The sequence below is a fragment of the Vulpes vulpes genome, chromosome 9 (genome assembly GCF_048418805.1).
Source record: "Vulpes vulpes isolate BD-2025 chromosome 9, VulVul3, whole genome shotgun sequence".
Classification (NCBI taxonomy): domain Eukaryota; kingdom Metazoa; phylum Chordata; class Mammalia; order Carnivora; family Canidae; genus Vulpes; species Vulpes vulpes.
Window position 1 is genome coordinate 71,742,055 of NC_132788.1, and position 288,358 is coordinate 72,030,412.

At 42.2% G+C, this 288,358-nt stretch overlaps 1 protein-coding gene across 2 annotated transcripts; it reads left to right on the top strand.

Moving 5' to 3' along the window:
• Positions 1-4,104: 4,104 nt before the first annotated feature.
• Positions 4,105-242,932, top strand: PDZRN3 (PDZ domain containing ring finger 3). 2 transcript variants are annotated; one of them, XM_072720425.1, is made up of 10 exons: positions 4,105-4,882; positions 19,929-20,015; positions 25,620-25,727; positions 222,099-222,346; positions 225,263-225,350; positions 235,300-235,398; positions 236,560-236,622; positions 238,239-238,340; positions 239,676-239,792; positions 240,457-242,932. In XM_072720425.1, the coding sequence occupies exons 1-10, from the start codon at positions 4,160-4,162 to the stop codon at positions 241,987-241,989; spliced, it is 3,168 nt and encodes a 1,055-aa protein (XP_072576526.1). In that variant the 5' UTR covers positions 4,105-4,159; the 3' UTR covers positions 241,990-242,932. The 2 variants fall into 2 exon arrangements, with proteins under 2 accessions (XP_072576526.1, XP_072576527.1); XM_072720426.1 differs by lacking the exons at positions 4,105-4,882; positions 19,929-20,015; positions 25,620-25,727 and adding an exon at positions 193,948-194,325.
• Positions 242,933-288,358: the final 45,426 nt, after the last annotated feature.

The following is a 288,358-nucleotide window of genomic DNA, read 5'->3' on the forward strand; positions in this document are numbered from 1 at the left end:
CCAGGAGCCGGACATGGGACCCGATCCCGGGACTCCAGGATCGCACCCCGGGCCAAAAGCAGGCACTAAACCGCTGAGCCACCCAGGGATCCCACTAACCCCATTTAAAGAGACAAAGAAGGAGGCCTCACCACTGTGCAGAATCGGACTCCTGCACAAATTTGTAAGAAGACTGTTTGTAACTCCTCCTGTTCTCTGGCCAGTGCTCCCAGTGTGGTAGCTCATCCTGACCTACCCAAATTTTCAAAACTCCAGGATAAATTTAAAAAACTACCTAGTCTTCTCCCTACCTAAGGCCAAATGAAATGCCCAGGTCCCCAGAGTGGCTGACATTGGCTATGATAGGAAGCAAGCAGTCTGCCTGAGATGTGTCACACATGTTTGCCTGTGACTAATACATCTCACTTTCTGGTAGTACTGCTACTTGAAAAAAAAAATTTTTTTTAATAAAACTGTATGATGCTATTTCAGCTAGTAGAGTATAAATATTTAAGCACTGAGAAACTGCCAAAAAAAAAAAAAGCAAAAAACTGACTTTTTTGCTTTCTCTAGTACTGAACCCACAAATTATTGAAAGCCTAGGGGAAGCTAAAGGTTCATGGGGGAAGGAGGAGGTGAGTAATGTTGGGGGCATGGAGTGATTTTCTACATCATTTGTAATAGTAATAACTCCTGAGATGTTCGGGGTTCCTCAAGGGGCAGCATAATGCTCATAGAGGTTAATGTGAGGGTTCTGGAGTCCTTCTGTCTATATTCCTGACTGCTATTTTGAAAACTTTCAAAATCTCTGTAAACCTCAGTTTCTTCATCTGTAAACTGGAGCTAATGACCTATACTTTTGGATGTGCTGCGAGGATTAATGAGAAAAATGAAGGTCAAGTAGTGAGCACAAGGTTTGGCATGGAGTACCAGTTCAAAAAAGGGCAGAAGTTATCATCTTCTGATTAAATGTGATAGAAAAGACAATAAGAACAAAATTTAAAACCAGAGTGATGGTGGACATAGCATTTCCATGAGGCTTGGGATCATTTTTGGTTGGAAAGTGCTGAATCAGACTGCAGAAGGAAGGAGTGATGGCAGAGATGGTGGGTGCCGTAAGAAGTGTTTGCAAAGCGAGCAGTCCACTGTTTCCAAGGAATCATCTGCTTATGAACAGTCTGCAGTTTCTGTGACTGTGGATGTGTCAGAAAAACTCATCCAGGTCAGAAAAACTAGCTCCTTTTCTCAGAGGGCCTGCCAGACCAGTGCCCAACATTCACCTTCCGACCACGTGTATTCGTGTTTATGAGTGTGCTGCCTCAACTTTGCAATTTAACACCCGTGTCTCACTGTGCTGCATTGACCAGGTCATTCTATGGCCAGCAGAGGACGTGGGCTGCTAGTACTTGCCCGACTTCAGCGATTAATGAAAGGTCGCCCTAAACCAGTGGCTCTCAATCTAGGGCAATTTTGCCCCCAGAGGACATTGGCAATATCTGGTTGTCACAACTGGGGGGTGAAGGTGGGGCTGCCACTGGCATCTAGTGGACAGTAACCAGAGATGCTGAACATCCTACCATGCACAGAACAAGCCACCACAACAAAGAATTATTTGACTATCAGCAGTGCTGAAGTTGAGAGACCTTGCCCTAAATCGTCTATTTTTTTTTTTTAAACCTTTTTGGTTCTCAGTCTCCCTGTTGAATTAAGCCACTAAATAATACACATGGTCTGACAACTCTGACATTTTTTTTTTTTTAGGACCTCCAAATTTTTTTATTCTAAAATTAACCAGAGGAGTGGCTCAGACAGACTGCTTTTGCCTAAAGAGGCCAATTCCTATTACATTATAGATTCTCTGTGGTCTCCACTGTAGCATTTCATCAACCACCTCTAGGTCTGTTGGGGGGTGGGGTGGGGAGTGGTGGTGGGTGGCTCCTAAAATAAGCTGACACTCAAAGCAAGCACTCATTTCCCATTTATGGTGTATGATGAGCTTTTCCTGTTTCTCAAAACCAGTTTGGTTTGAAGATTATCCCCCTGTTGACACTAGCCCACCCTGTGAAACTGACAAGCCCACACACCTTTGTTCAAAGAATGTGTTTCTTACTCATTATCTGAGAAACTGTGAGCCGCTTAATAAATATACTGATGGAGGATTCCTGGCACATGCTTATCTGAACAAAGGCCAATTATATTCCACCCCATGTACTATCAAAGAAATGCATTAATTGATTAAAGCAATGAAAAGAAAGCCTCTACCACAAATAGACAACAAATGCCACCAACACTGATTTAGGACCACTGTCCAGTGACCTCAATAATGCACTGAAAAATCTAGTCAGTGACAACTTTTTAAAGGTCAGTTCAAAACAAGTAATCCTGTGGACATCAAGGCAATCCTTTCACTCTGTGAAGCAGCTAAATAGTGAAGGTCACGGGGCTTTAGCCGCCAGATAAAGAAGACAAGTAAAAGCAATTAGACGAAATGGATGCTGTAATCCCACTTTCTAGACCTCAGAGCCACACTAAACACAGAGATCCAACTTTTCCACTTCACTATTCAGAAACTGGCAGCAGAATCCAAATGAGAGTTCCATAGTTTGATTTCTTTCTTGCCAGTGTTAACCGCATGTTTTTTTTTTTTTTTCATTTTCATTTTCATTTTTTTTTTTTTAGCAATGTCTATAGCCTTGGGAGAAAAAAAAAAATCACCAAATCCATGGATGATGCTATGTATTTATAATCTAAACTGGAATCCCAATCTACTGTTCCAACACACAGGAGTATTTCTGAAAGCTACAAGGCTCACTCCACTGCTTGAAAGTAGAAGTAGAAGGAAGAAGTTCAGAGTCTTGGATGGCCACCACTTTCCTAAGAAGTGGAGGTACACGGACCAGACACAACAGCCTTTTTTGGGAAGCTCCTTTAACATGGAGATTCTCAAGCTCCGCCTCAGGCTACTGGATCAGAATCCACATCCACGTTAAAATTTGCGAAACACTGCTGTAGGAGGACCTTACTGGACAAAAAAAAAAAATTTTTCCCCCTTCTCCCAGCCTGAGTTTCTCCGATTGGAAAATGCAACTATAACAAAGTATACACAAAGGGGGGGAAAAAAAACCTGAAGGAACACAGTTCACATGAGTGGGGGTGGGGGTGGGGGTGGGGGTGGGGGGCGCGTTATGGGAGGATTTCTCTAAGATCTATACTTGGCGCGATTTTTAACCTTGTAGGGCCAGTGTGTTACTTCCTCCGTAATGCAGTGAAATGATTCTTAAATGGCGCTAACACTCTCTCGGAGCACTGTCCTTGGGACTCCCCAAAGGGGCCGGTTTAGAAGCGCGGACACTCCAGAGGTGTGCAGGGGAGCGGCCGGAGCCCGCGCTGCAGCCTCTCGCACCCGACAGCCGGCTCGGAGCCCTCGTCCCCGCCATTCACCCCTGCACATCTGCACCCCCAGTCCTGCAAACCTCGGGCCGCCCAGACCCCGGGGTCCGCCAAACCTCCGGTCTGAACCGTCGTAGCTGCAGCGTTCCGCAGGCTCAGTAACTTTCCCTGGAATGAAATAAATAAAGACCGTAAGTGCGGACATAGCGGGCCTTCAAAATATATTCTTCCTTCTCCGCCAGCAGCTAAGAAGAGGAGGGGGGCGGGGGAGAGGGCTAAAAGAGTCACGGTCTGGCCCGGAAGGGGGCTCCGGGAGAACCCGTCTGGGCGACGGCAGCAGCCTCAGCTCCAAGCCTGCAGCGCTCTTCTGGGCCCGCGTCGGTATCCGACAGCGAAAAGCGCAAGAGAGCAGAGGGGAGTCCCCGGGGGGAAGGGCCCCGGCTGGCGTCCCGGGCGGGCCGGTGGGCTCGGCCAGCCTCGGGGTGCCCCCGTGCTGCCCCCGTGCTGCCCCGCCCTCCTGGCCTCCTCCTTGCTGCAGGCGGGGGACGGGGGGCGGGGGGCGGGCGGGAGGCAGCCGAGGCGGGATGTGCGTGCGCGCGCGCTCGCGCATATACGGCCGGAGGAGTCCTGTTCCTCGGGCATTTTCCGAGGAAGTCTGGAGCAATTAGGCTCAGTCCGGGGAGAGCGCGCGAGCGAGCGGGCGGGCGGGCGGGCGGCGCGTCTGGGCTGCCTCGCAGGGAGGGAGGGGCGGCCGGCCGCCCGGCGGCGACCCCGGGCCCCGGCCGCCACCATGGGCTTCGAGCTGGACCGCTTCGACGGCGACGTGGACCCGGACCTGAAGTGCGCGCTGTGCCACAAGGTCCTGGAGGACCCGCTGACCACGCCGTGCGGCCACGTCTTCTGCGCCGGCTGCGTGCTGCCCTGGGTGGTGCAGGAGGGCAGCTGCCCCGCGCGCTGCCGCGGCCGCCTGTCGGCCAAGGAGCTCAACCACGTCCTGCCGCTCAAGCGCCTCATCCTCAAGCTGGACATCAAGTGCGCGCACGCGGCGCGCGGCTGCGGCCGGGTGGTCAAGCTGCAGCAGCTGCCCGAGCACCTGGAGCGCTGCGACTTCGCGCCCGCGCGCTGCCGCCACGCGGGCTGCGGCCAGGTGCTGCTGCGGCGCGACGTGGAGGCGCACATGCGCGACGGGTGCGACGCGCGGCCCGTGGGCCGCTGCCAGGAGGGCTGCGGGCTGCCCCTGACGCACGGCGAGCAGCGCGCGGGCGGCCACTGCTGCGCGCGGGCCCTGCGGGCGCACAACGGCGCGCTGCAGGCCCGCCTGGGCGCGCTGCACAAGGCGCTCAAGAAGGAGGCGCTGCGCGCGGGCAAGCGCGAGAAGTCGCTGGTGGCGCAGCTGGCCGCGGCGCAGCTGGAGCTGCAGATGACCGCCCTGCGCTACCAGAAGAAGTTCACCGAGTACAGCGCGCGTCTAGACTCGCTCAGCCGCTGCGTGGCCGCGCCGCCCGCCGGCAAGGTAGGCGCGCGCCGCGGGCCCCGACCCCCTGCCGCGCCCCCTCCCCGCCGCCCCCCCCCCCCCCCCGCTTCCTCTGGGCACCGGGATGCCTGGCACTTCCAGGAGCATCCCTGCCTCCCTCCTCCACGGCTTAACCAGCTGTTGCGCCGGCGTTGAAGTAGCTTCAGCTTGGAAACCGTGGTCCCCGGAGGATTACGTGCCCAGGGGGAATTGTAGCTGCCGCAGCTTCCAGGGCGTCTGGAAGGACCGAAAGGAGCCCACTGTCGGTGGGCGTAGAGCAAGAATGAGTGCAGCCTCCAGGTCAGGACTGTGTCCGGAGGCTTTGCAGGCTCATCAGCTCCGGGATCTTGGGGGTGGGTGGTGGGGTGGGGAGGAGGAGGGGGACAAGTTGCTTAATAACCCCCCCCCTCCTTTAAGGTCGGAAAGTTCCCTTCTGCACGTGGCGCGCAGGATGAGATGTTGACACGCGGGGTGAACTATATCCGTGCATCCTTGGGAATTCCAGAAAGGGTAAAGGGAACCACACAGTTGTAAGTTCAGAGGACAGGCCCCTGGAGTGAGTGAGTGAGAGCTGGATTCAGACGCGGGCTTGGCTGCCAGCTAGCTGGCTGGCTGGCTGGCTGGCTGACCTTGAGCAAGCTGCTTAGCCTCTCTAAAGTTAGAAACGGGTCCACAGAGATGTGACACAGGGGTAAAACACAGCCAGGCACCCGCTGTGGCGTTCATCCGGGGATTCCAGAAAAAAAAAAAAAAAGGCGCCACCAAACATAATAGAGTAATAATTGAGAGTGAGTCCTCAGGAATTGGAACTGACTCAGGATTTAGGCTTTTTGCTAGCCAGCCAGGTGGCTGTGTGGCTTAACCTCCAGGTGCCTCAGTTTTTCTGAATGTAAAATAGGTGGTTGTCAGCCTTCAGGGAGAGAGTGTTTGACAGAGAGCGAATGCTCCACAAATGTTGCCTGCAGTTATCTGTAACATCTCCCCCTGAGCCATCCCCTTGTGCTGGTAGTTGGTGTAATTACAGTGCAACCCCCCCCCCCCCCCCATAGCGAAGGCTTTGCTCTAGGCCTTATGTTAAGTACTTCTCAGTTGTTCCCTTTTTAATCGAGTGAGGCAGGTGTGATGTTTCTCATTTTGTAGATGAAGAAACCAAGCTCTAGGGAAGGTCAGTCGTGCCTGGTTCTGGGTAACAACAGCTTTTCAGTGCCAGAGTGAACTCTCATGTGCTGGTCTCTTCAGCACCAGGTCTTTTTTTCTCAAGATTTTATTTATTTGAGGGAGAGAGAGAGCAAGCGATCGAGAGAACACAAGTGGGGAGGGGGTAGAGGGAGAGGGAGAAGCAGGCTTCCCACTTAGCAGGGAGCCTGACAAGGGGCTCCATCCCAGGACTCCAGGATGGTGACCTGAGCCCAAGGCAGACACTTAACTGACTGAGCCACTCAAGTGTCCCACCAGCCCCAGGTCTTAAGCACTACTGTGCTGCCTCAGTGTAACCACAAGTACCTTTTTTTTTTTTTTTTTTGAGTGTTTATTGTGTGCCAGCAACTGTGAGAAGCACAGGTATTATCTGTTTAATCCTTTGAGAGGGATGAGGCAGGCTCAGAGCAGTCCTAGAACTTGTCCAAAGCCATACTCCGTCAGAGAACGGAGTGGGGGATTCAGGTTCTACATCAGAGCTACCAACCTTGGGATACATTGACACTTAGACATTTTGCACCCCACCATTCTGTTATAGGAGGCTGTCCTCCGGACTGTAACATGTTTAGCAGCGTCTCGTCTCTGGCTTCACCCAGTAGATACCATGGTGATTCCCATCCTGCCTTCCAAGATGTGACAACTAAGAATGTGTCCAAATATTATCAGGTGTTGTCTGGGGCTGGGGTGTGTGCTGCACAAAATCGCATGCTGAGAACCAGGGTTTTCCTGATTGCAAAGGCCCCCCTTGGTACAAACACGGAGGGGCTTGGTGCCCCTATGCGGTTGCCTATTCCATATGGCTGCAGTGGAGGAGAACATATATGCCTGAGGGGCTCCCAGGGACCTGTATCTGCTTTGCCTTTCACAGCCCTCTCCCAACCCCCTCTTCTCTACTAGCACACCAGGCCTGCAAGTTTTCTGTCTCCCCACTCCCCACCCCCTCATCCTGGCCCCCTGGCCTGTCAGCTGCAGTCTCAGCAGCTGGCCAGCTCTGGGTGAAGGGCAAATATTTACAACTTGGAGGCTCACCCAGGACCGCACAGGCTACAAAAGACTGGTGTGAGCCCGCGAGTCACCAAAACAGAGGGCAAAGCTTGGTCTTGTAGCAGGCGCCGGGTTTGGGGCAAAGGAGTTCCTGAGTTTCTCTTGTTTATGCTGTCATGTGGACTTCCTGCGTAGTTTTAAGTGATGCTTATTTATAAATAAGCCATTCACTACCCCAGAGTTTATACATCATTCATTGTTAAGCTAGTTTATTATTTCTTCTTGCCTTTCTGTTTTCTTTCTGGAGTGTTTGGGTAAACCCTCTCTCAGAATCGAAAAATACGATACTTGAATCTGAACTGAGGATGTTTTTGAGGCTGTGTTGGGTGAACCAGTAGGATAATCAAGGGTATTAAGTTTAGGAACAAGATGTTGCTTTTTGAGCTTACAGAGCAAGTTCCCTTCTGGAGTTGGAGCCCTTCTTGGAATTTCGTGCGCCTCCACGCTAGCCTCAAGGACAGCCAAGAATGGCCTGGCCTGCAGGCTGCACAAGGTCCTTTCCCTGGCTTCAGACCCTGGCTGAGGCCTTGGGGAAGCTTGCACCTCTTAAAAGCCCCGCAGTTAACCCTCCATGGCCCTTGCTGAAAGCTTTTGCTGTTCCTACCTCAGCCAGAAAAACCTCTCCCACTGTGAGCAGTTTAAGAACTTGTTTATTTCATTGGCCGACTCTCTGCTCCTGCTGGGTACTGTTTATTCTCTTCCAAAAGGCAGAAGGATTTATATTGCTTGGAAACTCTCATGCACAACAGTTTTTGTTTTTTTTTTTTTTTTTTTTTTTGTAATAAGTCCTAATGTTTATCTCTGTAAGAAGCTGAAGTAGATAAGAAACACTCAAAAGATTTTCAATACCAGCCCTTCAAGGCCCAGACCTTGTTCCATGAAATGATCTGGCATTATTTAAATTATCTTAACTTTGAGGTTTTTGACACTAGCTGAGTATTGAGTATTTGTCTGTGCTGTACCTACGTAGGCACCGTGTCTCCTGTTCTATAGCGGGTACTGGGGGCTGTGTTTCTCAAACCTCCCTATGATCAGAAGCACCTGGAGAACACAAGATTCCCAAGGCTTGCTCATAAAGGTGTCGATCCATTACAGCTGGTTTGGGGCCTGAGAGTCTGCATTTCTCACAAGCTCCCAGGTGATGCTGGTCGACCTGTCATGCTGAGTAGCTGCTCAGCTGGATAGAGAGTTTGGATTCAGGTGTAGCCATAGACAAGCATGTATTGGTATCCTCCTAGCACAGACCAAGGTGAAGTTATGAAACCCAGCAGTTCTACAATAGGTAACCAGGGCCTGACAGGCATCTTTAATAGGAAGCCACATCTGAGCTGCAGCCGACTTGGTGATAGTATGCTTAAGTTAGAGTTTTGCTGCCCGTCCTCTTTTCCCACCTGATTTCTGGGAACAAAAGCATTTCGCAGCAGACTTCTCTGGCTTTCTGAGAAAGGGAAAGTTGTGAACATAACTTTTCTTAGAAATGTTGAAAAACTGGAGACCTGTCCTTGATTTCCTTCTGTTCTTTTACTTCTATATCCAGTCCATCAGTAACTCTTAATTTTGCCTCCAAAACACTTACTGAAACTGTTCACTGCTCTCCATCCCCATCAAATGATCACCGTGGTCCAAACCAAGGTTTTCCAACTTCCACCTATGAACATTTTGGGTTAGATAATTGTTAGTTGTATGTGTTTTGGGATGGGGGCAATGCTCATTGTTTTATAGGATGTTTAGCAGCATCCCTGGCCTCTGCCTCCTAGATGCTAGTAGTACTTCCTAAGTCGTGATAATCACAGATGTCTCCAGACACTGCCAGGTGTCACTTAGGGAACAAAATCAGTCTTGGTCTCAGCCACCATCATCTCTTGCCTGGGTCACAGCTGCTACCATTACATACCTTCTTGCTTCCCTGCTATCACCTAGCACCAGGAATAATCTCTTAGAAATGTCAATCTGATAGCACCTTTCCTTCTTAAACCCTGCATTTGCCTTCCAGTTTCTGTTGCATGTCTGTAAGGTCCCGCATGCTCTGGATCCTACCAGTCATCATCTGTGTGCCTGTATTCCTAACCTCTTTATTCTCTCTTTCCCAGCTTTAGTGTTCTCTGGCAGTTCCATTAATATGTCCCAACCTCTCCCCGCATCCCTGCACTCTTTTCTCTACCAGCAACAGTCTTTCCAGCTAATCACTAGGTAACCTGCTAGTTTTCCAACTCTCCCCTCCTGCCTCTGCCTCTGTGTCAGCATTTAGGGTTTGCTTATCACTAGATAACTTTTCCATCCTTCCCATCCCAGTTCAAGCATCACCATCTCCACAAAGCTCTCTGTGATCTCCCAGACCAAGTCTGGTACCCTGAGATGTTCATTTTGGTACTCCTCCTGAGCGCCACTTATCACAGCTGTAACTGAATAATTGCAAGGGCTCTTTATTTTGTCTCTCCAGGAGGGAGCACGTCTGTCCGCAGAGCTGTGTTCAGGGCACTAGATTGCCATGTGCACTGTAAGCTCTCAGTATGTGTTTGTTCAGTGGGTGAACTCAAGATTGAAAAGGCTGTCTTGTCAGCCATCACAACTTTTCAGATTGCTAACCAACAGTGAGCTCGTACTGAAAAAGAATGAGTTTTTCTGTGACCCCCAAGTTAACAAAATTGTTCCCAGGTTTTTGGGAGGCTTTCTTTTTGTTCTGCTAGATCCACCCAGATCAAATTGTATCAAGCACCAAATCCCAGAAACGATTTTGTCCATTTCAGAACTCCTGGAGGTAAGTGAGTCTAATAGACAATTGTATCAAAAGGCGTTCCAGATGTCCAAACACTTTGAAATGTATCTATCAGAGTGTTCACCTTTCAGTATATTTTCTGTTTCTGGAAAGCTTCAGCAAATAACCATTTCATAGAGCATGTAACAAAACAGCCCAGCTCAGCTGAAGGAATTGTGGACTGTCAATCCATTTCATTTAAGTGTTACAAAAAAAAAAAAATTAAGATATGGTTTACAATATGTTTGCTACACTGGATTACATGATTATAACAAAGTTTTGAATTGGGAATTCTGGTGATACACATTTTTAAGTGGTCCTTTCTGCCCTGGGAAATGTCGCTTGCCTCTCTAAAATTATTAGATGGACAAATATCTATAAGGCAGTTATGTGTTAGACTATAGACCAAGGAGCATAAAAGAAAAAATATTATTCACTTAGGGTGACTTAAGTATGCACATTATTCACTTAGGGTGCCTTAAGTATGCACATATGTGAGTTTCTCCATCTTTTTCGTTAGGTAGATCTCCTTTTTTGGTAAAAGAAGCAGATTATAAAACAGATTAGATAAAAGCTAGTTTAAGGCCAAAAATTACACACATTATCAGTATAAAACTGGGATTTGCAGTATGCCTGGGTGGCTCAGTGGTTGAGTATCTGTCGTCGGCTCAGGGCGTGATCCCAGTCTGGGGATCAAGTCCTACATCAGGCTTCCTGCAAGGAACCTGCTTCTGCTTCTGCCTCTGCCTGTGTCTCTGCCTCTTTCTGCGTCTCTCACAGAAAATATTTTTAAAAAATAAAGGGCAATAAAAATGGAAGTAAAAAGACCAGTGAGAAAGGAGATCATTTTAGTATCTACATGAAAGATGATAGTGGAATGGGATAGATTGTGGATTTGAACCCAGCATCTGACTCCAGGCTCATACACTATCACCATAATAAGAAAAGCATTTTCCCCTGAGGCAGTGTTTCCTATGAAGTCTTATATGTTTCCAGAGGACTCTTATTATATATGCAAGCACTATGTTAATTGGAGGTATAGGTACATCATTTTATTTCATACTCAGAAAGATCCTATGAGGTAGGTACCCATAAACCATTACTTTCCGTATTATAGATGGAGAAACAGAGGCTTGGAAAATTAAACACCTTCTCCCAGCATCTTCCTTTGGCTCTATTTAGTTGGTCTAATGGCTTCTGGTCCATGCTGGTGAAGTCTGTTCTTCCCATGCCATAATTCCCATTATGGGACACATGGAGCATAAAACATCCTATGAAAACGATTTCAACAAAACATACCAAAAAGAATTAAAGAGATGGTATCCTGGATGGAATAGTGACTCATTTCTCTAATTTTCATGCTAGTCATTTAAAGAGTGGTTGATGGTAGGAAGAAGATGAAATCCTTCCTAATGTATTCTTGCAATTTAGCTCCTCATGTCCTAATGCATAGCTTGCCAGGCACTGTGATAGGCACTCCTGGATACAAAGGCCAATTTGAACAGCTTTAACCCATGGGATCAATCAGACACCCACTGGAGTTTTTGAAAACACAATGCAAGTCTTACTATTCTTTGTTCAGTAAAGCTTTCTTGCTGCAGATTAGCTTCTGTCCCCCCTGAACTAATGGTGTTCTAATAAGCCTGTTCCAATAAAAAAGGGAAGTGGTATAACATAATGATTAGTCTTGTAAAGAAAATAACTAACAGATGGACACAAGCATCCATCTTTCTCACGCATTCCGTATATATTTTCACAGGGAACCTGAGGGATAGAGATACCTTGCAGCCTGTGTGTGAATGAGCTCGCAGCAGCTTCTTCCCCCCAGGAATGGGGAGGGCTGAACTCTCTCATGGGCAATGGGTATGCAGAAATGGGCCCTGGGTGGCGAGGTCACCCTTAGAATTTCTCTAGAAGCTGTTTTTAGGTGTCCCTTGTCTCTGCTGAACACGGATCAGAAGATGATATGGTCTTTTTAGGTTGTGGCTCAGGGTTGGATGTGGGCCTCATATAAACAGGCGGGATTCAGAGTACCCTGAATTGAGCTGGTGGTCGGTCTGTGGTTAGGATTCAGACCCTGGAGTCCGTGATAATAGGGTTCATGTGTTCCCTCTATCTCTTTGTTGAGGGCCTCTTGGAGGTCTTTTGCAACCTCCTGTAAGCTTTAATTGTCTTATCTCTAAAACAGGATAATAATATGTGAGCTGATGGAGTTGGCTTTAGGATTAAACCAGATGATGTTATGTCAAGTGCGCAGTGAGATTTAAGGAGCATTTATTGAACATCTGTTAAGTGCCTGGCATCTGTAGGTTTTTAGATCTTTTTTAAATGAAGTGCTGAAGAAACATTAGAAATTTGAAGTGATGTAATGCAGACATGGAAAGGGGCTTTTGCTCAGAGGGTCACAGTTTCATTGGGAGCCTTGCACTGCTGTGAGCGACCAGTTCTCTGGGTTACTATCTGACGAGTTTCTGGTGGTGGGAACTGGGTGAAAGAGGAATATGCAGGTCAGTTGGACTGTGTCAGGGTAGCAGCCCTGGGCTGCCTTGGGAAGGAGGAGGATTAGGCTCGTGAATAATGTGAGGGCTCAGGGGTTGTTAGGTGTATTTCTGTCTCACCAGAACTAACCAAGCTCAGGAGAGGTGAGTGGGGCAGAGCGCCTGCCTTTCTGCAAGCAAGAACTTAGACTGTTACCACTGGGTAGCCTTGCCCTGTGTTCTGATTTGCAGAGGAAAACGCTTCAGGTTGAGTGATGGAAGGTTTATATCTCAAAGACTAAATAAAACTACCTTATAGTCCATCAAGTGGAAATGTGAAAATGTTGTAGCCCTATAAATCAGGTTTGTTCTTGCCTGTTTCTTGGTGTGAAGTATTGCTTGTGGATGGTCACCAGGAAAGAGATGAGTTGACAAAAATTAGAGGTACAAACTTGAAATCAAACTCATGGGAATAGAGAAGTAAGTGTGTGGGGATTTCTCAGGTTATTTAAACATAGCTGCCGACTGGAAAATATGTATATTTGGCCAAGGGAATACTTCACTTACACTGTTTTCCAAAAATAACTTGTTTGGCTTATAGATGAGTTTATATATACTATTCTGGAGCTATAATGACTCCGGAAAAGCTATATCTTTGTCCCTTTCTGTTTCTCCATGTGCTTTGCCTCTTCTTGTCTTCGCTGCACTTATTTTGGTGACCAGTATGTACCACTAATACTTCCATTGATTGTCTCAACCATTTTCAGTTCATGTGCATCAACCCCATGACTATGACTGCCCTCAGTTTGAGGCTTGAACAGTTTTCCCTGCTGGTCTTCATCTGAGAATATCGAGAACATCACTCCTTTAGAACCAGAGGTTGAATTCTCCGGAGGAGGTTGGCGCAAGGTGCTTCACCATTGGAAACATAGTTTGGATGACAAAGAGGACAAAAACATTTTAGTGTAGGGAGTGAAGACAACTTCATCTCTGGAGTGCAGCAGTTTTGGCAGCCAGCTCAGCATACTGGTCTCCCAGCCCCCACCGCAGCACATTCCTGTGCTTTCTTGTCACACTGGTCACCAGACAGAGCTGGTTCCCAGCTGTGCGACTCTCCGAGAGCTTTGCATAGTCTGAGGCTGAGAGGTGTCATGTCACCCCAGATACACAGACTAGCGGTCAGTCAATTACAGTTCTCAGAACCCGCTGGGCAGCTTTCCAGTCCAGCCAGTTCTCGGCTGTGAGTCCCACAACAGCAGTAATTGGGGAACACCCATCATTGGGCAGAAAGGAGTGTTTAGAAAGAATCCACATTGACAGTGGCATGGATGGGCTCTGGGGGCCACCACACAGATTAGGAGATGGCATGCTTCCAAGCTTCCGAGGCCAGATTGTTTGGAGGAGGATGGTAACAGTAAATCTAAGAGGAAAAGGGACTTTGCCTATAGAAGACATTCATGTTCTTGGACACTTAACACAGACATAAACACAACAGAAAAAAAAAAAAAAAAACCCAGCCACCATATAAGGTGACTTTGACAAAGTACATTTGATTTTTGCTTTTTCCCCCTGTGTTTTTATTTTCCCCCCAGATTCTTGTCCACTGAGACCTTGAGCTGAAATTTGAGTAGATTGTGTTTTGGGCAATTTAAACCTTGATCCCGTAGTTACTTGTTCAAATATGATACCAAAGCGTATGTTTGGTGCAGTCAGTGATTGCGTTTCTGAGCATTCAGCTTCCATTTCTGCCTGTGACTTACTGGTGTAAATACCCTAGACTATTGATGCCATTATTTAGGGCATGGTGCCCATATCTCCTCCAAGGCTAATATATCTCTGTTCTTTCTTAAAGACCTCAGCACCTCCCAAGGAGGGCCTACAGCGTACTAGGGGCCCAGCTAGTGAGCTGGGTTTTGGGGTGGAGGCTGGGAGCTTCCATCTCCCCCCCCCCCCCCGCCCGGAAAGCGTGCTGTCACTGGACTCTAAAGTACAGCTGGAGTTTGCCTTTTCCATCTGCCACCCAGCTTTTGGTGAGGGGTCTCTGTCTCCTGAAGGGAAGAGACACATGCCTTTGGGGAAGAGCAATAGAATAAGAGCAGCTCTAGGGAAAGCTGCCAAGGAGGTGCCAGCTCACCTTCATTTTTGTTGTTGTTGTTGATTGTCATCTTACTCTTTACCTTTTCTTCCCAGCCCATCAAGCCTCACTAATCTGGTAAGGACATGGAACAGTCCGAATGCCTCAGCAAACCCCAAATACCCTTAGCTCCCCATCTTCTCATCTGCTTCTAGCTTCGCTGTCTCTCTCCAAGTCCACAGATTCTTGGACTTACTGCTACTCCTATGCTGTTGTGGGCCAGCACCTGTTCCCTCATCCTCTTCATGCCCTTGGCCACCTCCCTCAGACCTGGATATGTCCTCTCTCTGATTTCCCCTCCTCATACTTGTATCCCGCCAGGTCAGTATCATTTGCCTGTCCTAGCTCTGCTCCACTGAAGGTCCAGGCTGAGCTGTTTCCCACTGTCTTCTTTACTTGTTTCCTGCTCCCATCTCTGGAATAAAAACTGTCTACTGGCACTTAGCCATCCCTCCTAGAGTGTGGCACTCTTTCTCCAGACTTGGGGGAAAAAAAAAAGACATGTGCATGGAAGGAACCCCCATCAGTTGGCCAGATGGTGTAATGGGTATATAATTATCCTATTTTGCTTAACTTCAGGCCCCAGCTCTCCCAAACTTGCCTCAGACAGACTAAGTTAATTTGGGATTAGACATATTTTATTGCTTGGATTTTGTGGCAGAGTAATTTATGTGGTTAAAGAGTGCCACGGCCTCTTTGCTGAGCTGCAGTAGTATCCATCACACACTATGCCCTGTCTGTATCTTGAGCACTTCTGTTGGCCAAGCACTGTGCTGAGGCACTTGTTAGCGATTGTCTATCTCATTCATGTTTTGTAATAATCCTGTAATGTGAGAAGAAACTATTATTATCCCCATTCTGTGGATGAGGAAACTGAACTCAGGTTCTGACTCTGGAGTCCAAGATCTTAACCATTACCTCGTTCCTGTCGGGGGCATAATACTCTTATGATACCCTTCATGGTATAATAGACACTCTTAATCTTCGTCACTATTATTACATAGTCCAAAGAAACCTTGCTTGAAACTCTAATTACAAAACTAATTAGATGTCTAATCCTTCATGACATTTTAATGTGAAGGCTCAGTCTTGTGAGGCAAAGGGATTTTAGGATATAGTGCCAGAATTTACCCGCAGAGTACAAAGAGTATGGATGTTGGCGTCCTGTGGACATTGGCATCCCGTGGACCTTGATGTCCCGTGGACCTTGATTCCTGGCTTTCCCTCCTTGCAGCTGTGTGATCTTAAGCAAATGTCCGAATTTCTTGGAGCCTCAGTTTCTCAGGTGTAGAGCATGGATACAATGCCTGCTTCAAAAAGCTGATTTAATCAGTTGTTTATGTGAAATGGAGCTCTTTCCCTTCTTTGTTTTACTTCATGGGGCCATTGGGAAAATTTCAAAGCATGGGTTATGATAAGCTACCCAAACAGATCAATATTGGTTAAATTTTCCTGTGGATGAAAGAGCTGCTTGTTAACATTATCTCTATGAAAAGTCAGCAAAGCAGCATTGATGGGAGCCTTTGCCCTTGTGCCATTTATATGTCTCTTTAATTGGTGAAGTATAATTGAACAAGAATGATTTAAATGCCCTTTATCCTGATGCATTTTCAACTCAGGAATAGGTTAAGTGATTAAGCAGGAATTATTTTTTTTAAAGATTTTATTTATTTATTTATTTGACAAAGTGAACACAAGCAGGGGGAGTAGCAGAGGGAGAGGGATCATGACCTCAGCCAAAGGCAGATGCGCAACTGAGTGAGCCACCCAGGTGCTCCTCCTCTTTTGGTCAGTGTCGTCGTCCCCCTCCCCCCCTTCCCCCTTTGGTCTTAATTTTTTTATTTATTTATGATAGTCATCAGCGAGAGAGAGAGAGAGAGAGAGAGAGAGAGAGGCAGAGACATAGGCAGAGGAAGAAGCAGGCTCCATGCACCGGGAGCCCGATGTGGGATTCGATCCCGGGTCTCCAGGATGGCGCCCAGGGCCAAAGGCAGGCACCAAACCACTGCGCCACCCAGGGATCCCGATTAAGCAGGAATTAATGTTAACATGTAAATGTGTGATGTAAGGTCTGGTGTTTAAATTCTCTATTCATGCTTTTTTCTGAAGAATTAGAAATTAGAGTAGTTAAGGTTGTTTTGAGGGGGGAAGAATGGAAAGGAAAAGCCAGAATCAAGTTCATGGTGTCTGAGAAAAAATTACCTTTGGTAGTTAAATGGAGAAATGAGAGGAATTCCACCCCGACGGAGCTTTTCTCTTCTGTGCCCAGCCTCGTGTGGTGAATCTTTGGTGTGTTGGCTCACTACTATAAATCAGTCCTAAAATTACCAGTGGTAAAAAAAAAAAAAATAACCAGTGGTACCTAAAGCCTGTTGTAACCCTCCTAAACAGCAGACTATATCAAGATGCTTGTACAACTGAAAACACCTCTTTTTCTCCCTGGTGATTGTGACAGGCAAGGAAGTGTAAATGGTCAGCCTGATTATTCCAGAACATTCTTTGCAAATTGCTGTTTGGCTGAGGAGTGGTGTGTCTCAGGCATTGTCTCACTTCTCCCTAGAGAGAGATCTCTGAGGCTGGGTACAGACTTAGGTGTCTGGGCATCTCAGGTTGGGTTTTTGGGAGAGAAATAGTTTCATGAACAGGTGGAGTTTTGTTCTGACATTGGTTTCCTGGGTAAGACTTCCTATCGTGAGTTCCTTTATAGAACTTTTTGGAACTCCAGCAACTGAACCATATTGAGAGGGACCTCAGATATTGCTGAGCTACGTGACATTCTTTTCTACATTCCACATGAAAAGAGAATAGTGTAGAAGAATAATTGGGGTCTAGAATCAGAGAGCAAATACCATCTTGAACTCTTACCAGCTAGCTCTTTCACTGGTATCATGAGAGTAGTAATAGTGCCGGTCGATGAGATTGGTGGGATTTATTAAAGTGGCTAAATGTTAATTTCTGGCACATAGTAAGCGGCCAATAAATGTGAGCTGCTATCATTGTTAATGCAGTGTAATAAGATTTCTTTGTTTTCTTTCACTTTTAGAAAGAATAAGTGGTTATCAAACAAGATTTAAAACTAGTCTTAAGAAATTCGATTGTGTGTTCTCTTCTGTCCATCATTTGAGATTGTAGACTGGAGCCATCTGCCTTGGATTACCATGTAACTGTGCAGTTTCTATTATTAATTACAAAAACCAGAAATGTAGGATATGTGTGATAACTCACTCAAATTCCAGTGTATTTCTAACTTTTTCACCCCTTCTGCAAGAAATGGGCTTACCAAGATTTTCCTTTCCCAAGGCAGAGAGATATAAACTGTTTCAGTTTGTGAATCATCACATTTACGTTTCAGAACTATCAGGTTGATCCTGAGTATCTATTCCATTACAGCAGTGATAGTTGTTCCTTGTTAACTTGTATAGATCAAGTTAATTATATCCATACCCTTGACAGACAGATGTTCTGGATGGTGATGCTGTGGATTGGAAATATTTTTTGAAAAATCAATAGGTGGTTATTATAGAGGCTGTTTTTGGTTAGATACAGTAGCTTGATAGAGACTTGTTTATCTTTTGTATTAAAATACTCTATATATTGCAAGTAAGTGAGCCTGTGGAAATGAATATTTTGTTGCATTATTCTTAGAGGACACTTAGTTCTTTTATCAAATACTGTCTTTTTCTAAATGAAAAATTGTCATTTTTCTTTTTACAGGGTTTGGAAAATTGATGCTTAGGCTTACATAACATTTTGGAAATTTTTAAAAATTCTAACATTTTTAATTCTGTTTGCTAGCTAACTAGTCGTTAGAAACAGTTGTGAGCTGAATTCTGAAGGATGAGTAGGAGTTTGCTAGATCAGAGGCCCATATATGGTATGTCCCATTAAGCATGGAGATAATTTTACATATTGAGGCCCGTTAATCATATATACATGTATTATTATTTTTCTTTTGCTTCTGCTGGGCACAGTTCTGCTGCCCAGATATGGAACTAGTTTTTCATTGACAACTGTAGCAATAAATGGAGCTTTAGAAAAGCCATTGGCACTGCCTGTCAGAAAGAGTGATCTCCCTTGCCAGTGTGCCTGGGTCAGATGCTTACATTCCCACCCTTCAAATGTTGTTATTTATTTCCACAGAAAAAATAGAAGGCAAAGGTTTGATCAGGAAGCAGTAAACATCAGAATGAAATCTGTTTTGTGATGAGCTGTTAGTGTTGTTGTTGTTTTTTAAAAACTTAGAATGGAGGGGGATCCCTGGGTGGCTCAGCAGTTTGGCGCCTGCCTTTGGCCCAGGGTGTGATCCTGGAGTCCTGGGATCGAGTCCCACGTCGGGCTCCCGGCATGAAGCCTGCTTCTCCCTCTGCCTGTGTCTCTACCTCTCTCTCTATGTCTATCATAAATAAATAAATAAATAAATAAATAAATAAATAAATAAATAAATAAATCTTAAAAAAAAACTTAGAATGGAGTATTTCATATTTTTAGAAACTGCAGCCTTTAAATACTATGTTTAAACAGAAACCGTGAGCAGAGCATTTGCGAGGGTCAGCAGTCCGTACCTGTGAAGTTTTGTATATCGTTCAAATAATTGGGAACGTCACAGAAGTGTCTCAGCTTAGTGTTTATGTCACAGTTTAGTGACAGTGTCCACACAAGGTTAACTCTATTTTTGTCTGTTGTTATTTGAGAGTGTCAGTTAAGGCACCGCGGCACCGCTGTCGCTTCTGGGAGTTGGACATGGCCGGAGTGAGACCTGCCTCAGTGACTTCTGCTTGTGTGATTTGAAGGGGTCCACACTGACCAGCCTCCTTTGAGCAGAGCGTTTTCTGTTAGACAGCCCGGCATCTCCTGTGGACGGGACAGTAATCGCGTTGTGAAAGGGCCCCCGCTCCCCTTTCAGTACGATGCACGATCTTTCTGTTTCCCTGCACGTTTGCGTCTGACTTTCACGGGCTGCTTTCCCCTCAAGCCTCCCAAACACAGACGACTATTGACAGGCCTTACGTGTGTTCAGACTTCCGAACACATTGCTGCTGGAACCTCTCATGACGAAACGTGAATGCTGCTGTTGAGGATGCTGAGGCACAAGCAGAAAGGCTGTCTAGCCAGCCGGCGTGCAGCGGGCCGGCCTCGGGAGGGTGCGTTTGCAGACCAAGGAGGCACCGGTGGGCAGTGTTCGTTAGGCACGTCCGGACATCGCCGTTCTTACACGGGCCCCGCACAGTTGGGGGGGGAGTCTAGAAATGCCTGTAACCTCCTCTGCCCAGGACACAGTTTCAGCTTGGGCCCTCAAAGTTTCCTTGCTTACACTGCCCAAGAGACAGAGGGGTTTGAATGATGACCTAAGAGTCCTGGGGCCCACTAAGATTGGAAAAAAATTGCTACCGGCTATTCCCTATTGGTAAATAAAATTTCCAACTTATTTGTTCCCTACAGGGTGAAGAAACCAAAAGTCTGACTCTTGTGCTACATCGGGACTCTGGCTCCCTGGGATTCAATATTATTGGCGGCCGGCCTTGTGTGGTATGTTAATTACTAAGATGTGTTTTTCCCTTCCCTGCTTCAGTGGGGAGAGGGGTCAAGGTTGGGGGGTGGGTGAGGGGTAGGAAACCTTGCTCACCTCATTCTGCTCTCTGTAATTAGAGTTCATTGTTTATCTGACATCTTCACCCTCAGGGATTTTAAGTCAGTTGTGGTCTCCTAAAATAGCATTGTCCTCGCAACACAACAGCTTATCTAAACTGTTAGGTTTTGGGGGGCATGTCTGGTGGTGTGGCAGCTGAGCTGAAGAGAGTTGGGAGAGATGTGTGCAGGTGGAACTGAATAACTGAGCTGGAGCGTGGGCTCTGAGACTGGAAGTCTGATCTGGTGCTCCGCCCTGTCAGCTCTTGGTTAGAGATGATTCCCCAATTTGGGGGCTCTTGCGTCCCTTTGCTTTTTCTCCCACTGCAGCTCTTTGTTCACCCCATTCATTGTTAGCTCCTCCTCCAGGAATAAAGGACCCAGTTCAGACCAATCTGTTTAACAGGGAGGAGAATGTCTGCTGAAAGGGCTCTGGGGATGGGATGTGGCAAAGGGTGTGTTGCAGGATCACACCTCTCATGCAGGCTTATTTGAATGGGCATCGTCTCTTGCTCATGTGTCTTCTACTGATCAGTTTCTCATTTGTTACCTTAAAAGGGAAATAATAGTCTAAGGAAAGGAAGAGAAAATCAGATTCACTCACTCAACAGATAAGTATGGAATAGGAAGGAGCTGTTTGGTAGGAGCTGGGAGACGCTGTGGAGGCCAAGGGGACTGGCCTGTGGTCACCGAGTTTATGTCCCGATGGGGACATCAGGCAAGAAACAAGTAAATCTAACAGATTGGGGGGACTTGTGCTGTAGGGAAAAAAATGGGAGGATGGCAAATGAGGTACCAGGTAGCAAGGCACATCACTGGCCCAGGGTGATCAGGAAAAAGAGGAGGAGATACTAAGCTGAATCCTAAGGTATGAGAAGATGTCAGGCATCCAGACATGGCTAAACTCTGTGGCTGGGTCTGGCTCACTATTGGGGAGGAGGTGTCCTGGGGAAGGGCCATTTGAGCTAAATTCTGAAGGATGGGTAGGAGTTTGCTAGATCAGAGGCCCATATATGATATGTTCCATTAAGTACTCTTAACTGTAAAAAATTGAGCTTATTTAGTTAGCTTTAAATTATACATTTGCTGCTGAACTAATACTGCATGTCTTATAAAAGTTACATGTAAAAAGGAGCATTTTAAATGATGAAATTAAAATGGGAGTATGAAGACAATTTCTCTTGTGTTCTTTCATCGTTCTGCTGCACTGCATCACATGTATCTGCCTTGGGAGACCACGGAGCTAAAAGAAAGTGAATAGGCCCAGGGAAGCCCATGCAAAGTGTGGAACAGTGCTGGAGTTGGCACTTGGGGGGAGCTGCAAAGCATACAGCATTGCTACAGTCAAGGGGTGGGCAGGAAGTGGTGAGAAAGAGATTGGGAGAAGATGAGGAAGTTAGCATGAGGATTAGAGCTGAGTTCCATTTGCTTTTGGCCAAAGTCATGGCTTCAAAAACATATATGCCTTATTATAAGAAATGACAGCTTAGTTACCGGCAATACACAGTCATTAAATAATGGACTGATGCATCATCTGCCCTCTAAAACTTACCTACAGAAAAGAACCCTTCAGACAGTGAGATTAAACTCTGAGAAGGAAGGGGGTGGGTAACACCCCCACTTTGCTGAGCTCCAGGGATGGGTACACACGGTGGTTTGTCTCGTCTGGTTGAAATTCTTAAGAGACTGTAGAATTTATGTCTCATTGGTACCTTTTTTCTTTTCTCGTTTGCCAGTTGACTGAGCAACCAGGCAGCATGTCATGTGCTGTTCTGCTTGAGTCCTGGCTGCTGGGGGTCCACCCACTCCAGCAAAGGGAAGGGAAGAAGGAGCAGACTGGGACTCAGATGTCAAGGTAGTTGGTCCCAGGAAACAACAGGACTGGCACAGGTCCATGTTCCCCAGCTTACCCTCCAGAACATGTTTTAGAATGTGTTTTGCCATGCTGTTTCGCACAAGTGACAGAGGCTGTCCTTGGTTTGGCTTCATAACGATCAGTTCCCCTCTCCCCATCCACTGTTACCAGTTTTAAGAAATGACTTCAACAAACTAAGATGCTCTTCACTGTTAGATGTTTCAGAAACTTGCACAACCGAAAGAACCCAAACCAGGAAGATCCCCTCTCTGCTTTACCAGAGTGTGTATAGGAAAAAGGAGCCCAATGTTTGAAAAATGCTTGAAATGGAGAGACATTCCTATGTCTTGGCGGTGGTGGAGAGCTTTGTGTTTTCTGTCCCTCCCTGGGAATGAAAGGACACTCCTAGCTTCATAGGAATATAAATATCTTTCTTTTGTTTATCAAAGTACATGTTTTAGATTATTTTCTTTCTCTTTTAAAAAACTGATTGAAGTACAAGCTAGAGTGAATTTCATAGCGTTCATAAGTGTTCTCAGTTCATGTGGTCTTTTTGCAAGAACTACATGCATGTCCCCTGGAGGAAAGTTTAATTCCATATGCATGTGGTTGCAATAGTGTTTGTTTTTTTTTTTAACTTGTCCTGATTAGCAGAGATCGCATAATGAACCCTAAATGTATTCTGAACTGTTGCCTGGAAATCTGGCAGGTCATTGAGAACATGCTAAAAAGCCACAATGAGCAACAATGCACACTCATTGTTAGTACTGGAAGTAGAATGCTGTACACATGACGTGTGTGTTTCCCAAGGAATTCTGGTGTTAGAAGCTTGGTTGGGTTGTGACATAAGCCCAGCCGGGAGTCGCTGACATAAGGCTTTTCATTGCATGATGCACTGCTCTTAGCAAAATCACATCATTCATTCATTAATTCTTACATCCCTAAAGAAACAGCATCCAGTCTGGTGTAGCAAACCTTTCGCTTCAGCCTTTGGCAAGTATACTTCATTGTCAGGTACCCCTGGGATGAAAACAATCCCTTTTATTTTTCCTTTTCTCAAGCCAGGAAAACAAAACAAATCCCAAGCCATGTTAGTTCACCTTGATAAATAGCTCTGACTTAAAATGTATTAGGAGAGGAGCCAAACAAACTAAGAACAGAAAGATGTCTTTTAAGAGACACATCCAGCTATCCAGGATGGAATCGATTTGGCTTTCTTTGATTTTTGTGCTTTCTGTTTTTTTTGTTTGTTTGTTTGTTTTGTTTTTGTTTTGCATTCTGTTTCCACCTCCTACCCCTGTCTTAATTTAACCTGAATTGTGCCGTTTGCTTTTGCCTGTGCCTCTGTTTTTTGCTTGAACTTACTTACTCTCCTAAAAACATTACCTGTGCACAATATAGCATTCTGCAAAACAAATCAAAGCCCAAATCCCCTCCCCCATCTCCCTCTTCCTCTCCAGCCAAGAAATGCAAATGTCTTTTCATTGGATATATTGACATCCCCTCTTATAGAATTCAAGGTTGTCCGTAAATCCTTTGCGGTCCATTGAGGCTCTTCAGGTTTGTCCAGTGGGATCCTCCATAGCCTGGAATGTGGAACTTGTGAATTCATTTATATTTTTGAGATTTTTCTCTGTGGGAGGCAGTACTGCACTTGGAGCCTGTAAGGGACTTGAACTGTCCACAGTTTAAACAGACCTATGCTACTTTTTAGCTGTGTGACCTTGGGAAAGTTACTTAACCTCTCTGTCTCAGATTTTTCACCTATGAAATGGATAATAGTATAGTATTTAACATTTGTGGTTATTGTGAGGATGAAACAGGACATAGAGTACTCACTACCTACCTAGTATGTTCTCAGTAAATAGAACCTGTTGCACAGCTGTGTACTTACATTTGAGATCTGCATAGGGAGATACACGAATGGGATTAATGCATTCATAAGGCAGCTGTGAGAGAGAAAGGAGGCAGGGAGAAATTCAGACAGTGAAGGGTTAGTGTGTGGTGTGCCGGTGCAGGGTGCCGTGACGCTGAGCAGGACTGCCTTTTGAGGATAGCTGATCTAGTACAGCACCCACAGTCTCTCTGACCCTTCTCTCTTGGGAGAGTGTTGATAAAATCCAGATGGCATTTTAGAAGACCTATCTTTGTCATTGGGGGATAAATGTTGGGAAGAACACTTACCGCTCATTTTAGGTTGTGATTTTGGTTTCTTTTGAATCCTATTTATAACATTAGAGAGTATGTGGGTCTTTGAGAGAAGGGGTGAGGTCGGGGGGAGGGAGAGAGAAGAGGTTCTGAATGTTGATTTTCTCAACCTTAAGCCATTGCTCTTGCACTTGGAGGGGTAGATTGAACCACATTTAAAATCATCCCTTTCCCCTTTAGAAGGTAGGGTTTTGTTTTATTTTGCTGCTTAAAGAGAAAAATTTTATATCTTCGTAGTTACTTGTTAACAAATGGAATTTGTATGTATTCCCTTTACAGAAATTATTATTAAAATAGATCTTATGGCATTATGATAAAGAATTTACCATGATTCGAAGTTTTTCTGGAAGATCCTGAAATTACTTTTCAAATGCTTTTGTTTGGGAACAATACATACTGTGCCATTTAACTTAAAAATCCGTCTGTTAATCACTAGAAATTTAATCCACAGACTTGGAGAGAATTCATCCCAGTGCTGTTTGGAAAGAAGTTCATGAACAAGCTGTGAGGGTTTTTTTTATGAGCTTATTGAAACTTTTTGATTTAAAATAATGGAAGGAGTTTGAGCAGCAAGCCATCGCCTTTCTCAGAAAGTTTCAGTCCAGACTTTGAAAGATCTAAAGGGATTTGCGATTGGAGATGAGAATTTATTAGGCTTGGGGTGGTGGTGGTGAGCTTTTCTGATGTAAATCTGAGCACACATAAAACACCTATTTTCACAATCAGATTATTGGATATTTAAAAGTTTTAATAGTACCCTAAGCTGGTGAGGATATGGGAAAAGACCCTAATGAGCTATCAGTGCATAATTTGGCAATATCCATCAAATCTACATATCTTTGGACCCGCCAGTTCCATTGCTAGGGATTTTCCCCAGATACATAATGCAAAAGACATTTCGTAGTACAGGTAGGAAGGTCTTAGAAATGTCATTGTCTCCGAGAGCAACAGTTGGAAACAGTGCTAATTATCCTGATATTGGGAAACTGTTCATCCTCCTAAGGGAGTAAGGCAGACAGACTCCAAGATTTGTAAACTTAAGTAGAAGAGGCAAGATGCACAGAGTGTGGAGAGCATACCCCCTGCACACATATAGCTTCCATGTGCATGAAAAAGGAACAGATAAATGTTTAGGAAAGTAATACATGAAAAAATGTTTTGGAAAGGATATGTAAACTACAAATAGATGGTATATAGTGGAAAAAAGGACAATGGGTAGGAGATAGCAGGGACTTACTTTATACCTTTTGTATGATATGAAGTATTTTACCATGTGTATATGTTAATTTTAGGTTAAAACAGAAATTAGGGGTAACAGATGGGCTTTCACCCCATTGCCACTTTGATATGAGCAAGAGTCCATTACTGCTTAAGAGTGTAAGCTTTATTTTCATGACCAAGTTAATGCCTAGCATTCATATGTGTGTTTTTTTAACCCAAAGGACAACCAAGATGGATCGTCCACTGAAGGAATCTTTGTATCCAAAATAGTTGACAGTGGGCCCGCAGCCAAGGACGGAGGCCTGCAAATTCATGACAGGATTATTGAGGTATGTGAACGCTGGCCAGTGTCTTTTAATAGGCTGAATGCCATCCCATCTTCGTCTGGTTCAGGGCAAGATGTTTGGTCGGGGAGGGAGGCCTAAGCTGGTGGATGGTTGGACAGGAGAACTCTCCCATTGTGTGGGACTATATAGAGTGCTGATTGCCTTGGTGTTAAGTTTTTGTTTATATTAAATATAGAGAAGCCAGATTATGAGTGGCATGTTCACAATTTGGCTGTCTTCCTGCGGCCTTGCATCGGTTTAGTATGCTTCAGTTATAGCTTTGTGTGAAAGCCATCGGAGAGTTGTATGCTAGTTAGAACCAGATGAGCAACCCCTGTTGTGCAAATTGTGTCGGTGTTCACGTTGGTTACCAGGGTAAAATTGTGTCGGCCCTGGAGGCTTGCTCATGTCCCTCCTGGCTCGCAGCATGCAGTTATTGCCTTGAGAGTGGTGTTCTCTCTTGGGTTTGTCTGATGTCAGGTGTACAAGGGGATTGTTCAAGGATGTGCAGGCCAAGCTCAAGAGTCAGGAGAGTTACACCATCCCCGACTTCATTTTCAGTTGTTCGTGGAGCATTTTAAGCCTTTACAGAGTGGGTTTATGGATTTGCTCTGGTGGGGATGGACTGGGCTAGATATCTCACCCCACCGTCCAGTGCACTAGAATAGGGTCATATGGTGTCTTAGGATGCTCCAGGTTGCTGAAAGGGAAAGAAGTATTTATTGCCTCGTTGTATGAACTTTTGGTGCAAATTTGGGCACAAATGACTATTTCTTGCTGGTGTTTTTTGACCATTCTTAACGGGTAAATACATGGACTAAGTTTTTGGGTCTCATATGAGGAAGAAATTAGTTAGGAGGGTCCAAGATAATATGTTGAATCCCACCAGGAGGTCACCATGGGCCATGGCCATAACACAATACATTAAATGGGAAACCGGAAAAACAGCCCTGATGCCGCCAGTGCTTGTTCTGAACACGTTGCCGGAGCGTCTGTATTTCTTGAGCGTTTTCATGGTCTGTTTCAAAACCTTGGACTGAGTGGGAACTCTGACTATGAGATAAGCCATGAGCGAAGCTCACATAACCCGCTGGAGTTTGGCTGCATGTGTCTCCTGGAGCAGGGAGCCTGGGGAAGACAGAGATCAGAGTCTCGCCTTTCCATTCTTGTTTGGATGAATTCCTCAATGTGAGAGAAGCAGCACACTGCAGGATCACTTCTGTCCTCAGGAAAACATACAGTTAAACCTCACAAGGAAAACAAATGGAACATGTTATGGTATAAGAGTCACTTTTCTGAGGGAGCAGGTACATTGTGGTAACTTACATATTAAAAGGATACTTGATTTTGTTTTAAGGACATTATTCGTATTTTTACATCCCCATTGACTTTTTGAAGGGTTCTTAAACTTTGGAGCTCTTTTTACTGCCTGTCTTAGGGTCAATCTTTGTGCTTCCCAGGTCAGGGGAGTAGATTTTCCCTAACAGGAATTCGCTTGGGCAAGAGCACTTTCTCAAGAGCTCAAAGGCATACTTACTGTCTTTTTTTTTTTTTTTTTTTTTTTTAAAGAGAGAATATATTTTCTGAGGCTATTGTTCAGAAAGATAAGTACAGCTTCCGTTGCCAAGGGTTTGGTGGAACAGCCAGTTTCTCTAAGTAATGGAATTTCATTGCTCTTATGTTTTGCAAATGAGAAATCTACAGCTGGGCAGGATTTTCTCTTGGCAGAGGGGGGATCTGTATTTGAAATGTTGAGGACAGTTTCTGGTAAGTCACATTCCCCTTTTGGACAGTATGTAAAATATTAATCATGTCCCAGTGTTGAGATAGAAAAGAAGGATGATCACAATAGAGCAACAATATATGTGTCATTGCAATTGACACACCGTGGCCTTCTCAGTTAAATCCCGATCTCTTTTGACAGGATACAGTGATTCCCATGACTGAAAAATATATACCCTGGTTCACCTCATCTCTGTCGGAGTTTATTACCAGGCATGAATTTGATTATTTTAAGTATGCCTGTGTTTCATCACAAAGGAGAGTCAGGCCCTTGCTAGTTTTCCACCCTATTTCTTCCTTTTCAGGGGAGTGGGCACATTACCACCAGACCTTCACCATAAGAACCTTAATTCATGGAGAAGGGTGGCTTTTATATTCAGTCGATGGAGACTTACTGAGTCTGGTTCTCACAGCAGAGGAACTTCAACAATTCCACTGCTCCTACTCCTGTGTGTCCCCTGAGACCAGAGCAGTAGTCCCCATCTGTCTCAGAGCCAGGCCCACTCTCTTCTTTTTCTATAACAAGTATTTTTCAGTGCCCCCAATCCTGTCATGAAATGAAATTTATAAACAATATTTAGATTCATACACACCGAATTATATGATCTCTGTATGCTGTAATAGAAAAATAAAAGGAAGAAAATTGATAATAAAATACATGTATCAGGATGTGAATGCATGGGCACAGCAACACTGGAAGACACCATGATGCTACCAGATGCTGGCACCTCCTCGTAGACTCCACATGAGGAACCAGCTGTCAAGGCTGCCAGAGCAGGAGGGTGGTGCTGGGGGCTCAGGCGCCGGGAGCACTGGCGCCATCTGTGATTGGATTTTCTGCAGTGGTGAACAGATTGTGGTTAAGTTTTGGCACAACACAGTATAGTCGTCTTGTGGTTTGCACACTTCCGTGTGTGTGAGTGCGTATGAACTTTTAAAAATGTGCTAAAATATACATAACATAAAATTTAACCATTTTTAATTATACCTTTCTGTGGCATTAAGTACATGCACACTGTCGTGCAGCCATCACCACCATCCATCTCCAGAACTTTTCCATCTTCCCGCTGTGGAACTGTGGCCATTAAACACAATCTCCCTCCCTCTACCCTCAGCTCCTGGCAGCCACCATTCTGTTTCTGTGCATTTGACTACTCTAGATACTCCATTTAAGCGGAATACAGTATTTCTGTTTCTGGTTCATTTCATCTAGCATGATTCATCCTCTAGGTTCACCCATATTGTAAGAATTGTATTGTAATATGCTTCATCCATATTGCTTCCTTTTTAGGGCTAAATACTATTCCACTGGGTGTAGAGATGCATATACCACATTTTGTTTATATCTCCATCCATTGACGGGCACTTGGTTTACTTCCACCTTTTGACTGTTGTAAATAATGCTGCTATGAACAAGGGTATACAATCTGTGTGTGTTTAAACTGAAAAAGAAGAACCCTTAGTGTTTAAATGTGAAGCGTTGTTAGGGTCTCCCCTCAAGTAATTATAAAATGTTTGTTATTTTACCTTTACAAATGTCTGGCCAGCTATGTGGAATTTGCACTAGAAGCATAATAATTGTGCATTGCATGGGACTCTGTGCATTGTAGGACTTCTAGCACCCCTGGTCCCCACTCCAGTCATCGTACCAGTGAGTGTCCCCACAGATTTCCAGCCCTACCTCAGGGAGTAATGGGGTACCAGGGAGAATCACTGGATCAGAGATTTATCTTATTCCCAAACGTTATGATGTAAGGTGAGTTGCTCAGGAGCAGAGTTGTCAACATTCCCCGCTGCCTTCCAGCCTGACTGCTTGGATTCCCTGTCTGGGGGCTCTCAAAGGCCCTTATAAGAAAGCTTTGAGCTAAAAGAAAAAAAAAAGAAAAGAAAAAAAGAAAGCCTTGAGCTGTCCTGGGCTAGAAATCTCAGGCCCCCTCCAAACAAGTGTCTTCTCTGCCCACATGGTTGCAACTTTGGAGTGTGGCTGATCCAGGAGCCCATGCTGTCTATTGGCACTTCCTGTCCCCATCTGCCCTGGATTGGGACAAACGGTTGTGCCCACCCTACTTTGCATCTGACACTGAGATACAGCAACTTCCGACTCTGACTTAGTCAGTATTTGCTTCTGATTATTTTTGTTTTCTCCCTGTACTTAGTAATGAGCTGCCCCAGGCCCTTTTCATAACTTCTGATCTCACCTTTGACTGTATATACTCAGCTTCTATTGAGAAAACTAAATTTAATTTCTCCATAGTACTTTTTGTAATCATTCTAAACCATCAGTACCCCAGCGGTTTTAGTTTTTCTCCTCAGAGCCCAGCCTGCTTTCTGAAGACGGTGCAATGCTATTATACCTCAATACCACCAGGTTTCTTAAAGGAACAATGCTTTTGTTCTTTGCAATAGTTTGAAACCTTTGGAAAAATTATTTCCCCTGACCCCTGAGTATGCATTAACCAATGTAAACAGGTTTCATCACAAATATAATGCTTTTTTTTCCTGTAACCTCTAGAGTCTACTCTGGGCCATTCCCATTCTACCCAATTCTACTGTAAGTGATTTAGAAGAGAAACCAAAGGTGAAAAATTACATATGGTTGATATTACCCTCAAAAATCCCTTCAGGATGTTCCATGTGGGGAACATACATCTCTCCTTAAGTCTACCCAGCTGGTTTCCCCAGCATTGGAGCATCTCACTATTCCCTCAGTTGACTGCCATATGAGGCATTTGACTTGTTATTGCAAATACCTCATTGGGTGAAATGCTTATGCCAAGAAAAGCACAAAAAACCAAAGCCTACTAAGAAACTAGCAAATTCACTTGGAGGCATGTGTGATCAATATTTTAGTTTCTTTCCCGATTCAATTTTATTTTTTTAATATATTTTTTTTAGCTACATGGCTGGCATAGCAGGCACATGACCATGTGATGCAACTTCCCTGAAACTCTTAAACATTTATAGAGGCCATCCACATTTATATATAATTTTTGCTGGTTTTTAGGCATCTTAAATTGGAGAACTGAGCTCATGCCTGCATTGTACAAGTCTCCCATTTGGTAATAAATGCGCTTCTGTAACAGTTGCTGGGTTAAATGTAGTGTCCTGTTGTACTTGGAGAGGGCAGATGGGATTGAGTGTAGCGAAGGTGGTGGGAGGTTGCCAAGAACCATTATTTTGTACAGTCTTCTGTAAAAAGTGTTCTTGGGAGCTTCAGGATTTGAAGACCCAACATTGTGGTCACAGAGGATTTGAAACCTCAGTGGCTTTTGTGTAAACCAGTTACTGCTTTGTTTGCTGTAGGTTTAGCTAGTCTGTCACTGCTAAGAAGGCTGGGTTACAGGACTGACAAGAAAGATTTAGGAGTACCCTCCCTTCCAGAGCCAGACTTTGATAGAAGAAAATGAGGTTTCACCATTTGTTACTGTTAGAAGATAATGTTCTGAGACCAACAAAAATTTCAGAATGGCCTGTGAATTCACCTGATGAAGTATTTATTTAGAAGAAGAAACTTACTTTTATTAAGATTCTTTTTTATCCTATCGACTTTTTAAGGAAAGATTTTATTTATTTGAGAGAGAGAGAGCGTGCACGTGCGTGCGTGAGCATGAGCAGGGGGAGGGGCAGAGGGAGAAGCAGAGTCCCTGCTATGCAGGGATCCCAATTTGAGACTTGGTCTCAGGCCCCTGTTATTTGACCTGAGCTAAAGGCACTTAACCCACTGAGCCACCCAGGCACCCCTATCCTATGAACTTTTATCTTGACATAATTTCAGACCTATATAAATGAATTCCTGTATCATCTTTATCCAGATTTCCCCAAATACTCACATCTATTACATTTACTTGAATCCTTTTTGCTCTCTACTCTTACTTCCTAAATATATCTCTGTGTGTGTGTTATTTATTTATTAGCAATAAGACATTCTCTTACATAACTGCAGCACAGTTATCTAAATCAAGAAATTAGCACTGGTGAGGCTCTATTGTCTAATCTACCAAATTTATTCAGATTTCACTGATAATCCCTATGATGTCCATTACAGTGAAACAAAATCCGAGATACCAGGTTTTATTTAGTTATATTTCTTTAGTATCTCTTACTGGAAAGCAGTCCCTCAGTTTTTTGTCTTGCATGTTACTCATATTAGAGTACAAGCTGGGTCTTTTGTGGTATTTCTCTCAACTTGGATTTGTTTGTTGCTCATGAGTATGGATTTAGGTTGTACATTTTTAGGGACCACAGAAGTGATAGTGTGTCTTCCTCAGAACATCCTGTTGGGAATCACATGGTGTCAATTTGTCTCTTTATTGGTGACGTTAATTTGGACTGCTTGATTCAAGTATATCTGCCAGACTTCTCCACTATCAAGTTACTATTTTCGCCTTTATCTTGTATCATATGGGTGGATATTTTGAGGCCACCTGAATATCCTGTTGCTCCTCAAACTGGAATACACTGGTTGTAGCATCCATTTATGGTTTTTACTTGAATCTATTATTATTAGGATGGTTGGCAAATAGTGATTTTCTCACTGCATTCCTTCTGTGTATTAGTTGGCTTTTCACTATAAAAGAAAGGGTATTCTTTTCTTCCCATTTTTCCCTACCTTTTTATCTACATCCATCCACGCGTTATCCATATATCCATCTCAGCATGGACTCATTGATTCTTATAATTTGATGGTCACGTTGGCTAGTTTTGGCTAGATGGAGCTCTTTGAAAGATGATACCTATATCTTTTTGACATGCTCTCATCATTTTTTGAGCACTTTCTGTCACCACAGAATGTTTCTGGTTTATTCTGTACTTTTCTTGCCCCAATTCTAGATTCAGCTACTTTTCTAAGTAGCTCTGGCTCCATTTAGTGAGGAATGGTGTTTTTAAACAATGATATGGGTGCTAGGCTGATCGTTATGATTGTGGTTTCATTGCTTCTTTTTTGATTAGTCAATTTTTTGAGGGAGCCCACACGCGTGAGTACTCAAGCTGGGGAAAGGGCAGAGGGAGAAGGAGAGAGAGAATCTCAAGGAGACTTCTTGCAGAGTGCATGGCCCAGCACAAAGCTTGATCTCACATCCTGGAGATCATGACGTGAGCTGAAACCAAGAGTCAGATGCTTAACCAGCTGAGGTGCCCTAGGTTTCATTGCTTCTAGGTACTCTCCATAGATAGGGCTAGAAAATGTAAAAATGCACATATAAACACACAATCATCATCAACATTAATACCCCTCCATCCATTTCTCTATTCATCCTTCTATATATATTTGAAAACTATACCTTTATCAATATCTCTAGTTTCATTCCAAGTCTGCATGGGTAATTTTATTCTTCCTCTTTTTTTTTTTTTAAAGATTTTATTTATTTATTCATGAGAGACCCAGAGAGAGAGAGAGAGATGCAGAGACACAGGCAGAGGGAGAAGCAGGCCCCACACAGGGAGCCTGACGCGGGACTCGATCCCAGGTCCCCAGGATCATGCCCTGGGTTGAAGGCAGCGCTAAACCACTGAGCCACCCGGGCTGCCCTTATTCTTCCTCTTTAAGTGTTTGTAATTCTTAGTAAGAGTCCCTTTTGAATTAGTGATGAATGCAGTCTTCCTTGGAATCAAATCTCTGATCTTTGCTTTGATGTTATCAGTGAATTAAAAATTGTTGATGGAAATTGTTTAAAATATTTCTGTATTTGGTTTGATTTTGGAGAAAAAATATGCTCTTAACTAGATGATTTGGTAATATGTTTTTCTTCTTTTAGGGGTAAGAAAGGCTAGTATTTCTTTTGTAACTTTATACACAAAAGTTACTACTGCTAAACAGGCATAGGTAGGCACTACCTATTTCTGGGCAGTGTTAGAAATAAATACATGAAGTAATCCTACTGTCTTCTGCAGTGACTGATGCCCATTGACCATGTTCAGCAGAGGAAAGAATACTGGGGCAGTAATTTTCTTAGAAGTAAAACCTATTCATGTCAATTTGAAATCTCTAACTCTTGTGTCATTTATCTAAATAATCTGTTTTGATGAAAGAGACTTGGTAAATCCAACCTATGTTTAAAAGACTCTTTTTACCTGCAAAAATAAGCTGGTTTTAGGAACCAGCTATTAGTAATGGACTCCAACTCTTCATTTCCAGAGACAGAGATTAGAGTTTTATTTTATATACCAATTTTGATAGATTGAGTGTTAAGCCCTGGATCATGATGTGGAAAGGTTCTGAGGTCATGCATGGATGGGGTGGAGATGAGTATGGTGGTCATTTTTTTTTTCTTTTTTTTTTTTTTTTTTTTTTTTTTAGATTTTAAGTAATCTCCACACCCAACGTGGGGCTTGAACTTAGAACCCCAAGATCAAGAGTTGCATGCTCTACTCACTAAGCCACATAGGAGTCCATGAGTGTGGTCATTTAATGATTGTTGCTCTCAGTGCAGAGAAGAGAGAGGTGACATCCTGGTTGGGGATTTGCTAAGATGGACCCACCTAGGGGATGTGTTTGGAATGACTATATTATCATTTGGAAGTCATGACTCTGATTTCATTGGCATAGAGCTTACTTAATTATCATGTATCAGTCAACCTTCATGGTCTTCACACGTGAAAGAAAGCAAACACCTTCATACATTTGTTTTGTCTTTTTCCTGCCTTCTCCTGACCCTCTGTTTAACCATTTTCACCTTACCCTGTATTACAGCAATGGAAGATCCTGGCGGAATGATATAATGTTCCTCTAAGGTGCAGCTGATTTCTTGAGTACTAGAAAGTACACATTGAGGTGGAAAAAGCTCTGAAATTTAGATCAAGACACCCAACATTTCTACCCAGTTACTTACTCTGCGCTCTTGGTACCCTCAGTGCTGAGCCTCAATTTCTTCATCTCTAAAATAGGAAGAGCATTACTGTCTCCCTTGACCTGTCATACTGTGTAGGTGGATCAAGGAGATAATATATAGGTCAAAGAATGTTTGCTATTAAGTACTATGTGAAGAATTGGGCCTTTTTTTTAATTTTTTTTTTTTTATGATAGTCATACAGAGAGAAAGAGAGAGGCAGAGACACAGGCAGAGGGAGAAGCAGGCTCCATGCACCGGGAGCCTGATGTGGGATTCGATCCCGGGTCTCCAGGATCGCGCCCTGGGCCAAAGGCAGGCGCCAAACCGCTGCGCCACCCAGGGATCCCGGGCCTTTTTTTTTTAAATTAAAATTTTAGCATCTGACACAAGAATTTATTTATTTATTATTTTTTTAATTTTTATTTATTTATGATAGCCACAGAGAGAGAGAGAGAGGCAGAGACACAGGCAGAGGGAGAAGCAGGCTCCATGCACCGGGAGCCCGATGTGGGATTCAATCCCAGGTCTCCAGAATCGCGCCCTGGGCCAAAGGCAGGCGCCAAACCGCTGCACCACCCAGGGATCCCTGACACAAGAATTCAATACCAAAGCTAAGGATAGAAGTCAGAAAAAATAATTTTCTTGAGATCTGTTTTCCTCTTGTTATGTGTTTTAGCAGGAATGTAGTGCTCCTGTTAGGATTACTGAAAAAACTCTGACCTATTTCAGGGAGTCATCCTCTCCAGAATAACACTGTGACCAATTAAAAGCAAAAACACTGTTTTTAATCCCTGCCTTAAAAAAAAAAAAAAAACAACCGTATTCAGAGTTTCTAATGACTATTCTGATGTTTGTTAAAGTGTTGTGGTTATTGTCTTATTATTTTGCTATTAAAATTAGCTTTTATTTTTTTAATAAAGGATTTTATTTATTTATTCATGAGAGACACACAGAGAGAAGCAGAGACATAGGCAGAGGGAGAAGCAGGCTCCTGGTGAGGAGCCTGATGTGGAACTTGATCCCAGGACCCTGGGATCATGTCCTGAGCTAAAAGCAGACACGCAACCACTGAGCCACCCAGGCATCCCTAAAACTAGCTTAAAAAACAAAAACAAAAACAAAACCCAACTAGGTTTTCAGTGAACATCTTTGTAACAGACATCACTGCACACCAGCCAGATTAACATACAGATGAAGAATGGGACATGTGGCATGACGCAATTTGTGTATTTTAAAAGCATTTATATATATTAGTCTTTTCATAGGAAAAATACTCTGAACTAATAAACATTTTATAGTTATGATAGTAATTTTGTGGAGTGGGATTATGGGCAGTAACTTTGGATTTCTGAAGTCACATTTTTGTAATGTTGGAGTTCTCCAAAGTATTATTTTTATAATTCTAAAAAAAAGCAAAGATGAAAAATGTGATGAGTTAGAAGTTTCTTCTTAGTTTTAAATGTCATAGGCTGACTCCTGCTTGTATGTTTCCTTAATTTAAAATATTAGTTGAAATTCTCTGGGCACCTGGATGGCTCAGTCAGTTGAGTATCTAACTCTTGATTTCAGCTCAGTTCATGATCTCAGGGTCATGAGATGGAGCCCTGCCTCAGGCTCCATCTCCAGCTCAATGGGAAGTCTGCTTGAGATTCTCTCTCCCTCTGCCCATCATTCCCCTTCAGGTTCTTTTGTTCTCTCTCTCTCTCTCTCCAATATAAATAAATCTTTAAACATAGAACATTAACGACATTCTCATTCTTGAAAGCTCATTGCACACTGCCTTTAGTGTGGAGATATGTGATCAGCTTAGCTTCATGTTCAAACTCTGGAATCAGGGCATTGGATGCTCCTCTTTGGCAGAGCCGCTCCCTCCCATTCTCAGCTCACATTGACACTGTATTCTCTGGGAGTTCTGGCTCCACAGAACTTTTAAATCTATCCTCATGGTCATCTCTTAATAGAAAGATTTAATTAGATCATCCACAAAGCATTTTAAAGTCAAGAATAAATCGGAAGTGACTGGTGTCCCCATTAAATATTCTGAATAAAGATTAGGTCAAAAAAGTAAATTTTTGGTAAATTCCCGAGGACAACAAAACAAAACCACAAACCTTTAACAACACAGATAAGATACATTTTAGGGGTTCCTGAGTGGCTCAGTCATTTGAGTGTCTGACTCTTGATTTCAGCTTAGGTCATGATCTCGTGGTCATGAAATCAAGTCCCTAGTAGGTCTCTATACTCAGTGGGGAGTCTGCTTGAAATTCTCTTTGTCCCTCTCCCTCTGCACCAACATGCATGCTTTCTCTTTCTTTCTCAAATAAATCTTTTTAAAAAGGTGCATTTTATTCACTCATCATCTTTACACATGATAGCTAGACACCTTTAAGTAGGGGGGTTTTGAGAACTATTTTATTTTATTTTTATTTTTATTTTTATTTTTATTTTTATTTTTATTTTTATTTTTATTTTTATTTTTATTTATTTATGATAGTCACAGAGAGAGAAAGAGAGAGAGGCAGAGACACAGGCAGAGGGAGAAGCAGGCTCCATGCACCGGGAGCCCGATGTGGGATTCGATCCCGGGTCTCCAGGATCGCGCCCTGGGCCAAAGGCAGGCACCAAACCGCTGCGCCACCCAGGGATCCCGAGAACAATTTTATTAAAAATTAATTTTTTTGTCTTTCTGTCTCGATAAGGCAAGATGAGCTTAGATGTACTTTTAATGAATTTGGAAGGTATGTTGGGATAGTTGGACTTAATGATAAACTGAAGCATATGGAATTTGCTTCCTGAGAGAGGTGCTGGGGAGACCCTTCAAAATAGCAGATTGGCATCATTTTGGAAATAAAAACTAACCACAGTGCCTATTGATTTGGGTGCTGTGAACAGGAGGAGAGTGTTGAATTAGAAGTTGTCACTGCAAATTGCAAATGGGAAGATTTGGGGTGAATCGGCAGCTGTAAGCACTGATCTGCCATTATGCCACTTTCACTGGGGACTCTGAATACCCCAGGGTGGGAAGCTGCAGCAGCACAGCTTCCTCTAATGATGATTAATGGTCCCCAGGAGCCTCATACCTCACAGAGGGGGAGAGCAGCTGGTATGGAGCTCTTCTGCCTCTGCCACGCTGAGTGCCACACAGCACCAAGGAGACCTTTGCCTTTTACCCTATCTTTGTTTGGTTAGCCATTTGAACTCCAAAGAGTGTGTCCCACCCCTTTTCTCCTGAGGGTGGCACTCCCTGCTGCCTTTTTGGCTTTCTGATTCTCTTAATTTCTCCTCTCTTTCATCACTTCCTTGTGTGTTTTTTTTTTTTTTTTTGCTGGTCCTAGCGAGTCATTTGACAGTTCTCTGGGGTCAGGAAAACTGAAAGCCTAAGAGTGTTGGTTTCACAACTGCTCTTCCACCTCCCAAAAGAGATATTCCAGTCCATTTTAAAAGGTGCTCAATACATATGTTTTTTGTTTTCAACATTTGGAGAAATTGGGAAGAGCATCAATTTTGGCAATCTCTAATCAAAGAAGACAGTTTTTATTCTTTTCAAGGAATGATTGTTGATATGAAGTGTTGTGTTTCCAGACACAATAATTTGAGAATTCACTTAGACCTCCTGTCCAAAAAATTACTAGGTGTTTATTTAAAAATTTGGGAGGAAGATGATTATATAAAGTGATCTGTGGTTGTGACTTACTATATAAATCTTCATGTTGTGGGAGTTCTTAGGATAATAGAAGAGAAACCACTGGCTGGCTATGTTTACTTTTTAGATGTGCATTGAGTTCCCTCTAATAGAGAGATCAGGATCCATAGAGAGTTAAAATGTGGTCCCTGGGTCTAGGATGTTTACTTGTAAGACTAGTATATAGAGCAAGATGACTGACAATGGGTTATAAGAAAGCTGGCCTGTGTATTGAGAGGCTAAGAGTCACAGGGTTTGGAATCAGACCGGATTTTGAATTCTAGTTCAACCATTTGCTACTGTTAGCCTTAAAAATAAACCTGCTAGTCATTTTTCCAGCAAAAGATGGGTTTATCCCAGAATAATAGAGAATTAGAATCCAGGGCAAGCAAACTATGACAAAACTATAGGCAAGACCAGAAAACAAGAGAGGAACATCATTTTATGGAAAAGAAGGAGGAAGTTGAGAGAGGTTGTTTTGAACTAGAGTCTATTAGAGGGGATCAAGAATTCAGGGTGATGATGGTTTCTCACTGGCTGAGTTGCAGTGGTAGTTGATTTCTTGTAGGAGTTAGAACATAAATATTTCCCTATTGGGATTCTTCTTGTAGAGTTCTGTAATTGACAATTCTTCCTGTAACTGATACTGAGTTGTACAGCTCTCCCTACCAGCCTCTCTTTCTAGCATCTCAAGTGCACTTCAGTGAGGTTTCCCTTTATTAATTTTCACACTATCCTCTTGACCTTGGGCAAGCTTGTTATCATTCCTGAACACTGCTTTTTTTCATGTAGGCACTGTTACATATATTATAACGTTGATGTAATAAGGATAATAATGCATGTGTCTAAAAACTGTAAATTTGGCCCCAGAATAAACAGTCACCAGGTGGTTAGCTTTGCTGGATTGTTTCCTGTAGTTCTATAGAGGCTGGCCTGGAGGGGCTTGCAGCGAGACCATGCTTTGATGATGGTTCTATGGCATAGTTTCGTGAACCTGAAATTGCAGTTGTGAGTAGATCATTTTAATTTGTTTTAGAGTTCCTTTTAAAATTAGTGACCCTTGGAATCTGGATTGAGAAAGAGCTGTCACTTCCTAAGGCCATATAAATCACACTAATTGATCAATCAAAAATAATTCTTAATTTACATCATAGTGTGAACAACATGGTAATTCATTGCATATGTGCTGACTTAAGTGTTCTAAAAATATGGTTAAACAATTGCGTGTTTAAAATCAGCTATTTTTAAAATGCCAGAGCAGAAAAGATTTCCATTTTTATATTGACTCATGAAGAATATTGGGATTTTCTTAAAATTGTGAAGAGTTTGACTTCATCTACCCTTAAGATTACAAGTTGCATTTAATTCCTTTTTACATCTGGAAACTAATGCAATATACCAATATAGAAAAATTGAAAAATGCTATCAAATGTAAAGATGAAACTAGAAACCCTTACTGATGTAAGCATCATCTTGACAAAAAAAAAAAAAAAAAAAAAGAACAGATACAACTGCCTGTGTGTTGGGATCTGATGGCACATGTAAATTGCATATGGAGCACACATTTATTCCTTGTTTTAAAGTCTAAAATGAAATGGGAGGAGCTCAAATAAAATAGGATTAAGTATGATTTTGTTATAGCATTGTGAATGGATTTCTAATACTCTGTATCATTCTTGGAACTGAGAGAGCAATGCTTATAAGAACCTTGGGTGAGTATTAGTGTGTGATGATTACTTGGAATAGAATTGCTGGTGATAAAGGAATGATAGAGGAGCAGGAATCGATCAAGAAAAAAGTATTCCATCATATTTTTATTATAGGGCTTAAGGGAGAAACATTGTAATTTTCTTCGGGAATTAAAAGGTAACTTTGAAAGCTGGGAAGAACTACTTTTTTCTATCCTTCTAAAGAACTAGTAGTAATGGTAACAAAGCTGGTAATATTTTAAATTTCTCCATTTGGCTGTCCTGATCAGCATCTTGGTGTCTGGAGAACTAATTCCCTTTGGTGTCTGAACCAGCAGAGAGAAAGTGATCACATTGAGGAAGGACATTAAATGCTAAGTTTGGTGGAATTATTTTCAGAGAAATGTTGCCTTAACCTCAGTGTTTGGGTTTTAATGAAGTTCTTTTTTTTTTTTTTTAATTTTTTTTTAATTTTTTTTTTTTAATGAAGTTCTAAACAGTGCTTTAACCTCTATTACTTGCCAGAGTAATAGAAGTCCTTTAATTTACTGCATTTTGACAAATAAGATTTTTTAGATTGCTTAAAGAGCTTATACAATAATAGGTTTTACATATATGTATCTGTATGACTGTCTGAGTATATGAATCTGGGTGAATGTGTATGCCTGAATACATAAGTACTTCCTTAACTTCACATGAGTAACTCATGAGATTTTGCTTTTATTTTGTATGAATCACTCACTGGAGACCCAAGACCAATTAAATGGGGTTCTAAGCTTTTTTATTTGTTAATATAGTCCCTGTTTAGTAACCTTCGTTTATACTTTGTAAGAAATGAAAGGGGAATCCATTGGGCAGATGGTATTATGTAAAGTAGAAGCAAGGAAATCTTTGTTTTGACAAGGTGACTTAATTATCTATAAAGTATATTCATAGGTAAATGCAGGTTTCTTTTCCTGATATACTTAGTCTTATAAGAGAAATGCAGAGAGTCTCCTCTGCTAAACTCATTAGATTTAATAGAACATAGAGGGAATTATACTAATTCAGAGAGAAGAGGACAAGAAAGGAAGTTGCTATTTCTTTTGAAATCTTTTCCTTTCCCCTTCGGTTTGTTTGAAAGTTAAGTACATGTAAGTGTCCGTTCATTTTTGCCACAATTAGAACATTAAAGACATTCAGTATGAGCTGTTTGTAGCCTTTTGTTATAGTTGATCCTACTTCTAAATGAACTTTTAAAAAGTAAAATAGAGATTTAAAGAAAGACAAATCTGGTAAGCTTCCTTGCATTCTGAATCCATTTGCGATTTCCGTTTGCGATTAAGATTATGCATGAGAGAAATACAAGACAGAGAGTATAAAAACAATGTCCTATTATTTTCCTAAAGCATTAAACTTTTATAAAAATATGCAAGAGAGGAAATTAGTCCTTGTGATACACCATGAGCAGGAGAGAGAATCTACCCTTATCTGCAGAAAATCAGAGTGATGGATGATCAGTTAAGCCTGTTTAGCATTTCATACTGATCAGCAAACTGAAACAAGTGTTTCTCAAACTTTAGTCATCTACCACCTGCTCGCTTTGTACCATCTACACACCACCTGTTTTTGTTAAATACTTAACATTTTTCTGAAAGCAATGTACTTTTGTGCAACTTAAATTTATTTTAAAGGGAACTGTGTCGTGATTGTGGAAAGTCATTTTCATGTGCTGTAAAGAGAAAGATAGCAATAAAAATAATGAAAGGTAGAGTGGGTAAATTTCAGCTTGTACTGGCTAATCACAGATCCTGAGCCTTGCTTTCTCTTTAGGGCAAAATTAATCTATGGGATTCCTAAGGATGATGACTAGGAGCAAGCACCGGGAAGGATTTGGGGTGCTGGTCTCATTGCCATCTTCATGTGGGTCATGGTTAATGAGCATACTCATGCTGTGAAAATGCATCAGGATTTTCACTTCAGATGTACTCTCTTTCTGTGTGTATGTTACATCTAGACAGTTTTATTTCTAAAAATGGTACAAAAATTTAGGCCCCAAATGAATCTGTCCCTAGATGGAGTCACATTGGTTGGAGATTGACAACAGAATGATTTGCTCATAATGTCAGTCAAGGTCTTTGAATAGCATAGTCCCAAGAACTACCTATGTCACCTTCTAACTTCATCTTACGTAGGCAGCCATGATTCAGTCTGAGCTAACTGCTTTGTGTAGCTACTTAAGTTTGTTTGGTTGAGGAATGAGGAGCTTTTAGAGACTAGATTCCACTACAGACAATAATACCATCGTTGTTAAAGAATTTCAAAGGCAAAAAGGTAAATATTAGTGTCAAAGGCCACAAACCAAGGAATCTGCTTTTGATAAACTTTTTTTTTTGTATTTATGCATTTTTTAAAAACTATGCTATCCTCATGCATTCCATTTCTAGCTGTTTGGAGTGTGCACATTTGTCGATTGCTGCAACCCAAACATAGATACAAGAACTGTTCAAGTTATGGAATGAATATGTCATGGGGATAAAAAGGACAACGTGGGAGGGGCGCCTAAGTGGCTCAGTCAGTTAAGCATCTGACTCTTGGTTTCAGCTCAGGTCATGATCTCAGAGTGGCGAGATCGAGCCCTGCATCAGGCTCCATGCTCAGAATGGAATGTGCTTGGGGTTCTCTCTCTCCCACTGCCCTTTCCCTTTGCTCGTTTGTGAATTCTCTCTCTCAAATAAATCTTTAGGAAAAGAAAAGGTACAGCATACGAAATATAATCAGTGGCATTGTAATAGGGTTGTGTGGTGACAAATGGCAGCTACACTTACGATTAGCACAGCATAATATATAGACTTGTTAGAGAATCACCAAGTTATACACCTGCAACTAATGTAACATTGTGTGTCACCTGTAATTCAGTTTTTAAAAATGCTGGAACAGCCCCTTGTGCTGGAATGCTCTTCAAAGAGAGACAGAAGTATGCTTTATTTTTATACAAGCCAATGTAGCACTCACAAATGCCAGTGGGTCCTGGTGCATATGTACAAAAATTGAAGAAGTGTTGATGAGGGATACTTATCCTTATTGCACACAGCAGTCTGGTATTTCTATTTTATTTTCTTATTTAGTGCTCTTTGCCACCCACTAAGTTGATTTCATGACTCACTAGGAGGCAGTGGCCAGCAGTTTTTAAAAGCATTCTGCATGGAAGGACAGAGCTGTGCCTTCTGTGTTGACAGCAGATGTCTTTTTTCTGATATTATACCCTGGAGTCTGTCATATTTGCTGATGGCATGTCTAAGTCCCAGCCTCTTGCAAAAGAATAGGGTCAAGTATGATATTAGGATATATGGCTGTAGTTGCAAAAATAAGCCCCATTACCTGTCAACTTTCCACTGAGGATCTTCGTGCCTGAGGCAAAGTTCACAGGCTTTGCATGTCACCAGCAGATGGATGGCATTAGTTAGTGGTCACTTGGGTTATGATGGACTTAACCACAAAGGGACCTAAGTCCAGCCTTAGAAGCCTAACTTGTTTTCTCGTAGTGGAGCTTTGGTGTGCCGGGTAATTTCTTCTCTCATTGAGGACATTTGTATCTGTCTGATGTTTGATGTGGCTGCTTTGTGTGGCATGTGTTATCATTGCCTTCCAGAGTCTATGGACAAGGTTGTAAGTTGTACCTAGATAGGCTTCTGAATCCAACATGTGTTTGACACTACTGGTGAGGTGTCCCTGTGAGATTTGTAGTTCATTAGGAAATGACCGAGGAGGGTCCTGTGTGTGAATATAAGCTCCTGAGAGCAGGGACACATTGACCAAGCTATGTATTTGCAGTGCTCTTAGAACCGAGCACTGTGCCTGGTGCAGAGTATTCAATAAGTAAATATCTATTGTCTGACTTGGAAATAGATTTTGAAGTCACATGATTAACTTCTGACCGTAAAATCATAGGAAGTCTAACATTAGAAGCATTAGAGGCAGGTGACAGTATGTCATGAGGTCTTGGGGGCATTTGATACTTTGACAACATCTCCTGCAGACAGGTGGAATCTGCCAGCTGTCCATACAGGAATAGCAGTGGCTTAAAATAGGCCTCACTCCCAGTGCTGGGTGGGATTTAGGAGTAGAGAGTTCTTTATTTGGAAGCAAGGGAGTAAATTGGCCTGTTAGGAGAAATGAGGAAGCCCTATTTTTGCTCTTTCTTTAAGAAAAAAAGAGATAAGGGATGCCTGGGTGGCTCAGCAGTTAAGCATCTGCCTTCAGCCCAGGGTGTGATCCTGGAGTCCCAGGATCCAGTCCCACGTCAGGCTCCCTGCATGGAGCCTGCTTCTCCCTCTGCCTGTGTCTCTGCCTCTCTCTCTCTCTGTGTGTGTGACTATCGTAAATAAAAAAAATAAAAAATTTTAAAAAAATTAAAAAAAATAAAATAAAGGGCTCAATTTTTGATACACCATTAGGTTTTATAAACTAAGGTTAATTAAAAAGTCTGCTGCATTTATGAATTCCAATCTTTATGTTTTAAGTAAACATATTTCTTAGTCATGTTTAGCAATAAGATTTAGGGAACTGTGTCATCTCTACTTACTTGACTTTTGGGAGGTATAGAGGATTTGTGTTTCGTTTTGTTTAGCAGTTGTACGTTTTGCTTACGAAGCTGCAGACTTTGCTATCATGTTTAGAAAATATGTGACCCTGGTCACCTTTGTCTTCTGCCTCATTGACATTGGTATTCCTATAGGATCCTGTTTTAACACTGTAAAATTGATAGCAACTTGCACTAAGTTCTGGAAAATGCCTCTACTCACTTCCATTTCAGGTCTGCCATTTTCTTAGAAGTTTAGTCACTATTGTTGGAATGGAATTTTCATACATGTTCCAGGAAATCCTTTGCCATTAAACCAACTTGTCAGTGAAGCATTAAACCCCATTGGAACTTTCTGACGGGGGCGTCTCTGGAGGGGAATGTACATGGAGCATTGAGGAAGGGCCTTGGAACAGTCTTCACTGCTCCTTACCCTCAGTCCACCCCAGGAAGGATCTGATGAGGGAGGCGTTGTTAGAAGCTTGTCAGAGTAAATAGATGTATCTTACCTTTCTCCTGTGACCTTTCTTTTGGAACATTTGAGATTTTGTGTTCTCTGCTGAAGTAGCGAGAAAAGGGTGACAAGCTGAAAACAGATGAATGTCCTCATAGAATGACTAACAAGCTAAGAACAGTGTAAGTGTTCATGTAAATGAAGACATCAGATAGAAGTTTCTTAATAGACATTTCCTGCTGTGCTTCCCAATAACATTTGCTAACAGAAACTTTAAAACGTGAATTCCTATGCTTTGGAATGCTGAGAACAATAAGATGGAGCAATTGCCTTAATTTTTCCTTTAAACACTTGAGCCAAGAAAAGAAGCTAAACTTATGCAGAGCCGGGTGTTGGCTTCTATGTTTATGTACCAGCCAGCTTGAACCTGAAACATTACCTCTCGAAGGTGGAAGCAGCCTCACGTTCAGAGTTTACTTTGAAAAAAATAACGTTTTGGTGAAGATTTCATAAGGAAGAGATCAAACAGGGACAGAGCAGTTTCTCTTTTCTTTCGGGATGGGGGAATGGCGAATTCATCCAAATGGACTTTTTTAAAAGTAAGCGATGTCTGTTACGGAAATTGAAAGGTTAGTGGCAAGCTTTATGTATACTGAGCCACTTTGGTTGATATTTGGTGATTCTGAATGCATTTCACCTCATATTTTGCTTAGCTTGATTACTCAAGTGAGAATGCACAATATTAGTAATAGAATGCAGTATAATGTTAGTATTTCCTTTGGAGGAATTGCCACGAAACATTGTGGTTTAAGGACGTCCCATAAGTAATGCTTAGAATCTAAACTAGAATAACTGCCGAGGGATCAAAATAAATGTTTCAAGGAACTTTAAGAAAGCAAAAGCTAGGTGGTTTTATTAGTAATAATTTTTCTGTTTTCTTCTAAATTAGTTTACATTTATTTTCATACACACACACACACACACCATTAAATAGAGCATCCAGTTAATAAATGAAACTAACTTTTTCTAGAAATGTAGTCATTGAGCAAAGCATGTTCAGCTCAGGGTGGGAGGGGTCTGTGAGAAAACATTACCCTCTTTCTTGGGAGGAAGTGGTTCTTTTTTCTCTTATTTCCCCTCTTATTTCATGTTAACTCCATGGCACCCCAAGTTCACTAGTGATCACGGAAGATGCTCCTCTAACAGGGATGCTAGATTATGCTTGTTAAGAATTGAAACAAATTCTCTGATTATAAATGGCCTATTTTTTTTTCTTCTTTCCTTCTTTTTTACCTCCTCATTCACTGCACCAGACAGAGGGAATGTCCTGGCCATGTCAGAGAGAGAAAAGGACTGCCATGGAATTGGAAGTGAAAACATAAAGCTAATTGTTGATGGTTTAATGTTACAGACCACCAACGAGACAGGGCCAGAACTTGAGGTCTCTTAGATCTTGAGGGAAACAGAAATGCCATTTTGATTTAATTTAAGAGTCCTAAAAGTGGTGGTCGACACATTGCTAAATGTGCCTGGCTTCTGGAGATTCGAAAGAAGTTATTTTGTTCATGACATTGGGGTCAGCTGTATGTTTAAGAAGCCGGTCATGGGATTCTCATGATCAAAGCCTGACATGAAACCGTTCATTCCATCATAAGCTAATGAGATACTTACTGCCTGAGCCAGCCACCTGGGATGCAGATACCACTGGTGACCCAGTAAAGGACTGTGGTTTAGGTGAGTCCAGCCCTTGAGGCCACCTTATTCTATTTTACTTGTAGCATTATCTCCCTCCCTTTGCTTAAATTTTGTTTTGAGTGTCGGAAGTGCTTCTGGCTGACTGGGGTCCTTTGCAGACCATAACTGGTGGGTCATGTGGGGAGAGATGGGCGGGAAGTGCTGAACATCACTGGGGAGCTACTTTGGGATGTCCAGGTGAATGACCACCTATGTGCCCACGTTTTGAAAAGGCCTGGTTACCAGCACTGAGAAAATTGCTGGCTTGAGGCTGTTGTAGTTGTGTGGTTAATCACTTATTATGTGGTCTACGCAGATGTTCCTGTAGAAGTATTTACTTCCCTAAAACCCATCCACAATCACAATATTGAGCAGCAGCATACAGAGTGGATAAGGGTAATCTAGCGGGCAGCCCGGGTGGCTCAGCGGTTTGGCGCCTGCCTTCAGCCCAGGGCCTGATCCTGAAGACCCGGGATCGAGTCCCACGTCAGGCTCCCCGCATGGAGCCTGCTTCTCCCTCTGCCTGTGTCTCTGCCTCTCTCTCTCTCTCTCTCTCTCTCTCTCTCTCTGTGTCTATCATGAATAAATAAATAAAATCTTAAAAAAAAAAAAGTAAACTAGCTGCATGGGTTTGAATCCCGGCTCTAATGCTATTAGCTGTGTAGCCTTCGGCAAGTTACTTCTCTGGACCTTTATTTTCTTGTCTGACAAATGAGGATGATGGCATCTATTTCAGAAGTTAGGTGTGTGGCTTAAATGAGTCAATATGTCTCAAGGTTTTAGAAGCTCTTAGAAGCATTCTTAGTACAGGGCAAGTACTCAGTGACGTTACCATTATATCATTCTTACTGGTAATTTCCATTTGTTGAGCATCCGTTGTGTTTCAGCAAGTGAACTTGATTATCTTGATGAATTTTGTGTCATTCGTGCAGCCCTGCAATAGCAGGTGGCCTTGTTCCCGTTTTACAGCAGATACCACTGAGACTCAGCTAAGTGCCTAATCTGAGGTTTTACAGCTGGCAGGTGAGAACTGTAGGATCCAAGTCCCCATCTTGCTCTGTCACATTTCTGTCCAGTCAGACCCCATGCCAGTGGAAACATGTTTAAACCTCACTAAGTGAAAAGCATATTTTTAAAAAGGCATATACATATATATGCATATCACATATATATTCTGTATTAATGTTATATATAAAATGTATTTTGTTTAAAAAGCTATTTTAGTGTATGTCTGGGGATAATGGAAATTTGTATACAAGTTGTCAGCAGTGGCCTATCATGGTGGGTGGAAGGGGGTGGATTCTGAGACCTTTTTATTATAATATTTAGTTCTCTTTCTTTCTTTAATAGAAAAAAACTTTTATTGAACCCACCAGCACCCAGATTGTAAAGTTATGTGCAGTTGCCCAAATCATTAAAACAATGAAATTTTCAGATGGAAAATACAGTTTTCTTCCACCTTCTTTTCCTTTTCCTCCTGTTTTTTGAGATAAGCAGTGTTTCAGTCTGGCACAGATCTTTCCACAGCCTTCTGCATAATTATGCAAAAATAGAAATGTACACACACATATGGGGTGTTAGATTTTTCTTTTCTTTTTTAGATCATTGTCCTTATATCAGTGGAATCCTACTGTACTCGTGTTTTATTTAAACTTTAACAGTAAAAGAAAAAAGAAAAAAACTTTAACAGTATGTCATGTACATACCACCTATAGATTAAAGTCCTTGGTTTTAATAAATGCATGCAATTTCCAAATATGAATATAATCCCAGTTTATTCTATGACACGTGTATTGATATAACATTCAATTACTTTATAATTTTTTCATCTACAAACAATTCTGTAATAATGTCCCTATACGTATTTCTTTTGATTCTCGGGCTTGGACTCCCAACAATTGTGTATACTATACATTCATATAATTTTTGCAATTTTATTTTCTACAATGAGCAGATACTTCTTTATAATCAGAAATAAAATTTCAAGTAAAATATATAGAACTAGATTTTCACACATTCACACCCACGCACAGGCATACTGCACCAACTCCAAAGCCAGTGTGAAAGACTTCTCTTCCAAAAGCAGAGTCACATTTATTCAAAGAGTAATGTCACATTGTTGAGTGTTCATCATTGGGTTTCTGTGGTAAAAGAAGATACGTAAGGACATATGGTCATGGCACAGAGAGTGTTTTTGTTTTAAAATTGGGGGAAATTGGCAAACATACTAAGCAAACCATCAGTTCTCTTTGCCTACTCAGCTGATTGTAAGAAAGCCACACACACACACACACACACACACACACACACACACACACAGACACACATTCTTTGTATGAAGAAAAACCCCAAAGTTACATTGCTTCTAGTTTTGTAAGGGCTGTTCTATATATGGGAGTATGTTTGCACCTTGAAGATCTGTGCTTAGTTTAAACCTCCTCCTCCAGAATTCCTCCTCCCTTCCCTCCCCAAAAAGGGCATTTACTGAAATATAACCAGTTGCTGGTTGCTTCTGGGGTGTTATGTGGAAGTTGTTAACTGGATATTATGAAGGCGGCTGTATTGTAGTTGAGAATTAGTTTGATATAAACTTCATTGTTATGCAGCAAGATATAATTTAAGCCAGTCTCTGGAAAAATAACAATTATAGAACATAGACACTTATGGAGAATTACCAAACCACAGATATGATATATGAGAAGGTCCATATGCATTTTTTTGGTAGTCAGGCTGAAGTCAAGATGAAATTAAAGCCCTATTTTGAGACTTCGGTTGGATGTCAAGCTATTCCCTCATAGGTGAAATGGCCACAGAAAAGGCCTTGGTGTTACTTGAGAAACTAAACCTCTCAGCTGGCGTCCAGCACAGCCTTTTCTTTGTGTTGAATTCCCCTCTGTGGGGAATAGTGACGTCACAGGCTCATTGTGAGTACGTGGTGAGCAAGACATAGGGCAAAGAGGAATGGCAAAGGCTCTCCGCTTAGGAGGAGGAGGAGGAGGAGCTAAATGCTCTAATTCAGCCAGCATGCTGTGTGTGAGCTGATTGCACCAAAGGAACAGGACTGTGTTAGCTCCCATCTCAGTGATTGTGGTTTTGGGGAGACAGACCCCTCCATAAGGATCTGATGAGAGTTTTGGATCTCCTTGCCAAAAAATGCATATTCTCATATTCTCTCATTCCTTCCTTCTCCCATGCGTGTGCTCACGCAATTTCACAGGACTCAGGCTCCTTGGAACCCATCCATGAACCTGTAAAGAATTTTTAAGTTTGCAGAGTCTTAGACAAAGCTCTGAAAATCATTATTTTCCCCTCAGTCAAGACCAACTCGGTCCTAGCATAGGCTTTCCATTTTCAAACAGTATAAATGAACATCCAGAGGAACGCTTTACAGAATGTAGACTTTGAAGGTATGAGGTGCCAAATAACATGGAAACCAATAGATGGTGATTTATGGGGACAGGTAGGACCTTCATTTCTTGTAATATGTTCATGGGGAGTCCTTCTCCAGTGGCGTTTGAAACTTGTAACTTTTTCTGTGAAAGTCTAAGGAAGCATAGTGACTATAAATATGCACCCCCCCACCCCCACCTGCAAACTTATTCCATACCTAATAGCATAGACCCCATGGAACAAACACTCTACCTATCGTTTAGGGTTGTTGGGATCACAGTAATAGTTTTAAGCCACCAGGAGCTCCAAGAACAGTGATAGCAGTTATTTATAAAATAACCTCTGAGTTGCTCTCTGTTTATAGTCAGATCGTCAATGGCAGGCTTCTCTTCTCTTGGAGTGACACACTCTCATGCAGGAGCAATTTTCAGCATGCCTCCTTCAGAAAGGCAGGTTCTGCACTTTAGACTTTGTCATTTACAGATTTGGGCAAGTTCTCAATACCTGTTTACCTTCATTTTCTCATCTGAGAAATGAAAGTAATGGTAGTACATTTAAAAATAAGCTTGCAGGCGTCAGTAAATGGAGAAAAAAACCCATGAAGTGTCTGCATAGGCCTTGGCACATCTAAAGTACTGAACAGCTGGAAGTTTGAATTAATGAGTATTTATTGTTATCTAGTGGCAGTCATTTATTGGTCTCTGACCCCACACAGTGAGGCCTTCCAAATTCAGTGTTCCTTGGAAGATTTCTGTCTTTGGATATGACTCACTCACGTATTACAAAGTTAATATTCAAAATCCTGGGGCAAGGGCCGGCCAAGAAGAACTGGGTTTAACCATGTAGCTCTTTCTGTGTACCAACCAAGATCCCATGAAATTGTTTGACACATTCATGAATGAAGAAAGAATTCTGTAGCAGAATCTTTTCCAGTTCACTCACCAAAGTATTATTGTGCCTCATGTCCAAGCATAAGGAGCAGGAAATCGTGGCGGGGGGCAGGGGGTGGCAGGCAGGTTCCTCATCAGTCGCCAAAGCAAACTTAGATTCTTGGCTGCTGTTAATTTATCTTTTAAATAACGGGGGAAATCCTCTGGATCAGTAATGAATCGACAGAATTTAAACACTTCACACATCAATCTCTCTCTAAGTTTTTTTTTTTTAACTTGTTCTTACTCCCTTTTACCTACATATTTCTTCCAAAATGAATCTTAAATTTCTTTGTCTTGTATGAAATGAGAATAATAACAGTAACTAAAGCCACATTATAGTAGTCATCGAGGACTATCTCATACAAGATCCCAGAAATAAACATGGCACACCTAATGTAGGGTAAATCAGAAGTAAGTTAAAGGATTATTTTCAAGGATCTGAGAAGAGTGTAGGGTAGGAGTTGGCAGATTTCTCTGTAGAGAGGCAAATTGTAAATATTTTCAGCTTTGGGGGCGCCACATGGCCTCTGTTTCAGTTACTTTTGCTGTTCTAGCATAGAGAGCAGCCACAGACATCACATACATGAATAGGTGTGGCTTCCAATAAAACTTTATTAACCAAAACAGGCTTTGGGTAGGATCTGGCTCCTGGGCCCTGGTTCATTGACCCCCTGGTGTAGGGGGAGCATAGAGGTGGGCATCCTGTGCTAGGAGCACTGCTGTGACCTAGTTTGGCTGGCAGGGCAGGAAGGAGCTCCCAGAATCTAGAAGGAAGGAGCACTGTGGAGAGGGCTGCCCAGATAGGAGCTGTTGTCCCTGAAAGGACACTGCTGTCAAGAGATCACCCCACAACAAGGGGCAAATACCAGGCCTCATTTGTCCTCCCTCCCTTGCTTCACTTCTGATGTGCCCTGCTGACTTAAGCTAACAGAGCAGAGGGAACACATGACCCTATTCTGTAGAGTGTCCTCCCTGGGATCAAAGAAGCAGGGTGGGGAAAAAAGGAAGCTGTCTGACCTGAGAAGCTAATGAGCCTGGATTCCCCCAGTTCCAAGGGGGGCGGGGGGGCTCTGTAAACATTTTTTTTCCTGTTGTTGCGTATTAATCCTAGTCATCATAAACATCTACGTGTCTGATTACATGTAGGGATTCTTTCAGTTTACAGTCAGAAGAGTAAATGAATCAAGGGAACAGGAATAGCATTCTACAGAGACCCCTTTGATGCAGAAGTTAGTCATAATAATAGATTCAAATCCCTTGGGCCAGTCAGGTTCTTCTCCACATTGTTCTTTCTGTAAGGTTGCTTTTGGAAGGTCATTATGAGAAGCTTTCAACTGAGGTTTGAAAGCAGGGGGAAACCCTATATGCTTGAATGAATGAATGAATGAATGTTGACCTTTAATAGGATGAGTCATCAACCATGCATTAGTGAATTACTCCCTTTAAGGAAAGTACTGATTTAGTTCTGTCCCAAAACATCTCATCACACTGTGGATTGAAGTAAGGACAGGAAAAGTCAATGTCTTTGATAACCTTGCAATTCACCCTAATAGAGGCCTTGAAAATAAGTATCATGGGGGAGTATGTGTTGTGCATGATTTATCCTCACTTTTTAAAAATTCTTTATAATTCAGCTTCTTGATTCTTTCTCTAGAAATTCCACTTATCTCTTGGACTTTGCCTTCTTCATTTACAGCTCTCATAGCTATCACTAAATGCATAGTAACCCACACCAACAAGATACCAGGTTTGTAAGGTCTCACTTTTGCAGGACATAGGATAAATAGGTATTGGTTTCTGTCAACACATGTAGTGAGTTGAATCAAGCAGAATTTTAAAAGGCTAAAGGTTGATGATTTCAACAGGCACTATTGGAAACTTGTGTTTGGTGCTATTGCTTGTATTCTGAAAAGCAAATGGTCTTGAAAAGATAAATTTCTTAGTATTTGGTGGGGTCTTAGAATTCGAGTTGCATCACTCTGAAAACTTGTTTCCCAACACTTTTGTAGTTTGGGTCATGTATTTATTTTTACTTGCGGAAAAAGGTACATGAAAAGTTGCTATTAAAATGTTTTATCTGGGGATCCCTGGGTGGCTCGGTGGTTTGGCGCTTGCCTTTGGCCTGGGGCGCGATCCTGGAGTCCTGGGATCAAGTCCCGCGTCAGGCTTCCGGCATGGAGCCTGCTTTTCCCTCTGCCTGTGTCTCTGCCTTTCTCTCTCTCTATGTCTATCATGAATAAATAAATAAAATCTTATAAAAATATATAAAATGTCGCATCTGTGGCATTGATGCTTGGCACATTGCAGCCTGGAGAGGTTTCCAGTTGTCTTCGCTTGAGGATTGACAGTGAGGGCAACGCATAACTCAGGTCTCGAGAGTGTTCAGCTTTGCTGATACTCCTTACTGTGGTAGGTGACTGTCCTTATATTAACAGCTTTAGTTTTGAATGGAGATGCTTCTAGCAGTGTTACTTTCTGAGGTTTGTTACCTGCATTATTTTTAATGCGCCTCAGGTTGGACTTGGTTCTCCAGTCTTTAACCCTGAAAGACCTCAGCTCCCCAGTTTGGGGGAAAGATTCTGGCCCAAGGTGTGTACTTGAGTGCATGCAAGTATCCTTTCTTGCAGAGGACCTATTCTTCCTTGCAAAATGACAGCAAGATAACATAACTAAAGGTGATTTTGTTGGGTTTTCATCCTCTCCCTTCTTCATCCTACTGCCCCTTTCCTCTTTTTCTGTCCTATTTCATCCTGACTTTCAGATTACATGACCCTGTGTTCTTGGCAATCAGACATACTTTTGTTGAGAGGGTTACTGCTGAGTTATTTTACAAAAATTGATTTTGAGTGACATAAATGGAAGGCTGTGGAAGCATTCTGATGATTTTTGGAGATTGGTCCTTTCAGGCACCTGCTTGTATAGTGAGAAGGTAGAGATATGTAGCAGTGAAGGCCTTGTTCCCATCCCATGGTCTGAACAGTGGCAGAGCTGAACCTGGGATGAGGCTTATTTGCCACGGTGCACTTCCCACAACGGAGCACATGGTCTTGTCAAAACCTTTTCTGATCCTTTGTTCTGAACTTTTTCTTAAGTTTGTAAGCTTCTGTAAACTGTCTTTTATTTTTATTTTTTGTTTTTTTTTGTTTTGTAAACTGTCTTTTAAACACACATCTCGGCACCTGAGTGGTTCAGTCACTTAAACATCTGTCTTTGGGGCAGCCCGGGTGGCTCAGCGGTTTAGTGCCACCTTCAGTCCAGGGCGTGATCCTGGAGACCCAGGATCGAATCCCACGTCGGGCTCCCGGTGCATGGAGCCTGCTTCTCCCTCTGCCTGTGTCTCTGCCTCTCTCTCTCTCTTTCTCTGTGTCTCTCATCAATAAATAAATAAAAAACCTTTTAAAAAAAATCTGCCTTTGGCTCGGGTCATGATCCCAAGGTCCTGGGATAGAGCCCCATGTCAGGCTCCCTGCTCAGTGAGGAATCTGCTTCTCCCTCTCCCTCTGCCCCTCCCCACTTGTGTTCTCTCTCTTGCTCACTCTCTGTCTCTCTCAAATAAATAAAATATTAAAAACAAAAAACCCACACATCTCAGCTTGGCCCAGCTATAAACATTACCAAGTTTGATTATGAGTTTTCTATTTGACTCGACCGTTGTTTTTCAAGTTTGTCCTTGGGAAAGTTACTGTGTTAGATTTCTGGGAGCAAAAGATGAGATGAACATTCCAGGAATGACTTTTTCTTGTGTGGAGCTTCACTGCACTGGACACAAATGTCAAAAGAAGACTTGCCTTGGAAGTGGGATCTCTAAGCACTCTTGGAGGTGTAATGTATTACACTAGAGTTGTTCATGCCGGGATGGCTTTTCCAGAACGTTGTAGGCACCTTTGTGATCTGTGAACAGCACACATACTGTATTTGTTCTGTAGTTGTTTGTGAGCTTTCTTAAGACTTAACTGTGTAATTATAAGCCGCTGTTTTCCTTTTAAGTATGATATAATGCTGTTTGTGTTCATTGTTTTTATAGGCAGTCATGTTGAATTACAGAAGCACTAGTATTCATGAGAAAGATGAAATCCTTCCGAGCTGGGAGATTTTTTGTACATTAACTTATTAACTTTTCCTTTCTAAACCATTGCTTTGCTCACTCGTACCACACTTCAAAGGAGAAGCATCTTATCACAGCCCTTTAGTGAATTGAGAGGTTCAAAACTCGGTTATAATTCACAGCATGCCCTAGTACAACTTGTGTTGTAAATGAAGCAATTGTTTAACACAGGACTGAACTGCCAGAGACAGAAATGAGCTAGAGGAGAGGAAAAACTTGAATTGGTTTTAAAAATCACCGTGTCTTTTAGGTAGAGTCACTATTGGCTCTGCCTTTTGGCTGTTTTGCAGTAATAGAATGTGCATGTTTGCACTCATTGACTTTGTTTCTGTTTTTAAAGAAGTGTTGGGGAAGGAGAGTGAGCTGAGAAGGCTTTCTTAGCTGTCCGGGCTCACACTACCTAATTAGCATGGTCAAGCGCTCAGTTTGGTTTCTGAAGCTTTATAGAGCTTTAGCCAAGGAGGCACTTCTGTCCTGGGGCAGGTTTTCTTGATACTAAGGAGATTAGCAGTCAAGAGGCTCAAAGAGAGGGAGTTAGAATGTACTTAGAGGGCAGCCTTTAGCCCTAGAAGAAGGTAATTAATGTTGGACATTTTTTTCTTTTTCTAGGCTGAGTGTCAAATATCGGACAGGGCTAAAGCCAGCTCATTAATCCTGGCAACTGTTACTTCTCTGTGATGTTAGAATAGAGTATTTGCCCTTTTAATTTTAGGTATTCTTGCCTCTCACAGTCCACTCCTGTCTAGAGGGTGTACTAAGAGTCTAGCTGCATATTCTTCCTGGCAGCCAAAAGTTTGCATTTGTGACAAGGCAAAAGTGAATGGCTTATCCTGGTGGAGTGGAAACGCCCTTCAGTATTGGCAGCCCCCCCCCCCTTTTTTTTAAGTGTTACAGCCTGGGTTACTCTTAATGTGTGGTAATGACCCATGTGAATTGGGAGGTCGATTTTATGTTATTTTGTAAGATATTTTTGGAGAGCTTGTATAGATTTGGAAGAATGAACATGGTCCATAACATTTGCATTTTACCACTGAACGGGGGTTTCCTCCCTGTAAAGGATCACATAATGAATGTTTTGGCTTTGGGGGCCATATAATCTCTGTTGCAACAACTCAATATAGCCATCTTAGTGTGAAAATAGCCACAGAGCATATGTAAACAGATGAGCATGACTATGTTACAATGAAACTTTATTTTTTAAAAAAACAGGCAGTGAGCCAGATTTGGTTTGCTAATACCTGCTAGAAAGTACTCCTCCTGATGTATATAGGTCTGGCTTTGTGGCAGCATTTCATCTTAGAGGCCATTGTTCCTCACTCTCCCCCTGGTCCTCTTGGTCACCTACATTCCACTGTCACTTGCTACACATTGTAATAAAGACAATCAGGGCTGAGGTGCATTGTATACGCTCTGTGGTTCCCAGGCAACGGAAGCCCTAGAGATCATGCCTAGCTATCAGCTCTGGGGTCTTGTACTGCCAGAAATGGTCACCTTAGGACCTCAGAGAGGCCTTTGGGGCCAGCAAAACTGATCAGCATTTATAACAAGCCATCCCTGGTTTCCAACCAACTATCAACAAGCTCTGTATGTTGCTATAAGACTTGAGATAAGCCATAGTCTCTGCAGCACACTGTGGAATACAAAGGAAGAGTTGAAAACCCCCCTTTTGCTAATGAGCTTGTGGCATTTTCTGTTTATCTGAGGTCTCCGGCATGAAAGCTCCAGGAACAATCTTCTCAAAACTCCAGTTTTCCCAAGTCTCCGATTAAACTCTTGAAATCCAAGTGTTAAATTACATATATATACATATATATATATGTATATATATGTAATATATATATCTCCCCCCAAATACAGGAAGGAATCTCCATTTTTATTAGAAATTTGAGGGGAGGGTACTCTTGCAAAATCAAGCTGCTTCCTCTTTGGCTGACTCCTCTTGGGTTGGTCTGATTATTTCTATTAGTACCTGATTATGCGCTGTCTTGGGACAGTAGTCCTTTTAAGGACTGCTGTGTCCCTGCTCATAGGGACTCAGGTGTGCCTGGACCTGAGAAGCAACTAGCTGTGCTTGAGTTATATGCTGTATGACTGCCGGAATGCACAGCATGATTCATTCCCACAGAGATCCACCAGATAGCTTGATTCCCCGACATCCATGCAAGGTCTTCAGGCCCATGGAAGAAAAGCATACTGGAAAAGAAGCAGATGGAAGCTAATGATAAAGCATTGTGATGGATCAATCCAGAACTTCTTTACTTTTTTCTCTAGTAGACAGTACATAGCATTGGATTTAGGCACAGCTGAGTCAATAACTAGCAATCTGACTATGTGCGCTTTGATACTTTGGAAGAACTTACTAAAATTTTTAAAAGAGAGATAAGAGAGGAAGAGAATCAATCCATGTGACCACACACTACATGGGTCAAAACTTAAAAAACACATAGGTGTGAGTAGATTTGATGTTTTATTATTTTTTATTACTAAGCTTGAAAAAAAGAATGACTATAGAGACTTGAATCCTAACTATTTCACTCCACCTGGCTTACTTATAAAAGAAAGACACTAAATGAAGTGATTTTTTAAAAAGATTTTATTTATTTATTCATGAGACACACACAGAGAGGCAGAGACATAGGCAGAGGGAGAAACAGGCTTCATGCAGGGAGCCCGATGTGGGACTTGATCCCAGGACCTCAGGATGCTCTGAGCTGAAGGAAGATGCGTTACTGCTGAGCCACCCAGGTGTCCCATGAAGTGATTTTTAAGATGTTTTTTTGTGTGTGTGAGTCAAAATTCTGTTGACACAAACGGAATTAATTTTCTGAGAACAGTCATGGTGCCCCGACTCACACTAAGTACAGCATTGTCCAGAATGTTTCCACCAAACCGAACCCCGTCTTCCATTCCTTGCCCTGCCCTGTCATTCTGGGGGCTGCCTGCAAACCTGTGAGGTAGAGAAAGCTATGTCGCCTCCTTTACCGAACACACCAGGGGAAGCATCTGTGATCATATCGGCTTTCAGGGCACGACTTCCTTTTTTGGGGTTCTGAGCAGCCACCTTAGAAGGGAAGCCTGGGAGCAGAGTCTGTGGATGAGGTGGGGCCCACCTGCTCCATGGAGATGTGTGGAGTTCTCAGGGCTTGTCTCCGGGGGCAGGGCTCACCCTCCAGCAGCTATGGCTTTGATTGAAAAGGTATGCAGCCCTCCAGAGCCAACTTCCACCAAATGGCATTGGTCTTTGAAAAATGTCCTTCAGCTCAGCCCCTGTGGAACGCGTTTACTTAGGGATTTTGCCCTTGCTTAGAAGTGAGAATGTCGCTTGAGCGGGATTGCCCCTCAGTGAAGGCATGTGCTATGAAAGTGTCTTCCACTCATATGCCTAAGGATTTATAACGAAAACAGAGTCGTTCTTTAATAAAAGGACATCGACACAGAAAGCAGTAATGGTTGATGCTATCTGTTTTTGAAGATAAGGGTTTTGTCACATAGGCAAGATTTATGGTGGGGAGCCTGAGTAGCGGTCCTGTGGCAGGTGATAAATCACTTTTCTCACCACTGAATATGGAGAAGAAAGGAATACAAAGGCCTTTTAAAAAAAAAAAATAGGAAAAGCAGAGGTACTCCGGAGCATTTTGCCTATAGATGCTGTAGAACGTTTGTAGGAGAACCAAGATCATGGGTATGTGTAGTGTTGAATGAAATGCTTTCATTTCATTATGAGGAACACTTTTAGAGAAATTCAAGTTTTTTGGTACAGAATCTCAAAAAACTCAGTCCATCCATTGGACAGAGTCACGTGATGTTTTTAAATTTAGGGTTTTCATGCAAGTTGAACAGGTAATTATGGTGATAATAGAACTCAGGACCTTTATCTTCTCTTTACTTCCTGCACAAATTTCTTTAGCGCTGCCCACAACTATGCAGATTAGAAAAAAGAGGAGCACATTCATCTATTGGATGTGAAGGGTGAGAACCAAGCAAGAGAGACCTAAAAGACTTGAGGAACATGTTGAAAGGCATAAGCCTAGAGAGGAGGTTGCAAACTTGGGGTCTTCTTTCCTGGGTACTTTTACCTCCTTGTCGTCCTCCTCTGTTCTCAGGGCCAGGGGAAATGGTACCAATACCACAGGGGCAGTTGGAGGCTCCTTGGCCTCCACCAATGCTTCCATGTAGATAGGAAGGCTCTGCCCCGATCAATCAAAGACTAGCCTTTGAGGAAACCCGAAGCCAGGCAGCTGGCCAACTGGAGCAGATTTTCTTACAGAGGATTTGTGCCTTTCTAGAGGGCTCTGTTAAAGCATAGTTCTATCAGTAGGGAAGGGTGTGGGTTCACATAGCATTAATTATATAATGGTGAGTCTGGGGACAGATAAGGTATTGGTGTGAGGACTCCTTTTCCACCTAGTGTGAGATCAGCAATAAATTTGTGTCCAAGAATTTCACTCATTTGTCACTTTTACTTTGCTACTAATACAAAAAATGAAATATCCCTGTCATTATTGACTTACCAATTCATGGTCTTCAGTTTTGTTAACATTCCTCAAGTGTCTTCTAGACTGTATGCTCATGAGTTGGTCAGTGAGTATTTAAGCGAATACTTGAATATTCAGTCATTCACTTGTTTGTGAATGTTCAGTCATTCACTTGTTTGTTTGTGCCTTTATTCACTTAAGAAATACTTGAGGCCTTCTGCATTCCAGTTAGTGTTGTCCGTTCCAGTACACAGCAGAGAAGAAAGCAAGAGTCCTCTCCTGACAGACTTGTTATCCTAGCAGGGCAGGGCCTGGCAGTAAGCCAAACCAAATTATTAATGTGTCAGCTGGACAGTGAGTGCCTGGAAGGAAATGAAGCACGGGGTAGGGGGTACAGGAAGGGAAGGAACACTAACAGAACATTCATTATGTTCTCAGTCACTCAGGTGTCAGCATCTCCTGACTTTGTCTGTTATCCTGAGGATAGCTCTCCGAGAGGCTAAGCAAAACCCTTACCTCCATTTATAGATGAGGAGACCAAGGTGACATAGTGGGTAGATGTCATTATCCAGAGCCCCTGCTCTCAACCCTCATCTCAACTCCTGCTGCCCCGGCCCATGTGGCCAGGTGAAGGATCAGTGGGTATCTACTTGAATTTGTAACTCGAAGGCACCGTGCCAAGTACCAGGGAGGAAAGAAACTTGAACTCAGGTCCTGCTTGGAGAAGTCTCAGAGCAGTGAAGAGGTACCTCGAACATTCTGCTACTGTGCTAGGGATGTCCTAGGAACAGCAAGCACTGTGGGCCTTGGGGCACACTGCTGGGGTGGTGTCCGTTGGGGTTTGGGGGTGTGGTGGTGGCGGCAGTGGCAGCGGTGATGGTGGCACCGGACTTCTCAGAGAACTTCCCTGAGGAGGAGCTGGTCTGGTACAGAGTAAAGAATAGTGAGGCATTTGGTGTAGTGGAAATTGTCAGAGTAGAAAGCAGAGGCTTGAAAGAATGTGACATCCAAGGGCTCTGTGCCGAGGTACAGGCATTAGGTGCACGGGTGGCCCCATCCTCCACTCGTCCTCTCAGAAGATCCTCAACCTGCTTGTCCTCATACTCACCTGAGAGGGTTCTGAGTGAAACTCAGTCTTCATCGCATGCGACATTCTTCAGTTTATTAATCTCTAGGGACTAAAATGGTTTGTTTTTTTTTTTCTTTATTTTAATAGATTTTATCTATTCATGAGAGACACAGAGAGTTGGGGGAGGGTAGAGAGAGAGAGGCAGAGACACAGGCAGAGAGAGAAGCAGGCTCCATGCAGGGAGTCTGATGTGACACTTGATCCCGGGACTCCAGGATCACACCCTGGGCCAAAGGCAGACGCTAAATGGCTGAGCCACCCAGGGATCCCTAAAATTGTTTTTGAAGGACCTTGACAAATCTTGTTCCCGGTTACTCAAGGAATAATGAATCAAACCTAGTTGACCAGGTGAGGCAGTGTGATGATAAGGGCATGTGACTGGGAGCCACATGAATCTGATTGACATTTTAGGTGCAGTACGTTCCTTGGGCAAGTTCATTTACTTCTTAGGGTCTCCGGTTTTTCACTTGGAAATGGAACAATGAGACCAACATCCTGAGGGATCAGGAGCTAAGGAGGAAATTAATCTGTGCTCCCTACCTTCCACTGCTTTTCTCTTGCTGCTTTGCAAATCTCTTAAAAACTGCAGGTCAAAAATAAATAAATAAATAAATAAATAAATAAATAAATAAATAAATAAATAAATAAATAAATAAAATAAAATAAAATAAAATAAAATAAAATAAAATAAAACTGCAGGTCTGGGGGCACCTGGGTGGCTCAGTCGGCTAAGCATCTGCCTTCTGCTCAGGTCTTGATTTCAGGGTCCTGGGATCGGAGCTGTATATCAGCTCCCTGCTAGAGCCCCCTTCTCCTTCTCCCGCTCTCTCTCTGAGCACTTGTGCTCCCTCTCTCTCTCTCTCTCTCTCTCTCAATCTCTCTCAAATCAATCAATAAATCTTAAAAAAAAAAAAAATGCAGTGCTGGCTTACCTTCATCAAATAGAAAGTTTCCAGCGCATTGCTTTGGGTTGACCCAAAACATGCTTCTCTGCTTATGGATGTGCTTGCCATTTGTTTCAATGACAGGATTTTTAGTTTCTTCTTAGTGCTGTGGCTTATTGTTTAATTTTTATATAGGCATGTGGCAAATATCATGTATTAGGAGCTGGGACTATAAAAAGTGTATGCCACCAAAAGGGTTTGGTTTTCCACCAGCAAATTCCAAGCTTTCTTTGTTGCCACGTGCTACTGTATCAGATGAGTGGCCCAGAATCCTCAGCCAGCTCTTGGTTGGCCTTTCTCACTTGGGTAGCTATTTAGAAGGTAGTTTTGCAGTGTAATTGTGTCAGTCAGTATAGCACTGACATGGATTTACCACAGTGCTGCAGAAGAGCCCTTCTCGGCTCTGATGTAGAAGAAGCCTTGTGGATCTTCAGGGATCTCAAAGGCTATCTCAACTTCTCGAGTCAAAACTAGTTTTATTTACTGCTTCAAGGGATCCAGTATGAAACATAAGACAGCGATGAGTGTTTATTTTTAGAGCAACTAAAGCCTTGTGCTTTTCCAAGGGAAGATTAATAATAAGGGGACTTTACCAATTGTAGGGCTTTTAACCTTGAATTTTAAAAGAGGAGGACTTTCTGTTGTCATAACAGCTGCAGGTAGAAAGGCAGGTTAGAGATGATCTGCACCTTTTGTAAATAAGACCGCTGGGGTGGTTTGTGGCTTTGGTGTCAGCAGCTGTTTCTTTTCGACTCCTGGCTTCACATGGCTGTTCCCTTGGCTGGCTTCTCTTTCTCTCTGGGATCACAGCTGGAATGTCACTTGTCAAAGAAACTGATTAATTCTCCATTGGAAGTAGAACTGCCTTCTCCACCCAGTTTCCTTTAGCCCCTTCCTTTATCTCCTTATTAGCATTAGCTTTAATTTTATTTCTTAAAGTTTTAGTTTAGTTTTTTTTTAAACTAGCATTTATTATTTAATTTTGTCGCTACTATTAAAGCATACACTGCATGACAACAGGCCCCTTTGTACCTGCTGCCCTCGTCTAGTGCCTGACACACCTGAGGTCCTTGGTTACTATTTTTTTTTCCCTTGGTTACTATTTAAGCAAGTAAGATAGTAGCTGAAGTTTTAAAAGTCTAAGCCTTTCATTGAAAGTTTAGGTTTACAAGGCAGAAGACAGTCTGGAGAAGATCGAGGTATGAGCATTGTTAGAACATTTTCATAAATGAAGCAGGTTTATGCTTTTAATATGTATAGAGTTCTCTGAATTATGTCTGCCATATGTAGAAGACTAGTTTGGTTTATTTTAATTAATTAAATTAATTAATGAAAGCATGCACAAGTTGCGGAGGAGGAGGGGCAGAGGGAGAGAGAATCCTAGCAATCTCCACACTGAGCACAGAGCCTGATGCGGGCCTCACTTTCAGGACCCTGAGATCATGACCCTAGCTGAAATCAAGAGTTGGGACACTTAACTGACTGAGCCCCCCAAAGCACCCCTTGTTTTTTTGTTTTTATTTTTGTTTTTAATTAAATGGAGTTGGAATAAGAAGTAGTTTCAGTGTTCTGTTTGAGTAAAATTGATAAAAATTTTTAAATCATCAGTTTTGCTTTAAACCCCTAACAAATTTTTGAAAAAACTTTGGAAACTCAGGCCATGATTTTGAACTGTGATTTCTAATAGCAGCTGTATGTAGCAATTGCTGATAGATGTTGTAGTCACTGTTTTTTTTTTTTAATCCTTTATACCATATTTATATGCAGTTTAGAAAGCTTGTTCCTAAATCCTCGTTTCACAGATTGCAGAGTCCAGCACACGGTGATGTTTAAGACCTGGTTCACTTGATGGGGAAGTATCTACACGCATCATAGGTGAGCTGTGAAAGATCCAGCCTCAGCAATCAGCATCTGTGCTGTTCAAGATACCAGACTCTTAAAACTTGTTCCTTTCACATCTTGCCATTTGTGGTGAGGCAGAGCAGCCCATTTCTGGATGCTCTTTGGAAGGCACATCTAATGAACAACTAGATTTTTCTTTAATGATTTTCCACGGGTCCAGTTCTATTACTTAAGGTATTTTCAGCAATAGGTAACAGAACTTCAAAAACATGTTGTCTTAAGTACAAGGACTGGGTAATTTCCAGATGAGGGAGCTGAGCAGTTTGGTGACCTTGTCAAAGACCTAGGTTCTTTGTTTTGTTTTGTTTTTGTTTTTGCTTTTTTAAAGACCTAGGTTCTTCTTAGTTATCCTGAGCTTGTCAGTTTTGTCTCCTCATGGTCACAAGACGGCTGCCACAAGTCCTAGCATCACATCTAGACAAGACAGCTCCAGAGACAACAGCAAGACATTGTTTCTTTGTCTCTCTTTGTGAGTGTGAGCATCTCTCGATGCTTTCCTTGAAGTCCTAAAACAGACTACATCTTTGTATTGACTTGCTAGACAGAATGGGTCACATCCCAACTCAGTTATGAGACAGAATTTACTGTGATTGGTATGGCACTGTTGGGATTTATTCCCTCAATGAGGGTGGCTAAAATGTGGATTGTACTGTCATAGGAAAGGTGAGAAAATAAGTGGTCACTGCTTTCCAGGCTTCTCCTGCTGAGATCCTCCTTCATGTGTTCATTGCCCTCAGATAAGGAGCATTTAATGAAATTGGAACAAGGGGATAGGTCTTTTGATGGGGAATTCCCACACAGATTCAGATATTCCTTCTGGGAATTTTATGATAAAGCCAGTCTTTCAGTATTTTATGAAATGAATGTTCTGCTCGCAGGTCATGGGAATATTCTGATAAGATTATAAAATCACATTTTAGTCTCAGTGTGGTAAGTGAGCATGACTGTTTACCAGTTGAGGTTTTCTGCATTCCTCGTGTTAAAAGAGATGTCATTTTGTGTAAACCAGGAAAGGAAATCGGTTCGAGTAAGTCTAACTGCAAAGTTGTAAGACAAACCATCCCTCCTCCCTTCTCTCATGACCAAAATTTGAAATGTAACTTAAAATTGTCAAGCCATCATCATGTGGCATCTGGAAATTTCAAGCTTGTAGTACCTTGCCCTTTTCCCTAATTATGCTAATACTTTGAACATTTTGGCTGTCCACTGTTTGACCTTTGTGAAGTTGAGACACGTCTCGGGTTTATTTTTACTTTGCTCAGATGTCAAGTATTTCTTTGACATAAAAATTCTTATCTTACAGGATAAGCTTCAGGAAATGGTTTGAGGGATGAAGACAAACCTGTTTTATAACAGGGATGCTTTTCATTGGAAACAAAGTTTGTAATAAGCAGTGTTGTTAGGAAACCTGTAGGATTTGTCCTATCTCCCTAGGGTATTATGGAACCTGAAATCAGCATACAGGTTTATCAGCTTTATTCTTATAGACAGTAGTGAGAAACATGAACTCCCAGTTCATCCAGCTTTTCTCCTTTTCATAAGCGGAAATGTGGGCATAGAGGGATTGAGTGATATGTTCACTTCTGTTAATTTTTGGTGCATTCTTCACTTCCCTCTAGCCCCAGAGAACACACAGCACAACACAGTATTGTATGTGTAATTAGTTACTCTCTGGGCACTGTGCGTATAGTTACTATAACAATTCTATATTTAGATAACTTTGATGTTGTAAAAGTCAAAATTGGTAGCAGCAGTAATAGCGATTATGAGAATAATAAATAAGATAGCACTCCCTGACATCTATTGAGCACTTACTGTATGCTGAGCAGCGTGCTTAGATCTGTACTGGCATTATCCCTTCAGCTTCATAAAAGCCATAGTATTCCCCATTTTACAGATGACAGAAGGGAAGTTGAGACGGTAGACTTGCCCAGTCTCACACAGCTGGTCAGCAGCAGTGCTAGGATTCTAGCCCATGTTTGGCTGGTTGTAGACTTTTGGATCTTAATGATGCAGCTTGCCACCAATCACGGCAGGGGACTGGTGATGGTTAGGATGCTGAGAAGGAAGGTTCCTGATTGGCATCAAGTGTGACCTGGAACAGTGAGTAGCCCTAGGAAGGATTGGATCATCCATGGCATGGGCTACTGTGTGGATCAGGTGACAACTAGAATTTACTTTTCAACCCGCGAGAGGAAGAGCAGGGGAGGGAAGAAGCCTCAAAGCATTAGGCTTTGAAAAAAGAAGTTGGTACAGGTGCTGGAGGAAGCTGATGGAACACAGATGGCGCTGGGGTTGTGATCCCCACTCCCCATGACACACACCCCAAATTGAGGCCATATGGCTGCTGCTAAGAAGAGACCCAGATGCTGGCTTAGATAACAGGTGGGACTGGGCCACATGGGCAGATGGGGGAGACAATAGCCAAAGGCCTGCGAGGCAGGTGGGCGAGTCCCAGGATTATATAGAACTCACTCAGATGTGAAAAGAGAATTTTAGAGACTTAAAATGATAGCCTCTGGTCTGTAGCTGTAAGTCATTCAGCTGGGACTAGCAGGTTCTAGATTGGAGATAATGGATGTAGTATTGCACAGGTTTGGCTTGAGAAGGCATGGCTCAGGAAGCAAGACCCAGAGCCAGGAAGACTGCAGAGGTGCAACCTCTGAACCAGTAACCAGATTCACAGCAGCCCAAAGCCCAGGGAAGGATGTGTGTGTTCCGGAGAGTGCATGTGGGTGACATAATTACAGCAATACCAATGACAGGGAAGTCACACCAAGGGTATTATGAGCCTGGGCCCTGGAGGCAGATTGCCGCAAGTACCAGTGCCTGCATCTTCTTGCTGTGTTTCTTCTAGTACATTGCTTTCTCTCCCTGGGCTGCCTTTGCCTCTTCTGCAAAAATGGACTCATAATAATACTTCATAGGATTTATAGCAGGAGTCAGTAAATCTTTTCCATGAAGAGACAAATGGTGAATATCTTTGGCATTGGGAGCCATATGGTCTTGGGGTCTTTGTTGAGACTATTCCATGCTGCTGTGAGTTAGTAGGAAATTCAAGCATTTGAAAATCTATTATTTATCAGAGAAAATTTGCAGAAAAGCCCACAGTTGGCAAGTGGCCCTTGACTTCTAAATGAAATTGCATATAATGGTAGCCATAAATTTATGTTAGACTTTGGACTCCAGATTGTCAACACAGTCAAATGCAAAGAATGGCTAACTTAAAAAAAAAAAATACAGGGTTTTAGGTTGTGTAAACATGATAAAATGAGGCATATTCTTTCTGCAAGTCTGCCAGCCTTCTTCCTAAATACTGCTTTTGATTTATCTAGTTCATCTACCCTTTCTTGAATAGAAAATATAATTTGGCAAGTTGCAGCCCATGGTTAAGTAAGTACCACCAGAAAGTCTGAAAATGTGTTTTTCATTTACAAGGAAGAGGGTTAAGCTCACTTAGAGATGTTGTATGTTGCCAGTAACACTTAAAGGAGATATACTTCATTTTTAAGGTGAGAAACAACTGAGAACTGTATCTTGGAACCTTTTTTGGTAAAGAATCCTCTTCCTTCCCCTCTCCTCAAATTAAAAAGAAAGAGAAGTAAAGAAAGTGCAAAAAGTCATAATATGGTGCTGTCTACTCAGGCTGTGATTTGGGACAATAAATGCCCATATATATCCATCATGCCCCTAATACTGTAAATGTTAGATGCTCTGGAACTAAATGAAAGCCAGGAAGAGTAAATGGCTGCCTAAAAGGGGCATTGACCTTTTAGGTTAATATAGGTTTTGGGGGCTGGAAGGGAGTTTCGTAATGATGTCCTCCAAAAGCAAAAGCAAAGTGATGTCTGAGTAATGACATATTTTGTCTGTAGTTTGCAGGGAATGAGGCCTTTTTGTTTAATTTTTCAAAAGGACTCTGGAAAGCATGTCTAATTTCAGTCTAATGAAACACCTCTTAACATCAGGGGTTTCTTGGGTTTTATAGGAATCGCATCTCATGGCCATCATGTAACAGGGTGTCCTGCATTCACACAGTCTCTTTAGGTTTCTTTTATTAGTTTTGACTCTGATTATTATGAGGAAATCTTGTGACTATTTATCTGTCTGACATTAATTCATCAAGTGTCTGTTAGTTCCTACTGCGTGTAGTCCATTCACTTCTGAATGTGAATGTCATGAAGACTCAGACTTTTCTGTGCTGCTTTAGATATTAGAAATCAGCTTGAATCAGAAGATGTTTTTGATCAAAATTTATGATGCTGGCAATGAGGTGTGGCGAGCAGTATGGATCTTCTGGAAATTCATTAGGCTCATGTGGATACCTTGAGAGAACAAGACAGCTTTTTGAGCGTAAAAGATGATTTGGGTTTCTCTGTCATACTAATGGTACTGAGTTGTGATTTTGTTTAAAGTTGCACTAAGACATGAGAAAAGAGATTTTTTTTTTTTCTTGTTCAGGAATGGAGACCTAGGAGTTTATGAATTCAAGTTGAAGTTTTGCAAACACAGGCCTCAGAAAATCTAGACACGGGCTGTTTCAAAGACTGGCTTCAGTACCCCCTCAGGCGTCCGTCATGTGAAACATGTTATATCTCAGAAGTAGTTCAGTATTTCTCAGATAATATCAGTATCCTGGCAGGTGAACAGACTAGTAATGTGAGATGCTAGGAAACAGCTTCCACACTCAGGCACTTGCATGTTGGGTACACTTGAGGGGTGTCTCCGTTGATGAATAGAACAAATTGCATCCATTGTCTGGAACGCCCTTGCCCTCTGTGACCCAGTGTTCACTGGTGTGTGCAGCAGCCTCTCCTCCTGTAGAAATGCTGAGTAAGCAGAGATAGAAGGCTCATTCGACCAGCTTGCTCTGGTCACAGCAATGATAAAGAAGGAAAAAGGTGGGGCCTCTGGGTGGCTCAGTGGTTGAGCATCTTCCTTTGGCTCAGGTCGTGATCCCAGGGTTCTGGGATCTAGCTCTGCATTAGGCTCCCACAGGGAGCCTGCTTCTCCCTCTGACTATGTATCTGCCTCTCTCTGTCTCTCATGAATAAATAAATAAAATTTTTAAAAAAAACAAAAAAGGAATGAAGAAGGAAGTGTGGAGTTTGTTCATGTGGGGCTAAGCCCTGTTCCATGAAAGGTTGAAAACTTCCAGAATATTTGCTACTTGTCTTGAAAACCACTCCAGTTAATCAGTGAAAAGTAGAGTTCCTAACTGCAGGTAAGATAAAATCATCAGAGGAAGTTTATTATCTGGATCCATTTAGAGGGCTGTGGTATGCTAATGGATGAATTCACTTATTTTTCAAATGGTTTTCCCAGATGAGCTGTTTACCTAATTGTCCTCTTCCTCCTCCTCTCCCTGTTTCTCTCTGACAAACATCATTTAGATCTAGCAGATAGATTCAAATAGTGCGAATGTGCCAAACCCACTTGATGCACATAAGCCATGACTCTTTGTTTACCAGTCTCTTGGAGTCAGAGGGCTTTCTGTTCTAAGGATTCTTAATCTTAATAATGCAATGTTCCTGGCCATGAGTAAGGGTCAGCCCTGGCTGTATTAACACACAAACATCCCTGTTCTAAAGCTTCCATCTCTGTACACTTAATCTGATGCTGATGCAAAAGGACCCATCTGCCAAAGACCATGTTCTATCCCTAGATTATGAGAAGAAGAGCAGAGTTTACAAAGCTGCATCTAAACTCCTTTGAACGGGTAGGTTGGGTGTTTCCAGTTATGGAGCAAAATGTATCTGAAATGCCATTAAGCAGGTATATTGAAATAATTTCCTACTTCTACCATCTATACAGTGATGCAGGTTTTCTTATGGCATGTCTTGTTTCTTAATCTGAATATAAAAATTAGGCTCCCTAGATTGTATTCACAAAGACACCCCTGTTTGGTGTGGGTGTGGAAAGGGTACTGTGCTTTAGGGTTGAATTTTGACCTTATTCTTGTTGGTCTGCCTTACTTAGCCTCTCTTTTATAAACTGTTGAATTCATTAATGTTAATGAATAGGTTTTTGTGATTATCAAATTCACAAGATAGGTGTAAGTTGCCCAGCATAGTCATTGGCACATAAAAAGGACTCTACAAAGTGTTTTTCTTCTCTTGAGATTTTAAGAGAAAAGGTTTTAAGGTTTGGAGGGACAGGGTTTTAAACCTACTGGATTAAAGTCATGTTAATAGTTATAGATTGTTGGTTACCTTGAGAGCAGGCACTGCCTGGTGTAGGCTCTGTCCCCTGCAGAGATAGAAGTTTTAATGTTCGGTGTACTAATTAGATCATGTCAGGGATGGTGGGCAGGGCAGGGCTGCTGCTTCTGCCCTTGGCAGAAAATATTATACGTGATTTGTAAGTGAACTGTCTGCTCACATGTTCTCTGTGAGTGTAAATATTGATTCTAAGGAAGAACTAAGATAATATTGTGGTGTGGGACGTTTCCGAGTTGTTTAGATTTTTGTTTTGTTTTATTTTAATTGCATGCATATTGAAACTGTATCCCAGCCTTGGCCAGACTTCAGACATTCAGATACCACCATCAGCTTTTCTATCCATATTGTTATTTTTAAAAATAGCTTTACTTACATTCATTCTTTTTAAATGCAAACTAATTTTAAAAAGATTTAATCCTACATTCATAACTAAGTAAATAAAATAAATATTTCTTGCCTTATGTAAGTGGGAAATTATTATATGAAGTAACTTGAAGGTAGCTTTAATGTACAATGGAAACTGTCTTCAGATTAGCTGACGGCTCCAGGCCTAAAGCCTGCAACCCTTGTGGCAAAAGGGAGATTAAGCCTGACACACATGAGAGCAAGATGTTTAAGATGCATTAACACCCATCAGAGGGCTTCTCCTTAATGTAAACGCCAAGGACAAGTTCTGAAGGCTTTTTGTTTGTATTCCTGTGTCAACATATTTTATAGATTAGACCTCTCTGAATGGCATAGCCTGACCTTTTATTAGTACCATTGTCATGTGAGGTTCCCATTCTTCATTCCCCTGGCCTGTAAAAAAAAAAAGCATTGGAAACAAGATGAATCAAAGTTCAGTATGTTGCTGGGCTGAAACTGTATTTTTAAAAACCCAGATTTGAGTAACTTTTCCCCAGTTAAGCCATCAGGTTGGGAAAGACCTTGTCAACCAAGTAGAATGTTGGCTATGCACAGCCTCTGGCTCCTTGTGGGTACCTGGGTGTTCTGATGGCTGGGTGTATCTTGGGCTTCTTGAGGATAGGAGCCCTGTCTTAACATTCCTGTAGCATTTTTCTTGTGGTGTAATCCTAGTGATAGACATAGAGTGGACACCAGAATCACTTACTCGGTAAATTTGGACCATCTGGTGGCTTGCCAGGAAGAGTAGTCCCATGTCCCTGGGAGCATTTTGTGTTCGTTCTGCATAGGCTGTCAAATAGTGTGGACCTCAGGTGTTCCTGGCTTCTGGGGTCAGTGATGAAACTCACAGGTTTCTGAGAGTACATGCCTTGAAAGTACACAGCATATTTTAGGTGAAGGTTTTAACCTGCTCCTCCCATGGATTTGCATTTGGAAGGGTCTAGGAAGCTGGTAGTGTTTGCCTTGGATTGAATTCTCTATAGGCTTGGAGCCCCCCTACTTCTCCCCTGACCTTATTATCAGTCCTCGGCACTGAGCCCTTGACCAGTAGAGGGAGCCTGGACAGGAAAAGGAATAGGAAGGACAGTATGCATGTTCACACTTCATGGTTTGGGCATTAGGTATGCCTGGGACAGGGCGAAAGCGAATGAAGAGTGAATTATTTAATTTATTTTGATCTACTTTTCAGTTTTGATTGAGTGGATACTCTAGACCTTACTAAATTTTAAAATAATGATGTTTTTGAACCATTATAATAATACAGCTTACAAAGACCTCTATTATACTGTGCAAAAAAAACACTGTGTGAAACACAGGACATTTACATTAATATTCAGTACTTTTAAATTATATGTCTGCTAGCTTTGTAGATAGACTCATGGAGATTTTTTCCCCTATATACCCAAGCAATTTTTTCCTCCCAGTATAGTGCTAGCCAAGAGTTTTATTTTCATTATATTAAAATAACTGGTAATACTACAGGGTTTATTTTTGGAAGCACAGTTTCTATATATGATTTCTTGACTCATTAAAAAAAAAACCATAGTAAATAGAAAAACTTTTTTTTTCCAGATGTGTGAAAATAATGCATTTCCTAGAACATACAGAAAACTATGTGACAGGGCAAAATCCCACCAACTAGAGATAACCACTCTAATGTGTTAATATTTGGTTGTTTCCTTTACTTTCATACATAGGCGACAAATATTGCATTAAACCATTTACCTTACTTTGTGAATTTTCATATTTCTGTTTCTCATCTATAAGACCCAAGTTGAACTAAATGGTGTTTAATGTTCTAAAACTCACTAATTAGAGTCAACAAAATGATTTGAAATGATGATGCTTTAAAATGTTAGTTCATTTCCTGCCTTTATGAATCATTACAACAACGTAGTCTTCCATATCTTTAAACATTCTTCAGAAATGTGTTAATCATAAGACATAAGATATGACATTTAAATGTTAAATGGAAGAAAATAGCCAGAGAGATGGATTAAAAATGTTGAGATACATTCCAGGTTTGGAATTGGTTTTATTTTCAACCACTAGTTTGGTTACATAGTTTTTTAAATATGAGGCCTTGGATTTAAAATGTTTCATTATTAACCTAAATTAAGAATAAAGAATAACCACATATTCAATTTTATTATCACCACAAAAAGGAAGGATTCAAATCTTAAGATGAGAAATAGTCCTAGAAATCCAACTTTCTGACTTAAAACTAGTGATCAGGTTCCAAGCCAAGATAATTCAGATTATATTAACTTGAAGCAGCTGTTGCCTTTGATACAGTACTTTTTTTTCTTCTTCTTCTGGAAATGGAAAAGGTCTTATAAAGAATACTTGTGTTGTTTCTTTTTGAAAGCAGCTGGCTTCCCATCGTTGAGCTGTTTTTTGAGTTGAGAAACCCCAGGCTCTGGATGTTTTTCTTATAAGGGAGCTGGGTGGATGGGAGAGGTGGCTTTGACCATCATGTGCAGGGTCCAGCCATAGCTGTGTTTGGGCCAGAGGAAAGAAGGACAGACCCCCTCCTTCTTCTGTCTCTTCTGTATTTCCCCAACAGCAGGCCTGCTGCTATGTGTCTCACCGTCCTAACCCTGCCCACAGGGCCTCAGTAATGTGAGGAACAGGCTGGCAGAGCAACTTCTCAGGCGTTGTAGAGGGAAGGCAAGAAGGAGGTGGAGTTCTGGGGCAGCACAGGGAGGAGAAGGCTGCTCCCTGGTCAGGTGCACAGGTTGAGCAGTGGCATTCTGCACTAGGTTCTTCAGATCACTGCCCCCAGTGTTCTCCAGAGGGACAAGTAGGGAAGACGCTTGGGGGTTGGAAGCCACCTCTATTCCTCAGCTGCTTCTACAAACTCCCATGTGACCATGGTGTCTGTCCCTAGGAGAGCAGCTTGGATGTTATTTCTTCAGAGTTGCCTTTAATTCCTGGCATGAACTCCTCTCTAAACACTGAGTAGTTTTCCTTACGTAGTTTATAGTTAGTATTTAATAAATGTCTTCTTCCTCCTATTTTATTCACCATTTTATCCTCAGCACCAGGTACCACGTCTGGCCCAGAGCTTTACCAAGAAGCTCTTGGTAAATGGTTAGTGCAGAAAAAAAGATGACTTTTTTGACAAGTAATTTTACATCTCTTTGCTTTATTTAGATATCTGAACTATCTTGAAAATATTTGTGCAAATGTTGATAGCTCCCTTTTGGGGAGGGGGCATAGTATTCCATTTGTCAACAGGAAAAAGACAAAATTACAGTATTCTTTATACTAGATATGATTATATTTTATATTATTATAAAATGATATGTGTTTTATATTGTCTGAAATCATTTTTAGCAAAGTCTTAACTTTTCAAGTTTCTTAAATGAAAAACATTCATAGATTATGAATGAATTATTGCATATTATATTTGAGATTTCCTTGGTGTTTATAAGCCACTCTAAAAATTTCAAAGAGCAAAGAGTGAGTTTATGTTATTCTACTCCTTTTAAAGGCAGGGATTTTGAAAGTTGAGAGGATTTCTTAGTGTGGCAGATTTGGGAAAGAGAAATGGTGGGTAGGGGACATTTTCAGAATTTTCTCTTGTGACTTCTTAAGTTTATTTTTGTAATTATTGCCTTTTCTAAATTACTTAGCCCTCTTCAATGATTCGCACAGCACCCTGCATGTATTAGGTTTTGGACATAGGTTTGAATCAAGGTATGCATTTAGCTATGGATAAGAACATGGAAGGAAGACCTAAATCTAGCTATGACCAGTCTTGTGTTAAAGCCTGTTCTTTTTTACTTTTATACATTTTGGATGATAGTGGCTTTAAATTCAGAAGCAGAGGACCAAGGTCACCATTGGCCTCTCCCTGTCATCTTTCTATATCCTAAGGCTTGTTCTTTTCATAGAGTTTTCCCCTCATCTACTGTGGAAATTCAGTGTATGTTTTCTGTCAGCATTATTTTTCCAAATCTGTGGACTTTAAGACATGGCATTGGTTCAGACTCCATTAATGTGGAGTTGGAGGTCATTATGCTGGAGCAAATCTGAAGACAGTCCTTGTTGCTCACAAGGAAAGGATATGCCAAGGAGAACGATAGTTTTTACAAAATGTCAATGGGGAAATTTTAGTTACTGAAGAGAATAGAAACTGTTCTGAACATCTTGGACTGTAGGAAATTCTGCAAATTAGGGCTCTCCCTATGGGTTTGTAAATTTCGATTTGGCTCCACATTTCAATAACCATTGCAGCTGCTCTGTTTTGTTGTTTTACTCTGAAAACAAAGGTGCTCCTTCTGAAAGCTTCTCCAAGGCCTTACACTCATAGTTGCTTTGTGGTCCCAAGGGACATGGCTAGATTTTTTTTTTTTAAGGAACTAGTGCTTGTTCTGGAGGAATAAGGTAGTGGCTCTAAAATGTTCCTTTAAAATGTCAGTGATTATGGTATAATTATCTTCCCCGAAAGAAAAAAAATAATTCTGGCTCTGATTCAAAATATAACAACACTTTGGCTATAAATCCCTAATTGCCTCTAAAAAGCAAAAACAGACATGTTTAATTTTTCTATCCTCTCTGCAACTTATCTGCTTTGTCTGGTGATTAAAGCAGGCGACAGTCAGGCCTGTTGGAATCTAGTCCTTTCCCTGTCACTCACGGTTTTGGCTCAGCCCTCACAATGTGCTTGGCCTTGTTCAATGCATCGTTATAGAAAACTGCTCTCCCTACCATGTAGGAGTCTGCAAAGATTCATTCTACTGAGAACTTAGTAAGATACTGAAGATGTTTGTGTGAAAGACAGTATGATGTCACTGCGTTATTACAATTAGTGACTATGGGAATTCTGGAATTTGTCTTAATTTATTTCTCTTAACCTTTACATCTTGAAGGTCTTTCCAGGTTGGGATGGAATGATTTTTTAAACCAAGGCCTGGTTTTCCACGGAGTAGCCATTTCTCTGTGGATGTCCATTAAGGTTGTTTCTAATTTTTCCCTGTTAACAAACTCTGCTGCAGACCATGCTTTCATGAACCATCATGATGATGGCAACAACAGCATTAACAATTAACTGACACTTAGAAAGTACTTTCTTACTTATGCACCTGGCATTGTTCTTCACATCATTGGTATGTTGGTTTCAATCCTCACAACAATCTTGTGAGATTCTTATTCATATTTTACATTGGAGTAAATTGAGGCCCAGAGATGCTTTCTAACTTGACAACCATAATAGCTACTAGGTTTCATAGCTGGCATATGAATTCAGATGGTACTTTGTAGGTATATATAAAATGGTTAAAACATATATTCCCCTTCCTTGGTTTTTTTCTCCTGCCCAAATGGTGGTCATTACTCACACTCAGACTCTGACATTCTATTCTTCTATCCCAGAGCTGCCTGTATCTTTAGCTAACAGTTCTGTGCTGGTGATGCCCAGATTTCTAGGCTCCCTTGGCCTCTGCTTTGCAAAGTGAGATATTTGCATACACTTGTAGGTTTCATATTCCCCAACCCCATTCTCTGTTATTTTTGTCTCCCTTATATATCCCTCCCTGCTACCCCTCCCACCCTCCAACCCCCACCCCCGCTCTAGTCAGGATGAACTCTCTTGTCATTTGTGTGCCATGCATATTTCAGCGTCTCTCCTCATCCCTTTCCGTGCCCTTTTCACCTAGCCAAATCCTACCTGTCCTTTGCCAGAACTCAAGATAATCTCCCCCATTACCTTTGCCAGCTAACTGCTCTAGCACATATTTGACATTTCTCTCTTGTGGAATGCTCTCCATGGAATGCTTAAGGATGTGAATTGTGGTATCTGAGTGGGTTCAAATACTGGACCTGGGTTATTTAGCTTTGCTGGCCTTTAACTTTCTCATCTACAAAATGGAGATAATAGTTCTTATACAGCTATGAAGAAAAAAATGATATGACTTTGTGGAAAATGTGACCTTTTTACTACTGTTTTACAGTCTCAAAACGCTTTCCCCTCTTTATAGTCTCACCCCTAGCCCTTGATTATTCTATTTTATGTGCTCATTTTGCCTCTTTAAATTATGGGAGCTAGGGTCACCTGATACTTGCCTATCCACCAGAGAATCAAGCCAGAGTGGTGGTGAGCAGAGAGTAGGTGTTGCTTATTACTGAGTAAAGCATTGCTGAGAATGCGTGAATCATCATGCTGAGCAACTGTGCTCTCTAAGCTGTGCTGTTTATCCATGAATAAAAACATTTACCTTCATTCTGGAGAGCTGTTTTCCAAACACCATATTTCAGTATCTTCAAATTCCAAACAGTTTATTAATCATATTTCTCCCAAACAGTGGACCTATTTTCCCTGGGCAGATAACTATAGGTAGACATCTTGATCAGTCCAATTAGAATTTACTGAATAACACAAATAGGGATGTGTTAGCGGTATGTTTTATATTATCCTGCTTAGTTTTGGCAGAATCTACTTGATAAAAAATAAACTGTCCTTTTGAAAGTTATTTTAGACGCACAACCTGTATACACCATAATTTCCTTATAGCTCATATTCCTCCCAGGGGAGAAAATAACCTAATTTTATAGGGTCATGAGGAGTTGAGATAATTGTGTGAATTCCTGATGAACCTACTGTCTATATCTAGTTATTATCCAATTATAAATAGTCATTAGGACACTTGATGGGGAAGGGGCAAGTTTTGAGTGGTAAGAAGGTACCAGCGCAACTAGCTAATTCCTAATATAGGGAAGAGTTACCCCAGTTATATAGCTTTATATAGTTACCGAGGATATAGCACTTACTATATCCAGTGATTGTTCCAAGGTATGGAGTTAAAATCATGCTCCTGTTTATTCCTTTCATTCCCATAAGAAATCCAAGAGGCAGTGTTCAGGTGAGGAAGTTGAACTCCAGGGAAGATGAGTAACCATGAGAACAGAGGAATGTGCTAGAGAAAGAGGTAAGAAAATAAATGTACTCCAGGTGACTGGACTTTTTGCCTTTGTAAAACTGCCCCTGACCTCGAGTAGAGAGGACTATCCACATGGAAGGAGGGAGAGGCAGTGAAAGGGACTGGAAGACCACAGGCATCAGTTGTTTGGACATGGATGGGTCTTTCAGCCCAGCTGCCTCCTAGAAATGTGGCCGGAAGTGAGGTACTAACCTCTGGTACATTAAGAGAAAGGTAATAGCCATTGTGTTGCTATGAGAAATAAATACAACAATGTGTAACAAAAGGATTAGTAGTTGACAGCCCCAAGGCATAGACTCAAAAAATATGTCCTTTACCACTTTCAGGACTATCTCTGTGAGCTTCTACTATTACAATTAGGAAAATAATTACCTTAGTTTCAAATGTAGCCAAAGAAACCTGGAACAGTTGTAACTGTTACTTACATTCAGGATATAGGTCTGATTTTTGCTACATTGGCTTTTTTTTTTTTTTTTTTTTTTGCCTTCTCTTTTTCCTTTTCTTCTTGCTGTACTGAATGAAGTATACTTCAGTATCCATCATCTCTAAAGAAATATAAACATTTTCTTACCTAGCCACAATGGAAGTAACAAAGTGAAACAGCTAAAACTGGTGATACCATAACTTTGGAAAGTAATTTAAAAACAGGATTTTTCTGTGGTTTGTGACTTTTTCAAGAGTGATGAGTTTTGTTTGTGGGTTTTGTTGTGCTTCCTTTTCTTTTTTCTTTTTTTAAAGATTTATTTTTATTTATTTATGGTAGACACAGAGAGAGAGAGAGGCAGAGACACAGGCAGAGGGAGAAGCAGGCTCCATGCCGGGAGCCCGACGCGGGACTCGATCCTGGGACTCCAGGATCACGCTCTGGGCCAAAGGCAGGCGCGAAACCACTGAGCCACCCAGGGATCCCCTGTGCTTCCTTTTCTTAAGTTGATTTTTCATCAGATAATATACTCAAGATTTAAATACACTCAAGTTCTGTGAGCAGTGACTGAAACATGAATATGGGCATTATTCTAACAGGTGTGTTGACATTTTACTATAGTGGCTTGGAACTCTTTTAAGGGGGTCAGTACTGTGAAAGACAGATAATAATACCCTTTTACCAGCTCTGGTTGATTCCATCTCCTCCCTCCTGAGCTGTAAAAGGAGTGTTCTAATGTTGGTGTATGTCCTTGCTGTCTCTGCATTTTTAAAGAGTATTTTTGGAATTAAGACTGATGTTTTCTTAGATTAAAATCCATACATGAAAAACAGATTCCTTCATGGCTTACAACAATCCTCAAGTAGGTACCATAATCCCTCCGTTTTACAGATGCAGAAACTGAAGCTTCAGAGTATCAGAATGATCTTACTAAGGTTGTAGTACCCATCAGTGGAGCAGCCAGTGGAGGAACCTGACTGGTGTGACTTCAGAGTCTGCTCTGAGTCCTGTGTTGTCACAGTGTCTCTTGTGAACCTAAGGTTGAGATGAACATAAGCTATCATGGAATCTAGATGGAAGAGCATATAGTGGCAAGTGTAAGACGTGCAGTCCACAGACAAGATATTTAGTGGGACTGGATATGCAGCGCACAACTTGGGGCACTGGCAAAGCAGCGAGGAGGGAAGGCACTGTTACTGGGAAGTGTGGATCTAAACCTATGATCGAAGAAATTGAAGACGGAAACTTGACTCTGGGGAGCAGGGCTTCTTAAGAACAAGCTCCTTGGACGTGAATTTGAAGTGAGGAAGATGTCCCAGCTTACTGATGGGAAAGCAGTGTCCGAACAGGGCGGCCTCTCCTCCGTCGTGGCCTGCCTTCATCACGGGTTGTGCTTCGGGTTGCGGGAAACGGGTGTGATGTCCTGTGCCTGGCCTGTGGGAAGACGGGGGTGCAGCTGTCCCTACTCTCAGTGGCCCGAGACCCTGCGAGCTCGGCCAGGCCCGCACAGAGCAGCGGGCAGGGAGGCTGCCTGTGCCAGGGCTCTGGTTCCACTTGAACTGAAGCGAATGACAGTACAATTGTTACCACCTCAGACATGGACCGTGAGGATGACAGATGCAGGGAGTGAACCGCCGCTCCTTGAGCACATCCAGGGCTCTTCAGTGCTGTTCAGCTTGAACTCATTTTCTGATGCTCTCAAAATAAACATTAAAAAAAAAAAAAAAAAAAGGCGTTTCGCAGCATTTTGCTTCAGAAGGGCAGGGACACTCGGGAGCATCCATGTCCTTGGGACCCCTGTGCTAACGAATCTGCTGGTTTCTGAGGTGGGCCCAGATGCTGTCTTTATTTTCTGAACATTAATTCATCCCCCTCCTTGTTCTGATCATTGGCACTCACACTTCTTTCTAGTACACAAATAGGATATTAGAGAAATGCCTGTTTGGATGGAAACCACAGTATGTAGATCGGCCTTTGTGCTTAGAACGTAGTTCTTCATCCACAACAGGAACATAGCTTTAGGGTCATTGTTTATAGTATTGAAAGTGTCTCCTGCTGCGAGATTTAGCTGGAAGCTGAGTGGGGCAGTGCTCCTCACCGGCAACAGTGGTTTCCCATTTTGACAGCACACTAAATCAGCCTGGGAAATTGTAAGTAAAGACTGAAGCTCAGCCCCCACCTTCAGAGAATTCTAGTTTAATTGATCTAGGGTGGGACCAGGTATCCCTACATTGAAAGGCTCTCCAGGTATTGATAATGCAGAACCAGGATTGAGAACAGTGATTCTCAAACTTGAGTAGTAAAAGCCCCTGAAGGGCTTTTAGAACACAACCCACTGGCCCTTACCCTCAGAATTTCTGGTTCAGTAGGTCTGAGGTGGGACCTGAGGTCCTGTATTTCTAGCAAGTTTTCAAATGATGCTAATGCACTAGTTCCGGGAACCCGCTTTAAGGACTGCTGGCCTAGAAGGATCTTTCCAGTAGCTTTAGGTGAGTCTATTACAGAAAAAAAAAAGTGTGCCAACACAAATATCTAGTGTTGCTTTTAGTAGAACAAATGCTTTCAGCACGAGCATTAAAATATCATAGCTCTCCATTTCTAGGCAAGTTGGGCCATTAGCTTTCTTCTTTAAACCAGTATCTTAACTGGTAGGGCAGCTAGAGACCAGGATCTGAAAGAACTAGATTGGAGGCGGGTTAGGGTTAAACAGAAAAGAAAATGTGGCAAGGGTCGATGGAATTTTTACTCAGGCTAGCAAATGACCTGTGATGGGGGAGCTTTACTGAGACACCTAGTTTGGAAACAGATGAGTGGCAACACTTACAGTGCTCTGGGCAGCATGAAATGTGACACAGTAGTGCAAAGATGAATAAAAAAAAAAACATGGTACTTAGCCCCCAAAAGAGGACGATTGAGCTGCAGAATGTATAGTCTATGACTAAACGTATATATTTCTTAAATGGAGACCCTAAATTTCTTTTTATCTGATTCTTGGGACTTCTCATAGTCCCCTTGGATTCCCCAAGTGTTTTCCTCAGTCTTTTTAAAAACTCATTATGAAATGTTCAAAGTTCTAGGATGCCAACTCTGCCCTCTGCCCTGTCCCAGGAGTCGTCTTGCTGCGTTGCTGCCCGTCTGTCTTCGCCTGACCTTTATGGAAGAGTGAACTTGTAAAAGCAACTGTTCTGTGTCCCATCCTCATGGCCCTCCAGGATTGGGCTTTGAACGCAAGCAATGGCGCAGCTTGCCTCACTCTTCCTCCTTGCCATGCAGCTTCTCTTGAGTGAAGTGCCCAGCGTTAGCTGATAGAGAAGAAAAGAGCCCATTCTATCCATTTGACAGACCCTTAATTAATAGTAATCATGAACACTGAAGTCATGCACTGCCACGGCATTCACCATTGTTATCTTAGCAAATCCTGGACTTGACAAACAGAGCACCCCTTATTCTGCAATTAAGTGAGAAATAATGGCATCGCTTCAGCTTTGAGGAAGGAAATGTTCAAGTGGAACCTCTGGATAATTAAGCTTAACATTATGATCAACAGAAAGTGATTGTGCCTGTGTTCAGAGGCGAGAAGAGATAAGCCACCAAACATGTGACTTAGCAAAAGAAATGGTTCTTGTGACGGAGGAGAGTCTCCCCCACCCCGCAACGACAGCCGGCCAGCTTTGTGCTTGTTATGGGGCAGGTGCTGTTCTCTGTCCCATTCTCTCTCTCCCAGCTGCTCTCAGGTTCTTGCTCATTGATTCTAGGGACTGTCTTTGTAACGTTGGCTTGTTTGCCATTTCTTTTTATGTCTTCCAGCATCTGCTTTTCCTGCTTTTTGTTTTATATTTTGTTTTTCTTCTTTGATGAGAATCACTTTTTTCTTGATTTAGACACGCTGGCTTTCTGACATGTGAAATTAAAACAGTTTATCTAATTTTTAGCCAAAGCAGGTGTTGAGTGGTTGACCCTATCAAGTGGCTCACTCCAGAAACCTCATTTACTCCTGGTTTCTTTATTATCTCCCCATAATTCTTTAGCTTAATAAAATGCATGTGTGAAAGGGCAGGGGCAGAAACCACAGCTCTATGGTGTGTGGATGTCGGCCTGCCCTCCCCCCCATCCAGGGATTTGGGAGGGTTGAGCTTACAATGGGAATGTCAAGCTTCCAGAATGTGGTGCTCTGAAGAACCTCAGATTAGTGCATGCCCAGGAGAAGGATTCCTTCTTTGCTTTGGCACACTGAGTATGCCCCTCATATGGAAACACCCCCTCATTCCCTTTAGTGGAATCCTAGGGACATAAAATTTTTATATATACTACTTCATGATTCCCAACAGCCCCAAAATATTCAGTATTTTTTGGCCTGTTACAGAAAGTTTCCAGGTCCCCAGCATCAAAGAAAGCTTTAGACCCCAGGTTGTCAGGTTTAGGTATGTAAGTACTTTCTCTCACCAGCATCTAAGGTTGGCTGGCGGATACCAAAGGCACATAGAGGAAGAGATGCCCTGGTTATTATCCTCATCTTAATTTAGCAAATGTCTGAGGCTCCCCACCCCTTTTAACATTTTCACCAGAGCCCAGACTCATCTTGTGGAGCATTCCCCCCCACCTCTTCATTCCTAAACCCCTGTGTATTATAAAGGAAATGAAATCCATATGTTTCTGATTCATTTACATGTAGCTCATCAAAATGTAGTTTTGTAAGAGCTCTTTGGTGTCCAAGAAGCATTTGGAGCCTTTTTATGAGACTTTGAAACACCTCCCTCCCTTTCCCCTTAGAACCAGGAAGTTGGAACTTGCCAAGAGTAAATAAAATCAAGCTTCAGGGTTGACTCTGTCTCTGGTCTGACCCACCAAACTTCAGCAGACGCACAGCTTCAGCAAGAAAAGAAAAAGACTCTTTTTACCCTTTTGAAGGTGCCATAGAAGTGGCACTAATCTCACTTAAACCCTACATGACAGTGAATTTGGTCTGTTCCCCAGCTTCTCTTGGAAACAGCTGATTGACCCCACACAGCTCAACCTCTTCCCTCTTGGCCCATTGAGGGAGCAGATGGCGGCTGCACAAGCTCAGAGGAGTGGTTCCTTGCGCTATTTCCCACCTCCAGCCACCAACGGGTTGCTAATTGAAATCTTTACAACTTCGCCAGCCATGGATTCTTAGCAGGGGGATTTCCTTTGCACCAGTGGCTTCTGTCTTGCTGGGATGGTGACTGAGGCACCCACAACTATAGGCTTTAGTAGGGAAGCCTTGCTTTGAGTGTTTTTCTTCATCAAGTAAGGTTTATCAGCTTTAAGAAGGAAACTACTGCTATTAAGACTAGCCCTTTTACTTTGTACCAGCACAGAAATGATGTGAGTCCACCTATTTTCAGAGTTAAGTTAATGAAAGGTTAGAATTTTCCTTTGTGACCCTAGAGAAGATGAATCATGTACAGCCACTCAGGAGTTTAGGATTCCTTACTTGGGTTGTTGTAGTGAGCGGGGTAGAAGGAACTCCAACCTCTGTTTTGTGCATCCATCTCGTGTGTCTGATGCAGGATGGTGTTGGACCTTTTAGGGACTACAGCCTGGGTGCCTGGTAGTGCAAAGGTGGCAGGGAGGGGGAAGTAAAGCCAGACCTGGAAGTTCTCACCCTGTATTTCAGCTGCTGAGTGAGCTCAGGCTGTTTCCCAAGCATGTTTATTTCCTCATGTGGACACATACAATGTAATATAAGTCATCTACTCCTTCACATGTGACATTGACTCTCAGGATGAGTCTGGAGAAGTGTGCTTTGTCTTCTCATTCTTAGAATTTGATAACGTCCTTGGTTAGCTTCAATTTGAAGACAGTACAGTTAATTATTATATACATTTTGCACGTGTGTGTACAAGTGGGGGAGCCATTCTCAGTGGAAATTTTAAAATACTTAACAGCAACTGTAAAATATTTTAGGCTAGTTAGGAAAGTCTCAATTAGGTCTTGTGCAACCTTGAAGTCTGAACATCATCCAAAATCCCATGGCAGGGAAAAATCCATGACCAGTCACACGTGTTAAAACTATCCTATCACTGGTGAAAGGACATGACACCAGGGTGCTTCATTAGGTTAGTTATTTCTCTAAATGAAAAGCTCTTATACAATCCAAGGACAGATGACTGTCAGTCCATTGCAAAAATGGTTTCAAGGGGTTTAAAGTTTGCCCGATAGTGAGGACCATAGGTTCCATGAGTGGTGGGTGAGATTTCCTTCATTTCCTCCTGCTGGTCCTTACTGTTCTGTAATAGATTGCCGCCTCAGGTTTACAGATAATCCAGCAGTCTGTGCATGGTCTATTTAATTCCCGCTCAGTCTTCCAGTACTTTCATTTCTAGTGGAGAAATAGAAGTTGAGCTTCATCCAGTGTATTTTGCCCAGTGTGAGTAATTCATTAATTGACTCCTTCAACAGACACCAAGTGCCTTCCCAGTGCCGAGCCCTATTCTGGGTGCTGGGAAATCGTGTCTAGGACAGATACGGTTTCTCCCTTCACACAGCTTCTGTTCCTCTGGTGCTCACACAGCCACAGAGCCGGATGGTAAACTTGGGCCCTGGACTTTATTGAGCAAGAGTGGTGATTTTCTTCCCTACGCACACCATGGCTGACTTCCCTCAGAATGATCCTTACACTATCTTGTGGAAAAAAGTCTGCCACAGTGCTCAGCCAAACCCCCACACTAAAATGGAAGACTTTGAGGGGGAAAAGCATTTTAATCAGAATTTTGGTATAGCCAAGAAATTTAAAGATCCAGGAAGGTTTGCCAACATGTTCTGAATGACTTCTAGTTGCGAATGTCTCAAGGACTAGAACTTCGAGGGTGAACCATATGAAATCTCTTTTTGTTATAGGTCAGAATTATCAAATACTGACAATTCCTTATGGTTTAGTCTAATAGATTTTCTGCCTCTTTTTTACCTCATTTGTAGTAAGTACTTAATAAATATAAGCAAAATTGCTTTGCATGTCCCAGGCCCTCAGGCATTTATGATCAGTCTAAAACTACTTGCCTTTTGTCCATTTTGTGATTTTGTATGTAGCAAAGTTGTAGAACATTTTTATTAAAACTTACTATTCATAACCTTCATAGTGGTAGCTAATAGGGTTTTTTGCAATCCTCCCTTCTCCAAAGGATTTCTTAAACTCTCTGATCCTCGATTATGAACTTACTGAGAAGGATGTTGTTGGTAACCCCTCTTCTCACCTGTTAAGGTGTTAACAAGAGGGGTCCTGAAGGCACAGGGGATAAAGCAGGTGCATATCCAGCACTATTAGCCCTGGGGGCCTTCAGCTTACCTGCCCCCCGCCCCCCCGCCCCTGACTGTGTACTGAGACTCCAGGTGGGGCTCTGTACTGGCATCCAGTGGGGCTCTGTACTGGCATCCAGTGGGGCTCTGTAGATATGAGCAGTTATTTTTATTATTACTATTAAATGTCAGTATAGTCAGTGACCATTATAATAGCATGATGACAGATGGTAGCTACCCTGGTGGTAAGCAGAGCATAATGTAGAAACTTCCGTAATTGCTACGTTATACGCTTGAAACTAATGTAACATTTTGTGTCAGCTACACTCAAAACAAATGTCAGTGTAGGTAGACATGCTGTGAAATGAACAAGATATCTAAGTGGATTAAAATTTTTTCCTCTTGAAAATTATGCTTGTTTTGTTATTTGTATGTTGCAAGTATTTGGAGGTGGGGAATACACTGTGGAGATTTTGATGAAAAGGTACAGTATTGGGCTCAGTTTTCATATCACATCTCATGCACATTATGAAACTTGTAGAGAAACATGCCACAGGTTAATGCCTGGCACATAATAAACCCAGAAAATGTTTTTAACAGTAACTCTAACAGATATTTCCTTCCTTCTCAAAATAAAATAAAGTGCTTGATTTTATGAGCTTTTTCTTAGACTCTTTCAAAAACCATCTTACTGACTCACTCTTTCCAGGAGAAAATCCAGATAGTGGAGATTCAAGGAAAAAATACTGTTAAAAAAAAAAAAAACAAAACAACAGTGGAACTGGGTATGTTGGCACCATGGTATGGTGGTACCTTTGAATGTTTGTCTTTCTCTGAGGTAACTATTTAAATTTACTATTTAAATATATGTAGCAGTTTAAGGGGTGCCTGACTGGCTCAGTCCATAGAGTATGTGACTTGATCTTTGGGTCCTGAGTTCAAGCCCCACCTTCAGGCATATAGAGCCTGCTTAATACCGAGTGATTAATCAATAAAGGCAACAAATATATGTAACAGATTAAGATACATTGTTAAATAAAAAGCAAGATTTGTTTTATTTTTTTTTAAAGCAAGATTTGAAACTGTGTCATATGTGGTCTCATCCGTGTAAAATAACAAGTTGTGCTAAGAACAATTTGAAGAAATGCACAGGGTTAACTGTGATGGGGGACAGGTTGGGTAAGCACAGACTTGTTGATTATACGTGTTTTATTCTTTAAGGGTTTTTTTGATAGCATTTATTTGGATAATGAGCATGTGTTTATTTGGATAGTTATAACTAAAAGTGCTGAATCTGAGTTAGGCAAGAAGTGATACTTTCGTTTCAGTGTGCTTGTTAGCTTGCAGTTTTAGTGGTCTATTTGAGATGTTAATGTAGAAGATAGCCTGTGTGATAGCTCCAAGGATTGGCCATGCTAAGCTCACACCCTACAGTGAACTTCATTTCTAAGTGGAATAGTTGGTCCAGTTTTATAAAACATGCCTCTGGTGTGCGTCAGTGCCAGCTGCATTGAGAGCTATCTCTGAGAAAAACTGTGAAAGAGGCCGGAGCCTTAAGAAATACTGGATCCTTGATCTATTAGGAAAGCCTCTATTTTTAAGTTGTAGTTAAGACTGATAAGAGAAAACCCTATGGCCAAATCACATTTGCAAGCTTGCAAGAGTACATCTAAAGTCTGAATGAGGGGATCCCTGGGTGGCGCAGCGGTTTGGCACCTGCCTTTGGCCCAGGGCGCGATCCTGGAGACCCGGGATCGAATCCCACATCAGGCTCCCGGTGTATGGAGCCTGCTTCTCCCTCTACCTATGTCTCTGCCCACCCACCCCCCTCTCTCTCTCTATCATAAATAAATAAAAATAAAAAAAAATAAAGTATGAATGAGATGTCCTTGGTATTCTCAGCACAAGACTCCATTTGGCCTAGTTTGTCAGTAAGGTAACTCCCTCATTCCTCATTTCTCAGATGCTTCCCCATCTCACAGCAGGAGCTGCCCTTATGATTCTGAGGAGCAGGTGGGCCAGTCAAGGTAGATCAAGCGGTGCTGTTGAGGGCTGTTGGAAGATGCCATCTCCTAAGTGCCTGCCTCATGGTGCTGACCTCTCAGGTGCTGGGTTCTGGGTCTGCCTGCCTGCTGAGATTGGATCCTGGGACCCTGCTTGGCTCTGGATGCTGTCTTGGCAAATGGCTGCATAGTGGTATTTGGAACAATAGAAAGTTGGAGCCCTGGGCATTTCTTTATTGGTGTCATGTTCACCTTCTTAAAGATGTCCATGAATATGACCTGTGTGTATTTGCAGTTAAACAGGTAAAATAGGAATCCAAAAGTAGAACCTGAAAGGGCCAGAAGTGCCAGACACCTGTAGTGCCCAGAGCAGAAAGGCACCATTTGTGATGACCAACTCCAGTTTTGAAAGTGATGGTTTTAGGATTCATGAAGTACCAATTTTGGTGATATTCCACATAACTGTATGAAGTGAATATGTGTGTTTTTTCATATGGTGATCATCCACAAGAGGTCTTAGAATGACCTTTTACTGTGCCTTGATCCATGTAAATGATTTGTTTAGATTTAAGTTATAATTCTAGAAAAATGAGTTGCTACAGATTCACTGATACAGAGCAATGGGGATAGAATTGAAACCCAGGCAGTGTGACGGTGGGGCCATTGCTCTCATAACACAGACACACCAATGTGTTCCCAGGTACTGCTGACCTGATGGTTTCTGGTCATCCAGAGAGATGACCAGTAAAATACGTCTGCTGATTTATCTTGTGCTTTGCATTTCTCTGTCCATAATGAGTTAATAATGCCATCAAAGTAGATATTTTATTGTGTACTTTCTCCATGTGTCATTTATAGAACTTTGAAGACCTGTCCCATTATTGACCCCATTGTTCATAGTTCCCTCTCCAGAGAAACTGCAGATTGCTCTTATCTTCTGTTTGTTCCCCCCCGCCCCCCGCCACACACATACACAACTTTAGTTTCTGATGACATATCTTTCATCAGAGCCCTAAAATATTTCAAGTTTTTTAAAAATAGTCACTCAAGTATTACTCTTTTAATATCCTACTCTGTTGAAAATATGTCAAGTACCTAAATGTTTCTAGCATTTATAGAATTTTAGACAGTTTCAGAAAGTTGAGAGATAAAAATAAAATCAGATGTGGTCTCTACACCTTGTGCTTAATGACCTGTGAAAGGTATAGAACTGAACTCCACAGTATAAATACTCAGTGTTTGAAATGGCTACTTTAGCCACTTAGGAGAATTCAGTGTGGGTTTGGAGACACCTGGAGAGACTTTGTGGCAAAGATGAGACTTCGACAGATGGTTATTAGGGATCTCAAAAAAAAAAAAAATCTCAGTGTAACTCCAGAGTAGTGTGTACAATGTATATATGATACAGAAAAAAGACTGGAAGGGAAGTAATAGAATGCCAGCTCCATGGCAGTACTGTATGTAGTGATTCAGAACCTGAGCCTTGAGCCAGAACACTCAGCTCTTCTTTTTATAGTCTAATGGATCATATAAGTAAAAGTTACATTAGCTCTCTCTCTCTCTGCCTTGGATTCCTCATTGGTTTAAAAAAAAAAAGAATTTTGATGCATAACTCAAAGACTTACATGGATTAAATGAATTCATGAATGTAAAAAATTTAGACCACTGTCTGGCTTACAGTCAGTACTCAGTAAGTATTAGCTAAATTGGGCATATTTGAATGGTGAAATTATGGGAAATTATAGTTCTTCATAGTCTTAATTTTTTTTATGTTTTCTACAGTGAACATGTGCCTTTGATAATCAGAAGAAAAAAATATTTTTAAAGTAGGAGCTCTTAGTATGATTTAAAAATATATATACCACAGGTGAGTCATACTTAGATGGACTGAAAAGCCATTTAGAGCATATTTTCATGAGGTTAGGCAACATTTTTGCTGACATTCAACGCAAATGCCTTACTAACTTCCATAAATGGATTTAAAGTTTACTGCCAGTTCCCAGAACCTCTTCGCTCCTCAAGAAATGTTGGCATACATCAGGATAGACTATCTCATTGCCTCTATCACTAGTAATGGTGAAGTGCCTTCCAAGAATTGGATAAATAGTGAGACGCCTGGGTGGCTCAGTGGTTGAGCATCTGCCTTCTGCTCAGGGCGTGATTCCGGGGTCCTGGGATCAAGTCCCACATTGGGCTCCCCGCAGGGAGCCTGCTTCTCCTTCTGCCTATGTCTCTGCCTCTCTCTTAGATTTCATGAATAAATAAATTTTGAAAAAAAGAATTGGATAAATAGGCCTCTTGGCAGGTAATTTAATTAACTGCAGTTGTTTCCAAAAAATAGTTTTTGTCTCTCTGCAGAGTAACTTTCACTAACTTGTAGTATCCAATCATTTATTATACCTTTGAGCTTTATCATTTTATAAAATATCATATATACGCCAATTCCAGCATTTCCCCCAACGAGAAGAATAAAGAACAACTTTTGTGTTGTTTTGGAAGAGGCCAACTTCAATATGTAAACTTTTATAGATGCAGATGCAATACTCGTGTCAACTCATAATGTAAAATGTTTCAGCTCTATGTATTTAGGATCTCAGGTAAGTCACATATAAAATGTCTTTTTTTATTTAAAGATTTATTTATTTATTTTAGGAAGAAAGAGGGTGAGTAGGGGGTGGAGCAGAGAGAGAGACAAGCAGACTCCCTGATGAGGAGGGAGTCCGACATGAGGCTCAATCCCACAACCCTGGAACCATGCATGACCTGACCTGAGACCAGGAGTCTGCTGCTTAACCGACTGAACCACTCAGGCGCCAGACGCCCCTCAAAAACGTCTTAAATTAGAAATACTGCCTTTATACCATCATATTTTATGAAACAGTTTTATTAAAACTTCACTTGCATATTAAATGCCAATGTCTTTGTCATCTCATGAGAGCTGCATTTCTCATCCTGTTGTTTTCCAAAAGTCCGTAATTTTGTCTAAGTTGTTAGAGGCACAGCACCTCTTGAATCATCGGTGTCATAGGACCTTTCATCCTGAACCATAAATCTTCACCCAGGCAGCATTTCAACATACTTTACCATTCACTGTATACAAGCATATTTGTGCTCTCCACAATTAACCATTTATTGATTGCTTTCAAACCTAATCTTTAAAAGACTTATTTCCAGTGAATCTGACTCTTGGAATTACATAGATACACCCACCAGGAATAAATAATCAGTCTCTGTCATTTATTTTTTTGCCTTTGGTTTCAGTTACCTCTTGCTGTGTACAAAAAACCATGTCCAGGTCTGTTGCTTAAAACAACAGCGATACATCATTCCTCATGATTCAGTAGATCATGTGGGCTGTTCTTCGGCTAGCCTTACTTGGGTTGTCCAAATGGCCACACTTACAAGTCTAGTAGTTGGTGCTGGATGTTGATGGGTCTCTCCCTCCATGTAACCTTTCCTGCTCAAGGAGGCTAATGCAGACTTTTTGATGGGCAGTTTCAGATCAAGAGGGAAGAGTAGAAGAGTAGAAGGTGCAAGGTCTGGTGACTGCATTCAGAAGTCCCCCGATGTCACTTCTCTGATGTTCTCTTGATCAAAGTTTAGTCATAGGCCAGCCCAGATTTGCACTAAGGAAATAGAGTCTCCCTCTTGATGAAAGGAGCACCAGAGAATTTGTGGCCATGTTTAGCCCACCACAACCCCTTCTTTAACTGATTTTCTATAGTAAGATCTATAAGCATCCCAAACTTCCCTTGTTAAAATTTATGCAAGCTAACATATCTTCCCTGAATATGGTTCAAAACTAAGTAGTTAAGAGAGTGACCTGCAATATGAAAACCTATTTAAAGGCTCAAATGGGAGGGGACTGCCTGGTCTAAAAAATAATTACCTGACGTTATATTTTAATAACTATGGTAAAGTCAGTGAAGCCTGCCCTTGAAGAAACACAAGTTCCTTGTCAGCTTTAAAGGACAAGGACAGGCTTGGGGGGAAGTGCTGGTGCTCCCATAGAGGATGGGGTGGGATCAAGCTGTGTACTGCTCCAGTCAAAGCCCATGGGGCTAGCTATAAAAATAACATTTCTTTGGGAATGTGCTTTCTTACAAGAAAGGCTTCTGTCCAGTGTGTGTCTTTGTGTAAGCAATTAGTGTAAGAACTTTTGAGGCACCTTTAGAAACACAGCTCTCCAGATGAGATCCATCATATCCCTGTGCTTAGTAGACATCTCCTGTGCATCTGCTGGGCATCGGTGAAGGCTTCATGACCAGGTCTCAGAGTTTGCCTTTCCCTACATCATTGCATAAGATTAAAACCAGATGGGGCCAGTGGCTCAGGGGTTTAGCGCCGCCTTCGGCACAGGGTGCTGGAGACCCAGGATCAAGTCCCACGTTGGGCTACCTGCATGGAGCCTGCTTCTCCCTCTGCCTGTGTCTCTGTCTCTCTCTCTGTCTCTCCTGGAGACCCAGGATCAAGTCCCACGTTGGGCTACCTGCATGGAGCCTGCTTCTCCCTCTGCCTGTGTCTCTGTCTCTCTCTCTGTCTCTCTCACAAATAAACAAAACCTTAAAAAAAAAAAAAAAGATTAAAACCAGATGAAAAATCAAATGCAGGAGAAAAGTGGGCGCAGAGCAAGGCTTGCACAACCCTTAAGTGCTTTATGTTGCTGAAGGTTAACTGTGTTGCCTCACATAAGGAAAGACCAGGAAACTACTCTAAATGAGTGGTAGCATGAGGAAACCACAAAAGAAAGGGCTCAACGTCATAAGTGCATTTTTTAAATGCATAGTGCACAGTGTAAAAGTCGGTCTGCAATTTTTGAATTATGCTTCCTATAAAAGTACATCAGGTAAATACACATAATTGGAGTCCCTGGTGTTCTGGCTAAGCTCATTTTTGAAGAACTTCAAAAAACTAGATTGCCTTTTTTAGGAGTATTATTTTGATTTGAAAAAGCACTTCTTTGCCAGTGAGACAATGCACAGAATTTAGAGAAAGGGAGACAGCCCTATTGTGCTTGAAGTATGTGTAATGTTCCCCCATGTTCTGTGCAAGGAAATGAAGTCTCTGCTTTCATTCAGAAGCAATTAGAGGATGTCTTTGCGGTTGCTGGAGAACAGATGCAAGACTCCTGGAAGTCTGAAGTGTAAAATGAAGGTGGAAAATTAAAGTAGAATGCATCACTGCATATCCTAGATCTTAATGTAACAGCCTGGGCCTGGGACAAGTGAACACAGTTTATACATTTCTAGTTGTAAACATGATTCATGGATTCCACGTGACCATCCCCACTCAAGATTTGATAGAGCATTAAAGAGTCATTTTGGTCTGGAAGTCCCAATGGTGAATTGAATGCTGATGTTGAACATGACTTAGGAGACACAGTTTCCTTAATCACATAACCATAATTTAGTGGCTCGAAGGAAGATCCTGTGTGTAGAATGCCACATGTGGTCTTCAGATGACCCTGTCCTTAAATCTTCCATGGTGGCAGGTTCTACACAAGGAAAACATGAAAGAAAGGCCTCCTATGTCTCTTAGAGAAGATAATATTTGGATCCTGTTGGCCAGATTTGGTAGTGTTCCATGAAAGGTTGAATGTCAAGACTGTTGCCTGGGGCTTATTGACGCCAGGTATCAACATATTCCCAAGTATTTGATGGTTCTGCATTGTAGATTAAAGCCATCTGGTCGGTTAGAGCAAATTTACCATTGTACTAGAGTAGACTAAGTGCTATAACAAATAATCCCCAAAATTCAGAGGCCCTACACAATAAATACTTATCCCTTGTTTAAAATGAGGGCCAGATATGGTTCAGCAAGGGCTCGGGGTCAGTGCTTCACCACAAGTAAGGGACCCAAGCTTCTCCCAACCTTATAGCCCAACTTCTCTAATCTCCTGAATCTTTTCACTTGGAAAGTGAGTGAAGAGCTGTAGGAGAGGTTTCTTTGGGCCAGGCTTGGAAGTTATGTGTTTCGCTTCTGCTCATATGGGCAGAACTTCAGTTTCATGACTTTAGCAAAAGGTAGGAGAGGCTAAGGTCATGAGCAGTACATTGTGAACACTGATGGTATGGGTCCTTGCCTTTCAGTGGAGGACCAGGGGAGAGGGTCATTGCCCTCTCACATGTGGCTATAAATCTTAGCACCAGCAATAGGGAGCCTCTCCAATGGCCCTAGGATGATAGGCAATGTAAAAGACTCTTGCAACGTAGAAGAAATTCTCTGTAAGTGTAACAAGTTTCTTGGAGTGGTCAAGACCTCTGTGCCTACTACTATCACACCCAGTAAAGTAGTGCCCCTTGGCTGTATTTCCCTCTGGATCCATTCCCTTTCTGGTCTCTAATGCAATAGTTCATGAGTATGGGAAACATGTTCTTGTGTAGAACCTGCCACCATGGGGGATTTAAGGACAGAGTCATCTGAAGACCACATGTGGCATTCTAGACACAGGACCCTCCTTCCAGTCTCTAAATTATGGATATTGGTTTAAAGAAACCTTTGTCTCTTAAAATAAGTTCTCATTGCCCAGGATTAGAAACAGCTGGAAATCTTTGTGAAGGGGCAGAGGTTTCAGATGTGCGTCTGAGTATTTCTTCATTGGGTACCACAGATGCTGCAGAATGACACACATACCTGTCATGCCAGCAAAGCCACATCCTCAGTGTCTACCCTAGCAGAAGTGATGGCTGGGCTGTTTGGACAGGCTCTGGACCACCACAAAGTTTACCATTGGAAACCCAGCTGTGAGGACTTTCCCTCTACTTCCATCTGGTCAACCCTTACTGTTAAAGGGACTCAAAGAGAATTTGATAAGGAGCCCTGAATCTTTAGATCTTGTTAATCAGTCTACTTAATGAAACTTTCAACATCTCTTGGATGGACGCATGGTACCTGTGAGTCATTAAATATAACAGATGCTGTGATCTGTCAGAAACGGCTTACTGTGAACTATGGGAGCATAGACATTGTATTGACCATGATGATGAAATTTGTAGCCCAAACAGTAACATTCCTGGGGGGTTTTCTTGAGTCAACTCAGCATCACAAAAAGATTCTGGCTTTTATATCTGTCACATTTATTAAATTGTGTATGTGTGTTTAAGGGAGCCTGTCTAGATCGTATCATATTTTCTTTTTACACTGATGTTACATTATATATAATTATGGAAAACCCCAAATTTATATCCTTGTAAATTCTTCCCTTACCTGCACCTAAATTCTAAGCTGAGTTGACTTCAGGGCATACCTAGAGTCTGCTTTGCTTGTTTATACAGTGTTCCTCACATGTGGGTGCCTCATAAATACCATTCTGCAGTCAGCTTCCAGGTATACAGTACGTGCAAGGTCTATACCATAGGTAGGAACAGATGACATGAAGGACAGTTTAGGAAATGCAGGTTATTAAGTGTGCAATTACTCTAATGATGGGCCTATATGGACCTTGATTTGTTTCTTATGCTGCTGTCTGTCCATGTGAATTGTCAGGTGAAAATTTCACGAGATACTCTCTCCCCAAAAAGCCAGTTCTGTGGAAGTGGGTCTGCTTTTATCTCTCCTGGGAACCTTGGCTATCACTTTAGGTGTTTTAAGTGTTGGGAATGGGGGGAGGGGTCCATGACTTGGCTGATTTATGTTGGCCTTTGCCCTTACTGGGCCAGTTAGTCTGTCTTGACATTCAAGTGTCAAGAGTGGAAACCTTGCTTACTGTTACGGCAATACCACTTCTTTGTTGACATGTTTAATAACAGCACAGAGTGTGAGGAAATGAACAATCCCTGAAAATCATCATCAGAGTTACCATTCTGCTTAGGCTAAGTTCTATTGCACTAGCATGTTCTTTGAAAAGCTCAGCTGCTTGCAGTAATGGTTTATTTCTTGCTCTTGTTATATATCCTTTTTGGGTCAGCAGCAGCTCTGTCGCATGTGTTCAGCCTTCCAGAACCTAGGCTGAAGGAGTGGCCCTCTACCTGGAAGATTTCTGTCTACAGGCAGAATGAGAAGACAGCATGACAGAACCAGGTGACGGTCCTGAATCTTTCACTTAGAAGGGACACACTCGCTCCTGGCCACATTTCATTACTAAGTGACTTGATCAAGTCTGACATCACCAGGACAGGGAAGGATAATCCTCTCACAGGGAAGGGCAGCAAATATCCTAAGCAATAATACAGCCTACTGCAGTTGGTGTGTGGTAAAATCGATTTTCTTAATGCTGTCCTTTGTAAACTAGAAGTGTTCTGTAGTAGTTGGGGACTGAATGGTGTACTATTGGAAACACAGAAATGGAATCCTCACTCGCTTCTAATCCTTATTGCTGTAAAGGTGATTAAGAATCTTCTGTGTCCCAAGGTGTTACCTGGGAAAAGTGTGGCAAAATGTGAGCCTACAAGAGCAATAGTGCTGCCTACAGAAGGCCGAGGGGCTTCTACTTCCAGGTTCACAGATTCCTTGTGAATCTTGACTCATGATTTTCTGAACCTTCCGAGATCTTTTAAAATTTTTTTTAAAGATTTTATTTATTTATTCATAGAGATGCAGAGAGAGAGAGAGAGAGAGGCAGAGACACAGGCAGAGGGAGAAGCAGGCTCCATGCAGAGAGCCTGACATGGGACTCGATCCCGGGACTCCAGGATCATGCCCTGGGCTGCAGGCGGCACCAAACCGCTGCGCCACCGGGGCTGCCCAACCTTCTGAGATCTGATCACTGTTTTTTCCTGACTTCCCCTAAACATTTTCCTTACCAAAAACGTCCCATCCCATGAGGTGGCTGAAATGCATCTGTTCCTTTCAACAGCACTTTGAAGAGTCAGGATATTAACACATAAATGATATGATTGTCTAGCTGCAGAATTTACCTCCAAAGATCTGGAGGTGTCCCAATCAAAACCAGAAGAAACGGAATCTGAACCTCCGTTGGAGTCTTGACTGCACATAGAAAAATACTGTTGCCCAGTCAAGGGAATTAGCTTGGCTGCAGAATGAACAAGAGTGTGTGATTCATTCACTCCCTGATGCAGCCATTCAATACTATATGCCAGGCACTATTGTAGGCAATGGACAGGAGGCTGCAGGGAGATGGAGCCCTGCTTTTAGGCATCTACATTCTGGTGGGTGTGGTCATTAATGATCTATCATTTGTTCACTTGCATGTTAATTAGTTACATTTAAAAAGTAATGCATTGATTAGTTATTAGATACTGAGGAGTTGGCAGTGAAGGAAATGAGCAGAAGCCCAGCACTCATGGACCTGCCATCCTACTGGTGGTTAAGTAGAATATAAATTGATGAGTCAATACACAAGATGTCAGTGGTGCTAAGTGCTGGGATGAAATGTAAAGGTGAGTAAGGAAAGGAAGGGAGGTTGGCTAGCGGAGAGGAGGGGGTAGGGGTTGCGTGTGCTGTTTGGTATGGACTGTTCAGGTTAGGTCTCATGGAAGAGGTCACAAGGGAACAGAGACCTAGGGGTAATGGCAGTAATATTGGTGAAAGGTATTCCAGAGTGAGGGGCCAGAAAATACAAAGTGGAACAGCTGCCAGTACCATCCCTAGCGGGTGTTTTTGCTTATCTATGTCTTGGGCTTCTCACTTTGTATGTTATACCTTTGTAAGAGCTTCTGCTTCTAATGCACAGGCAGCTGGTGAGTTTCACAAGGATGGTGGTGGGGGCTGTGGACGTATCCTGTCTGCCCTGCAGCATATGTCTCCTAGGTGATGCGGGTGGGCTACTTCTGCTACATAAAGTGCACTGGACTGCAACCCCACATGATTCCAGGCTATTTTTTTTTTAAATAAAAAAATTGTCCTTTGAGTTCAGAATACACTGTGGATAGAGGTTTTCTCTCTCTCTTTCTTTTTTTTTTTTTTTTTTTGCATTTGAAGTTGAAAATAGGTAATGGGTTGATAAACAGTTAAAAACTCTTAGAGTTGTACAGCTCTGTAAACAATTTGAAGCTTGTTCTTGAATGGGTTAGTATAAGAGGGAAGAGCTGGAACCTCTGTGAGGAAGTTTATCCTTCACAATGGCTCTATTGTCAAGTGAAATTAAGGCAAATAAAAATCACAACTGGCCTGTGCACTAATTTTGGATTCGTTTGCTTTTGCTTTTATTTCTGCCAAAAAGAAGCATTAGGAAAATATGGAAAGTTGCTTAAGTTAACTTAATTAAGAAAGAGTGCTGGATGAAGTTATTGGACTTCTTTTGTAAAAATAATTCATTTCTGATCCATTTGATGTTAAACTTTTTTTCTCTCTTTGATGTTGAAATAATAGGATTAAAATCAACTTTTTAAAAGTAATCTCTACACCCAACATGGGAATCAAACTCATAACCCTGAGATCAAGAGTCGTACACTCTACTGACTGAGCCAGCAGGCACCCCCAAATCAACTTGTTAAATGTGAGACCTATAGATACAAGAAAGAATCAAAGAACAAAAGCTTCTAAAAAAATTCTTTCTAAAAATTATCACTATTTTTAAGAGCCTTTTTGCTTGCAAATACAGTTAGTGGCCAGATTTATGGCTTCTTCTGACAGGTGGCACACCATGCCGAAGGGCCGCATTAGACTTTTGAAACGTGGATGAAGACAGTATCATTTCTCACTTCTGAGATGACCACATTAGAACACTGACCTCAGAACAACAGACTTGGCAGTTTATACCCTAGCATATAGCATGGAGATCTGCAATACCAACCTTCCCCAGGACCTAAGAGGTCCCTGCGAGGTCAGCTTTGTGCTATTGTTGTTTCTAGCGGCAAGTCCTGTGGTTTGGTGGAAAGGAGGTAAAGTTTAAAGTTGAGACTCAAGTTCAAATCCTGGCTGGGGAAATTTAAACAAGGTCTTGACTTCCCTGGATGTCTTTTTTTAATCTTTCCAACCAGAGTGGCAATATTACAGTTTTTAATGAGAATCAAAAGGAGATGATGCATGGAAAGCACAATGCCTAGCACATGGTGCTCCCCATTTGTTAGTTCTTTACAGATACTAGAGAGATGGGAATTATTACTCTGGTTTCTTAGCTTTTTGAAGGGGTTATCTCCACAACAGGCATCGTATAGGCTAGATGTGGCAAAGACACTAACATGGTGTCTAAAAACATTTGGAATTTGTTGTCAACATTTAAAAAGGAGAGGAGGTTTTTAGAACTCTGGGTTTCTGGCGTGATAAGAAAATTGAGACTTTCTGGCAATACTTCCCTTCCTCTGCTTTTCCCTGCATGACCAGCAGTCAGTAGGAGCTGAGAAGTGGTGGCTGCCCTTAGATGGAGATGAGATACACCTCCTTCAAGTGCCTGCCTGTACCCTGAGGGCACCTAAAGTGGGTACCCAGTCCAGATGTTAGACTAACTGCACTCAATGAACAGAGATGTCTGTTTTCTTTGTGTGACATTAAGAAGTTCGGAGGCTAAAGATGGGCATTAGGAGGTTTTTGGCTTTGATGAGGAGAGGAAATCCCTTGTATACTCTTGACTGAAGAAGAGATACCTCCTTCCAGGGACTAATCAGAAGTAGTATTTGGGAAAAGGTTTGGGAGCCAGGGTTGGGAAAGAGGATCAGCTCCTACAACCAGCCTTTGAGTGGGGTGATAGATACACACTCAGATCACTCAAGGGTCACACAGGCCAACATGGTAGTGGTAGAGATTATGAGTAGGGGAAACTACAGTGATGACATCAATAGAATAGGGAATATGGCTTATAAAGGAGAAAGCAGGATCCAGTTGGTTCAAAACAAACAGGATAACTCATTATCAAACATGATTTGGAACAGAAACAGCACTCTTGATCAAAGTAAGATACTTAAAAATTGTACGGGACCAGGTAGATTTGCAGATGAACCAGAGAGGAGGGGGTAGGGGGATGGGCAAATGGGTGAAGGGGAATGGGAGGTACAGGCTTCCAATTATGGAATGATTAAGTCATGGAATAAAGGATACAGCATAGGGAATACAGTCAGTGGTACTGTAATAGGGTTGTATGGTGACAGATGGTACCTACACTTGTGATGAGCAGAGCATAACATATAAACCTGTGGAATCACTACGTTGTTTACTGGAAACCAACCTTGTGTGTCAACTGTACTTCAACAAAAAAGTTATACTCTCCTAATAATCTTTTGATTTCCCTTTCGTTAAAGCTTTATACATTTCTCATCTTCATCACAGCCTGCTAAACTTCTCAGTTTAGTGACAGAAGAGTTGTCAATTGACATACTGGTCCATTCAATGAAATACTTGTATCTTTTCCTTAGAATTCCAAAGTTTTGGGGCACCTGGGTGGCTAAGTCAGTTAAGCTTCCAACTTTGACTTAGCTGGGAATCTGCTCATCTCTCCTTCTGCCCCTCTCCCTGCTCATTCACTGTCCCTCTCTCTCTCTTTTTAAAAATATTTATTTATTCATGAGAGAGACACAGAGAAAGGCAGAGACATAGGCAGAAGGAGAAGCAGACTCCCTGTGGGGAGCCCAATGAGGGCTTGATCCCAGGACCCCAGGATCATGACTTGAGCCAAAGGCAGACGCTCAACCACTGAGCCACCCAGGCGTGCGTGTGTGTGTGTGTGTGTGTGTGTGTGTGTGTCTCCCTCCCTCCCTCACCTCAAATAAATAAAAAAAAAAGAATTCCTGAGTTTTGATTATGTTTTGAAGTACATAAGAAATAAATAGAGACTAAATGTATCTCTGATTTTTTCCCCTAAGAAATAAATTTAAGACTAGGCTTAAACTTACTTTAAAAAATTTAATCTCTGTTATTTAACTGTAATTTAAGAGGCATGTTCTGCTTTCAATGACCTCTACAATTTTGTAGGCCGTTTGAGTCTCATACTTGACCCAGATTTAGCATAACTTGGTCCATCAAGATTTTTTACAAGATCACTTTGATTACTTTCATTTTTTTTTTTTTAATTCTCAAGGAACCAAGAATTACCTTGGTTTTCATAAAAAAGTAAATATGTTGGCATTGATCTTGAGGTTATTCATGTTTATAATAGTTCTCCACTAGCATCCATTTCTGTGAAGGATTTTCTAGATGCATAATCGCGGTTTTGTCATTTGGTAGTGGTCTTTAGGTAACCACTTAATTTTTATTGCATAAGTATGAAGTCGTAAAAAGTGTCTACACTGTGCTCAGTAAAAGAACCAGACCTCTCTTGACATCTTTGCCGTCACGGTTCCAGCATTCCACTGTTGACTTCAGGCTGCACAGAACCACTGCGGTGGGGCTGAAATTTGCAGAGTAGAAAGAGAATCTGTGTTCTGTGGCTTTGCAGGAGGCTTTTGTACTGGTTATCAGCTGAAGGAATTAAATAAATGAGTAAGAAGTAAAGTCATGCTAATAATGTTGATGATGTTGACAGCAAACATACACAAAGAGCTCAAGTATGGCAGGAATTGTTCTGAGGGCTTGCTATGCATAAATTCATTTAATTCCCACAAAAACTTTACAAGGAAGGGATTCTTATTCTCTTCTATTTACAGGTGAGGAGCTAGAGCCACAGGCTCATAAAATGACTTCCCCCAGTCAGGGCAGTTAATGCAATGGCAGAAAATTTAGACCATCCAGTCTAGTCTGGCTGATGTTCTTAACTCTTGTGTCCCCTCTTAAGAGGAGCTGGAGAAAATTCTCTTCTTTTTAGAGAATTAATAAATCCATCAAGATAATCCAGTTCTACCCCATATATTTCAAAAAAAAGTCCTTATTTTCCTTGTCATTCCCTTGAGGACAAGCACTGTCCTTCTGTTCCTGTATCTTTGCTTTTCCCTAGAACCCCCTCGCAGAGCAGAGTGCTTTGCTGACAGACTCCGTATTTGCTGGCTTGAATTGAAAATGGATAATCTGGGCTATTTTGGGGAGCAGTGAGGTGGGAAGGACACCAGGGCACCAGAGGCCCTGGTGCAAATGACCAGGAGCATGAAGTAACAGGGAGAGGGGTGACTGAAGGTAGTGAAGAGCATGCAGCTCAGACCACAGGCCTGCCAGTTCTCAGTTCATTTTTGTGTTAAGACCTTGGATGAGCATATTGATGTGCAGAGGCAAAAGTCAGAACGCCTCTGCAGTCTCTGCCTTAGAGGTCTTGAACAAGGAGTAGAGCTCTGAGCAGCCCCTCGAGGTCATATTTTTGAAGTTGCCAAATTCAAGTAGAGTGGATTAATGAAGGAAGCCCAGCTGATGCAGGAAGATAGTGTGTAAAATTATTTCCAGCAGAGGTGCTTAATTTTTATTTGTACTCCCGGACCTTGGTCCCAAATCTTTGCTCCCCAGCCCTAGTCATAGGGATATAAAACAAAAGCCTCTTAAATATTTTTGAGTATATATGACTCTTGTCAGGGTTCTTTTGGTGAACATAAGTTGCTGAGCAAGTTTTATTCCTCCTTGGGTTAGATGTTTCTTGCAAGGTTTTAAAACAATCCCTATTAGCTGTTTGTTTTCGAAAAAGGTCTTGAGACTAAAAATATCCACTTTTCCTTGTGTCTGCCCTCTTTTCCCCCACCGCTAAAGGCAGGGGGCACAGATCTCAGTGTCAAATATAAAATCCGTTCATAGTACCCAGTCCCCTGGGAAACATTCCTGATTCTATTTCACTAGCCTGTAAAAATGCTTCATTTTGTTACTTTGTTTTGTTTTGATCCCTGTCACATGGCACTGTTAAGATACCAACAAAATTAATAATGCAGCCAAAAATAGAGTAGAAAATGCTATTTACTGTGTAAATTAGCAGAATTTGGAATCATCTATGTAACTTCACAATTGTGTATAAAATATGGTCAGCTTTTGGAGTCATGTGTTTATTTCTGACCGTTTCCTCAAGACTCTGATCTTCCTTGGGTTGAAATGGGGCAATGTTCTCTTTTTGTGGTATTAGTCGAATTTCGGCAGAGCCGTACTATATTTCATGATTTATCTAATCCTTATTGATCACTGCTTGTGCCTGCCCTCTTGGCCACTATTCTCATTGAAACGTTCTTCTCTCTACAGGGTAGCCTTCAAACTCCTTAGCAAGCTTTCGTGACCTTCAGAAAGGAACCATTTTAGCTAACCTTCCTGGCACACTGAATAAAAGGAGAACTGGGCATTTGAAGGATCAGCCGACAGACTTTTAAACCAGCTGCTCAAGCATGCCCATTTCTCACTCAGGCAGGTCTAGGCCAGGAGGAATCCAAGGCAACTGACCATGTCAGTAATAAGGAGCCATCTTACCTGCAGCCTCTCTAGTCTGTGGTGGGCAGCTCTTGACCTCATAGCCCTCTGCCCATTGACCTTGACCTTCATAGCTCTGATTGATTTGTCCAGGTTTCTTGTGTATGAACAGAAGCCAGTGGGCTTTGGGTGATGCCTGCAAGCCATCCTCATGAATGGAGCCTTATGCATCTGCTTATCATGGAGAAGAGTTACATGTTTTTTACCAAGTAAATAAGGGTTTATTTCTGTCATTTGGTTTTTAGGTCGTGTGGTCTTTCTGGGTGGTCTGGGACATGACATAAAACGTGATTTTTTTTTTTAAGATTTTATTTATTTATTCATGAGAGACACGGGGTGGGGGGGGACGGGCAGAGACACTAGCAGAGGGAGAAGCAGGTTCCATGCAGGGAGCCCGATGTGGGACTTGACCCCAGGTCTCCAGGATCACGCCCTGGGCTGAAGGCAGGGGCTAAACCACTGAGCCACTCAGGGATTCCTGAAACATGATTTTTTAGTATTGCCTTTGTATCCTTTAAACAGTGCTGGCCCCCGTTGACTAGAGTTCTGGTAAATGGATATTTCTAATATTGGAAGTGGGCAAATTCTTTAAATAGTTGGACTACTTTAAATAGCTCAAAGAAAGATAGCCACTTCCTCTGAAACAGCTTTATTCATGAGTTTGAGAGATTTTTTTCCCCCAGGGGTGGGTAGGGGGAGAAAGAGGAGGCAGGGGAGGGACAAAGGGAAAGGGAGAAATAGAATCCCAACCAGGCTCCACACCAAGCATGGTGCTCAAGGCAGGGCTCCATCTAACAAGGCTAAGATCATGGCCTGAGATGAAACCAAGAGTTGGATGCTTAACTGACCGAGCCACCCCATGAGTTTGAGAATTCTAAGAACAGCTTAGAATGTATGCATTTTTTTTTCCCTCCGTGCTATAGATTTAGAAATCAGAAGAGGCCAGGTTGGTAGTCAGATTCTAGTGCAGATGGGATTTTTAATTTTTCATATTGTATCATAAGACAATTTAGAAATGCATAGGGAGAATGCCCTAATACAGTACCTACTGTAAATCCAAGGATAACATTCTAACTGCCCTATAATTTGAAAGCAAAATAGCTGGGTTTTTTTTTTTAAGGTTTCATTTATTTATTCATGAGAGACACAGAGAGAGGCAGAACATAGGCAGAGGGAGAAGCAGGCTCTCCGAGGGGAGCGCAATGCGGGATTCCATCCCAGGACCTCAGGATCATGCCCTGACCTGAAGGCAGACACTCAACCACTGAGCCACCCAGGTGTCCCAGCAAAATAGCTGTTAATAATGGACTTTTTTTTTTTCTACTGGATTCTTAGTTGTTAAGATCCAGGATAAATGTAGCTTATGGCCTGAAAAATCATTCACTGGTTCACATTGCCTGGAGAGGATGAGGAAGTAAGTAACAGAAGTTACTTTTTTAAAGGACCTACTTAAGGCTAAGCCCCGTGGGAGACAGTCTCTAAATATTACCTCTTTTCATCTGCATTATCCCTATTTCACAGCAAAAACTGAGGTTCAAAGAGTTTATGGTACTGGACAGGAGAACATCCATATTATACCATATTGATAATCAAATAAATACTGTTTTATGCCTATAGATTTGTTATTGTTTACTTTGTTTTTTTATTGCTCCTACCCTCAACAGGTTGGTGTGAAACTCTCGGGAGAGAAGTACTGCAAATAATATCCTGAGTTTATACTAGTGGGGCAGGAGTTCAAAATTAGAAGTTTCTAGAGTGTTATGAGATGTCAGAAAAGGCATTGATAACCTGTCTAGTTCCTTCTCTGTGAAGTGGAGGCAAAAACACAGCATGAGTTGTTGCAAGAATACTCTGATATATTAAAGTGTATTGATTTAGGAATTATTTGAGCACATTTTAGTATGTCAGCTGTGCCTAGGCTAGGCATACAGTGATGAATAATAATAGTGCTCATTTATTAAGTGCTTACTCTGTGCCAGGGGTCATTTTAAGTGCTTTACCTATATCATCACATTTTAATTTAATCGTAGAAGACATGAGTGCAGGTATTATTAACCCTATCTCCACATAAGATGTTGAAACCACTGCCCAGAGAAGTTAAATGACTTGCTGAGGTCACACAGCCTGTGCATGGTAGAGCTAGGTTGGCACCCAATAATCCACCTCTAAAACCTGCATTTAAATCATGACTTGTAGTACCTCTGCTGCTCTGGCAAAGAGGATCCCACCCCATCCCCACCCAGAGGAAATTCAGTGTCCAATGGAGAAAGGACAACATAAGCAAATATGAAAAGCATAAAAGCAACACACTGTGCTAAGTGCTATGAGTGGAGGGGTCAGGATGAGATGAAAGGGACAAGCAAGTGAAACTAAGTGAGGCAAGCCTCTCTGGATAGGTGACATTTGAGCTAAAATCTAGCAGAATTGCAGTTAGCCAAGTGACCAGCAGGGAACAGAGGGCTTCAGCAAAGGAGACGTGGTGTATAAGCCCAGGAGTGGGAGAAAGCTGTATACCCAGGGCTCCTGTAAAGTAGCTGCTTAAAATGAGTGAACATGGTTACTGAGAAAGAATACTTAGATCTTAAAAACTACTCACAATCAGTAGAAGAAAATTTCTGCAGCTGCCTCTGTGGCTCTCGTGTTTTCTCTCTTTTATTACATATGTTCAAATTTATAAACATGAAAGAGATTTTGCCTTTTCATGAATGCCTGTAATTGGCCACATGTCACTGTCCCCTCCCTTCTTCCAAATGTGGGAAAACAGAAGGAAGGAGAAGTTTTGAAGTTCTGCCTCCAAATATTTCCTTAGTGGTCTTTTATGGGGCTTTGGTTCCTTAGAACCTGACATGTGTTCATAAAAAATGATGTTCCTCTGCCTTTATATACATTCTTTAAAAAAAAAAAAAAAAGGATTTTACAGAGTCATAACTCTGAGCAAGGAAGTCCTCAAAAGAGCATAGTAATTGTAATGCCGAAGCATGCGATGCATAAAATTAATGAATGCTAATTTATTTACTCTGCCTTTAACAGAGCAACATCATGCAGACCACCAAAAATGTTTCCTGAAAAACCTCTCTGCAAGTACCTACCCGTGCCTTTTGATTCTACCACAAGAGGCAGCATTTCTTTAAAAAAAAAAAAAAAAAATTATATATATATATATATAAAATCACCTGTCTCTTGTTCCTCTATGGTATATCTTACCTCCTGAGCTACACTGGCTATTTTCCCAAAACGTAAAGTAGGATTATGTTCACTTTTAATTTGCATGACTGGTTAACAATGTCACTAACCCTTGCTATTCCTTTGTAAATCGTAATTAATTAAACTAGAGCTTGCCAGTGAAAACATACCCTTCTAAATATAGATTTTGGTTCTGTGGCCCTGTCCAGGAAAAAAAAAATCCCTTTTATTAGAAATTGCTGATCTTACATCAAAGCACTATGAGAAGATCAAGTTCTCTTTCATTTTTAATAAAGAGGTTTTCTGATCTTCAAGGGCACACCTGACCACACTACATCCAGCACAGGCAGCCTGTGACGAGTGGCCTGTGGAGGTCACAACCTATTTTGAAAGGTCACTGCTTTTTCTGGACTTGCTTTGTTTAGTGAAGCTAATTTGTTAGTCATATGGAACTTCAAATCTCCCTGTGATTTCCTTTAGGCTGCTAGTAGTAATATGCTTCAGTGCAGTTTTTAAGCATTTTTTTAAAAGACTGATTTTGAAATATCTTTGGGTGAAAGGAGTTTCATATTACAGAAAGGCAAAATATGTACACACTTTGACTTTTACTTAAGTTTCCTTTTTTTTTTTTTTCCAGATCTGCCAGGAAGACAGCTATACATACATACATACATACATACATATTTTATGTACATACATACACACACATAGTCTCCAAAAATCTTGGATATATTTGCAACCTTGACTATAACAAGGGTTGTTAGTCTTCAGTTGCCATGTCTCCCTTGTGCAGGATTATAAATTAAATTAAATTAAAAGTCAGCCCTTGCAGTCCAAAACGTTTCCCATGGGGCACCTGGGTGGCTGGGTGGTTGAGCATCTATTTTCAGCTCAGATTGTGATCCCGGGGTCCTGGGATCGAGTCCCACATCAGGCTCCCTGAGGAGAGCCTTCTTCTCCCTCTGCCTATGTCTCTGTCTGCCTCTCTCTCTGTGTGTCTCTCATGAATAAATAATTAAAATCTTAAAAAAAAAAATCTTTCCCAAACACCAGAATACAAGTTCACTGTGAACAGATAGGTTCCAGGGAAGGATAGGAGTGGCCTCTGGTATCCATCAGTGTGTAAGAAATATTTCACAGTACTGAAACTATTCCTTCCTGATTTGTAAATCCAAAGAATCAACTCCCAGTCTCCTAACTCCTTTTACAGAACACGTTGGATCTTTTGCCAGGGCCTCTGTGAATTGCTCCCTGCCTGTTCATTTCCTGCTGCTTTCGAAAGCCTCCTGTTTCCTTTCTGCCAGTTGCATCTGCTCAGGCCTAAATGAAAGCAGCTTCCAGAAAGCACTGGCCAACATCTGAGCAATGGGAGGGCTGTGTGTTATTCCGCTGTGTGATACTAAGGTTGAGGTTTGTTTGAAGCTTTTCCATCCCTGCAGTTACACCACCAGATTTCTCTTTGGACCTTTAACCAACTGTTCTGCTTTCGTGGTCCTGTTTTTCACTTATTTGAAGCGTTACGCTCCATATTTTTTCATGACATTTCCTTTGTGACCCTCAGTAGCATATTGTATTTTTCTGCAGAAAATTATTACACATTCCTTCTGCTATTGGTATTTGTGTGTGTATGTGTGTATGTGCATACACCACTGTGTGTATGTATGTACATAAAATATGTATAGGCACATGTATACATAATACACATATGCATATATATGTATAGCTGTTGTAATTGATGACTAAATAGTTTCATAGTTCATTATAAAGTCTTCTAGGGTAGTCTATCATGTCATTTATAGAAAATGACAGTTGTTTCTCTTTCAAATAGCTCTTACCATTTATTGCTTTTTTCTTGTCATATTTCATTGGCTAAAATATTTTTATCATAAGACTCTAACGTTTTATTTAGATACTCACCTATAAGGTTTGAGTGAATTCATAGTCAGCAGTTATGTCCTAGAGTAATAATTCCGCTTTTATCATTAGACGTAGAAGCCGCAATCTGATATAAGTAATTCATTTTTATTTTTTAAAGATTTGTTTATTTTAGAGAGAGAACGTGATCAAGGGGAGGAACAAAGGGAGAGGAAGACGATCCTCAATCAGACTCCCTGCTGAGCACAAAGCCCGATGCGGGGCTTGATATCATGACCCTGAGATCGTGACCTAAGCTGAAACCAAGAATCGGGTGCTTAACGAACTAAGCCACCCTGGGGCCCCATAAGTAATTCATTTTAGAGGGAAATATCAAAGAGCACATATCAAAGTAATATATTCCTCCAAAGACCATGAAGAAAATTATAGTAATTCCATTGATCAGATGCTTGCTAGATCTTAGGTATAAGCTTAAGAGGTAAAAATACATTGTATTATTTGATTCTTAGAGCAACCTTCTGAGAAAAAGTCTTATAGTGCTTTTTTACGCCAAGGAGACTGAAGCTTAGAAAGTAAATAACCTGTCAGACATTCTTATAGTATAGTGATAAATGTAAGCTCTTATGAGTCCAAAGATTGCTGCTTTACACCACTAGGATGTTTTGATGTTCATGCCTGATGGTGGGGTAAAATGGTAAAATGTCTTTTGTTTCCATGTCAGTGATTAGAAAGTCTTAAAGAACTCTACTTGTGGGGTACCATGGTGGCTCAGTAGTTGAGCATCTGCCTTTGACTCAGGATGTGGTCCAAGGGTCCTGGGATTGAGTCCTACATTGGGCTCCCCGCCTGGAGCCACCTTCTCCCTCTGCCTATGTCTCTGCCTCTCTGTGTCTGTCTCTCATGGATAAATAAATACAATCTTAAGAAAAAGAAAAACTTTACTTATGAGGAAGATTATATTCTGATCAATATTTCATGTTTATCTCCTCATTTTGTGTTACTTGATATTAGGGGTCAGCAGACCTTTTCCATAAAGGTCAGAGAATAAAAATTTTAGGCTTTTTGGGCCATGTTATTCCTGTCACAACTACTTAACACCACTGATAGAGCCCTAAAGCAACTGTTGATAATACAGAAATGAATGGATGTGATTGTGTTCCTATAAAATTTTATTGATGGACACAAACATTTCAATTTTATATAATTTCACACATTGCACACAAAAATTTTTTTCTAGTCATTTCAAACCTCATAAACCTTCCCAAAACAGCCCACAGCCAAAATTTATTCAGGAAGCAATAGCTTGTCAACTCTGCTTGACACTCTAAGTCTTAGAACTTCAGATAAATTAAAGGTGTACATTTGACCAGTATTTCTTGGGCAGCAAGGATACAGAGATGATTAAGATGACCTTTGTTTTCGAAGAGTTTACAGCCTATTTGGAGAGATGGATGTGGTTAAAAAAAAAAAAAAAAGTTGTGACACAATATGAAAAATATTTCAGATGTACAGCAGAATATGCACAGAATCATCGATGCCAGCAAGCTCCTGGTGAATTGTGGGTTTTCTGGAATCTCAGACCCTTTATAATGGCCCCCCTTCCCCTCAGTGTCTTGTAGGGGTTGATGTCTCTTGGGAGAGATTCACAAGTTTTTAGGTCATATGAAGTTCCTGATTCCACACTGCTGTGCTGGAGACAATTCAGACACCGCAGAGCAGCAAGCAAATCCAGCATCTTCTTCATCGAGTGCCATCTGCCCGCCCACTCATCCCAAATGCACATTTTGGTCCTCTGAAGCTTGGTGAAACATTCCTCAGCTGATCTAGCTCCTCAAAATGAGAATGAATGGGTGATGGAGGTTGTGATTGGCTCTAGAAGAGGTGTCCAGAGGCATGAAGTCTCCCTTTAGGCTGTACAGGGCTGAGGGGACCAGGGGCACTGCATGCACACTGACCAGTTTAAAGGGCCTACCAGCAGAACACTCCCCAGGGACAGAGTCCATTGACAATACTTCCCCGTGTTTGTCTCCTCCTTTTTTTTTGCTTACTGACATGTCTTGCTTGAATTAAATTCTTAACTCTCCCATGCCAATAGTTCTTTGGTTGTGTTCCTGTTTTTTCCGGCCCCCTAGCTTCCAAACCAGGTGCAACCCACTTTTTCACCAGCCTTTGTGCTTCTTAAATGTAGAGCTTCCGCAGGGCTCACTCCCTGACACACTGCTTTTCCAGTGTTTATGCATTTCCCCTCGACTGATCTTATCCTTACTTGTGGTTTCACTACCATCTGGGTGCTGATGGCTTTCAGATCACTGTCCCCAGCTGGGCCTGTCCCCTGGTTTTGTGTTTCTTCCTCCAACTACCTTCCCAAAGAGTTCTTCTCTCCCTCTGCAAGACCTGTTTGCCTCTACTCTGACTCTACTTCTCTCTCTTCAACCTCTCCCTCTCTCTCTCTCTCTCTCTCTCTCTCTCTCTCTCTCTCTCTCAGTCTCTCTGTACTAAATGATCTGCAAGCCTTTGATAGTCTTTATTTTCCTTTGCCTCAATCTTCTACTGGTCTAGACCCAACTATCTGGGAGGCTGAATTTGAGGTTTGGCTATAAGGACAACTCGGATTCCATTCAATGTATCTTTTACTTTAGTTCACTCTTGATGCAGCACATAATTGGCCCCAATGATATATACTCAAGATAGGGTGGCTGCATATAGCTTCCCTTTCCTCTCTCCTGTTACCCCTGTGCGAGTGTTTTTCAAATACAAATCATGTATTCCTTCTGCTTAAAATCCTTCTGTGGGTTTCCGTCTGCTTTAAAAACTGCCAGGTATGCTATGTAGGTTTTGAACTACACAACCCTCGGAGGCATCATTCTCATCATAGTCTTGTGAACAGTGCCTCCTTCAGTTGTGCACCCTGTAGCCTATTCTACTGTACATGGCAGCTCTGGGTCACAGGGTCCAGCAACATCTATTCTTGGACTTTGACCCACCACGATAGCCCATACAACTCTCTCCCCAAATGCCAGTCCCAGGGTTTCTGACTCAATAAGTCTGGAATTGGGCCTGAAACATAGGTGTTTCTGTCAAGTTTCCAGGTGATGTGATGCTGCTGATCCAGGGACCACACTTTGAGAACCACTGGTATAGACATAGCTTGATAAGACAGACATTTTTCTGTTGTAACGTTTTACTGACTTAAAGCCTCTACAATGTGTCTACCTGTAGGCTACCTAATCCAGTTTTGTGAGACCTAGAGGTATCTGCATTTTATAAAAACAAATTAAATAATTGGTTTTACCCAGTTTTTACTAATATTGAACTATACAGATAGCACATGAGCACATTCTTCTTGAAAATCTTTGAAAAATTACAGATCTACCAAAGTACCTTTTGACTTCCTCTCATCTCTGCCCCAAATATCTCTTACCAGTTGTCCCAAACAACAGTCCAGTGCTCTCTGGCTTCTAAATGGGTTTGGCCATGGGAGCACTGAGCAGGATATCACATGAGAAGAAGGAAAATGAAGTTGGAGTATCATTTCTCACTTTCTCCCTGAGAGGTTATCTCAGGTTGGCTATGGCTGTAGAGGAAAGCTCACTACACTTCTCAAGGCACACTCTGTAGGTTATGGACCTACAAGTGGTAACAGCCCAGTTCTGCTGGTCCGGTGGTTCTCCCCGATACCTATTATGCAAGTCAGCCCTATTTGTGTTAAGTACGTTACCTGTTTCCTTACTCAGAAGTATACCTTACTCTTTTTTTTTTTAAGTTGTGTGTGTATAATAACACATAGAACATAAAATATACCATTTTAACCATTTTTAAATTTTTTTCCTTTTTATTATGGTAAAATGAGCATAGAACACAATATACATTTTAGGTGTATAAAATTATAATTTGACATCAGTATTCATGACAACATGATCACCTCTAAAATTCTGATTAGTATTCATCACCATACACTTGGCCACCTTGGCCCATTTCAACTCCCAATCGCCTTCCCTTCTGGTAACCACTGATCTGTTCCTTGTATCTATGCGTTTGTTTTTTGTTTTGTTTTCTTTTTTGAGATAACAAAAGTAAAATCTGTAAGTGAAATTATACCATTTCTGTCTTTCCCTTCTAATTCCACGTTAACATCATATCATCAAGGTCTGTCCGTTCTGTCACAAATGGCAATATTTTTTTATGGCAGAGTAATATTGCATTGTATACATTTACCACATGTTCTTTATTCATCTGTCATTGGACATTTAGGGTGTTGCCACTATCTTGGGTACTGTAAGCAACGCTGCTATGAACATTGGGGTGCATATATCTTTTTGAATTAGTATTTCTGTATTTTACAGCTAAATACCCAAGAGTAGAATACCTGGATCATCTGGTAGTTTTATTCTTAATTTTTTGGGCAATCTCTACAAACTATTCCAGAGTGGCTGTGCCAATTTATATTCCCACCAGCAGAGCACACGGGTTCCCTTTTCTCCACATCCTCACCAACACTTGTTATTGTTGTCTTTTTGATGATAGTCTTCTCCAATTTTTTGGCATTTTTGAGAAGAATGGACATATATTGAATGTTTGGTAGGATTTACCAGTGAAGCCATCCAGTCTTGGACTTTTGTTTGTTCGGAAATTGTCAGTTACTGATCCAGCTTACTAATAAGCGGTCTATTCAAATTTTCTATTTCTTCATGATTCAATCCTTGAAGATTGTGTGTCTCACTTGTCCATTTCTTCTAGTTATCTAATGTGGTGTTATGTAATGGTTTGTAATAGTCTTCTATGATCCTTTTGACTTCTGTAGTATCAACTGTAATCTCTCCCTTTTCATTTTTGATTTTGTATATTTGAGCCCTCTTTTTTTTCTTGGGTTAGTCTAGCCAAAGGTTTGTCAATTTTATTATTTTTTCAGAAAGTCAGCTCTTAGTTTCATTGATGTTTTCTGGGGTTTTTTTTTGTTTTTGTTTTTGGGTTTTTTAAAAAAAAATTTAGTCTCCATGTCATTCATTTCCAATCATGTTTATCAATCATTTACTTCCTTCTAACTTTTTGGGCTATGTTTGTTCTTCTTTTTCTAGTCCCTAAAGTATAAAGTTATTTATTTGAGGTTTCTGTTTGTTTCTTGAGGTAGTCCTGTATTGTTATGAACTACTACCCTTTTTGAACCACTTTTGTTCCATCCCATAGAGTTTGGAATGTTATATTTCTGTTTTCATTTGTGTATTTTTAAAATTTCTTCTTAGATTTCTTCAGTGACCCATTGGTTCTTCAGTTACATGTTGTTTAATCTCCACATTTTGATGGTTTTTCCACTTTCTTTTTGTAATTGATTTCTAATTTCATACCATTGTGGTCAGAGAAGATGCTTGATATGAGTTCAGTCCTGAATTTATTGAGAATTGTTCTGTGGTCAGCATATGATCTGTCTTGGAGAATGTTCCATGTGCACTTGAGAAAAATGTGTATTCTGCTGCTTTTTGATGGAATGTTTTGTAAGCATCTATTAAGTCCATCTGATCTAATACATTGTTTAAGGTCCATGTTCTCTTTCTGATTTTCTGTCTGGATGGTCCATCTACTGATGTAAGTGGGGGTGTTAAAAGTCCCCTACTATTACTATATTGCTGTCACTTCTCCCTTTGTGTCCATTAATACTTGTGTTCTGTATCTTGGTGCTCCCATGTTGGGTGCATATATATTTATAGATGTTATATATATCCTTGTTGGATTGATTGCTTTCTCATTATCTAATGTCTTTCTTTGTGTTTCATTACAGTCTTTGTTTAAAGTCTGTTTTGTTTGCTGTGATTATAGCTACACCGGTTTTCTTTTCATTTCCACTTGTATGGAATCTTTTTCCATCCCTTCACTCTTTGTATATTTACTCCTGAAGTGAGTTTCCTGTAGGCAGCATGTAGGTAGATCTTGATTTTTACCCATTCAACCACATTGTGTCTTTTGAGTGTAGCTTATAGTCCATTTCTATTTAAACTGATTATTGATAGGTAGGGACCATTGTCATTTTGTTAATTGTTTTCTGGTTGTTTTTAATTTTCTCTTTGTTCCTTTCTTCTTTTTCTCTCTTCCCTTGTACTTCAGTATGTTATGTTTAGATTCCTTTTTCATTGTATTTTGTGTATTTGCCATGAGTTTTTGCTTTGTGGTTACTATGAGGTTCACATGTATCCTCCCATTATATAGCAGTCAGTCTCTTTTCAGCTGATAACAACATAAATTTGAGCCCATTCCAAAATCTTATATTTTTATTCCCCCTACACCCCCTTTTTGTATCTTTACTATCACATATTTCATCTTTTTATTTTATGCTTATTTTAATTGTTGTAATTTTATCATTTTTTTCTCTTAACCTTCATACTTTGTAAATGATTGACTCACACTACCTTTAACATATATTTAATTTTTTCAGTGATATTTTTCCTTTTTTTTGTTTGGTTATTAATTAGTGCCATTTATTTTCAGCTCACAGAAGTCCCTTTAACATTTATTGTAAGGCTAGTTTAGTGATGATGAACTCCTCAATTTTTTGCTTACCTGGAAAATTCTTGATTTCTCTTTCAATTCTGAATGATAACTTTTCCAGGGAGAAAATTCTGGGTTGGAAGTTTTCTCTTTCAACTCTTTGAGTATGTCCTGCCACTCTCTTCTGGCATGCAAGGTTTCTGCTTAAAAAAAAAAAAAAGGCTATCTGCTGATACCTTTTGGGGTTTCCCTTATATGTAAGACTTAGTCTTTCATGGTTTTGTTTTTGTTTTTGTTTGCTAATTTTAAGATTGTCTCTTACCTTCAACTTTTGCCATTTTAATTCTAATGTGTCTTGGTGTGAGATATCTTTGTATTCATTTTATTTGAGACTCTCTGCTTCCTTCCTGGACCTGATTATCTCTTTCCTTTTGGAGTAGGGAAGTTTTCAACTACTATTTTTTAAGTAAGTTTTTCGGCCTTTCTTTCTGTTGTCTCCTTTTGGGACATCTATAATGTGAATATTATTTTACGTGGTGTTGTCCTGGTGGTCCCTTAAGGAATCTTCCCCTTTTAAAATGTTTTTTTTTTTTTTTCATTTGGTACTCTGGGTAATAGCTATTGCTCAGTCTTCTTGCTTGCTGTCTGTTCTCCTACTTCATCCAGTCGGCTGTTGAGCCCCTTTAGCATATGTTTTTCCGTTTGGTTACTGTATTCTTGAGCTTTGTAACTTCTGTTGCTTTTTTCTTTTTATTGTCTCTTTGTTGAAGACCTCACTGTATTTTTCCATTCTTCTGGGAAGTTTGATGAGCATCTTTATGACTGTTTCTTTGAACTGTTGCTCAGATAAATTGCTCATTGCCAATTCATTAATTTTTGGAGGTCTTCTGCTGTCACTTCATTTTTCCTAACTTCCTGTGTTTGTTTCTATGTATTAAGTTACACTGTTTTTCCCAGTCTTGAAGGTGTGTTTCATCCCATTGTTTGTTTGGTGTCCTATGGAGTGGTAGCCTTTCAGGCTTTGTCTCTGTAATTGTTTCAGTCTGTAGGTGCAGAAATATAAGCCCCCGTGGCCAGCAGTGCCAGATGTTCAAGGTTCCCTCTGTGAGCTGCATGAACCTCCTGGGACTAAGGGTCTGGGGCATTCTTGCCTGGAGGGTTCAGCAGGCTGGAGGCCCAGTAGCTTGTGGGGAGGGAGGGTGTGCAAAGGTGCTAGCTGTGGCAGGCTGGGAAACCAGGTGGCTGAGCACTGGGCCAGGTCTGGTCGACTATAGGGGACTATAGGGGTGAAGCAGGTGGCACTAGGGAAGCAGATGGAAAACACCAAAAAATAGCATCTTCCCACACTGTGCTAACAAGAAAGAAGAGTTTTTTAAAAAGTGCTCACTAGCACTTCTCTCCTGGGGCAGATCTCCATCAGACCCCTGCCCCTTCAGTACACTTCTTTAAGACTAAGACTAATCAACCTATCTCCCTCAATCACAGCCAGCAGAACAGAATCTCAGTTTCCTACAGCCCTCTGGCTTTTCTGTATATTAGCCCTGCTGGTTTTCAAAGCCAGTAGTTGTGGAGGCTCACCTTTCTAGTGCAGGGCTCTGTGGGCTAGAATGCCTAAAGTAGGGCTCAGACCCCTCCTCAGAGATAAGCTCTGCATTTGTGATAACCTTCCCTTTTGTGGGTCACAGTGCCAGGCGCTAGGGGTGGGGTCCTGGCCAGACTGCTTTTTTGCTCCTCTTACCAGTCTGGATGTAGCTTTTTTTTCTTTTTCTTTTTTGTCTGTGTGTATGTTTACCTGTGTGTGTATGTGTTATGGAAGAGTTATTCTGTAGGTCTTCAAGTCATTTTGGATAGAATTGTTGTATATGTACTTGTAACTTTGGTGTATCCTTGGGAGGAGGTGAGCTTCAGGATCTTCCTATGCCATCGTCTTGAACCCTCTCCCCTGGTTTTAATCATTTTTAAGAGTTCAATTCAGTGACATTAAGTACATTGGACATTGTTGTGCCATGACCACCACTGTCCACCTCCAGAACTTTTTCATTGTCCCAAACTGAAACTCTACTAATTAGACAATTCCGTTTTCTTCCTATCCTCCAGCCCCTGGCAGCCACTGTTCTACTTTGTGTCTCTATGAATTTAACTACTCTGGTACCTTATACAGTGTTTGTCCTTTTATGACTAGATTATTTCACTTAGCATGATGTCTTCAAGGTTATCCATGTTGTAGCATTTGTTAGAATTTCCTTTTTTAAGGTTGAATAATACTCGGTTGTACATCTGTACCCCATTTTTTTGTTCAGCTGCCAATGTACACTGAGATTGCTTTCACCTTTTGACTGTTGGGAGTAATGCTAGTGCTATGAGCATAGGTCTACAAATATTTCTTCAAGACCTTGCTTTTAATACTTTTGAATGTATACCCAGGAGTGGAATTACTGCATCATATGGCAATTCTATTTTTAATTTTTTGAGAATACACCACATTGTTTTCCTCTCTTATTATTTGTTTGCTTTGACCCAAAAGACTAACTCTTATAGTTGCTATATCTATATTGTTTCCCACATCAAAGAATCTTATTTTACTCATGTCTATGAGATCAACTACTTTTGTTTACATCCATGTATAATTTTGAGCCGGCAAATATTTTGGTCCACAAAATATATTAACAAAATGCATTGGAGAAGCTCTGCATCATCTTGCCTGTGAAATATGAAACCAATTTTCAAAGCAGATGTGTAAATTATAGATATGGATTCAATTATATGGCATACTGAATATTTTGATTGCCATGGCTACAGATTCTACAAATATTCTCTAAGATTCTTCTGTGTCATTTTGGGTGTATCCTCTTGAATATACCTCAGTTGTCCAGGCTGCCCAGTCTTTTAAAAAAACTTGCAGGACCCTTTTGGGCCTAAACCTAACTGAGATACTACGTTTGAGGGGTTTTGATGGTTTTTCTAACATCTTACTCTTCTATAAGTTTTAGGTGCCAAAAGTAAAAGCATGTCATGCGGTGTTCAAAATGAGAATTCTTTTCATGTAAAAGCCATTTGGAAAATCCTTGGTGAACCAAGATTAATTGGCTTAGAGTTGTGTTACAACTTCCCAAAAGTTAGTCACATGTGAATTATTTTTCCTAATAATAGGTAACGCTAATAAGTACTCACTGTAGCCGAAGCACTTAGCTCTTAGATCTAAATGTCTGATCTTATTACTACTATAATAAGACTGGAAGATAATAGAATTATCCACCTTTACTTACCAGATAAGGAAATTGATATTCAGAGAGATTAATAATTAACTTTTGAGTTACTCAAAGTCACAGAGCTGGTAAATGGAGGATACATAATGTCACCTGGGGTCTTTGTGCTTTATCACACTTTTTTTTCTTGCACTTATAGCCACGTGCAATAGGATAAACATAAACACAGATGCATATACACACACATGGGCACACACACCCAACTTCCCCTCTAGACATTTGGAGTGCTTCAACACCTGCTTCCTGGTAGCCAGTGAACATTCCCTTCAAATATTCAATAAAATAAGGATTTGGATTTTCTCCATGGTGGTGGAATTTGAGGCACCTCTACTGATGAGAGTTCCACCTGAATGCAGGCACAGCTGTGGTTACAGCTCAGCTTAGCAACTTGAGTGCAGTGTGCCATTGCTTGCAGTGCTTGCTCTGACCTGGAAGACTCTTCCACCCTCTAGCTTGTAGGCAAATGATCACCTCCTGTAGCACAGCAGGACCATAAATGGATTTGCAGAGTTTTGCTCCAGAAGGTTTGGGCAGGTGTCCAGAACTTTTTATATTGCAACAAGTGTAGACTTCTTTCTGGAGTGTTTGTTTTAAATATCAGACTTCGAGGATAATTTTGGCCAAGAGTTGGTTTTACATTTTTCATGGATACCTGTTTATACGTTTGAATCTGAATCTGTTTTTTGTTTGTTTTTTGTTTTTGCCCTGTATACCCGTTCATCTTAAGGAAAAAGACTGGTAATTTGACTATACAAAATTCACAACTTACATATAATGGCAAAAATATAATAAAAATTAAACCAGCAGAAGCAAAGGATGGATTTCCTGCTTTCCTAATATGCTCCTACATGTCAATAGGGAAAAGATAAACTACCCAATAGAAAAGTAGCCAAGAATACCATCAGTAAATGTATGAAAAGGTGCTCAACTTCATTCATAATTGAGATGATGTTGGCAAAGATGTAACAGTCTGATAATATGCAGCATTGATGAGTGGTTGACATAAACATCCTCATAAACTGTTGGTGGGAGTTTAAATTGGTGCAGCTTTTGGCAATATCCATTAAAATTAAAATGTGGGCTCTGGCTCATAAATTTCCATTATTAGGCTGGGATAAAATCACAAGAGTATGCCAAGACATGTGCGCATGCACGCAGGCAAGGCAAGGATTCTACTTATAACGTTAAGCAGTGAAAAACCAACACAAGGTATCCCTTGCTCCTGAATTAGAAATGTAGCTGCTGAATAAGTGACCATACATCATCAATGGGCTGCCCTCTTAAAAAGAATAAAGTAGACATGCAAGTGCTCAATTAGATCTTTAAACTTTATCAATGAAGCAGCAACTATTTGTGTGTTTCTTATATTGATATCTACATACTGGTGTATGCTTTTATCTGGAAGGATACATAGGACATTGCTCACAGTGGTTAAAATTTTGGGTCTAAAAATGAGAATTTGATTGAAATACATGTGAAAATAGTTCTAACAGTTATAGATTGTTTAGCTTTAAGTCTTGATCTAATCTATGCAATCCAACCATCCAGAGCTATTCATTAAGAAGAGAAAAATAGGGAGTCACAATGATCTGGATATATCCTGGCCTCTGCTTTCCATGGAAATTCATCTTTTAAAAGTCTTGGGTGGAGTTACGTTGGAAATAAGAACATATAGGTGAGGTAATTTCCTTGTAGGAACTTTTGGTAGCATATTTATAGTTTAAGGCTTTCAGCAGGGCTGATTTTTGGTGAGGCTCCCCTGATTGCCTGGTAAGAAAACAGGCTCCTCAGATTGCCTGGTCAGAAAAGAATACCTAGGCTTCTCTATCTTTAGAGCCCACTGTGTCACACAGCTGAATAGTATATACAGGATAAACTCTGTTGTGGGTAGTTGGTTTTTTCATGCTGAAATACAGTAAAAGGGAGTTTTGCTTCACAATCAGATCTATTAAATTTAACTATGTCTTCTATCACTTTCTTTTTGGTCTAGCATAGCTTGTTTCCTGTCTTTAAAATGGATTTATGAATAACATCTTGCCTATAGAGTTAAGGGTTAAATGAGAAAATGCAGGTGAAATGCTTATCTTCCCACCTAGCACCTGTCAAGCCTTTGTGGTACCTCTCATTTCTGTTGGACTACAACTGCATACACTTAAAGAGTGTGTGCAATTCTCCTTGGATGAAAAAACCAGGTAGCTCAAATAGATTATTGCTTGGGATTCTGACCATTAGATGGGTTACCAAACAGCACTGATGAACAGAAAAGCAGCTCAAAAGATCAGAATTCAGGACTGTTTGCTAGTTACCTAACTTAGAGTGCAAAATACAAAGGATCCAGACCTGTTGGTTGGAATTTCTTAGGTCAGATATTGACTGGAATTGTTAGAACGTGAATATATTTGTGTATTCATGATCCTCATGGCTTATATGAAGACCAGAGAATTTGCCCGGATAGAAAGTCCTACATAAACTCATCACAGCCACCTCGCTTCTCCCTGCCACACCAGTCTTCCATCCGACCCTTTCATTATGTCTTTTTTCAAAGAAAATCTTGATAGAAGGGTACTTCATTGTCACACACATGCAGAGATACTCAGTATAGTCCACTTGCCTAAATCTACTCTTTGCCCTCCTGCCTGCCCCAATGAAAGAGTAGTTTGCGATCATCTCATACTTTTCAATGCATTAATTCCAACTTGAACTAAGTAGAATAAACAGACCTCAGCCCTCATATGCTGGAGACTTAGCTTTGCAGTCTTTTTATAATCTGCCTTTCAGCATGATCAAAGCACCATCCCCTCCCCCCACAAGAGTTCCCTTTGATTGTCTTGCTTATCCCAACCAAAGGTGATTTTTCATTTGCATTACTAATCACCCTCCGCAAGTATTATTCCTAAAATTAGATTAAGAGCCCTAAATTATTCCCTTGTGTTTGACAAAGGCAGCCTGACCCTTTAAACATGGGAGGCGTGTCTATGCAAGTACTAACCAGAAGATCACAGAAAGTTTTATACACAGAAACAAGTAAGAGTCTTCTATTCAGTCCTTTTTTAAAAGACATTTATCTGAATGGTGAGCCTAAATTTTGTGGGTGTCTATTTTCAAGAGTGATAAAAATTAATTCATTCAAGAATAAGAAACTCAGCTATTACCAATTACCATTCAACTGTGGGTCAAAATACTTTAGTGGGAGAGCAATATTTATGTTATGGATTTTTGCAATAAAATCCAGGGATCTGAGAAAATTGCACATGTTCCTGGATGTGAAATGTCCTGGTTTGAGGCAGAGAGGTGACAACTTTGAGTTCCAGTTCTGTGTAGATGGAGGAAGGAAACAGTGGCTGTTGTTCTGTGGACATGTGAATGTTAACAGGTTTGCTTTTCAGGGGCGCTGGTTAAACAACTTGTTACCTGGCCAGAGTCCAGCATGTTAATCATTAACCTGAGGCTGAGCGTCTGCCCCTGTGTATTCAGAAGTAGTTTATCATTACCTTGAACTACTGCCTTTTATGATTCCGAAGAGCTTCTATGAAATCTCTTATCACCGCCAAGCCTAATCTTCATTAACCAGAGGCCAGTGCGCTGATGTTCCTTCGTTGGACCAGAGTAAGCGGTTTATGGTCAGTTGAGGAATTTTTAATCACTACTGCTTTAAAGAAACATAGAAAAGGAACAGCAGCTCCCTCACTGTAGTCTCTGGACCATGCTCACAAGTTTGTATTCTCATGACCTACTTTCCCACTTAACTCTTGGTAACCCTGGGTCTCTACGTTTTCTTTTGAATTTTGGAAGACTCAGGGTCAATGGGGTAGAGTCAGGGCACCCTGGCAGGCAGTCTGGGCTTGAGGCTTCATCTGATGCCTCTGGGGAGTCCATTTCTGTCCCTCTTGTGCTGGCTCTGCTCCCAGCCAAGCCACCACTCCCCACAGTCTGCCTCAGAACCTGGCACCTGCCCTTCGTCACTTACCTAGACCTTCTCCATACTCCAATCTCTCCTGGGTTGACACCGTGTGTATAAACTGCTCTGAAGAAGCCCCTTCTTTTTCCTTTTCTCTCCCTTCCTTTTCTCTTTGTAGGTCCCTGTGTGTGTGTGACACTTTCATTTTTCTGATTATCAAAGTATACAGTAAATAAATAAAAGCAATACATGTCCTCTACATGGTGGGAAATCTGGAAGAGTTTGAAAATAAGAACATAGCTTTTAAAAATCTAATTTTCAACATGCACACTGAGCTAATTTTCAGTGTCTAAAAAGAGCTTTTTAAAACATTTTAAAGGGCTCAACATGTTCAAGTATGTGTAAGTATGAAAGTCTGGCTACGAAGCCTGAAGTTTGCATTTCCCCTATAGCTGGAGGTTGAATAATCAATTTATTAAAGCTTTTCTAAGCCTCCAGAAGGGTTTGTCTGGGTCTTATTTACCCTAATAGGCAACTTAGGGAAGCTTAGGTTTAATTTCTACTTCAGTTCAGCATTTTTAAAAATCTTTTTAGAAAACAAACTTGATTTGGGCCTTATTTATGGGGGCAGAGAACTGTCCCCCCTCAAAAAAAAAAACACTGAAATTCCCTTATGACGCTATTAAAGGCCTTCCTTTGGGTTTTATGTTTCTAGGATATTGTCCACATAAATATATGCAATGTTAAAAGAATGTGGACGACTAGTAGCGTGTATGTTTTAGCCTTCTGAACCAAGGGTTTATGAAACTGGTTGAAGAGTGTTTTATTGAAACAAGACAAATATTTATGAACAATTCAGAATCCTCTGTTTTGAAATGTAAAGTGTGGTCCTAGTGGCGCACAGAGTTCCAGGTGTTTCCTGTCTGCATTTGGAATGCGTAGCTGCTGCTCTGGGCTGACCTAGCAGTGCTTTCCTAGCTTTTAATAAGAAACTAAGAATAGTGCAGCTTCCCTGCTAATGCCTGAATGGCTGAAAGTGCTCACAGCAACATACTCGATTTAATGAGCATAAAGCCGTCTTGAGACATGTATGTATGGGTGTCTTCTGATCTATTACATTTGTCACTTAATTAAAGAAAAAACAAACTTGTTTACAGAAGGAGCGTGTTAACTCCTGCAAGTGTCTAAGCTCTGCTTCTTAAACACATTCGTACTAATCAGAGGTTTACTTTCTGGCCTCTCCAGCTCCTGTGTCGTTACAGTCCCTGGTTTCTGTGAAATAGAAATATTATGTATTCGCCCAGACAGTTGGAAGCCGCTCGTATAAATAGCGGCCGTTGTGATTGAACTGTCAGCCCGAAAGGCCTCTGCTTCGGAAGGGCTTCTTTTAAAACTGAGCACAATGAGCTGTCTGTTTTAGATGCCGCCGCCAAGCCTCGGTCCAAAAGCACGGATTTGTTTTCCGTTTTTGCCAGCAGAACTGCCTTTTTTACAGCATGCCCTGCTTTGTGTGTTGATGCTGTGGACAGTACTTTGGGGCGGTGAGAACTGCTGCCGTCTTCTCCTTCCATCTCCTGATCCCGCCCCAGGCTCCACACCCCGAGGACCTGATTTCAGGATGAGACATGCAGCAATGTCATTTCCTTAAGGAGCAGTGGGAAAATGAGACCCCGTCTCAAAAGCTTGCCCCACAAGGAATGCCCAAGCGCACAAGCAAGCCCACGTGTGGAATCCATCTAGGATTGGAAGGATTGAGGAAGGGGGCCCAGGGATACCAGGGCTGGGGTGGGGATGGCTTGGAAAGGAGGACCAGTTTTCTAGCTTGGACAAGAAGTCCTGAGGGAATAAATAGTATGTCCCTGCTTCCTGCTCTGACCCTTGTTTGCTGCTGTGGCTGGAAGCTTCTTCAGTAGACTGCATTCTCCCTAACCGTGAGCGTGCAAGGACAAAGGCTTGCTTACTTGTTTTCTTACTGGAAGTAAGGGATGAGTGAAAAAGAGAAAAGGAGAAAGTAAGTATTCCTGCCCCCCTAAAAGCAGCCACTGTGACCATGTTGCCACTTTGCTTTCAGTGGCTTTTTTTCTTTCTCTGTTTGTATGTTAAAAAGTAATAGCTGGGATCCCTGGGTGGCGCAGCGGTTTGGCGCCTGCCTTTGGCCCAGGGCGCGATCCTGGAGACCCGGGATCGAATCCCACGTCCGGCTCCCGGTGCATGGAGCCTGCTTCTTCCTCTGCCTGTGTCTCTGCCTCTCTCTCTCTGTGACTATCATAAATAAATAAAAATAAATCTTAAAAAAAAATAAATAAATAAATAAATAAAAAGTAATAGCTGAACATCCTTTTCTTCGTGATTTAATGTTCAAACTATAAAACGTTACCTACAGAAATAAAACCCTTGTCAGATCACACGCTAGACCACTCCCCACTCAGACTTGACTGTGAACTTGATACGTGTTCTTTCTGTCTTTATTTTCTACTTAGGACCTTTTAAATTTCCCTCAGGTTCAAGCCTCTTCATAGAGCACGCACTTGATTCATCGCCCTGTTATTGGATTTCTAGGTTGTTTGCAGTTGTTTTGCTTTTCCAGACAATGCTGCTCTGAGCTTCCTTGCACATTTTCCCTTGTGCTGCCCTTCTTTTCTGTAGAGACCCAGGAATGGAATTGCTGGTTCTTGGGCAAGACGTTGTATGCAAAAGCACTGACTTTACATACAGAGCCACTGACTATATTTACTGTAGTTGTGTTTGATTTCTGGCCAACAGATCAATCAACAGGAAAAATAGACTGAAGAGACAGGAGACAGAAAGAATGCAGTACGGATCCTGTTGAATCCTCAAGCTAAGAGGTTTTCTGAGCTGGTTGCACATTTATTTGGTGTTTTCCTGATTATCAAAATACTTGCCTCTGATAGGAAACATTTGTTTGAGGGCCTCTCCTCTCCACCCCCAACCCCCCAGTGTACAACAAATGAATCAGTCATGGCCGAAGAAACAAATGGCTTTTTGTTGTTGCTTCTTCTTTAAAGATAATCTGTTGTTTTCAAAACATTTGCAACTATTGCTTTCAAGGAAAGGTGGCAGGAGGCCCCTGGTTTCCCCAGGTGGAAACTTTTGCAGCCCTTTTCAGAGACATCATAGAGAAGAGCTCCCCGTGCCAACACTGAAGGCAGGAAGTTGTCTGTTTGGTATTTACTCAGGCGACTTCTGGCAAGAATTGATTACTCCGTTGGAGCTGAAAGTTGCTGCTTGCAATTGCTTAGGAGGTTAGGGAAGAGGATGTTTTTCCTCCCAAGGCCTCAAAACCTGAGACCCTAATTTAAAATGACATTTTGGTGTGTCTCTCCCCATGAGATACTTTTCCCTTCCAGGGCTCAAAGACTCGTCTGTCAGTAAGATAATAAATATTGACGGGATGCCCCTTGAGCCATAGCAGCGTGAGATGCAGAAGGACCTCTAGTTACCATCTACTTCAACAACTTGGTTTTTATAGATGTAGAAACTGAGGCAGGAGGAATTAAATGATCAGCCTAGTTCCACACATTGTGGAGGATGGAGTGGCCAGACAGGAGGCAGAGAGCCAGCTCCTTCTGTCTCCCAAAGGCAGAGACCACCACATGGATCAGAGGCCTGCTGGATTCCCCCCACCCCTGCCCCTGCCACCCCAGAACGTACCTAGCATGGACACATGGTAGGTATTCAGTGAATTCATTATCCCGAGATCCTCCTATCTCACGGTGGCTGCTTTCCAACGTGAACACTTCCTCATGGGGGTCTCGGAAAATAAGAAAGGAAAAGTCAAACACATGAAAAATGTAAATAGCAGAGTAAGCCTGTGTGTTTTTAAAATTATTATTTATATCTTGCCTCCTTCCACAAAGGATTTAAAGACCTCTTACGAGCATTAAACCCCAGTAGCAGAGCCCTTGCTAGGCAGTGAGTAGCTAATAACCAGCCACACAAGGGGGACGAGTAACAAATGCTGAGCCGCCAGAGTGGGTGAAATTGTCTTTGCTGCTGCAGAAAGTTCTTAGGTCCGTCCTTTTAGACCACGGTCGTAATATATAAATAGAACCTCAGAGGGACACTACAGGCCCTGTTGCCAGAGGTTTGTTTATTTATTTTGTCTTTTGGAGGAGGAAGCCTTGGTTATGGCCTGAGAAGTGGACAGGAGAGAGAAAAATATTTATTCTCCAACTTATCAGCTTCGTGTGCCATACCCTCCCCTTTCTCACATCTGTAGCAGAAAGCCTTTTATCTTTATATATCCAGAGAAGTTAGGAAGACTCTGCTTATATTAGTGATTAAAATTTCAAACAGGCCTTACCTGAGACTCTAGTTCTGTCCGGTGACTAAAGGTTGCAAATTGGAGACTTTGGCGGGTTCTAAGGATGGAAAACTGTTCACTCCTCTGTCGCCCCCTGGTGGTCCCAGGGGTCACCGGTGGGTCCTGGAAAGGAGCTGCGGGTCTGGTCCCCTGGACATGGTGCTTAGGGATGCAGTTGGCCACCATGATGGCAGAGTTCTGTATGGAGAGACTTTGGCTTTTCATCTTTCATTTGCATGGTTTTCTTCTACTTCTCTGCTGCTGTCCCCAGGGTTCTAGAGATGACTCAGGACCAATGTTGTGCATGAAGCCTTCCTTGGCAGCTGCTCTGTCCAAGGCCTTCCTTCTTCCCAGTTGCACGGTGGGAGGGGTTGTATGGAGGTGGCCACAGGCAGCTCAGCCTGGGTGTCCATGTATGATGGAGAGAGGTTTTTTCCAAGGAACTTTCTAGTTGATAGCCATGAGTATTAAAAAGAATGGAGAATAGGGTGGCAATACCTACATCTTAATTACAGAATTTAAGTCTGACTTAAGATCACTAGTGCCTGAGAACCCCCTTCCTGTATACAGTTTTAGAGATTGGCGAAAGCCTCATTTAAATCCATCTTTTCTTTGCCAAATGTTCAACTGCCAATAGTCCTTTCTCATTTGGCTCATTCGAATTAGACCTGATATTACCAAACTCCGTAACTTCTCCAGATTACTGAAGTGATACGGTCTCGTTTCTAAAAGCACTGAAACAGAAAAGTCACCTGTCATCCAACCATGTGGAGGAAAAAAACTATTACTCTTTTATACCTTATTTGTATTTTATGGTGTGTGTCTGTGTAAATAAGTGCGTTCGAGCAAATGAAACTGTATACACAGTTTAAAATTTTTTTTGAGAGAGAGCGTTGAGGGAGGAGGGGAAGGGGGACAGGCAGAGAGAGAATATTAGGCAGTCTCTGTTTTCAGTGAGGACCCTGATGTGGGGACTCAGTCTCATGACCCTGAGATCATGACCTGAGCCGAAATCAAGAGTCAGACACTGCACCAACTGAGGTACCCAGGCACCCTACACACAAAGAGTTTTAATAGAGATCATCTTTTTCCTGATGTATTGTAGCCTGTTCTTACTTAGCATACCCTAAATGATATATATCCATTGTCATTAGACAGTTTGGGGCCTCAGGGATTTTAATGGCTCTGTAGGTGATATGGGGCTGTGTTATAACTTACCTTGCTATTATTATTGTCATTTTTGCCATTATAAATGATGCTCTCTTAAAGGTCCTTCTTTTTTGTAAATCCTTCAGTCTGTTTATGCATTTTTCCCAAAGTTTCTAGAATTGAAGTATTTGTCCCATTATTGTGAATATCTCCCTATGAAGGTAGGGACCATTGTTTTCCTATAGGTAATATCTGAGTCCTGTCTTCCCGTGCTCCTTGCTGTACTGTTACTTTTAACTTTTGCTATGTTGATAAGGGAAAAAACCAGCTCCTTGTTACTTAAATTAATACTGGTTTTACATATAGAGTCGGACCATGTTTTACTTATTCATTAGCTAATTGTATTTCCTCTTTGGTGCAAAGTTTGTAACCTTCCCCATGTTTTGGCTGATGGATTTATCTATCTTGATGTAGAAAAGCTTCATTTATATTAGAGATACCAGCATTTTCATCTTTGTTGTAAACATTTACTTCCATTTGTTTTGCCTTTTTTTGAGATTCGAGTGATACAAATAAACTGTCTTTTAATAAACATTGCTTATTTAATAAATACATTAATAAATATACATTGTTTCAAGCTTCAAATATTTGATAAATTATATAGAATATCTTTCACAAAATGGACTGTTTGAAAATTCTGAGAATACATTTTTGCTGATCCGGTTAATCTGCAATTTTTGTTTGGGAGTTTTTGCGCAATATTGTATATATCTAGTGCATGGTAGCTCAGTTCTTTTAAAACCGAAGACAAATCTGACACAGTGAAAAAAGTTGCATGAATGAAATTGTGACTTTTTTTTTTTAAGATTTATTTATTTGAGAAAAAGAGAGCATGGGAGGGAGGGGCAGAGGGAGAGAGAGAATCTCCAGCAGCCTTTACAGTGAGTGCAGAGCCCAACATGGGGCTTGCTCTTACAACCCTGAGATCATGACCTAAGCCGAAACCAAGAGTTGGACAGCTCAACCAGCTGTACCACACCCAGGTGCCCCAAAAGAATGGTTTAATTCTTAATCAAAAGAACAAAATCTTTGCTTTCACTTCCTTGATCTCATACTTGTCCATTCCAAATTTGCCCCTCTAGAGTGTAGAGAGATCAGAGACTAGGAATGGGATTTAGCTATAATCAGAAACTTGGTGAAATGTCATTTCCAAAGAGCCAGAAGCACCTGTTGGAGTTGCTACAAAAACCTTTCTCTCCATGTCACTAGCACAGTTGCATAGAAATGTTGTTTTGTTTTTTCCAGTACTTATTTTGAGTGAAGTTCCCAGGAAGCTTCTTTGTGTACTTCTCCATATACGGATCAGTCATGCTGTTGATCCATATATGAAAAATTATCATTACTCTTAAATTATTGTGCATGCACACATAAGTGATACGCAGACGATTATCTTCATATATAAAATCTGAGGACTTACAGGAGTGTAGACCTGCTGCTTAATAATAAGTAATATACTATGGGGATGGGAGCATAGGTTTGTAGTTCTAGTGAGTTGTTGAGTCAGGGCATTACTTCATTCCTTGAAAATGAAGGGCTCGGAAGACGGAGTCATTATAAAATATGTCAGAGCTGTAATCACCAACTAATAATGATTTGGCAGATGCAGCATTGGTTAGTAACGGCTGCCCGAGAAGGAGCGTTCAAATGCATGCCAGGCTCCGGCTGAGCCTGCTAGTGTGGCTGAGATGTTGATTCCAGAAAAATAACATTCTCTACTTGGAACCAGGAAAGTTGTCATGGAGATGAAAATCTTCCTGGTACCATAAAAACCCTGCTTGTCATCTGACTTGAGCCCCATATTTGCACAGGTGGTTTTCCTAGCCGAGAAGGGCTGAGTAAAAACAAATCTCTTCTTCCTGAATGGTGCCTTTATGTGTCCAAAAGAATATGTTTCCTTTCTTCAGCCCCTCAACTAATGACCCATTATCAGCTAATTAAATCACATGTAGATTTTATGTGAATTCATTTGTTACACAACACTTGCTAACTAACCCCATGTTCCTATGTGTTTAACCATCTACGTGTTCTAATTAATGGTGAGAATGAGGTGCATTGGTTGGTCATCCAGGGAAAACAATGTACCCACAAAAGGCAGGCACACATACACAGCCAGTGGTGTAATATTAATTTCCGTTTAATCAAGAAAGCAGAAGACTGAATAAATGAGCGTCTCGCATCTACACTGTGACTTTAGCATGCCACATTTGCATTTCTGTTCAAAAAAGGAATAACACGCTGGGATTTCTGTTTCGCTGAGTTACGTTTCAGATGTGAAGGTCATATGCATAATACAAAAACGCATCTGTCGGAGTCCCCATCCCTCCCCCCCTTGGTTTCTGGCCTATGTGTCAGAGAGCAGAACTTGATCTATGTATCAATTTTGTATAAAAGCTTTAATTGTAGGTTTTTTATTTCAGTCTGTGATGCCTTTCTACCCCAAAGAAGTTCAAAGCTTTTACCAAGTTTCTTGAGACATGCTCATGGTTGCACGGAGACCGTTGAGTTCAGGCACAATAAATGCTGTGTTATATTTTTGGAAATGTACTTGTGTTCTGTCATTTAAGACTTTGCAAAGTGCATGGGGGAAAAGCATTAGATGATGTCCTCTGTAATCAAAAAGTACCAAACTAAGTAAAAGGAGGAGTTTTTGTTATTTGTCAGGTAAAGCTGAAGAGATGGCAATGGGAATGCTGTTTTGGAATGAAGCATTATAGATAAATGTTTGATTTGAAAACAAATAGATTGCTTTCTTTTTTTTTTTTTTTGAGGCCCAGTATTTAAACTATGAAATCATACTTTCTCGAGGTTTAAAAATAAAGAATTACCCATGTGTAATGTTAGAACTTGGTTAGGCATTCCCAGATGTTTAACCCACCTGTCACTTGTAAATGGAACTCACATCAGATTTATGACCTCAGTAGAATCTTCTAGGTAAATAATGTACCGCTTATACATTTGCTTGTAAAAGTAGCACCTAATAGAAAAGAATTTGACGAAACCTTTAAAACCTAGATTTAGTCTATAAAGAAAACACAACTATCCAAAACTTGTTTAGCCTCTTCTTAAAAGATAGAGGTACCAGAATTCTTCTAGATGACATCTTATGTTCATAATAAAACTGAGATCAAGAAAACTTGAAGTAAAAATGCTGTTTCTAAAACAAAACTAGCTGTGGTAGTGTAATGTTCTCGGGCCAGTAGTATCCATATATCCAGCCTCAAGGAATGCAAAATCATAACTGCATTTTGCATCTCTTTTGTGCGGAGGAAGAATTTCACTTTTTCTTATTTTAAAAGGATCAAAAAGACCGTCCTCTAGAATAAGAAGGGCTATGTGTAAAACATTGGCATAGCTGTGCCAGTAGGTGGCACTCTGATACCATCCCTTGCTGAAGGGAGGCTCTAGCCACCCTGTGCCCCAGCTGAGGATTTTCTGAAAAATCTCACACAGCTCATCTTTAGATATACCTGGACCCCTGAGGGACTTGCCTTATATCTGACCACTTAACATCCTTGATCAAGCTGCCTTCTCTGTAGCTGTAGGTTGAAAGTTGTCATTTCTTACAGTTGCCTGGTTTCATGATGCCAGTTCCAGAACATAACATACCACAAAATAGGAACTCCTATCAAGCAGCCTTACTTATGTGTGTGGTGAGGGAGGGGGAACCACTCTAATAAAAGATCATTCAGGAAGATGGATATTCACTATCATCTTTAATGAACATTGAAAAAATAATTCTACTTGTTGGTGCCCTAAACTTACAGAAAACTAAGTCTCTTCCTCTCCCTTCTCAGATCTGACAATCCCCCGTCTTACAGAAGCCATTTATTTCAATACTGAAGAACACCATTATGGAAATTGAAATCTTCCCTATAAAAACCTATCATTTGGGCTGCAATCAAGTTATAATTTTGACTGAAAACATAATAATTACTTCAGACAAAAGGTTTTACACTTGATTCTGTGCATGATGAGTCAACTTAATCAAGATGCATGTGTGGTAGCACCTGATTTTCTCTCCCGTTGCCTGCTGTTGTGTTTTTCCTCTTTACTTAATAACATGACTCTAAGAAAAGGGTCTCATTTAGTCTAAAAGCTGGAGATAATTCAAGGAGCTTCATTTTTCTGACAGCTTGTTTTAGAATTTAGATGACATTGTCAACCACTTTGTTTCCACCAAATATGGAGCTAGAGGGTCAAATTTAACACGGCTTCCTTTTGACACCTAAGGACCTAGGGTTGTAGCCTCCTCTCTGTCTGATGTTGTGTTTTTTTCTGTAGTAGGCACACAGTAGCTTTGTGTTGAATAAATCATTGCTAGGTTAGAAGTGGGAAAAACTGAATGTTGAAAGACTAGGTAAGAGTCTTCTGCAGTAATCAGGATGAATAATGACCTGTATAGGGAAGTGGCAGGGAAGTTGGAGATGGGCTGGATGAGCCCTGTTTCGGAAGCAGATTCCATAGAGCCTAGGAATAAGCAACAGGAGCATGTTTATTTACAGTGGATGGAACCCTCAGTGAAGAGTTTCATCTCTGACATCCACTTCCCAATTGAGAGAGCAGAAAGGACTTGGAAAGATTCCCTTAGCTCAGGAAGGCAGTTGGCATAAATTTAATCAGAGATGGGAATCAAGTGGAGAAATTGGTTTGGTTATTAAGAGCCCCACAGCAAACCAAGGCAGCTAGAGTTTTGTGTTTGGATTTTGCAACTTTAATCAAGTTCATGAAGTAATAGCAAAATTTCAGCAAGAGTTTATAATAACCCATCCAAATAGTTCCTAAGATTACAAGATCTCTGAATCCCCTAACTGGACTTTGGTAGGGAAGGAGAAGAGTATGTGGACAACATAAAGAATGTATGACACCATGCCTGCTCTTGAGAAAATTGGAGTCTATCTTGGGAGACCAGATTTGCACAAAGGAAGCAAAATCCAGCTATACTAAACAAGAAGAAACAAACAAGGCTCAAAATGCATAGAAGACCTGTTGGGGAGATTCATACAGGCTGCAGTGGATAGACTAAGCATCATGGAGAAATCAAAGCTTTAAGATGGACAGTTTTAGAAAGAAAGGAGCTTTCTTTAGAAGGGGTGGCTATGGTGGACAAAGGTAGATATGGCCTGGAAAATATACATAAATATAAATATAAATATAAATATAAATATAAATATAAATATAAATATAAATGTATATATAGTTTAAAAGGGACCAGTCTTGGATGGAGGTAGGAGTTGACAGGTGGGCTTGAGGCTGGGTTACTGAGTTGCCAAAATAAAAGGAGCTTGCCCTTAATCCAGTTTACAACAAGGAACCATTGCTGGGTGGGGACAGAGCTTATTAAGGCTGTGTTTTAGGAAGATTACTCTGGCAATGACACTGGTATAGACTGGAGCCACAGTGATTAACGTTCAGCAGGCCTAGTAATTCAGCTCAGGTCCCAAAGTGAAATGTGACATACCTCATATCGAAGATGGGCAGGGGTGGGGGAGATAACAAAAGAAGTTTAAAAGGCCAAGTTCAAGTTCAATCTTAATAGCAGACTTAAAAAGTAACGAGGGGTTCCTTTGACATTCTTTATAACCCTCCATTCCTATAGGGGACAGGGTTTTCCAAACAATAAAGGAAACCTGATAATAATGCCAATAAGAACAATGGTACTAGCTAATATCCATTAGCTTTTCTCTGTGGCAGGCTCTGTCTAGGCACTAAACATGTATTAAGTCGGATAATCATCACAGCAACATAGAGGTAGGTGCTGTCATTATCGTTATTTTACAGCCAAGGAAATCACAGCATGGGGAGGTTCTATAGGTTGCCCAAGAAGGTGCAGCTGCAGGAAGTAGCAAACCAAATGCAGGCTCCCTAGCACCCCTTCCCCACCCCCCAGATCCCCTACTGCATCTGGTAATTCAACAGAAGACCTCTTTGCCCTTCCTTCTCCCACTCTTCCTCCAACTCCAGACATTTGGCATTTTGAAGGATGTCTCGATATTGATATTTCAGTGGTTTCTTAACCATCTATGGAGTCCTTGAAATTAGGATAGTTCCTGAAAATTCAGAGCTTGTGGTCATTTGTATTTAGAGCACCCACCCAGCAGCCTTACACTGATGGTAATAGGTGCCCTGGAATCCAGGGCATCACTGATTCAGGTGATGAGCTGGCGTGAGGACTCACCCGGAAGACTGTGGCAGGTCAGGCCTGAGAGCCTGGGAGGGTGACTTGTGCATGGTTGAGCCTCCGGGTATGACAACTGTAGCTTGTGGCTGTGGAAGTTACCAGCATCATCTGGCACAGGCCTAGGCTTTGTAGGTTCATGCCTTGGTCATGAGTGATCCCCAGTCACACTATCAAGATTCTGAAGGCAAACATCCATGTTTTCCACAGCTCTGTGGCAGTGCCTGGAGCCTGGTCTGCGTTGAAGGGAGTAAGTCAGGAAGCATGCTGCTGGTGGGTGACCAAAAGAGGTCTAGGAAACTAAGATTCTTACTAAGCATGAGAACAAAGCATGTGGTCATTTGTCCCTTTGCTGTGGTGTCACGGGCCACTGGGAATCACCTGGCCTTAACCCATCCTCCTCACACAGGAACAGAGCTTGCTTTCCACGATGCTGGGGTAGTAGCATCTCTGCCTCTTACCTCAGAAAACAGCAGCAAGTCTGACCAAGGAGACTCACAGCCGCCAGCTGGCCTTACCCTGTCTGTGTTGTGAAAACAGCTTGTTGTGGAGGTGCGGTGGGTTTGGAACATTTACCCCACCCTCTTTGTACTGCTGCTACGAAAAGATAGGTGACAGCTAATAGCAATATTCATTATGTAGATGTACTAATGAGGAGAAGGTACTCAAGCATTTAATCTACCACTTTTCAGATAGATAAGTAGGTTTTATAAGAATTTTTGAATGTAAGTGACATTAAAACTCTTGTGTCCATGGGTTTTCAGGATGATTTGAAAGTTATCTAGGTAATTTGGTGGGGACAGGTGACTTGGGGACCCTACTCTTCCTCCATCTTGCCCCGCCTCTCTCTTGTGTCCATGGGACGCCTGGGTGGCTCAGTGGTGGAGCATCTGCCTTTGGTTCAGGGTGTGATCCTGGGATCTGGGATCGAGTCCCACATCAGACTCCTTGCAGGGAGCCTGCTTCTCCCTCTGCCTGTGTCTCTGCCTCTCTCTGTGCGTCTCTCATGAATAAATAAATAAAACCTTAAAAAAAAATAAAAATAAAACTGTTTTGTCCTCTCTTGATACCTAGATTCCAGCAGTAATTTTTGTTCACTATACCAAAGCTGCCCTTACAAGACTAACCACTGAATGTCATACCTACCCCAGCTGCCATAACAGGATACAAATGGGGTCGGTCACCCATCGGTGAAGCCTAAAGGGAAGAGTGGTATCAGGAGGATGGAGGAAAGGAGATGGGCCTAGGAGATGTTTTCTTTCCTTTTTTTTCTCTTTTTTAAGATTTTATTTATTTATTCATGAGAGAGACACAGAGAGAGGCAGAGACATAGGCAGAGGGAGAAGCAGGCTACCTGTGGGGAGCCTGATGCTAGACTCGATCCTAGGACCCTGGGATCACACCCTGAGCTGAAGGCAGAGGCTCAACCACTGAGCCACCCAGACATCCCTAGGAGGTATTTTCAAGTGGAATGGCAGGGCAGAATGATTTACCACATCTGGAAAATGAGGGGAAAGGGTGAATTTTTGTGTCTACATAGGGCAGACGCAAGTAAACTGGGTTCCTGACCTTAGCAACTCCCAGGAACTTCGTAAACTCAAATCCCTCCCTGGAGGGGAAGAAGGGGCTGGAACTATGCAGATTCCAATGTTGTCTGTGACTCTAAATGTTGGCATTTTCCCAGCTCATACCCCTTTCAAGTCTCTCTTCAGAAATCAACCTGTCACGCCCCGGGGAAGGATGGGAGATTCTTGTGGGTACTTGATGCCCTTGGGGAATGTTTGAGCTCCTGCTATGGGCCCAGCACTGTGCTGGCTTAAGAGTTGCTGTGGCCCAGCTCTAGGTGGGTTTTCTCTCCCTCCTCCTATTCCCAAAATACCCTTGGAGGGAAGTCCATTTCCATGCCATGTCACTGTTGTAAATCCATCTACAGGATAGTTGAAGCAAGATTTACAATGAGTTGATAACTATTTAAGCTGGGTGATGGGTACATAGGATTTCATTATATTGTCACTCTACTTTCAGAGATGCTTGAATTTTTCCATAATAAAAATCATTAGTGATCACTCCTTAACTCTTGAGCCTTTTGAATTTTTAGTTTTCTTAGAGCTGGGTGCACCTACAATATCAGCAGGGATAATGAGGCATTTGCTTTAGAAAAGCAGCTGAATGTACAGAAAAAAAAAATCTGATCATTCATCTTCAAGATGATTTTCATGTATTTCCTCACTATTGATAAATACACCAAGAAAAGTAGGACCAAAACCCCATCGAAGCAGTTTCAACATTTACCTAACAATTCCCCTGTCAAGCACATGTGTTACTGCTTTCCAAACATACTTTTTCCCCCAAGTGTAAAGAGCAAACCAGAATAGGGAAGCAAATATTCCTTAACGGCCACATTTAAATTAATCATATGCTTCCTTAAAGAAAGCAGAATAAACAAGCTCCAAACCCAAATACTCTGTGGTATCTACCCAATTATTTTTAAGCTTGGAAAATAAGGCCCATAGTGTATATTAGTCACATTGTAACACTGTAGTCACCATATAATTTAGTTCATTTGTTAACCGCATCAATACACTTGCGAATGTAAAAACCTTACCAATTGCTTTGCCCATATATTAATGATTCTGTTGTGTACTATGGCAAATATGCAGGGAGGGGAGGAAGTATATTTGGTAATGCTCACTGATTGTTGATTATAAAATAAAACCTCCCTCTTGCAGGTTAATTTGAGGGGAAAACAGGCCGTTTCATTAAAGTTTGAAGTAAAATATTTTTTAAATAATGTAGAGTTTTGAGTTTGTATCCCAGTTTAACTTTTCAATGAACTTTTTGAATAACTGTAAATAGACTCTGTGTTAAGAAAATTTGAATATGGATGGATGTTAGATTAAGAAATCATTGTTGGGGGCAGCCCGGGTGGCTCAGCGGTTTAGCGCCACCTTCAGCCCAGGGCGTGATCCTGGAGGCCCAGGATCGAGTTCTAGGTCGGGCTCCCTGCATGGAGCCTGCTTCTCCCTTGGCCTGTGTCTCTGCGTGTGTGTGTCTCTCTCTCTCTGTCTCTCATGAGTAAATTAAAAATCTTTAAAAAAAAAAAAAAAAAGATCATTGTTGTATTGTGTGTGATAATGGCATGGTAGGTTTTGGGGGTTTTTAAAGCCCTCTTAGAGATACATTATGAAGTCGTTATATATGACACGAATAGTCTCTGTGATTTTCTTTTCTTTTCTTTTTTTTTCTTTTTTAATATTTAGAGCATGTGTGTGCACAAGCAGGTAGAGAGGCAGAGGGAGAGAGAGCATCTCAAGCCGACTCTGTGCTAAATGCAGAGCCTGATACACATTGCAGAGCCTTACACAGGACTCAATCTCACAACTCCATGATCGTGACCTGAGCCAAAATCAAGAGTCCGATGCTTAACGGACTGAGCCACCCAGGCCCCCCTGTGATTTTTTTCTTTTAAAAATTCCAGGAAATACAAAGAATGAGAGTGGGTAGATGAACTCAGAGTGGCAGAAAAAGTTGCCAGTAGTTCAGATTGTGTGTTGGGTGCTGGGAGTTCATTAGGTTATTCTTTCTACTTTTATATATGTTCCAATATCTCCACAATAAAATGTTAATAACAAAGAATAAATAGAAAATGAAAATATATATATACCCCGGGAAGAAATAGAATGGGGTAATTGCTCAATAGGCATCTGTGGTTTGGAGAATGTTCTTAAGAATGGTGGGCACATGGGTGTTTAATTCACTGTTCTTTGTACCACATTCACTGTGTGTATGTTTGCATTACTTTATCATACATTCCACTTTAACAATTAAGCTCATCTTTGTGGAATGGTTTTGTTGTTTCAAATACATAGCTTGACTGTGACTTAGTCAAAGTCTATTGGATTGTACTTTGACATCAGCAAGCCTTATAATTAACACATCAACTAAGAACAGGAATAATAAACAATGCTGAAATTCTTGGGGGAAAACATGGTCTTTGATCGAGTAAAACGTCACTGTTGAGTACTAGCTATGGCTTCTGTATAATTGGGCAGCCTTTGTTAAAGCTACAACAATTTTTGAAAAGCAAAGAAAATAATTCTTTAAAAGTGGAGGAAAAACAACCAACTTTGGTTTATGATAGTTTTATGGAGCCATAATTTTGTTGGTAGTCCACCTTTTTTTTTTTTTAACCTAATAGCTATCTGCCTGAAAAAATGAGTGTGAATCAGCCCAAGAGAAGTCCTTGACTATTTGTACAAAAGAGGCATATACCTGGATGTTCATTACAATGTTGTTTGTAGTGGGGAAAAAAATATCAGAAACATCCTAAATACCAATCAAAACCGAATAAAGTATAGAATTTAAAACAATGAGACAAATATATCTGTAGTACATAATAGAGAAAGATCTCTACCATGTACGACTACTGGGAGAAAAAAAGAAGTTACGAAATACTGCATAATGTTTGGCAACATTTGTGGAAAGACGGCTACATATCAAGCAGTATAGACCTAATAAGGAAAAAAATCTGGGGGGGGCACCTGAGTGAGTCAGTGGTTGAGCATCTACCTTTGGCTCAGGGTATGATCCTGGGGTCCTGGTTGAGTCCCTCGTCAGGCTCCCTGCAGGGAGCCTGCTTCTCCTTCTGCCTATGTCTCTCATTAATAAATAATTTAAAAAAAAAAAAAAAGGAAAAAATCTGGGAGGTACACTCCAGACAGGTGACACTGGTTTCTTCTTGGAACTGGAGATGAGTAGAGGAATTTTGGCTGAATCAGGCATGTTTTAATTTTTTTATAAGGAAAATATTTTCTTGTATTACTTGGGCAATTAAAAGTTATATAAAAGATAAGACACTGATTAAACTCCTTTCAATCTTGCTATTGAAAAGAGCTCTTTGATAAATCATTTTGTAAAGTGATTTTTTAAATTTATTGGTTTTGCTGTACTGGATTTTTTTCTATGTGGTTTATGAAGTTTTGTCTTATATTGTGGTATGCTGAGAAACCAGAAATCATATTCTTCAATAAAAAAAAGTTATAGTCTTTAGGTTTTGTCTTTTGGCATTGAAAAAACTAAATGAATACATGGGGTTACATAAGTGTCTTTAAAATAATGCAGAAGAGAAAGGTCATAGGTGACCAGAATTACTGTGTAAATTAAGCGTCTTAAAGAAACTAAAGAATTATGTCCCAAACCAACAGCTCTTAAATATTCCGTTTCAATGAAAATAATTTATAAGCAGTTGCCATGAGGCTTTTGCAAATAGTATTTCATAGGTTATAAATATTTCCTTTTATAAGTGTTATAGGAGGTATTTGAATTATTATTATTATTTTGCTGTTTTGGATGACGGCAAATGACTTGATGTAAGGTAGACATAGATTTTATTCACACCTCTTCCCCAGAGTAGCTGTCTGTAAATGTGTCAAGACTGTCCTTCCCTGAGCTTCATTGTTAATGAAGGGAAAGTCGGTTATTTTAGGAAATGGTTAGATTTGGACATGTGGTTAAAATCAGCTAATGAGTAATGTCAGAAGATAGAAATACACAGATAATGAAAATAGCCTTTTACTTTTTAGTTCTCTAATTTGATCTTTTGGTTTATAGTATGAAAATCTTACTATACATTTAAGATCCTTAATTAAAAGCACAGTGGTACTCAGTGATGATATTGGTCAGGATTCTTGGGAATGCATATATCAAAACCCCAGCCCAAGTTGGCCTCAGCAGTAAACAAAACAAAGGACAAATGGCAGTTCATTAGCTCAAGCAATGGAAAAATACAAGCATGTCTAGTTTTAGGCTCAACTAGATCCAACTCTTCAAATCTTATTATCCAACATAGATCTCTTTGCATTTCTTAGCTGTGCCTAACTCTGGTTGGTTTCATTTTGGATTGTGTTCTTCCCATAAGGTAGTAAAAAAATAGCCCCTAGTATTTACAAAATTGATCCTGTCAGCCCAGCACCCCCAGGGTAAAAGCAGGTTCTTTTCCTGGTAATTTAAGCAAAAGTCTTACAGCACTCTCTCACTTTACTAGTTCAGGTCATGTGCCATCCTTTAACCAATCACTGATGCCAACAATTCGTGGTAATTTTATTGGCCAGTCTGGAGGCACATGCTCATCTCTGGAACTAGTGATGGGGTCAAGTTCAGCTGAACCATGTTGAGAGGAGGGAGGAATGGTTGCCCAAGGAGAAATAAGGAGCTCTTCCCAAGTAGAGATAGGGGTAAAAGGATAGGCAGGAGGAGAGACGCACGGCAGAAATGCCAGGTATTTGAGCCTGCGGCCTATGTGGCTTTTGCCAAGGGCTCATATTGTGTGTGTGTGTGTGTGTGTGTGTGTGTGTGTGCACGCGTGCAGACACAGGCACATACCTGCATACACATCCTCCTCATCTACTCAGGTGCTATTTTGAGTGCTGTCATGTTTGGGTCATGAGTTCTACTCTGTCAGGTTCAGAGATGCTTCTGAGATGGTACTTGACCTTCCATCTTACAGTTTCAGAGTCCTTCATAGGCTCCATGTAGACAAGGTCATGAATATTATCATTATCTCTCCTACCAGTTGTTTTCTTCTGTCAGGTAGCTGAGAGTTCTCCCATCACACATGCCCTCCCATTTCCATGGGGCCTATCGGGAAGACAGATGGAACATAAAGAGTATGGAGAGACCTCAGGCATCACACAGGTCACTGAGGTTCCACCTGGGCTTTGGGGGCCAAGAAGAAGGTATGGAGTAAGAAGAGAAAGCCGAGGGGATGGAGGCCACAGACCTACCTTCTTTCCTTCTTTTCCCCCCTTTCAGATTTCATTTTGCATAAAATTTTGCATGAGAAATCTTTTCCAAGTTTTAAGTAAAAAAAGCAAGGGAAATGCTCATTTTTAAAGATTTCCAGAAAGGTCAAATGGCTTACCTTAGCTTAGAGCCTGAGGACCACATGGCTTCCACGAGTGCCTCTCTTCTTAAGTATGCCTCATCTTTTCACCTTGCTGTAAGATCCTGTGAGGAGAGGCTTTCTTTTTTTTTTTTAAAGATTTATTTATTTATGATAGACATAGAGACAGAGAGAGGCAGAGACACAGGAGGATGGAGAAGCAGGCCCATACCGGGAGCCCGACGTGGGACTCGATCCCGAGACTCCAGGATCGCGCCCCAGGCCAAAGGCAGACGCCAAACCGCTGGGCCACCCAGGGATCCCCAGGAGAGGCTTTCTTAAACACCGCTGCCATCCCAAATTGCTGAGAATAGCGTCCTGCACGTAGTCACTCAGTGGATATCCTCCACTAGGGCTCTGGACAGGTGGTAAATCTCGTGTTTTCCAGAGCGTGTTCAGGACAAGGGTCAGAAACCAAGTGCCGCCTAGGGCCGGGCAGGCAAAGGACAAGAGTGAGTGAGGGGAGGCACCATGGAGAGCTCACGGGGACACACAGCCTGGCTTTAGACAGGAAGCCACTCAGAGCCAGCAAGTTACTGCCACAAGGAGATGCAAGCCTGGTGCTGTCTGAGCTTCTACATTTTTTGCAAGAGAAGACAGCAAGCCAGGATTTTCTGTGAATATTTTGATTCTTTGGGTTGAAAACCAATTTACAAATTTCAGAGACCCACTGAATTGGTGTTCAGGCCTGCTAGGGTCCCAGAAGGGGTTTCCAGGATGAGAGAAGATGAAAAACACCGGTTGAAGATTTCTTCACTGCTGGTTCTTAGACTCTTTAAGATTGCTCTTTACAGTGGTTTGTGGGTTTTTCTTTTGGGGAAAGGAGGTCTGGAGAAGCATGTGGTAGATTCAGGGGTTCCCAAATCGGTTTGTTATTAGAGGCAGCTAGTCCATATCTTCTCCTGAATTAACAATCTCCTTCTCTCACAACCTCACACTCACAGTTTCAAATCTGTGTCAGCAACTGGTGCAAAGCCAACTGGCGGTATAAATTCACATCCTCACACTTGGGCTCCAGGAAGCAAGTTTATGGCAGGCAGAGCCAGCTCAGAACCCACAAGCAGAGTGAACAGCATTCAGACATCAAGATTCCCTCTTCACCTTTCTATTTTTTTTTTTTCTGTGGGGGAGGCTGGGAAAGGAGCCCCTGGTGAACCATTGAGTCATTTATAGGCTAATCTTAGCACAGTCCCTGAAGGAGGAATGACACGGGCTGCAGGAATTCCTCCTAAGCACCCCGGGGAGAATTTCACTGATTTAAAATACGAGTTTCTGTAACCTGAGCAGGAGCCCCCTGAGCAGGAGCCCCCGGAGCTGCGCAGGGGCTTGTGCAGCCTGCCCGCCAGCAGGCCAGAAGGTCATGGCCTGGGAGCATTTTGTAGATGGGACTGCAGGGAATGGCAGCCGCCTGCCTGAGCCTTCCTGGAGCTTGCTGAACTGACCCTGAACTTGGGAGAGTTTGCCTGGCAGGGTTTTATTGGCTCCTGGTACTGTAGTTTCAGCTTAAAACGGGAAGGCTCTGAGAGAGGTTCCTGTGCATTTAAGGATGGCTAGACCCCTGCTTACCTCTGGCCAGGAAGTCCTCAGACTCTGTTTTCTTTGGCAGCCAGGAGAGCCCAGTCGCTGAAATTCCTTTGAAGTTCAGAGGTAACAGAGGCCAGAAGCCACTGCCTGCATTCTTTATTTAAGGCAAGGGTTCAGTGGCAGCCTGCCTGCCCAAGAAGCAGGCCGTCACCAGAAAGGTCACTGCAGTCTCAAAGTACCTTCACATCAGCCTTTTCTCCTTAAGTCAGAGTTCCTGCTGATTCAGTGGCAAAGGAGAGTAACCCCATACCCCCAAGTTTTGCTGACATCACATACATTTGAATTCATGGCTGGAGAACTGATGAAGAGTGAAACCTTCATTTGGCCACAGGTACAAATGTGGCTGTGAGGATTTTGCCCACATTTGCTGCGCTGGAAGGTACGGACGCCCATGCCAATAAAGCACAAATCACTGTTGCAATGCGTGATAAGAGAGGCTAGGAGAGCTTCTCACCCAAGAAACTCTCAGATGTGGATCCGAAACCCCTCAAGATGTACTGGTTGTACCTAAACCACAAGAATCCCGATGAGGCCCAGTATGTACCCTCTGCGTGGTGGCCCTGAGGGGACTTGGGATTCCGTGTGCAGGGATGAGAGTCAGTCCCTGAGATGGGATGGTCAGTGTTGTGCCAACCACCCTGAGCCTTCTAGGCTGTGCAGGGTGCTCTCTTTCCCCCTAGGGAGGAAAGCAAGCATTGCTGCTTACCTGTCCTCACAGAGAGAGAGGTGTGCCCTGGCAAGGCTGGCTGCAGGTGTGCTGGGGCCTCAAGATGACATGAGTTATTGAGAAAAAACTGGTGCCTTTAAGGTTCTGTAGGGCAGGTCATGGCAGTTAAAATCAGTTCATCAAAGGATTTTTACTCAGTTCATAGGTTCACAGATGAAGAGATGGGGTTACAATTAATGTGGGTTGATTCCACAAGCTACTCGTAGAGATCCCATCATCACTTTGTAATCACATTTGTGGGTTTAGATACCCCAGGGAAATTCTTCCGCATGGTGCTTAGAGGAAGACAGGAACTGCCTGTACACCCAGCAAGGACAGCCTCAGAGCTTGCATTCAGTCTTCAGTAGTGCCACCCCCTGAAAGCCCTCCTCCCACCCCTTGAAACTGGTTCTGACAGAAGGGGGCATAGGGTTGGATTGATAGAGGTTGGGTATCTACACTGCTGGATGCCAGGGATACGGTGGTAAAGAGGACCAGCCTCCTGATTTGCAGGGACTGGTACAGAATGAAAACATAGGGCCCTGTTGTTTGAAAAAAAGAAAACAAAGAGAGGATCACTTAGTGGCACTAAAATATATGCCATTTGGGGGGCACCTGAGTGGCTCAGTTGGTTAAGTAGTTGGCTCTTTTTTTTTTTGTTTGTTTGTTTTTTTTATCTTTTTTTTTTTTTTAATTTTTTTTTTTTTTATTTATTTATGATAGTCACAGAGAGAGAGAGAGAGGCAGAGACACAGGCGGAGGGAGAAGCAGGCTCCATGCACCGGGAGCCCGATGTGGGATTCGATCCTGGGTCTCCAGGATCGCGCCCTGGGCCAAAGGCAGGCGCCAAACCGCTGCGCCACCCAGGGATCCCAGTAGTTGGCTCTTTATTTTGGTTCCGGTCCTGAGCCTCAGGGTCCTGGGATGGAGCTCTGAGTCAGGACTTCATGCTCAGCATGGAGTCTGCCTGAGATCCAGTCTCTCTCCCTCTGCCTCTCCCTCCACTTGTGCATATACTGGCTCGCTGTCTCTCAGGTACCTCCCCCTGCTCATACATGCTCCCACGTGAGCTTTTTCTGAAATAAATAAAAATCATACACACACACTCTTCTCCCGTGGTCTGTCTACCTGCCACCTGCCATGGTATTTTTATTTGCTGTTTGATATTGTGCTTACTCAGGCATGGAGCTATTCACCACACCAAAATGCCTGCAAGTACAGACCCTCACACGCTTCTGGGGGCCCTCTCCACAAGTCGGCACACACACAATCACCACTGGGTCCCCGTCCTGCCAGTCACCTCCCCAATGCCTTGTGTCCCCGCTGAGGAAGGGGAGGTATCTCCCCATCTCATGGCCCTGCAGTCCTAATCCCCCTACTGACAGGTGATCCCCAAGGGAATTGCAGCCAGAGTGCCAAGATGTGCTCAGCCCATCAGACATACTGGGGAGTGGCCAGCCCAGGGAGAAAATGGCCACTACTATCCCCCACCCCTAGATGCCACAGTCATGTTCAGCTGACTCGAACCCTCCCCTGGCCCAGCCCCCACCAAGGATGGAAGTCAGTAGCAGAGCCAGCAGAGCCCAGGGCAACTCGGTGTACACCAAGCCTTCAGCTCATACTACCTTGTCTTACCCGATTTCACTTGCAACATACAAATTCGAAGATAAAATTATTAAGGCTTTCAAGATAGAGCATTAAGCCCCAAGCATAGGGCACTTCTGAGTACATGAAGCTAGACCTACAGGTAAAAAACAGAAAGTTAGGATGACATCCTTCCACCCTCCCACCTCCAGTGAATATAATTCTTAGTAAGGTAAGAAGAAATAAAGCAACCAGAGCAAAGTAAAACCAAAAAGGTGACAGACCATTAGAAATGTTAGGTAGGCAGCTTTTTGGATAACAGGTCATTTAAACTAAGACCCAAGCTATGAGAAGATGGCAGCTAAGGCAAGAGTTGGGAAGAAGGACAGATAGTACCTGCAAAGGCCCTGAGGCCAGAAAGGAGGAAACTGAAAGTAACTGGCTGTGTCAGGAGGAATGACAAGGAAAGCAGCATGGGAGAAAATGGAAAAGACTGACAGACCATTGATAGAGGTACTTGGGGACAAGCTAAGTTTAGTTCCTCAGAGCAGCCTTAAATTGTACTTGTGTCTGTGTACACCTCATTCTCTTGGGTTAATTTCAGCCAAAAAGGCCCAGCATTTTCACCCCAAGGAGACAGACTTTCATTCATTTCCTTCAAAGAGGGATTTCATCTAGTAGCTGGAGGACCTGTGCTGGCACATGACTTGACAATTAATCTAAAAATCAGACCACACTGGGTACCTTGTATTTGCCCTCATGAAATATAAAAGCCTAATACCTCGATCACAACCTTATTGAAAAGAGCTTATCTAAAATTGGAGGAAATCAGCCTGCCCTAGGTATAGGATGTGTTTTTTTCTGCACAGTGCTCTGAGATAAGAAAATAGTTTCTGGGCTTCTCATGAGGTGATGTTTCCGGGAGGCTTTGCCCTGTTGAGAAATAGCCTCAAAATTGAGTGCTTTAAACAGCAGTAAAAGGCCTCACTTGTGGCAGGGAGTGAGAAATTGTTGGGACAGTGAGATGAGTTCCAAAAGTTTTCTGCACTTACGTCAAATAACAACACAGAAATTACTGGCTTACACGAAATCCATTTTTAGACTCTTTTTTTTTTTTTTTAATTTTTTTTTAATTTTTTTTTTTATTTTTTTTATTTATGATAGTCACAGAGAGAGAGAGAGAGAGGCAGAGACACAGGCCGAGGAAGAAGCAGGCTCCATGCACCGGGAGCCCGATGTGGGACTCGATCCCAGGTCTCCAGGACCGCGCCCCGGGCCAAAGGCAGGCGCCAAACCGCTGCGCCACCCAGGGATCCCCATTTTTAGACTCTTACAGAAATTCAGGATTGTGAATGTTTTGGCTATTTAATGGTGGCACATTTGTTCAGAATTTGCAGTAAAAGATAGTTTCTTTTCAGCCGAAGAAGGCTTGGATGTCATGAGAGGAGAGAGCTCTGATGTGTCCCGGACAGTCTCAGCGGTAATTAACTGGGATCGGATAATTGTGACGTCTTCATCTTGTGTATTATAATGAACTGATTAGTCTGCCTCCCAGAAAACACAGAAAGGGGAGACAGGCTTCTCCTGGGAGTTGTGCAGAGTGAACGTAGAAAATGACAGTTTAGGTGCCTCTGCTCCATTTTGTTATTTAAGTATTTATTGTATTGGTGACATTTTTCCAGGAGCAAAAAAAATCTTTGTCTTATTATTTTTTTTAAGATTTGCTTATTTTTGAGAGCGAGAGAGCAAGCACAAGCAGGGGGAGAGGGAGAGGGAGAGAAAGAATCCTCAAGCAGACTCCCTGCTGAGCTCAGAGCCTGAAACAGGGCTCCATCCCAGGACCAGGATCATGATCTGACCCAAAATCAAGCGTCAGCTGCTTAACCAACCGAGCCACCCAGGTGCTCCATGTCTTCCTTTTAAAGAAGAACTTGACCATCTGATAATAAGATATAGAATTAAATACCATCTAAGTTTGATTTTAAAAAAAAATTATCGGGCAGCCCAGGTGGCTCAGTGGTTTAGCACTACCTTCGGCCCAGGGCGTGATTCTGGAGACCCAGGATCGAGTCCCACGTCAGACTCCCTGCACGGACCCTGCTTTTCCCTCTGCCTGTGTCTCTGCCTCTCTCCCTGTGTCTCTCATGAATAAATTTTTAAAAAATATATCAAATGCCTTTAATTTCAAAACCTAAAAACTGTTTCTTAGGGAAATATGTAAGTTTAGAGATACTAAAGCTAATGAAAAGCAGTACAGCAAGTTGACAGATCACTTCCTTTTAGAAGTCGATGTTGGTAAATTTTTATCGTATTCACTATGAAAATCCATTTAATTCCCATGTAAATAGGGAATTTTGAGTATTATGTTTAACCAGTTTATTGGTGATAGCAGAGATAGTATAAAATACAATAGACTTTGACACAAAAGACATTGTCATTCCACAAGGTACATTTACCTTGTAATAGACTAGGTTTAAGGCTATTTCTTTTCTTTTAATTAATTTTTAAAAATTTTATTTAAATTAAATTAGCCAACTTATAGAAACTATCATTAGTTTCAGAGATAGAGTTCAAGGATTCATCATCTGCGTATAACACCTGGTGCTCATGACATCACGTGCCCTCCTTATTGCCCATCACCCAGTTACCCCATCCCCACACCCACTTCCCCTTCAGCAATTCTCTCCCATAGTTAAGAGTCTCTCAGGATTTGTCTCCCTCTCTGGTTTCTTCCCATTGATTTTTAAGTATCTTTCCAGTACTTTAAAATATTTAGTTTTTCTCTCATATGAAATTAAATGACCTCTCTGACATGTCTGATGATAAGGTCTGAATGTTATCTATACCAATCAGCTGCCAGCAGCACACAAAATAATCACAACACAAAATGCCTGCCAACTCTGCCTCCCAGTGTAGCCAGCCACATTGAGGATATTTTCATGGACTGGATAAATTAAATATGTGGCTTATTCTATGTTTGTTTTTATTGTGGCAAAATCTGCATAACTTAACATTTACCATTTCATCCATTTTGAAATGTATGATTTAGTGGAATTAATTAGCTTCATAAGGTTGTACTCTGAAGAGAGAATGAGAGTGATAATTATTTTTTCAAGGTGGCTGTTATCTGAGAAACTAAATCTTCATAGCTAAACTTTATGCCTCCAATTAAGCTTCTTAAATCCTACCTTTTGATAACTTTTCATAAATATCACTTTATAATTAATTTATCATAACCAATCCTTCATACCTCAAATATATGGTCATTACCTTTTATTAAATGATTCATTTATTTTGGAGAGACAGCATGTGAGAGGGGTGGGTGGGGAGGGGGGGACAGAGAGAAAGGGAGAGAATCTGAAGCAGACTCCCTGTTGAATGTGGAACCATCACCTCTGACTATACCCAGATATTTGCACTGTCCCAAACAGAAGCTGTAACCTCTAAGCCAGCATGTGGCTTTTGTCTGTTGATTTAATGGGGTTGTTTTTGGTGTTTGAAAAAATCATATTGGTTGGTTGAATGATCTTTTTTCTCCCAGTCTCCTCTCGAGTCTGTGAGTGCCCTGCCAAGTCGAAAGCGGTGGAAATTCCCAGCTGTGTGCTTGGGCCTGGATTGTAATCCCACCCCTCCTATCTGTGAGCTCTTACACAGGCCATAGAATTTGGAGTTATTGCCCATTGGAGCTGGATTCAAGCTGTTGACCTAAAAGTGAGCTATTTGCAGCCACCGGCATCTCCCCGACCCCAGCGTCTGGCAGCAAGTTGATGATTTTTCCGCTTCCCTCGCCACACCCGTCCATCCTTGCCGTGCGCTGTTTCCCAGCTCCCCGTCAGCTTGATCCACTTACCTTCCTCTGATGAAGATAAAGTTTCTTTGCACGAAAGCTGCTCGGCCACATCCCTTGCTGTGTGTTGGCAAGGGCATTGGTAATAGCTTTAAAATTCACTTAAAGAAATTGGGAACAGTGAGTCACGTGCCATCATTGCCAGACACGTTGTTAATTACTTGATAAAGATGCTCCCCGGGCCGCCTTTTGGTTGTAATTACAGGTTTTTATCAGCCTTGCGTTGCCTGTAAGTTTTTCCAAATTTCTTTTTAAACATTAGCAGCGGAGATGGGTAGATCAACACATATCAAATTACCTGCCAATTTTCCTGAAATTGATTTATTTAATTGTCATCCTTTGCATGCTAACTATGTTTCTCACAGTGCCTGCATTAAAAAACTATAACAACAGCAAACATTTCTCATGGTCTTAGGGTTTAAAATGAACATCTCCTGCCAAGTTTGGACCTGACAGAGATCTCATTCATGAGGTTTGTTGGAAGATTGAAATACTACCATCTATCCTAAAATTAGGGCTTAATTCTTTGTGATGCAAACTATATTTGACTTTGTAGCTGCCAGACATTTATAGCCAAACTGTGGCAGGAAAACTGCTTCTACCGTGAACAATCTGAGGTAGGAGCAGTATCTGAGCTATTGAAATATCCTCTTGTCATTGGTTCAGATTCTGTAAGGGCCTCATTCTAAAAAGATGTAAAGAGGATTTGAGGAAAGTATTTCCCATTCCATCATATTGATGATGTTAAAAATTAAATTAATTGTGAAATTGAATATTTCTTCATTATCCTTGTTTTAGGAGTCAGAGAACCAAGAAAGTTTATTTTCATCACCCAGGTGTATTTGTTGGAAATTGGGGAGAGGGAGAAAGATGAGGTCATATGCCTTCTCTGGCTTCATCTTAAGGTTAAATTCACTCCTTCAATTGTAATCTCATCGCACTTATTTTAGGAGACTGTTTGCTCCCCCTCTTTCCTGTTCTGCCCACAGAGAAATCCAAGCCTCCTTCATATGCAGCTTATCATACTTGAATATGCAAACACATCAGCTGAGGATCTCACTAAGGTGCAACGATTCTGATTCCTTTACCGTCTCGAGAAGGGCCTGAGATTCTGAAATTGTAACAAACCCACGGGTGATGCTAATGCCGCTGGCCTGTAGATCCCACTGGGCATAACAAGGCTCTGTGTTTTACTCCTTTCCCAGACCACACCTTCCTCCCCGTGATGGCATTGCCTTATCTGTCTCTCATCCTGAAAACACAGTTTATCCCTGCTTTCTTTTTTGACTTTCTGTATCATAATCTGGCTTCTTTCCTCAGCTCTGTCTTGAAGTTCTTGTGGCAGAGGACACTGTAAGACCTTTCTGCCATCATACTCAACAAGCACCGAGAGTTCTTACCCTGGGTCTTGGAGCATTTGACCAACCACTCCCCATGCTCCTCTGACCTCACCTCCCTCCTGCATACTCTGGGCAGCCCTGACTTAGGCAACTCCCAAAACAACCATTCCCCATCTCCAGAACCCAGGTCTGTACTACCCTCTGTCTCTGGGACATCTCTGCTTATGGGTCAATGTACCTCAAACCTAAAGTTTATAAATCAGACTCCTGCCCTCCCTCCTTCTCCTCCTCCTTACCTTCCACGTCTTATTTCACATCATCCTTATTCACCCAGTCGCTCAAGCTAGAAATCTTATAAATGTTCTGAACTCAGACAACTGGTGGCTCATCAGTTGAGCATCTGCCTTCAGCTCAGGATATGATCCTAGGTCCAGGGATTGAGTCCTGCATTGGGGTCCCTGCATGGAGCCTGCTTCTCCCTCTGCCTATGTCTCTACCTCTCTCTCTCTCTCTTTATCTTTCACTCATGAATGAATAAATAAAATCCTCAAAAAAAAGAGAAAAAGAAGTATTCTGGACTCTCCCTGTTCACTCACCTGTCAGTTCCTGTCAGTTCCAACTTCGGGTTACTGTCTCTCCTATCCATCCCCTCCTCTGCATTTCCATCCCTGGTCCCCCATCATCTTTGCCCTCCCCTCCTTTTTTCCTTGCAATCCTTTTGTTATACTACCACCAAGAGTTGAAATTTTTCTAAAACAGTCATGTGATACATTTTTTCCTCATGGAAGAAAGTTTTTCTAGCCGTTGTGTAGTTCTCGTTACTTAGCCTGGTCCCCAAGACCTTTCTTAGCCTCTCTCAGCCTCCACTTACCTCTTTAGTCAGCTCTAACCCAAGCCTGACACACCAGCCATCCTGTTGCAGGCCCATCCAGAAGTGCCATGCTCCTGTGACTTTGTGTCCATTGTCCCCTCCGTCTGAGACCTCCCTCCCAGCCTTTTCAGCCAAATCCACCTACTCTTTTAACTGATGGGGTTGCACTTATCATTCCCAGAAAAGGGACTAAGAAAATTGACTTTCTGTCCATCCTCTGGAAACAGATCAGGGAAAAGCAAAAGCAGAGAGTGTTTCACTGCTCATTCTGAAGCAGAGTTTACTGATTACACTGTGGTTCCGAGAAAGGAGGACCAAATGTTTGGTAGACACGATGATATTTGTAGCTTCTTGCTAAATCCCCCCACATTGTTTTTCTATAAGGCTCTGTGTTGCGAATAATACAATCAACCAGATTAAGTGACCTCACTTTCTAGCATATGCAGTTAATTTCCACCACCTCTATGTTTGCCTTTTAAAGAATAGGCATCTATTTGCCTAACTACAGGACAGTCACATTGCCCAGACAAGACATAGCGACAGGAAAACCTGAAAGAGCATTATGACAGCCACCATCATAGCAACTCATGAACCAAAAAATAAATTTCTCCTTTTCTGTAAGCACTTCAGTGTTGGTGAACCCAGGACACATTTCTTTTTTTGTTTTTTAAAGATTTTATTCATTTACCCATGAGACACACACACACACACACACACACACAGAGAGAGAGAGAGAGAGAGAGGCAGAGAGGCAGAGGGAGAAGCAGGCTCCATGCAGGGAGCCTGATGTGGGACTCAATCCTGGGACTCCAGGATCACGCCCCGGGCCAAAGGCAGGCGGTAACCACTGAGCCACCCAGGCATCCCTCAGGACACATTTCTGCCCTGGGATAACTGACAGCACTGTGAAGACATCATTGACAGAGCATTCTGATTGCAAAAATGCACCTAGCTGAAATGCTTTATGTTAACTGCTGTTTCTCACGTCTTCCTTGTGTTGACTTTGAAGGTGGGGAGAACATGTTCAAGAAAGCATATCTTTGTGGCTTCATATGGACTGCTTCAGAATGAAGCTCTTCCCTTAACTCTGTAGATTTTTCTTGGTGACATTCTCCCTTCTGTGTGCTGTGATCAGCCACTCAGGGGCCTGGTATATCTATAATAACCATAGTAATCTTTTCTTCTCTAAACCACCTTCTCTGAAGTAGAGGGAAGATTTCATCTGCTATTCTGGATTATGAAGTGAAGGCAAGGTACGCAGGTTTGTTCTCTAATGCGCAAGAACTTTTTATTTTATCTATAATAAAATAGGAAACCATCAACAGCAATTCCCTGAAGCCCAGTGGTGTCCCGGGATCAGTTATGCTCATGTAATGAGGAAAGTTGGAGAGAGATTGAATACTTTGGATTGACCCAGGGCATGTACAATAATTTCTGGATCTGGCCAGCAGAAAGACCAGAAGTATTGTGTCCTCAGAAACTGTGTAAGTTCAAGATTCATCAAAGGCTGTATTATTTTGTAATGGTATCTGGCAACTCAGCATCCTTTTATTGTTGAGGGGCTTCCCACACCAGCCTTGTGGTTATCCTGGGGCACCTCACTCCCTGCAGTATCTTCAGGTACTCAGTTGAGCTTGCTTAGGGCAATCCCAAAATAGATAAGAGCTTTCTCTTTTTTTTTAATTTTTTATTTATTTATGATAGTCACAGAGAGAGAGAGAGAGAGGGGCAGAGACACAGGCAGAGGGAGAAGCAGGCTCCATGCACCGGGAGCCCGACGTGGGATTCGATCCCGGGTCTCCAGGATCGCGCCCTGGGCCAAAGGCAGGCGCCAAACCGCTGCGCCACCCAGGGATCCCAAGAGCTTTCTCTTAGTACATTCCATGGTACTTTAGGGTGTATGACATTTTAGAAAATAGAGTTGAAGACTGTCAGATACCTTAGAAAATGACAAAAACATCTCTAACGGTTTTAGGAACCAGGTAATAAATGTATGATGTAGCCATTCCAACACAGCCTAGTTGAATGGTGGCTATGCTGGCCAAATAGGAGAGGGTGTGTCTATGTAAAGTCCACTGTTTAAAAGGATGAAGAGTTGAGATTCTCCAGTGAGCCTATCTCCATTTCCCTTTCTGGTGGCTTTCCTCTAAAGAGGAGTCCAGGGTTCTGGAGATCCCATATTGCAAATAGAAATGTGTTCTCTCTTTGAAATAGATTTGTAACCATCTGATGAACTAGACTCTTGTGATGGTGTTAATGTAATTGTTCTTGAGATAAATTATGAGTTCACTACAATTAGACACAATTCTGTAAATAGAGAACTTAAGAAGAGAGCAGCTGACTCTTTCATCTTTTGACCCATCCCTGCATCAGGCATGATTAATCACTCGCTGCCTTCTTATTCTCAGAGGCCCCCCGTAGCTCCAAAGACTTCACAGTGTCACTCCAAGCAGGCACCCCCCCATCAGTCAGAGGTGCCCTTCATGCTGAAACAATTCGCCATGCTTGGATAATGAGAAGGACATTGAGCCAGGATTTAGGTCACCTGTGTTCAGTCCAGATGTTTCCACCTGCTAGCTTTGTGGTTTTGCTCAAGTATTTTTCTCTCTTCTTGGAACTTTCTGTCCCACCTCTATAAAGTGTGGAAGGTGGATTAGAGAATATCTAATGTCCTTTACATTTTTTAAATCACATTATAAATTGTATGAACAACTTATTCATTAATTTGAATTTTTTGTTCCATTTTTTTTTCAAGGGTAGAAGTAAGAATGAGTGGTTTGCTTCTCATGAACTCAGTGGGTTTCTGTTTGTCCAGCTCATTGTCTTCTAGGAGACAGATTCTGATCATCAGACCTTTTTATTAAGTTCAAAAAATTGTGTTATCTCCATTTTTTTTGTTATTTTAAGGGTAAGTGGACTACTGTCCAAAGTGATAGACTCCTGGATGGGCCCTGTGACCCATCTAGCCTCTGACACACCCAATCACTACACACAGTCCTTGTGTCAAAGGGTTCAGGAGCCTGTAAGAATAAGCAATTTATGCGCACAGCGATGAAGAGCATAGACTTCAGGGTCAGGACAGCGTAGGCCAAACCCCACCTTCTGTCATTTACTAGACTTTCATGGCCTTGGACAAGTCGTTTACCCAAATCCTAATTCCTAGCTATAAATTAGGAATGATACAAGTACCTAATTTACAGGATTATTAGAGGTAAATGAAATCGTGCATGCTAGTGATCAGTCAGTAACTGCCAAAAAGCAAAGTGGAAAAGCTGCTTGTCCTGTTACTATAATGGGGAAGAAAAGTGTTGCGGGATGTGTGGTGAAGAAAGCTGTACATACACAGGGGCAGGAGCTTTTGTAAACATGGCGAATTGGGAGCAAGGGCATAGATTGGACAGCATTTCTTTAGCCCAATTCATCATCTGATGGTGCTGGGCGAACAGAATGATGAAGGGAGGCCCTCACTCTTCAGTGTAGTGTGGTGCACGGTAGAAATACCAGCTCCTCTTGTCCATGAACCAAGCACTCTTAAAGAAGCCAAGTGTGAACTGGCAGGGAGCAGGCTACAGAGAAGGTCCCAGGAATGCTTTCTAAGTAAGATTTGAAGAGCCAGATAGAGACCTTGTCCAGGAGAGAGCAAAGTAGAGCCTGCCTTCAGTATGGTTTACCAGAGAACTAGACACGTCACACTAACCATTAGGAAGCCTTTCCAAGCAAAAAGACCTGTGTGTGCAGAGGACCAAAGGTCTGAGGAGCCTGCTCACCTGCATCTTTCACTGACATCATTTGGGCAGAGGAAGAACATAGAGGGTCACGTGGGGTTCTCAGCAGTGGACACCTCACATCACCAAGGGCTCTCCTGGGTGCTGAGCTCTGAGAGCTGCCAACTCTTCTGGACTTTATAACCGATTGGCGACAATTTTGACAACAGTGACTTGAGCCGTGGCTGATCTCAGGCTGGTTGGCCTTCATGCCCCAGTAGTTTTAGGATCACAGTGCTCTCTGATAGGCAGTCACAACAGCCAAGGGCAGACACAGTTTGTGTGGTGAGGAGGAGTATTAATAGAGTTATTAATAGTTAGACCCTGGCCTCAGGTCTTACCCTAAGGATGGTGGTTTGAACTTTGCTGTAATTGGATTGCCCCCAATAAAATCACATTACAAACATAAGGGTTTATTGGAACACCTGGTGCCAGCGTCTGTATTGGAAATTGTATTCCAGTGCACTATAATGTCCCTTGCACATAACCTGATTTCCTTGTCTTCCTCCCATAATCTCCCCCTCCTACTCAGTCTGTCCATCTCGCTTTGCTAAAGAACACTACGTGGAGCCGCATATGATCATGGCTGGGTTTTTGTTTTTGTGGTTGTTTTTTAAACATATAGATGAGCATCCACAACATTTGTGTAGATGGAGTTAAGCTCCTGACATAATGAATCAGAAGCATGGACATGGGGCAAAATCCAAGAGGGGCGGCAGGATTGCTTTGGGTTGCTCCATCCATCTGGTCCAACTGTCTGAGGAGGGGGAATAGGAAGGGTTTGGGTCTCTCAGAAAAGCTCTCATTACAAAGACCATTTTGAAGCACTTCCTGGTGGCCACGCCACTGGTGATCTGCTTCTCAGGGCGAGCTCACGTGGATACTGGATTTGAGCAGTTCCAACAGGTGCCTGCCCTGGGCTACAGCAGCCTGGTGGATGCCGCCCCCTAGGTGTTTTTGGATAGTTACTGGGGTATGACCAGCCAAGTAACAATGGAAAAGAAACTTTGTGGGTCAACTGTGGGCAAGTGTATACTGGCAAAAAGGAGCATCTCCCTGAAGTAGAGACCCTCAGGTTTTGGTTCTACTAATTCCTCCCTTCACAATTCGAAAACACTGATAAACAGAAGGAATTGAACTTTCCTCCTTAAGGACTGAAAGAGTATGGGCGCGCTCAGCAGAAGTTTTATTTGAAGTTGTTGGGCTACTTCGAAAAATGATGACAGTGTCATAAAGAAATGAGATCACAAAAAGCCAGTACCTTTTTCAGGCTGCCTCACTCAGAGGAGGAAAGAATTCTTCAAGGCAGAATAGGATAAAAGCCACATTTCTTAGTTTCCCACCCCACAAGTGCTCATGATAAGTAAATCTCAGTAGTGAACAGATGTTCATTCAGCCCTGAATTATGTAGAACTTAATATTTCACTCTAGAGATGAAAGGTGTATGTTGATTAATCAATTGTATGAAACTTGGTCACAATGTGTTTTTTGAACAATATCAGTATGCAGTTTCTGTTATTTTCTCTTAGTTTTACAGAGTACCTTATTTTATAAAGATTATAACCAACCTGGGTTATACTCAAGACAAAAAGCAACATTTGTCAGAGGGCTGGACCTCTCTTTGACTGTTTTAATTCTACAACTACTACTGAATCTAGTAATGGGACTCATCAGTTAGTTTCCCTGAAGGTTCAAGATTTGGCCTGAGTAATGCACATACACCCTTGTCTTACTCAATTTCATCTTAAAGATAGGTGTGATTTAGTGACTCGTGGCAGCATTTAGCCAGTTTCATGCTCAAATATCATTGGTATTCCATAAATTTTTACACCATATAAAAATCTTGATTTGTTATAGGCTTTCTTTTTTTCTTTTTTTCTTTTTTTACCAAGTCCTTTTGGAGCATTTGTAAGTCCTGTTGGCTCAATCAGCACCCCATGCAAAGAGGATTTTAACCCAAGATCCAAAATCATGGTTAATCCACGACCACAGATAATCCGGGAATTATTTACCTTTGCTTTTAGTGTGTGTTTTATTTTGTTTCCTTAAAACTGCTCTGTCAAAGGAAGCATCCTGATTTTAGAACATGGGCCTTAGAACCAGAGACACTTGGAGTCTAATGGGGTTTTCTGCTTCCCTGATGTGTGCCTGAAAGCAAAGCAGTTTCTCTTGCAAAACCTTGATATTCTCCTTTACTAGAAATATGAACAGGGGATCCCTGGGTGGCGCAGCGGTTTGGCGCCTGCCTTTGGCCCAGGGCGCGATCCTGGAGACCCGGGATCGAATCCCACATCAGGCTCCCGGTGCATGGAGCCTGCTTCTCCCTCCGTCTGTGTCTCTGCCTCTCTCTCTCTCTCTCTGTGACTATCATAAATAAATTTAAAAAAATTAAAAAAAAAACAAAACTAGAAATATGAACAGTCTTGAAGGTTAACATTTAGAAAGTCCTGACTATGTGCGAGGCACTATTTTAAATGCTTTATATGTCCTCTCATCCTCCCTACAACCCTGTGAAGGACACCTGGGAATAATAGAACCTGCACAATAGGCTATGTGATGTATTAAGTGAGATAGTTCATGAAAAATTTTTCACATGTTGTTTCGTATGTTACAAGAACTCAATAAATATATGGTGTCAACAGTGGTTACAACTGCAGTCCATTGCTGTATAATAAATAATTCCCCAAATGTACTGCTTTTACAAAAACAAAAATTTATAGTCTCAGAGTTTCTGAGGGTCAAGAATCTGGGTTCTGGTTCATTGTCTCTCATGAGGTTGCGATCAGGTTGTCCACCTGGACTGTGGTCGTCTGAAGGCTCATCTGAGGATCTATGTTGACAGTGGTTCATTTACAGTGATTCACTTTTGCCAAGGCTCCTTCGGGTCTTCCTTGGCTATCGTTATGGGGCCTCAGTTTCTCACCATGTGGGCTTTTCCGAAGGGCTACTCAAGTCATGCCAACTGGTTTCCCCCATGGCAAATTATCAGAAAGAGAAAGAAGGAGGGAGAATGAACAAAAGACAGAAACTGCAGTGTATTTTTTAACCTAATGTTGGACATGACATACCATCGTTTCAACCATATCTTGTATGTCAAACAGAACTCCGGCCCAATGTGAGAGGACAGTACCCTAGGTGTGAGTACCAGAAGGCAAGGTGATGGGGCCATCTTGGAGGCTGACTGCTGCAGTGGCATTTGTGTTCTGTGTTTCTAAGTATGTTGAAGCATGTACCAAACCATGGAGGAGGGGATGTTGATCAGAGAACCTAGGGGAACTCCTCTGGAATTAAGGATATGCCACTGAAACCCTACCAGCCTGAACAATCAGTATATTGGTACATTTTATAATTTAAATGCAACCACCATGCATGTTGGGGGGGAGTACTTTCTTGACTTTTTATGTGCGCACCCAGAGATGATGCCAAATACTATGTTTGCCCTCTGCCATTTGTTCACCCTCGCTTTTATTTTAATATTCTGGTACATATTTTTTTTATTTCCCTCCACTGCAGGCAGGGCTCATCTTATAGTCTATTCTAAAAGTATATAGCAACCCCTAGCTAAAGGTTCATTTCATTACAAACTGGCTGAAGGCAGTGAATTTATATTCAATCACCAGTCTGAGTGTTTTCCCCCAATTTTCTGGGGACGGATTCACTGCAGTATTCCTTTAAATGGATTTTTTGGCCTTTCTCTCAGGCCTGCATTTGACATTTTCTCAAGAATGTTTATTTTTTAATTTACAACTTTGAGAGGTTTATTTTATGAGATGGGTTTTATGCAACAAAATATAATGGGTTCAGGGGTGGGGGAACCCTGTGAATTTGAAATTGACTGCCATGAGGAGGAATTATTCATTTCATTTGTGGGAGAAAAATGACAGCTAACATGAAAGTAGAAAGGTTTCAGGTCTCAATTCACAGATGGAACAAATCGCCTTTCATAAGTCAGCACGCTCAGTGTTTTGTATTTGCCATAAATATCTATTTGTGAGGCTTTTGGAAGGACGTGATTAGGATGTGAGCTCTCAGTGGAGGATTTTCACAGGGTCCACTTGACTAAAGGGGCCTTTTGAGTTAAAACAAAAGAAAATGAAGGTTCTTGCCTCATCAGAACATCAGAGCTTGGAATCAGATGGGCATGTCTTTATTCTCTTTCTTCTTTCTAGAACTAGTGATCCCTTCTGTTTTTCAAAAAAAGAAGATGCTTGGGTACTCAATGCCTGGGCTTGCTCGTCCCTATCATATAATGGTGAAATATTAACTTATCAAAGTGCTAGAAGCTTTAATAACCATCCTGCCCTGACTCTTGAGCAGAAAGGACTCGAAAAATCACCATGCTCCCACTTTCACCCGAACACCCCACACCACTCCATTAATTTCCAGGCATCGCCCTTCATTAGCGACCCTGTGGCTGAAGGACTGTGTTATGAGGCTACAGGGTCATGAACCACACCATCTACCCCTTGGTTCATTTCACAGCTTGCTCCTTTCTTAATGCCTTACGGCTCATTTTTCCCCCTTCACTTGGCAAGAGGGACCTTTCCCAGGGCCTGAAATGGATGGGTCTCCCACTGGTCCTCTTTTGTTTAATGCCTCTCTATTCTCTGAGCTTAAAAGTGTACACTGTCACCGTAATAGTAGTAGCATTTGCTCTGCACTCTCACCATAAATGAAGCTTGGATTGCAAGGAAATTACGGACATACGGTGTTTGAATGTAGGTGTTTTCTTACTGCATCCATTTTTAAATGAAGATCGAAGGCAAGGCAGTGACCTTATTGTTCATCAGACTTACTCTAATATGTGAACCCCGTGGTAGAAGATGGTATTTGGTGAATTTAATCTTCTCCATCTTTTTAAATAAATAAGGTAATTATGAGATGTGGTTATATTTTCCCCACTGAATGTCGTTGATAGCAGTCTGCTTTAGCAGTCCTGCGTGTATAAAATTAACTTCCCAAGCTGATAGAACCAGGGAGAGGACACACCTGCTAAGCGCTGGGATTTCTCCCATCTGTCTGGATGATGAGCCATGTTACCTTTGACCTTTTTCTTTGATGATTGGCAGGCGGGGGAAGATGGCAGCTACTTATACAAGTGCCTACTAAGGCGGCAGTGGGAGCAGAAATAAATGTATGTTTTCCCATGAAAGAGGTGCTAGGTGCGTAAAAGAGCAGTTTAGAAACATTGACGGAAAAAAAAAAAAAAGAAACATTGACGGAGAGTAAGAACATAAACTCTAGAGCCAGGCAGGCCTGGGTTTGAGTGCAGACTCTCCTCCTCACTAGATGTGTGATTAGTACGTTCGTTATTGTTACGTAACAAATTACCCCCAAACCTGGTAGCTTAAAACAACATACGTTTGATCTGTCACACAGTTTCTGAATATCAGGAATCCGAAGTGGCTTAGGGCTGAGTGGCTTTGGTTCAGGGTTTCTCCCAGGGGTATATTCAGGTTATTGACTGGGGCAGCAGTCATCTGAGGTTTGGCAGGGCTCGGGTTCCACCTCTTAAGTCCACTCCCATGGCTGCTGGCAAGAGGCCTCAGTTACTCTACCATGGGGAAGGTCTGCTCGTGACGCTACGTCTGACTTCCTTGAGAGCAAGAAAGAGAAAGAGAGAACGAATGCTCCAGATGAAGGCAGCCTTCCTATTTTTTATACCCTAACCTTAGAAGTGGCGTTGAGTCACTTCTGCTGTATTCCATTAGCTACTCAGACCAGCCCTGGTACATTGTAGGAGAGGACAAGACTGTGAATACCAGACATGGCCTATTGGGAGCCATATTGGAGGATAGAGACCACAGCCACGCAAGCTGCCTTACTTCTCTGAGCTTCAGTTTCTTCATCTGTAAAATTAGAAAAATAATACTTTAGCGGCATAATCGTGAAGATTGAATTTTAATCAAAGCATATTATCTGACTCCTGATAAATTCTCAATATTATTTTTGTCATCATGATCATAGGTGTATCTACCCTGTGAATTTCTCTAGTGTTTAAATGGGCCAGTATAACGCCAGTTCCTGTTTTCTTTTCCTTCTTGCTGTTAGTAATCCCCTCATTTACTTGAATTTCACCCTCTTCCTTGGCTGCCCAATTAGAACCCATCACAGAATGTCAATACCTAAAGTCACATCGGCAGCACAGCTGAGTTTTCTCTGGCTGCCAGAACATGGAGGATATGATTTATGGTAGAAATTGCAAAGAACCTGGATCAAGTAGTGACCATGTCATTAAAAGAGTTGAGGGAAAAAAAATTCCTATAGAAGAATTTTTGATGAGAGAACTAATACTGGAATTTGGAAGAAAGAGGACAAGGGGCCTAGAAAAAAGAGTAGAAAGCTATGGAACATGTCTTCCCTTACTAAATAGAGACTGTCTTTATTTATGCACCCCTTTAGGGATCAGGTAAGATCTCAGGAACTTCCTCTTGCAATAAAGCTCACGTGCATATGTCCAGGTTTGCATTGATTTTTGAGGGGTTCCCGATTTCCATCCATTCACCCCAGATTAATCAACTCAGTCTACAGAAAAAGCAAGAGTACTGTAAAGGCCAACATACCATGTCAAGTTTTAATGCATATTTTTACTTAATGTGAATGGCAATTTGGTGTTCCTTTGTACACAGCAAACAATCATTTATACACCCACATGTATTAGACTTTGGGTGTTTTTGACAATCTACTTGCTACTGCAGCTCTCTGCACGATGCCAGCTACCCATAATTTGTTTTTCTCAGCCATGATGTAATCATTAAGTTGCCGTAATGAAGATTGAAGGTTTAATAATGGGAAGTGTTACAAATTCCAATTTAATCATTCCTAAATTGATTAGTGACTTTCCCCAAATGCCTGGCCATGGAAAAACAGAGGTTCTAAGAGAGACAAAGTGCTGTGGTCCGAGTTTGATAAATGGTGCTTTGGTGTAGCTGTAATTGTGTTATTGAATTTACTCATCTTCCAAATGATGTTTGCATTGTCTCAGCCATATGTGTTGAGGGCCAGAGAAAGGTCATTAGAAGCTTCAGACTGAGGGCATGTGTGGGTTACGGTGGTTTTGAGCAGCGACATCGAGGTAGTCAATTAAAAGAAACACCCAGTGCAAGGTGTCCAGAGCCTCTTGCCGCAGAACAGTCAGTGGCAAAATCCCAAAGGCCTATTTAAAAGAATCTGAAGATTCTGTAAGTAAATGTCTACTCCTGGCCTGGGGCTATTTAGCCCCTGACAAATGACCTGGGTGAGCCTCTGCGGGTAGATTTGAAGGACAGGACACCTATAAACAAATCCAGCACTGGCAGCTCAAACAAAGCCAGAAGTGCAATAATTAGATAACAGCCCTGGCCTAGCTCACTAAGGAGATGAGCTGTGTTGTTTTCTGCATTGCTTTACTAATGCCAGATGTGAACTTTTTAACTTTTCACAAATAGATTTTCCTCTACCCTGGTATCTTCAAGATTAGTGCTCTACTTCAGTTCAAAAAATTTTGCGAAAAGTTTTTGTTGCTGTTTTATTTTCCCATGGCCCACTAATTTATCCCTGTCTTTGCCCACGTTTCAGATGGGCGTGAATATTAATGCCATGCATTTCAACGTGTAGTAAATAGCCCTCCTTTTTTTCTCTGAACATATTTATATAATGTGAATGTTAATAGAAATATTGTAGAAACTTTAAGATGTTATTTTTACAAATCTATTAAATTCTTGTGAATAAATGTTGTTCAAAACCTGCAGGGTAAAGCCAGGAGGCCATTTTGCCTGGGATCCAGAAAGGGCATGCCTTGGGGATGTAGGCAGAAGATAGGCTGATGGGGGCCCAGCTGCCAGTTGGCATGGGTGAGGGCCCTGTCATTACATGGCAATGGGCCAAAACATGCATATGGCAGGCACAACTCAGTTGACAAGCCACCCCAGACAACTTGGTGTGCCTTAATCTCATACAAATACAGTATTCTAGAACCCCCCTGAAAACATACCATATGCATTTCCTCAGTTCTGTTTATGGATTAAGTTATGAAATAGGAAAAAAAGTTATGAAATAGAGACTGTATTAGTTTCCTAGGGCTGCCATAATTTCTCTCATCCATAAAGTCACCAACTCAATGACTTAAGAAAGAGAAATTTATCATCTCTAAGTTCTGTAAGCTAGAGGCCTAAAATCAGGGTGTTGGCAGTGCAGGCTTTCCCTGAAGGTTACAGGGGAATTCTTTCTTGCCTCTGTGGTAACTTCTAATGGGTTGCCAGTCTTCTTTGATGTTCCCGGGCTTATAGCTGTGTCTCTGTCCTCACCTGGTGTCTCCCTATATTTCTTGACATCTGTGTCCAAATTCCCCCTATTTATAAAGACACCAGTTATATTAGGTTAGGGCCCACCCTCATGACATCATTTTAACTTGATTATCTCTATAATATAAGACCCTATTTCCAAATAAGGTCATTTTCTGAGGAATTGGAGGTTAGGAATTCAACATATAACCTGTTTTGGGGGACACATTTCAACCCATAAAAATTACTAAGTTTAAAAATTGGAAAACAGAATCTAAATTCCTTCTTGTGATTTAGGTCACTTTGGAATGTATTTCTCCTACTTGCATCAAAGCTTAGTTTTCTGAATATATAAGGGGAGAAGAAGAATAGCATGTACTAAGAATTGACCCTAAAAATGTCAGTTTGTGACTGCTTGGTTGGATGATTGGCTCACTGAGTCTTAGATTCTGAATTTAGGCCCGAGTTATTTACAGTTCAAATGGCTTCAGCTCAGGTTATAGATCTGATTCCAAGCTTGGCTGGCTTCTCTAGATATATGTGCTATTATTTCCAGAAGGGTTTGTCAAAGAACATATGAGTATCTCCCTCCCATTCCAGACTAGCATCCATAGCATATGGTAGGCAGTGGGTGGGATAGGAGACTATGGGCTTTGGAGAATTATAGTCCTAGATTCAGATCCTACCACCACCTTTTACTAGCCATGATGTAATCATTAAGTTGCTGTAATGAAGATTGAAGCCAAATGACCTTGACTATATGATGTTACTTTATTTTCTGAGCCTTTGTTTTCTCATTCATACAAATCGGGGGACGAAATTCAAATGAGATAGTGTGAGCAAAGTACTTAGCACATAGCATGGGCTTAATAAAAAGTTAGTTCTTCAAGCAGCCCATGCTTTCTATAGTCCCAGAGCATGCTGCTATCATTTTAATAATCATTAACACTGCACTTTGCAGTTTACAAAGCAGTTTTACTTATTATTACATTTAATTTATATTTATTGTATTGAGGGACACTGTAAAATGCTTCTTTTAAATTATTCACAACTGGTGGCCATAACTGTGGCTCTATGTTAAATATTTTTTGTTTTTTTTTTTTAAGGGAACAGCTGCCATTAGTAATAGAGTTGATCTCATGCTCCAATGCTGTGGTTCTCAGCTGAAGGCAGTTTTGCCACCACGGGACATTTGGCAATGTCCAGAGACATGTTTGGTTGTCATATCTGGGGGTGAGGATACTAGTGGCATCTAGCAGGTAGAGGCCACAAGTGCTGCTAAGCATCTTACAAAGGTCAGAACAGTCTCTACAATATAGAATTATCTGGCACACGAGGTCAGTGGTGCCAAGGTTGAGAAACCCTGCCTTAAGTTCCCAAGTGCTTACCTTCAATCAATGCATACAATCAGAAAATGGATCTTTGCTTTTTATTTCCATCCTTCAAAGAAAACTATTTAAATCAGAGGCAATATTTTCTAATGTTATGAAAGAAAAAAAAAAACCTTACAGCTTAAGTCAATAAGCATTTGATGAATACATGTCCCTAAGGTATCGTGTTGTTGGTGACAGCTGTGGAAAATCCTGGCACTCAGGCCAGGCTTTAGCATTAAATGGCTCAAGTTCGTGGACTGGCCCTTACTGTCATAGTGGTTACCCAGTGAATGAGTGCACAACACTGGACAGTTTTGCTCAGAGCTGCCCACATGGTAAAGCTGTCTTCAAGAACAAGCCTGCCCCAACATGGTGGTGTCTTCCCTCACTCCAAATAATGTGCCCTCCAAAATACCAAAGGACTGGTGGCTGGAGTTGCTCAGACTTAATATATGTTAAAGTCCTGAATCTGTTTTTTTTTTTTTCTTTTTTTTTCCCTACCAAATAGAAAATAGCAATTTGGTAGAATCAGAATGCCTGGTAATAGTCATATTCATAATAGGAGCCAGGCATGTGCCAAAAGTTGCCATACATCTTGACCGAGTCTCACAGTAGTTCGAGGGAAGTACTGACTTAACCCATTTCATACTTGATACACTGAGGCTCTGAGAACAGGTGGTAAGTTGAACATGAAGTGTGTTGGCACCAAATTTGAATCTAACTCCGTGGTCATGATGCCTCTTAGGTATAACAGATCCTAGAAAACTGTTTGCTTTTTATAGCCCTAGCAGATAGGGTATGTATTCACCAAATATCAGGTGTTCATATGCGCTTACAGTGTTTCCATAGACATGGACCTTATCTCTGTCATTCCCGAATAAGCTTCAGCTGACTCAGAGGAAGATACATTTGAGTGATTTGTGTTTTTCAGGGAGTGGGGAGATAAGGAATGTTTGAAGCAACACAAATTATTATCTTGCAGCTTTGGAAGCCAGAAGTCTGAACTGTGTCCCACTGGATTATAGTCAAGGTGTTGGCAGGGCTGTATACCTTTCTGGAGGCTCTAGAGAAGGATCCATTTCCTGGCCTCTCCAGTGTTTACAGGCTGCCTGCATTCCTTGGTTCATGGCTTCTTCCTCTGTCTTCCAGGCCCACAATGTTACATTTCTCTGACCTTTCTTCAGTCAAATCATCCTCTACTTCTCTCCTCCATGTTTTTAGTTGCAATAAAATATCCATAAATTTCACCATCTTACCCATTTAGGGGAGTGTACAGCAGTTCAGTAGTGTTAAGTAGATTTATATTGTAGTGCAACCAATCTCTAGAACTTTTAATCTTGCAGAACTGAAACTCTGTACCCAAAGAAACAACTCTGTTCTCTTCTTTACCTAACCCCTGGCAACCAGTACTACTTTTTTTTTTTATGTGAATTTGACTACTGTAGATACTGTGTATAATTAGAATCATATAATATTTGTCTGTGACTAGCTTATGTCACCTAGCGTAACTGTTGAAAATTTTCTCTAAGTTCTGGAAGTGGAGAATCAGTAATGTTTGTCATAGAAAAAGAAATCATTGTAAAAGTGAATTACAATGGAAACAGCCCGTTATTGGATGCTAGCTGGGTTCTACTGTCTTTGGGGCACTCTGATTTCATAGCTCCCTTTTAGATTAGCACACATTAGCAAGGTACAAAAGATATATCAGCACCAAACTGAGACTCCCACTTTTTCATATCTGAGACTCTCACTTTATGCAGTCCAGAGGATAGCAAGACAATGGAGAGAGTAAAAACTCTCTTTGTTAACGTGATTCAGTGTTAATTCAAAGCCTGTCTTTGTACTGGTTAAAAATAGCTCAGGTGCTACTGGAAATCACCACTGTAGCATATCCCAGAAGGAAAGAAGAAATGGACAGGAACACACAAATAGTCTCCCTGGAGAAGCAAATATTGTTGCTGGAGTACGTGCAGTGTCTGTACCATCGAGTGCACTGAAACAAGAGAGTGGCTCTGCCATCTTTCTTTCTTTCACCTGGGCAGATTCTCATTGATTGTCAATTATGTGTCACCAGGTGGCAACAAAAGGCAGTTTAATTCCCCATGAAAATTAGGACTTGCCCTGCCTCTGTGCCTTTACTGCAAGTACCTGGTGGCTGCAAACGCTCATTAATCCCTTGGTGTAATCCCCTGGAGATCACCAACCTTAATATCAATCTCCAGTCCATGCACCATCTCTGCAGCTGGGGTCAAATGTAACATTAGATGGGGTCTGGCAACAGTCCCTGAATTAGAGCTATAGACCATAAACTGTGGGTATTTTAGCAGCAAATCCAGGATAAATTCCTAGGGATCCATCTTTGCCCATCTTTGGAATCTACCCAATGCCTTACCAAGAAAGAATGAAATGATGCTCAAGAGGAAGGGGGAGTAGGATGCCCGGGTGGCTCAGAGGTTGAGCGTTGGCTCAGGGCGTAATTCCAGAGTCCTGGAATTGAGTCCCACATCAGGCTCCCTGCTTCTCCCTCTGCCTGTCTCTGCCTCTTTCTCTCTGTGTCTCTCTTGAATAAATAAATGAAATCTTTAAAAAAAAAAATAAAAGAGGAAGGCGTGGAACAATCCTTGTTTTTTTCCTGGAAAGTTTTTGTACATTTCTGCCTTGTTTTTTACATACTAGAATATTCTTTCTTCCATTCCTTTTTTAGTTAAAATGGAACCCTGAGACCTCATTGACGGTATATGGGGTTTAAAAAAATTTTTTTAATAAAGATTTTATCAGATCAAGTGTGCACCCACGAGCAGGGGGAGGGGCAAAGGGAGAAACAGACTCCCTGCTGAGTGGGGAGCCCAGCACTGTGCTAGATCCCGGGACCCTGGGATCATCACCTGAGCCAAAGGCAGATGCTTATCCAACTTAGCCATCTAGGCACCTGGGGGTATATGGTTTTATTTTTTTATTTTTTATTTTTTTTGGTATATGGTTTTAAACAAGAATTATGTTGTGATAAAGTTTTTGGAGTCACATCAAGGCAATCAGACCTTCCTTAAAAATTCATTCTAGAGTCTCTTATGTTTAGGGAGAGGATGAAGATAAGCTAAGAACTGTTTCTAGGTCGCCTGCATCTTTTCTGATTACCACTTTCATTCACACCGTGGACCAGCCCTACCCCCACCTTAATAGACCTACTAAGGATTCTCTCCTGGGTCTGAACCCTCACCTGGAGGGCCCTAGGTATGACCAAGTGTCATTTAAGGAAGCTGGTGTTCTAGGTGAGGTTTTTATTGTCATTTTACCAACACCTCTCTGAGACACAACTACCCGGAGTGGCTTACCTTTGTTGCCCTTATTTGTTGTTGTTTTTCTTATGATCATGGACCTACCGTCCCCATAAAAGAACTCCAGGTGTCTTTACCACCTTTTATCACATTCTCCTGTAGTCCTCTCCAGTGATAACTGTTTGCTTGGGGAGAGAAGGAACTTTTGTTGGTCATTTCAGATAGAATACCATATGTCAAATTTGTAAAATCTTGTTAACATTGTGTTTCCTTCGCTTGAGAATTACCCTCTAGTAGGGGAAAATGGAACTGCCAATTACAGCAGCCTCCTGCTGTGAATAAACTGGTGTTATATTCCCAGACATCAGGCAGTGTGCAAGGAGAGAGCCCCCAATTGCCTTTTGCTTTCTTGCCTGATAGACAAAGCTTTAGAGTAAAGCATAATTAGCTTGACTGACAATCAGGAAAATACAGTCTTCAGTATCTGTTTTTATTTTAAGGCCATCTTCTTTTGGAGGCCTATTCCAAAACCATTTTACAATTCATTCCTCGATGTAAAATTCAGTCAATTTGGAGCCCCAGAATTTGTTTAAAATGTTCAGTGTGTATTTCAAAAGAAAGATAAATGAATCTGTGTAGTGACCAAAGAAACTTATGGTGTATCAGACTGTAACTATTAAAGAAGCAGCCATAAATCCGGGTGGCAGGAGAGCTAGTAAATTTTTTTAAGCTGACTCCTTTGGGGGGAATTTGGATCCTACACTAAGTTCTTAATTTTATTGGGACAGAGATATTGCAAAAAGAAAATCGTTTCTCTGGCACTAAACACAAATAATATACAACAATAATTGTGACTTCCCGGTAGCCGCTTTCTGACCCACACACCAGGCTCCCTTCATCATGGTGAAGTATGGAGGCGTGCTTTTTGTTCTTCAACTCCAGTCCCTTCAGAGGTTTTCCTTAGAAAATTAGAACGGAATATTTTGTTTTGTTTAATTGGGGTTGTGTTTACCAAATCCCCTCCTCAGATTCTGCGGCCTGGAAACACAGGACCGGGGTGGATGTTCAGACCACATCCTTTACCACCATGCCTAAGGACGTTGATTTTTTGTTGTTAGGGAATGCCTGCTCTGAGGGGGAAGGAAGAGAAATAGGTAGAAGAGGAAGAGAGATGAGATTCAATATAAACACAAACACAAATACTAATACAATACAAATACAAAAACTAAAAAACACAGAAGAAAGTATCCTTCATTATTCATTAAATAGTTATTGAATACCTCATCCGTACCAGGTGCCAGGCTAGCCTCTGTGAGTAAAACAGTCATTACTACACCAATTCCGGCCTGTGAACACTTCCTTTCTAGCCTGAGAAAGAGAGGCGGATACTCTATTGTGATGTAATTAAGATTCATTACAAGGCAGTTCCTTGACCACTAAGCAGAGGACCACTTAGCCACTAAATCCTGTGATCAGAGGTCTCTAAAAACCTAGCAGAACAGAATCTGGGCTTCAGATTTTTTAAAAAAAAAAGATACCCGCTTTTCTATTTTTTAGCTTATAAAGCCAGTCATAATAAGGGTCTTTATAGGCCATATATATGCACCATATACATATATGTTATATATCTATATATAGAATATGTATAGTGAGTTGTAGCACGTGAATGGCACATCAGCTCCTCATGCAGGGACAAAAACCTTGACATTGAATGACCAGTAAGCTCCCGAATACTGTTCTGTATGATAGTCTCAGCTGTCTGCTTCTCAATTTTGCTAGATCTTTCCTTCCCGAGTCTGACAGAATAAGGAGAGACCCTGCTTGAGGTCACAAGAGAGCAGGATTTCTGCCTCTGCTACCCCGATAAGACAACCAGTTCTTTTTGAAGCTTGCCTTTTTTTCTTCGCATATGTGCTCATCTGTCTTGCCAGGCTAAGACTTGATCCTCTCATCTCTCTCCGCCGTTTACTTTCCATCAGTGGTAGTCCCAACAGTCAACAGTAACACAGCAAGCAGAGCATCAAAAGCAGTGGACTACTTTGGCGGTCCAAACCAGGACAGACCCAGTATGAATTCATTCTGACTTGGAGCATAATACTTAGTCCCTTGAAGCCTCTTGTTCAGTTTTATAAAAGTGTGACCAATAAAACTTATGGCAAAAGGGTATTGAAAAACTTAAACATGATAATGGGTGCAAAGTGCTTAGCATGGTACCTGGTATCTTGTGGTGGCCACTGATTAGTTAATTGAGAGAATGGGACAGGACCTCCCATGGAACATGCAGAGGGATGAGGAGGCCAACTGGAGGCTTGGTTTTCTCTTGACATGCCATTATACCCAACCTAAAATGCTTTAGACTTTTTGTGACATTATGCAATAGGATGAAAAGTTCTTAGATCATAAATGGAATCAAGTTTCTTTTTAAAGGTTCACAAGCTATATAACACTTCCATGACGAAATTATGATTTTACACCTCTAGAGCAAAATTACCATTCAGATTGTTTGAGCTGATTACTCTTGTGTTTGAACTGCAGGCTTCCACAGTCAAAAATGTGAGCACAAAGAACAGCATCACTGCAAATTCGTAATCTCTTTGACACCTTGCTTTTCATATAATTGAAAGAACACACATCACAATTTACACTCAAGCAAAAATGATATACAGTATTGATGCATAACACGAAAGATGAAGTGATTTTTTTTTCCCTCTTAATGAATATTGAGCAAATAAATAGAGCATTTCAGGATCCTGGAATATAGGGGATTCTTTGTATTTATCTTCTTCATTACTCTAGCCACAATGTCACCCAGGAGTATCTCAGAGATGACAACCAGGCAATTAGAGACAAGTCTGTCCAGGCCCTAGCCCTGCCAGAGTGAATCATGGCCCTTTCTCTGGCCGCCCCATGGCTGAACCCCTGTCCTTAGGGAACCTCAGGCTGTGGATGACTTGGCACTTGCTGTGAGATGTACTTTCTCACACATGTGTGACATGTCTGTGCTGTAGCATCCACTGTCCACAGAACCATCCAAATGAGTTAATATTGTCTCTGGGTCTTTCTGGAAAAAGCAAATCAGTAACCTCTTGGGAAATTTTTGCATTTCTATTCCAGATGATCACAGGAACCTAACTTGTGTTCAGGGGTACAGATGCAGAGACAGTGTCTCTAAACAGATGAAGGAAGCAGACTACCTGTTTTTGACATAAACACATTGGTGGTAATTAGTGCTTCATACATTCATGAGATGAGTTTCACTAACATGATCGTTCTGGTATTTATTCAGTTAAGTGGGGGAAGTACTCAAAGGATTCCTTTAAAGATTTCTGGGTTCTCCAAATTTACACCACCTATCCTGAGTTTATACAACTTCCTGAAACTACCTATAGAACTGGCTAAGAATGGCTATGACATGCTACAAATAAAAATGTGCACATAGCATAGGCTTGACAGATGGTTAGCTCTATTCAAGCCTGGATGTTTTCACTGAAATAAATCACTGGGTTTGATTTTCAACCATTTTCTAACATGATTAGACAAGACCCTATACTGGTCTCTCTTGATTCATTCTGAGGCCACTTGACACATATTATAATGAGCAATAGTAAGTACAACATGAATGAATCCCTGTCCTCATGTGTAATCCCTAGATAAGCTGTGTTAAACTCATTTGTTGAGTGAAAGTAAGTATTGTCAGTATCTTTCTTCATTCTTGATCAACTAAAGAAAAGTTTCTTGATCAAGAAAACTTAGTGTTCATATCACATTCAATGTTAAACTTTTCATTTAGAAAATATGGTTCATAAATAAGGAAATGATTGGGCTATATTTTCCAGATACCTAATATGCTTCCTGGAGAGAATTTTTTTAAAAAAAATTTCTTAATTCATAGAAAACTATGGTTTTCAGTGGATTGTTAACATGAATCAGGATGCGAGGCCTCAGATTGTCGGTCCCATTTATTTTGGTCTTAATGACTCAGATAGATGAGCTAGTTGGCTTGTTGATTGGGTCTGTAATGACCTTTAGCCATCATGATGGAAAAAGAAAGCTCATTCTCATGTAGGACACAACTCATAACAGTGGCAATAGGATTATGGAGAGACTATTAGCATAGATCATTATTTTCCCAATCATTATTCTCTCACCAGTTGATATTTTTTTCAGTGGGATTCTTTTGCTCATTTTTTTTTTTTACTGTTAATTCCCCAAACCAACAAACTAATAATTGCATAAAACAACAACAAAGAAATCCCCACAATGTATGTTTGAGAATTCTAATAATGAATGGATTCTATCATCTTCCATACAATTGTCATCTACCTTTTTTCACTTGACATGGGCAACATGCCAAGTTCTCATGGGATGGGCATGTGTGGACTTGAAAAGGCAGGCTTCTGGGTGTGATTCCTGACTAGCACACATGAGCAGGGTGACCTCGGACAGGTTACTTAACTGCTCTGAGTTCCAGGTTCCCCATATGCAAACTAGAAATAAAAGAGAGCGCTTACATTTTCAAGCTATTTTGAGTATTAAGTGAGATCATGTAGCTAAGGCTTCTAACACTATGCTGGCATATGATAGGGGCTCAGTAAATCCTACTTTGCTATTAAAATCTCAAATATGCAAAACATTGCAGGACAATAAGTAGAAAAAAGGACTCCTAAAATATCTGTGTTGAGACATACTCTTCAGTCACAGGGAGTTACCTGACCCTGTAAAATCAATTCATTTGGATTTTTTTCTTTTTTTATTTTAAAGATTTTATTTATTTATTCATGAGAGACACCCAGAGAGAGAGGCAGAGACACAGACAGAGGGAGAAGCAGGATCCATGCAGGAAACTTCATGTGGGTCTCAATCCCAGGACCCCGGGATCATGCCCTGAACCAAAGGTAGATGCTCAACCGCTGAGCCATCCAGGTCTTCCGGATTTTTTCAAAGTAGTGGAAGAAACTACCACTCAGATGCAATCCGTCTCTGATAGAGAGGCGTTGGCATCAGATCTGGGAGCAGTCAGTTAATAGCCATCACCACGGGCGCCCTAAGAGAGTCTGTCCATTGGGCCCACCATGGTACCTCCCACTTTTCTGATCATGTGGATAAAGAAAAGAAAGTTTCCTTTCCTCAAAGGAAACTGCAGCAATTGATGAGAGCCACATTTGGAGGGTCCACTATGTTCAGAGTCCTTCATGGGAGAAGAAATATAAAAAGGGGAGGGGGGAACAAGGGCTGAGCTCATCTTTCCTCACTGATAACCAGACTCTAGGTCTTCTGCACCAGAGTACCTTTCCAGTTTCCATGCTGGTTCCTCTCCCATTCTACTTTCCTGGGGTTGTAGGCCCTGGGCTAGCAGGAGGATGACAGGAAATGCTGCTCACAGGACAGAGGCCTCATGAGGAAGAGGTTGGCGGAAGCCCAGGGGACACCTGGGAAGCTGCAGGCACTCTAGGGGATGGCTGTCTCCGTCATCCCCTGACTTGGTTCTCCCTTGAGGCAGACAGATACACACTGGGGCCTTTCTTCACCAAACACATACTATTTTTTCACCAATGCCATTTCCCTGATCCTGAGCCTTGGCAATTCTCTGAATATTAGCTACAGCAGAAATGTATCCCCCTGCCTGCTTCCACACAAAGACTTTTTCAAAATAAATATTTTGTTTTAGTGTATCAGGATGCATATAACAAATGCTATTAGCATTTAATATAAGTTCCATATTTCCTTTTTTAATTTCCCCACATTACCTGTGAGGAGACCATCCTCTCAAAATCAACAGAAGAAATCCATAACACAGAAATCAAGTCTTTCCTTACATTATCTCTAAATTTAACAACTTGCTGGGTGGTGGGGAGGGGGTCGATCATAGCTGTCTTTAAAGCAATTGACCCAACTTACCAAAGGATGGATAAATGGGTGCCCTTTTTCTTCCATTTCTATATGAAAGTAGTATTTTGGTTGGAGACCCAGTCTCTTTACTGTCTATCAGTAATTTATTCTTCCAGGGAAAAAAGTCAACAACATCTGTTTCAGGGTTAAACAAGTAAGTATTTGCCAACTCTAGGCAAGTCTCATCATCTAACCTTAATTCACCAGTGGAGAGGGTATCACTATGATACCAAGTGGCACACACACAAGTACACATATGCATACATGCGCACACACACACCTTTCTCCCTCTAGAACACCCAAGAAGGCGACTTTTATCTAAATCTAAATTGTAGGGCAGCCCGGGTGGCTCAGCGGTTTGGCGCTGCCTTCAGCCCAGAGTGGGATCCTGGAGACCCAGGATCGAGTCCCACATTGGGCTCCCTGCATGGAGCCTGCTTCTCACTCTGCCTGTGTCTCTGCCTCTCTCTTTCTCTCTCTCTCCCTCTGTGTCTCTCATGAAGAAATAAATAAAATATTTTTAAAAATAAATAAATAAATCTAAATTGTATAGACAATATATTGGATTTCTACCTAACAGCATTCCAAGAAAGCAAAGACCCTCTTCTGACTACTGATAATTTAGTTTTAAATATATTTCTCCCTACTATTAATTGCTACTGTTTTTTAAGAAGCTCAGAAGAAACGGTTATTATTTATGCAGGGTTTGTGCTCCCTCTGCTGGTTCTATAATTAACTAATAAGTCTAATTCCCATAACTATGCTGATGTCATCAATTATTTTTGCGCATGGACGTGGAATTACCCAAATCAGCATGTTTTGTTGAAACATCATCAAGAAAATTAGCAGGGGGCCAGAGGAAGACAGTTGGCCTCATGAAGAAAGTGAAGAGAATGTACTTTTGACTTGTATGAACCTGTGTCTGAAAAACATAAATGCAGTGTTATGTTTTTGTTTGCTCGGTGCTGGAGAAAAGTCACCTGTCACTGTAAAAAATAGGATATTACATCCCACCTTCTCAGAAGGTTTTGGAAACAAGGCATCTTCATCCTAGGAACAAGATTTATTATAATATGTTTTACAGTGAGAAAAATAGAAACTCAGAAATCATACATGTGTTGCAAGTAAGAGTGGTTCTGTGCTAAGAAAGTAGATTTCTAGAAGTGGCATGTTGTAGCCAGTGTCTTGATTTCCTGGATCTGAAATGTCTTTCTTTACAAGAGTAGGGATACTAATATAGCTATTTTTTTTTGAAGATTTTATTTATTTATTCATGAGAGACAGAGAGAGAGAGGCAGAGACACAGGCAGAGAGAGAAGCAGGCTCAGTGCAGGGAGCCCAACATGAGACTCATCCCGGGTCTCCAGGATCACACCCTGGGCTGAAGGTGGCGCTAAACCGCTGAACCACTGGGGCTGCCCAAATATAGTTATTTTTTAATGTTAACACGACGTTCTGTAGTTATTAAGAACTCAACCTCTAGATTTGGATCAACTGAGGTTTCATTCTGGTTCCAGCAGATTCTGAGTGATTCTAAGTAGGTTCCCTAACCTTCTCGACATCACCTTTCTTGTCTACAAACTGGAAAGAATATTCTAGGCAAGACTTTTTAACCTCATGGAGTTATCATAAGAATTAAATAATGCAAGGTGCATTATTTGAATTTAAATAATGCTTAAAGCATATCAATGATGATGCTCTGAGAATAGTCATTGGTCATTACTCATGGTGATTCTTTCATTAACAGGAAAACAGCTTCTTTTCCCAATTATAAAAACTTAAATGTATTATGAAAATAAATTTGGGAAAGGGAACTCCGAAATAGTGAGGGTTCAGCTCACCAGAAAGATATGTACACTACTAAACAAACAGATTGAAATAAGAGATGCAAAATTGGATAGAACCCTAGAAGAAATCAGCCAGTGTACCAAAAGAGTGTAGAAATTCAAGACAAATCTCCTAGGGATGATAAGTCAATCAGATCAAAATATCAATGTGAAAAAATGTTTATAATGATAATAATGAAACAGACTTCAAATCAGCTGGTATCTCAGTGCACAGAGATGAGACTTGATTAAACATCCTCTGGATGCTATGTACTTATTCACACATTGTTTCATTCACCTATTTAGTTATGAATAAAATAATGCTGCACTGTTTGTGCTTATTCTAGAACCCCTTGGTTTCTCATTTAGCACCATGCTATAGCCATCTCTTCATGGCAGTTAATGTAGATATTCTTCATGTTCATGGTCAATATTATTCTTGGCCTACTTGGTCCTTAGCATTTATAGATACTACTCCGCCCAGCTTAATGACTGTGTTCTTAGATAATGCAGATTAATTCCAATAACAACCTGGGCAGAGCAAACAAGAGGTAAATCTGGAGTGAGGATACATGTCATCCTTCTCAAAGGGAGACATCAGCAAGTCTCAGACTATTCACATCAGCCCATTTCTATTCCTTCAAGAGAGAGTTTGTGTGGAGACACGTTGATGTTGCAATGCATCATCCTGCTCAGGTGAGCGTAGGGGGCATCATTGCTAATGGGCTTTGGGGGCGAGAGAGAGAAAGAGGCAGGTGGAGACTAAGAGAATGGCTTCCTCTCTCTCCTCTGAGTTTTTCCGGGCTCTCTCATTCTCTGGCTCTTGTAGATTTGGCTGAGAACCCTTGCATTTGTGTATGTACCGGTAATTTCAGCCATGTGTATGAACCTCTTCTGAAACATACCTGCCTGTGATACAAAGCCCAGGCTTACTGTCCTGCCCAAGGGATACTATCATCTCTATTTGTTTTCAAGCTGGTTTAAAAATAGAGAATGTTGTGCTAGGATAACTTGCTGTGATCTGATTTTTTTTTGATCTGATTATTTAACTATAATTTGTACCTGTGCTTTTCACAGGCCCTGGCTACACTCTGCCATCAAAATATTTGGAATTTATTCTTTAAACAGTGTAGGCCACTTGGGTTGTTGATTTAAAACATGCTAGAGGTTTTATAATGGTTATTTATATTGGCCAACACTGACCACTCTGCAAATGACCTGTTGATGTTGGATAAGGATAAGAGGCACTGAATACAATGCAGGAGATGGAAAGAGATCAAAAAGAATGAGTGTGTTAGCTTAGCAACAGTGCTCCGTAGGTTAGCATGGAGATCAATTGTCTGTGCATGTGAGGTTTTCAGAATTGCGTTATTTGGCCCACACACAGGAATTAGGTGTTCTCTTCAGGAAAATTTAGGAGTTTCTCAACCTATGTATTCCATTACAGTATCAACATTGTTGATTTTATAAAATCATTGCAGATTATATAAAATTATACATAGATTTATATATACATGCATGTAAATACATATATGTGTGTATATATATATTATGTGTGTGTGTATATGTATATAGAGTTCAGGCAAGAAGGAAACAACTTTATGTATATTAAAATAAGTGTGCTTTTTAAATGAAAGCCTATCAGTCACTGTGAAGTAAGTGTTTCTGTGAAGTAAGTCCATTTTTGCAGACCGCTCAGGAATTAACAGTGAATCCATTCATAGGCCTGCCCGCTGGCAAAGGATGTAGCATACTTTGTCCCAACTGTTTTCTCTCATCACTGTACTTCTTTGCTTTCATTTATTCAGTCTCAGAGTGTCCGTTTGTTTGTAGCCCGTTTCCGGTGTCATTTCTCACCGTGCAAATGTCACATATGAGACAAGAGAACATGCATGTTTGACAGCTGCCCAATAAATTATGCAGAAGAACAAGTTAAAGACAACTGCAGTGGACTTGCAAAAACAACCCAGATATGTGGCTGGGTAAAAAGAATTTCCTTTGGAAAGCTTGTTGTCAACACCAGTTGTTACTTCATGAATAACTTATAAAATTATTCAACTATACTGTCTGAGTGAAGCCGTAGCTTGGTTTGCCCAGGGGGCGGGGGTGGGGCAGCACTGAAGTAACTCAAAACTTGAAACCAAGTGAAATATGGTGACCAGAGAGAGAGCCAAAAGGAAATGCGTGTGCTTTGGAATTCCCAGTATTAAATCAATGCATGAATCATAACACAGTGGAGGTGGCAGTGGGACTGTGCAAGAAGCCTGGCGCAGCCAGAACAGACTCAGCCTCACATTTTGCTCCCTAGGAGCGTGGAGTTCCCAGCACATGGCTCTGTCTACAGTGCAGTAAAACAGAAGCAAAAATTTTAAAAGATTGTATTTATTTATTCATGAGAGACAGAGAGAGAGGCAGAGGGAGAAGCAGGCTCCTTGAGCCCTCCTTTGCAGGGAGCCTGATGCGGGACTCAATCCCAGGACCCCTGGATCATGACCTGAACCGAAGGCAGATGCTCAACCACCGAGCCACCCTTGTGTCCTTAGAAGCAAATTTCAAAAGAACTATCCAAGGTATATTTCCCTGTATCAGTTTTGCAGAACTCTGTGTGACAGATATATTATGGTTTCTTAGCAGAAGATAACAAATGACCATCACCATGTTGGAGGCAGAAGAAGGAAATGTTTGTTGCCCAGTCTAACTCCTCCTCACCTTCCCTCCCCCAGCCCTCCTGCATCTCTGCCTGAGATCCTGTGCTGCTAACCAACCATGTTGACTCTCTTTGTTTTGGTCACGTGCAGTGCCCCCACCTCAGGAGTGCATATTTGTGGAATGATGTGGGGATTAGGGATTCATTCTGCAGCCATGAGGCCATTTGTCCTCTTCACATGGGAATCAAGCTCGCCACCATGACCTCAGCTGCAGCTGTGTTCTAACCATTGGGCAAACTGGCCCATTGAAAAAAAACATAGCAACTTGTTTCTTATGTACACTAGTCAAGATCTGACTGGGTTTGGCTTGCTCACAATTTTCTCTGTGTTCACTGTTCAAACTAGCAGTGGATTCCTATTCCTATGAGAACTGACTCCCATTAAACAACATGAGCAGATTTATCTTTAAATCTTTTTGCAGGGCTGTGTGTGTGTGTGTGTGTGTGTGTGTGTGTGTGTGTGTGTGATGAGAAATTGGAGTATCTGTGGGACTCAGTAGAGGGAAAGGTGATGACCTAATGTAATAGTAAATGATTATGGCGTGAGTGAGAGTTACCTGGCGTCAGCAAGCTGGTAGTGTCTTAAGAAAGAGGAAGTGCTATTTTAACATTAGTGGGCAGATATGCTGGGGAAGGAAATATATTTACCTAATCCAGTCACATTTAGACAGGTAGTTGGCAGCTCAGCCACTCTTTGAACCCAATTTAACTTTGATATTTCTCTCCCATTTATTTACAATATTTAGTGACCTTGTTTGGCACATCTTTGCACCATGACCAAAGTGACAGACTCTAGTCTCTGTTGGATTAATCAGTGTGTTCTTTGATCCATGGCATATGTTCCCCGTAGACATTTAAAGTCAACGTATTCAGCATTTGTGGTCTGGAGGTTCAAAGTTGTTAACCAGGCTGATAGACTGGTTTGGATATTTGCATCCAAAAGACTCTTCCTCCTTCTCTCTCTCTCTGTCTCTCTCTCTGTCTCTCTCTCTCTCTCTCTCTCTCTCTCACACACACACACACACACACACATATCCACTCCCAACAACACAAATATTGACTCTACCAATCATTCATTAGCAGTAAAAATTTGAGAGCAATTATTTTTTTACTGCGCTTGCCCTGAAAGACACCATTAATTACTTTATTGCCTGTGGACTTGAGCCAGTTTCGGTGTCCCCGGAGTCTGCTCCCCACCCAAAGGAGTATTTGCAGCTCCGAGAAACACAGCACAGGATGTCGTGTGGCAAGCAGTGTACTGACATTGTGTGTTGACTTCTAAAGTGAGACATCAAGATTCTCCCTGCCTTGGTATTGGATTCCTCTCCGTGTGGAGTTCACAGGTCAGGCTTGGCAGTGACGGTAGGTTTCCCCAACAGCCTAGACTCCAAGTAGAGGTGGGCGTTTGTGAATTTGGCATCGTGTCAGCTGCTGCTTTTTTTTTTTTTTTAAGAGCATGAGAAATGTTCCAAGTCATCCTAGAAATAATTATCTAGGAGAAGGACATTTTTTACCATTAACTTTGATGGTCTCATCCAAGGGGACTGATGAACCAAGGCTCCTGATGGGTGGCATCTACTGATCTTTCCTCTGGAACTTGTCACTTTTGATGTTTCGTAGATGGTTGTGAACCAGGCAACATAATCTTAATGCTGCTGAGTGGTTTCCATCCTTCTCCTGGTCTGCTTAGTAGAAGTAGATGAATGCTTTCTAGAATTTAAACTTGTGCCCTGAACTAAATTAGCCAAGGATTTCTTCTCAATCTGGAAAGCACTACAAGTCATTTGTAGTGTATATATTTATTTATTCAAAGTGGGCTATTCCTTTATTAAAAATGTATTGATTGCACAAGTGGTATGGCCTCTCTCCCCACCAAACAGAAATGAACTGAGACTTATTAATGTGTCTGATTACATGGTAGGACCTCAATATCTGTTGGTTGAATTCATCAGCTTGAGTCTAGCTGTTCCACACGACTTGTTTTCTGTGTGTGTGTGAATTATGATCCCAGTCTGAGCGTTCTTCAGCAGCATCACCCATTTTTGAATCTGAGTTGAAATAGCTTAGTGTGTAGTAAGTTTAACAAGAGCTTGAGAATGTTTAATAAGCTCTATAAGATAAAGAGGAGTTGCAGCAGAGAAAGTTTATGGGATATAGGGCATCTCAATCCAGAATGGAGTATTGCGGGATGGATTTATACCATGAGAGGCCAGGCTCAAATTATAATTTAGGAAATCGTTTCTAAAAGCCACTGCTGTTGGAACTCACAGTGGAACTGGATTGAAGTATTTTCCTCCTTGGTAGATTTTTAATTTTTAAAATGTGAACTGAATGTGAAGGAAAAGGCCTGTTTTGTCCAGTGCCTCTAGGGGACCCTTCCTCATGTTACCACCTTCTGGAAGAGCAACCCACAGGGTGTCCTGCCCGGCTGTTGGTGGTTGGGAATGTGAACCAGACTCACCATGAGGGAGCCGGTTTTGTTTTTTAAGCCAACTGCCTTTTCCACAGAAAGCATTTGTTAGAACAGGCGCTTCTTACGCCCTGGCCTGAATAATTTTTTAGCCAAGGAAAGTCAATATGAGAGAGGGAATATATTCTTTTGCAGCCTGTGCCATAAGAACGAAAGTCCAGGTTGCCACTATTATAGTTTAAATGATCGATTCTAGCTTGCTTTGATTAAATTACATATTCAATTATTTTTGTTTGAAATTAAAAGCTTGATTATATTACCGAATGCTGTGTAATTTTACACGCGCCGTTCGCTTGTTTAACAATGAAGCCCAGAGTGTGATTAACACTGTGGCCGCCAGTAGGAAGAAGCAAAATAATTATTTTTTCAATATACAAGTCCTCATCATGATTCAGAAATCAATATGCATCCGTGGAGGATTTGTTTTTGCCGTGGATTATGGACTTCAGGGTGGCCTCCCTTCATTTCCCTATGAATGTGAAAACCTGGAGATTTTGGCTGGCCAGGCTGGTTTTTATTTCTCTCTCTCTTTTTTAAAGACTGATGTTTAACTACAACCACTGGGACCTAAATCAGAGCATCCAGTGCCCAAATATGAATATTAATCAGACGCCAGGCCACGGAGCTCCTCTCTGAGTTTGACAGTTTAAAGGATCAGTTAGTTAATTAGAAGATGACATGGCATGCCGGGTCCCAAGGCTCTGTCCTGCCTTCTGTCTCCTCTTTTCATTTTCCTTTTTGACAAGTTGGATTACATCATTACTTGTAGTTTCACTTGTTATCCCCACCGTGAAATAAGAATATTTTAAGCTTTAATTATCCGAGATTTCTTCCTCCTCTCTCTCAAAGACCAGGCTTCAATAAAACTCAGAGAAATATACAAGAAGCGGAGGTTCAAAAGCCCACGAATATCATCAGCCTTATGACCTCAGCCACACCACACTGTAGCAAGAAATCGAACATGCTAAAGAGGCCCCGGAAACTGGTAGTGGTGGTCCCAGTGATTAGTTTTAAATACGAAGATGCCTGTTCGGACTTTGGCACCACATCACAATCGGTGTGCTCACCCTGTGATTCATAGACCACCTGCCTGCGTGAAACATAGGGCTGGGTCCCTAGGTCTACTGAATGGCCGCCTCTTTGGGGAGGGCTTAGGAATCTGCATTTGACAAACCCCACCACCTCACCCACCCAGAAGGAGGGCATTCTCGTGCACCCCAAAGTCTGAGTAATTCTGTTCTAAATGTTTTGGGTGTTGTTCTTGACATGATATTGCACTCTTAAGAAGGCAAAGTTTGCATGTATTCCATGGAAGAGCCTAATTCCCAGGAGGGCCAACAAGCTTCAGATCAGTGTTCAGTTCTTCAAAATGAAGGTTTTTCTGATGTCCTAAGTAGAATTAACTCTTCACCCTGTTTCCCCACGCTACTTCTCATACATCTGTCATAGCACATCTGAAGTTGGTGCCATTTAGTCCATGTGTCTGTGGGCTCTTACAGACACTGAGCTGCTCAAGGAAGTGGGGCTTCTCTCCTCTCAGACATTAGGGATGAAAATTTAAAGAAGAAGAACAAACTGAAATCTCCCATTTACCATAAATGCCGTGAACCAGCCACTATACCAAGTAATTCAGAAAAGCCTTCTCAGTGTTCTTCACAACAATCCTCTGTGGTTCGATGAGGACATGGGCACTCAGGCAGAAATAAGCTAAGTCCCAGTGACATGTGCTAGAGTAGAGGTTGAGCCAGTATTTCAAATTCAGCAGCCTGAGCCCCCAATCCCTGACTCTTCTCCCAATTTTGCACAGAAGGTATTTATTTACAAGTGATGAAAAGAAAAGATATTTTTAGATGTCAGAGGGCATTTCTGATATGTTGCACCTCCACTGACAGGAGTGCACACAGAAGAGGTGGGGAGGAGAGAATTAGTATCTGTGCTGATACCCTACTGACTCCTGGAAAGGCTATGACATCGGAGTGTGTCTTCTATTCATTTAGAAGGCAGGAGGAAAGAAGAAAAACCTGCGTGAGTCACCAGAGGGATCCATGGAGAGCAGGAATATATACTATCAGGAGGAGTTAAGAAGGACTAGATGGTGACCAGGGTCAGACCTTACAGGGAAGTAAAACCAGTGGTCGCATTTAGGGAAGAAAAAAAAACGTATTAGTACAGTGTCCAGAAAGCTGGGCTCATATCCCAGTTCTGCCAGTAAGTGACCGGGTGACCCTGGCTACAAGGACCCCCCAGTCTTTTTGGGTTGCAATTTAATTTTCTCCAAAGTTGATAGAGGTAAATCTTGGATCACAGATCTCTGTGTCCTCCTACTTAGATAGTTAAATCAAGGACTTAACAGAAGGCTCTTGGTTGTGACATTGGAGAGGTTCTTGTGAGTGTAGATGAGATGGTGTTGGTAGCGTGTTGTCTGTAGGAGGGACAGGTGGTGAGGGCAAACCAAATCACATGGTGTTAAGGTGAGAAAGAAGGGAAGGTATCTCCTTGTAGACTCCCCTGTCAGAAAGTGTGACAGTGAATGGCAGGAGGAGTAGGTTGGGGGGTGGCAGATTGGAGTATCCTCATTCCTCTTCAGAATGAGGAACTTGAAGGCCCAATGAGCAGAAAGATGGCAACAGGGGCTGGGTTGGACAGCACGGTGGGAGGGATTGCAGTTGCATAGGCCATTGCTGTCTAGAGAACCTGAGTTCAGAGGGAACGAGGCCTTCCTTTCCTGGAGGAGTGGAGCAAGGGGAGGGGGCAGAGGGAGGACGTGCACAGAGTTGGTCTCTCACCAATGCAGACAACTTGGGGGCAGGGCAGTAACAGGGAGGCAAGCCCGTGGATCGCATAGAACGTGTACTTCCATGGGGTTCCTAGAAGCAGCGAAGGCTTAGCCCACGTCGGTCGGAACCCGTCAGGAGGCCTTCTGCCCTGTTTTTGACCAACACAAGGGAGCTGGCACAGGGCGGGGGTAAATGAAGCGGGGGAGGCAAGAGCAGGGTGGGAGGCCTGCCCCACCAGCATCGTGCGCCCAGGAGACACGGAGGGCACAGGTGCCAGGGCGAGACAGGGAGGCAGGGCTGGCTCGCCGCAGTACAACTTGGCATTTCAGAGGAGGAACTACGAAGGAGCACCACCTGCTACCCCGTTCATTCTCCATCGTTCTGTGCACCCCAGTTAGTCCTTCTTCCTCCCGGCAGGGAAACCGCATGTGGCCAGGGGCGGCCTGGTTGGCACGCTCTCGAGGCTCACGGGCCTGTGTTGCTGTCTGCACCTGCCGTACCTTCAGACGGTGCGTCCCTTCAGGGTAGGTGGCTACGCAGGCCCAAACAGGGCCGTGTAGTGAGTACTCCGTAAATACACATTTATTCTGCTTTGTAAATTTGTAGATTATGTCCAGCAATTCTTTGAGGACTTTTTTTTTCCCAATTAAGATACTAACAAGTTATTTCAAAGGTCCTTAAAGACAGTACACATATCCGGCCACTCTGTTCATCAGGCACTTTCACCCTTAATAATTTTGCTGGTCCGTGAACCCCCAAGTGGCAGAGAGTTCATGGTCTCTGGTGTTCAGGGTACAGTTAACAGCTCAGCGTGGCAAACGAGTGGGACTATGGGGTGGCTCACCCAAGCAAAGTGGTGAAGGAACATGAAGGAGCACCTTGTCTGTGTCACAGCATTTGTTTCTTTTCCTGTAATGAAATGCCTTGGTAGGTCATGGTGGAGGGGCTCAGAAAGATGCGCAGAACTGCCGAGCCCTGATGGAAGGCATGAAAAGTGAAAGAAGATGCCGTTAGTGCTCCTGGGTTCATCCCATAAAATAAGTTGTGGTTTCAGAACACCCACTTACCTTGTCGTTGATGCTACCCAGCAGAGCTGTGCCTGCCTCATGGTAGATGAAAGATATGCAGGATCCAGGCGTCCCAACATTCAGACGCACAGTTCTGCACCTTTCTATCTCTTGACAGTACTGTTTCACTTCAGTAAGCCCACTAATATCAGATATATCCTATCAGAGACTATTTTAAATCACCTCCATTTGCTCTGCCCTTGGGCTCTGCCCATAAGACCACAATCTGAAGCGTATGAGTGCAGCCTATGATCTAGTGTTTTACTTCCCCCTCATTTATATTAGAGGGAACTTCATTAGCTTTTGGATTCACATATATCAGTTTTAAAGATGAAGTATAATGTCAATAGTTTTTACTCAGTTCTCAAGTGTATCAAGTTGTTACATTTTCCCAGAGAATGTTAAAAATTAGTATTGCCATTTGTGAGGGCATTTTTCCCTTAAAACAAGCCATTGGTCATAATAGTGTTTGCTTACTTATTCTCCGAAGTGCTGTTTCATATCGAAAGTAAATCCAGGATAGAAGCTTGATAAGTAATGTCAGACGTGGTAGCACACAAACCTTAGCGGTACAAGTGAATTATGAAGCCCCCCTTTGCCATATTGTTGCTTTTCCACAAATAAGTCTCTTCGTCACTACTTGTTTATCTTCTAAGTGACTTTAAAATAATGAATTAGCTTCCCATTACTGCCCAAGTCATCCATCCAGCTCGTGCTTTTCCTATATCGCAAATTCCTTCAGACATGAATAGTCCAGGAGCCTCTGGCTCCATTATGGGCTGTCGAAAAAAACAGTCTATGGCAGAGGTGTGCCCTAAATCTAGAGCCTGGCCAAGACTAAAACAGAGAAGCTGCGTTTTACCCACTCTTGGCAGCAGTTCAACCTGGCATGCACCAAAAAAAAAAAGGTACTGAGTAATTTGCCCATTAGGACACCCAGTTCTGAATCCGGATCTGGGCTCTTTCTTACCACTTCTTGCCTCTACCCCGTGTCACACCCTCGCCATTTTATACTTTGCCACCTTCACACTAACAAACACATTGGTCCCAGACCACTTCCTTGGACATGGCTTCTGTCCCACCATTTATTTGCCCTTGAGACTGCCATTTCCCTGGACTTCCCACCATGGCCCCGGCACCCAGCTACATCTGCACCTAGCATGTCCTCCCTCACACTATTCTGCACACATTGCTCCCCTTGGGTTGTTACTCCCATGTTCAGATCCCCTGCACCTTGCAACAACCAGCCTAAATCCTATCTCCTTCACGGAGGCTATCTTAATTACAGCAGACCCTAGAATCATAGCCCCAAAGAGCTTTGTTGTCATTATCTCCTGGGGGTCATTAGGAGCAATGGTCTCTGTTGTCCTAAACCTCTGCTCTCTGCAGCTCAGACTCTTCCCCCTATCCCCCTTATGGTTCAGTCCTGTCTTCCGGAGGAGGTTGTCAGCTCTGAGTATAAAGACAAGGTTTTACAGTTTTTCTGTGTTTCCTCAGGGGGCATGATGTGCAATTCAGATGCTTGGTAAATACTTGCTTATTGATGAATCACTGTAATGAAGCCGTTTATTTGTCATAAAACACTGTGGGCTTTCTGTCTTCAGGAACTTGAAGCTTTCCCCAGAGAAGGAAGAGGCTGGTCACAGTCACCATTCTATCCCAAACACTTAGCATAACATTTGCCAATTTACACGATTTGGAAAACGGAAAGACATGACCCCAAGAAAGTAGCACACACCAGATTGCAGCAAATGCTCTAGCAGAGCACCTAGGATCTAGAAATGAATTTTGATAGGTGATATTGGGATTGGCTTTAATGTAAATGGATTTTGAAAGCTTGGAGTTCAAATTGTGAGAAGCAGAGGGTATTCTACTTATTGCTAACAGGCTCATTGAAAGCACAGTGGAAGGACACCTGTGTGGCTCAGTGGTTGAGCATCTGCCTTCGGCTCAGGTCGTGGTCCTGGGGTCCTGGGATCGAGTCCTGCATCGGGCTCCCCGCAGGGAGCCTGCTTTTCCCTCTGCCTATGTCTCTGCCTCTCTCTCTGTGTGTCTCATGAATAAATAAATAAAATCTTTTAAGAAAAAAAAAAAGAAAACTAGGAAGTAAATAGCGTTGGGGCCATACACTGAAAAGGGTGATTCCCTATGGCTGGAAGTTTGGAGGGTACCAGTATAGAAATGGGAAGTTGCTGCAGAAAAGTTACCTAGGCCAAGGACTACAGGATTGTTGGAGTTTGACCCCTTGGGAAGCCAACGGTGAACTTAGCGAGAACAGCGGTAGTCCTGAGGTCGCCGTGAGTCAGATGCAGAGCAGCTTATTCCATGAAGACAGGGATTTTATGTTCCTTGTTTACCACTAAACAACAGTGTCTGGCTCATAGCAGGCAATTAATAAGAAGGTGTGAATCAGTAGGTGGTAGGTATGAAGCGAGGCTTTTATTTCCACCCGGGGCACTGACTCTGGCTGCCTCCCTCCTCCCGCCCCTGGCCAGAGCTGCTATGCTGGCAGCAGCCTGGTTCCCACGCCCCCTCCCAATGAGCTCACGGGAGCCCAGGGTTGGTGGGCACTGCCTCCTCCCCACAGGTGGAGGGCGGCAGGCCCCGGAGCAACCCAGCCTGCAGGCTCCAGCTGTGGTCTCACACCCAGACTCTTACACTTTATATCATGATACATTACCGACACCACAGGGGCCTGGGCACCTTGGTGTACTCCATGTAAACTGGCCGGTGAGGGGGCCTGGGAGGGAGGTGGGGACCACAATGCCCCTCCCCCCATCTCAGGGAGACAGTCTTTGCTCTTGCTCATGTGTGCCACACGTGTGTCAGATTTGGGGGATTTATCAAAAGATGTCCACAAAATATACATTTTGGGGGAAGTTCCTTTTAAAAAAAAATTATTTGAGAGCGAGAGAACGAGCGGCGGGGAGGGAGAAAGAAGAGGGAGAAAGAAGCAGACTTCCCCACTGAGCAGGGAGCCAGATTGAAGGTTGATCCCAGAACCCTGAGATCATGACCTGAGCGGAAGGCAGACACTTAACCCACTGAGCCACCCAGGTGCCCCGAGGTGAAAGTTCCTGATTGTATTTTTACTTGGTGCCTAATCCAAAATTTTAAAGATGCTGCCCCAGTCCAGCATATGGTCAGTAACCTCTAATGTCATTAGATGAGGTCACGTTTCCTCCTTTGTCCCTCTAAGATTTTGTCACGTACAGTTATCCCCTTATGTACATTTTTTCCAGCCTTTTATTCTGATCATTTCTCTGAATCCACAGTCACACAGTCGGTGCCCTTTTTGTGTCCCTTAGCCCGAGTTCTGAATCTCTCCTCCGTTTCTCTTGCCGAGTGTCCTTCATCTTGGCTATTTGGTCCTGACACTTGCTTTCTTTCTATCATCCCAGTTTAGGCTCCACGCGGGTAAGCCTGGCTTAAGCCCTCAGGTCTTTGAAGGATGTGCCTGCCCTCATCTTAATTCCCCCAAATCCTGGCCTGACGCCCTCTCCAGATACCTTCCCTTCCCCTCAGCCTCTGTCTTCACACATCTGTCTTTGTCACATCTCCTCTTCAGTTTCTCCTGCCGGGACTCCAGGCCTGGAATCTTCTCTCCTGCTATCAGAAATCCCACATCCAGTGGTTGGAACAGACTCCTGTGGTTCCCGGCAGGCCTGAGATAACCGCCAGGCCTGCCGGGAGCTTGGCCGGGGTCATGGAGCTACAAAACTCGTCACCCCCTCCTGCCATTCAGAAAGTAGCCTTTGAGGGATCCATCACAGGTACGCGGGCAGAGTGGCTCTGGGAGGACCGGACACATTTCATATCCCTTGGACTCAGGAGGGACCCCAGGGGTCAGGCTGCTAGGTGGTTATAAATATTAAAAAGGAAAATAATATCTAGCATGAGATGGGAACACATCACAGTTGCAGCAAGACATGCCTGTCCTATTCAGCAGGCCACTTATTTATACAGATTTTGCCTGCTGATCAGGATCATCACGAATATATTATGTCACTTAGATTTTTTTCTACAGTGGCTCCTGCCACTTCACAACAAGGACCCGGCTTTTAGAGCCTCTTTGCGTGCACCAGTGTTCCTGACAAACGTGAGGTTGTGGGAAGCAAGTGATGCCCAGCAGCTTGCCGGCTTTGGGGTTACCCAGTCTGAACCTGGATCTCCTCTCCACTGTTCCAGACCATGTGCTCTTGGGTCATTCACACTGCCTGCCCACAACCACAGTTTTCACCTGCATAACGAGGGGATAAGAGTGAGCACGGCCTCATGGTGCTATCTGTATCAAGGAACTCTTTGTTCATTCTGCCATAGTCTGGTTGGCAAATTTTGGTTCACAGGCCAAACCCAGGCCCATATCCTGTTTATATACGGCCTGCAAATGAAGAGTATTTTGTCCATTTTATTTTATTTTTTTTTAATTTTTATTTATTTATGATAGTCACAGAGAGAGAGAGAGAGGCAGAGACACAGGCGGAGGGAGAAGCAGGCTCCATGCACCGGGAGCCCGACGTGGGATTCGATCCCGGGTCTCCAGGATCGCGCCCTGGGCCAAAGGCAGGCGCCAAACCGCTGCGCCACCCAGGGATCCCTATTTTGTCCATTTTAAAATGGTTGTTATAGGGGTGCCTGTGTGGCGCACTCAGTTAAGTGACCCTTGGTTTCTGCTTGGGTCATGATTACAGGGGTCATGAGAAGGAGCCCCACGGGGGTTCCACTCTCAACAGGGAGACTGCTTGAAAGATTCTCCCCCTCCACCCCTCCCTTCCTCTCTCTCTCTTTCTCTCTTCTATTCTCTGCGTGTGTCTCTCTCTCACTAAAATAAATAAGTAAATCTTTTAAAAAATAATAAAATATTGTTATATAAGTTTCTGCATAGTATTCTCGATTTTGCTCTTGGCCCACAAAATGTAAATTGCTGTTTGGCCCTTTATGGTAAAAGTTTACCACCCCCTGCACTAGAACATGCTGGAAGGGCTTGGGGTCCCCTGGTTCTTTCGGTTGATTGCAGACCCATAGGCTGTTCTGAGAGCTTTTGTAGGCTTTCTCTCTCTTAAACGCTCTCCCTCCACAGGCTTGGTTTGGGAGGGTGGGTGCCACACTGTAAAGTGGGGAAGCCAAGGTCCCAGGAGATGGTGAATTTCCTCCCTACAGCTCTCAGGGTATTCTGGATTGGACTGAGTTGATCTCCCTTCCCCACTTGGCTCCCTGAGCCAGGGCCAATGGGTGTGCTTCCTCTTCTCTGTGAGGAACTCACAAGCATTTAGAGAGGGTTTGGATGTTTTTCTAGGCATTTCAGGGGTCATAGAGATGACTTGCTCAGGAATCCACCCTCCAGGAATCTCAAAAGATAGTTGGGGAAAGTAAGGCACACCCTTACTACCAGTAACAAGAAGAGGCACTGTTACCAGCACAAACACAACATGCTTTAGGGCCTTCAAGGAGTAAAAGCATCTACTGGGGCAGCCTCAAGGTCCAGCCTGCTAGAACACTTGAATTTTCTGTTGGAAGCCAAGGCCCCTTGAAGCTCTTTTCCCACTGGCTGCCTTCAACAAAAATGCTCATGTTCCAGCCTCCCCATGATTGATCCCTGCACTCTGGGTACATTCTTATCCAGCTGCTTTATGGGTCATCAGGCAACTCCTGGAGTCTGATACCCATGTGCCCGTGTGGCATTTGAATGGCAGCCTGCTGCCCTCACCGTTCTCTCACGCCCACCTCTCCCAGGGTTCAGTGGGTGCCTTCGCTCCAGACTGCTGCAGGTGAAAACAGCAAGCCATGGGTCTCAGGCAGCCAGGGTGTTCATCAGGTACCTGGAGCCCAGAGGACATGCCCTCAGGACAGCAGGGCCTCAGTCAAAAGGAAAAACATCCTTTCGTTTATAAAAATAAAAGTTGAGGTCGTGAGCAGATAGTCCGAGCTGATAGAGCTTTTCAGAAACAAAACTGCACTCAAAGCTGCTATTATATATTTTTGCAACTCATGACATTTGTGTGTTTGTGTGTTCTAACCTGTTGGCAGTTGCTTCTTTTCTTTGCTGTGATATTGTGATTTTCATCCACACTTGGCTTCCCAGCAGTTCTCACCCCTTGCTCAGGAATTAGTCCAAGAACTCATTGAAGGTGGCTACTGAAGTGTCACCCTAACAAAGGTGAAGGTGAACTAGACGGTACCGTGCTGTTTCCTCAACAGATTATGATCTGAATCTCCAGCCGTGACTAGTATGGAAGGCTTATAGGAGCAATTTTTGTCCTGCAAAAGGGTAGTATCTCAGTCTCTTTGGGTGCTTAACAAAATAGCATCGATTCTGGGGCTCATAGACAGCCGACATGTATTGCTCACAATTCTGGAGGCTGGAAGTCCCAGATCAGCGTGCCAGCACGATTGGGTGAGGGCTCACTTCCAAGTCAGAGATTTGCTGTATTATCACACTGCAGAAGGGACTGGAGGCTCTGTGGGGTCTCTTTTATAAGATCACTGATCCCATTCATGAGGACTCCACTCTCACCACCTGAGCACTTCTCAGAGCCCCACCTCCTGATACCATCACACTGAACATTAGGATGTCAGCATATTAATTTGAGAGGGGACACAAGCATCCAGACCATAGCAGGCATAAAAAAAGGTGCTTTTCCCAGGTATATGGCCTTGATCTTGTGAGAGCTGGACTCTGTGTCCATTTTGGTCACTGTTGTGTTCTCAGAACTCAGGAAAGTGCCTCATAGTGAGGGAGCACTCAATTAATAGCAGAGATCAGATTTACTCCTGAGATATTTTTTGAGCGTTAGGGGCTGGGGGGAGGGGTGGGTGTCCATAGCTGAATCAGGCCTGGTCTCGTCCAGTGCCCTCTCCAGTGAGGAAGGGAGTGATGTAAACACAGAAGGACCACACGGTGGGAAGCATGCCAGAAAGGAGGTGGCAAAAATGCAGCATGCACTGAGGGGCCTCATGGCCCAGGGGCAGAGGTGGGGAGGGGCACGCTGAGGGCTGTGGAGTTGGTGGTGCATGCCAGAGGCCCACCATGTGTACACATGTGAGGCACGAAGCACCCTGATGCTGCAGAACAAGAGAAGACAGAGGCCGCTGGGCAGAGCAGGAGGGGTCAGGTCCACATGTGTGCAAGCGTGGACTGGGTCTTGAGGGTGGTGCTCTACCCGCCGTGTGGGTGTGTATGTGTGTAGGACTGTTCCAGCCACATTGTACAGTAGGAACCAAAATGAGAGCGAGATTGAAACCGGGAAGAAACCAAGGTAATGAAGCCGCATGGTTCCCAAAAAAAGCTGACAGGTGCTTCAGGAAAGGCAGAGCCAGTGGGCGGGTGTCAGAGATTCGAGGGCGGTGGGAGTGATTCCACAACTCCCTAGAGCTGGGCCCCCAGAGAGACCCCATTTCTCAGCACGAATGTGGATCTGTCATCCCACCTATTTTTTGTCATCCTCTTCCCAGAAGACATACCGTTTGACAGAGAGTGTTCGCTGACACCGGTGTCACTCACCCATTGGGGAAAACAGGAAGGTCAAATGACAGGTAGTGGACAAATGGGCACCCCTGTCTGTGTGCTGGAAGAATATGCTGGAATTAGATAGAGGTTTCCACAATTAAGCCAATGTAAGTTTTGGTCTCTATCTGCTGACTGTCGCGCCGCATCCCTGATGACTTACAGAAGTTCAGAGAATGCTTGCTGAGGCCGTTCCCTGGGCATCTTCGGCCCTCCTGTCTCTGCGGTTCCTCGGTGACCCTCCTTTGCCCTGCGCTTTTCATTACCGCGGAGGCAGGAAGAGGCGGGTGTCTGATGGCACAGAGCGCCCGAGAGGAGCGCTGTGCGCTCTGGTGAGCTCCCTGGGCACTTTCCGATGATGTGATTACTAACTTGAAAAGGACATTTAGCATCTTCATCGAACAATGTGGGTCTTTGTGAGGCCGGTCGTTTTTCATTTTTTACTTGGGACAGCTGTTCTCTCAAAAACAGTTCTATTGTAAATAACTTCCCGTCGCTAAGATCTGTGCCTCTTGGATCCATGGGATTAAATGCCTCGGTGTGGATCACAGTACAGGTGAACCTCCTTTCACGCAGCTGTGTTTCTCACTCTGTGAAGGCAACATTTTGAAAATGGAACAGTTTTAGATGTACTTTTACAAAGGAAAGGGTATTTCTAAGGCCAATAATCAGTTTGGCAAGTCTTGTCTTAGGCATAATGGGTATGAGTGTTTTTCATTCTTGAGTCCAAATAATATGTAATTAATCATAAGAATGGAAAACCAACCCTGAGTTGAATTTGAATTAGCATCCTCTCCGCTCTTCTCTCTACCCCCAAGAATAAGGTTCTTAGACTCCTAGCTCATTGATGTGTTCTTCTAGAGCAGCAATTCTCAGAATGTCACCCAGGCACCTGGGGGATGGGGGTCCTCAACACTGTTTCAGGGAGTCTGAGGTCAAAACTATGTTCATAAAAACATCAAGATGTTATTTTTTCTTTTGCTTTCATTCTTTTATAAATGTACTTGAAGTAGAGTATTCTAGAAGCCCTTCTATCACATAACAAATGATTGAATGCAGAAGCAAAAGGCCAGCTGTCTTCAATTAAGCTAGACATAGAGGGCTTTGTGGAAATGTAAAACAATAGCATTCTTCTCAAAAAATTATTTTTGTTTTGGAAAAAATGGTAATTTTTCATAAAAATGTTATTTATGTTAATATGTAGTAGGTTTGTTATTGCTATTTTAAATAAATTAAGAAATACATAATTTCGTATTTCTAACATGATCAACATCAATAAGTATAACCCAAATAGACAGCAGCCGTTCACCATTCTCACCAATCTTAATTTTAAGATTGTGAAGGATTCCTAAGACTCAAAAGTTTGAGAAACTTTTCTGAAATACAGGGCAATATGTTATAAAATTCTCCTGGCTTGTGAATGAGATTCGAACATTTTCTAACAAACACCAAAGGGATTTGCCTAAGTTCCCTATCCTTTTAGCAGGCGACCATTTCTACATTTACCTGTGGATGTGCAGGGAAAATATGGATACAAGCCAGTGTGAAGCACAAAACCTTACCAAAAAAAAAAAAAAAAAGAAAGAAAGAAAAGAAAATTTAAAGGCCCACAACATTGGAGGAGGAAAACCAAGCACACTGTTGTCCTCCGTATGTGGAAATTATACTTTGCACTGTAGGGTATGAGTTTGTGAGACGTCAGCCTTCACCTATTCATTCAACCAAAGGACATGTGTTTCCCCAGCACCTTCATAGGGCTGGACTGCAGGGTAAAGCAGACACAGTTCCCTGCCCCGGGAAGGAGACCAGTGAGGAACAAACAAGCATAAGTGAACAGGAAAGACTGAGGAAATGAATGGGATGATACACACAGTAATTTGGAGGATTGAGAAATAAATTCATACAAGGTGCCCGGGCTTTTGTTAGAAAAGCCTTTGCCTTTCTAACAAGACTTCTGAGATGGCAGTGCTGGGTGGGTAGAAAGAAGAAGAAAGGTGCATTCTGATAGAGGGAACCCAGAAGAAGGACATGGCTTGGTGGGAGTGAGGTGAGCACCAGAGCACCAGTAGATGATGGTAGAAAAACTAATGGGCAAGGACCAGATTTTCTAGGGCATTGGAGGCTCAGTGAAGAATGTGATTTTAATCCAAGTGTGATGAGAAGTCATGGCAGGGTTTTCAAGCAAGCAAGAGAAGTGATCCTGTCTCTGGTTTATAAAGACCAACCTGACAACCTTGTGGAGTGGGTAGTCCATGGGTGGGCAAGAGAGGAAGCAGAAGTGTGTCAGGAGGCTCTTGATGTCATCCAGGTGGAGTAGATGGTGTGCCAGAGGATAAACGGAAGTGGGAAGAATTGAAATTTCTCTTGGAATAAGATAGCAGACCCACAAAGAGAGGGAAGGCTCTGGGGATGAGGGCAGTGAATAAGCATGACCTCTGGTTTTGGCTTGTGTTTTCCCACATTGTTACAACAAAACTCTGCAAAGTAGTTTTATAGCTAATTAGGGATCAGGAAACTGAGCTCCCAGTAACCTGCTCATGGATCCATCATCAGAGCAAGTCAGAGGTCACTGCCACTGCTCAGCCCCATCTGTGCCTTCTTTTCCCTGGTGGCACGCCTCCGCTCTCCGCTCCAGCCACCGTGGTGACACCAGGTATGGGTCTGAAATGAAGGTTCCCTTCCTCCCCGCCCAGCAAGCCAAGGCTATTAGGTGATCTGTGACAAGTTGCCATGCCTCATCTTCTGGGTCCGAGAAATGGGACCAGATGTATCTGCTGGCCACCAGCCCAAGTGGAATTTTATGTATAGGTTTACTCACATCACAGGTGTGTCTGGGCTCCCAGAGAAAGGGAGCATTATTCTTCAGGCCCTGTAATGTCTCTTGGCAGGACGTGGGAGTCCTCCTGAGAGACAGTTCAACCTTTATAAAATGTAGGGGGGTGCGGTGCTGATTTGGAAGCAGTTGTGAGAATTTTAAACATCAGTGATTTGGATTGGAACAATGGGACCTGTGCTTTTCACTTAGCCGGTGGGGTGATCATTTGAAAAAAGAAAGTTTTTGTTTTTAAAGCCATCAAACTTAGTGGATCAGAGGCTAAATGAAGGGAGACAAGAGGCAAGACAGCAAGGATTAAAATTCTTAAAAATGCTGTCAGTACTCACCTTCCATGTTATCATCGCAACTCCCTGCTTTTTTGACACACGGCACAGAGCAGAGCTCTGTAAGTCTAGGCAGCCATGGAATATCACATCCAGATCTGTAGTAGCCAGTGACAGCTCAGTGGCGTTGGCTCTAAGCTATCTGAAGCATCTACACAGCTATAGAGATGGCACAAAGCTGGTTGCTTCTTTTCCTTCCATTTAGCTGGGCAGCCCTTTAAGAAAGAACTTTCTGCTTTGGGAACTGAAAATGCACTTTAGCAGTGATTATCTGCTTGCTCACCTTTAGGGCAGGCTATCTCCTTACAACCCCCTGGTTACTTTGCATATACACACGTAAGATCCTGCAATTTAAATTTCTGTATTTTATTCATATATGGCACATATTTCCTACAACTTGGTAAAGCTCTAAATATTATATGAGTATTATTCAAAACATGTGCATTCTGTAAAGCTCGTTTATATGCCATCATTATCTGCAGCATTAAATACATTTTATATCATCAAAAATTTTATGATATATTTAAAAATGAATTTCTACTTAGCTTAAATGCATTAGGGATTATCCTAAGAGACCTTGCTAAAAATGCAGTCATGTTTATTTGTAACTGCCCGAAAATGGCTTACAAAATTGTTAGTGTCTTTTATTATTCCCTACCACTGGAGCACTTGCTTGTTAATTAGAGAAATTTCAACTGTCATAGTTGGCAATTATAGCTTCTGTATCATTGTCTGTTATGAATAGTCAATGAGAACTGATTAATATGCATGAGCAGCAGTATATATAGCGTGTGCATTGGACCACAATCCAGCTGCCAGAGTCCCTCAGAGGAGGGAGTGGGGTGTGTGTGTGTGTGTGTGTGTGTGTGTGTGTGTGTGTGTGCATGCACGCGCTCGTGTGTGTGTGTGTGTGTCTGTGTGTGTGTGCATGCTGCGAGGGAAGGAGGGGAAGCGTGGAAGGGGAGAGAGTTGTTTTCAGCCTTAGAGAGCAACGCCAATGTGAAGTGTTGCAGCCGCCCGATGCACCTGAGGCTCTCCGAGGATACCTTCATGCCTGCACGCAGGACGCTGCTTTTCCCGGGTGCTGGCGAGTACTGAAGCCTTCCTTTGACGTTTCTCTAAACATGGGATGCAGTTTGTGCAGCCTGCAGAAGCAAGAGGAGCAGTACAAATTGCTCTATGAAGTTTGCCAGGTAACGCATTGCATTTTATTCTGTGGGAGTGTACCGGCACTCAGCTGGCAGAGTGTAACTTCTGGGAAAGGAATTGGGGATTTGGGTGTGTATTTGTGTTCTGACCGAGACAGCTCTTCTGACTCTTCTGTACATTCTCTTGAATCTCTTACGTGATTGCCCTCACAGTGGCACTTAGGTGCCTATATTTGAATATTTAAGTAGATGTTGACAGTCACAAAGTATGTATCCAGCAGGCATGTCACAAAGCTCTTTTACAACTGACCGCTCTCTGGAGTGTCCCCGAATGTCTTAGGAAGGGTCAGAGCGTGGTCACCCTTTGAACACGTTAGAGAAGAGAGGGATGATGATTAATGCTTGCACGGTTTTGTCTCTGTTTACAAATAGTTATGAGGCGCGCCTTTGAGTAGAGCACAAGCGTCTACCACAGACTTGATTCTTTCAGCAACTTCTTGTGCTGGGACATGTGGTTCAGATTTATGCTTCACACTTGCCATTTCTATACCTCACCCTGTGAAAATTTTAAGAACTTCAAGAGCAAATGACTTGATCTTGGGTGCTGTCATCCACAGCAGATGACTTCTCAAAACTTCTGCATCCTTAGTAACGTGAAAATTCAATTGAGATGAATGAAATGGGACAGTTAAGGTATAACCCAGATAACTTACCTTACATCTATGTTGAGTGTCTTATTTTTAAATATTCCAGTTTTATCCTGAACGATGAGGTTTGCACACTGTTGTTGGTAACCGAACTTGGCAGTTAAGTGTTTTCCCCTTAAATCATTCTAACAATTTTTTTCAGTAATCAAAAATTATAATCCCGTTCAAAAGGTTTTTTTAATTAGAATGATAGAATAAGGTCTTTATGGTAAAAAAAAAACCAAAGGTGGTTATTCCTTAATTTATCACAATGAATGGCATATCAATATATTCTTTAAAGAGCCAGAGAGCTTAAAAAAAAGAATTTGATTAGCCATCAATTGGGCACCAGTTTTGCACACGCCACCAGAGGGCGCGTCGCATTAAAAAGACATAGTGAAGCAAGGCTGCTTCTGTGCATTGGCTGCCTCTGTGAACAATCTAATGATAAAGTGACCCTGGGTGAAGAAAAGATGTGTGTGTGTGTGTGTGTGTGTGTGTGTGTGTATGCGTGTGCACATGTGAGCCTGTGTCTGTGTCTTTTTCTCCACTGAAGCATAGAGATCAAAACAAACCTTTTGGGGCTTGGTCATGTGTCCCCACCCCACCACTGCCAGCCACCCTGTATACAGAGTACACATACCTTAAAAAACAAAAACAATGTTTTTGTTTACAAAAAACAAGCATCATAAATCAGTGTTTGACATACACTTCTGACATAGGAGTTCATGCTTAGCACTCTATTGGACTTCTGTCCTTTGAAAGCAGTCTGGGAGCACATTGGAGGCGTGGGCAAAAGTGCCACTGGCACTGGAGATCTGGCCTCCATCCCTTGTGTGATCATATGGTGATGTCGTAATCCAAATTCTGCCAGAGTGTCATGTGCAATGGGCAGTGAGCCCCCAGTTGTCAGTGAGTCAGGAATTCAGAAGCAAAACAAGCAGAACAACAGAACCATCACCAAGGTGGTTTTATTACAGACTTCCCACTACTCTGTGTATAATATAGTACATAAAAATGAAGTCTTAATAACTTGCTGGGGTTTTTTTTTCTTTTAACTATAAGTGCACAAAAATATCATTTAGCATTCATTGTTGTAGGTGTTGTTAATTACACTGGAACCCTCCAAAGTGTGACAACCCTAACCATCTCCTGCAAATCTGATGTTAACTTGTGCCTTATTCTTCTATATTACGTAGGCTCTTTCCCCCATCCCATAGCCCCCCAAAAGAAAGAACCTGGATTCTGTTTGTTTGTTTTTTACTAGGTGAATTTATGTGGAAATATTTTTGGCCAAAGCATCATGCAGTAAATTGCTGATAAATGACTTCCATCTGGAATACACTTTGTCAGCAATTTAGGAAGCCATGCAGATTTATTTTCAGGAAACTCAAACTACTTTTCAGACCCATTACCCTTGTGCCAACTAAGTAAAATCCCCTTTCTCCTATTCTTTGGGAGTCCTGAACCGTAGCATAAAGGAATTCACAAAACACTTGCAGGAATTAATAACTGCATTCCCCTTCTTATTATGCAAAGCCTTATTAAAAGCAGAGAAATTAAGGTTCCCATAAATTACAGTTCCAGAAGGTCCAGTGTGTCTGGCTTTAGTAAGCCCTCGTAACAGCAGCGCAAAGAGGATCAAATATTCTGGGGCTCAGACTTTATCCTTTCCTCATCCAGAGATAATTCAAAGAGATGCTCTTCATTAGGGCCTTTGGCAAGCTGCCTACAGTTTCTTTTTGGGGCCGCTGTGAGCTTAATGATGCAGAACAATGGCTTTGCCTCTTGTTGCACACATACCTTATTGTACCTTTAATCACATTAGAAAAACAACAGCAGCACATGAAGTTGCCTGGTTGTCAGAAAGCACTGCAAAGAAGTGCACACATATCAGTGATTTGCCCTATGCATTAAGGGATACGCTGAAATATTTGGGGATCTTTGGAATACTTCTGAGGAGGATACAAGAGGAGCCCCTTGACCACCTTGGAGTTGTAAGATCAGTTGAGGTATAGCAGTCTTTGTGCTTTCATGGTAACTGTAGAGAGTCCCGGGAAGCATCAAGACAGGGCCTGTACCTGTGGGACATTTAACAGTGAAGTTAGCAGCTGTCTCCTGCTTTGGAAAACTCGCCCCTCTTGGGTGACTTTGATCACTCAGGACCACTGCTGCAGCGGAAGGACAGACACAAGAAAGGAAGATGCTTTAAAGTTATCAAGGAAGATGCTTCAAGGTTATTCTACTTGGATAAATTAACTGCCCAGAAAATCCCCATATGTGCAGGGGTTGATGGCATAGGGAACATGACGGCTTTAGAGCTGTAGCCAGAACCCAGCTGAAGCTGGTCCCCTGGTTATGAGGAAGGGGTGGAGGAGGAGTGGCTTAGGGATGGAGAGGTCTGTGGCTCTGTTGGCTTAGTACCAGGGACCCCATCACCGGCCAAGCATCAGCCTTCCCCCCAGCTGTGTCCTTTCAGACAACGGGAAGGCCAGTATGTGGATGCTTTGAGGAGAGTTTTCAGATGGAGGCCAGGGGAAGGGGAAAGGAGTAACACACCTGGCAGTGTCACTCATTTCTTCCACCTCTTCTTTGTAGAATAGTCACCTTTGCTCACTTATTTAGGCCATGAGGAAATAATTCTGTCTGGGACTTCAACCTAGAAATTATAATAACTAATACATTTACTAAAAGTCTTGCATACACATTTTCAAGAAGGGAAGGAGGACATAATGATATGATTTCAGTGATGTTCATTGCAGGAACCATAGCATTATTTATTGAGTACTTACTGTGTGCCAGCACTGTGCTAAGTGCTGACTGCACATTTCTCCATCAGATCCTCACAGCGGCACCAAGAGATGGGTGATATTATATCCCCATTTCAAAAATAAACTGAAACGCAAAGGAATTATAACTGGGGATGGCAGCAATGTCTGTGTTGGGATTCCAAAATCTGAATTCTTCTCTAATACAAATCATTTTTATCAAAACCAGTGAATAGATGACCTATGTTACATGGAACACTTAGATTAATTTTTAAAAATCATTCTCACCTTTGTGGAGCTAACGTGGAAACCCTGCATTCCCAAACAGGGCCACGTGCTGCTTGGCACCTCCATCAGCCTGGGAGTATTTGGGTCTGTTCTCTTACAAATGAGAGGACTTGGGACAGGGCCTCTGGTCCCTCATGTTAGGGGAAAATGGTGGACAAAGAGAAGAATGTTCAGGAGCGCAGCATTCCCATCAAACTCCCAGGCAGGTTTAAGAATGGTTCATTTAAGAAAACTCATGTTCTTTTCCCTCTCAGTAACAAAAAAAATAGGAATTTGTGCCTTTTTTGCTCCCTACAGTTGTTGATTTTGAGAATCAGCCAGGTGGTGGTATGATAAAGTATGGACAGAGTTAATGGTGGTTCCCTGGATGAATATAACCTTGACCTCCATACAGAAGTGTTGAAAATTGTTAAGTTCTCCTGCGGGTGAGAGTATGTTTGCTTACACAACTTATCAGTGCCAAAAGCTTTATTATTAGAAGTAGCTTTACCATCCGAATTAGTTTAGGTAAAGCAGGTGTGGAAAAAGAAAGCCCATCTCCTTCTGCCTTAATGACATGGCGCTTATCCGTGGCTGAGAAAGTCCTTTTTTTCCACTGTGGGCATTTATCTATCACTAGGTCTTGTCTTTTTCTTCCATTAACAGTAGACTGTAAAGCACTTCGATGTTGATGAAGGAATGAAAAGGAAAGGCTTAGGCTTAGACCAGGACTTGCTCCCCTCTCTCTACCAACCTCTTCTTTGGGCACAAAGCATTAGGTGACTCTAAAGGAGTTCTCTAGCTTTACTTTTAGTACTGAGGCCAGTTTGGTACCACCCCAGCTTAGGTGCCTTTGTGAGTGTTCCCATGAGACCCTGTGCATTGCTGTATCTCTGCAGTCTGTTGTAGCCCTGCACTGAGCCTTCCCATGAACCCCTACCCACCTCTGCATCCCTGCACTGAGCTTCCATGAGGTCCTGTGTACCCATATATCTCTGCACCAAGCCTCCCCTTGTTTCTGCATTATCTGTTAATTCAGCCTCCTTAATTATGCTGTGAAATCCTGGGAGGTCTAGTCACCACGTTTACCCTCAGCAAATGATTGGTTGAACACATTGGATCGTGTACATGTTGGTAGAGCACAAGGAGCAAGAAAAGAAACAAGGGTACTAGTTAGGAACCCAGAACGAGCTGTTGGAAGAGATGACTGTGATTTGGATCAGGAAGGTGCCAGTGGAGAACACAGGGCATACAAGACATTTACTTACCTTTCATTCATCCACCGCGTTTACGCAACCAACCCTATGCTGAGTAGTGAGCTTCCCACTCCCTGCTCATTGATTCCTCAATGCCCTTAAGATAAAACCTGCTCCTTAACTGTGGCCTGCAGGGGCCTATGTGGTCTGGCCTTGTTTTACCACTTCGGGGAGTTGCCTGCCATGTGCCCATCATGCATCTGCTCTGGTCCTTGCAGCACCTACAACCTACCTTACTCTTTTACTTTTCAGAACCTGCAGCTGACTGTTCCACTCCATCTGAGACATAGTTCACTAACTCATCTTTGAGGACTCAGCTCAAATATCCCTCTCCACAGAGACCTTCTCTGATCTGAGAGGTCCCCCCACACCCAACCATATTGACCTCTCTCTGCAGTTTATTTCCTTCCTAGCACTTATCATAATTCCATGTACTTATTAACTTATCTATTTTCTCCAACCCCCAGTCCCCAGGAAAAATGTCAGTCCTAAGAAGGCAAGGACTTTGTCTTGTTGTCTGTGACACCCCAGGTCCTGACACATAACCAGTAAACTATTCGGGACATGTTTACCAAATTAACTTATGAATGAGGAGTGTATCAGGTAGGTCCCACTTTGGTCTAGGAAGGCTTTTAGCAATGACAAATGAGTCCCCGTCCCAGGATTCTAATGGCTTCCATAGATACAGCTGCATATTGCCATGAGGCAGGTGGTACAGTTCCCAGGGGAGACGACTGCCCCTCCCTCAGCGTTCCTGTGACACGCCTGCCATGGCTGGCAGAAAGAAACATATGGAACAGTGAAAAAATGTAGCTTTAATAAATGACTTCTCTTGGAGTCATTAATAATGCAAGGAGAGGTCATGGCTATATTGGGGGTAAGGGAGCGCAGGCACAAAAGAATACCATCAGCAGGTCCGGAGGCATGCCAGAGCCAAAATAACTCTCCTGCATTCTCTGACCAGCGTGGGATTCAGCAGGGAACATAGCATCCCTTCTCTAAAGCTCACAAAGCCAGGTTTCTAGCAACATAACCTTCAGCAGTGTGGCAGGTGTCATAACATTGGTGAAATGTCCTTGGATTCTGCTGCCTAACAGCAAGTGCTGCACTGAGAAAAGTCAAGAATGAATGAATGTTTCTACTTTGAATGACCTGCTTTCCTATTTCCTCACCAAGAGCATATTGAGTGGTGTCTGTCTGTTGGTTAACTTTGGGGAAAGAGTCCCTGTTCCAGTGTACTGGTCACCTGCCAAGCAGGATAATCTTTTTTTCAAATATATTTTATTATACTCATCAGTTATAAAGAATATGCTGAAACAGTGCAGAAGTCAGATAAAGTTATTGACATCAGTGTTCAATTGTGGAGTACAAGGATCTTGATTTGAGAGGCAGTGGGGATCAAGGAGAGCTTTTCTAACTGTTGAAGAATCTCCAGTTTCTTTTAAGTAATTTATTCTCACAATATGGTCCTGGGCCAGCAGCATCACCATCATGTAGGAACTTGTTAGAAATGCAGAATCTCCAGCCATACCCCAGACCTACTGATCCAGAAGCTCTGTGAGGGGTGCCAGCCATCTGTGTTGAACAAGGCCTTCAGGTGAGTTTGGTGCTCATTAGTTTGAGTACCTCTGTTCAAAGTTAAACTAAAAATACTAGAAGAGAGAAGACTCTTAAATTACCTAAGCTGACCTTCTCTGATCTGAGAGGTCCCCCCACACCCAACCATATTGACCTCTCTCTGCAGTTTATTTCCTTCCTAGCACTTATCATAATTCATGTACTTATTAACTTATCTATTTTCTCCAACCCCCAGTCCCCAGGAAAAATGTCAGTCCTAAGAAGGCAAGGACTTTGTCTTTTGTAGTTTTCCTTAATTCTTTTGGATGTATAGGCAGCAGAACAAACTCATATCTCAGACACTTAACATTCAGATCAAAATGTAACCATCAGTGGGTTACTACAAAATAAAAGTCATTTTATTGTGATTAAACAGGGCTTTTTTTTTTAAAGATTTTATTTATTTATTCATGAGAGACACAGAGAGAGAGGCAGAGATACAGGCAAGGGAGAAGCAAGCTCATGTGGGGAGCCCGATGTGGGACTCGATCCTAGGACCCCGGGATCACGACCTGAGCCAAAGGCAGACGCTCAACTGCTGAGCCACCCAGGTATCCCAAGCAGGGCTTTTTTCAAGTAAGCTGTTCTGTAATATCTAGTTTACAAGTGGAAAAATGAAAGCTAGTGAAGCTTTGTTAAAGACATATACACTTATATACCTACACATACAGGTGTATATGCGTGTGTGTATCTTCTACAAATTAACCTTCAGTTCTCTTTAACCAGTGTCCTTCTCAGAATCACCTCAGATTCCAGAAGTACCCTGTATCCTCCTAAGTTACACACCCTCCTACTCCGTAAATGTTCCCTTTCCATAGTAAATGGGAAATTAAAGTCATTCCCCATAATGTGAATGATGGTATGCAGAATCCTCCTGCCAGAAGAAAATATGTTTTTAGAGAGACCCTGTTAACCAGATAAACCCTAATTTGCAGAATTCTAGGTGAACTAAGTAGAGCAGGGACCTCTTTCTGATGATGCACTAAGTGGTCATCACCATGATGAGAGCTTGGGACCTACAGACTCTGCTTCTGGAGCACTTTCACATTGCAGGACTCAGTTTCACTGTGTCTAACAAAACAGTACCGCTGACCAATCTTTAATAATTACCTTAGTATACATTTTGATGTGTTATGCCAGGGGATAAATACTTTTAGAGGTCTTAATGAGTATTGCCAGATTATCCCCCAAATAAGCCTCTCTATGTAATGCCCACCAGCAAATAAGTGTCTGTTTTACCTCACCGCCCATTCCCATACTCACTGGGCATTAAAGATCTTCTCACTTTTTTTTGGAATTTAATAGAAAAAGTGGGGTGGGGGAGAGGAATGGATTCTCATTTGTAACTTGCACCAGCCTCGAAGCACAAAAGTTCCTCTAGGACACTGGCTCTCAAACTTGATCATGGATCAGCATCACCTGGAGGCATTATTGTTAAAGCACTGAGTCTTGTGCCCCACTCCCATTTTAGATGCTGCTGGTCTGGGGATCACTCCTTGGGAAACACTGCTCTAAGAGATAGGTGATTACATATGGATGGATGAATGGATGGACAGACAGATGGACAAAAGGACAGGAGGGTGGGAAGGAAGGCGGGCGTTAGGGTATATGCTTCTTTGGTTTTACCAATGCCAGATTATCTCTCAGCATCACGGTAGATGATGCTGCTTCACATCCCTGGCAGTACTTGGTATCGTCTGGTTCCTTACTTCTTATGATGCTGTGAATATGAAGAGGGATCTCACTATGCTTTACTCTTGATTATTAACAAAATAGAGTGTTTTATTCTTGATGTGTATATTGACTGTATTTGAGCTGTGCATATGTGTGTGTGTGTATGCACGTAGGCGCAGTATCTGTTCAGGTGTCTGCCCCAATTCTCTTTTGGATTTTTCATCTTTTTCCATTGATTCGTAGAATTTTTAAGAGCAGAGTCTGGATGCCAGTCCTTTATCAGGTATGACTTGCAGACCTTGTCTCCCGGTTTGTGACTTGTCTCTGCTCTCTCTTTATGATGTTTTCCAGTGAACCAAATCCCTTCATTGAACACGGTCAAATATATCAGTCTCTTCTTATGGTTTGTGCTTTTACTGTCTGTAAGGAATTACATTTTATACTTTGAAGCTATAAAACTGCTATCCTGTGTTTTCTTCCAAAAGCTTTCTATCACGTTTGCCTTTCACAGAGAGGTGTAAGGCTGGAGTCGACTTCATTTTCATAGGCTGGATCTCCTAGTACCACTAGGAGAAAAAAACCATCTCTTCCCCCATCAAAGGACAGTGCCTGTGTGTTTAGGGCTGTTTCTGGCCTTTCTGTTCCGGTCCATCAAGAGTCTCATTGCACCAGCTTCACACTACGAGGATCTGATTTATTGTGCTTTAGTTCTGTAGTAACTCTTGTCCCCGAGAGAACAGGCCCTTCTCTGTTGCTACCTTCTTCTGCTCTTCTCAGCATTCTTTCTGTCCACGGACATGTGATGTTCAGCTTGTCAAAGTGACATATTGGTAGTGCTCGTTTCTCAAATTGGGGGATGGGCTTACAAATATTCAGTGTAGCATTCCTTATAATTAGGTGTATCTTACAAAACTTGTAATGTATTCGTATTTAATAAAATAAGAATATTAAGAAGAGCCCCAAGAAGAAATATTGCCTGTTATAAAAAGCCTCCCTATCCCCCAAATTCTGAAGGAAAGTAAATCAGAAACAGTAATGATGGGGAGGAAGGGGTTGGTTTGCTAATCAAGATCTTAAAAAAGTATTGAAATACTGCTTTATTTTTTCCTTAGCATTAAAGCATTCTTCATCTGCTGCAAAAGAATTCTCTCAAACTCTACCATTTGTTGTAACAGAAGACAGCTGTACGACTACACTTAGAACTTGTATCTTTACAAACACATTTCTTAAGAGTTGGCATGTTTGCATGTTTCTATATAAAGAAGTCTTAAGCAAAAATGCCCTTTTTTTGTGAACAAACAATGCATAAACCATATAATGCAGACAAACACTATTCACAGCATTAAGGCAATGAAAACAGAGTTAATTTGTCAGACATCTGGGAAAATAAGTTTCATCCCAGTGTGTTAAGCAGTGTCCCACAGCCCAGACGCATTCCTGTTTTGCCATACGTGACAACTAATTATTCCCCTCCTCTGCCCAAAAGTGTCAGTGGTGTGGCACATAACATTAGAAATGACATGCATTTTAATAAAAGAAAACTCTAAATAATATGAACCAATTGTCCTTAATCAAACACCTGTTTACTATTTGGGGAATCTGGAAAACCTAGAGAGAAATTACTATCCTTCATAACAATATTTCAGTTGGCATCAGGAGATGAAGAGCAGTGGCTCTTCCCCCACTCCCCAGAATCACAATAGTATTTTACGTCTGGGATTCTGTTCCTTTTTATCTAATTATGAAATGCCTGGCATGAATAGCTTGTATTTCCTATACTTTCCCTGTTAGATACCAGATACCATATGCTGCACTTACCTGCATGTATCAGTGTGTTTGCACACGTTATAGTTCCGTAACCAGAGGTGCCTGTTTCCCTGGGTCCAGTGTTTTCTCCTTTTCTGTTTTCTCTCTAGCAACTTTTTAAGCCTAAAATGTGTAGTATAGGCCTAGGTATCTAGAAATTTTCCAGGAATTGAAGTTTGAGTTGTCTGGCCTGTCTAGCCTCTCCCTCCAGCAATAGAAGTTTCTGTTCAGGTTCCTCCATGAAGTGGAACGTGAGAACAAGTATCTGTTCCCCTTACAGTGAAGGGAGGGACAAACCTCCAGGAGAAGTCAAGGTGAAGAGCTAGCACATTCTTTTTCTCAATGGGCCATCAAGTTTTAGAATGATCTCTATTCCTTATTCAGCCACAGTTAAGAAACGTCCAGAGAAAAGAAGAAGCAATTCTAGCTCTGTATTCTTTGTCCTTGAATTAACAGTGAAGGCTGAAGACTAATACACTCCAATGATTTGGATTTTTATGCTAATAACAATGATAAATGACTCCTGTCTGCCATGCATGTGGTCTGTATACAAGTATTAGTTTCAGAATCTCATGTAATTCTAACACAACTCCTTAAAGTACAGCTCCTGTTGTTGTGTCCATTATACAGATGAGACAACTGAGTGTTAGTCAAAGAAGCAGATCAATGTGCCTGAGATCACGCAGTTCCTACAGGGCAGAGCCAGGATCCTAACACAGAACCACCTGCCTCCGGCACGCTGTCTGAACTATGTCCTCAGCATTGTACTAAATATCTGGCAGTGCGATAGAGAAGTCCCTGTCCTAGGGGGCTTATATTCTGGAAGGGCGGGAGGTCAGAAATTCAATTTTACACTAATGAGCGTATAATTACGTTATAAGGAAAACTTGAAAGAATATGGATCTGCAATGGAAGTATCGTCAAAAGACTGGACCAGGAAACTGTGCTCAGTTTTCTCCTTTATTAAAGGGAGGTTGGTTTTGTTTTTGTTTTTTTACAAAAAAAAAAAAAAAAAGGCAATTCCATAGCTCTGGGGGTTACATGAGGTACTGATGTGATACTTCCCTCAAGGGAAGTTCATCTTGCTGTCTAATGAAAGCCGGAGAGGAGTTCCTTTTGTGAGTTAGCCCAGTTGAGAGTCACCCTCTAGTTGTCCTAAAGCCAGCATTTATTGAGTGCCTACTTTGTTCTCTGGGTCATGCTGAGGAAAAGATGGAAAGCAGCCCTGGGCTCACAGCACTCATGCCCTGGCCCCGGTACAGCATGGTGCTAACTATTATATGTTGTCAAGCCAGTTGAGGCTATGGGGACGCAGGGAGAAAGCCAGCATTCTTAGAGGACGTGACAGCAGCCAGGCCTCCAAGTTTGGGTCTAAAAGGATCATCATTGTGGGTAGAAGGTCTCCGGGAGACAGAGAAAGTCATGGCAGTGGACCCAGAAGGGCAATTTATGTGGACATCATTGGCCACCACTGTTGCTCAGTCCTTTCTTAGAATAGAGCAGTGGCACACAGGGCTTTTAAAAGAAATTATTCCCAAGAAGAGTAATGAAAAGGTGGAAATACACAGTACATTTGGAGGAAATGCTCAGGTTCTGTCCTTTGCTCCATATGCTATTTCTTAAACACCTCTAGTGTGCCAAGTAGGGACGGCCACCGGTGATGATGCAGGAGTTGCAAAACCAACAAAGTCGTGATCCTCCCAGTTCTTACCACCTAGAGGTGGAGGGCGACATTGCCAAGGTATCACACAGATGAAAACACACCAGTAACATGGTCTGTGGATGGCCGTTGGCAAGCACGAGGAGCCACCTGTTTCGGGGTTAAGATCCAATCCTGGTGGCCAGGCTGGCTTCCTAGCTGTCTGAACACCAAGCAGGCAGTATTAGCCAGGCAGGAGCTCCAGGGCAGAAAGAGTCCTGTCTTTTAGGAAAAGCATTTCATTCATGATACTTCCCTGTGGCTATGTCTCATTGGCCCCTGAGTATCCCAAGAGGGCTCTGCTTCCAGGGTGCCATCCCAAGTTTGACACTTACATGCTGAGCTAAAGCAGATGAAAATACTTTGAAAGTATGAAAATGCTGTGTAGATGGTGGTATGACTACACCAAATATTTAAATAAAGAAATGCTTTGAAAAGGCATTACAAATGTTAGCCATACCCTCTCCAAACTAAACAAATGAGGGGGACAAGGAAGATACAGTGTTCAATAATAAAAATTTAAAATGCCTAGGGTTAGACATTCGTAAAAATAAAGAAAACGAAGCCTGAGTTACCTAGACAGAGTGTGTACACAAAGCCTAGGACAGCAGCTAGAAAAGTAGAACAGCTGGAAATTTCCTTTGGACACACACAGTGGATGTTGCCACTGGGAAACATGTTTTTCTATGAGCTCATCCATGAGGCAAGAAAAAAATGAGGTCAAAAAGAAGCTTCCAGAGTTCCAGACTTTTGGTTTCCAGCTCAAGTAAGAAAAAGTTTAAAGGAAAAATTTCCTGACCCAAACCAAAGTAGGAGGGAGAACTCTTACTGTTGCCTACAGCAGCTAAAGAAAAACACTGTGTCTCATCACTGCGCTTTGCCATTCTGTGGTGGGCGGGTCTCCTATTTTTGCTGCCAGTGGTCTTATTTCTTTTTCTCAGACCCGCACACCACTTTGATGAAACATAGCTGCAAGTGCATTTCCACTCACCTGGGACACTTGCTAACCATAACAAAGCATCAGAGCTAGAAAGAGCACCCTAGTCCTCTCCTTCTGCCCCTGACAACTTTACTCTTTCGGAAAGTTGTTAGATTCTTTTTTGGCTTTGAGTTTGACATAATCAAAATCATGTACATGTACGTTACTCTCTTTCCCTGTCCCTCTCTCTCACTGCTCCCCTCCCTGTCTCTCTCTGCCCCCCTCCCTCCCTACTTTTCTAAGTCTCTCTCTCTCTCTCTCTCTCTCTCTCTCTCTCTCGAAAATTCCTACATTTCCTCATATTCTAATTGCATTATCAAGTGTTGTGTTTGGATCATTAATTCCTTCCCAGATGATTTGCTCCTGGTAGGTTTCTAGCAAATTCTACCCATGTCTAATAAATCATCTTAGAAAATGCTGCAGGTTCTTCTCTGTCATAGGGATGAGAGACCACATGCTAATTCCTGTGCCCTGAAAACAGTTTTATTCTCCTTCCTCTCGCCAAAACAATCCTGTTAGCTTCTTCCTTAAAACTCACTGACAATTTGACAGCAGAGGAAAGATTTCACGGTTGTGCTTTGGCCAACCTCTCATTGGAGGATTCTATGGCTCACCTCACTGAAGTACACTCAAGGTTATTTTGTCATCTAAACAAAGTTCCTCGGTGTCCCGTGCTGGAGCCGAGAATCAGGAGGATGTCTAAAGGACCCGCCACCCTGATCGGATGTTTCCGTGTAACCAAAACTGAGAGGAGAAAGAGGACTCAAGAAGTTTTAACAGTTGAGTCTGTCCTTACGAGCTGAAAGGAAGTGAGGTCATAGTTCTTGGCTCCCATCATGTGGTAGAGTAGTTGAAGCAGGGGATTGTGGAATCCATTGTGTCTAGAAAGGCTATTAAATATTAAAGTTCATACTTTCCATAAACATCTTTTATTTTTTATTTCCGTTAATATCAACAGATGTATCATGGACCTCCTCCATCCTGGGAGTTTTATGCAGCTCAAACTTGTAATTACTCTGCTATTCTCATTGCCTAGGATTTAATCACCAAAAAAGCAAAGATCAATTATTATAATGAGGTCATATTTTAAAGCCCTCCGTGTCTGTGAAGTTGAGAGGGAGAGTCATTTTATTCCCTATTTTAGAGGTGATAAATATCCTAGGATGTCATCATTATTCTTTTGGTGCCATTTATAAATCATGTTTATAAATCTTGGGAGAAAGAAGTACCACCTTAAGTTTATTTTTGATTCATAAAGGCTCATTCCTTCCGTTCCTCCAGAGTCCCTCATTCCTATTCACTTTCAGTGGTTCTGCTTTCAAAGCCAGGATTTCCAGAATTCCGCATTAATTTCTCACAGTGATCATTAGGTAGCTCTGTCTTCCAGTGGAGATAACTTCAAGAGAATTTATATAGCCTCTTGATATAAAGTTGTCTCTGGTTGCGAGGGAAGGTATCTGCAAACTGTGAATCTTTTGGCAATTCCCTAAAGATATATCTGGATTTGTGACTGCATTTAAGCACTCCTAAATGGACTATTCTTACACATAGGACAGATGAAGTATGAGCTGGTAGGATGAAGTGTTTTGTCTTTTAGAAATTTTATTCAAATTTAGAAATAATCTCTCCACCCAGCAGGAGAGAGACACGTATTTTCTCCTCTAACCAAAATTTTTCTCAACAAATTGAGCACCAGTTTGCAGTTAAAAATAGAAAATTTTGTACAATTCAGGACAAACAAGAGGTTAGTTTTGTGCTTTAATCATATTAACTAGATAAGCAATGAATTGTGTTGTCTTATTTGTTCTGTTGCAGTGAATTTATATCACTCACATACACACACACACACACACACACACACACATACACACACACACCTTCTTCTCCAGAATAATGAGTCCACTGCCATAAGTTAGGAAAATAAAATATAGAGCCCATCCACTGACTCTGAGGACACTTGGCATAGCAAAGGCCATCCTGCTAACTGCAGACTTCAATTCTACAATTTTCCTCCTGGGGATAATTAAGAGGGAAAAGAAGATCAGGAAAAATTTTCATAATAAAAATGCTGAAAATTACCCATCATAATACCATTTTAGAATGTTGATGTCCAATAAAGATTAAAACTAAAAATCTGGGGGGTGCCTGCCTGGCTTAGTCGGTTAAGCATCTGCCTTTGGCCCAGGTCATGATCCTGAGGTCTTGAGATTGAGCCCCACATTGGGCGCTTTGCTCAGTGGGAAACATGTTTCTCCCTCTCCCTCTGCCTGCCACTCTGCCTATGCATACTTTCTCTTTCTCTGTCAAATAAAATCTTAAAAAAAAAAAAAACTAAAAATCTGGGAATTGTATAATTAGATATGGTTTACATTTTTTAAAATATAGTTCTAAAACAGCCATATAGGAAAACTCATGTGAAGAACAAAGCTTCCCCTGTTGAGGCTGAGGACTGTGTGTCCCATTTTGCAGAGAGAATTGTTGAACTAGAAGATGGAGTGTTTTTTTTAACCAGTTGGCACAATAAACCGTTCTTCCCCTATATTCTAGCCTCATTACAGTTTTCCAGCAAAAGAATGGACATGTAGGATTCCAGAGTCCTAAGAAACAGAGGGTCCAACAAAATGGTAGCTGGCATTGGACAGGAAGAGCAGATGGTGACGTGATGCTCTCGCTGTGCACTTTCCAGGGAGCCCCAGGAAGGAACTGTGATTTAGGATTCAGAACATTACAAAGAGCCTGTACTCAAGGGGGAAATCCAGTATCAGGACAACAAAAATTCTTGAGAAGCCTAGCATTTGCCTAGATAGGCACACCTCTAGTAATTTATCTTGGAGTTAAACCAAGTTCAGGCTTCCCTAACTACCATTTAATAATTCTGTGACCCTTAAGCAGGTCACTTACTCTCTTGAGTCTCAACTTCTGTGAAAATGGAAATAACTCAGAGGGTGCCTGAAGGGGCCCCACTTCCTAAATCTCTCTTTGTTCTGTTTGGGCCACCTCAGACATGTCTTTCCTGGTCTCTCCCATTGCAGCCTTTACACAACAGCCAGGTGCCTCGGTCATGTTTCTAAGAGGCAAACCTGAACGTATATCTTCTTTGTCTGTTTAGTTCTCCACCCACCCCTTTTTAGCTCTCGCAGAGTCAGGGTCCATTCTGTGGGCTCCCATGGTCAGTGTGGTCTGCATCTGCCCGCCTCTCCAGTCCTGCGATAGTCTCTTTTCTACCTGTTCTGACCCTCAGTTGTGCCAGGTTTCTTCCAGCTGCAGGACCTTTGCACATGCTGCTCCTTCTGTCTGGAATATCCTCTCTTTTTCCCCATGTAAATCCTGTCTATTCTGCCGATTTGTGCTCAACATCTCTTTCTCAGAGGATCGCCCTCATCCTGATACCGGCCCACTCCCCAGCCCCAGCCAGGTTCTCTCTTTCCCTCAGTTATAGGATCATTAGCATCTGTGCCCTTTACCAGACTATGAACTTACTGTGGCAGCTCCCATTTCTGGTTTTTGCTCACCAGTGCACTGGCAACTCCAGGCAGGGTACTGGGTACATGGTCATCCCTAATACTTTTTAGATCAATAAGCATATGAATGAGTGATTGAAAGTGATTGAATATAAAATGCCTAAGCACAGTGCACGGTACACAGAAAATACTCTGAATGAATGATGTCTGACATTTCTTGAAGTAAAAGGCAGGATCCCTATCATCAAGGTGCTTTTTAGCTTTGGAGTTATATTTCAAATCCCAGCCATACTTTCTAGGTTTTCCCTGGTGGGGATCTTTTAAAAATGCTAGTTAGGAAATCAGAAGTGTTTGAGATGATATATCATAATTTATTGAGATAGATAATTATGGACCCGCCGACTAATTATTCTGTGAAAACAAAAGAAAAACTAGTCCATTCTCTCAACATTCAGTGTCAGTTTTGTGTTCATGCTGGTACTATGCCATTCTCAATGGACCTTTCTTTTGAACTGCTAAGACTACAGTACAATAATCACAACATTTCCTTTAAGGATTCTATCTCAGTCATTTTCATGGAAATTTTACTACTAGTTTGCGACAGTAGCAAAAATTATTTTTTATCTAAGTTATGTAATTCTTAATTTTGATTCTTGGAAGAAAACAGAAAACAAAAAAAGATTCCAAACCACTGTTAAAGTTACACTAAATATTTAAGATACAAATCCACAAGAGCCAGGAAATTCTATGTAAAGTGCATCAGCTTTAGCTTGTCATTTGTCCTGGCATTCGTTGGTTTGTTTCTGACGCTGGTGTTGTATAAAGACAGTTAGGAAATTTCATTGTCTTATCGAGAGGAATAAATAAGATACAGGTCATTAAGGCCCGTGAGCTTCTTTCAAAATTTGCTTTCTTGACCTGCCTCCTATAAGATTCAAGGGCTTCAAAATGTCTGATGCTACTGGTTTTCTTAAGGCTCAAGAGTTTTCCATTTTAACAAGACTAACATTATTTTCCTCCTAGTTGGACTATTTTCAATGGTGTCCCATTTCTGGGGCTTCACAAAATGCCTCGGAACATTTGTAGGACAAACACGTTAAAATTTGAAGGAACAACTTCGTAAGAAAAGAAATGAGAAAATAGATTCCTCTGCCTTCAGCTTCTCTGCAGCTAAGTAGGAAAGGGTGGGTGAGTGAAAACTCCCGTTTCCTCACTCCACTCCTGAAACACGTCCCATTACCGAGGGGAGTTTCTGGGAAAGGTCAGCTGGCTTAGCCACGTTGGGTTAGCCTGGCCCCACTTACCCCTTCGCACCGAGGAGCCAACAGTGACTGTCTTTCTTGGCCAAGCAACTTTGTTCTTCTCAGAGCTTTGATTTTTTTCCTCTGAGGTTTACCTGCCACTTCCCCCCCCCTTGTGATGATGACTCTTTTTCACTCCACCCTCCCATCTTGTTTACACCTAATCTTACCTTTGGCCCGAGGTCAGATAACAGTGCTCCAGCTACACAGCTCAATGGTAAACAGATTATAGCATATGCTTGAACTTGGGCAGACATGGTTCAAATCCCATCTCTACTGCTTATGAGCTGCACTCTTCTTAAGATGCTGCTTTTAGCAACGTTGGGCTTTTATTTTCTCATCTATAAAGACAGATGATACCGCTGACTTCACCAGTGACCTGATTGAGAAGATGTGATAGGATCATGCACAGAAAGTGTTTAGCACAGTGCTAGGATCCCTCTACGGATCCATCTGTGTCTTTCCCATAGACATGAGCGTAACATAAAATCTTTTTTATTGATGTTCTTACACAATTTATTTGCAGTAAAGTTTTTACTGAAATTTGGTGGCTGGCGTGTTTAGGAATCACGTGGGGGCTAGTATTTCCTGTGAAAGTGCTGACTGTGAGCCAGACTCCCTCTACAGTGAATCTTCACAGCTCTATTTACAGATGAGGCACATGGAGAAGTCAACTAACTTGTCCAAGTCTGCAGCGTTATGACAATGGCCAACATTCAGCACTGTGCTGAGAACTTTACTTTATACTGTGTAGTGGTTACCAAAACCCTAGGAGGTAAATGCTTTAATATCCTCCAGATTCACTGGGGGACACTGAGGCACACAGAGGTAGAGTAATTTACCCAGTGTCACACCTGGTAAATGGTAGAGACTCAGACCATATGTGTCTCACTCCACAGCCCAGACAGTGGTCACTCTCATCCACTGTTACTGAGCTTTGGTTACGTTATCAGTGGGACATAGTGCCTGGCACATAGTAGGTTCCCCAATAAATCTTCAAATGAATGAGGGTAATAGATGCCTAATAGTTTTTGAGTACTCGCTCTGATGGGGCATGAAGCCTAATTACTTTCTGTGTATGACCTAATGAATTCAAACAAACCAGTGACTTAAGTCCTCCTGTTGACCCATTTTACAAATAAGAACACTGAGTAGCCAGGAGCTTGATTTGTTCAAGATAGAACACATAATTGACACATCCTATATTTAAACTGAGCAGCGAGACCCTAGAGCTAAAGGGTCTTATCCTTCCTGTTCTTAAGCACTTCCATGCAGTCTCCATTAGGATACTATTTGAAACTTAAATAACCATGGTCACATAAAACATCATTAAACACTTTTTAAAAAATATTCTCTTAATTTTGGCATAACAACAGTTGTTTTGAGGGAGGAATCTTCCTACCTGGCCTTGGCTTGAGGGTAGAATTTTATCCTAAGCACTCCCCTAGTCTTTGAGGAAAACAGATAGCAACTTTAAGTTTATAAGATACATTTATGAGACCAATATAAAGTTTACACCAGGGAAATGGAAATGACATAATAAAATGGTTTTCATAAGGTCTTGAGTATGATGCTTGCAAAAATGTAACCACGCCTTTTTCCTTTGATTGGTGGCTATATTGCTTTTATAGTAGGAGATAATGCCAATACGGATCATTAAATGCAATACAATTGACGTAAAAAAAAAAAAAAAGAAGAAGAAGCTTGGCTACCTCTGAACTAAGCATGCATCTCCTGATTCAAGGGAGAAGCCACTGTCAAAGGTCTGCAGATACACAAATGCTCGCTGGCCTCCTGATTTCATATGTAAAATGTAGATAATTTTACATTATCTCCCTCTCGTGAAGATCACCTAAGTAAATGTATGCAGAGTGCTTAGAATAGTGGCTGGCATAGCGGCAGCGCTGTACCGCTGCTGTTTATGGTTGAAGTGTCCAAAGCACCTCTGCATTTTACTTCATCTATTCTGGCCTCTCATTAGATACCAAGGTGAACAATGGAACACAGAAAGATAGTGCTGCTCTCCCAGAGTCTGCAACACAGTAGTCCTGGGTAAAGATACCTTGTTTAAACCTTTTTTGGGGTAGGGATGAGGTAGCTGAGCCACCAAGCAGTCCCCTCTGTGTGTCCAGAGACTAGGTCATCATGTGTGCTTCCACTACCCCTGCTCCTGCCCTGATGACAGCCCGAAGTGGGACCACTGCCAGCCTCTCCAGCACTTCAGTGGAAATTAGAAAAGGGCTCCCTCTTCATCTGAGCCCACCCACCCTACTCACTTCCTTGTCTGGACACCTTGCTCACAGCTCAGTCTGCACAACCATAAGCAGTGATCCTGGAGAGAGGGGAGCTGTGGGGGAATGGGGCAGGGGGACAGAGAGGGGAAAGGGAGGCAGAGAGAGAGAGAGAGAGAGAGAGAGAGAGAAGAGAGTGGTTCAGAAAAAGAAACCATTTTTGCATTCTCTGATTTTCTGTGAGGTCTATAACTTCAGTCTTTCTTGTCTCCTTCCCTCCTTCTATATGGGAGGTTTTCTGTTTTCACTTGAAGTGGCCCCACCTTGTCTCCTACAATACAGAACCCACAGAGGACAGGAAAGCTTGGGTAGAGCCATTTTGGTCTTTTACAGACATGCCATGACTTTTCTGGGCCTCATGTTTTACGTTCTCCGAAAAGGACACTTCTCCTCGATGCCATGCTGATCATATTGAGAACGGTGCTGTATATGTTTAATATTGAAAAGGCTTTTCACTAAATATGGATGTAAAAAATACAAAACATTTTACTCTCATTTGAAGTTTGGAAATGATATAGTAGGCTCAGCCAGATTTGTTATTCAACTTAGCTAAGCATATAAGATCACAGAGCAGAGAATGTTGAATTTTTGTTGGAGTAGAGAAAGGACCATGAAATGACAGCAGATGTGCACAGTGGGGGAATGCGACTGTCTACAAATCAGTGAATAGGTCACCTGAGTGACCTGCTGGCAAGCCTGCTACATTCCAGCTGCTATCCTAAGGTCTGGGTGTGTGCTACAGGGAACAAAAGGCACGGTTCATGCCCTCATGGAGTTTAGGGCCTGGTGAGAAAATACAGGCAATCAGTAGAAAAAAAAAGAAAAGAAAAACTATGTGATTACAAATCAAGAAAATACTGTGAATTCTACTTAGTGACACCTCACTGTGTAAGTGTTCTCCAGCATCACTAGACTCATGTATAGAAATGGACGACAGGCAGATGGTTGGACCATAAGGACTGGTCGGGGGTTTTCCAGATAAGTATAAGGAATAAGAGAAGGGCAAGGATGGTTAGAAGCATTTGGAAGAGTGTCTTCCAGGAGTGAACAGTGATGGGCTGTGGAAAAAATCAACCATATTTAACTGACTTTAAACCTGAAACCAATCATTGCTGCAGAGGCATTAAAGATATAAGTGGAAAAGACACTCATGTTCCAAAGAACTTAGGAATCAGAGAAAGTAGAGTGATTTAGTGATAGAAACACCTTGTTTCCAAGAACTCGACATTGGCTTTCCTGTAATAGATTGAGTTGCATCTTAAAATCATCACCTTTAAGATGACGTAAAAATGTGCATGTTAATTTTAAGATGCAGAGTGGTTCAAATATACTGTAGTTTAATGGACATTTAGATGTCATCACTTAAAATGAGACTTTGGGTAATGACATTAAGCCTTCCAAAGGAGATAAACAAAATACTGTTGATTAAAGTAGAACTTTTTTTTTTTTTTTTTTTTTTTTTTACCTGAGAAGAAAGCATTTTATAATTTTAGGACAAATACTACTTTAAAAAAAAATTGGTACATGTGTGGTTTTTAAGCCTTTATTTCTTTAAGACACGTCATCCATTTTATTATTCAGAGGCTGGTAGCCGGGAATATTCTCTATTTCAGAAAAAAAGTAAAGGATTTTAAAATGTGAGATACTTAAGTGATACATAAGGAAGTCTCCTCTAACAAGACAATTACCTACACTATAAATTCAGTTGTTCAGGGCACTCTGAATGCAATAAGGTAGGGGAAACTTCTGGTTGCAGAAATACCAAACCCAGGGTAATAACATCAGGACGCATTTAGAAATTATCATGGACAAACTCTAGTGTGATCTGTGTTAGAAAACCAACGTACTCCCACAGATTTAAGTTTCTGCATCCTAGGAATTGAGATCTGTGGAAGTATAGTCTTTTTATACATAGACATCACATAGTAAAATGAGTGCTTTCCACAGGAACACATTAATATAAACATTTATTTCTTCATTCAGACTCCTCTTCTTAATGGACATAATACCTGTATTTTAGATAAGCTAGCCTTCCCTTTATCAAGCCCCAGAGCAGGCTATATGTTTGAAATAAATTAAGACAGAGAAGGAGTTTCATGAATGAAAAAGAAAATGTTTGCTTCAACCTGAATCAGAGCTTGAAACCTTTTATTTTCTGGCATGTAGTTTATTATTGTCTGTTGCTTCCAGTGGAATCTAAGTTTTAATTAGTTTGACAACACAGGTGTGATATTTTACTGACTGAAATCACTGCCCCTGTATTTAATTAAATGAACCCTCTAAAAGTTGTGTTTTAGCCAGCGGCATAATGGATAGGAGGCTAGATTTAAAACTGCATTAGCGCTTTCTGTGGGGGTCATTTACACCTGCAGTAGGAAGAGAGGCGATTGCAGTTCCTTGATTCTCAGAAACCAAATGTCTTCCCATAAATAGATACTTATTTTCCAATTTAGAGAGAATATGGTATGTCTTTTCCAAATATCATATATTAAAGTATCCTGAACTACTCACAGTTAGGTTGTAGGGCACCTTGCAAGCTTTCTGGGATTCTCTTTTGAAAGGCGACCCTCAAAGTGCATGACAGACTTTCACCAATGGCATTTTTAGGTGGACAGTGATCATCCAGCTTCTCTCTGGGTTATGGGCTCAACTTGTGTTCCAGCATGTGTAGTCTCTGGGAGCAATATGGCCATCTTAGCAGATCAGATCCTTCACTAGACATCTTGGGAAAATGCTGTCTCCAACACATTCCTTCTGGCCATTTCTTGAGTGGCTAGCACATGCTGTGTCCTCATTTGTCCACAAGAAATTCTCCCAAGTGCCATCCTATCTGCCAAGAGAGGAACAACTCTCACTAAATAACCTCGGCAAATACTTCCTCGGATTGAATGACTGACTGCAAGATGGACAGATGGGTTGTCAATGAAGTCTGCCCCCAGGTGGAAAATCCCACTGGTTTTGCGTTAGTGCTCAGGATCATGGAAAAGACAGTCACGCATGCCGCATACAAAGAGCAGCAGGCATGTTACCCCCACCCAATTGGAACCAGGACAGAATTATTCCTCGCCCACAGCATAATTGTCTTGTCTCGGGAGACCTTACACTAAAGGACCTCTTGAAGGTTCCTTAGCGTCATGTCATATTTGTGGCAGTGATGTTTGCCTTGAGACAGACTGATTGGATTTTCACCATAATTGCACCTAAGTCCCAAGGGACCAGCCAGAGCCTTAGGTGAATAACTTAAGCCTTTAATTTATAATAAAGATAAAGTTTGCAATCAGCATTTCTTGTTCCAAAACATTCCATTTACTTGGTTTTAGAGCTGCATAAACTGTTTTAAAAGCAATCTGCTCAATTGGGCGAGTTAATGATATTTAATTTGACCGGGCCAAACGTCACCGGATGAGCATTCCATCTGTAATTGCAGCCATCATCACCACCGCGCTGTGTAATGTAGATGTAATGCTAATCCCGAGAATAAAAGCTGTCGTTCTCGGGTGGATGACAGTGCACAGGAGTCATCCCCTCGCGAAGGCTCTCAGTGATGTGTTTCCAAGATGACAGTGTAATAAGTGTTATGTGCACAAGGTAATTCAAAACAAATTTGGCTGCAAAAATGGATCGTCTAAGGATAGTAAACTCCCGCCTTGTCTCATCGTCTTTTAAGAGAATGTAATGATCCCTAAAATACCCTGTCAAGAAGCTTGTGTGGCAGGGGTCAAGTCTTATAAAATTAATCTCTTACACCCCAAACCCCTGCCTGAGAATACCAACTTGAGGGCTCTAGAATATTAATGTGTATGTTGGTCCAGGAAAAGGAGATGGGCAGGGAGCCTTTCAGTACACACATGTCTCTTAAGACTACCTAATTAGGCTGCACTTTGCTTCTTTGATTTATAGATTATTTTCTGCTGGGGAAATGTGACTATTCTGGTATAGGATCCCCATTAGCACTGGTATCTTAGTAAATTTCTTATTATTTGCGTGTTAGGCACTATGAGTAGATTATCTCATTAAACTTGATAATAACCCTAAGAGGCACAACACTATAATTATATTTATTTTGCGGATGAGGTGACTGAGACTCAGAATAAATTGTTCAAAGCCCACGGTCAGGATTCCAACCCTGCCCTCCTCTCCTACTTGCAGACCTGGTGCTCTCTGTTCCTGAGCTGTAACTTAAGGAAGGAGGAGTTCACCTAGACTGTGCCCAGGCTTTCATTGAACTACATCTGATTAACATACACACGTGGCCTTGGGCTCCTGAAATTGTCCTTATGGGCAGAGATGTCAGATATGGCTCTTTGTGGAACCCAGCCGTCAGTAGTAGTGACTTCCTGGAGGGAGACAAGAGGTCATTTCGCAGGCACCCCAACATTCCAGGCCTCCCTTTGGGTTTGCCACCCTCTTTCTTCATCCTAGGCAGTAGAGATGTTAATGGATGTTTTGAATCAACACCTTTTAATAATACCAAAAGTGGGACACATTCAGAAAAGCCTTCTTGCTTTTTGGAATTGTGTGCATGGAGACACGGGGCAGCTGTTTGCCTCTGAGAATCCTCATAACTTAGACTGACTCAGGCGGGTCCTTTGTGTTTCTTTTTTTGAGGTACCATTTAAACATCTGCTGAGTCTTGTAGCACTGATTTATAAAATCTCCCTAAGTCATAGTTGCCATCACTTTTCTATAAAAATGAGCTGGTTAAGATACACTCCCAATTAGAAAAGCATTTTCACTAATTCTTTTATACAGATAGAAGGATGCATCTAGGAACTAATCAGAATACATTCCTGCCTAATTTTACAATACATCTGTGTGATACACCTGTGTGAATGTTTTGGGCTATAAGATTTAAGTTAAAACAGTCGATGTAGTAAGGTATTCAGTACTGAATATGACAAGAAATTTGGGGTTAAGAGATTCTAAGCTTGGTTAGTTCATTTGCTTGGTGACATCAGAGCCCCAGTTCTCCCATGTTTCTGCTCTGAATCCCTCAGTATGTTGTTAATTTGGCCTCGGAGACAGGCTCTCAGCATGGTCCCAATGTGCTCCCATGAGTCCATGTAACACATGCAGATGATTTGCCCAGAGGCAAAAGAGGGCCATCCCTACCTGCGTCCTATTTTAAGAACAGACAAAACTTCAAAAGCTCTCTTGAAGATTCCTTATCTTATCCTATCAGCCAGAGATATGTTGCATACCCATGCCTAAATCCATCACTAAAGGAACAAGGCCATAATAGGCCAAAGTTAATCAAACCCCCACCTCAATCTCCCCAGGAGGGAAGGCTCTCTGATCTGATGGAAAGAAAACAAAACCTATCTCTCTTCCACAGAGAGGAAAAAGGTGAGGCAAGGGAGGGATGTTTGTTGACCAGGTAGCTGAGATTGTCTAGTGTTGTATTTGCAAGACCTAATTGTACATGTAAAAAGTAGATTCCTAGGATGGATTCTTTTTTAGACACAACTAGAAGAGTCCTGGAAGAAAACCTCACATTCGTTCCCTTTTGGCAAAAGACCTGGTGTTTATGCATGACAAGAGAAAGCAGATTGGACAGATCTTGCAGGACCCATTCAAAAGTCTTCAGGTCTGAGGGCACTTGGCTGGTTCAGTCAGTTAAGCATCTGCCTTTGGCTCAGGTCATGATCTTGCAGTGTGGGGATCGAGCCCTGCCGTTGGGCTCCCTACTCAACAGGTAGTCTGCTTCTCCACCTGCCCCTCCCCCTCACCCGTGCGTGGGCTCTCTCTCAAATAAATAAATAAAAGCTTAAAAAAAAAGAAAGTCTTCATGTGTGAGTTCACTAGAGGTAATACAAGCGATCAATACAAGCGATCCACAGTGACTCCCGAGGGTAGAAGATGATGCAGGCTAGCTGGCATTGGCCACACCCACGTCTCCTACACCTGCTGTCTGTGGCATTGATTTAACCTAGGAACAAACTATCACCCTGCAAATTCCTGTATTGTTTGACTCTTGGCATCGGGCAGTAATGGAAAGAAAATACAGCTCGCAGACTTCTGCTACAGCATGAATTTCACAGATCTCCAAGTTGCTGTTTGACCGCCTGGCCCACCCCTCCCGACCCAAGTCCTCAGCACATGGGACTCTGAGCAAGGAGGGAGTCAAGGTGGTCAGCTGGTTTGGAAAGCTGGGAAGGATGCCTTTAGTGCCCTTTTATGCTCTTCTCAAAGGAGGAAGAGCTGAGACGGTTGGGAGGTGAAGCCCTGGTGTTCCCAGTCCTCCGGGGTAGAGGATGGAAGAGGTCAGTGCCTCAGCCGCTCACTTACTGTGCACATGAGTCGTTCCGTAGCTCAGAGTTCTTGTTCTGCCGAACTCCCTCGTGATGTGAGTAAATGACTTAAGTCGATTGAATCCAGATCATTAATAATCTCCACGGGCATGATGCACTTGGGCTTCATTACAAGGAGAGAGTCCGACATCTATTCTTCAACCCAGCAGTTGTTTACAAGATACTTGGTCCTAAGAGTTTTTGTCCCTGGAGGGCCAGAGTGAGGGCACCCAGCAAAAATAGGAAAGCAGCTGCATAATCAATACTTGTGTTGTGCTCAGACAAAGAAACACTGAAGTGCTCTCTGCCTCGGAAGATGGACCTCACTGTCAGTGTGCTTTGAAGTACAAGAGAGTGGGGGGCGGGGGCCAGGGGCAGGATGCATATGCCAGACAGGAGAAGGTTCAGTGTTCATTCTGACATGTATAAATAAATACTAAAAACATGCCTATTGAAAAAATGGACTATCAGTCTAAGAGATTTGTATTCAGGAACTCGTACGTTAAGTGACACGAATTTGTCAGTGTTGCCCTCCAGAGATTTGAAAAGCTCAGGAACTTATGCAGCGGTATATTCTGCAGAATATGGTTCCTGTACGATCGTTTTGTGTCTGACTTTAAAAAGCAAACCGACCACTTGGGGGATAATATTGAAATACGTCAGAGCCTGGAACCTGGCCTGCAGTGCAGACATTAGACATTACCAAACTACCAGGACATAATATCCTATTTCTTTGCAGCGGGGGATGGGAGGGCAAGGTAAATTCAGTAGTTGGACAAAAAGGTTGCTTGGAATGACTTCATTTTCTAGAAATAAAGGTCTGGCTTCTATTTCCTCTTGTGTAATCTGTGCTAAAGATAGCCACATCGAGTCAGCTATGATTGGATGGTGCATCCAGAATTCTTTCCAGGGGTACAGAGTTGTAACCTACCACTGACTGGCTGTGTGATCTCATGTGGTCAATTTGAAGCTGTTAGAGAAGGGAGATGAACATAATGTTGGCTCTGCCAACATCCCAGACTACGTTGAGGGAAGCGTTAAGTGGTAGCTTCATGTAAATCATGCAGTAGACAGTGGACACTCAGTAACGTCCAGGCACGGGGGATGCAGCAGCAGCTCAGGCCACACACAGTGGGAAACAGGACAACAGTTAAACCATCTCTTACTTCCCAAACATCGGCCAGAATGCTAGCCATCTGCGTACTGCCTCCTTGATACCTGCCATATCCACCTATGGCCCGGATTATCATTTACTTAATATATTTGATTGACTTAAAAAAAATACACACAAAGCAATTTATTTAAAAAGGAAACGTCCTATCACTTCCATAAAAGGAAAGCTAATGTCACCTGACATAGTACACCCCATTAAAACATAACAATGTAATTAATTTCTAGTTAGCTATTATTGCCTGATAAAGGCTCTGAGCCCCAAGGCTGCTCTTTTCTCTCACAGGCAAGTTAGCAGGTGATGAAACTGTGTTAAAGACATTCCAGCAGGAAGCCCAGACCTCCCTGCTGTGAGATTTATCATTTAATGCCAGATCTGTATCCCTCCAAACTCACTCCCATCCCAGCAGGCATTCCCTAGGAAACCAAAAACAGGTGACTGCAATTCTGCGACCCCCTCCAGTTGTTCTTCCTTTTGGCTTGCTTACACAGAAGCATCTTTGCAGCTTCTGCTGGACTATGACCCTCTCTCACCCCAAATATTTCTCCACAGGTCAATGGTAAAGACTTATCCAGAGCGACTCATGACCAGGCTGTGGAAGCTTTCAAGACAGCCAAAGAGCCCATTGTGGTACAGGTGCTGAGGAGAACCCCTCGGACCAAAATGTTCACGCCTCCGTCAGAGTCACAGCTGGTGGACACGGGAACCCAGACCGACATCACCTTCGAGCACATCATGGCACTCACGAAGATGTCCTCCCCAACCCCGCCAGTGTTGGATCCCTATCTCCTGCCCGAGGAGTAAGTCCCATGATCTTGCAGCTCAGATGTGTTACCTATGGTAAAGTCCAGTCAAGTTGGTTTCTTCCCTTCGGTGTGGTGAAAAAAATTAGCGTGTCTTACAGTTTTCCTCCACGTTGCCTGTGTTTAACTTTATTGTTTATAGAGGCATTCAACTGAATCCTCAAAACCTCGCTGACATATTAATTACTTTATTATAACCCTGGAGCAGAGTTATTCAAATTATATTCTAAGAACAAAATTAGTTGACAAACGTCATAAAAGTTATTTCAAAATAAAATTTAATCACCGCAAATGGCAATGTGAAGGCTTTGAGTTACAACTCAATGTGAAGGCTTTGAGTTACAACTCAACTCTTAAGCAGACAACAGAGTGAGTTGGGAGTGTAAAGAGAGCTCTGAAGGTTGTGCATCCGCTTTCTCGGGTCTCGTTTCAAACCTGGATCCTTGTTAATAAGCCCACACGTGCCTCATATAAGCAGCGCATTTACCGATTAAGTAACAGCTGTGTTCCAACACCCCACATGAATTACTTTACACATGACTCCCTTCTTACCTTACTTAGTGTCAGAGAGAGAGAGTAGCTCAGAGCCTTCAAGTCACACGAGCCGGATGCTCAAACTGATAACTAGCCGGGCAGCTGGGGTAATTTAATTTATCCCCATTTTAATATAGGAAAAATAGCAAGAGCACCCAGTGTATAAGAGTGTGGGGTTAAGGGAAATAATGTATGGGAAGTTCTCGGCATGGCATATGGTAAGCCCTCAAGAGGGAGCAGCGATCATGAATTTAGTGAGTGAGATTAAATATCTAGGGAAGAAACGAAGAGTGAGAAAATTTTCTAAGACCACTGTCTGAGAAGATGTGCACTTCACTGCAGCGGGGGGCACGTGGTTGTGCCTGTGTGAGGGCAGGACGCCCACCCATCCACTTCACTCTCTCCAGGTGATGTGAGAGCCCCTCCTGGCTCTTCTTGTCTTGCCCCTGGTTCAGATCACTGACTTGATGCTTTATCTCAAAGGGCATTTTACCTCTTGCAGGGCAAACCTCTGAATGCCACCTGGTGGTTTTCTCTTAGGAACTCGGTAAGCTGAAGCAAGTGTGGCTCTGTCAGAGTCCAGACAGAGACTTGCCTTTAGCCCCATGGTGTTCCCTGCTAGCCGTCATGGGAACGCAGGGCCGACAGAGTAATTTCAGGTGCAGCCGACAGTGTGGAAGGGATAATCCATCTGACATGCATGCTCTGTGCACAGCACTGTGCAAAGAAGACCGCTCCTTCCATGCAATGAGGAAGCGCAGATGCGCCTGTCCTACTCAGCTTGTGGGCAGCCGGCCTGAAAGGCGGGTCTGTCTTGCCCCAGCTGCCAGCTCTCAGCCACACTACCACTCTGTTGTGTCCCAGCCGATCCTAGGAAAGAACTGCCCGGTTCACAGAGTACAATCATTCAAGCCGGTCCTTTGACTTCACAGAGCAAACCTGCCTCTCAGTATCGATGAAGCCTCTACACCAACTCCTGCCCCTCAGAGGTTGAGCTGTCACAGTGATGGGCTTTGTGGAAGCCAAACCCGTAATTTCCTCGGAAGTCTAGTTAACATGACATGACTTACCCCCAAGGGGCAACTTGAGAAATGTCAGTAGAGTCCAGAGGTCAGCCTGCTCCAGGTTCTGGCTGCAAGGGCAGAGCAGAGCGAGAGTGCGCGTTGGGATTGAGAAGCCAGTGTTAACTTGACGCTTGAAAGCCCAGGCCTTCCGGCGGCATCCTCAGCACTTAGAGCCCCTTCAGTGCTGGCAGGATATTTAACTTGTTAGGGCCAGAAAATTGAAAGCCAGCCCTTGTTTGACCATTCATGTCTGGTCCATTATTTCAAAACTATAAGCGCCCAGGAGGGAAGACCAGAGCCCGCTGATTGCTGTGCTGACCTTTGAGAACAAGATGGTTTGAGTCCCCAGTCAGCAATCAGGCTGCAGCTTTCCATGCACATCTGGCACCTATCAGAGCTACCAACCAGGCCTGTTAGGATTCCCACTGCCTCTGCTCTTAACAGGTTCCAGAGAGGTGGTGGCTTCTATACATGGGGTTTCAATATGTTGTCCTAGAGAGACTCAAGCTTCTATTGTCTGAGCAGTGGGTACTCAGTGCTTACATACACGTGTGCTTTATATGCACATGTATGCACACATATGTGTGCTTTAGGTTTTCATGGCAAACATATTCCTTGTCATGGAACACTAAAGTTTGGGAAGACAGTGTCCTAGATGATAGCATTGTAGTTTTGGTCATAAGTCCTTTGGACCAAACTCAGAGGCTAGCAAATTTCTTTGAGTGTTGCCTGAAGTCCAGCCTTTTTCTCCCCAAAGAGAAAATCTAACAGTGAAGCAATAAGTGGGAAATGGGAATATGTCTGCTACCTAGAGAAAGAGTTAGAAATGAAACTGCTAGGACACCTGAGTTAGCTCGGTGGGTTAAGCATCTGCTTGCAGCTAAGGTCATGATCCCAGGGTCCTGGGATCTAGTTCTGCATCAGACTCCCCCATTCTCCCTCTGCTCCTCCCCACTGCTCATGCTCTGTCTCTCACTCTCTCAAATAAATTTTTAAAAAATTAAAAAAAGACATGAGTCCTATTGACTCACATGACTAGTTGCCTAGAGGTTGGTCACTGGAAGCACCAGAGGTGGTCCTACCGTCACCTGCATCCTCTTCCAGGGGGACAGACTTTGGCCCAGAGGATGGCAGTGTTAAACAATGGAGGTCCTGATGCTGCTGGGAAGTACAGCCAGAGAGAAGCGAGCTAACACAGTGTCCCCCAGCCCTGAGAGCTGCGGCCACATCACAGCGGGGCCTAGCTGGGAGGTGGGAATTAAAGCAGCAACTTGGAACTGCAAACAGGCCATAAAGGTCTTTCTTCTGTTTTCAGGCACCCCTCAGCCCACGAGTACTATGACCCCAATGACTACATTGGAGGCATCCATCAGGAGATGGACAGGGAAGAGCTGGAGTTGGAGGTAAGAGCATCCTCGCCTCGATTTAGGAATCATCACTAAGTTGAACAAGTTCGCTGTAAGCATAAACATAGTTTACAGATATTAATGAAATGGCCACTGTGAGTTTTTTCTAAAAGAACCACTTTCATTATGCGATTTAAAGGCATTACTCAGCTTTTCTTCCCCGCCTACTCCTTCAAAATAGAATGTAACGATCTGATCCCAAAGCGGACATTTAGGGGTTTTTTTAAAATTAATTAAAAAATAGGGTAATGAGTCCTATTGTGGATCTTTGAACTCATGTCATCTCCTCTCATCAGGATCTCTACATGTTCTGGTAACTATGGTGAGCTTCCCCACCTGTCTCCTCTTGAAGTCATCATCACTTTTACTCAAAGGCAGGAACAGGTGGATAAATAGAGTAGGCCTGAGCCCACACCAACACAGAAGGGTTTGCCCAACATTTTGTAACATTGAGCTTGAAAAAATGAGCAAACCCATAACTCTCCTTAAGTGTTATTTCAAGCCAAATATGACTCATATGATTCTAGATATTGATATATAAGGATAATGTTGGCCTCTAAGGGTTTTTAAATTTATTTTTAGTCATGTGTAACCAACATAGTGTCTCGTTAGTTTCAGGTATACAATAGTGATTCAACCATCCTGTCCGTGTTCCGTGCTCATCACCCTAAGTGTGCTCTTCGTCCCCTTCACCTGTTTCACAAATCCCTCACCCACCTCCCCTAGAGAACACCATTTTACAGAGCTCCAGCCCTCATCTGTCTGTTAATAAGAGTGAAAGAAAATAGAGAAAAGTCACCTCTCAAGATGTACTTATTTGTACTTTTGGGGAAACATCGGTTCCTATGTTTTATCATGTTTTCTGAAAATACAAGAGCATTTTTTCAAAACTGACTTTACAGACTAGGATAATCGGGTACCATTTAGAAAGATTTCTGATGTGGAGGGGAAACCCTCTGGCACCATCAGAAGGCCATCCAGGAAGACTCCAGTAATGTTTTATTCAACTGTATGGCCAACCACCATGTAGTCTGGGCCTCCCATTGACACATGTGCACTCCATGGGCCGTTGGGTGGCAGTAGGTCCCGAGGCAGCAGTAGACGCAGCAGACAAATGGAAGATAGTTGTGATCCTCAAGCTCTTTATGGTTACTGAGGGTTTTTCTTCCAGAACAGAGGACAAAGATCAGTCACAGTGTTGACACAACACCTCCACTGCCTGTTCCCCTACAGGCTGATGCAGAACAATCAGTATACTTGGCAGGAGAGCCATGACTGTCCCTGGGCCATTTTTTTTATTTTTTTGGAAAATTTAAATTTCCTGCTAAATGCATATGGCCTAAATTGGAATGGCAGTTATTCTGACTAAAAACTGCTGTTGTTCATACATGCCATCCAACATAGACCCCAATACTTGCAACCCATCACTGGCTGCACAAAAGGTAGCCTTGTGCCTTCCAGAAAACTGAAGATTCTGCCTATTATTTACAATTTTTCATCTCCCTAGTGTCAGGGCTAGTTCGTGAAGCAGCCAGGGACTCCCCCAGGACACTCGTCCTTAAGGTGTTAACACGCAGTGTGTGCAAACGGGGTTCCACATCACCTGTGTTTGAGAAATGTCAGAGTGAACCACTGAGAACAGAGTTCTGTCACAGAGGACTACTCAGTCTTGAATATGTTAAAGAGCATGGTAAATGCCCTGGGAAAAGGGAGCAGATACAATAGAAGAATTACCCAAACAAACAAACAAACATACATACATACACATATTTTCTTAATCTAACACTTCTCTTTAGCCAAGTACCTCTTAGCATTTCCTGGGTCTGGAGTTCTCTGGAATAGTACTTTACAAGAAGGGCTATTTCATAATCCTTATAGGACAACACTGCTTTTTGATGATTGGTGTTTAAAGCAGTCTTTAAAGAGCTATTAAATATCTCAGGAGCTAGATTTACAGAGTCTAACCGACCTCTGAACACAAGGATTAGGAGTACAGTCGAAAATCCACATCTAACTTTTAACTCTCCAGAAATTGAACTGTTGGCCTGCCATTGACCAGAAGCCTTACCTATAACATAAGCAGTCAGTTAACACCAGTTTTGTATGTTACATGCATTAGATACTTTATTCTTACAGCCAGGTAAGCTAGAGAAAAGAAAATACATTTACAAGATTGTATTGTATTTAACAAAAACAGTCCACATGTAAGTGGACCAATGCCATTAAAACCATGTTGTTCAAGGGTTGTATAGATGTGGTAAGTCATGGGCACTTGGTTAAACGTGACTCCATAACAGTGATCTGTTTTCATGTCTGATGCTTTGAGGAACCCAATGGAACCTATGGTTTCTTCCTGGAGACAAAAGGATCATGTCTAAAAGAACTTGCAGATGCTTTCTGGAAGGTCACAGAGCTCCCACAGGATCTGCCCCATGTGGCCCATTCTGCCTTACAATTTTTCATTATATCTGACTATGACCAGAACCATTATTTGCTTTCTATTTTGCTTTAACCCAACTCAACTCATTTAAACTAGGTAAATTTACTTCAAAGGCAATGCTCTATCACTGCCTCAGACAAAAAATCAGCAAGTGCCATAAATAGAAAGTGCTACACAATATACACAGTGGACGCCAGGCAGTGTTCTCAAATCCTGGTGCTCATCATAGGTGGTGCCCGGTAAGGGCTGGGGAGCCGGAGGCCAATTCGCCCCGCTCCCTCTTTTCTCAGGAGATGGGCTAGTTAGTGTTAAAGAAGTGTTAAGACTAGCACAGACTGAGTCTGCCTTCCTAAAGGAAGTAACTTTCTCAGTGTAAACTACCTTAGAGCATCTTGCTTTTGATAGAAGCCACTCTGAAACAGTTCCCTAGAACCTTGCTGTTCAAAGTGTACTGCCGGGACCAGCACAGCATCACCTGGGAGATGGCAAGAAACGCAGAGAATCTTGGCCCTCAGACTTAATGAGTCAGAATCTGCATTTTCACAGGATCCCCAGGTGCTTCTGTGCACAGTAGTTGGAGGGGCCCAACCTAGAGGTAAAAAAGTCTAAGCTTCCATTTGTCTTGCCATTGGGTCAAAGCAGCAAGGCTTTGGTTTGCCTTTCATTCAGTATAGACTTCTTTCTTCTCATGAGTAAAAAAGCAGAGATAAACAACCCAGGTATTTAGAAAATCAGTTGAGTGTTTTAAATGAGACCTCTGATGCCATGAGACACCCAGGATTATATTCATTTCTACTTGTGTGCTTTCACTGAGCATCTGTTACAGTGAATACACTGGTGCTAGAAACACAAACTCAGGGAGTCGCCACCCTGCTTGCCCTTAAGGAGTTCACATCCCTGGCAGGTCCTAAGTCATGAGGATTGTTAGACATAAGCGTGTCATTGCCTAAGAAAACCAAAATACAGTTTTGGGTCAAAATCAGGCAGGAAGGTTGCTTTCACCTCTGAACTTTTGTCCCTAGCAGCTTAGATGTCACCAGGTTCTTTCTGTTAACTAAGCAAATCTCATAAAGTGAACCTGGTGTTTTGGGATCAGAGGCCCATCCTAAGTCCTGTGGTGAAGGCTCAGAGTGTCCCTGAAGCTCAGTGTGGCCGCTAACCAGGAGGGAATATCCCATAGGGAACGGCATTTGTAACCTCTAGGACTGCCCTGCTTCAGAGGCATGTCCTCCAAAGGTAGTCTGGTCAATTCCAGAATGTTCATAAACAAAACCTCAGTGTGAAGGACGGAGTTTTCTCAAGCAGACCCAGTTTTTAGGGAGCCAGGCATGTACCCGTCATCCACGCTTCTCACCAAATTTCTTAGAACAGTCCACACGCTCTTTTCTATGTTCCGTCCTCTTCTTTTCCATTCTGGGGTTAGATTACAAAAAGAGTGGGTGTGTTTTGAGTTTGGGGGTCAGTCTCAACACACCACTCATCATCTGAGTTGAATGAGATCAACATCCACACCTTTTGAAAAATAACTGGTTCCATGGATATAGGTGGAAAATATATGAGTGTGTTGGGATATTATGGAAGCAAATGCGCAGAGAAAAACAGATGTTCTGTCTTTTAAAGCACACAAAATGATCGTATTTAGGTAAGTGTCAAATCCCTGTTATTGTGAAACTGTGTAAAGCTACAAGGATTATACCCAAGTATACCCAAGGGTTGAGCAGCCACATAATTACCCATAAATTTTCAGGTACTGAACACCTGCTCTAGATCTTTCTGTAGGCAATTAAGAAGGAAAATAGATGTCTGAAGAAGGCTTTTTCATTAATCTATTGTGTTAATTTCCCAGTTGATTCATCAGTAGCCCCCCCCCACCCCCCGCCAGGCTATGAGTCTGCCCTCACCTATGTTGTGTTCTGATGATGTAATTTTGAGGTGAGAAAAGAAAAGGAAAAGCTACAGTTTCAACGGGAAACTATAAAATGACCTCCAAACCTGGTTTCATCGAGTAACCTAAGTAGATCACTAGGGACTAGGGATTGTCCTGGAGATGATGCAGGATGCTCCAGCCAATCTATACATTTGTCCTTGGCCTTAAAGGCCTGGCTCAAGGGCTCCTCCAGGGAACCCTCCCTGGTCAGCCCTACCCTCACCAAGTCGGCCTCCTCACCCCGTTCCCAGTACAGTCGGCACTTGACCATTCTTTGTACTACCAGCCACACACCTTTCACCTGCTCTGCTCTCAGCCCACAGATCCTAGCTTGGTCCTGTCCAGCTCTGTCTTTTGGCCACAGGTCACCTCCAGAGAAGCTTCCCAGCCACTCTAAGGCATCCCTACCCCAAGTGCCATTCCCTGCTTACTATCTGGCTCCCCCTGCTAGAATACAAGTTCCATGAGAGCTGCTCTCTTATCCAACGCATTCGTGGTTACACTCCTCGTGCCTGGATAGTGCTTGGCACAGAGTGGGTACCCCGTAAACATTTGTTGAGTGAAGGAAGAAAGGCCTCGTTACCCTATCTCAAATAAAGGTCCTTGAAGGGAAGTGCAGCCTCTTTGAGACACCTCTGTGTTGCACATAGCCTGCCCGGTGCATGGATATAGAAAAGGTTGAGATAATTTAAAGAAATATGCACAGCAGTTCTGAACCGATAAGGTAGAGTTATGCTTCAGTGACCCGTCTTCCTAGTGTGGGATAAGCCATTGAAATTAGTCTTTGGGATCCCCTCTGATTAAAGTGGCTGACGTTGAAACAGAAAGCTCGAATCACCCAGGTGGAATGGCCCCATTAATTCTCTTAATTGGGCTATCGTTTCAATTTCATCTGAAATGTCAGGCTTAGCAGTTCCTTTTTTATCCAACAGTCCATCTAGACCAGTAAGCAACAGGACACCAGTGGTGGGGGAACTATAATCCAGATAATGCTAATACATTATTCATACCAGTTTGATTAATGGTCTTCTTTGAAATCTTATCTCCATCATCACAGACAGATATGTATTGATAACCTCTAAGCTTTCAGTGATGTGTGCTCAGTTGTGTAAGGCTCTGCCTTTAGCTTGGAGTCACAATGCAGTGTTGAGAATTTACAAGCCACCCGGTGAGTTTGGAGAATTGTCTGCTAAGTTCACAGATATATCTGGTTAGGAAATTATAGAATAACTGAGACGTTTCAGAGACATGAAGTGACTTTCCCAAGGTGGCTTGTTCATGGTGCAGCCAGGATTGTTGTTCATTTCTATTTTTTTCCTTTCTTGGAATCTCAAGCTCATTCATTCACTTTTGAGCCACCTACTGTGCACACTATATTAGGCTAGTTCCCCCCTTTTTTTCTACTTCACAACTCATTATTCAACTACTATTGCCTTAATATAATCTTGATGAGCAGCCAAGGTAAAACTCAGATTTATATACAGCCGAGACAGTAGCACTTCTTACAGTGTTGTTTTTTAGGAGATTCTGAAAACCCTTTATGGTTCACTCTTTGCTTAACTATTAGCAACCAGGCTCTTCTTTATGATGTTGAACCATCTTTGGAAATTGAGTTGAGGTAAGTTAGACCATATGCCTTCTAATTGAAACTTTGCTGGTTTTGGTCTAGAGTTCCTCAGAAGATCCAGGTAACACAGGAAACATTAAAACCCAAGCCATCCTATCTAATACCAATGTCGAGTACATACCTGAAGTGGAGTTCAGAATACCGCTTCCTTTATTTTAACTGGAAATGTCATATCAGCATTTGTTCACCCAGTACCACTCATCCTTTTTAAAACCAGACCATTTCTAAAATAGAAAGCTGTTCCTGGAGGACTACCCTCCTAGTGTAACTAGAATTACACTCCCATTCTTGAATCTGTTTTAAAAATGTCCTAAATTTTGCTTCACAGCCAACTGGAATTGAGGGTGGAAGAGAAAGCTTTAACATACTCAGGGCAAGTGCTTCAGAGGAGAGCCTGCTCCTCCTGTGCTCTGTCCTGTCACAGGGTGTGTGTGTGTGTGGGGGGGGTGCCAGAGCCAGCTTCTCATCTGTATCAAGGATGGAATTTGGCTTCTGCTATATTTAAGTTAAATCTAAACAAAGTGAGAATGTGACTGTCGCCATGACAGTCTGTCCTGGGAGGATTTGCAGTGGAATTTAAAGGCTCGGTGCAGTGCTGGCTAAACCTTTCTGCTGTAGGGAGAGAGCACTGCATTCTCAGAGTATTGCTAACTGGGAATAGGTCTGGTAATTAGAACCTCTTGTCTCCCGTGCACACATGTGGGAATGTTTATCCATCATGTATTGTGTGTAATTTCCACCAGTGTTTATTGGAAATCTATTATTAATTTGCTAATCACATGGGGGGTTAATGGCAGCACATAGAATGTGTTCAGGGGAGCTGAAAGTATTATCCATGATTCGGTTATCAGGGATTCAGGTGAAACTGTTTTAAAGTCACCAGCCTGACATTCTAAGAAAGTTTCCTCCCTGGTTATAAAAGATGTGTTGAAAGGAACTGGCAGATTCAGAAGAGTAAAGTACAGGGAAAAAAATCCTCCCACCAATAGCAACATGAACTGATGTCCACATTTATAGCTTCCTAGTTCCCCAAATATCTGTCCATCAAAACCCTGACCAAAAAAATAAAGTAGAAATGCTTTTGAAGTTCAGTGTCGAGTTAATGAGTTCGATAAAAACCTAAGACAACAGACTCTACATTTTGGGAACTAAGCCAAATAAATGTAATCCTTTTTTTATGTAGCCGACCTTCAGCTCTCCCATTCCTTATGAGCCTGCCTTTTTCTGACTTGAATAACCCCTAGTACATTGTGTGTTCTTTTCCAAAATATGATTTCCAGACTTTTCACTTTTCCCGGGTTCTCAAATGGAGCTGTCAACTCTAGATGTGTATCAGAGAGTCATGCTTCTCAAACTGTCTATACTGAAAAACCACGAAGAGCAGGTCGACCAGTTGAATTTTCAGTGTGTCACTAATCAACATGTGGTTCCACCATGTGAGACTATATAGCTCGCCCCACATACAGCTTGCCACTTGAGTCAGGAGTTCCTGAACCGATGCACACTTTGGTCAGTGAGACAAGCCTGCTAATCTTGTTCCTGGATATTATGACAGTGTCCAAATGCTATAGTAGTTCGTAAACACTTCCCTCAATTTCTGCACTTACTCCTCCCAACCGCACTTGGAAGCTCACTCTGAGTACTGGAATAAAGCCCAGCTGAACTGTGAAATCTTTTATGCTTAGATACTCACCTTGGCGGCCAGTTGATTCATGAAAAGCTAAAACTCATATTGCCATTTGTAATTCTGTTAAAAGGAATATCACAACGTTTACTGTCTTTCTCATTTTCCTCCCTACAACCTTTCCCATTTTCTCTCTCTCTCTGCTTTGGTTGCTTATGGACCTGTTCCAGAACCATCTGGCTTCCACCATGATAGCACGGGGCTCGGTGGCAGCATTTGGCTACAGTTGTGCAGTTAGACCCAAACAAATCATCACGCAATTGCACTGAATCACGCTGTGAGAAGGGCCAAAACAGAGAAAGTGTTTCCTTTTACCCAGACCCAAAGGAAGTGTAATGTGAGACAGAGATGTGGGCATGTGTTTGAAATGTTAGAGGAAGATGTGTGACTGATAGGTGAAGTGTGCAAATTGGTTACTCGCAAGTATTTGGAAAGATTTGGTCACATTTAGTTAAATGTGACCCTCGAATTCCTGCTTTGTCCATTACTGTGCGTAGTCCTGTTCTCAAAACACTAGGAAAGAAATTTCCATCCAACTCACCTAAAGTATCAGAAATTAATGGGATTTCGCTTAGTGAAAATTTGCCATATTGCTAAAGCCATAATTAGGAAGCCATTGAATTAATTAACATATCAGTGTTCGGAAAATACAGTTATCGGGGGGAGGGGCGTGTGAAATACACCCACTGTGCTACAGTCAAGTTCTGGGACTTCAGGCAAGTAAACATACCGGCAGTAATTATTATATTCCCATCTCCTGCTTTCTCTGGGCCAGGCACTGTGCTGAGAGCTCTGTGTGCCTTACCTCACCGAGTGTTCACCCTGCCTGAGGCAGCAGAGTTGGTGTTTACTAGTAAGGAGACAGAACTACAGCAACAGGTCCATGAGGAAGGTGCTAGAAAGGTAGATCTGGGATCTGAACACAGGTCTACCTGTCTTCATAGCCCTAACCCTTCACCCCACTACATTCCATACATCAGCAAGAAAGACTGCCGGAAAATAGTCCATCAGATCAGAGCAGTCCTCACTTAAAACTTTTTCATGGGTTCCCACAATGGTGAAATGAGATCCAAGCTCCTCCTGCTAGCCTCTGGGGTCCTCCTAACCTGGTCTGGCCTCATGCCTGGCCATGCTCAGCCCACCTCTCTCTTCCTTGCACACAGGACTTTGGCACTGATGCCCAGGACATTGGCACCTGCTGCTTTTCCACCTCGCAAGTGTCCGTGGTTTGGGGCACCCTGCCTTGCATAGGGGAGGGTTCAGGAGGTATCTGCTTTGATCTTCCCCACAACGACAACTGCATCCTTACCACCCTCCAACAGTAGGATGGATGTAGAGAGGGAGTAGTCCCCAGAGACTGGTTTTGGAGACCCATTCTCTCAGCGCCATCACCCTCCTGGTTGGTGAACAGTCAGCAGTAAAAACCAGATCAGGAGACCTGCTGGAGACCTTCAAACAGGCCTGCAGTTTAGTGCTGCAGAATCTTGCAGGGGTAGTTGGCAACGTGGCAGAGAGGGCAACTCGGCCTGTTAAAATACTTTCAGAAAACCCAGAACTTCCTCCCAAGGCTCCAGCAGTTTTCAAAGTTCTGACTTCATTCTGAAGCGCAGACTAATTGGCAAATACAGTGGCGTTCCCCGTGCTCATGTGTCTCGCATTTGGGCTCACTTTGCTTTTATCTTATTTAATTTGCAGTAATAGCGGCTGAAACTAATTTCTCGACTGTAAATATCACAGCTGTTGTGGAAAGCATTAATTGCGCGCTATCACGTTACCCTCCTTTCTTGGATCAATTTATGTGTAATCTGTTTGCAAGTTCTATTACTGTGAATATTAAGGGAACGCAACGTGAAATAATCTAACCGAACACATTGGAAACATTTGTACTGAAATGGCTGGATGGTTTGGGCTATGGAAATATTCTCGTTTGTGGCAGACAGTGAAAGAATGCTTTTTAAAAGCCCTACTCCAGAAGTCATGACACTGAGTGAAATATAGGTAATTTTTCTTTTGGGGGAATCAATAAAATAACTATTTTCAAAATGACTTTATATTGACTGAAGGGTCAGAAATGCTGTGGGCATTGATCCTGTGTCCATAATCACTTTTTGTTTAGTAAGTTAACCACTCTACACAGTCAAATACAAAGAAATCCAGTTCATCATTGAAACAAAATATTTTTAAAGGATTTGACACCCCCCCCCCCCCCCCCCCGCCCAGCTCTCCCTGCCTGCTGGAGCTCATGGGAAATACCTTTTGTTTGCCTAGGAAGTGGATCTCTACAGAATGAACAGCCAGGACAAGCTGGGCCTCACTGTGTGCTACCGGACCGATGATGAAGACGACATTGGGATTTATATAAGTGAGGTAGGAAGGCAGAGTGTGTATAACTATCATCTCAAGAGCAGAGAAGGCATTGTGTTGGTTTGGGGTTTTTTTTTGTTTTGTTTTTTCTGTTATGTGTTAACCAGCCTTAACTCTGGCTCATTGAGAAGTCTTTGGAAAGACACAAATGTCTTTATCCCCTTCATCACACAGTCCAGGGAGTTATGTCTTTACATGAAGGTTAAGTTCAAATGTCAGTCAGCACATAAGGTGAAATTACCCTGGAGAAGCCTGCAAATCGGCCATAAAATGGAGCCGTTTACGTGGTTCTGTGTGTTCAACCCTGAGGGGACAGCGGATGCACATTTCCCTTCTCGTGTTCATTGAATGGGATGGTGGATGGAATCATTTACACTTTTTAAAGTATTTTTTATCTCTTTCTCCTTTTGGTTGAATGTGAATATCGTTGAATTCATGTAAGTTAAATGCATCTGCAAAGTACACAGATGGAAGCTATTTTGATCTTCTTAAAGAAGACAATGCAAAGCCACTGATTTCAGTATGGATACTTTACATAGACTCCCATCCATGCAAGCACAGAAACTCAGTCTTGTCATGAAGTAAAAACCTCTTTCTGTGAAATGAGCCAAGAGATGTGTTTACTAGGCTTAATAATTATCCTTTTGGATGTACTTTATTCACCACACTTAAGATGGTTTCCCGTGACTGCATTTGGAGGGATTTTTCCTATACTTAATCCCACTTGTCTCCATTATATTTCATTTTTAAAGTTATTTTCCAAAATTGAAGCATTTAGTAAAATAATCAAGGTATGGTTGCTCACCAGCATAGTGAAGGGTACAGTTTAGCCTGTTCTGCATCACACTTCGGTTTTCATTTCTGTGGATGCAATGGAAGTCAGCTGTGCCTCACCATCCTTTGGGTCAGCAGGGCCTGTGCACACTGCCATGGAACAGGGTTGCATGCAGGGGTCCAAGAGCATGCATGCCCAGGAAAGGGCTTGGAAACAGATCAATCCATGTTTGTCTCTCCTTGCATGACACTAAGTCTTTATTTCTGTGCAAAACAAAAATATAGGGATAAGCAAGACTATGTGTTAGCCTTTGAGAAGTGCTGTTGTTGATTTTCATGCATGTCTTCGTTATTATCCACTCCGTGCTGACATGTCCATGTGTGTTTCAGATCGACCCTAACAGCATCGCGGCCAAGGATGGGCGCATTCGAGAAGGAGACCGCATTATCCAGGTAGGTCTGCTTTTGACCAGGAGCCTCGTCCCTGAAGAGCACACTTTATGGTTGATGATAATAGCTTTAGAGCTGAAATACAGAAGACATCAAGGAACAAGGATTAGCAAATCAGATGTATAATGAGGCAAGACAGGTTAAATTGATGAGTGAAGCAAAAACCTTGCAAAGTGACACATGCCACAAGTGGTGAGGCCTAGGACAGCTGGACAGAGAGGCCCTAGCACCTTACCAAAGGCGAACCTCCCTTCCTATCATTCTCTCTGTAGGGCCCAGGACGGTACAACAACGGGCCCAAGTCAAGCCAAGAGTCCGCAGCTCATGAACCAGAAGAATTCTCATTGTAGATTTCTCTAAAGGTCTCATTTTGGACCATGAGTGTCAAGTTTGGTCTTGTCCTTAAAATAGGAACATCTTTGGCAAATTTAGTGAAATTGATGGAGAAGCCTTTTATATTTCATGACTTGACATGTAACCATACCATAGAACGGCTCGTAAGGATTATTTCTTTACCAGAAGGCCTGTTGCTCTTTGGAGTGAAAAAGAGACCACTTGTTTCATCTACAGTAATTCTTAATCTCACAGAAATGGAGATTCTTTGTTCTACGGTGTCCCACAAGGCTTAGCTCCTACTCCTCTCACTCGTGTCTTCTCACTTCTGATCTACTGTATTTCTACCTCACCGGGAGTAATTTGTATTCCCTTTTTCTACTGCACAGTCTACATTTCCCCAGATTTCAACCCAAACCTCAGCTGCTTAAGGACCCTTTCCTGCTTAAGGATCCTTCATTCCTAAAAGCTCCTACTCCTCTGCAGTCCTGCCATGTGGGGATGCTATCATTTCCCATTAGCTTTTACTATGGGACATGCAAGTCCTGAGTTCTGAACATGGCCCTGCCTACTCCACTGATCACTGGGTCAGGTCACCCTGACCAATAGAATCATCCTCTTTGTTGCCTTTTGGTTCACTGGCCTAAGGAGTTGGGTAGAAGGGTCACCTTCCTGCTCGGTGAGACGGTTCCTGTGTCCCCTGGAGGAATCACCCACCCTGGGACTCACACATGCTGTGAGAGTCCCTCCTGCTAGCCTTTCTGTCCTGCCTAAAGAAGCCAACGTGACACCCTAAGCACAAGAACACCATGTATGATGCCGTTGCCTTGTTTGTCCTCGACTTCCATAATGGTCACATGAGACCTGCTGCTGCTTTTTCTCCCATATTATCTGAAAATGTCTATAATAATGCTTTAGTATATTCCCTTTATGTTCCTGCCTGAGTATTATGTCTGATTAAATTGCTCAGATGGTCCCTCTTCACAACATGGTGATTTTTCTCAGTCTGCCTTCTGGAGTCTCAGCCACTTATGTTCACATAGCTTCCACATTAGTTCCCTTGTACACCTGTCATGGCTGACTGATAGACCAGGCCAGGCAAGGCCTTTCCTTCTGAAAATGAGCATTCTTTTCAAGCTGCATGGACTATTCTGTGCCCCAGCTGTGACTGGGTGACACACATAAGCCTGGAACAGTATAGAATGATTGTGTATGATCTAATTATGCTGTGGCCAACCCCTCCATCACCTCCTCACCTTCCTTTTTTTTTTTTTTTTTTTTTTAAGATTAATGGAATAGAGGTACAGAACCGTGAGGAGGCCGTGGCTCTTCTAACCAGTGAAGAAAACAAGAACTTTTCCTTGCTGATTGCAAGGCCTGAACTCCAGGTGAGTCTGCTTCCCGCATATGAAGCTGGGTCTGTATTCCAAGTCCGTGGCACTGTAGACCGCTGTCCAAGTGTTAAGTCTGAATATGTGAAGGCATTTTGTACATCCTGAAAAAGTGGTCTCACTTGATGTGACCTAAAACCTATTTTATGTTTTAACCATTTAAGGAGAGTGCTCACATCCAGCCTGACGTTACATTGTAGGCCCAGCAGGTTCATTAGTGTAGGAATGGTAAAGAAGGAGAAGATAAGGAAACATAATGGACTGGAAAACACAACAAGGTCATAACCATCAAAATGTTTGAGTTCCCAAAGCCTGACAAGTGTTCCATCCTGGACCTGGGTAGAGTGTAGGCAACGTGTTGCACGATGGCTGTGGTTAGTAATACTGTGTTGTTACTAAAACTTTGCTGAGAGAGTACATTTCAGGTGCTCTCATCTCGCTTGCTCGCTCTATGTCTCTCACACACACCATACACACACAAATGGTAGCTCTGTGAGGAAACGCTACATTAAGTAGCCTGACTCTAGGAATTATTTCACTATGTTTATGTATATCATCACCATGTACATCTTCTACACAAAATAGTTTTTCACTATGTTTATATAAATCATCACCATGTACATTTTATACACAAAATACAATTTTTATTTTAAAATATAAGAGAACCATTGGCCAGAAAACTTTCTCTCAAAGGGCCATGTAATAAATATGTTTGGCTTTGGGGGCATGTAGTTTCTGGCGCAATTACTAGACTCTGCCATTGTAGGACAAAAGCGGCCGCAGAGGGTACACGAACAGCAGGCCAGATATGGCCCATAGGCTGTGGGATGTCAGGCCCCTCAGTAGTCTACTCTGGGAAGATGTGCACCTGATGAAAGTGCTGGGCCTTGCCCCAGAGACAGCTGGTGAGCAGACCACTTTTTGTGTCACAGAGAACACTGCCCATGCCGTGGATACTTTCTCCTCAGGGCCAGCTAACCTTGGTTGTGGGCCAGAGCGCAGGAGTCAGGGCACGCTCCACCTGACCCCCTCACTGGGGGGCCCACTTCACTGAAAGTAGCTGCTGTGGATGCAGGAGCGTCACCCTGAAAAAAGATAAAACCATGGATAGCCGAGGCTTTCCTGGGGTGGAAGGTCTCTGATGTGAAGGGGGGGCTCGTTTGCTGAGGTACAGCAAAACACCTGGCCCACTGCATTTTCATGGCTCCTGGAGGGAGTCTTAACATCCGTGCTTTTAAAAAGTCAATAAGATGAAATCAGAAGGACTCTTTTCTGAAGCCTGTGTTGGCTGCTACTTACCCCCCTCTCCTTCCACTCTCCGCTCCCCACCAGCTGGACGAGGGCTGGATGGATGAGGACAGAAACGACTTTCTGGACCACCTGCACATGGACATGCTTGAAGAGCAGCACCAGCAGGCCATGCAGTTCACGGCCAGCAGGCTGCAGCAGGTAAGGCCCCCCCCAGCCTCCAGCAGCTGTAGGCAGGTGTGCACCCTCCCTCTCCCCCACTGTGCCAAAGACCATCAGGAACCCAGCGGGCCTGGAAGGCAGCAAGCAAACCAAGTGCTTTCCTGTGCGCCTGCTGGCTTTCCTGTGTCCCCCCACCACCCCCACCAAGGGAGCCTGCCTTGGCTGTTACAGCTGAGCGGTCCGTATCTGTTTAGAAAACGCTAGTGCCAGCTTTCACGCAGATCCGAAAACATGAAGTCATACTTTCCAAAGTAGAGCAATTCCCTGGGCGTAGGGTGTAGCCTGAGCTGCTCAGATCCCTTTAGCTTCCTTGTGCGCCACCTGCATCATCAGGGTCCTGCTGAATGCCTCCTGCCCCCCCCACCCCCACCCGCACCGCCCAGAATGGATGGCTAGGGTCATCCACTGAGGTAAGGGGACTACTCTCCTCGTCCTACAGGTGGGAGAACTGAGGAGGAGGATGAGGAGGAGATAGGTGTTTAGCCCGGGTAGGCCCGCCTCACGGCCAGGTACGGACACCAGGCCCTGCCTCTCCGCCTGAGCGCTGCACAGCCTGCCCTGTCCGGCAGCCCGGGACCCGCAGGAAAGGCGGGGGCCCCCGGGAAACTCCCTCACCGCGGCCGTTTGTTTGCTCTCGTTCCAGAAGAAGCATGAGGAAGACGGGGGCACCACGGACACGGCCACCATCCTGTCCAACCAGCACGAGAAGGACAGCGGCGTGGGACGCACGGACGAGAGCACGCGCAACGACGAGAGCTCGGAGCAAGAGAACAACGGCGACGACGCCACGGCCTCGTCCACCCCGCTGGCCGGGCAGAGGAAGCTCACGTGCAGCCAGGACACCCTGGGCAGCGGCGACCTGCCGTTCAGCAGCGAGTCCTTCCTGTCGGCCGACTGCGCGGACGCCGACTACCTGGGCATCCCGGTGGACGAGTGCGAGCGCTTCCGGGAGCTGCTGGAGCTCAAGTGCCAGGCCAAGAGCAGCAGCAGCCCGTACGGCCTGTACCTGGACGCCAGCAAGAGCGACCCCGAGAGCGTGGACAAGGAGCTGGAGCTGCTCAACGAGGAGCTGCGCAGCATCGAGCTGGAGTGCCTGAGCATCGTGCGCGCGCACAAGATGCAGCAGCTGCGGGAGCAGTACCGCGAGTCGTGGATGCTGCACCACAGCGGCTTCCGCAACTACAACACCAGCGTGGACGTCCGCAGGCACGAGCTGTCGGACATCACCGAGCTCCCCGAGAAGTCGGACAAGGACAGCTCGAGCGCCTACAACACGGGGGAGAGCTGCCGGAGCACCCCGCTCACCCTGGAGCTGTCGCCCGACAACTCCCTGCGCAGGGCGGCGGAGGGCGGCGCGGAAGCTTACGGGCCGGCCGCCCCCAAGAGCCTGCTCTCCATCACCGAGGATGCCGAGGCGGGCGGCGCCGGGCTCGGCCCTGCGGCCCCGCGGGAGCTGGAGGCCGGCCCGGCCCCGGAGCGGGAGCGGGAGCGGGAGCGGCGGCCCGGCGACGACGGCGGGAGCCCCGGGAGCCCCGGGAGCCCCGGGCCGGGCGGCCCCTCCTTCCCGCACTCGCCCTACAAGCACGCGCACATCCCGGCGCACGCGCAGCACTACCAGAGCTACATGCAGCTCATCCAGCAGAAGTCGGCCGTGGAGTACGCGCAGAGCCAGATGAGCCTGGTGAGCATGTGCAAGGACCTGGCCCCCGCCGGCGCGGCCGGGGCCCGCCTGGAGTGGAAGGTCAAGGTGCGCAGCGACGGCTCGCGCTACATCACCAAGCGGCCGGTGCGCGACCGCCTGCTGCGCGAGCGCGCGCTCAAGATCCGCGAGGAGCGCAGCGGCATGACCACGGACGACGACGCGGTGAGCGAGCTGAAGCTGGGCCGCTACTGGAGCCGCGAGGAGCGCAAGCAGCACGTGGTGAAGGCCAAGGAGCAGCGGCGGCGGCGCGAGTTCATGATGCAGAGCCGGCTCGAGTGCCTGCGCGAGCAGCAGGCGGCCGACGACCGCAGGGAGGTGAGCATCCTGGAACTGAGCCACAAGAAGATGATGAAGAAGAGGAACAAAAAGATATTTGACAACTGGATGACGATCCAAGAACTCCTGACCCACGGCACGAAATCCCCGGATGGCACGAGAGTCTACAATTCCTTCTTATCCGTGACTACTGTATAAATTTGTCTTTTTCTTTTTTTTTTTTTATTTTCCACTCCTGCGTCGTGTACATAAGAGAGAACGCTACCATTGGGGTAGAAATTCCTGCCTCGTTCAATGCGGCAAGTTTTTTGTTTTTGTTTTTTTGTATATAAGATAAAGACGGTCATCCTGTTTATAGTCCAAAACTGGCCAACTCTGCAGCTCCGGGTGTCGATAGCTCTATTTTAAGTGGAGAGAAACCACCCTTAACTGTCTTGGAAGGCAATATTAACAAACAGAGCTTTTTCTTTCTTTCTTTCTTTTTTTTTTTTTTCCAAAATAGCAATTGTACTTTTTTACTCGCTAACCTTTTACATAAAGTGTTTAAATTTCAGAAAGATCTTTTATTAAGCATACTTTCACAGAATAATTTGTCTAAACTATATTCATATGAAAAAGTTAAACACGCTTTTTTCTCCTGCCGAAAACACGAATACAACTGCCAGTGTGTATTTTTAATGGAACCCTATTTTACGTTACTTTGTTCAACGTGTTTCATAGGAGTGACCATTAATACATGATTGAGGGTCGAGGTTTCAACTCAAAACTCCCAAACTGTGTGGTTCATGACACATAACCAAACCAGCAGTGTTTTAGAGTTGGGATACACATTTAAACTTTTTTTTTTTTTTCTGGTTAAAGTTCCCAAGAGAGTGTAAAGGTTTTACCAGAAAGCAAAATACCATGCAGCTTTACGGAAGTTTAAAGCATGTTTGCAAATATTGCAGCCCGATGGAAGAATTTGCATGTACAGGGAAGTTGTGGATGGAGGTGGTTTGTGGAATTTTAAGTGCTCATCGTAGTAAACCTTTGCTTTGTAGATTTGAAGGGACAGAGTTTTACAAGCAAGCTCATGAAATCATGATTAGTTAACAAACCTTAAGTAAGATGAAGTTAAAATAAATTATTATTTTCTATTTGATATGTTTTGAAGTGATTGCTCATTTTTTGCAGTGGTACTTATAAAATAAAAAGCCTTTGGCGGTGTTTCTTTTTTCTTCCAATACATTATCTACTTCCTTGGGAATATTTAAGTCTTTTGAATCATCCAGTACCTTCATTCTGCCCAGAACCCAAAGACAGACCTAAAACAAATTTCTGTCGGTGAAGAAGAAGAAATCAGACTCACCACTGAATCCTGCATTCTGACTGCTGTCTTGCAGAAGGCCTCAGCCTGGCCCAGTTACCCTGAAAGCAAGAATAAGTATGAGCAAGTTTATCAGACAGGGTCACGTTTACAATGAAATCTCTTCGGTCTATTGCAACCATTACTGCCTGCTGGTAAAAACGACTCTGGGTGACTGGACCCGACTTCCCATTGCTGCAAACTATTTCATATGTTCACGGAATAACATAGGTCACCAAAGTGGATGCGTTTTAAAACTGGTATCTTTCAGAATCTCAACAACCCCCAGGATTTTAAATAATGAATTTCCTATAGCTGTTCCCTAGTTATGGTGATGATACCGATTGCAGCTGTAATATCTACTGAAAATACAAAATACAGATAGGATGAGAAAGGGTGTCCGTTTCATTTGCCATGATGCCAGACATCTGGCTTACTGATCTGACAAAAAAAAAAAATGATGCATATGACCAGGTGTTTAGGCAGCTCGTAGGTAACTCCCCTATGCCCTCCTCCAACCAGAATTCTTTCTTTGGGTCCAAAATCTTGAGGCTAACTAGTCGTCAGTCACACTTGCCATAGAACAACTTAAGTGAAAGTAAGACATGGAAGTGCTAATGGTGTCTATTCATTGCCTCTTCCAGAACAGGTGCTGCAAAGATAATTCATCTGCTGTGTTATGTAAACAACCCTCCAAAGACAAGTGTTTGCAAAAGGTGCACTATAAGGGCCATGGCTTTCCAATATTCTCCAAGTCCACCTACTGACAGAAGCAGATCCCTGGCCCCCAGAAGCAGCTCATTGACAACGCTCTTCCCTCACGCCTTTCTTCCTAGTTAATGTGTCCCAGAGAATAAACACTACTACAAGACACTTGGAAGAACACACAAGAACAAGGAGCACCAGCCTAGATAGTCCTGTGCCATCAGAGTCAAGCAAAGGGGTTTCACCTCAAAGTCAAGTGGAGGAGTTTCTCATCAGACTCCCCACCTGCCTCCAGATTTAGAGGAGTCAGCCAGTGCCACTGATGAAAAAGTAGAGGGAAATTAAAAACAGACATTTAAATCCAATTCTAGATCCCTTTTACAACTTCTGTTTTAAATCATTCTGTCATATAAATACATTGGGTCGTAATTTGCAAGGTGATAGGAGGTTTCCAAATCTACCTTGGCAAATCAAATCTAAAAAAAACTTCGGAAGGCACTCCAGAAATCATCATTTTATCCACAAGCAAGAGGCTTGAGGAGACAAGTGTGGCTCATTTAATAAACAAATGGAGATTTGAATTCGGAACCTACATCCTATTCCCGCAGCTCTTTTTGCCATGGCCACATGGGAGAGAGGGGTAGCTGTCATATACACAGTTAACTCAGATGCATTCAACCCTGTGCCCTCAACCAAAAAATAAACACATTTCACCAGTGGATGCCCTGGAGTGAGCATAAGCCAGGAGACATGAATCTGCCATTTCTTTAGTGAGTCTGAGCCTCCCAAGTGCCTTGCTGTGCAGACATTTCTGAGCCGGTGGGTGAGTTGAGGGATTTTCCTGGGTAATGGTGACAAGATACAATTTACAACTTCTGTTCTCACTGGTGAAACCCTAGCTCCTGTGCAAACAGGACTTCCACCATAACCAACGGGCGGACCTCAGCGGCTGAGCTTTCCTTGGCCCAGGTAAGAATCTGCTGGAAGCTACGGATTCTCTCCACAGAAAAACATACATATGATAAGTTGCATATAATTTTGGAGGCCTTCTGTGCTCCCAAAGTCCATTCACGGACCTCCCCTAAAGGTACGAAATCCTAAACATTAGGCCAACTGAATTGGACAGTTCTATGGATTTTTTTCATGCTGTTTTTAGGTGCATCTGACATCACTGTTTAATCTAGGTGCCCATTTTTAATATCAAGGAATATTTTTCCCATTAGAACCATAATGTTTATGGCAATTAAAATTCAAGCAACCATTAGCACCTATACTCTTCTAGTTATTATGCTACTGGTTATTTCTCTCACAGCTAAATAAATTTCAGGACTATGAGGACAGATCCCCACATCCCCATAGCAGCCACTCACCTGGCTGAATGACTCAAGTTTAAACAATACTTCTAAAATACAAAGGAAAAGAAATAAGAATTTATTGATGATTCAGTGCTACAATATAGTCCAATCAATGCAGGAGCCACTAGCCATATCTGGCTGTTGAACACTTAAAATATGGCTAGCCTAAATTGAAATATTCTGAGAAAATGGATTTTAAGGGCACCTGTGTGGCTCAGTGATTGAGCATCTGCCTTTGGCTCGGCATGATCCTGGGTCTGGGGCTCGAGCCCCACATCAGGCTCCCTGCAGGGAGCCTGCTTCTCCCTCTGCCTACATCTCTGCCTCTCTCTATATATGTGTCTCTCATGAATAAATATCTTTTTTTTAAATGGATTTAAAAGACTACTAAAAAAACCCCAAAACATTTCCATTTTTATGCATGTTGAAATGATAATATTTCACATATGTTGGGTTAAATAAAATACTTTTAATTTCACCTTTTTTAAATGTGGCTCCTAGAAAAGCTTTAATTATGTATGTGGCATATATTCTATTTCTATCGTTTAACACTGATAGCGATGACCAGACATGCGTGTGCAAAACCACCTCATCATCTTACCGAATCGGTGGGGCAGTTCTGCGAGGCAGATGGCCTTATCAACAACTTAGACTCAGATTATGAAATGTGCCCAGATGAATGTAGAGATGTGCTTTGAATTCACATCTACCTGCTGCCAAACCCTTCACCTGTCACCACTGTGCCTCCATCTACTTCTCAAGAAGTAACTTAAAAGTCTGTTCCAGTTATGTTATTACTTGTAACACAGTCATGATTGCAATAAAAGTAATGGCTTCAAAATGACAAGCATCTTGCTCAGTTCCCTTTGAGTTTTAAATTACAGAGTATTCTAACTCTCCTGGCAAGAACATATGAGAGACGACACATAAAAATACGGGAATTTGGGGCACAAATTAAGCTTTTCATCTTTTAAATGAAAACAGGAGATCCCAAGTCAAAAGAATCATAAATGTGATGAGGGAGGACGACATACATTGCCTAGGGAATACTAGTTGGAGAACTAATTAGTATTATAAACTGAAGTATGAAAATTTACTAAATAATTATCTACTTGTACCTTTAGAAGTAGGTTACAGGTCACTTGTTAGCAAAATTGCCCAAAACCAAGGAAGCAAACACAGTTGTGCCATAAGCAACTGCAGCTCTGTTTTATTTGTTTCCTGATTGTTTTAAGCACGTTAGGATTTCTGCAGAGCTGCAACTAATTAAAAAGAAATCACTAAAACCGCGATAAGATGCAAGAATTCTCATGGCAAATGCTGTAGTCTTCAATTTTGATTAAATGTGAATTCCCTAAAGCAGTTACAAAAAAAAGTATGATTCTTTGGGTTTCATTCAGATGGGTTTTTCTGCTTAAATGATCCATTTTGCTCTAGCTTCCAGTTTCAACTAATCCTGAAAGAGTGCTGTCCATGGGGGCATGTGATTTGCCAGTAATGTGGTTTTGCCTTTCAATGGTGGAACACTGACCTCTGTGCACTCAGCTGCCTTTTAAGATGAAAAATGGGCTATTAAGGACTCTTACTTCAGTGGGGCTATTGCAGGGTTAAACTAGCTCACCAATTTAGTGGGTCTTGCCAAAATCCTCAGAAGCCAAATGAAACTCCCTAAATGAAAATATATTAGGATTAGGTTGTACCGTGCATTTAGTCCTCCTTCTTACCTGCCACCCCAGACATTATGGGTTTGACTTAGCACTTTCACCTCTGAGGAAGTGTTACCACCCCTCTGTTCTGGGAGCTACATCAAACCCCCGCATGGATGTGCTCAGACAGTACTTTTTTGTGTCCACAAGGTTTAAGGCCACAGTGAGTTCTCATAAAGTTTACAGTCTAGTGGGAAAGAAAACAATCATCACACAAATACTTACTAACAAAATGTCAGTATGGTTCGAGTAATGGGGGAGGGGGGAAGGGAATGAAGTGTGTGATTAAGTCTGGAGAGGTAAGAAACAGCCCAATTCTCTATTTGACCATACATACTCATTCAGTATGGCCAACATTTATTGAGCACCTAACGTGTGCTAGAAGCTATGCTAAAAGTTTATGTGGGCTACCTTGTTTAAGCATAAATAGCCTATGAGATGGGTGGGAATGTTATCCTCTTTTGTAGATAAGAAAACAAAGACGACTTAGGAAAGCAACTTGCTCAAAATGAAAGATCTAGTACAGGTCAAAGGGCAAAGGTAAAACCAGTTCTTTCCAACCATTCTTAATCGTTGTGCTTGGAAATAGCATTTCCCTGACAGGGGGCTCATAGATTTTCACGTTGAGACATGCTTATATTTCAGCAGATGCCAGATACTTGTTTGTATCGTAGCTGGAGCTTAAACAACAGAAATGTATTTCGTACAGTTCTGGAGGCTAGAAGGTGTAAGATCAGGGGGCCAGCATAATCAGTTCTTTTTTTTTTTTTTTTCAGCATAATCAGTTCTGATGACAACTCACTTCTTGGCTTGTAGATGGCTGTCTCCCCATCGTGGGGGGAGTGAGCATGCTCTGATCTCTTTCTCTTTTTATAAGGACACTAATTCCATGATGGGGACCCCACTCTCATGATTTCATCCAAACTTAATCACCTCCCCAAGGCCCAATCTCCATATAGCAATACATTGGGGGTTAGGACTTCAACACACATGAATTTGGGGGACACAAACATCTAGTCCCTAAGTATCAGCATGACCTCTGCTAAACATTTCACGTCCTCCTCCAGCGCAAGTGTAAATCTGCCTATAACCCTGTTGCTTCCCATCTCTATGCTACTGCAGATGATAAACTTAGCAAGCTTAGTTAATTCGCTCTACCGAGTTCACCGAGTTGACCATTGGTAAGAATGTGTCTCCCTATCCAAGGCTCCCTTTTCCATCACCCACCCTTGATGAACACACAGATCAGGAGCGAGGAAAAGGCAAGTTTCCTCCTCCCTTCCTTTGCAGCTAAAACCCTGCCTCCCAGGTCTTACCTCTCTCCGGAGGAAAAGAACCTGACCTGATGAATGTATAATGAAGAAGGCAATTTAAGTAGTTTCAGGGCCACACAGCTTCTCTGATGAGCCAGCCTTTGGAAATACCTCTCTTGAGTTGTGACCTGCTGTGTGAACTAACAGGGTGACTCCGTATCAGAGGGCGGTTTTCAACCCCTGCTGCCACTCATTCAGCTCTTCCTTCCATAAGTGATCTCGAAGGTGTCCTAAGCAGAAGCCGCAAGTTTCCAAAGGCACTAAACATCTACCTCCATAAAGAAGTTTCTCCACGCTGATGACCTGGAAGCACAGAGGAACTCAATACATCCTAATTAAATATAATGTAAGCCTTTCCCTTTTCTGAGAAATAGGCATTTAAGACAAGGAACATGGGTTTTGCAAATGCCTCACATTTACCCAGAATGAACAAAACCTGCCCAGGTGGTTGTAGAGCAGTCTTGGGGAGAAGAGTACTGGTTCTAATGAAAAAAGGATTTTCTAAGAGCCACCTTCACCCTGACCTGAGCCTTGTTACCAACATTCATGGACTTTATTACCTTAAGCACATGTGGCATGCCCCCTCCCTGGATTCCAAGCCGACATTTTGAGGAGTACTTTGGTAAGGAAGCTTATATTTGACCAATGTCTTTTAATCAACTTTTCAACTGACTCTTTTGACCCAGTCTTTTTAGAGATGCCAACTGTGTCTATTTTCTACTCCATTAACCTTCCTACTTTACCCTCCTCTGTACCAGGGTCACTTCTTTAATACCTAAGTTCTCATGACCTGATTTCCCTGAGGAACAAGTACATTTTATAAACCAGGCTTGGAATTCGTTCCTTCAATTAACATCAAGCCTAATTCCAATAGAAGCTTATAGTTATACATTTAGAAACAGGCCATATATTAAATATATTTCTTAAAACCCACAGAAGTTCATGAATCCTTAGCATTTATAAAGAGGGAAGACCTGCAAGTATGATAGATCCTCCACCAAACACAATTAACATGGTCAAGATCTTGCCACCGGGTGAGCCAGGACACCTACCGCCAGACCGTACTCTAAACCAAGCAGAGGCCAAATAATTCATATTATGCCAGATGCTTCCTTGTTCTTTATCTTGAACATAGCAAACCCCTGAAAACTCCAGACAAACTACAAAACTTTGCATATAATTCAGGGGATTCACAAACCAATGTTCTATCTTAAGTAAAGTCATGATTAATACTGACTTGATCTCCTATCATCTTCATGTCATTCTCATGACCTTGGATTTGGCAATGTATTCTTGGGTAGGACACCAAATGCATAAACAAGGAAAGACAAAATGGATACATTGGGCTTCATCAAAATTTAAAACTTTGTGCACTAACAGGCTTAAGGGAGTGAAAAGACAAAGAACTGGAGAAAATACTTGAAAGTCATATGTCTGCTAAGGATTTAATATCCAGAATATTCATAAAGATCTATCTTATGGGATTGGGGGCCCACTTTAACCCAACTCAATGACAAAAAGAGAAACCAATTTAAAAATGGGCAAAGAGGGGATCCCTGGGTGGCGCAGCGGTTTAGCGCCTGCCTTTGGCCCAGGGCGTGATCCTGGAGACCTGGGATCGAATCCCACGTCGGGCTCCCGGTGCATGGAGCCTGCTTCTCCCTCTGCCTATGTCTCTGCCTCTCTCTCTCACTGTGTGCCTATCATAAATAAAAAAAAAATAAATAAAGTTGTTTAAAAAAAAAAAAAAAAAACCTGGCTCCTCTCTGGGCCTCTATGTTTAAAAAAAATAAAAATAAAAATAAAAATGGGCAAAGAACTTCAGTAGATAGTTCTCCACAGAAGATGTACACATGGTCAATAAGCACATGAAAAGATGTTCAACATCACTAATCATTAGGGAAATGCAAATTGAAACCACAAGGAGATACACAACCTCCTACCCACTAGAATGACTACTATCAAAACCAAAACCTAAAGAAAACAGAAACAAAATAACAAGTGTTGGTGAGGAGTTGGAGAAATCAAAACACCTACATTACTGGCAGGAATGTGAAATGGTGCAGCCACTCTGGGGAAACAGTTTGGTGGTTCCTCAAAAAATTATACCTAGAATTACTATATGATCCAGTAAATTCTGTTTCTGGATGTAAACCAAAAAGACTGAAAGCAAGGACTTGAAAAAGGTATTTGTAAACTAATGCTCAGAGCAGTAATATCATTCCTAACAGCCAAAAGATGGAAACAACACAAGTGTCCACTAAAAGATGAATAAACAAAATGTAGTATATGCACAGAGTGGAGTATTATTCAGCCTTTAAAAAGGAAGGTGACCTGATAAATGTTACAACGTGGATGAATGTCAAAAACATCACGGTGAGTTAAATAAACCAAACATAAAGGGACAAATGTGATATCATTCCAGTTATGACACATGTAGAATAGAAAAATTTATGAAGACAGAAAATCAAAATGTTGTTACAGGGGACCAGGGGAGCGAGGTACAGAATTACTGCTTAATGCACACAAAGTATTCTGTTTAGTGTGATGGAAAAGTTTTGGAAACAGATAGTGGTGATGGTTGTACAACGTTATGAATGTAATCAGTACCCCAAATTGTGCACTGAATATGGTTGAAATGGTAAGTTTTATAACGTATGTGTAAAATCACAATTAAAAACTAGTTTATATCTTCTAACTCTCAAGCCAAATTCCCTTTGGCTTCCTAACAGCACAGATTATTGCAAGCATTGTTGAGACCTATGCACACTTTCAATCAGAAAATGAATACATATGCCAATTTTTATTTATTTGGGTTCACAGATTTTGCAAAAGCAGTCTCAGACCCCAGGTTGGTTCTGATCTGAGGTAAAATGGATAAAATGGATCCACAGCAAAATGAGGCCAGTGTCCCTTCATTTGAGCTGAGGACGCTTTTATTAATTTAGGTGCTGAGAAAATAAGTTATGCCAATGTCTCCTGGGCTTGGGGACTGCTCATGCCTGGGCAAGGGGGCTCACGCCTGCCTTGGTGTTACAAATGGAATATTTGTATTCCCTAAAATTCATACATTGAAACCTAACCCCCAAGGTGATGATATTAGGAGGTGAGACCTCTGCGAGGCGATTGCTCATATGATTAGTGCTCTTATAAAAGAGGCCCCGGAGAGCTCCCTCCCCACTTCTGCCGAGCGAGGATGCAGTGAGGAGGCGGTCATCTACAACACACAAGGGGCCTTCACTGGAACTCAGCCATGCTGGCGCCCTGATCTTGGACTTCCAGCCTCCACAACTGTGAGAAATAAATTCCTGTTGCTTTTAAGCTGTGGTATTTTTTTAACAGCAGTCTGAACAGACTAAGATGCTTTGTATCTCTCAAGAAATGAAAAATTGCAAATGGTACCAAGTTCCAAAGCATTCTTCAGAAAACTTCTTAAGGTGTCGTAAGTTATGAAGATACTTTGGGCTCCAACCAGCAGAGGACAAGGGCTTATCTCCAGGCATGAGGTAAAGCTGATTGGCTTGCCTCTTGTTGCTCTCAGGAGATTGCACTGCACGGAATTCTCTCTAATCTGAAACACCTAGGCACGAAGATGGCTCCCAGCAAGACTGATCTCCCTGCCCAGATTCTAGGAACTCTTTTTAAAAGACTCCCCAGCAGCTTAAATGCAACAGGGCCTCTGATTGCAAAATCCTTCATCCTAACACCCATTCTATACTTATGGACACCTACTATTACATAATCTCCACCTGTCTCTCACTTTTATCTCTAATACATTCACCCACTCTGCAACCTTAACCCCTGGATCCTAAAAGCACTGATTTCACCAAAGTAACCTAAATACATGAAGTGCTCACTGGGGGCGAGAAGCTGACTCAGGTTCTACTTGTCTCTCCTGCCAAGATTTCTCATGGATATTGGAAGCCGCTAAGTCAAGATGGGTATATGCAGGGAGGAAGAGCAATGAGAGGCTTTTTCTTGCTGCGTGCTGGCCTTACCCATTCAAGTGTCCACAGAGCACCTACTATGTGCTGGTCACTCTGCAACACCAGGGCTTCCCTGGCGGCTAGGCAGAGATGATCCCCCTCAAGGAGTGCCCATTCAGAAAAAGAAACACAAGTAAACAAACAAAGAAAAAGACTTACAAATCATGATAAGGAAACAAGCACAGGTCTGAGAGAATTACCCACCAGTGGGGTCCCGGGACCAACAGCCCCAGAATCACCTGGAAATGTAGATTCTTGAGCTCCAGCAAGACTGGCTGACTCAGATACTCAGGAGTCAAGGTATCTGTTTTACAAACCCTCCAGATGACTCAGGTGCATGCTGAACTTTGACACACTGCAAATAACCAGGGGTTTGGGCCATTGGGGTGTTTGTTTGTTTGAATAGTTTCTGGACACACAGGACACTTTATGACATATGGTAAATAAATGAAAAATTGGGGTGAGATATGATACTTTCAGCTGGGTTATCAGAGAATCTCTCTAAAAATTTAACCTGAGATCTAAAGTTTGAGTAAGACTCAGCCATGCCAAGAGTGTGGGCAAGAGTGTTCTAAGCCAACTGCAAGAGCCAAGTGCAAAAGCCCTGGGGTAGGCGACAAATTCCTTCAAAACCAGACTGCCTGACAAGCCATGCTTTGCAGGTCAAGAGTCCCATCTCTGACTCTGGGGTCCAGAGTCTTACCTCTCGGAGGAACACAAGAGTAGGTCTCCTCTTAGCTTAACTAGCAGAAGAAAAACCTGACCTGTCTGTGAGCATGACTGCCTTCCCTGTTTGGGTGTGCTTGTAAAACCCACCACACAGGGCTGGGGGGCAGACAAGGCCATCACTGACAGAGCCTTGGTGGTCAAGATGACCTCAGTGACCTTGGACAGAAAGGCTCCCGGGTGTCACCTGGTAAGCAAGGCTGCAGAAGGTGGGTAGTGTGCAGCAGCTGGGACTTCCAATAGCGCCTTCTGAAGCTGGCCCTGTCCTCATCTTTTCCGCCATCAGCAAACACGCTCCAAGATGCATTCAAGATGGCTTTGTAGGGAGGGCTGAAGGGCAGCCAATGAGAGGAAGCAATGGGAAACACCACTGCAGTGACTCAAGCTTCTTGGAGCCGGAGGAAGGGTCGGGACAGGTCAAGGCCAATGCTGCATCATCAACACCCAGCCTAGGTCCGCTGTGGCAGCGCATGAAGGCGGCAGCCAGAGCCACTGGCAGAGGCAGCGCCCTCTTTACCTACATCCGCCTTCAGAAAGGACGCAATCTTTGCTCTAATTATGCCCACAGGGGAAATTTCTTTGATTTCATTTTTTAATCTTGAAAATTAACAGAATATTAACAGAGATACTTTTTAAAGTGTAAAAAGCAAAAAAAAAATTGTATTGGATGTCTTCAAGGTACCCACAATTTTTTCACTTAGGGCAGGTTAGAATTTCGGTGAGGGGTCAGCACACTTTTTCATTAAAGATGAGGTAGTAAATATTTCAGTATATAGGGGCCAAGAGATAAAATCAAGAATGTTAACCAGATACTTATATAAGAAGAGAAAAAATGGGGCACCCCGATGTCTCAGTCGGTAGAAAATGTGACTCGGTTTTCTTAAAGGTTTTATTTATTTATTCATGAGAGACACAGAGAGAGAGAGAGAGGCAGAGACACAGGCAGGGAGCCCAATGTGGGGCTCGATCCCAGGACCTGGGATCACACCCTGGGCTGAAGGCAGACACTCAACCACTGAGCCACCCAGGCATCCCAAATGTGACTCTTGATCTTGGGGTTGTGAGGTCAAGCCCCATGCTGGGCAAAGAGCTTATATTTGAAAAAAAAAAAAAAAAAAAAAGGAGGAGAGAAAACAAATTTCCACTATTTTCTATTGATGAATTTCCAAGTATGTGTTATTGTATTGTTAGTAATATGGGCCTACTAATGAGAAGAATGCAAGGATGGTGGGACATCCCCTACTTGGGATTCAAGGTTAGTGAGACTATCATCACACTGATTACAAATATTTGTGGTAAAAGCCATTCTTAATTCATGTTGGCTGTACAACAACAGGTGCAGGCTGGATTTGGCTCATGGCATGGGTATCCTACCTCCTACCCTAGGCCATGCATTAGTCAGGGTACTGCAGAGAAACTGAACTAAAGGGATGTGTGTATGTATATGTATCTGTGAATGTGTGTATGCGTGCACACATATGTATGTATGGGGCAGTGGGTACTGATTATAAGGATTAGTTCCTGTGGTTATGGAGGCAGGCAAATCCCAACATGAGCAGGGTGAATGGGCAAGTTGGAGATCCATGAGGGCAGGTGGTTTAGGTCCAGTCTAAAGGCTGACAAGTTGAGCCCCAGAAATTTTGAATGTTTGCCTTTAAGTCTGAAGGCAGGAAAAAACTAATGACCAGGACAAAGGAGCTCAAGCAAGAACTCTCTTATTTGAGGACAGTGAGCCTTTTTGTTCTACCCAGGACGACGACGATGACTACTACTACTACTACTACTTCTTCTTCTTCTTCCTCTTCTTCTTTTAAGATTTTATTTATTTATTCATTCATGAGAGACACAGAGAGAGAGAGGCAGAGACACAGGCAGAGGGAAAAGCAGGCTTCCTACAGAGAGCCTGATATGGGACTCAATCCCAGGACCCCAGGATCACAACCTGAGCCAAATGCTCAATCACTGAGCCACCCAGGTCTCCCTCTACCCAGGACTTCAACTAATTGGATGAGGCCCATCTACATTGGTAAGAGCAATTAAGACTTTCTTCAGTCTACCAATGCAAATGCTAATCTCATCCCAAAACACTCTTACACAAATGCCCAGAATAATGCATGACCCAATATCTGAGCACTTCATTGCCTACCCAGTCAGGCTGACACATAAAATTAACCATCACCATCCAAACTTGAGGATTCCTCCTGAGACCATGATTTCAAAAAACATGTCCCTTTCCCCCTCCCTTGCAGCCTCAGCTGCCAATAAGCATCCAAGCAAATTGCTGTCCTCCGGCTGTGAGGGTGTGGGAGGCCTTCCCGACACCTGCCTGGGCACAGCTTTGGGGTGGAGGTGGACACGGGCTCTGTTGGATGGACATGTGTGGTGTCCCTACAGATGCCCCCATGCCTGCACCCCAGGCATTCTTGAACACACCCTGGGCTCCTAGACACCCCGAGGGACTACCCCCCCTTCCCTCCAGGAGTGCCCTGTCTTTTAATCCCTGGTTGGAAAACAATCTCCTGGGTCGGTAGTATTGATAGACATCGGTTCAGGCCCTGTTTTTGACTTTTGCCCAATGCAAGCTCTTCTATACTTCCTGCCCTAACTGCTCTGAGAAACTCCCCCAACAATTCACCAGCACATTCTATGGGATGGCCTGGCTGTGGTGTAGAAGTGCCTCTGCCAGAGATGCAGTAAATGCATTTGCCCTTGATTTTTCTATATGGGCTCAGCCTATCTCCCTGATACCAGATTCCTCTTGGGTGAAGGATTACTCTTTGTGAAGGGAAGGGCATTCAATGAGCCTGAGATGGCACTATTTGGTTTCATGCTGAGGCCCAGAGCCAGGCCCTCCTGGTTCTAAACAGAGGCAGCTCTTGGTGAGGTCATTACATCTGATACAGACCTTTGCCAGCACCCAGAAGACATGCCCAAGAGGCAATACCCCAGGAGGCTGCAGACTATGAGTGGTTTTGGCTTTGTCTTTTTATATTCCTTCTACATTTATTAGTTGCCATTTTCTGCAATGCAACCCTCCCCCATTTTATTCCAGTGAGCAAATATTTTTTTTAATTTGATGCTATCTAGATAACTATCATTATTTATTTATTTATTTATTTATTTATTTATTTATTTTACCATCTTAACCATTTTTAAATGTGCAGATCAGTGTCAGGTATGTTCCTATTGTTGTGAAACAGATCTCCAGAACTTCTTTCATCTATGGCACTGAAACTTGATACCCGTTAAACAAGAACTTGCCTTGCTGCCTCCCTCCTCCGACTGTTAACACCCTTCCGACTTTCTGTTTCTAGCTCAGGTACCTCATAAAAATGGAATCCTACAGTATTTGTCTTTTTGTGATTGTCTTATTTCACTTAATATAATGCCTTCGAGATTCTTCCATATAATAGGAAATGTCAGAATTTCCTTCCTTTTTAAGGCTGACCATTATTCCATTGAACATATACATCACATTTTCTTAAACCATTTATCTGTCAACAGACAGTGAAGTTGCTTCCACCTCTTGGCCCTTGGGAACTGTGCTGCTGTGAACATGGGTGTGCAAATATCTCTTTGAGGCCTTGCTTTCAATTCTTTTGAACATATATCTGGAAGTAGAAATGCAGGTCATATGGTAGTTATAATTTTCCACAGCAGTCATACAATCTTAAAATCCCACACAGTGTCGGAGGGTTCCAATCTCTCCATATCCTCCCCAGAGCTTGTTATTTTCTCTTTGGCAGATAGTGGCCATCTCACTGGGGTGAGGTGATACCTCACTGTGGTTTTGATTTATGCATCTCTTGGAGTGTAGGTTTGCATTGTGGCCCCGCCTCCCCTTTCTGTGTATCCTTGGTCTTTAGCACTCTGAATTTATTTCCTTATCTGGGATTTAGGTTATTAACACTTATTCCAATCACTCATCTGTTCATTAAAAATATATATGCTGAACCCTTACAGTACACTAAATGTTATTTGATGGGCTAAGGCAACCTCAGTAAAAAAAAAAAAAAAAAAAAGAAAGAAAAGAAAAAGAAAAATCCTTGCCCTCTTGGAGCTTACCTTCCAATGTAGAGACTGATAATAAGCAATAACAACAAAGAAAATCACAGAATTCCTTTGATGACAAGTACTACAGAGAAAAATAAAGCAAGGAAGGGGCAAGGAGTTTTGGGGGGTGGGGGGTATTGTCATTTTAAACAGGATGGTCAACAAAGTCTTCATTGACCTGAGCCTTTGAAGGCAGCTAAGAATGGGAGGGTATGGGATGAGTGGTGGGCATGCTGGGCAGAGGAGACACCAAGTGAGGTAGTATGTTCAAGGAACAGCAAGAGTACCTGTAGGGCTGGAGCAGGAAAATAGGAGGGAAGTGACTGAAGACTCTGTCAGAGGGATGAGGGCAGACACCATGAGGAGTTTGGCAGGAGTCTAAGGGAAGAGGGGTGGTTCTCTAAGGATTTAATGAGATAATTTATATAAACTTGCTTGATGCTCTACAGGCATTAAACAAAGGATAGATACAAATTGTATGATGTTCCAGCTGATGGGTAAACCACAGCCTCCCACGGGTCTTGGCAAGGTAATGTCAACAGCACCCTTACTCCCATTTTCCATCAGGAGTAGGGGATGCTATGTGTATCATCACTACTCTGGTGCTCCCTCATGCTCAATGTTATGGGTTGAACTGTGTCCCCTCCCCCCCACCGCCAAATTCATAGGTTGAGGTCCTAACCCCTACCCCCACCCCCACCAGCACTTCAGAATATGACCTAAAGATAGAGTCTTGATAGGGGTAATCAAGTTAAAATGAGGTAAGCTTTAATCCAATCCAACCCATGTCCTCATAAAAAGGGGGAAATCTGGAGTCAGACAAAAACACAGGGAGAACACCATGTGACAACGAAGGCAGAAAGCAAACTGATATGTCTACAAGTCAAAGAATACCAAAGATGGCTAGCAAACCACCAGGAGCTAGGAAATGGGCACAGAATAGATTCTCTCCACAGCTCTCAGAAGGAGCCAAATCTACCTACTTCTTGATCTTTGAACGTCTAGCCTAGAACAGTGAGAGAGTAAGTATCTGTTGTGTAGTCCACCGAGTGTGTAGTACTTGGTCACATCAGCCCTAGTGAACTGGCATGCTCAAGCATACAACAGGGGCAAAATGTCTTCCTGGGTTTCTCTTTATTGGGAAGTTTCCTATAACTCTTGATTTCTCTCAAATAGGATCACTACCTGGCTTTCCAGAGTGACTATCTCAAAAATAAGATCAAAGCCAGTCTCTAAAGAGACACATACAACACTACCCCTGGGTCAGCAAGTAGAAGGAAGATGAGGCAAAGATAGGAAGCAGACAGCCCAGATTCCAAATGAGGGAAGAACAAGAAGGCACAGGAGACCTGGATTTCAGGAGCCAGAAAAGCCTCTTGACTTCCGGCCTGCCCCAGAGCTGCTAGAAAGGTAGGAGGCTAGAGCAAGATGAAGTTCTGCTCCCCTCGCCTCTGATCCTGGAAGCCAAAGTCAGCTCCATTAAGGCCTAAGAAGCTGGGGAGAGAAGACATCTCACAGAACCTCAAGGGGTGCTCACCATGTGGTAGGGAAGGAGGGAGAGACAGTGAACTTCCACAGAAGAACCCATGCAGTCACCCCTCAGCTAGGTAATTGGGGGTCAAGGTCAAATGCTTCTCAAGAGCTCTTATAGATAGAAGCTACAATTAGGGTTCAGTTGTGCTCAAATGGTCAATAGCACAATCTAGAGTATTTTCCAAACTTTCACCAAGATGCTAAGAAGTGTTTTAACACAAATCGTCATTCACAAGAGGAGAAAAAAAAAAAAAAGCATTATTCACCAAAGTATATTAAACTACGTGGAAACAGTTTCTTGACTACAGGACATTTTAGTGACTTTGATAGGACAAAGGACTTTATGAGTCTCCGAAAAAAGAAAAGAAATATAGTCTCCCAAGACTGAAGTTTTATTTCATTGCAATCTTTTTTTTTTCTTCTTGTATTTCTTTTCACAATACCCAACCAATCATATCTCTGAGAACAACTCACTAAGAAATGTAATTGGGAAATGCTGGTAATAAACTTTGAATTATGGATAATTTCAGAGACACCCACAGACGAGGAAGCAATAAGTCGGCCAATATTGAACCATCCAGAGCCAAGGCCCACAGCACCTTACAAAAAGAGAAAAAGTGGGCCACTGCCATTTCCTCCTAATAGGTCCCTGTTTGGGGCAGAAATCGCTGGGATTGACCAGAACCATCTTCCAGTTCTCCTGCACCAAAGAATCGAACTATCATTTCAAGATTTGTTAGACGGGAAAGCCAAGCAATTATTTGAAGGAGAAAAACTCAAAAAGCTTAAAATGTGATTAGCTTTGCTGTTAAGAGCATGGCATTGAGGTGACCATAAATTGTTGATAACAGCATTATGCAGGCCTATCAGTTGGTGTAAGGGGGTCAGAAAGCAAACAGAAACAGAATTCTTTCTTATTAGTTCATGAAAGATCGCTTCCAGCCGAGGGCACACAGATAAGGGTCTCTACCTGGAAGTCTCAACAAGGGGTCACATAGGTTTTATCAGGGCCGTAGGCCATGCAGTCTCAGATTTATAGAGATGGAAGCTGGCTCAGCCTAACCTTCTATCTTTAAAGTTAAAGATGCTTAGCTTTGTGGGGCTACATGGTACTAACTCTCACACAGAGGGTTCATGGAAAACTGAGAATTCAAAATGGCCAGGCCTCTTACTTACACCCCAGGGCTTTTATCTCTCCACCATCCCTTGTTGAATGGGTTCTCCAAGGGGGTAAAAGTCAATTAAAATCAAGAACACATCAGGTGCCTGGGAGCAGGTATGTACTAAGAGAACAACGATAACAATTTCTCAGCATTTACACAGCACCTAAGATGTGCCAGGCATTGAGCTAAAATATGAATCTCAGCTGGCTTTTGGAAAACCCTGTGAGATATGTACCTTTGCGCTAGTGAGGATGACAACCTTCCGCAAGGCTCAATGACCTACTGAAGTCCCACTCAGAGCTGGGGTGCACCCTAGGGCTTACTCCAGAGCCAGTGCTCTTTGCCACTATCTACATAGCCTGCTGAGTACTCATGAAATGGAGGACATTGCTTTAAATAAAGAAGTAATCATTTTTTAAGATTTCCTTTAGCATTTAAGGATAGTTCTAAAACCAATAGTGTGAGTGAGAGAGACCTCAAGGACACTTTGCCCCAGCCCTGAGTCTTAGCAAGAGTCCACCTACACCATGCCCTGGAATAGTTCCCTTTTTCTCTTGCCTGAGTGAGAGCGAGTTTACAGAGTTTCTTACACAAGGAAATACTCGAAGAATCATTTCTACGTTTTCCTGAAAGCCAGAGCACACTTGTCTGTTTATTTACAGAAATAGGATTATAATTTCTATAACCTTGTTTTCCCCCTTAAAAAGATACTGCAGACATTCTCTCATGTCCATAACTATCTGTATCATCACTGTTCTGAAGTGCAGAACGTACCACCACGTGGGTGTATGGGCAGTCATGCCATGAGAAGGGCCATCTAACTGTTGCCCAGGCTTGACTACCATAATCAACACTGCAGCGAACTTCTTAGAATCATCTTTACACTTCTGTTCCATTGTTTCATTATTTCACAATCCCACACTGCAAAATCCTTTTTTATTTTGAGAGATGCCCCTTCCAAGAAGGCTATGCCAACTGCTACACTGCCCAGCTGCATAGAGCGTGTTAGGAGATGCCTTCACTTGACAACCTATGAAATATCATGGACACAATGGCTGTCTGTTAGAATAGGGGATACACAGCATCTGAGCCACCAGCATTTTTCAGCAGGGCCACTGCCATAGTCTTTCAGCTGGTCTCCCAAATTCAATGTTGTGCATCCTACACTTGCTTCCTCCTGGAGGCAGTCAAAATGATCTCTCTCTCTCTCCCTTTTTTAAAGATAGATAGATAGATGATAGATAGATAGATAGATAGATAGATAGATAATTTATTTATGAGAGCCCACAAGCAGGGGGGGGGGGCAGAGGGAGGGGCAAAATAAGTCAATCAAAGAAAGACAATCAAAGAAAGACTCCCTGCTGAGCAGGGAATGCTATGCAGAGCTGGATCCCAGGACCCTGAGATTATGACCTGAGCCAAAGGTTGGTGCTTAACCACCTGACCCACCCAGGTGCCCCAAGATGATCTCTTTTAAACACAAATTTGGTCATGTCCTCATTTAGCCTAAATCCTATGTTTCCTTTGCTCTTATGAAAAGCACCCCCACATCCTTAAAATGACTCCTTCAGTCTTTCTCTTTGGCCCTATCCATGTTTCAACCACATTTGCCTTCTTTCATTTCTTCCAGAGCATTCCTTCCCACTCAGGACCTTTGCACATGCTGTTCAATTTTCTAGAGTCTTCTTCCTCACCAATTTCCCTTGTAACTCCTCCTCTGCTTTCAGCCCACAGGTAAAATGTCATCTCCTCAAAGAAGCTTTGCCATCTCTACACACCCTCCAGACTAAGGAAGGTCCCCCATCATAAATACACAGAGCACCTTGGGATTTTAATTCCTAACATTTGTTAAAATGCTAACAGTCAATTTAATGCTTTTTACCACAATAGATCTTAGCTCCATAAGGACCTACTGATACCCAGCACAATGCCTAGAATATGGATGATGCTTCTTGTGATGGAAGGAAGAATAAAAAAGAGGGAGAGTGGAGAAGAGGAAGGGAAGAGGAAGAAAGGGAGATGGCAGAGGGAGGGGTGGGGAGTCAGGCTGTCCACTGGTATCTTCCAGGAACATGGGGAAAAAAAGAACTTAAAGTAGTAAGGGAAGAACTATTGATCTGGAACTATTTTTATCTTGATCTTGCTCTAAGCTCAGCCACTAGATAAATATTTGTCAGATGCCTATTATGTACCAAGCAACTTTTCTAGATACCACAGATAGAGCAGGAAACAATTCAGGTGAGGTCCTTAGCCTTTTGGAACCCATGTCCTAGTGGTATGGGAGAGGAGAAGCAAATAATGAAAAAATATCTGAACAGGACAACTTCAGACTGGAAAGAGCACTCAGAAGCCCATAAGGGAGGTCGGTCATGAAAAGTGAGAGTAGACAGCGCTACTTCCAGTGGGGTGGTCAAGGAAGGCCTCTCTGAGGAGGTGACATAGGAGACGGCAGCAAGAACAAAGGGCAGGGTGAAGTAGGTGATTTAAAAAAACAAGATGGCATGAACTTACTCTGAAGCTGAGGTCAACCCTTCCAGTTGGCAGAAACAAAGTGTCACAGGAATGATATCCTCAGTACACGTATTGATTTCCTAGGACGGCCATAATAGTGCACCACAGATGGTGCGGCTTAAAACCACAGTAAATTATTGCCTTATAGTTTCGGAGATCACAGGTTTGAAATCAAGGTGTTGGCAGGGTCATGCCCCTTGGCAGGTACTAGGGAAAGATCTGTTTCCATGCCTCTCTCTCAGCTGCTGAGGCTCAAGAGCTCCTTAGCTTGTAGATGTATCAGTCCTGACTCCAGTGTCACAGGACCATCTTCACACTGTCTTCCCTCTGTACATGTCTGTCTCTGTGTCCAAGCTTCCCATCTATAAGGACACCAGTTCTATAGGATTGAGGCCCATCCTGATAATCCCATTTTAACTTAATTACCTCTGTAAAGACCCTCTCTCTAAATAGGGTCACATTTTGAGATACTGGGAGTTAGGACTTTAACATATGGTTTTCCAGGGGGACACAAGTCAGCTCATAACAGCATTCATGAGTCAAATATGGCCTTGTGATGTAGAAAAGGCAATCAGATATAATTTTAATATCAATTAGAATATGTATGATTTTAAGTGCAGAGCTCTACTAAGTTCCAATATTTTAAAGGTCAGAGAACTTGCAAAACCCAACAGAGTCTGAGTGGATCTGTAGGATCAGTAGACCTGGTTAAGGAGACCTTGGTATAGACTAACAAATACGCAGATTACGCTAATCAGGTACATGACATGAATCTGCATTTCAGCTGGTATCTTGGGTCACTGCGAAACTTCAGGAAACTGAGAAAGAAGTCTACATTTGGTTGGAAAAAGGCAGACCCCAAATCTTTGAAACAATATCTGTTACCTGGGTAAGCATCTTTTAAAATAAAGATTTAGAATTAAGAAAAGGAATATCTGTGAGCAACAAATACTTTTTACCTTAGAAAATTTGTGCTCATTTTCTTACATGAGTTTTTTGAGAGAAATGTTTGATTGAGTTAATCAATCACCCTTATAAATTCCTGTTGGAGATTATACTTGAGTAACTCAAGCTTGAAGTTGTAATCTATTTTCAGAACAGTATTGTAACATTTAAGAGGTTTTAAGGCTCACCATATTTATAGAAGTTTAATTTATATTTATAAATTAAATATAAATTATAATTTATATTTATAAATTATAATTTATATTTATATTTAGAGTTATATGCATTGCTTGAGTACTTGGAAAGTTTTAAAAACTCATACAATTTCCACAATAGCCAAAATATGGAAAGAGCCCAGATGTCCATGGACAGATGAATGCATAAAGATGATATATATATAAAATGGAATATTACTCAACCATCAAAAAATGAAATCTTACCATTTGCAATGACATGGATAGAACTAGAGGGTATTATGTTAAGCAAAATAAGTCAATCAAAGAAAGACAATAATCATATGATTTCACTCACATGTGAAATTTAAGGAACAAAACAGAATCATAGGGGAAGGGAGGAAAAAATAAAATAAGATAAAATCAGAAAGGAAACAAGTCATAAGAGACTTTTAATTCTAGGAAACAAACTGAGGGTTGCTGGAGGGGAGATTGGGTGGAGGAATGGGGTAACTTGGTGATGGGCATTAAGGAGGACACTTGATGTCATGAGCACTGGCTGTTATACATAAATGATGAATCACTAAACTCTACCTCTGAAACTAATGATATACTATGTGTTAATTAATTGAATTAAAATAAAAAGAACCAAAAACTCTAAAAGAGCCAAACAAAAAAAGAAAATTCATACAACTGAATAAAATAAAGTTCTTAAAAAAGAAATTGGATACAGTCAGCTGATAAATTAAGTTTAAAATCTTTAAAAAGGCTTAATTAACTAAGTTTAATGAATGAGCTCAAATAGTAAACAAAGTCTCCTTTAATGAGATTGCTAAAATGCGAGATTTATAAATAGGATAATGAGATTTAGAATTTGGAATTAAAAAGCGTGAGGTAAAATTGAAGTATAATTGTAACAAATTGACCATTTAAAAAAAAAAAAACTACTGAATAGTTTTCGTGCCCTCCAGGATGTCACAAAACTCACATTAATGCAAAGAAACAAACCATCAAATCCCAAAGATCAGCACAGAAATAACAGAAAACCAACTCTTGCTTTGCTGTGTCAGATTTCTTCCTTAAAATATGATGGTTCGCTTGAGGTGCCTGGGTGGCTCAGCGGTTGAGTGTGTCTGCCTTCAGCTCAGGTCGTGATCCCCAGGTCCTGGGATCGAGTCCTGCATTGGGCTCCCTATGGGGAGCCGCTTCTCCTCTGCCTGTGTCTCTCCCTCTCCCTCTTTCTGTGTTTCTCATGAATGAATAAATTAATAAAATCTTTTTTAAAAATTGGATAGTTGCTCGATATGTGTGTGTGTCTCTTCCTTTTTCATTTGAGTCATTTCTTACACACTTTTCTCATGTCACTCTAATGAGTGGAAGGACTTTCTCTTGCTAGATACTCTGCAAAGCTAGAGAATCTGCAGTCACCACCTTCATGCTTTTGATTTGGGATGGGGCAGTCACCCCACTGCCTCCCGACAGCATGGCCTTTCTCCTGGACATAGGAGTGACCTCTGGCCATACTTTCCACGCACAGGATGGGAGGCACAGGCTGGCTGAGTGGCCTGGCTCAGATCACACTGGCTGCTGGTGGGTAAGTCAAGGAGAAAGCTCACTTTCTCCCCAGCTCTCTGGAGTGAGTGGCTGTGTTGGCAGCATTCTGGGCCCAAATGACACAGAAGTGCCACTGCTCTAGCAGAAGGGCTAAATGAGCCACAATTCCGAGCCCTAACTTATTTGCCCTCAAGAAAGGTCAGCCCACAGCCCGCATCCTGTACAGGCTATTGTAATGTCTGAGCAACTGTCTGGGGAGAGGTAAAAACGGGTCGACTTTAAGCCTTGAAAAGAGGGGATTAATCCTAACAAATGGTGTGGGGTGGGGGCCCTGGGATAATGACCGGGATGCATTACTGGTGTGTGTCTGCGCACCGAGGCGCAGTCTTTATGGCCCTGCCAGGGCAGGGAGAAACCCCGGCCCCCTAATAGCTCCCTCCGAAGGGTGATGATAATCCTAACTGTTGTCTGGGCTGAGCGAGTAACAGCGAGAATGGATGAAAAGTATATGTTTATGTCCTTCCTATTAAATCCAGTGCTATAAACCCAGGGCACTAAAGTTGATGGCAGCGCTGACAAATGCCTCCTTCGGAAGAGCACCAAGAAGGTTAAAACAACAAAGAAAACGGCAGCAACTCTTGGTCCCGGGGTTTTCCATCCAGCTTTCTTCCTGCCTCTGCATTCGGTTTAACTTCAAAAATATACCGCTGCAGGGGTGGCAGCAGACCCGTCTCTCCTGGGCTGGGACTTGGGCTCGGAGGTGACCTTGGAGCCCGTCCCGTCCCTGCAGCCTGACACCCCCGCAAAGTGTCACCTGCATGTATTCCCTGAATAGTCCACATCTTCTAGCTGAAAGGGAAAAGCCCTTGTTTGCCCCTGAGAGCTCCAAAGTGGGTTTGAATTTAGAACTTCTTGGAGATTCTCAGAGAAAATATCCAGGACGGGGACGAGGGTGAGGCAGATGAGACACACGCCTGGCATACAAAATATGAGGGGGTGGCAAAAAAAAAATCAGTAATAAGGATAAGTAATATTTTAACACAATCCTTTTTAAAAATTAGAAGCATCAAACTGCAGCCCTTGTGTTGGTCACCTGTGTTTGTAAATAAAGTTTTATTGGAAGGGCAGGGCCAGGATTAGGGGAAGGCAAGTGAGGCAGGGTGGTACAATTGCAGGGTGGCATCCGGTCTTTATTTTAAAATTCGGTATTTTGCTCATCATGGATTTTGAGGTTTTGAAAAATATTAAAGTACCATTTACCTTGATTACTGAGCTTTATGCCAGCCCTTTAAATTCACCCCAAGTGAATATCTCACACTACTTATCCTGATCCCGGCCCTGCAGAGTTACCTCCTAACGTGTTTAGTTTTTCAGTACCTTGATATTACTCGTATTATTTACAGACACTGTTCTAAGGACTTTGCTAATACCTGTGTTCTCTCATTGAATTTCCCATTTGATGTGTAAACTGAAGCACAGAGAAGTCAAGTAACCCGCCCTCAGTCACACAGCCAGGCAAGTAGAGGAGGTGCGATTTACAGCTGGGCTCGGCCACCACTCCATTCTCCCACCCCGATTTTTTTTTTGGGGGGGGGGTCTCCTCTTTTCCATTTCTTTTTTTTCTCTCTCTCTTTTCCATTTCTAAATGTATTCTGTCCACTTTCTCAGCACGCGGTGATTCCTTAATCCAATTTGCCCAGCCTTTACACTGATAAGTCATTTCTACCGTCAAACACAGATGGCTTTATAGGAGACCAGCCAGCTAAGTGCACTGCCTAAGAATGCAATAAAACTTGTTTTTCTAACCAGCTAGATTGCTTTACGTGATGAGATAAATATTGTGCTAAGAGCAACTCCTGGCACATCTTGGGGAGAGAGCTGTTGCCCCACTTGGGCTGGTCAGGAACACACACACACACCCTTCCCTGGATGCTCAGGAACCAAGGGCACCCAGAAGTGGCTTCTTCCCTGGTGTAGATGCAGCTGCTCCTGTTTGCCCAGCAGATCCTGCGGCCTAGGAACTGGCTGCCCGGGGTCGCCCAGCCATCTGCCCTCTCCTCCAGTGGCTGCACAGACACTATCTACTCTTCCAACTCCTGTGTCTTTTCTGGAGAAGGAAGGAGGCAGGAGACAGGCTCAGGGCAGAAATCGCAGGTGGCGCCTTAAGAACGATTATGATAAACTACTGTTCTCATCTTCACCCTGACATGTATCAGGCCCTCGGCAGGTGGGGCAGCAGGTTCTCCCCTTCCTCCACTTAATACGCTTCCAGGACAGCTTTGCTCAGGGTGCGGCGGGCAGCCAGCCACCAGAAGAATCACTGGTGACACAAGTGGGACAGATGGATGCGGCTGCTCCAGCTCTGTGAGAGGGGAGCTGGGGGATCGGCGCCCAAGAACCCCAGGCTACTTACATTCATCTCGACTGGGAAACCCTCACTCATCACACCTGTCTTAAGATGTGAAAGGGGAGGCTCAGAGAGGTTAAGTCATTAATGTCAAATCTAGATGGACAGAGTCCACTGGATTCCAGATCTATCCTACTCCAGAGCGCAAGCTCTTAAGCCCTTGCGGTCAGCAGCTTGCATTTGCACTGCTGCTCAGCCTGTCCCGTGTCAAATTCACTGACATCATCCCGAAATGGTTGCTGTGTTGTGGGAGTCACCCTAAAAGAATCGTTGCTCAAGTGAGTGGCTGTCCTACATTTCCTTGAAAGAAAAACCTGGGAAAAGGCCTTGGGGACAGGGGGTTTACTTGGGAAGTGACCTCAGGCAACGGGAGAGAGTGGGCAGAGAGAGCAAGGCACTGGGGAGGGGAAGAGAAAGCTAATGGAAGCGGGAGCTGGCACTGGTAGTCCCGGGAGCATCGGGGCTCCAAGCTCCTGGGACCTCCTGAGCAGACGTCATGCCTCCCAGAAGTGTCTGGAAAGGTGGGAGAGCTAGGACATGCCAGCTCCCCTCTTGCTTTGGATTAAAGGTTGGCATTAACACACACACGTGTGCATGCACACATGCAAATGCTCATGGGTGCCTGTGTGCCAGCTGAACGAACTCCCGTGGGAAGGCCCTGGGGCAGAATGCAGAGCTGTGTATCCTCCAGGCAGAACATGTGGCTCAAGATGCACTTGAGCTTCCATGGAACAGCCCTTGTTGGCTCTGGCTGAAACCAGAAGCAGGTTGAGGGGGCATGACTTGGGGACCAGAGCTCCCTGCTACCCTGATGGACTGAATTCATTATGGTTCCCGTCAGTCAAGAAGATAAGACAGGGAGATGACACCGCATGTTGAGTAATCCACAAATCATGGTAGGATGCGCTTGGCAAGCTGGTCCTGTGCAATCAGAGACTAATGAAAGATGACCTTCTTTGATGATCCAACCTAGAAGGAGCTGGAAATCAGTTTGGTTTCCCACACCTGTTCCTTGGCTTTTGCTTCCTGCTGGAAACCAAGAGAGACCCTTCTCAGAAGAAAAACCACCAAGCACCACCTTTGAGGAAGTCACTGTTCTCCCTGTCAGCTTGCTTTCTGTCTTCACTCCATGGCAGCATTGCTACAGAATGGCACCGCTTGGAGAGTCAGAAGGGAGTCCTGCTCCATGACAGATGAGCTCTGTGTGTCCAGGCAGCTTACCTTATCCCTCGGAATGTGGCCAGGACTACGTGATGTCGCTGATTCTACCTGCCTGCTCCAGCAGGCACTTAAGCACTTGAACATGGTTGCAGAAAACAAAGCTACCACCATGCCAGCTGGGCCCACTGGAGATTCAGGCTTGCAAATCTCAGGAGGGCACCCAAAATTTCCAAGCTGATTGCATCTCTCTGGTATGTTTTCGCCCCCAGGGTCTCCATGATTCTTTCACACCTTCTCCTCCCCCAGCACCCAGACACCTCTCTCATCTCTGCACTGTGCTCTGAGCCTATGTCCTTGCTGATGCTTCAGGAACAAGTTGGAAACAGAAAGACGAGAACTCCAACACCATGCTCATCAGCTGACCTGCGCGCAAACCCGTCTCTGCTCACAATTTCTGTTCTCTTCAGGGAAATGTTGTTATTCCTTAAAATAAAGATGTCCTCTGGATGCTTCCTCTTCCTTAGAACTCAGACCCATTCCTTCCCATGTCAAGACCACTATGCTACTGGATCATTCCCAAGAGTATATATACTCAGAGAGCATCCTTTAAAAAATAGCCTCCTAATTTAATTCCAGGATGCCTGCATTTCTCTGCTCCCCTTCTCACCAGTGGTCTCATTCTGTGCTACGCTGCTGTTTCCACTCCCTCACATAGGTTCCCCTCTCCACTGATTCTACTGGACAGCTAGCTCCCAAGTGAAGCCACACCTCCACATCACCAGGGACCCTCATGCCAACGAGGCCAGAGAACCCATCCCTGACCTCATTATTCCCAGGTTCTCAGCAGCTTTCAGCGTACCTGGTCATGCTTTCCTCAAAACCCTCTCCTGACTCCCAGAGCACCATGGTCTCTGGTCACTCCTACCTGACAGCTGCTGCTCAGGGTCGTAACACGATTCTACCCCCAGACTCCCAGTCTGACTATCCACACTACCCATGATATAGCAGTAGAAAAATCTGGGTTCCATCATGATCTCTATCTAGTTAGCTTCATCTAGTCCCATGATTTTAAATATCATTTATAGGCCACAGGCTCCCAACTTTTACCCCCAGACACTTAATATCCCCATTTGGCTGTGGAAGACACCTAAATCTCAAAATTAACACAGCGTGGGACTGGAGGGCCCTATGTCTTGACCTGCATGGTATTTATGTGAATGTATTCACTTGGTAAAAATTCATCTCTGATGTTGGTTGTGCTTTTCTGTATATAGGTTATGCTGTAATAAAAAGGTGGGGTTCTTTTTTTTTAATTCACATTCCAGAACCATTCTCTCAATTGCCTTTTTCCATAAACTTGCTCCTCAAACTGTCCCAAAGAAAACAAAAATACCGACATTATTCTTTTTTTTTCTTTTAAATGGAGATATTTATTTATTTATTTATTTATTTATTTATTTATTTATTTATGATAGAGAGAGAGAGAGAGAGAGAGAGAGAGAGGCAGAGACACAGGGAGAGGGAGAAGCAGGCTCCATGCCGGGAGCCCGATGTGGGACTCGATCCCGGGACTCCAGGATCACGGCCTGGGCCAAAGGCAGGCGCTAAACCGCTGAGCCACCCAGGGATCCCCCCGACATTATTCTTGATTATTCTCTTTCCACATCCAGTCCCACAGTAAGTCCTGCATTCTCTGCCACCAAAACAACTTAGCCCTGACCTCACCATCTGGTCAAGCCATCAGCACCTCTCTCCAAGTTACTAAACAGTTTTTCACAGGCCTTGTGGATTCCATTCTAGCCCCTATCTCCCATTCTGCTCCAGAATTAGCAGCCAGAATGAGCTTACAAAAGCTACAATCGAATCATGCTACATCTCCTACTCTCCTCTCACCAATAAAAACTTGCTGAGCCCCAACTATCCATCCTTCTTTGTTTTTGATGCCATCAGTTTCCACTAGTCCCCTCATAACTTTCCAGAACTTGTCTATTTTATTTCCCACATTGTACTTAAGACCACCTGCTAATGTTTATATTCTGTCTCTCATGACTGTCTAGAAAGTAATTTCCCCCCAAGCAGAGCTGTCTGGTAGCCTCTGCATCTCCCCACCCCCTTTTAAAACACTGCCTGGACAAATACATGTTGAGGGGCACTTAGGTGGCTCAGTTGAGTATCTGACTCTTGGTTTCAGCTCAGGTCATGATCTTGCAGTTGTGGGATCAAGCTCTCTGTCAGGTTCTGCGTGAAGTCAACTTCAGATTCCTTCTTCCATCCCTCCCTCCCACTCACCCTCTCTCTCTCTCAAATAAATTTTTTAAATCTTAAAAAAAAATAAAACAAATATATGTTGAAAGAAATATGTTTGTACAGCCCCACCAAAACACACAGAACCTAGCAAAAATAGCTACCTGTCTCTAGAAATATATGTCACTCTCACTTTTTTTGTTACATTCCTTAAAGATGTAGGGACCTTACAATAAGTTAGCAAAGAGTAAGTAAGACTTATGGAAAGTACTGATTGAAATCATGCAGTATTTCTGTTCTTTCCAAAATCTCATTTAAATACTATAAAGGTACAAAAAGCTATAAACTCACAAGGACAAAGACAACAGAAGATAAGGTGCCAAGAGTTGAAAGACAACAAAATTTTTCTCAATACATTTAGGCCCAAGAAATCTAGGACCTAAATATATATGGCTAATGAGAGGCAACAAGGATGCCAGTTTGTAACATTGAGCCCCAGAAAGATTCAGAAACTGAGATACCAGTTGTTTCAAAAGGAAAGGATCAGAGATGAGGCTAAAAAGAGGAGAATTAGCTCAAAGTCCATGAAAAGGACAGTTAGACTTCCTGGGGACCTCTCTCATCACCTTACTGCTAGGCTAGGACCCATTCTGACCCTTAGGAGTTAATGGGATTTTTATACCAGAGATATCAAACCAGGCATGTTTTCCAATCATGAAAACTCACAGCACAACAAAAACTTAGCACTGAAGTGCTTCAGAGGGATGCAGTAAAAGTCTGCACACCAATAATGAGACCCCTGTCCCTTCTTTCCACTGGGGCTCCTAGAATCATCCTGGGAGCTGAGTTTATACTTCCTAAGACAGGAGATTGAAGAATTCCTGAGTTGAGAAGCTGATTGATCCAAGTGAAGAAATCCCAGACACAGACATTCTGAGGATTATCAAGACAAAATGCTTGTAATGTACCTTGCTACCTTGCAGTGAAGCTATCAATCTCTTCCCGCCAAACCCACACTCCAAACATACATGCATACCCACATAAGAATCACACACTCCAGATACACATACTCCAAATGTACAAATATATTCTCCACCCCATAGACATATCCCAAATACATAAATACACACGCCCCCAACACACATAAGCCAAACATACACATATATAATATAAACACAGAGAGAAATACAAAATACTACACACTTATCTCAACATGCACACATACTTCAAATACATATACATAAGCATCCCAAATACACCCACTCAACTTTTGAGCAGCTTTTTCCCTACTTCTTAAAATATGAATGAGCAATCAAAGACCATCATCTTCTTGAATAAATCTTTGAAAATGAAAGCTTTGTACCAAAACAAATAGAGTCGGCAGGGGAGGTGGGGTGAGTGGGAAGAACTCAGAAGAAAAAAAGTGCAGGAAATAGAATTAAATTTCCAAATAAAAAGGATATTGTATCCTGAGACAGAAACAGAATTCTATAGAAGGAAATAGTTTGAGAGTAACAAAGAATATCTACAAACTTAAAGTATGATATAAAAATCCGTTCAAGAAATGGAAGAAACAGTTGAGAAAAATCTCTCAGAAAGTATAACAAAAGACAAAATATGAAATAGAAGAGAATCAATAAAGTTAGAGGCTCAGTCCAAAGAGTCCAAAATGCAAGTCTCAGAAGAAGTAAACAGGAAGAATAAAAGAAGGGAAGGTGATCCATCAATGATATAAAACTAGAAAATGTGCTAGATCAGCAGAAAATGAATTTTTAGAACGAAAGAGCCCATGGATGCCCAGACTGAGCAACTGACTAAAAGTCCACTTTAATCATTACGACACCTCAGAACACTACAAACTCAGAAAGTAAAGGACTTCCTGAGATACACACACACACACACACACACACACACACACACACACACGCCTACATGGATAAGGACTTTCTCAGAAGCAAATGTATGCATATTTACATATGCATATCACCCAAAAAGATAAAAAAATCAGCATTAAACTTCTCAATAGCAAACTTGAAAGTCAAAAGGCAATAGAGCAAGACCTCAAATTTTCTAAGAAATTACCTCCAACCCAGAATTACATACCCAAATCAAGTGTTAATGAAATGTGACAACAAAATAGCTACATTTTCAGCAACGTAAAGCATTCATATTCTTTGCATTCCATATAGCAGGATACTAGGGGATTTGTGACACTGAAATGAAAGAGTAAACCAAGAACAATTTCCAACAGATCAGGAAAGAGAACACCAATCACAAGAGGAAAAAAAATCCCTGGAAGATAAATGTGCAGCTGGCCCCCAGGACAAACAGCTCAAGTTCGTACAGAGCAACGACTCTCAGGAAATAAAACTAATGATAGACTTGGTGTGTTGTTGTATATTGAAAGTGGCCTTACAGTTTCATGAGAGTGTTTGAGAAAAAGTTAGCAACAAGTACCCAGAAAACTAAGCAAATTAAAATAAATAATCAGAGCAACTATTATCTCCAGGTTGTACAGAAAAGCCAGAATTAACTGTATCATTCACTCCATGGCTCAGGAGTCAACAATATCTACATAATAAAAATAATAAGAGCACAGAATAGTAACTGCATCAAAAATTGTGATATAACAACAAAGAATGAGGAAAGGGGGGGTTTGTGTGTGGGTTTGTGTCTGTGTGGGAGAGTATACAAGAAAATGAATCTATCATCTTTCATTTCAGGAAGCCTATTAACAGTCTAAAATATGTAAGTCAAGAAAAAACAATGTAACTATATTTCTTAGACATGTAGAAGTAGCCATCATGGAAAACAGCTAAAAAAGATGAAAGTGCTTTGCCTCCAGAAAGGGAAACTCAGGAATAGCAAAGTGACTTTTGCCATACATTTATAACTTCACTAGTATTAGACATTAAATTAAAAATAGAGCAAAGTAAAACATAGGGAAGGTATATCATTACAGTGAGTTAGAAAGTTGGGCCCACCGTAGATAAGCTTCCCTGTAAAGAGACCAAGAATGAATAATTGTAAGTAGATAAAATGGGGTTTAAGAGCATAAAGCTCTGTGTCCTCACTTTCATGCTCGCCTCTTGTCATATCATCAGAACAGTAAAAACAGCAGATCACATCCATCAAGGACTAACCGAGAACAGACGATGGTGCTAAGCAGTTTCCAAATGTTAGCTAATTCCCTTCTCAAACAAACCCTAAGACAGAACAAGATTCTATCATTTTTCTACTTTCCAATGGGTAAACCGAGGCCCAGAGAGGATAAATAATGGATCCAAGGTCAGTGCGATCCTCTCTGGTGTCTGAATGAGAGAGGAATGAAAAGGGGAAACCACGTGCATCTTGTTTCCTGCCTCTCCAAATTAAATAAATAATTAAATGGCCAAAGACGGGCAAATTTTAGATGTTGGGGAAATGTGGCAGAAAGATCAAGCTGATGGAGACGGAAGCCAGCTCAGAGTGGGGGCTGCGAGGGGCGGGACTGGGTGGGAGAACATGCTAAAACAACAAAAACCAAGGCTGCTTAAAGCCAGACACAAATCTGTCCACTCATTAAGGAGGAAATTGCCAAGCTTGAAGCATTTATAAATCACCCCAAACTAATCACCCATTTAAGGACAATCCCATAAAAAAATAAAAGGGACCACAGCAGGCTGCTCTCGAGAGATAAATGGCTTTGCAGCCTCATCTGGGTATGCAAATTTGAGGATATAAGCAGGCCCTTTCTGAATGATAACTTGGTTTATTCTAGAGGAGATAGCCCATTGGGAAGCACAGCCAAGACCTGGGGAGAATTCTGAAGACCTGGGGTGAGCTATGCATTAAAGCTGTTCTAGGGTAGATTTTCTAAGAATCTTGTATGCCTTGAGCACAAAAGGCAGGTAGGTGATCCGTGACTCAGCCTTCGGACTGGCACTACAGTGCAGTCCGTGAAACTAGGGACTCTGAAAGCCATGACTGACACAGCTCCTCTCCTCCATCATGCTTCATTTATTTCATTTCATTGTTTGATTTATTTCTCTCTCATCTTTTTCAATGCTACAGTCCTACTAATGCAGGGCAGAGAGTTGCAATATTTTTAGGAATGGCTAGAAGTGTCAGTGTTAATGAGTTTCTTCCTTTTCCATGGGGGAAACAGAGACCCAGTGTAGTGGGTTGAATGGTAGCCCCCAAAGGCTATATCCACGTCCTAGCCCCCACACCTGTGAATGTGACCTTACTCGAAAAGAGTCTTTGAAGCTAGAATTGAGGATCTCACGACGGCATCATCATAGATTGTCTAGGTGGGCCCTAAATCCAATAAACTCCTTATAAGAGACAGAGAGGAGAAAACCCAGAAGACAAAAAGGCCATGTGAAGATGGAGGCACATATTGGAGGGATACAAGCACAAGCCAAAGAATGTCTGGAGCCACCACAGGTGAAAAGGGGCACTGTCCCCAGAGAGACTTTGGAGGGGGGTATGGCCCTGATGACACCTTGATTTTGGACTTCTCAAACTAGCCTCCAGAACTATGAAAGAATACATTTCTTCTGTTTTAAACCACCCAGTTTGTGGTAGAGTTTCAAGCTTAAATCTACTGGTCAAAGTCCCTGATTCTAGAAATGAGGAAAACAAGGAATAGAAAGTGGCACACAGGCACCTGGGTGGCTCAGTCAGTTAAGCATCTGCCTTCAGCTCAGGTCGTGATCTCAGGGTCCTGGGATCGAGTCCCACTTCACACTCTCTGCTCAGCAGGATGTTTGCTTTTGCTTCTCCCTCTCCCTCTCCCCCTACTTATGCTCTCTCTCTCTCTCAAATAAATAAAGAAACTCTTTTTAAAAAAGAAGAAAGAGGAGGAGAGGAGGAAAGAAAATGGCACGGTCTTCTAAAAGTCATAGCTCCTTGGTGGTAGAAAATAGACCAGCAGGACTCTGAACAAGTTACTAAACCTATCATCCATCAGAGTTCTCATCTAGAAAATGATGAGAATAATACCTGCCCAATAAAGTTGTCAGGATGATCAAATGCAAGAAAGAATGAAAAAAAATTCTTTAAGATTTTATTTATTAAAAAAAAAGATTTTATTTATTCATGAGAGACAGAGAGAGAGAGAGAGAGAGAGAGAGAGAGAGGCAGAGACACAGGCAGAGGGAGAAGCAAGGCCCTATGCAGGGAGTCCAATGTGGGACTCAATTCCAGGACTCCAGGATCACACCCTGGGCCGAAGGCAGGAGCTAAACCACTGAGCCACCCAGGGATACCCAGAAAGAATGTAAAACGAAAGCATATTGCCTGATCCAGAATAACTGATGACAATATTGTCACTTTAATCCATCACCTCATCCTTTGCCTACTAGAAGAGCCATTTCCTGTACCATCAATTCACCTCACACTTAATTCTAAAAATAAACACCAATTTTTTAAAAAATAAAATCCTTAGAGTTTAATTTATTTCTAGGCTCTTGATTCTGTTCCACTGGCCTATGTGTCTGTTTTTATGCCAGCTCCATATTGGTTTGATTACTACAGCTCTGTAGTATAATTTGAAATCAGAAAGTGTGAGATATCCAGCTCTGTTCTTTTTTTTCTCAAGACTACTTTAGCTATTTAGGGTCTTTTGTATTTTATGCAAATTTTAAAATTGCTTTTTCTGTTTTTGTGAAGAATACCATTGAAACTGATAAAAACTGCACTGAATCTATAAATCTATAAATTAGTATAGTATAAATGTACTATGGACATTTTAACAATACTAATTCTTCAGATCCATGAACATAGTTTATCTTTTCATTTATCTGTGTCTTCTTCAATTTATTTCATAAATATCTTACAGTTTTCACCTTTACCTTCTCATTTAAATTCATTCCTAGGGAGACTGTGGTGACAAAGCTATTGAAACATGTCCCATAAACTACCAGAATTACATGTCATGCTGTTTCCTGAGCAAATGACTTACTCCTGGGAGACCTGGCAGCTGATATATTGTACTTGTGGGGCCAACTGTTAGCTAGCTTGTTCCCATGGACTCACATGAAGATTATATGAGGATGAAAGACTGCCTTGGTAATGAACATTCCCACCCCCAACCATGCCAGCTGCCTCTTCAAGACCCACTCAAATCAGACTCTGGAGATAACAATTAGATTGAGGTGACAAAATCTAGAAAGAGCTAATTCACATTTAGTTTGAAATGAGCTGGCAGGCATGAACAATTTTTTCACATTTTATAAAATGAAATTGTTCTTTAATTCCATGGAAATAGATACCTCCCTCGCATTTCCTTTTATAGGGCAAGGTAGGTTGCATTAAGGTACCATTTCGCACTATGTGGAACATGATCCCTCTGAATAAGGCATCAAATAATATTAAATTTAAAACCACAAAGAGGAGGTTCTGGTCCAAGGTGGCAGCCTAGGAAGACCCTGAATTTACCTTCTCCACAGATCACACTGGATTAAGCATATTTAAAGAAAAATGCTCTTGAAGAAAGAACTGGGGGCTAATTCAACAGCTTCTGCATAACAAAAGATAGAATGACAAAAAAAGAACAGTAAGAGAGAGGGGGAAACAAAGGGAACCCCACACCCAGTGCTGCAAACTGCAGTAGAGGGGAATAATACTGAGGGATGAGAGGCAAATTCCTGTGTCCTTGGGAACAGAAAAAAGGGTGTGGTTTAGAAGAGTAACTAGCATTTATAAGAGATAACAGAACTCAGCCAAATGGCAGAGGAACTGCTGGAACCCCCTCAAGGTCAGAGGGACTGGCCAGCAACATGGTTGATGATCCTCCTCTACCTTGCAAGTACAGATTAGAACAGTGTCCAGACACTGAAGTCAGCTCGCTGTTTTGGATGCAATGGGGCACAGAGAAAAAGTTGTGGTTTAAAGAGCAACTAGCATATTAAAAAGCCATCCCTATGACTCTGCCAGAGGCTGCTGGAACTCACTCTGGGAGGAAGGGGCTGGCTGACATGGTCTATGCTCCTTCTCCATTTTTGAAGCATAGACTAGTACAAAGTTCAGGTATCATAATTGGCCTATTTCCTTGGTGAGCCCTAGGTCACTAGCCCACACCATCCCACAAAGGTAGCCACAGGGTAGTGCACATCAGGATACCTTTGGTGAGTACTTACTATAGCCCAAGCCTTCAGGCCAAGGTGACACAGGTACAAAGCATCCCAGAACATTCCAAGGTAATACCACTTTAGCTTCAGATGGCTTGCTAAGGCAACTCTGGTGCAGAGCACTGGAGTTCCTCCTGGCTGACATCTGCTTTGGATCCAGCTGCCCCACCAAGGTATCCCCTGCATGCAGCGTATGGGAAACTGCAGCCCACCACCACCCTGAGACCTCTAGCCCATACCAACCTCAGCTCTATCCAGCCAATGAAAGTCACTAGGCACATAGTCTATGTAAAGGATGATCATACACAAGACCATTCCTTCAAGTTTAAAAGAAGTCAGCATTCCACATAATCTGTAAAAGCAGAGATTCAAACAAAATGGGGAAATAGAGGGATATTCTCCAAAAGAAAGCATAAGACAAACCTCTGAAAAAGAAATAAATGAAATGAAGATAAGCAATATGCCTGATAAAAAGTTAAAAATAATGACTGTTGGGGTGCCTGGGTGGCTCAGTTGGTTAAGCATTTGACTCTTGATTTCAGCTCAGATCATGACCTCAAGGTCATGAGGTCAAGCCCCGAGTAGAGTTCCACACTTAGTGGGGAGTGTGCTTGAGAGTCTTTCCCTCTCCCTCTGCCCCTCCCCTTGCTCACTTGCACTCTCTGTCTCTCTCAAATAAATAAATAAACCTTTAAAAAAAGTAATGATCATAAAAATGCTCACTGGGCTACAGAGAAGAATTTAATAATCCAAGGAGACCTTTGACAAAGAGATAGAAGATATTTGCAAATGTCTCATCAGATACAGGGCTAGTATCGAAGATCCATAAAGAACTTATCAAACTCAATACTCAACAAATAATCCAGTCAAGAAATGGGCAAAAGACATGGACAGACATTTCTCCAAAGATGATATACAAATGGCCAACAGACATGAAAAAATGTTCAACATTACTGGGCATCAGGGAAATACAAATCAAAACCACAATGAAATACCATGTCACACCAGTTAGAGTGGCTAAAATGAATAAGTCAGTAAACAATAAATTTAGCGAGGCTGTGGAGAAAGGGGAAATCTCTTACACTGCTGGTAGGAATGTAAGCTGGTATAGACACTTTGAAAACAGTATGGAGTTTCCTCAAAAAGTTAAAAATAGAGCTATCCTATGACCCAGCAATTGCACTACTAGGTATTTATCTAAAAGATACAAATGTAGTGATCTGAAAGGGCACTCCAATGTTTATAGCAGCAATGTTCACTATAGCCAAACTATGGAAAGAACCCAGATGTCCACCAAGAGACAAATGGATAAAGATGTGTGGTGTGTGTGTGTGTGTGTGTGTGTGTGTATCCATATATACTGGAATATTACTTAGCCATCAAAAAAATGAAATCTTACCATTTGCAACAACAAAGACAGAACTAGAAGGTATTATGCTAAGCAAATTAAGTCAATCAAAGAAAGACAATTACCTATTATTTCTCTCATATGTGAAATTTAAGAAATAAAAGAGAGGATCATAGGAAAAGAGAGGGATAAATAAAATAAGATAAAATTTTAAAAAAGGAGACAAACCACAAAAGACTAACTCTAGGAAGCAAAATGAGAGTTGCTGGAGGAGAAGGGTGTGGGGGGATGGGGTAACTGGGTGATGGGCATTAAGGAGGGCATGTGATATCATGAGCACTGGGTGTTATATACAAATGATGAATAACTGAACTCTGCTTCTGAAACTAACGATACCCTGTATGTTAATTAATTGAATTTAAATAAAATTTAAAAAAGAAAATATGAAAATACCCAATGAGAGTTGAAGAATAGAATAGCTGAGACGAAAAATACTCTAGAAGGAATCAATAGTAGGTCAGATGATGCAGAAGACCATATCAGCAATCTAGAAAATAGGATAATAGAAAGTACCCAAAATGAACAATAAAAAGAGAAAATAATTTTTAAAATGAGGTAAGTTAAGAGATTTCTTGAACAACATCAAGTGACACTCACATGATAAGGGTCTCAGAAGAATATGATAGAAAGACAAAGGATCAGAAAACTTATTTGAAGAAAGAATAATTGAAAACATCCCTAATCAAGAGACATAAATAGACAACCAGGGTTGAAAAGCAAAGAACTTTCCAAACAAAATGAATCCAAGGATGTCCACACCACAACACATAATAATTAAAATGTCAAAGATAAAGAATTCTAAAGACAAGCAAAGAGTTATGGGTTATGACAAGCAAAACTCTATAAGGCTATCAGCTGATTTTTCAGCAAAAACTTTGCAAGCCAGAAGGGAATAGCATGCTATATTCAAAGTGCTGAAAGTAAAAAACCTACAACCAAGAATATTCTCCCCAGTAAAGTCACCATTCAGATATAGATAAAGAGAAAAGAATTTCCCAGATAAACAAAAAATAAAGGAATTTATCATCACTTAACCAGCCTTATAAGAAAGGTTAAAGGAACTTCTTTAAAGTGGAAAAGAAATGGCCATAATTAAATGTACGAAAAATATAAATTAAAAAATGTAAAGTAAAAAAAAAAGTAAAGTATGACAGTATATACATAAAATGTGGGAGGAGTAAAAAAAATTAGTATGTGTTTGAACTTAAGGGACCAGCAACTTAATATAGACTGCTGTATACTTAGGGTGTTATATATGAACCTCATGAAAATCAGAAACCCAAAACCTATAATAGGTAGACAAAAAAGAAAAAGAAAATCAAATGTAACACTAAAGAAACTCATTAATCACAAAGAGAGCAAGAAGAGAACAGAGAAGAACTATAAAAAAAAAAAAAAAAAAACAGAAAGCAATTAACAAAATGGCCATAAGTACATATCTATTAATAATTACTTTAAATGTAAATGGCCTAAGTGCTGCAGTCAAAGGACATAGACTGGAGGACAGAAAAAACAAGACCCATCTATATGCTGCCTACAAGAGACTCACCTAAGACCTAAACACACATACAGACTGAATGTAAAAGTTTGGAAAAACATTTACCACGCAAATGGGAGTGGAAAAAAAGTCAGGTTAGCAATACCTATATCAGACAAAATGTGCTTTAAATCAAAGACTAACAGGGACACCTGGGTGGCTCAGCAGCTAAGGGTCTGCCTTGGGCTCAGGGAGTGATTCTGGGGTCTGGGATGGAGTCCTGCATTGGGCTCCCTGCAGAGAGTCCACTTCTCCCTCTGCCTATGTCTCTGTCTCTGTCTCTCTCTCATGAATAAATAAATAAATCTTTTTTTTTTAAAAATCAAAGACTAACAAAAGACAAAAAAGCATTACATAATAATAAAGGGATCAATCCAACAAGAGGATATAATTATTAATATCTCTATATAAATATCTATGCTCCCAACATCAGAACACCTAAATACATAAAGCAGATGCTAACAGACATAAAGAGAGAAATTTATGGTAATACGGTAATACTAGGGGACTTTAACACCCCAACTACATTAATGGATATCTCATCTAGTTAGAAAATAAGTAAGCAAACAGTGCCTTTAAACAACACATTAGACCAAATGGACATAGCAAATCGATACAGAAAATTTTATCCCCAAACAACAGAATACACATCCTTTTCATGTGTACATGGAACCTTCTCTAGAAGAGATCATATGGTAGGTCACAAAACAAGTCTCAATAAATTGAAGAAGATTGAAATCCTACTATGGAACTTTTCCAACCCTAAGAATATAAAACTAGAAATCAATCACAAGGAAAAAAACTGGAAAAAAATACAAATACGTGGAGACTAAACAACATACTACTAAATAACCAACAGGTCAATGAAAAAAATCAAAGAATACATGGAAACAAACAAAAATAAAAACACAATGGTCCAAAATCTTTGAGATGAACCAAAGGAAGTTCTAAGAGGGAAATATGGCAATATAGTCCTACTTCAAGAAACAAGAAAAAGCTCAGACAACATAACCTCACACCTAAAGGGATTAGAGAAAAAAGAACAAATAAAGATCAAAGTTGGTAGAAGAAAGGAAATAATAAAAATAAGAACAGAAATATATGACAGAGAGACTCAATTTACACATGCATATATAAAATCAATGAAACCAAGAGCTGGCTCTTTGAAAAGGTAAACAAAATTGATAAACTCTTAGCCAGATTTATCAAAAAAGAGAGAGAGAAAAGACCCAAATAAATAAAATCAGAAGCAAAATGGAAGTAACAACTGACAGAACTACAAAGGATTATAACAGTATAGGATAGGATAGAAAATTATATGCCAACAAATTGGACAACCTAGAAGAAATGCATAAATTCCTAGAATCATACAATCTTCCAAAACCTAGTCAGGAAGAAATAGAAAATCTGAGCACACCAATTACTAGTAAAAAAATTAAATCAGTAATCAAAAAAGTACCAAAAATAAAAGTCTAGGCCCAGATGGATTCACAGGTAAATTCTACCAAACATTTAAAGAAGAGTTAATACCTATTCTCCTCAAACTATTCCAAAAAATGGAAGAAGTAAACCTTACAAATACATTGTATGAAGCCAGCAGTACCCTGATACCAAAATCAGATACAGATACCACAAAGGAAAGAAGGAAGGAAGGAAGGAAGGAAGGAAGGAAGGAAGGAAGGAAGGAAGGAAGGAAAGAAGAAAGGAAAGGAAAGGAAAGGAAAGGAAAGAAAAGGAAAGGAAAGGAAAGGAAAGGAAAGGAAAGGAGGAAGGAAGGAAGGAAGGAAGGAAGGAAGGAAGGAAGGAAGAAAGAAAGAAAGAAAGAAAGAAAGAAAGAAAGAAAGAAAGAAAAGAAAGAAAGAAAAACAAATTGTAGGCCAATATCCCTGATGAAACTAGATGCAAAGATCCTCATTAACATATTAGCAAACCTCATTCAACAACATATTAAAAGGATTATTCATCACAATCAAGTGGGATTTATTCCAGGGATGCAAGGATGGCTCAGTATTTGTAAATCCATCAATGTGATGTACCACATCACAAAAATCATGTGATGATCTTAATAGATACAGGAAGAGCATCTGACAAAATTCCACATCTGTTCATGATAAAAACTCAACAAAATGAGTTTACAGGGAAGATAGCTCAACATCAAGCCCTATATGAGAAATCCACAACTTGTTAACATCACACTCAATGGTGAAAAACTGAAAGCTTTTCTTCTAAGATCAGGAGCAAGACAAAGATGTCCATTCTCACCACTTTTATTCAACACAGTACTAGAAGTCCTAGATACAGCAATCAGACAAGAAAAGGAAATAATAGGCATCTAAATTGGTAAGGAAAAAGTTAAACTGTCACTATTTGCATGTGATATGATTCTATATATATAGAAAACCCCAGATTCCACCAAAAAAACTAAGAGAAATTATAAATTAATTCAGTAAAGTTGCAGGATACAAAATATCCAGAAATTGATAGCATTTTCATATATTAATAACAAAGTATCAGTAAGAGAAAATAAGAAAACAATTCTGTTGATAATTGCACCAAAAAAAAAAATAAATAAATAAAATACCTTAACCAAGGAGGTGAAAGATCTGTACTCTGGAAACTAAAACATTTATGAAAGAAAACAAAGATGACAGAAACAAATGGTCATGGATTAGAATTAAAATTGTTAAAATGCTCATATTACCTAAAGTAATCTACAAATTTCATGCATTCCCTATCAAAATACCAACAACATTTTTCAGAGAACTTCAACAAATAATACTAAAACTTGTATGGAAGCACAAAAGATCCCAAATAGCCAAAGTTATCTTGAGAAAAAACAAAGCTGGTGGTATCACAATTCCAGATTTCAAGATATATTATAAAGCTGTAATAATCAAAACAGTATGATACATCACAAAAGTTGACACATAGATCAAAAGAACAGAAAAAAAAAAGCCAAGAAATAAATCTGGTTATATGGTCAATTAATCTGTGATAAAGGAGGCAAGAATATACAATGGGGAAATGGCAATATCTTCAATAAATGATGCTGGGAAAACTGGACAGCTACATGAAAAAGAATGAAACTGGACTACCTTTTAACACCATACATAAAAATAAACTCAAAATAGATTAAAGACCTAATAGTAAGACCTAAAACCCTAAAAATCCATAGGCAGTAATTTCTTTGATACCAGCCATAGCAACAGTTTTCTATATATGGTGCCTGAGGCAAAGGAAACAAAAGCAAAAATAAACTACTGGGAATACATCAAAATAAAAAGCTTTTGCACAGTAAAGGAAACCACCGACAAAACAAAAAGCAACTTATTGAATAGGGAGAAGATATTTGCAAATGATATATCTGCTAAGCAGTTAATATCCAAAATATACAAAGAATTGATACAACTCAGATAAACATAAAAAAACAATTGGATTAAAAATGGGCAGAGGGGCACCTGGGTGGCTCAGCTGGTTAAGCTCAGTCTGACTCTCGATTTTGGTTCTTGTCATGAGATCAAGCCCTGTGTCTGGCTGTGGCAGTGTCTGCTTGTCTGCTTGAGATCCTCTCCCTCTCCATCTGCTCTTAACCCACTCACTCTCTCTGTCTGTCTGTCTGTCTCTCTAATAAATCTTGGGTGGTACAGTTAAGCATCCAACTCTTGGTTTCAGCTCAGGCCATGATCTCAGGGTCATGAGACAGAGCCTCACAACAGGCTCCACTCTCTGTGCAGAGTCTGCTTGAGACTTTCTTTCCCTCTCCCTCTACCCATCTCTGGAATAAATATTTTTAAAAAATTAAAAAAAAATTTTTTAAATGGGCAGAGGTACTGAACAGACATTTTTCCAAAGAAGGCATACAAACGGCCAATATGTTCAATATCACTAATCACCAGGGAAATGCAAATTGAAACCACAATGAAATATCACATTTCACATATCAGTAAGAAAGAAATAGGTGTTGATGAGGATGTGGAGAAAAAGGAACCCTTGTGCACTGTTAGGGGGAATGTAAATTGGTATAGCCACAATGAAAATACAGTTTTCTCTAAAAATCAAAAACAGAAATACAGTATGATTCAGTAAGTTTACTAGTGGGTACTTACCCAAAGAACACAAAGACACTAATTCAAAAAGATATATGTGTCCCTGTTTATTGCAGTATTATTTACAATAGCCAAGATATGGAAGCAACTCAACTGTCCAACCATAGATGAATGGATAAAGAAGATATAGTATATATACAATTGAATATTGCACAGCCATAAAAAAATGAGGCGTTACCATTTGTGACAACATGGATGGACCTGGAGGGTATTATGCTAAGTGAAATAGGTCAGACTGAGAAAGACAAATACAATCTGGTTTCACTCATATGTGGAATCTAAAAAACAAAACAAATGAATAAACAAACAAAAAACTGAATCAAACCTATAAATACAGAAAACAAGGTGATGGTTGCCAGAGAGAAAAGTGGGGAGGGGATGAACAAAATGTGTGAAGAGGAGTGACACAGGCTTCCAGTTATTGAAGGAGTAAGTCATGAGAATAAAATATATATATATATACATATATATATATATATTAGGTAATACATATAAATTAATAAAAGCATAGGGAATATATTCAATGGTATTATAATAGCACTTTATGGTGACAGAGGGTAGCTATACTTGTGATGAGCACAGCATAACACATAGAGAATGTCAAATCATTATGTTTTATATCCGACACTAATGGAGCATCGTGTGTCAACTATACTCAAATAAAACACACATACACACACACACACACACAGAAAGCTATTTCGTCAATTTTCCTTCTGTTCTTTCAAAGACAAAAGCTCAAATGGGTCCTGAAAACCTCTATACCAGCATTTAAGTAGAATTGAATGTCAATATTTGATTTTCATAGCACAGTATCTACTCTCATAGTTACTGCCTCTTTATGGCAATTAATTCCTATTTTCCATTAATAGTTTCAAATTAGAGTTTTTTCTTATTGTGTATGACAATACACAATAGGTTTTAAAAGGAATTTTTATTCTATCAAGGGAATATGAGAAAAAAAACCACAAGGAATAGAAGTGACTCAGGCTTAGGAGAACCTGACGACAAGATATGTGGAATCTTCTGTAAATAGGGCAAAAGCAGAATTTTATAAGAAGGTTTAAGTGACCTCCTCCTATAGCCTGGGGGCTTCTCAGTTACCTTAGTGACCAAGAAGAGGGTCTTTACTTGGCCCAGGCAGAGGAGGAATATAGGAAGAAAAATACATACTTTTCAAAGAATTAAGGAAGAATCTAGATCAAGACCTAAAATTCCAACTGGCATACGAGGTACTTCGGAAAAAATTTAAAGGCATAAAAAGGTTCCAGCAAGTACACCCAGCTCTGCATCAGATGGGAATTTCAGCCCTACCTGTCCTCAGACCTAACACAGTCAGTTCATAACTTATATGATCACACCCAGGACCTCTGCTCAAAACAAGCTGAATTCATCTGGTTGTACAAAATATCGTGGATGGAGGAAACCACAGCAAGACCAAGCAATCTTCACTGCTCATGAACTCAGCAGAGGTGAGTGAGATTATCTCACCACCAGAGCTGGTGGGATGGTCTTATAAATCATCCTACACAGTACACTTTCACACTTAGGGCTGAAATGGGAAATACATTTAATCTCAGAATACCCATGAATTGGCATTGGCTATTTGGAACTCTTCTTAAGAAGTTCTATAGGACCACATCTACTGCGGTGGGTATGGGATTAGGGATAGGCAGTGCCTGGGCTTTGGTACCTGCAGCCCTACCAGAGGAGCCTCATGTGTCAGCTCACATAGGAGGGGAAGCTCTAAGACTGACCAGTAAGGGATTTTGTTGGAGGAGAGTACACACACAACACACACACACACACACACACACACACACACACACACACTTCATGGGGAGCTTTGTCCTCCCATGCAAATGGCTCCTCCTCGCAAAGTTTCCTGACTCTGATAGGAACCCTCCCTCACCCCTGCCTCCATCATCCAGGCCCGTTTTCTCCAGTGACTGGAGCCAGCAGCAGATAGCGTTCTATCTCCCTGCCCCTTGACCTCAGCTTTAACCTGTGTTCCAGGGACAGAGGCCAAGGAGAGAATTCTAAGGCATTTTAAACACAGATGTGGTCCCACAGACTTAAGAAAATTTTCAAATAGCCAATGCCAACCTGAACTTAGATGTGAAGAAAAAACCCTACATTCTCACTTTCAAGGACATCTCACTGAAACTGGACATATCCTTAAATTATAAATAAGAGAAACAAGTACCTGGAACTTTGCCATTCATAGAAATGGCAAATATATTCATATCATGTCATATTTATTATAGATATAACAAAATATTGTTTATATTAATTCCTAATTTGTTAGATCCACTGTGGTTATAATAAAGAACCACACTTAATACTATATCACAGATTTGCTTTTTTCTTAGCATTATGATAACTGTCAATACTACTCTTATTTCTTTTGTGATCCTATGATACCTATTTAATAATTTTAAAACATATTTTGAGAAGGGAGCCTAAAGCTTCACCAGATGGCTAAATGAGTCCACAACACTCGATAGGTTAAGAACCATCTGTCGATGCTCCTGATGGTGAGGGCCTTCCTTGGTCGGGGGCAAAGTCCAGACCTCACTCACTTTTGAATCCCATTGTCCTACCTGCAGCACATAATAGATGCTCAATAAACAGTCCCTGATAAAATGCTCACCATCTCTCCACTGACAGCACATAATGAGGCTTTCACTACTGCAGCAGGGGGAAAGGTGGCATTTAGATGGATCTAACTGGTTTTTTTTTCATTTATGTTTGTGCCTGAAAGACCCAACCACTTCTACTGCCTCTCTCCATCCTAGGGGCACCAAGCTCATCAATTGCTGACCTGTGCCCACATTGTGCCTGTTTTGGTGTGTCTGGCAGTAGCTCCTCTCCCTCCATTAATAAGACTCATTTGGGGGCAGTTGGGTGGCTCAGTCAGCTGAGTGTCAGATTCCTGATTTGGGCTGGACTAGTGATCTCAGGATCCTCAGGATCTTAGCATCGGGCTCCATGCTCATTGTGGTGTCTCCCTGGCCCTCTCCCTCCCCCTTTGCCTCTCTCCCCACATACTCTCTAACAAGCAAAATCTTAAAAAAAAAAAAAAAAAAAAGAAGTCTGATATCTATGTTAGGGCTTGTGCAGTTGGGACTCCTCACTACAACCTACTCCAAGGACTACACCTTGGGTGCTGGCTGAACAGGTGGGACATGCTCTGTTTCCTCTAGAAAGCTTGTAAACTGCATCTACCCCTCACCCCCAGCTGTCATGTTGTTAAATATCCCCATATTCATGGCAATCTTCACTTGATTTTTGGCTACCTCCAATGTTTAGCTCCTAAATCTTGTCTCTGAAGATAAAACTGAGATACTTCGTGGCTTAGAAGATACTGAGAGGGCATTAGGATCCCTGAATTTGACTGTGAGAGGGCAGGGTTTGCAGTGAATCCTTTTCTTCTGCAATGGAAGCAAGCAGACCTCAGGAGAAGCTTCACTGCTGTTTGCTGCAGGAAACAAGGAATGGCCTCATTCTAAATGTGCTCA

What these genes read in the sequence shown, in the direction of transcription:
- PDZRN3 (XM_072720425.1), top strand. Translation starts at nt 4,160, where the DNA reads ATGGGCTTCGAGCTGGACCGCTTCGACGGCGACGTGGACCCGGACCTG. An exon ending in GGGAAGAGCTGGAGTTGGAG is followed by an intron (nt 225,351 to 235,299) that starts GTAAGAGCATCC and finishes TTGTTTGCCTAG; the next exon opens with GAAGTGGATCTCTACAGAAT. An exon ending in TTGGGATTTATATAAGTGAG is followed by an intron (nt 235,399 to 236,559) that starts GTAGGAAGGCAG and finishes TGTGTGTTTCAG; the next exon opens with ATCGACCCTAACAGCATCGC.